Source organism: Tachysurus vachellii, chromosome 13 (genome assembly GCF_030014155.1).
Source record: "Tachysurus vachellii isolate PV-2020 chromosome 13, HZAU_Pvac_v1, whole genome shotgun sequence".
Lineage (NCBI taxonomy): Eukaryota > Metazoa > Chordata > Actinopteri > Siluriformes > Bagridae > Tachysurus > Tachysurus vachellii.
In genome coordinates, this window is record NC_083472.1 from 17,295,584 (window position 1) to 17,575,747 (window position 280,164).

General features: G+C 37.4%; 13 protein-coding genes across 14 annotated transcripts; 6 read left to right on the forward strand and 7 right to left on the reverse strand.

Annotated features, from left to right (window-relative positions):
* Positions 1–13,033: 13,033 nt before the first annotated feature.
* si:ch211-153b23.7 (uncharacterized) lies at positions 13,034–21,993 on the forward strand. The gene is made up of 7 exons (XM_060885829.1): positions 13,034–13,391; positions 15,653–15,803; positions 16,391–16,534; positions 17,562–17,696; positions 17,815–18,015; positions 18,864–18,989; positions 21,489–21,993. Exons 1-7 carry the CDS (start codon positions 13,291–13,293, stop codon positions 21,714–21,716), a joined length of 1,086 nt encoding a protein of 361 aa, XP_060741812.1. The 5' UTR covers positions 13,034–13,290; the 3' UTR covers positions 21,717–21,993.
* A 1,683-nt stretch (positions 21,994–23,676) lies between these two features.
* On the forward strand, positions 23,677–26,503 carry zgc:174917 (uncharacterized protein LOC565650 homolog). The gene is made up of 7 exons (XM_060885078.1): positions 23,677–23,788; positions 24,377–24,616; positions 25,119–25,380; positions 25,475–25,566; positions 25,801–25,940; positions 26,107–26,211; positions 26,305–26,503. The coding sequence occupies exons 2-7, from the start codon at positions 24,487–24,489 to the stop codon at positions 26,395–26,397; spliced, it is 822 nt and encodes a 273-aa protein (XP_060741061.1). The 5' UTR covers positions 23,677–23,788; positions 24,377–24,486; the 3' UTR covers positions 26,398–26,503.
* Positions 26,504–33,110: 6,607 nt separating this feature from the next.
* si:ch211-153b23.5 (uncharacterized protein LOC321177 homolog) lies at positions 33,111–34,791 on the reverse strand. 2 transcript variants are annotated; one of them, XM_060884973.1, is made up of 5 exons: positions 34,650–34,791; positions 34,131–34,243; positions 33,831–34,002; positions 33,498–33,699; positions 33,111–33,419 (listed from the first exon to the last, which is right to left on the reverse strand). In XM_060884973.1, exons 2-5 carry the CDS (start codon positions 34,236–34,238, stop codon positions 33,227–33,229), a joined length of 675 nt encoding a protein of 224 aa, XP_060740956.1. In that variant the 5' UTR covers positions 34,239–34,243; positions 34,650–34,791; the 3' UTR covers positions 33,111–33,226. The 2 variants fall into 2 exon arrangements, with proteins under 2 accessions (XP_060740956.1, XP_060740957.1); XM_060884974.1 differs by lacking the exon at positions 34,650–34,791 and adding an exon at positions 34,484–34,501.
* Positions 34,792–35,399: 608 nt separating this feature from the next.
* Positions 35,400–40,987, forward strand: si:ch211-153b23.4 (uncharacterized protein LOC335392 homolog). The gene is made up of 9 exons (XM_060885574.1): positions 35,400–35,472; positions 36,226–36,339; positions 36,986–38,668; positions 38,758–38,857; positions 39,384–39,532; positions 39,646–39,758; positions 39,914–40,003; positions 40,101–40,223; positions 40,309–40,987. The coding sequence occupies exons 1-9, from the start codon at positions 35,400–35,402 to the stop codon at positions 40,486–40,488; spliced, it is 2,625 nt and encodes an 874-aa protein (XP_060741557.1). The 3' UTR covers positions 40,489–40,987.
* A 19,577-nt stretch (positions 40,988–60,564) lies between these two features.
* Positions 60,565–65,433, reverse strand: si:ch211-153b23.3 (uncharacterized). Its single transcript, XM_060885291.1, has 11 exons — positions 65,281–65,433; positions 64,387–64,556; positions 62,608–64,071; positions 62,372–62,464; positions 62,182–62,286; positions 61,976–62,085; positions 61,695–61,889; positions 61,449–61,611; positions 61,186–61,351; positions 60,860–60,954; positions 60,565–60,776 (listed from the first exon to the last, which is right to left on the reverse strand). Exons 2-11 carry the CDS (start codon positions 64,541–64,543, stop codon positions 60,691–60,693), a joined length of 2,634 nt encoding a protein of 877 aa, XP_060741274.1. The 5' UTR covers positions 64,544–64,556; positions 65,281–65,433; the 3' UTR covers positions 60,565–60,690.
* Positions 65,434–65,485: 52 nt separating this feature from the next.
* Positions 65,486–69,209, forward strand: irg1l (immunoresponsive gene 1, like). Its single transcript, XM_060885292.1, has 6 exons — positions 65,486–65,689; positions 66,085–66,148; positions 66,280–66,467; positions 66,694–66,786; positions 67,129–67,334; positions 68,176–69,209. The coding sequence occupies exons 1-6, from the start codon at positions 65,672–65,674 to the stop codon at positions 69,101–69,103; spliced, it is 1,497 nt and encodes a 498-aa protein (XP_060741275.1). The 5' UTR covers positions 65,486–65,671; the 3' UTR covers positions 69,104–69,209.
* Positions 69,210–83,582: 14,373 nt separating this feature from the next.
* On the reverse strand, positions 83,583–86,033 carry glod5 (glyoxalase domain containing 5). Its single transcript, XM_060885008.1, has 4 exons — positions 85,879–86,033; positions 85,336–85,491; positions 84,770–84,925; positions 83,583–84,657 (listed from the first exon to the last, which is right to left on the reverse strand). The coding sequence occupies exons 1-4, from the start codon at positions 85,921–85,923 to the stop codon at positions 84,535–84,537; spliced, it is 480 nt and encodes a 159-aa protein (XP_060740991.1). The 5' UTR covers positions 85,924–86,033; the 3' UTR covers positions 83,583–84,534.
* Positions 86,034–91,801: 5,768 nt separating this feature from the next.
* Positions 91,802–99,158, reverse strand: rlim (ring finger protein, LIM domain interacting). The gene is made up of 4 exons (XM_060884918.1): positions 98,977–99,158; positions 97,344–97,548; positions 94,651–94,767; positions 91,802–94,539 (listed from the first exon to the last, which is right to left on the reverse strand). The coding sequence occupies exons 2-4, from the start codon at positions 97,510–97,512 to the stop codon at positions 92,924–92,926; spliced, it is 1,902 nt and encodes a 633-aa protein (XP_060740901.1). The 5' UTR covers positions 97,513–97,548; positions 98,977–99,158; the 3' UTR covers positions 91,802–92,923.
* Positions 99,159–104,084: 4,926 nt separating this feature from the next.
* Positions 104,085–157,002, reverse strand: nexmifb (neurite extension and migration factor b). Its single transcript, XM_060885958.1, has 3 exons — positions 156,632–157,002; positions 112,843–112,967; positions 104,085–109,919 (listed from the first exon to the last, which is right to left on the reverse strand). Exons 2-3 carry the CDS (start codon positions 112,916–112,918, stop codon positions 105,958–105,960), a joined length of 4,038 nt encoding a protein of 1,345 aa, XP_060741941.1. The 5' UTR covers positions 112,919–112,967; positions 156,632–157,002; the 3' UTR covers positions 104,085–105,957.
* An 8,764-nt stretch (positions 157,003–165,766) lies between these two features.
* On the reverse strand, positions 165,767–194,889 carry abcb7 (ATP-binding cassette, sub-family B (MDR/TAP), member 7). Its single transcript, XM_060884657.1, has 16 exons — positions 194,705–194,889; positions 185,447–185,518; positions 185,060–185,134; positions 183,044–183,163; positions 181,458–181,590; positions 179,802–180,070; positions 178,863–178,951; positions 177,921–178,008; positions 176,286–176,460; positions 175,714–175,871; positions 174,717–174,880; positions 174,489–174,618; positions 172,927–173,098; positions 171,761–171,864; positions 170,926–171,033; positions 165,767–166,938 (listed from the first exon to the last, which is right to left on the reverse strand). The coding sequence occupies exons 1-16, from the start codon at positions 194,858–194,860 to the stop codon at positions 166,717–166,719; spliced, it is 2,235 nt and encodes a 744-aa protein (XP_060740640.1). The 5' UTR covers positions 194,861–194,889; the 3' UTR covers positions 165,767–166,716.
* A 450-nt stretch (positions 194,890–195,339) lies between these two features.
* LOC132855588 (uracil phosphoribosyltransferase homolog) lies at positions 195,340–213,419 on the forward strand. The gene is made up of 7 exons (XM_060884658.1): positions 195,340–195,939; positions 196,022–196,064; positions 201,659–201,728; positions 204,098–204,160; positions 204,255–204,416; positions 212,567–212,665; positions 212,766–213,419. Exons 1-7 carry the CDS (start codon positions 195,731–195,733, stop codon positions 212,870–212,872), a joined length of 753 nt encoding a protein of 250 aa, XP_060740641.1. The 5' UTR covers positions 195,340–195,730; the 3' UTR covers positions 212,873–213,419.
* Positions 213,420–215,327: 1,908 nt separating this feature from the next.
* Positions 215,328–222,971, reverse strand: zdhhc15b (zinc finger DHHC-type palmitoyltransferase 15b). Its single transcript, XM_060885434.1, has 12 exons — positions 222,790–222,971; positions 222,390–222,416; positions 222,079–222,173; positions 221,871–221,991; positions 221,513–221,582; positions 221,314–221,346; positions 219,975–220,095; positions 219,477–219,609; positions 218,443–218,569; positions 218,222–218,331; positions 216,585–216,643; positions 215,328–216,494 (listed from the first exon to the last, which is right to left on the reverse strand). The coding sequence occupies exons 1-11, from the start codon at positions 222,905–222,907 to the stop codon at positions 216,597–216,599; spliced, it is 1,002 nt and encodes a 333-aa protein (XP_060741417.1). The 5' UTR covers positions 222,908–222,971; the 3' UTR covers positions 215,328–216,494; positions 216,585–216,596.
* A 48,144-nt stretch (positions 222,972–271,115) lies between these two features.
* On the forward strand, positions 271,116–277,823 carry fgf16 (fibroblast growth factor 16). The gene is made up of 3 exons (XM_060885873.1): positions 271,116–271,674; positions 273,998–274,101; positions 276,103–277,823. Exons 1-3 carry the CDS (start codon positions 271,404–271,406, stop codon positions 276,346–276,348), a joined length of 621 nt encoding a protein of 206 aa, XP_060741856.1. The 5' UTR covers positions 271,116–271,403; the 3' UTR covers positions 276,349–277,823.
* Positions 277,824–280,164: the final 2,341 nt, after the last annotated feature.

The following is a 280,164-nucleotide window of genomic DNA, read 5'->3' on the forward strand; positions in this document are numbered from 1 at the left end:
GTCTATTTGGAAATATATACATATATATATATATATATATATATATATATATATATATATATATATATATATATATATATATATATATATATATGATATAACACACAAACATGGAGATTGAAAAACAAAAATTCATGTGGTATGATGGCATTTAGGAGACTGTAAGCATGTACTAAGTAATGGCAAAACCTGCAACTATTCTGCATGCCTCATTCAAATTCTAGGACATTTTGGTCTTCCCTCATGCATACACACACACACACACACACACACACACACAAATTATATATATATATATATATATATATATATATATATATATATATATATATATATATATATATATATATAAACAAGCTATGTTTAGTAAATAATAATTACAAAAGCCCCACGCCTGCTCTGCGATTTCAAAAGTTCTATGAAAAAGGGTGTTTTCTTAAAATGAAAGTGTAAGAATAAAGAAAGAGCCGAGTGATGACAGAACCTTCTTACAGTTGGATTTCCCCACCCTGAAAGAGCTGGACCGCTTTTCCATATAAATCTTGCAAATGAAATCTGTGGAGCGTCTTGTCTGAGAGGCTTGATAAATAATCTGTCTATAGCCTGGAGCAGCTGCTGTAATTGCAATTCACATTTGCTTCTATTCCTCTGCTCTATGAAATGGTCCAGGCTTGAAATCAAACGTTTCCTCCTCCATCTTTTTAATTTTTTCTTTCAGCATTCATTACATTTTTTATGAAACGAATAAATAATATACCAAAAACGAGCCCTGTGGGCACCAGTAGAAAGCGTTCAAACACTTTATACTGAAGCAAATGTCACATACAATGACATTCAAAGTTCTATTATAGTTATGCGGGAAAAGTTTGTGAACCCCTTGGAATTATCTGGTTTTCTGCATGAATAGCTCTGATGAATAAACTTATATTAAACTAATATTAATCTTATTAAAAAATGGCACAACACTTTGCAAAGTAATAACTGGCGTCAGAACAAATCAAAGTTATGGAAGGGAAAAAATAAATGAACCCTTATATTTGCTAAATAGTGGGACTAATAGTGGGACTTATATTGAGAATGATCAATTTAGCAGTTATTTATTTGTTGATTTCCTTTGAATTTGTGTAGAAAAAAATTAGGTACACCAAAAAATCTCTACATTTACCAAAATGCAGACCTCTGCTCTATATATATATATACACACATTCTTCATTTCCTATATTTTCCCTCCATTCTTCTGAACAATTCTTGACTGTGCAATGAAATAGCTCTTCAAAATCTTTCTAAAACAATTTGAGATACTGTTTTCTAAATTCTCTTTGATTGTAGCTAATAATGTGTGGAATTAAACACACTATATTAGATAAAGATTTAATTAAAAACAGTACATAATAAGAAAGACTTGCAACCTCTTAACAATACTTTTATTTTGCCACAATTCTTACCTTGTGAACAAAATTAACAGTGGTGGCTCAGTTATTTATATAATAATAAGAGTTATTTTCCTTATTGACAAACCATGCACCTTAATTGAATTAAAATACTAATTACCTCTTTTAAGAGAGCAACAACTCAAAAATGATTTTTTTTAAAAAATTATAGATATTGGTAAGTTGATGTTCCATTGTTTTAATTTTCTTTCTAGATGTTGCACAGTTTGTTGAACTTAGCCAATAGACTAAGTCAAGTCTGATAACTAAGTTTAATTTTGCTTGAGGCTATGATATTATTAATGTCCTTCTGCCACACCAGATTCTCTAGTCATGAGCCGGTGCTGAAAATGAAATATTGACACAAATCAAACCCAGTCTCTTTCCTTTTCATGTTTTCTTTACCCTTTTCCATTGTATCCAAAGAAAATTAATTTAAAAAAAAATTTAATTAATGTGTATTGATATTCAATTAGTCCTGTTTGAAAGCTCACTGTAAATTTGCTTTCTTAATAAATGATGGAGATAAATACAGTGGAGATCTGAATAAAGAAACAATTTATAAACACTTGATTTTTTTCTGAAATATTGTTCATCTTCATTGCTCACAATTTGAAGGAATATTATGTGGGTTATACCACTGTTCTCTACCAGGTTTTACCTAATAACCAAAGTATTCCAACAAAAACTAATTTTTTGTAAAAAAAAAAAAAAAAAAAAAAAAAGTGATCAAAATCAGAGAACAGAACTTTTGTAGCACAAAAGAAGATAACAACTACATTTTTGAGGGTTACAGCTGTCAAAGATTTGTAGGAAGTGTGGCGGTTTGCTTTGAATGACTTCAACACATCTGAAGCACATTCATTTTCTTACACTGCTCTGGCCTTCTGAAGCAGAAATCATATCCCATTCCATGACCTCCTCCACCTCCACCTCTCTGCTATTCCCATAAATAGTTAATTCCTTGACATAAGAAATGTCTCTGATTAATGTACTATATCCTCTATATCCAGTATTCTCTGTGCCTTTTCAAGGACATGACAGTAACATCACCATTAATTAATTAAAAGTACCATATTTATGTAGTTAATTTTAGATTGAAATTAAATTTTAGTGTATTTAAAGCCAAAACATAAATTTCAGAATTTCACAATTAAACTGTCAAACAGTAGCACTGGACTTAATCAAATATCCTGTATGGAATTAGCCTTAAGTCCAAGTATATAGTTGCATGAAACAAAGACATGAATCTGTTTTCAGCATATCCCACCTTGCATACAAATCACCCCTAGTGACTCTTAAGTCTGTAGTTATGTCTGAGGTCTGAATACCAATGTGGGAAATTTCAATATAAAATCCTCACTACACACTCGCATAAGTCACCTCTGCAAATGACCCATAAATTCTAGTAAACTGCAGGAAAATTGTATCCAAATTGCTAAGAAAAAAGACAAAAAAATGACTCATTTCAAGAACCACGCATCATTGTGGATTATTGATGCCTTGTGCACGCATCATTGTGCATTGTGTCAGCAATTGTGGAAAAAGAAAACTGCATCAAAAAAAATTATGTTTCTATATATTAATAATGCTTTCAAAAATATCATTTATTCAATAATTTTCACTAATAAATTAATACTTAGTCCACAGCCATTTTACAAACACTCTTTTATTTATATATATTTTTTTAATCTGTTATTCATCTTGATTTATGGAGATGTTAATAATCAAATTAATGTTCAAATTAAAGTGAGCACTTTAAAATATATTTCCAGAATGAATAGAGAAATACTGTTGCATTACAACTAGCATAATTAGGATGTTGCACACACAATACCGGTAGTCTGGGACCTTGCAGATTTACAGAGAAGGAATGATTACTGTCTACTAAATGATTACTGTCTAATTGCTGCAGTCCAGTTATAGTTTCACTGACTGTATTTTATGGATATCTACCAGTATGTGCAATTAGGTGTGTACATATTAGTTTTTAATTTGACCATTTTAGTTGTATTGTATGCTTAACACAATCTATGCATATATGAGTGAAGAATGTTTGGTTTAAATTGTTAAAAAAAAATACAATGATTGTCTGTATCTGCTGCATGTAATTTTGCTATTAGCAATAATGCCATTACAGTTAAATCCAGGACATGATTTGTCTGATATGGAAAATTTCCCTCCATCCTATGCAAGTCAGAGGGATTAAACAAGGACTTTATGAACACTCAGATTATAACTCTGTTCCTCAATGAGTCATTTCACTATCTCACAGTCCACCTGGTTTTACACCCTCATTTAACAATCTGATTGGTCTTCCTAATTCCAGCTATGAAGGACTCGGTTGCTCATGTCTCTCCTCTAAATTAATGATGAAGGTTGTTTTCATCCTTTGACTGTCTCCAGCTGCTGAGTATTTACGTATGTTAAGCACTTATGGTAGGACCTGCATAATTGCCTCTACCTTTGGTCTCTCAATTTTTTTTCTGTCCATTTTTATGTGTTATGTTGAGACCAAATGTTGAGACCAAATGTGACACCAAATGTTCTCAGAAGGATATGAATTTCTGACAGTTTTGACCATGTGGTTAAATGAAGTTGAGCTTATGCTCATGTTTAAATTTAGATGTAGGCACAGCATTAATTAGCTGCATTAAATGGTTGTATAAATGTGTGTGTGTGTGTGTGTGTGTGTGTGGGTGTGTGTATGCATGCATGTTCTTGAATATCACGTACTTAATGACATAGATCAGCATTTCTGGGTGTAATAACATACATACAGTACATATGAAAATATGCAGGACTAGGTAGCTAAGCCTATGCAAAGGTTTGACAAATTAAATTTTGAATTCCTCACTTACTGTCATTGTGAATGCCAAGGCCTAATCCCAAGAGCATTGGGACTGATCATAATCTGTGGTGAAGAACTGATCCAGATTTAAAAATGGATTTCCATGCATTCAATTACACAAGGACAAATTAGTTTCTAGCAAGATAGTGCAATATCTGAGAAATATTTCTGCTGTCAAAAGAAAATAATGTGGCTTGTCCAGGGTTCTCATATAAAAAAATTAAATAAATAACCACAGCAACGCGGTTATGTCTCATTTTTATTTTCTCCACTAGTAATGAGCTGGATGGTGTTCATAAGTCATAAACTGTCACAATCCTGGCTCTATATGCCTCCCTTACCTAGATGGGTTTTTGGGCACATGTCAAGCTCTTAATTAAAAAGCCATTTTAGTTCTTACATTGTGTGTGTTTAAAAAGGCCTTCAGTGGGTGCGTTTTGCACAATTCATTCATCATCTAGAGCAGGCACGGTGATTTATGCACCAGCTTCTAGCACACTTCCTCCAAATGCATGCAAATGAACAAGCAAGACCTTCCACCCCAGCATGCTGAAAATATCACCTGGTACCCACCGAGGTTAAATGATCTTGATGTCACAGTTTTACTTCAGGCCTAAAATCACATGATAGCCAAATCTTTTTTTTTTTTGCTTTAGTCACTTGTAAAACTGAACAAGCAGCAAGCTTAGGCTCAGTATGTAGCATAGATTTCAGCAAATAAATAATTCTGACCTTTACATAAACCCCCAGGTGGTTCTGATTCAAGGTGATAGAGAAGACATTTGCAGCTACTTGAAGCAATGGGCTTTGAATGATTCACTAGTTTTATGCACTAAGGGCTTTGTAGCTGTGGATTAAAGGTTAGGATTGGCATGCATTCACCTATTTAGCCTTGCTTGACCTGGTTTTTGAATTTGTTTTGCTGCCAAAGTTGGCCCACATAAAATGGTGGTTAAAACATTAAATTCAGCTAGTGGAGAAATAAGTATATATATATATATATATATATATATATATATATATATATATATATATATATATATATATTGAACTTTATAGGCCTAGTGTTTCTAGCTACAATGGATAGCTAGATTTCATGACCTGAAGTCTACACAATGTAGTAAAAAAACTTATACAGTATTATAAAATTCCACCATTTAAAACCCAGCACTTTTTTAGTGCATGGGTGATTAATATTAAAAAGATCAATAAGAATTTCAACACATTTTTCTTAACTAATAAAAGACTGGAAAATCTATTTACTAAAATTAAGTTACTAATGATGAACTTGTAGTATTAATCATGTCTTAAGTGAAATAAGGTGTTGATTATTTTTAACTATTGTGTTTAAAAATTATTCTAAATCTCTATCTGTAAAGAATTATTAGTTATGACAAAAGAATGCCTACAAAAAACATATTAAAACACAGAAAATGAAATTTACATTTTCATTGCAATTGCGGATGTACTTGTTGCACTTGGTATGTGTAGAAGGTGTTTTAGTGACCTTTGTTGGTATGCATTTCTCTTTCTGCCACCAGCTGCACACACACAAACACATCAAGTCAACAAATCAGTTTTTTTTCAATTCAATTCAATTTATTTGTATAGTGCTTTTAACAATTTCCCATTGCCTCAAAACAGAAAAAAGTAAGATCTACAGAAGTATGGAAACAGAACAGACAGAAAAAGAAATAAATATATAATAATAAAAAAAAAATGTTTCACATGTGAAACTTTTAGACCCAAACCCGCTCGGGTCTCGGGTCGGACCTCAGGTTTTCGGATCTAAGTGGACTCGTGAAGACCTCTACTTCATACACAATCCCATGAGATGCTGGCTGACCATGCAGATCAATCCCTGGCAAAGTGACCACTGGGCGACGAGACTCCAGCCAGCGGTAGAACATTGGGATTGACGAAGTAGCTCTGTAAGAAGAGACGATCAGGCTAGGAACTCGGAACACCAGGAGCTTGGGAGTAGCATATATAGCTCTACAGAGAGAGAGAAAATTTGTTAAAAATCAGGTTATGGACAATGTAAATTATGTGCATAGTGCAGACAGGGACTCCGGCAAGACTAGCTATGACAGCATAACTAAAAGGCTAGAGCCAGAAGGCGTGACAGACATGAGGGCTTCCTGGGATGTAAAGCGTCCCACCACTAGACAGTCTGCAAACCTGAGCGACTTGCGAGGGTGGTATGCTGACAGTATCCAGACATCCCAGTTCACCAAACACTCAAAATTCCTATGAACCTTCCAAATGTTCTCTTTACCTAAGAAAATCTATTCATAAAAAGCTAGACTAAACAAATGTGTTTTAAGCCTGCACTTAAATACTGAGACTGTGTCTGAGTCCCGAACACTAATTGGAAGTCTGTTCCATAACTGTGGGGCTCTGTGAGAAAAAAGCTCTGCCCCCTGCTGTAGCCATTTGTACTTGAGGTATTACCAAATAGCCTGCACCTTTTGACGGATCATAAAAAAACAAAAGATCTCTCAGGTACTGTGGCACAGGACCATTAAGTGCATTATAGGTTAATAACAGTATTTTAGAATCAATGCAAAACTTGACTGGAAGCCGATGCAATGAGGATAAGGTTGGGGTGATATGTTCATATCTTCTAGTTCTAGTTAGGACTCTAGCTGCTGCGTTCTGGACTAACTGGAGCTTGATTATGCTCCTACTGGAACATCCAGACAGTAAAGCATTACAATATTCATGAACTAGTGTTTCTGCATCATGTAATGACACCATATTTCTTATCTTAGCAATATTTCTGAGATGAAAGAAAGCTACCCTTGTGGTATTATTATGTGAGCTTCAACTGAGAGACCGGTATCAAAAATCACACCAAGAATCAAGGTCTTTTACTGCTGCACATGATACTGTAATAGAAAGACCATCCAGTGTTACTCTGTAATCAGACAGCTTACTTCTGGAACACCGAACATTACCTTAGTTTGTTTAGAGTGGTCACCATTTAGATCTACAAACTGATATCGATCTGTCAAATAAGACTCGATCCAGGAGAGGGCTGTCCCTTTAACATCAAAAATCAAATATACTTCAGGAACTGGAAGTGGTGGTTTGCAGGGATGTCAGTATATACTAAGGACACTGGGACTTGTTGCCTTTCCTGGATATAAGGGGTCACAAATACCTTTCCTTGTGTCTTTGAAATGAATGTTTTATATTTACAACAACCGGTCTGTTTTCAGGTACTATCTTCAATCATTTTTGTATTGTTTGGTTAACTGACCAGAGGATAATATTAGAGTGTAGAGAGATGTTGGATGTGTGTTTAAAAAATTTTATTGTTCTTATACAGTACATGTTTTGCCCCAGGTGTTCCAGCAATTCCCGGGCAGGACGCTAACGCAGCCACTGAAGAGTTAACTCTCAGTGCCGGTCCCGAGCCCAGATAAAAATGGGAGGGTTGCATCAGGTAGGGCATCTGCCGTAAAACCTGTGCCATTTTTATCTGGGCTCGGGACCGGCACTGAGAGTTAACTCTTGAATTGAATTGGCTGCGTTAGCGTCCTGCCCGGGAATTGCTGGAACACCTGGGCAGGACGCTAACGCAGCCACTGAAGAGTTAACTCTCAGTGCCGGTCCCGAGCCCAGATAAAAATGGCACAGGTTTTACGGCAGGGTTGCATCAGGTAGGGCATCTGCCGTAAAACCTGTGCCAAATCTAATATGCGGACCATCGGCTGTGGCGGCCCCGAACAGGGAGGGAGAACGGGGAGAATTGTTCTTGAACACGTCCCTTACAAACAAAATGCAAAGGCCACAGAGTTTCAGATAGAAAAATTGTTTGTTCAATTTTTTTCTTTTATTAAAAATCAAATACAGATTCCCACAAGGGTGAAAATGCTATTGCAATGATAGGTTAACTCCTTAACATTGAAAGTCGTCATTCTCATAACTAAATACATTTTCAGTTAGATGAAATAAACTGGAAAGTGCTCATATAATCTGCTCAACCTGAATATGCGTGGAGAAACTGGACACACCTACAGATTTGTCTCTAGGCTTACCAAATGCAAAAAATCTAATATTTTATCTGTGCCATCTGTGATAATAGTCCCTTCTATATATAGTCAATTTAATAATGGTTGTACATGTGTGTAGTGCTAAAAACATTTACTGGAACTCTGTTATAGCAGGGTCAGTGTTTAGTAATGTAAAAACAGACAACAGAGAAAGATCATCAGATTGGTATAGCTTTGTGTGGGAAGAGAGGGCACATTTGACGAGGACTGGAAGTACAGAAGAACACTCTAATGCCCGTGTGAGTACTGTGGTCTATATGATTCACTAAGCGTGGGCAGAGTCTGCAAAGACGTGTTTACTACCATTAATCAAACTGTTCAATGTGGTTTAATCATCAGATCTAGCTATAGTACAGTGTCGTTCTAAACAGTAAGCCAATAGTAACTTAGTTAATTAAAGTCATATCAATTAACCTTCAAAACTTGTGGTGTTGATTCATGAAACTGACTCAAAACAAGCTCACAGATTGTTTGTGGCAGGATTTAAGCCCTCTGTCATATTCAAACACAAAGAACCTGCATGTATCCGAGCTTGCAAGAATGCCTCTGCTATCTGTACTTTGATAGCAACACAGACATGATTCTATATGTGTCTTTACCCAAATCCTGCATTTGTGACTCAGGCTGTAATAAGTTAAAATGCAGCACTCATCGGACCAAGGCTTACCAGTGAACATGACTTCCTTTTCATCCATCTAGACTTTTCTCACTCTCGCTATTTGGTGTTTGGGGCAGCGAGAAATCAATCAACAGAGTAATGTGTAATTTGTACCTGGCTTTGACAGGCTTGGGTCAATAGAGTCATTGCACCTCCACCCTCTCTCAACTTTAGTTGGTTGATGCTAGACACAGCAAAACCCTGACTTGTGATCTGATAAATGGATGGTGGAATCATGGCTACTGACTCAAAATGAGTCAAGACGGTCTTTATCTAGCTCAATGCCACTGAACTGACTATGACTAATTTACTGTGGGTTACTAGAAAAAAAAAAACCTCCCTGTAATATCAGACACTATAAAAATGCAAGGTCACATGAAGACTTATCTGGTTGTAATACAGAACAAAATATCACTGTAGAGAGTATAATAAGTACAAAAATGTACAGTACACAAGCTGGAAATGAAAATTTGGCAGACTTAAACAAAACAGTGGGTAGAATAATGTATAGAATGGTGCAGTAATATTGTAGCTGTCTGTGTTTGTGTAGGCTTGTGTGGGTTCTCCAGCCCAGTGTTACTAAGATTGGCTCTGATCTACTGTGATCGTGACCAGGATGAAGCAGTTACACAAAATGAATGTATTAATGTAAGGAAACTTTACTAAAATATTGTTGGAGGCCATTTTCATTTTAAAGCAGCTATGCAGCTTTGCTCGAAAATATTCCTACTCTCTCTGTAGGTTTGCTGATTACCTGCATGTCATACACTATGTAGATTGCTAATTAATTAATCAGTAAAAAATATCCTGTAAATTATCAATAATTACTATTAGATAGCATTTCACTTGCTGCCTAGCCAAAGACATTAGCTTGCTTAATCAAACCTGCCAATAGCAAAGAAAACATTCTTTAAAATCAACATTCTCTCTAAAAACCTCAAGAGAAAGAGTCTCAAATATTTCCTCAACTGACTTTTTCAAATTAGGTAGAGTTCATGCCTTCTAGGGAGGAAAAGAAGACACATCATATTTTATATGAGTTTTTGTTTACTTCAGCATATTGACATATTTTATTGAGGTAAGGCCAGGGAACTCATCCTCAGGTTCAACATTGCAGTCCATTGGTGTTTTTTCGCTCAATAGTATACACAGTAAATATAAAAGCTGAAACCATTTCATTCAATTTAAAAAAAAAAAGCTGTGCTCACTCACTATATATATATATATTATATATATATATATATAATATATAATATATATATAGTATATTACAGTATATATACTGTAACTATATATGTATATATATAAATAAATAAACTCTTGAATTTTGAATATTTAAACTTAGATTTTTTTGCTCTAGATGCATTAAGGGAAATGGATGATAGGTAAAACTATTGATGGCTTAATAAAGCCAGTCTGAAAGTTTGAAAGAGAGAAAAAGTAAATAGTGACAGACAGAAATATGGAGTGAGAGAGAGAGAGAGAGAGAGAGAGAGAGAGAGAGAGAGAGAGAGAGAGAGAGAGCGCTACTGGTAGATTGAAAAGATATATATGGAGAGAGTGTGTGACACTGATAGAGAGAGGGAGATGCATTGAGACTCTGTTACAGCTACACTGACAGAGTGAGAGGGCAGAAAGGGGAGCTGCAGGTCTTGTGCAGGTCTTGGTCTTGAATCATGAGCATTCTGAGCCAGGCTTCTAACATTCCATCACTGTAACTCTAGGGAATGTTTTGTGATTTTTTTATCGTTCACTATGGGAAATCATATGATTCATTCAAAAAAGAAATACAGCTGATATATGACTCATAACAGCCAGAAAGGTCAGACCATGGTCAATGGGAATTTAGTTAGTTATAATAAGATAAATAATAATAATAATAAAAATAATAATAATAATAAACTTATACATCAAAACAAAATACTTTGTAAAGCCAACATAATAATCCATAACCTGTACATTCATAACTGAGTCTGTAGTGATTCTGGAACAAATTCATCAATAAAACAAGCTAAAAAAACTGTAGGGGGCATATGTAGGGGGGCATATCACTCTGGCAAGACCATCAGTGATTGGCTGCATGAATCTACAGCAATTGGCTTGTTTGGTTTATCACTTCATATCATTGTTTCTCTTATGAATACATGTGGTGCATTTGGACCCATTTGATTGATGTACAGTACAGTGAAGGGCTGGAATTCTAGAAAAGAAGAGATTATGCCTAAAAATAAGAGCCCAAGTATCCCATCACAATAACATTTAAGTGTAAATACCACCTAATTAACAGTATAAAAGGTACGATTAATCAATTATTTACATTTGCTTTGTTTATTTAATAGAAATTAACCTTGTTATGAACCCTTCAACAATATCATGGTTATAGAGTCATGAGTATAACAAATATGTTAGCCAAAGTAATTAAAAATATGTGTCAGTATCATAGTTAAATCAGTAATTAATATGGCTGCTATAAAGCACCCTAACATAACCATGGTGGTATTACATGTAACATTTATCTTAGTTACATAAAATATCACAGTAAAATTGATGTAGTTTGATAGCCACAACTAACATATCATATTTAACACATAGTATATCCTTCTGTAATCAAAGAAAACTACAGTGCATTTTAATGGTTGTGGGTATGGCTATATAAATGTTAAGCACTTTTACTGTAGTTTAAATACATAAAATACATACTTTAATCTTCATTTAAGAAATGAGATATAATCCTATATATTAAGAACAGCATTTTAGTAACAGTTATTAAGCAAAAAATGTTTTCATTTAGGTTTTCAGGTATGATGTAGCTCAAATGAACTTACAATATGTACTTCAAATGATTAGAGGATTAGAGCATATTACCTTGCCCCTATTAACCATATGCTCAGTGGACTATTAAGTGTAATGATATTGGCAGACATTACCCAATTTTAAACCACACCACTGTTGAATTCTCTACATTAATTAGTAGGAAGGTTTTGATTAACTTTCTATAAAATTAACAGGTCTGACAGTAGTGCTGATTGCACTACATAATTAATGCCCTCATTGTAGTATTTTATTGTTTCTATAGTAACTTGTACAAACACGTCTATAGTGGTCACTCCACATAAAAAAAAATAAAACTCAATTCTGTCTCTAGCACTTCATAACATTTAAAGGTAAAGAAGTAACTTTCCCTGATGGAAAAGTTTATGGCTCAATGAGGACTATAAAGATTCTCTCTTTACTAAATTGTAAACAACACTAAAACACTTCAGGAAATTGTATTATTATAATGTAATCAACTCTGGGGTTTAATTTCATTCCTTACATAGCAGTTTATCCAGAAAAAACTAACCCTAACCCTAGTAAAATGCAAAAGAACTACAGATGGCATGTTGCTCAAAAATCAGTGAAATGTAGGACATTATTGCAAAAATGTCTTATTTACTAATACACTTAAACATGTATTGACACAAATTGGGTAATCTGAGAATTTTTAGATTTCCTAAGTCTGAAAAATTCTGCCATCCATTTAATTATTGTACCTCAACTAGTGTAAATAAGATTCATGAATGATTAAACACTATTGATATCAAGGGGGTTAATGAATCTGGTATCTGGTTATCTGTCCTGTTAGAGTTACAAGCTTCTTCACAGCTAGTTCAAACTGGTCACAAAATAAGAAATATAAAAGATCCAAACACCAATTTATATAATTCATTATTCTCTTTACCCCTGATTTTTTTTACTTTTATTATGTGATAGCTTCTGTGCCTCATGGGTCAAAGATTCTATTTAAAAGCTTTACATACATTTTCCATGTATTTAAGGGTTAAATAGTGACACATACTAAACACTGCAGTAAGAGTGAGAAGTCTGTGGTTTTATAATAAGGTTAGGGTTTGCAGACAGAAAGTCCTCTGAAAGCACATGTTAGCGAGGAAATTCCCCTGGTGCCTGGCGTCACACTTCCTTTTTCTAGTCTTTCTTTAATAACCATATCAACAAAACATATATCATTTCAGGTTGTTAAATCATCATCGCATAATAGTGACAGAAGAAGGGAAATAAAATCATAGCAAGAATTTTTTTTTTCTCATCGAACTTTATCATCAAGCTTCAGAACAAAGCTAAACAGTAGTTTAGTTGTTATACTTCCTTTTTTAATGTTTTGCATTTAAGTGTAGGGTATTTATAGTTAGACTTCCTGCTGAAGTGCTGTTCAGTTCTTCACTTCTGTTCGGTTGTTTGTGTTGACAAAAGTTTTAATTATCAGAATTAATCAGAATAAAACATTCTGCCATGGATGGAAGCTCATTATCATCATTGTCAGAGGAGGAGTCTTCAAAACAGCTTTCTCTCCCTAAAGAGAACAGCAAAGAAAAAGCATCACTCTGCTCAGGGTAGGTTAAGATACTACTTTGTAATATGATTTATAGTATTCCATAAGCATATTTTTTGTTAAAAGTATCCATTTCCAGCCTTAAATGGTTAAAATAGTTATGTAAAATGATTTGTATATATATATATATATATATATATATATATATATATATATATATATATATATATATATATAAACTAGACACTGCTGTCTTTACTACCATGTATAACTTGTTCCCCAAACATGTTGTTTGCAATAGGCAAGGCAAGAGTAGTAAATAAAAACATTTCCACGTAAATCTTTTAAATATAATTACAGCCAAATACAGTAGATTTAGCAGTTTGTCACTTAAAGTATAAGTGAAAGTATTTATTCTTCATTATCTTATTTTTATCTCTTTTTTTTTCATATCACTTTTGCAATGAATTCTAATCACTTTATCAATCCTATTTAGCTTTGGCACAGGGGAAAAAATATATGAGATGGAAGAAAAAATTGACAGGAGAAGGAAGGGTTGGTCCTTCAAAGAATAAAATGTATTTTTGTCATTTCCTCTGAGTAGAAGTTAAAATGAGCTTCAGTCCTCAGTAATCAAGGACTGTGGGCTCCAGCACCCACTTAAATCTGAAATCCCCTCTGCTGCTAACTGTTAAATTAGTACGTTGTGGGAGTTACAGTAGGTGTCTGTACAGCAAAATGTTATGCATTACTGTAACTCGTATGCCTCCACATTAGGGCCGAGTAATGAAATCATTCACTATGAACTTTAACTTACATTGTCTGGTATGAATATTATGTACTGCATTGGAATTTGCTGAAAAGTGCACTATTGTAATACTATCACTAGTAGTAGAATGTCAGAAATTCATGACAAACTTATTACAGTGAACATTTTATAGGTCAGAATTTATGGCACATATATAATGTGTTTTGTTCTGGTGGCCCTGGAGTTGCTGATCTCTTCTGGGAGAAGCACAACCTTCTGTAACAGTGTGATATGTGCTGTGCTCAGAGTGATGTACCCAGAGGAGGACAAGTTTTGTGGATGTTCCCTGTAGGCCATAGTACTGGACATGTCTTTTTATGTTCAGACTTTAACTTTCTGCAAATCAGATTACTCACAATACACAGTTCCATCTTTGTGTAAGAAAGAAATACTGATGGTTACTTTACATGAGATTAGAATAGAATATAATTTCTATTCTATTTCTATAAAAATAGAAATGGACATAAATATGTAACTTAATCAATTTACAAAAGTTATCAGTATGTCATTAATGTACAAAGGATGTGTACTCAATGGATATCCCTTTATGACACATTCTAGTTTCCACTTGGGTTTATCTTAATGGTCACTTAAGTAATATAAATATTTTTTCACCATTAATAACTTATTATATGGCCTTTTAATATCACACCAGAACAGAACAGAGGATGGATATTTGACACTGTAAATTTACTTTACCTGCTTCATTTGTAATCATTATTTAAAATGTCAAAATTTTACTACTCAGTATCTTCCTTTCGTTACAATGTAAACAGCATACATATGGCATTGCAGTAACCTAGGCAGCTAATATTTATTACAGTACAACATTTGTAACATATATTGCAATGCAATTGAGAAAATTACATACAATACTGAAAATAATAATTTAATATTTTTAATGTATTTTTAATGAAAGCAAAGACAAAATGCAATTCAGCTGTTTATTGTACATGTAAATACACTAAAATGCATTGCAGAGTATACAAGAATGCATTTAGGAAAGAAACTATTAAAAATTACACTGAGAAAATGCACATAACGGCATAATCTGAAGCGTCTTTGCTAAAAATTGTGCATTTTTGAAAGAAAGACACATTGTATTTTTCATTCACTAATACGTTGTGTTTAACACTGGTGAACATCCATGGAAAAAGTCCTTCCTGTTATCACTTACATTATGGCGGTCTCCCTGATCTGACAAATTTCCTTAAACGTTACAAGACTTTAAATGTTTAAGTTAGAAAATTTAATGTACTGCTGATTATTACAAAGAATCTACATTGAAGATTCCTTCAAAAATTTTACATAAATATCCTTGCAAAAAACTCAATATATCACCAATTAAACTTGTATATATGGAGTGTCTGCTGTCCATGTGGCTGTGAATGTTGTTACTATAGAAACAATAATGTGTTAGATAAAGTACATTTTCTGAGTATTCAGTATCAAGAATTTAACATTGCTGTGGTATAAGAGTTGATGATGCTTAGGTTTGATTTACTTGTTTGTAGACAAGTGGAGGATTTGCCCCAAACAGAGAGACTCATCTCTGGAGAGGAGCAGTTAACATTAATCACAGAAAGCATGTCCATTACATCTGCAGACCAGGAGAAACTTCAGCTGCTTAACAAGAACACAGATCTTCGTAGACTCAACAAAGAGGTAGACCTAATCGACACCAAAACATATACACACATTGCATTACATTTTTGTTTACTGTACCATTACTGACAAGCTTCCATTTGTGCAGTTCTCTTAATTCACTTATGTTAAATAAATGAACATGATTAATTTCAATTGCATTACAAAAATAGTTGCTCGCAGAGACTTCACTCAGAGTAAACAGTAAGTTCCAAAGAAAAGTGAACTTTAAGCTTCATTCTAAAAATGGATAGTAGTTCAGAAATGACAGATTTCTAATTTTAAAAGCATTTTCTGATTTATTGGAGTATCAAAAGAAAACATCTGAAATGCTCCCCGCCTGCATATATACAGCTGTGAGTGTGTGTGTGTGTGTGTATATATATATGCTGCAGGAGGGTTTCACTGTGCTAAAATTATTCTTTTTTTTATACTGTGTTGTCTGCCTCCAATCCTTCTTCCATTTTATAGCATCACAAAAGAATAAAATAGGCCTGAGGATATACAGAGAACAGTTTAGCAGGAGGTCTGAATGAGAATGTTATGCTCACCCTCCTGGATTACACTGATTCTCTATGGTGTGTGTGTACTGTATGTGTGTGTCACAGCTTATGAAGCTAAATGAGGACTGGGACCACATATACCGCAGCACGAGTGCAGGCCTACAGCAGCGGGTGGCAGATCTCGAGCAGGAAATTTCGGCCCTCAAGCAACTCAATAGCAGACTCCTGATCAAAGTGGAACATGAGCAGGTACACACTTATTGTACAATGTCCATTGTATCCTGATTAAGAGCCCAATAAAGATATAGGATTACCTTTGCTTTATTAGTGTGTCCAAAGACACTTAGGTTGTCTTAACACTCAACCATTCATTGGAGTTATGAATTACAGATTTTGCTGAGAATATAAATAGTAGCATAAAATTACTTACTAATCTTTTTTTATTTTTTTAACTTTCGCACTCTGAATAACACCAGTCTGTTTATGGTAGACTAAAACCTCAAACACTCAATTTAAACACATAAACATTTTTATAATGTATTTTTCTTTTTTCCAGTTTCTTAATTGGCAGCTATTCTGTATATGAGATTTCACCTAATGCAGTTCTAATCCTAAATGATATTACATATTCATTGCAGTACTAAAGTATTAGATCAGACTATGATCACTGTCTCAATCAGTGCTGAAGACATTAACCTGCAATAAGATCCTCTAGTCTAAGGCAACTAGTGTCACTGCTTTCTACAAATGCTACTGTACAAACATAAAAAAACATATATTTACTAAATATATTTAGTTATAATATAATAAACCCTGTGGGCCGCATTCCCTGAAACAACCCAACTACGTTGCCCCCACTCACTATTACCACCACCACCACAACCAGCAATTGGGTTAGTAAACCTAACTCTAAAACTGAATCAAAGAGGGCAATTTGAATTTCTTTATATTTTGTATAGACTAGTTTGGGAATAATTTTTTATTAAATTTCATATTACATTATGAAGCTAAATTAAAAACACTCAAACACTGTAAAGGGTTTGAAACAAATGCTTGTAGATATTTGCCTGCAAGTCTGAACCCCTGTAGTAAACAAAACACGATTTAGGTGCTGCAGCTTCTGACTTGTTTATATAATGAAATGGAAATCACCAGATGCCCCTGCTTTGGCATGTCAGCAAATTCCATATCCATTTGCAGCATGTATATACTGAGGTTGTTAGACAACATACTGTTGAAAGTGTTCACTATGATTAAAATCTGTGTATGTGTGCAGAACAAAAGTGAATACTATGAACACACGCTGATGCAAGAGCTAAAGAAAAATCAGCATCTTCAAGAGTACATCCGCCTCCTGGAGAGCCGTCTTCACCAAACTGATACCTTGAATGTCTGGACTTTAGGGACCCAGGTGACCTCTTCTTTGGTTGTGTAATCCACATGCTTTCACATGTTCTGGCTATACATAGCATGACTCATCATTTTCTCATCTTTGTGAATTTTATATCTTTCATTTTCTTCCTTCCTAGAACACGTCAGCTGTTACCAGTCCACCAGACATGCATGTCCTGCAGCGAAGTCCCAAATCCTCCATTTCCACTGCTCCACCTTTACAGCCCCACAACAGGACTAGGTCCAGCCGAGCACATTCAGAGAGCCACGAAAAGCAGAATGATGTGAGTAAGGAAGTTCAGGACCTTAAAGAGCAGCTGGAAACCTTGAGGTGCCAGGTGAGCGAATATATTTCACAAGATTGCAATATGGAGATAAATTTGTGGACAGATGGGGTTATGTTTAGGATAAGTGTCTGAAAGATCAAATGGAAGCCTGCTCCCAAATTACATGCTTCCAATTTAAACTGCACAGCATCCTGCAAGACTCAGTTAGAATCTGTGAGGATTGATAGCACCACCCAGTGGATTTGATCAGTAGACGTTTAATTAATTTGATCATTAATGTTTTGCTTTTAGGGTTCCCTTGTTAATAGAAAAAAGGGAGTCTTTATATTAAAATTCACATAACCATTTTTAATCTTTTTTTTTTCTTTCTAAAATTACAATGTATGCCCTCTACTCTCCAGCTGCTATAAACACTTTGTTACAGTGACTGGCTGATTAGTCTTTATTTAAAAAAAAATAAAATAAAATAAAGTAAAAAGAACTTTGCATGTCATATTACAATAAAAAAAATAATAATAAGTGAAAGTATTATTGATTTAATACCGCTCGGAAAGCGTTAGTGAATAGGAGATAAATATATAATATCAAGTTAAGATGTGAAGTATTAACATTTCAAAAACCAAAGTAATAATATAAGGTAATTATATCTGTTGTGTAAACCACCAGTGTGATTTGTAAGGGGCAGCTACTAGCTATTATTCACCAGGACTTTTGCATTATCACCAAATTAAAAACATTACAATTTATCTACTTTGTTTAACTTTATTTAACTCAGTTGTTGTATCTTGTAGAATATATGTATTGCTTTTGTATATCCGCACATAGAGAGCAACATTCCTGATTTAGCTGAATACACTTTGTTGTAGAACTCATTATTTGTTTGTTTGTTTTTGAAATAGACTAAAATCTATGAAGCAGACTATAAAATAGAGCACAAGGACCATGAACGCATGCTCCAAGAAAACAAGAGACTCCGGCGTCGTGAAGGAGAAATGAGGCAGCAGATGGCGCTGTTGCAAGAACAGGTGAGTTGGAGCACAACAAAATGGGAACTGTGACTGTAGGGAGATTCAGGTGTATACAGTATTGGCTTGTAATGCATTATGTACTTTTTTTTTACTAGTCAAACATTTAAAAAATCCTTAACCAAATATTCAAAGCAAAATCGGAATCTTAACCTGGCTATTTTATGTTATCTAAAAATGTAGGTAATAAAATACATTTCCAGCTTTGTTTTAGGCTATTTAAGAATCATCAATGTTTAAAATAATAATACTGAATGTCATATTACAGTATTTTAAGGATAAACATGTATTTTAAAATGCACTCATTTGGATGAATTTGTGACAGACATTTAGTTTAAATCCTGGATTCTGTAACTGAATCAGTGACTAAATGATGGCTAGATAAATATATAGTTCATAAAAACTCAGATTGTTTATATCAGAGAAAAACTGAAGGCAGCTCCTCGGTAAATAAATTTGGTAAATAGCATTAGTTTGCTACTTTATTGATGTAGATTTTTAGCAAGCTAGCTAACAATTCTTATTTTCTAAAGATTAACTCTAGAAACTTGGAAAGGTGTCCAATCTGATAGTGTCTGGTAATAAAACCAAATAAATAAATAAAAAGATTATTTCAAAATATACAGCCTGCTCATGTTACACTAAACATTCATTCATTCATTCATTCATCTTCTACCGCTTATCCGAACTACTCGGGTCACGGGGAGCCTGTGCCTATCTCAGGCGTCACTGGGCACCAAGGCAGGATACACCCTGGACGGAGCGCCAACCCATCGCAGGGCACACACACTCTCTCATTCACTCACACAATCACACACTACGGACAATTTTTCCAGAGATGCCAATCAACCTACCATGCATGTCTTTGGACTGGGGGAGGAAACCGGAGTACCCGGAGGAAACCCCCGAGGCACGGGGAGAACATGCAAACTCCACACACACAAGGTGGAGGCGGGAATCGAACCCCGACCCTGGAGGTGTGAGGCGAACGTGCTAACCACTAAGCCACCGTGCCCCCCCACACTAAACATTCAAAATGTAAATACAAAAAAAAAATTAAATTGTTGTTGCAGTAACAGGTTTCTGACAGTAGGGGGTGGCGCAGCACTATGTTACAACCAAATCGACACATTTCGTTTTTCAGGCCATTTTATCAGCTAAACCGAACATATAGACTCTCTATAGGTTTATAATTACTGACTGTAACCCACTTGTTCCATCAAATGGACAAACATAGCAGCAAAGGGCAATTGTAATTAATAAACAAGTAATAAACCTATCAACATATACAATATATTAAATACTGAGTTACAGGATTAATTACTGATGTATACTGCAGTTCTGCGTTATGCGTATACAACTTTAACATACTGTTTGCCTAGAAGCTCCACAATCTAAAATGATTAAATAAAGATGAAAGTAGTTTTAAAACATATTGGAAATTTGCTCAAAGTGAAAATAAAAGGGAGGGCAACTTTATATTTTAAGCACAGGTCTCTTTTTCCCCCAGAAGATATTTTATTCGTATTGCCTGTCAAATCTAAAGCTTTAGTCTACTGAACCTGGATGTGTTAGATCAACTTTTAGTCTAAGACAAAAAAGCTATTCAATTTCATGAGGTTTAGGCAATTGTTCATTGTACCCTGAGCATGAAAATAACAACAACAAAAAAACAATAACAATAAGTACACTCATAAAAACTATGATTCCACAACCAGGATGTTTTGGTGTATATAGGGAGTATACAAGAGTATATAGATCATTCAGTGTTTGGGGTACAACTGGACCATTGTAGCTCCTAAAAATTAAACTCGTTTTTTTTTCTTCGCTGAATGAACCATACATTTTATCTTTACAAATGATAATTCAGTAATGTAATATTTTGTTTCAAAAGATGATGCAAAACGTGGTCACTATGGCATTAAGGACACTATAATGATTTTCTAATGATTTTGTAAAAGTAATTTATTTACATTTTGTGTAACGTGGCTGTATTTTGAAGTCATCTCATTTGAAACTCAATATCATTGAAAATAAAGAAAAAAGAATGAGTGGATTTTTTTTTCTTCCCATGATCATTAAGATATTTTGGCAAGAAAATATTAATAAATACGTATGTTAATATGTTTTAGTAGTTGAGTGAATTTCTTGGGAATTAAAATGTACATTAGAAAGTCTATGTTGAGGTATTTTCATTTTAAGGTAAAGTGTAGTTATGGTAGTTATAGTTATGGCTGGCACAGGCAATGATGTTTCTTTGCATGTGCTATAGAGAGGTTTTGTTTAAAGTTATTTATCTAAATCATGCATGTAGTTTCTTATAATTTCTTATATTTAAAATAGTTTTACCTTTATTTATGCACATATTTGTAAATAGAATATCCAAATGAGACAAAACATGGCACCCCAATCATTGAATCACTTTTGTCCTACATTGTTTTTGTCCAAATGTATCATATATAATGATCTAAACAGGATCCTTGTTATGCTTCTGTCCAGTTGAAGGTATATGAGGATGACTTCCAGAAAGAGCGTTCGGATAAGCAGCTCCTGCAGCGGCTTCTGATGAAGAAAGCTCCAGCGGCGCAGGAGCCAGCACTAATCCACCGCTGTAATAATGACCAGGAGAGACCAAAAGGAGAGAGGAGAAAAATAAGAGAGGAACACAGAGGAACATTCATGTGTCCAAAACACTGTGAAAACCGTGGACATTTAGAGTACCCCTAGGATACACACCCAAATTCAGCTGATTATATCTAAGGCTAAAAGCTAAATTGCTACTATTTTTATAACTGTGGTTATGTATTTATGAATTTGTAGCTTGTTTCTTATGCCTAAACTCACACACATTTGTTCTCAGGTTCAGCAAAGAGTATTGTGATTTGTATCTAAAGGCAAAGTACACATTTATAATAACATTCTAAAGACAAATTTGATTTATAAATGTATTTTTCTCAGGTTTTATATTTCCATTTGTATGACTATTCATAAGCTTAATTTTATTACTTTTCATTGTTATAAGAGGTATGCTAACAAATAAATGCATTGTTTATAACAATATGTGTTGAGTTCAATTGTATTCTTTTTTACTAAGAACACTGGCTCACCTTCATTTAGAAAAGATGCATGTAATTGACTCTAAATTTCAGCATACACACACATACATTACACAACACCACAAAAAAAAAAACAATGTTTTAATGGACTCAATAATAGAAATAACAACTTAAGTGCTTAATAAATTATTTGGGAATCAGTAAAATAGAATAATTGTAAAAAAAAAAAAAAAAAAGGAATGAAAATGTAGGTAAAATATGACTGTCATGATTAAATGTTTTCACCTTCAAGTATCTTTCAAAGACTGTTCCTTTAAATATCATGTTAAACTATTAAAAACTCTTTAAAAAAACATACATCATCTACAGTATTACTAAAAGAAAAGTATTTTTTTGTAATTTGTAATTTAGTTGAATTATGCCTAATCTAAAGTATACACACACTTATAGGTATGACTTCAACACCAGTTTCTTTCAGGAAGAAATGACGTAAAGTTTAAATGAAAATTTTATTGCACAAGGAAGCAATTTTCTGTAGTGTTAGTCATAAACAAAGTCTGAAAACAGATACGTTTATTTCACGTTGTTCTTCTTTTCAGTAACAATGCGGTGGCTGAACATTAGCTATTGTTTAAATAAGTGACCCTGCTTCCTCTTGTGTTAATATGAATGACACTCCATGTCAGCAGGTTTAAACATTAGCAAATCATTCACAGATAATCTCTGTTTCATTCATGATACCATGTCAGGTCAATAAGTGATTATGAAATGTGTTTGCTTCAGTAAATAAAACTATTAATTTACAATCTGAATATTTATGTATTATGTAGTAATGCTGCTTGAATTTGTCCCTTGGCAAAAATATAGATACTAGTAAATAATTTCTGTGTGTGCGTGTGTGTGTGTGTGTGTGTGTATGTGTGTTTGTGTGTGTATAGATATTAACATGTTAGGTCCCTGTAGTTGTACTAAAAAGAAGAACAACATGGAATAAATGTATTTGTTTTCAGACTTTGCTTTTGACTATATATGTGTGTGTGGACTTCAGATTAGACATAATTCAACTAAATTACAAATTACAAAAAATACTACTTTTCTTTTAGTAATAGATGATGCATATTTTTTTGTAAAAGTAATTTATTTACATTTTGGTTAACGGGGCTGTATTTTAAAGTCATCTACGTAATTTAAAACTCATAATCATTTTTTTTCGATAAAGAAGAGTGAAGAAGACGATTTTTCTTCTTCCCATTACATCTAATATATGTCAGGTTTACATTATTATCAAGTAAGTTGAAAATCTTACTAAAGTCTGAATGTTAGTCTGTAAATGATTATTTTATTTTTTTGTATTTACATACAAAAAACTCTATACCACAGTATAAGTGGATAACATTTACACAGTCTGTAGATGGCACCACAGAACACCTGTCTTTTCTACCTCTCTGGGTTTTCTGAAAGATGCTATGTGAATTCCTGGTTCACTGTGAAACCTGAACAGACAAACTCAAAGACTGAACAAACACCTCAAAGACAATTTGCAAAATGAGTTCATATATGAAATACAACCCATTTCAAAAGAGAGTTAAAAATAGACAGCATTTTTTTGGCATGGAGTCAAAACTATTGTGATGCCTTAAATCTGGAGATTCCTAACTTACAGTATATATAAGAGTGAGGATTTCTGCAGTTGACAGCAAGTTTCAGCTGAGAGAGCAGCTAATCTCTTACCATACTGATCAGGTAGTAAGAGCTTTCCTTTCTGAACCTTATATTTGTGGTAATGGGACTGTACGTATGTGTTGTACTTTTTTATCCTATTTCTCTTCTGTTTATTCACTTTATTTTACTTTATTATTTGTTTTCCTTTGTTATGATCAAAATTCATCTTTGTCACCCAAATTTGTTTTTTATACTTTTTATAGAAAATATGAGAATGTTCAGAGACAGTCATTTAACATTATGTATTAATTCACTAGCATAACATTGTATCCCATTACAAACTGGTATAGCAGTACTTTGTGGAACTATTTTTTCTCTCAAATAACATAGTGCTATGGATTGTCTGAGTAGCTAAGTATTTAGTGGTTCTCCACCCAATTCTGCAATATTAAGGTCTTTTTCCCATTAGAGTGCTCTGAAAGCACAGGTCTTGGCTACCGGTAACTTCTGTACTGCTCCATAAACAGCTAAGAATAAATTTGCTCTGAGTGTTGGTTGTGGGGAGAGGGGTTGGATAGAGGGGGTTCAGTGAAGGAAATGGCTTACAGTCTCTGTTTATACATACACACTCCTTATGCTTTCTAGCACTCTCTTTATCTCTCTCCAAAGGAATACACTGAGTAAAAGCAGATTTGCTTTGAGGAACAGAAAGAAAGCAAGACGTCTACTGAGACAAGTGTCAACCCCTGAACAACACAACTTCTCTAACATCATCAGTCATGGGATTTGATAGAGCAGAAGTTAAGTTTCTGTATGAGAATCAGGGTTATGTGACCAGCATTCCTATCCTCAGTCCTGAGCAGCTGCAACAAGCCAGAGATGCCTTCACTGAGCTAGAGGGAAAGTTTGGTAAGTGTCCATAATGAATGAAGGAATTATGAAGAAGAAGAATGACTTTAGCTAATAGCCTATCCTGTTGTCTGCTTTTTTAATTGCTACTTGTTATCTAATAGCAGATTTTATTCATTCAAACTAAGCAGCATCTTTAAACAGGAACTAATTTGTGGGAAAAACCTTTGTGGAGTTTTTGCTCAAATGCCAATGAGATCATTGACTATTTTGGTCTCTACATCAGGAGTGCCCAATTATAACAGAAAGGACCAGTGTGGTTGCATGTATTAATTCGAATACACCTTGAGTCACACCTCGTAGTAATTCAAAAACCAAGATAGACTATTTAAAATGGTGGAATCAGGTGTGGTTCCTGATTGATTGGAATGAAGACATGCAGCCACACTGCCCTTTGCAGATTAGATTAGACATCCCTGCTTTACATTGTTTCTATTGTTACTATACTATACTATAGCTACAATCTATAGCTATAAAATATATGCTGAACCTATTATTCCAGGTGAGGATTACACTTCCTACAGCCTGCACAATGTGCATATGACGTACAGCTGGGTAATGGATCTAGTTAAACACCCTAGAGTTCTTGAGGTAATAACTGCAGTCCTGGGTCCTGATGTTCTCCTGCTGGACTCACGCTTCATCTGCAAATACCCAGTCTCAAAACAAAGCAAAACCCAAGGGAGCAATGAGATCATTTCACACAGCTCTGAACAAGAAAGTGAATCCATTCTTCCATACGTGGCCTGGCATCAGGACATGAAGTAGGTGATTTTACATGCTAGAGAAGAATTAGATGCTGTAAAATAAAGGTTGCAGTCATATATTTATTTGCATGTCTTATATACATGGTCATAGGTATTGGGGACTTGATGGAGGACCAGTTGTCTCAGTCTGGCTTGCTTTGGATGACTCTCAGGTAGAAAACGGTGCCCTACAGGTTATTCCAGGTACAGTATATTAGTGCCCTCTGAAAATAATACACAAATCTGGTTCTTGGTCTACCACTGCAGCAACCCTGATCTCTAGCTAAGCCAATCCAGTTTTTTTTTTATAATGTATCTGTATGCCTTAAAAATAAAATCTACTTTCAGTCTGGAAAAACACAATACTGGTGGACAAGATGTCAAATAAATACCACTATAGAGAAGGTCTGAATTCTAGGTTTGTTCATTTTCTAACAGGAAGTCACTGCTCTGGCCTTTTGCCTCATCGCCAAGCAAAGCTCTCAGGCAACATGCTGAGTGTCAATCAAGAAATCCCAGAGGAGCTGGTTGAGAAAAAGAAGGCCTTGTTCTGCCCCCTTCTTGCGGGGCAAATGTCTGTAAGTTTAAACTTGCATGGATTCTGCTTTATTCCTTTTATATTATGATTGAGAAAATACAGAGCAATACACATTGAAGGATAATGGAAAAACTGAAGGATAATACTTTATCCTTAATCAATTCAGAATATGTATCAAGATGTTTCTTGTATATTGCCATGTGTAGATTCACGATGGACTCCTGGTTCATGGCAGTGATCCCAACACATCAGGAAAGAGGCGTTGTGGCTTTGTTATCCGCTATGTTCCTACTGCAGCTTATCCAGTTCAGGTGAGTATTCCAGCTATATATTCTCAATTAACATTGATAAGAGATTCTTTAATCAAATTTATTAATGAAACCTACTTTTCCTACTCTTGACAGGATCCTGAACGCCCAAGGCGCTTCCATGCCACAGTCGTGGTTAGTGGTCATGACAAGTACAACCATTTCTCAAGCCAAAAACCTGAACTGTGATTTAACTGTGAATGAAATGTCTTGACTGGGTGTAACATGCAACTGTCTGTACTGTATATCTGACACCTGAAATAATTTAAAACTCTCTCCATAATCATTATTTTATAATGGGTTGTAATTCATGTACTGTTTCGTTTAATATATAAAGTAGTCTACTGCACTTTCTTCCTTTGTATTACTTGAAATTCATAATATACATTTTGGTTTATGTGAAAGAAAAAGAAATAAATGTTGTACCAAATGCTTTCATGTCAAATAATTGTCTAGTTATTTATTCATTCGTCTAGTTATTTCGTTCATTTTAATTACTGCTAAAATGTTGAAGTTCAGTAAAACTATTGTTTTCACTTCCATATACATATTCATGGAATTCACACTGACAACTCGCATGTTTAAAATTGGCGCATGTTTAAATTTGGCCCTTCCAGACGAAACCCTCTTTGTTTATCTGGCTTAAGACCGGCACAGAAATCACTGGCTTGCAACCCCTGTGGCAAGATTACACATACAGTAGTGTGAAAAAGTGTTTTCCCCTTCCTGATTTTTTTTTTTTGCACGTTTGTCACACTTTATTGTTTCAGAACAACAAACAAATTTAAATATTAGTCAGATAACACAAGTAAACACAACATGCAGTTTTTAAATGAAGGTTTTTATTATTAACAGAAAACAAAATCTAAACCCACATGGCTCTGTGTGAAAATGTGTTTGTCCCCCTGTTAAATCACTTAACTGTGGTTTATCACATTAGAGTTCAATTTCTCTAGCCACACCCAGGCCTGATTACTGCCACACCTGTTTGCAATCAAGAAATGACTTAAATAAGACCTGACTGACAAAGTGAAGTAGACCAAAAGATCCCCGAAAGCTACACATCATGCTGAGATCCAAAGAAATTCAGGAACAAATGAGAAAGAAAGTAATTGAGATCTATCAGTCTGGAAAAGGTTATAAAGCCATTTCTAACCACAGTGAGAGCCGTTATCCACAAATGGCTAAATCATGGAACAGTGGTGAACCCCAAGAGTGCAGTGACAACTTATCCAAGATAAAACAAAAGACCCCACAACAACATCCAAAAAACTGCAGGCCTCACTTGCCTCAGGTAAGGTCAGTGTTCATGACTCCACCGTAAGAAAGAGTCTGGGCAAAAATTGCCTGCACGGCAGAGTTCCAAGACGAAAACCGCTGCTGTGCAAAAAGAACATAAAGGCTCGTCTTGAAAGAAAACACCTTGATGATCCCCATGACTTTTGGAAAAATACTCTGTGGACCAACAAGACAAAAATTTTACTTTTTGGAAGGTGCATGTCCATTTCATCTGGTGTAAAAGTAATACTGCATTTTAGAAAAAGAATAATATAGTGGTAGTGTGATGGTCTGCGGCTGTTTGCTGCTTCAGGCCTGGAAGACTTGCTGTGATAAATGGAACCATGAATTCTGCTATCTACCAAAAAATCCTGAAGGTCAATGTGCGACCATCTATTCGTGACCTCAAGCTGAAGCGAACTTGGGTTCTGCAGCAGGACAATGATCCAGAACACACCAGCAAGTCTGCATCTGGATGGCTGAGGAAAAACAAACAAAAAGAAGACTTTGGAGTGGCCTAGTCAAAGCCCTAACCTGTATCCTATTGAGATGCTGTGGCATGACCTTTAAAAAGGTGGTTCATGCTCGAAAATCCTCCAATGTGGCTCAATTACAACAATTCTACAAAGATGAGACACAGTGCTGTAATAGACATTGCAAGTTTTCGCAAACGTTTGATTGCAGTTCTTGCTGCTAAGGGTGGCCCAAATAAGTTATTAGGTTTAGGGGGCAGGCACTTTTTCACACAGGGCCATGTAGGTTTGGATTTTGTTTTCCCTTTATTAATAAAAACCTTCATTTAAAAACTGCATGTGGTGTTTACTTATCTGTGATTAATATTAAAATTGGTTTGATCTGAAACATTAAAGTGTAACAAACATGCAAAAAAAGAAAATCAGGAGTGGAACCAACACTTTTTCACACCACTGTACATGTACATCAGAATCAGAAAGGTCTTTATTGCCAAGTATGTTTTCACATGAGGAATTTGTTCTAGTGCAGGAGCTCCACAGTGTAAACAGAATGGCATTGATAAGACATGAACACATATATAATAAAGACTGTTGTACGTATGTACAGTGGATAATAAAGGCAATTGTATGTACAGTGGAAAGATGTGCAAATTGAAATATAACTGAAAATTATAACTGAAGTATAAGTATGTGTAAATAATGTAAGAATAGAGTTTGTTCTGTGTCTGTTAAGTGTTCATCAGATGGATTGCCTGAGGGAAGAAACTGTTCCTTTGTCTGGTCGTTTTTGTTCTCAGGGCTCTGTAGCGTCGACCAGATGGCAACAGTTCGAAGAGTGAGTGTGCTGGATGTGAGGGGTCCTGAGTGATTTTCTTTGCCCTTTTGCTCACTCTGGAGAAGTAATCATCATTAATGCATTTACTGAATGACTGTTAAAAGAAGGATTTCTAAGTACAAGACATTTATCCTTTTTAATTTACATTGCATGGAGATGCAGATGGATTTTAACCTTAAATCACAGTGCACATCAAATGAACTGCCATACTGTCAGTGATCATCTCAAGCCAGAATTTGAAAACCTCAATTGCACATTTCAGTCTTGGACATCTGTACATACATACATAAATATTGTCTATACTGTTTACTGTTTACTTCAATTGCACATTTCACAATTGCACATGTGTACATACAAATTGTATATATTGTATACCTCAATTGCACATTTCTCACACTTGCAAATTTGTCCATACAAATTGCCTATATTTGTATATGTATATTTCAACTGCACATTTCACACCTGTAAATGTGTACATACAGTTTCATCTACGGTATACTGTACTGTATATGTCGTTCTGTTACACTGTGGAGCTTCTGTCACTAAAACAAATTCCTCGCATGTGAAAACATGCCTGGCAATAAAGCTGATTCTGATTCTGAATAGGATCATGGTTAAATTGATGCACCTCAAAACTTTCATTCTTACCTCAGCATGTACCAGCCACTTGTACAATATCTCAGCCATTTCGCTCATACTATACAATATTTCAGTCATTTGTTGTTTTTGCACAATTCTATATATTATCCCAAGGACCTGCTGCTAAGAAACTGTGTTCATTCTAATGTTACTGCACGAAATATTGTTTGAACATTCAGTATTCACACACAGTATATACACTGGTCGGTCGGCGCTGTTTCTGTTGCTGTTTACTGTTTATTGTCTTTTGTGTATTGCATTTTTTTGTACTTTTTGTATTGTCTTGTAACTTTGTGTCTGCACTGTCTTTTGTCCTGCACTGTCTTGTCTGTCTTGTTTGTCTTGTCCTGCACTGTTTGCACCAGGTTACATAGTTGCACTTTATGTGGCTAAGACTACTTACAAGTCTTTAGCCCTGTCTTTGTTTTATGTAGCACCATGATCCTGGAGAAACGTTGTCTCATTTCACTGTGTACAGTACTGCAACAGCTATATATGGTTGAAATGACAATAAAAGCTTCTTGACTTGACTTGACATTTACACACACACTCACTCACACTCGCACGCGCACACACACACTTTATTGCCAAGTATGTTTTCACATACGAGGAACACACACACACACACATTGTATATTTATATAGGTACAATGGGCATCTGTCTGTCTGTCTCTCTCTCGCTCTGTCTGTCTGTCTGTTCATGGTAAACATTTGAACACACAGCGCCTGAGCTGTCACTTTATTTTATCTTTGTGGTGAGCGCTCTTCAGTGTGTCCTCTACTCTCATCAGTCTTCCTGTAAATCCACAGCGTCACAGAGCTCTGTTTCTGCTTTCAGGGGAACTTGTGAGGCTTGGTCATTTTCTACCGCTTATCCGAACTACCTCGGGTCACGGGGAGCCTGTGCCTATCTCAGGCGTCATTGGGCACCAAGGCAGGATACACCCACACTTTCATTCACTCACGCAATCACACACTACGGACAATTTTCCAGAGATGCCAATCAACCTACCATACATGTCTTTGGACCGGGGGAGGAAACCCCCGAGGCACTGGGAGAACATGCAAACTCCACACACACAAGGCGGAGGCGGGAATCGAACCCCCAACCCTGGAGGTGTGAGGCGAACGTGCTAACCACTAAGCCACCGTGCCGTGTAATTATGGTGATGGATTCTTCAAGTAAAGGTTTATTGAATGTAGTGTTAATTTCGTCAGACGAGACGAGACGAAATTTGTTCGTCAACAACCTTTTTTTTCATGACTAAGACGAGACGATGACAAGACTGCATCACTGTCCAAAAACGCTGACTAAGACTAAATTAACATGCATTATTGTTGACGAAAAAAGACGAGACGAAAATGTTTTGTATAAAATAAAAACTAAGATAAAATCTATCTTCATTTTCGTCTACAATTGTCTCTGCTCTTTCATCAGCTGTTACGTCTTTAAAATATTCACAACGAGTTTGCGGCTTCGTTACAGGTCCGCGAAGCGGATCCCGCTTATTATATAGCTACCTACAAAATAAATCAATAATTTGATACAAAATGATGATTTAAAAAGGAGTTTACTGATTTAAAAACAATTGTATTGTTTCCGCATAAGAAAATAGTGCGCTCCGTCTCTACGTTTAGAATCCTGTGTGTTCGAGTGTATGCACTGTTTAAACGAGTGTTCTCAACTTCTCACTGATACTTTTGTGATTCGCGGAGTTTTGACAAGTTTTATAGCCTTGATATTGTTTCTTATTCAAAAGTGGTGACAGAAAAAACTCAGCACCCCCAACCTGAAACCTCTTCCCACGCCCCTGTCACAATCACATCATAATCAAAATGAATAATTAGGCTTAAAAGCAAATGTATATGTAAGGGAATCAAGTTTAACAATTACATGTAATATTGCTCCAAATATCATCAATAATGGTGTGTGCAATACCATGTATAACTTGCATTAAGTCGGTAATTTATTTATATATTATATATACAGCTACAGTTTTGATCTTAGGCTTTTCATTAAGTTATTTTTTCCACTATAACACTTGTGTTCCTGATATTATTGCATTTAATGAGGCCTCGTTGTATTTATTCTTACAATAGAGTCCAGATGTGGTCAAGCTACAATTTTTTGACTAAAACTAGACTAAAATGACAAGACTTTTAGTCGACTAAAACTAAGACTAACAAAAAAGATATGTGAATGACTAAATATGACTAAAACTAACAAGGACATTTGGCACAAGACTAAGACTAAGACTAAATTAAAAATAGGTGACGAAATTAACACTAATTGAATGTCAGTGCTTTGCAATCAGTAGATTTTACAAAGTCTTTATGACAGAGGAATTTATACTTTTTCTTAGTTGCATGAGTTGTTTATTTTGTCTAATAACTGTAGCTTTTAAGAGACAATAGTTGCTTGTGATAGAATAACTGCTTATAGCTAACTAATCAAGATATCTAATTAAGATTCTAAATTGTGCTTTATTTTTTCTTTACTACAGTACTTATGGCTTGACTAATTTTGTTGTCCTACGTGTTTTTTTTTTTCTTTCTTTCTTTTTCTTTCTTTATTTAACCAGGTGAGTCAATTGAGAAGCAATTCTCATTTACAATGACGACCCGACAAAGAGGCAAAACAAATACAATACACAAACACAGCTATAAACAATGACATGTAAAAACAAACAAAAAACCAAAAACAAGTACAGTGATCGTTAGTGACTGAATTGAATATTTAAAGGAAGAAAGCGATATAAATGAACTAAGCTTAAGAGACTGCTGCAGTTGATTCCAATCATATGCAACAGAAAACTGAAAAGAGCATCAACCAAATGACGTACGGACTTTAGGAATGCAAAAATCAATAAGTCGGCTAGAGCGCAGATTACGACTTGTATTATTAACATTAAGAAAGGACTGTAAATACAAGGGAGTTTTACCAGTAAGAGTTTTATAAATGAACAGAAATCAATGAGTTTGTCTGCAAGAATTAAGAGAAGACCAATTCAATAAAGAGTACAGGAGGTTATGGTGAGTGTTAAATGACGCTCCTGTCACAAAGCGGATTGCAGCATGATAAATAACATGCAGTTTATGAAGTTTTTGAAGCGGACCTATAAACTACGTCACCATAATCCAATATTGCAAGCACTGTCATTTTGACCAAAAGTTGTTTAGAAGAATGGGTAAAAAGATTTGTTACAATAAAGAAAACCAATGTGAGATTTAACCTTTCTGACCAGTACATTTATGTGAGTTTCAAATGACAACTTGCTATCAAGCCAGATACCAAGGTATTTATAGAATTCCACATAATCTAGTTCAGTCCCATTCAAAGAAAATTTTATGCAGATGGTCAACATGTGGTAGATGTCTATCGAAAACCATGCATTTCATTTTAGTTGTGCTTAAAACCAGATGAAGATTAGAAAAGGCATGTTGGATACGAGTAAAACTAGCCTGCAGTAAAGACAATGCGATTGTCAAGGAAGAATGGAATCTATAAATGATAGTGTCATCTGCGTATAAATGTACTTGAGAATCACCTGCAGCAAGAGGAATATCATTAATATAAATATTAAAAAGTGTAGGTCCCAACATTCTTACATTGACTTAAAGAATCAATCTAGCCTCAAATACAAAATGATCTGCAATAAGAAGAAAAAGGACAATGATTATCTCACAGACTTTATTGATATTTTTATCACAAAACATTTTACCTTCAGTTTTTCCAAACTGAAAGAATTACATTCAGTAATTGCTTGAAATCCAGTGCATAAAAATTACCAAATCAGGCAAGTTTAAGAACCTCCGTTACCATAACGCCTAGTCCATCAAAAACCTCATGTAATGGGGCATTGCACATAAAGGCAGATGTAGTTACTAGTTTATGCTTCTTATCGACATGTACTTCTCCAACATTTTTATTAACATGCTTAGAGCCCAGCTCCACCAACGTCTTAGCTGTTCCAGCATATGGCCATCTGCAAAAGTAAAGAGAGATCATCAGTACTGCAAGTTTCTGTCTTCTAAACTGGAAGGTAAATGTAAATCGTGCTTACTTTTCACACTCTGAATCATGGCCAACAGTAAGTTCACAGCCAGGAATAACCTTTGCTGCAAGTACTGGAGAAATACAGCACATGCCAAGAGGCTTTCCTGCCTGGTTGAAGTTCTTGATAACCTTCTCGACCAGGGGCTTCACTGAGAAATCTTTGCCCTTGGTGGCCCAGTCACTGAGATTCTTAGCTGCTCCAAAGCCTCCTAAACAAAACCGTCAAAGGCAATTTCATAAACAAAATTTTCCCTTGAAGTCTTTATACATAGGGTTTCCAGTAATACTGCTAAATTGTTTAATGTTTGACATTATACTCTCTCTAGGCTAATGAACTGACCAGGAATTATGACAGCATCATAATTAGCAACATCTAGCTTGGCCAGGTCAGTGATGTCTCCTCGAGCAATGCGGGCACTTTCCTCCATCACGTTGCGCTTTTCTGCCACTGGCTTTCCTTCACAGTGGTTCACAACATGCATCATCTCAGCATTAGGAGCGAACATCTGAACCTAAACATACAGGTAAATGACACCTAGTAACTAGTAACCCAGATAAGATCAAGTAACTAACCAAGAATTGGTAGGCATCCTATACATTTGGAAATCACTTTTTTGTTTTGGTGTGGAGCCTGCTTTACCTTGGCACCAGCCCGGCTAAGATGTACAAGTACGGCAGAAGCCTCGTGGATCTCAGTTCCATCATAGACTCCACAACCAGCAAGGATCACTGCTACACGCTTTGCCATTGCACCTGAGAAACACATAGAAGGTGGAAAATAGGGCTACAAATGAATGAGTGATAAAGGTGAACAGGTGTCAATGACAGCACTGCACTGTATTAAATATTTAATGTAGCCCTGGAAGCCTTTGGGGAGATTCCCAGGTAAACTTTAATCACCTCGGTCTCCAGGTAGGTAATGTACACAAAAAAAGGCACAGTAGAGAGAAGAACAAACAAGCTGTACATGATCACAAAGATACAGACCATTACCTGTGTGATTTCTGGAGCCTTATACCAGACATTCAAGAAAAAAGAAATGAAAAAAAAAAAAAGACATAACTAGATTAACCTGATACCTGCTTTCATAATCTCTAAAAATCTATATTATTTGTATTGTTACATTTGTACTGTTTTTTGTACTTGAAACAGGACTCACCTTGGGAAACGGAGATGAAATTCTAGCTGCGTTCAAGCCTCAGATATCTCAGTAACTACGATGACTAGACGAGAACAACAGTCTTATATATACTGAGGTTTGGCCACGCCCACTCCACGATTTACACCAGTGATGCGACGCCCCTTTGGAGCTCTGTGTGGGTGAAGCAGGAAGAAAGAAAGGCGAGTTTACACAGTGAAGTAATGCTGAGTCAAATCCTTCAGTACTCTCTTTGTTAGTGTAAAGTTGTGTTTACTGATGCAGACCCCATACGAGCGTTAATAAACGTCTTTGTTCATGTTTTTTTGTCGTCAATGTAACTGTAACATTCTATTGGTGTTATAATGTTGTTGTTTTTCTTAAATAAATAAACATTCAAAGAAAAGGGAATGTGTGTGTGTGTGTGTGTGTGTGTGTGTGTGTATGTGTATATATATATATATATATATACACACACACACATATATATATATATATATATATATTTATGTGTGTGTGTGTGTGTGTGTGTGTGTGTGTGTGTGTGTGTGTGATTCATTCGTTCTTTTATTCATTTATTTGTTTTTACTTCGTTTTTATTAATAAAGAATCTATCCTCCTAACATTTCTGGATCAACGCTCCTGGATTTATTAGCATTTTTATCATCACTAATAACTCGGGGGATTCCAGGGATCATGACGTGATCTGACGTCACCGCTCAGAGCGTTTATAAGTTGCGGAGCGCGCAGTGATGAGCAGCACCTGTAATGATGGCAGAATCTCCGTCCGACTCCGACTCCGAGTCCCTACATTACTCCATCGGTATTTTGGGTATATCTGCTGGTATGTTGCACATTTTGTAACCTAACTAATTTAGAAGAAGTGTTTTTGTGGTTAAATATGAAAACATTTGGTTTTATGATGATTTTAGGAGCGTTTTCGTTTATACAGTTTATTTCCCCAAATGAAAAATAACTCCTTAATAAGAATTTACTTCGAAGGAAACTTGGGTGCTGTAAAGTTTGTTTGACTGTAAATGTTGTAAGTTATTAAAATGCCTGCGGTTTTCTTTAGATATATGATGCTTTATCGTTTCAATAAAATAATTTAATATTGCCAGTAGAGGGCACAATTCCTAAAAACAAATACATAGTTATGTTTTTTATATATATATATATATATATATATATATATATATATATATATATATATATATATATATATATATAACGAGGCGTTTCTAATCAAAATAGGTATTGTCTTGTCTTCCCCCTTTTCTTTTCTCTCAGCCCCCTCTTTCTCTCACCACTCTCCCACCACCAGCCCTCTCTCTCACCACCCCCTCTCTCTCTCACCTCTCTCTCTCACCCCCTCTCTCTCACTCTCACCCTCTCTCTCTCTCTCTCTCTCTCTCACCCTCTCTCTCTCTCTCTCACCCCCTCACCCCTCTCTCTCTCACCCCCTCACCCCTCTCTCTCTCACCACACCTCTTTCTCAAAAGTTTTCCTTAATTGCTGATTTGTAATTGTTGAGTGAGTACAGTAATACATGAAAATTAAAACTAGACATCCAATGTATTTTTGTTTTTTAATCAAGGCTCTTTGCTGCTTCTGGTAAACTACTATGCCAGCACTCCTGATAAGGCCCTCATTCCTGCTACAGCACTGGGGATTGAGCTGATCATTATCGCTGCTCTGGTGGCATACGCAGGTATGAAGCTAAGAACTTTAAAGTAAAGTTTTGGGGGGGTTTTTTTCAATAAAATTGAGAACTTTGTTGAAAAACTTTTTCAACAGTTTAATAAATAATGTAATTTGTAAATCTGTAATATTGTGTATAATTTTTTTGCATCTTAAATACTGATGTTTTTATTTAATGTTCTATCAAAATAAAAAAAAATCCCTTCATTTTGATTGCTTAAGGGGGATGATTGCTGGTAAAGTTTGATATTAACCTCTATTAAAACAAGTCCTAATAATATGAAACTGAATTCTTGTTGACTGCAGATATTATTACAATATTATTTTGCATTGTAATTTTTATTTATACAAATGAGGTTTTGCCTAACCAAATATGCATATTTATCTAAACCAAAAGTCTAGTATTTTAATATATTTATCAAAGTAAAATATTTCTCTTCACTGCACTGAAGGTTTATTTCATTTATTTTTAATGAATAGTATAATATGCTTTCTATTTTAAAAAAAATGCAGTATAGAATTTAACATAGCCAATAATAAACATTTTGGAAAATGCTTCTGTAAAAGTACAGCTATGATTTTGGTCACCAAGATATACTTTTATACCTTATCTGCCTTTCTGAGTTCTAAACCTTACTTTTCCTGTCTTGTTTTAGGATTGTGTTCGAGCTTGTCCCATAGTGAGCTGTATACTACACTTTGTCTGACTGTGTCAGCTCTTTGGTGTGGCTCAGGGCTTATATATATACTTTCAGGGGAAGGTATAATCAGTGGAGGAAATGCACTAAAAAATTCCATGGTACCAGGGCTTGCTGCTTTTACTTTGGCATTACTTATCATAAGTTTAACAGCAGTTCTGCAAAAGAAGGTTTTCCTCTGCTTTATTTCCCTCACCATATGTTTGGCATGTGCACATGAAATCGCTGGACTGGTGAATGTAAACTTTGGCTTGTCAGCCACAGCTGCCTGTTACCTCTTGGTCTGTTTTGTCTGTGCCTACTTTGGCAGTGGGCGTCTGTTTTTCTACATCTCACATGGTAAGATTAACCTACCAGGGACTGGTCTGCTGAATAAAAACAGTCAGCAGTCAACACTGGGTCAAGAACATAACAACGTAATTGCTGTGGGTTTGGTAATGAACTTGTTGTCAGCCAGTGTGATAGCTTGTCCACTGCTCGGTGTAGTCCCTATTCTTTTCTCTGGCCATGTCCCATGGCTTTGGACAGCTGGTGTCTTCCAGCTAGGTGTGTCTCTCCTCTCCTACAGAGCCATGGACACCTTTGCAGCAACCTTCTATGGTTTCACAGCTATACTGAAGTTTTCTGAAGGGTATAGTGTGATAGTGAAGGACTTAACAGACCAAGTACCCTATTCCCCAGTACCTTTCCCCACTGTATTTGCAGTGCTCTTTTTTGTCCTGGCTGTGTTTAGCTGTATTAGAAGTTTAGTTGATGGCCTGTACCTACTCTTCTTCGTAACTTATTCTATAGCAATCGCTGCACAGCCCAGAGGCTTTTTCCAAGGGGGCACACAAGGTGTGCAAGCAGCTATATTTGTGGCATCTGCCCTCATGCTTCTGGTAACTCTTTATAACGAGGTTTCTCAAAAGAAGATAATCACAGGTCAAAGTGTCTTCAAGAATCTTCTGGCTCGCAGCAATATATTTAAACTACGAGCTCAGGACAAAGACATGCATGCTCCCTATTTGGGTTACTCCAAATATGCAGATGCTGAGGTGTTGGGTCATGGTTGTAGTGTGCTGGCTGCTTTTGCTATCACTGCTAGTGTGGTTAATCAAGACCCCTTGGCAGTTCTGATTTTGCCCTGGGCTGTGGTTTCAGGTGGAATCCTGCAGTTGCTTTGTGGCTCAATTGCTTTTGCTCGAGGTAAGACCCTAGAAAGTACTGCCTTCGTATTCTATGGCATGATGTGGACAATATGGGGCCTAACACGCTTTGGTGGTCTCTATGGTAATGTCCGGGGTTTCCACTTAGCAGTAGGAATAATTAGCTTCATGGTTTTTAACGTACTTGTGGCTGTCGGAGCCCTGTTTTTGAACATAGCATGGTTTGTCTATGCAGTTACCTTTGAGCTCATTCTCATTAGTTTCCTGTTAGATGTATTAGGAATTCTGCCCTATGGCTATGACATTGGTGTGACCATTATCTTTGGTCTGGTTAGCTTCTACTTTTTCTTGGCCAATATACTGAACTGCACCTTTGAGAGTCTGCAACTTCCCTTGGGTGTTCCTTTGATCAAGTTGAAAGGATTTGGTGGAGGCAGGGATAGCTGTCCACACCTTTCATCTAGGAAGGTCTCAATGGTGAAGCAGATTGCAGGTGAGATGCTTATTTTTTTATTAAATCAGGGCACATTATACATGGAGTTTTTTGTAAAGACATTTTATATATTATTTTTAATTATTTAGACATCATGAAGAACGGAGGAATATGCGGAGTGCCCACCGACACCGTCTATGTGCTTGTGGCAGCTTGTAATCGACCGGATGCAGTTGAGAAAGCTTATAAGTAAGTTCCTAATTTATTATTGCAATTCTTATACCAGGGTATTATTGAATTCTTTAATCTGATTGGTTAGAAGGCATTGATTCACCTTTAATTCAGATTATGTTTAAGTTTGTTCTCATATAACACCACTTAATAGTTATAGAAATTTGTTGTTCTGGAATGTCCACAACCTTAAATATACATTCATAAATAACTTATGATAAATTTAATCATAATAAGAGGAATAAAACACACCGGTACTTGCTGTTATCTGAAAATATTCAATTTCTAGATGGTAACAATAATGGCACTTCATTCCAGACCACACCACATCACACCACACAGTTTGTAATTATTTTCATATATGTCACCCAGTAGTGTCTTATTCCATATTAACATTATACAAATAATAATAATAATAATATTATTATTTTTATTATTAAGAATTATATTCATCTGTAATAATAATTGAATAAATAAGGGAAAAGGGAGCTTTATTCAACTTTTTAGATTTTTTCTAACCTTTTAATCTGATTTGTAAACGTAGGGTGAAGAAACATGCACAAGAGCGTCCAATGTCATTATGGCTCTCTTCTATGAAACAGTTGGAACCAGTCAAAAAACAGATCAATCCCCTTCTCTGGGACTTCATGGAGGTGGCTTGGCCATCATCAATCAGCCTGGTCATTCCTAGAGGTTGGTTACCTTTGATCCATCTTTACTATAGAATTGTCAACACACTCTAATGCAAAATACCTTTTGTACATAATAAAACATGATACAACATGTAATGTTTCCCTGTTCTTTAGCCCCATGGATGGAATTCTTTGGTTTAAATGAGTCATCAAATTATATTGGCACACCACAGAGCATAGCCATCAGAAACCCAGACTGCACTGTTGTTAACCACCTAATTAGCATGGTATGTCAATTTATTTTCTAATCAATTTTTTTATCTCAATTTTCTAATTATCTTCATCTTTAACTTCTCTTAAACCTCTATTGGTTTAAGTTAATTACCTGATCTAGTTTACATGGTGTCTTAAATATAATAATCTTCTCCCATTTCTGCTGTAGGTGGGCCCTATAGCGGTTACATCAGCAAATCCAACAGGTGAAGCAGACACAACCCACCATAACCAGGTGTATGCTAAGTTAGGCGACAAGGTACATAGTAGTCTTGCAGAGACAAATGAGTCTTCATGAATTTAATGGAGTGGAATGTCTAGAGTATACAAACAAGGAATGCTATTTTTTTGATTAGGTTGATGGTGTGTTATGTGATGGGCCTTCACCAGAGAATATTGCCTCCACTGTCGTGGACTGCACCAAGATTGAGAGTGGCCAAATTGGCTTTTTTAGGGTTGGCCTCATTCCTAAGTCTAAGGTAACACTTATGCATTCCTGAACAAACATTTTAATACATACTTATTTCAGTTAAAGGCAAATTAACATTCTGTGATCTTTTCAAGGTCCTGCAGCTATTCGAAGAAATTCAAAAAAGACATCAGCATGGCTACATGAATGATGGCTTTGAGACAGACGACGCTGGTTCTGAAACAGATTTGGGTTCAAGTCAGCCGAATCCTGCAGACTCTTTGAGTTCAGCAGATCTCAGTCAACACGGCAATATGGATGACGAAGATGAATAAAATTGAACCCTGGGTGTTGACATATTTAAACATGTAAATTATAAACCTGTAAATATCACATTTCATACAATTATAGAAACAGGTAGCAGAATGTAAAATGACACAGTATTAACAGTATAGGTTTATTTATATACTGTTTAATACTATTATTAATTAATGGTCTGATACAGCATTAACAAAATATACTTTTTGTGTGTGTATATGTATGTATGTATGTATGTGTGTATATATAAAATTGTATTACAGTGCTGTATCTTCTATGGTTGTATAGCAGATTATGTTAGAAATGCAATAGTTTATGCAACAGCTTTTTTGTTTGTTTATGCAAAATATCTGTCTGCATAGTCTTTGCACATAAGAGCATTGCATTAGTCACAAAACACAAATCCAGCACAGTCCTGTGTGCCTTTCTAAGACTTCAGTATGAGTTATCTGGGATTTTTTTTGTATTTATTTATCTATAATGCACATTGCACTAATAAAATATTTATGTATGCTACTGCTAAAATGCAAATATATTGTAGGCAAAGACAAACATACTGTCTTTATATCATTATGTGAGGCATTACTACAATTATATTACAATAGTAATATTACATTAGTATCTCATTATTATGGTAATACTTAGTAATGTTTTAGTACATTATTTGTATTATGTTTCTATCTGGGTGAAATTATAACAATATACTATACAGTATAGATTCTGAAATTCATATTTACAGGTAAATTAATCAGTATTTTAAATAGAAAAGATTACTTACCTTACATTATGCAAGTGTAATAGTTTAATTCTGTAAGCTCAATTCTTGCTTGGTTTCATAGTTCTGACTGTTATTTATGAAGCACTCTCTTAAACTCATGAACCTATTATGACCACATTATGATTATAAATGCTTTTTTTTGTTTGTTTTTAAAGTATTTTCTATTTTTAATGAAAGTTTTTTAGGTTTGTCAAATATGAAGCATGCCTAAAATATTTTTTACACTTTAACAATGGAAATGAATAAAGTAAATGATTCCAAATTTGGTTGTGAGTTGGTACTGTGGGTTGTATTCAAGATGCCCAGGTTTGAGCCTGGTGTCTACTATCCACCTGGTATGACAATGCTCATTTACTTGACTCATCTACATGTGGGTTTTCTTGAAGTTCTCTGGCTTCATCCCACTTCCAAATTTAAACAACTCCCTGAGATGATATGAGAAAGAAACATCGAGAGGAACCAGGCTGAGAATGGAACTCATCCTGATTTGGGTTACACTGGACAGTAAATAATGTAAATGAATATTTATGAGAAACCAATGGGTCAGGGCAAACCCTCGCCTTTCACCATGGACTCAACACTAATCCCTTCCTGCCAAAATCTTCAAATGATTGCTGATAAAGACCAGACCATACATCTGACTGATGCAACAATAGTTTAAAGAAGGCATGACAGTCTCCTGGTGGCTTCATCCACAACAATCCCATGAGTCACTGGATGTACATGCAAATCAATCCCTTTTGCAAATTAAGTTACAAATAAAAATGCAAAAGTAATCACTGCTTTTAATTTTAAAACCCGAAACTAGTTTTCTTTACCAGCTGAGAATCCCTTAACTAAAAATAGCCCAAAAGACATTACATTTGCCTTTACAATACAGTATGCACAGCATGTACTATACATTTCTATTAGAGTCAAGTCAAGAAGCTTTTATTTTCATTTTAAGAACATATATCTGATGCAGTACATTGTGAAATGAAGCATCATCCCACCAGGACCCTGGTGCTAGGTTAAGACACAGAGCTACATACAACAACTCGGAACTAAAAATGTCAGGCTACAAAGGTCAGTCTAAAAATAATCTTTCTTTTCAATGAAATAATTCATAATAATAAGGAAATAGTCTATTTTTATACTTATGGCTGTGTCTGTTTGTAGGTAAGGTCTGTTTCTGCCTAAGAAGTTATGTGATGTTTCCCTCCCTCATGAAACTTAATCAGAAGAATGTAAACATAATAGAGATCAGAACAATTTCTTTAAAGGATATTTAGAAACCTACACAATAGCTTCCTGGTTCCTTGTGTATTCTGAACATGCTGATGTCATTCAGGAAAAAAGTCCAGATTTTTGTTTATCCATTATATCACCTTTACCCTGTCACTATACCCTGTAGCTTGTACCCTGTAGCATTACATGTCTTGTACCTTGTACCAGACATGTAATGTTATAAAGTTATTATATTTGAATTCTATATCAACCCTAGTCTTAGCATTACAGGTTTCTTTTCCCACATTTCATGATGTTTTGTTTGAGTCATTTAGTCTGTTCACATTGTAGGGGAATCTGGGGACGGAAGCAAAACACCAGGCAAAAAGAATCACTGGTATCAAGTTGGTATCAATATTTCTATTGGAAAGACTTTTTGAGAGAAAAACTTAATCGTTACTTACCTTTATGTTTTTTTTTTATTATTTTATTTTATATATTTTCATATTATCAGTACTATCATCAACTGAACAGCTAGACTGTTGGCACTGAGAAATAAATATTGTACTGTCTAATTGTATGCTATTTTCATGGCCAATATATGCCGACATGACCATCACACTCATATGTTGGCCTTCTCCAAACTGTTTTGTACAAAAGATACACAATATTCTATCAATCTACACAATCTTTGTAGGATGTAGCATTAAGAACTAATGGAACAAAAGGTGGCAAAACATGTTCCAGCATAACTAATCAAATGTGTTTTCAACCTGGACTTAAACACTGAGACTGTGTCTGAGTAAGGAACTGATTGTGATCAGTCAAATAAGACCTGAACCAGGAGAAGACAGTCCCTTTAAACATCAACAACATGTTCTGGCATATCAAGTAAACTAGCATGGTCAATGGTATCAAAAGCTACACTAACATCAAGCAACACCAGCAAAGAGAAACAAAGGGAAAGAGAAAAAACCTTGATCAGAGGCCAGTAACAGGTCATTAACAACTTTAACCAGTGCTGTCGCTGTGCTATGATGAGGCCTAAAACCTACCTACCTATTGTAGCACAGCTACAATATTTTATAGAATATTGGAGATAAAGGGGGATTTGATATTGGCCTATAGTTGGACAGCTGGCTTTGGTCGAGGTCAGGTTTTTTAATGAAAGGTTTGATAACCGCTAGCTTAAAAGATTTAGGCACATAGCCAATGCTAAGGGAAGAATTTCCCTTATATCCTTTAGGATATATTATGTTATCTTCAGTTAGGCTAGAGAAATACACCGATATAGCAGCATTAAGACAATTATTGTAGCTATGAAGGCTTTCCTTCCATGCTAATTGAAATACTGAATATAGATTGATGCCATTTACGTTCTAATTTCCTAGCTGATTGTTTTAAAGTTCATGTGTTGTCATTGTACCAGGGTGTTTTGTCATTGAACTATTGTACTTTTTTTTTTTTCTTTTTAATTACTTTCCATTTAAGTGGAAACCCACTCCATTATGAGTGGGATCTATTATCTTTCTGATGCTGTGAATGATCTTACAGTACATGGACTCATCCAGTTTTCCTTGGCACTGAAACCTATTGGCTGCTCTAAATCTAAATCAACATCTAGATTTCGGAAAAGTAAATTTGTGGTGATATTAGTCGATTAAAATCCATGGTGTGCTAGTATGAGTGTACACAATGATCCGTCGCATAATTTACATAAAATTCCAAATCATTTTCAGACATCTAAAATTTTAAAAAGGTTAAATTTAGTGGAAGTTTAAGTACATTAACATCTGATAAACACAGCCATATTTGCTCATTCCAAGACCATGGGCATTAATGAGGAGATGATATTCTTTTTTTTGCTTGCAACTTTGTGGCAAAAGTATAGGTAAGGCCCATATACCGCTGTGACACAGGTCAGGTGTCCACAGTCTTACAGGTATTTTGTAAGTAAGAATAATTGTGTAACCTTTTTTTGAGAAAGATTAAGTCATCAGGACTTTCCTGTAATCTCTTGGAAATTTCTTTGTCAAAAATAGCAATAGTATGCAAAAATGCGGTAAAACAGACAATACATGTTTCTGTGAAATCACACAAACAAGGCTTCCAAGACCCTCAGTCTTTGTTACACGAGGAACTTCCATGTTTTTAAGCTCTTTACATAGTGATGATGTACTTGCTGCACTTCCTGTCGATGATCTTACATAGATAATTTAAAGATTTGCACTAATCAAAAGCTGTTTATTCACAAATTTGACCCTGGTTTACTTAATAATTTCATCTGCGTACTACAGTACCTACTTTAAGAACTGCTGATGTGATCAGTTTGTATTTTAGAATGATTTGTAATCTCAATAACTAGTGCACATCAGAATTTCCTCTTTTTTCTTTTTGCTCAATTTTCTTCTCAGGACTCTTGGCACTGAAACCTATGGGCTGGTCATTAAGAATATAAATCAACATCTAGATTTCTGAAAAGTAAATCTGTTAAAAGCACTATGTAAAAAAGTATGTAATAAAAACACCTCATATATTTAACAGTTTCTAGCTAAATATCAGCTAAATTTACATGAATAACTGATGATTAAAAAATTATTCTCTATGAAAAAAACGTTACGTCTCACTGATATTGGATCCAAGTAAATAAGAGTCACATTCTTAATCTAGATTCTTTCCTTCTGTACAATCACCGCTCACAGCTTTTATCAATAAAGAAGAAATACGTACAAAAATAGAGACATGAGTCGATTAAAATCCATGGTGTGCTAGTATGAGTGTACACAATGAACCTTCGCATAATTTAGATAAAATTCCAAAACATTTTCAGACATCTAAAAATTTCTGGCCATATGTTCACTATGTTTACTAAAGCAGCTATCAAATATAATTGTATACAATATTTAAGAAGGACTATTCGCAAACATTTTCCCCAGGAATCAATTCACCTTGAAAGCCAAATACTACTGAATGTATTCCTTCATTAAACCTTACATTCATTTAGGCAACTCAATTAAAAAGTGTGAATCAGAAACAACTTAGAATAAATGTTAACACAAAAATCTATATATCTTTAAATAAAATGATGTAATTAAAGGATTATTTATTGTAAATGGATTTTTTTTACCGTTATTTTAGTAAATGAATAAATACTGTATATCATTTACAGGATGGTCATAACTGTGAGTTGAATTAGCAAATGCTTATAAGGAAGATGAAAAAGAAATTCATTAAACATTCTGTTCTGAATTAGTTGTAAAATATTTTACACTTTTAAATCAGCAATTAGTTATGATGACTTCCTTGTTTTAGTAGTTATTTCCAAACATTAAGAGTGTTAGCATGGTTTGTGCTTCTTGATTAGTCTTTTATAAATGTTTTATTAGCTTACTCTGATCAAAGGCCAGTAACAGATCATTTAAAATTTTAACCAGTGTTGTCTCTGTGCTATTATGAGGCCTAAATCCTGACTGATACATTTCATGAATATTATTAATATGTAGGTATGAGAATAACTGCTGTGCTACAAAATTTTCTAGGATCTTGGAGATAAAGGGGAGGTTTGATTTTGGAGTATAGGCTTGGCTTGGGTCGAGGTGAGGAGTTTTAATCAAAGGTTTGATAACCGCTAGCTTAAAATATTTTGGCACATAGCCAATGCTAAGGGAAGAATTTATTGTTTTTAGAATGGGTTGGGTAGCTACATTTAATATCCGCTTAAAGAAATTTGTGGGTAAGGGATCCAGTATGCATGTTGATAATTTTGAAGAGGAAATCAATGAAATTAAGTCTGTTGAATGGGAGTAAAACAATCTAAGTACTAATCAAAAACAGAAAGATTAACTATGGCATTATCTATCAAATTGTTTAGTATTAAATTAATGGTCTGTTCTTCTGCCTGATGTTATCAATTTTTAAATTGAAATAATTAAGTGATTACTGCTACAAATAGATGGTGTGTGCTTTTCGACAGTGCTTTTTTTCTTAATTAATTTTGCTGCAGTATTAATAAAAATTTAGGATTATTTTTGTCATCTTCAATTAGGCTGGCGAAATACACCAATTTAGCAGCAATAAGAGATTTCTTGTAGATATGAAGGATTTCCTTCCATGCTAATCAAAATATTTATAATTTAGTTTGATGCCATTTATGTTCAAATTTCCTAGCTGATTGTTTTAAATGCCTAAAAGATTTTTTACACTTTAACAATGGAAATGAATAAAGTAAATGATTCCAAATTTGGTTGTGAGTTGGTACTGTGGGTTGTGTTCAAGAGGCCCAAGTTTGAGCCTGGTGTCTACTGTCCACCTGGTATGACAATGCTCATTTATTTGACTCATCTACATGTGGGTTTTCTTGAAGTTCTCTGGCTTCATCCCACTTCCAAATTTAAACAACTCCCTGAGATGATATGAGAAAGAAACATCGAGAGGAACCAGGCTGAGAATGGAACTCATCCTCATTTGGGTTACACTGGACAGTAAATAATATAAATGTATATAATGTCATTTTTACAACAGTGCAACCGAGAGCTTCTGAGAAACCAATGGGTCAGGGCAAACCCTCGCCTTTCACCATGGACTCAACACTAATCCCTTCCTGCCAAAATCTTCAAATGATTGCTGATAAAGACCAGACCATACATCTGACTGATGCAACAATAGTTTAAGAAGGCATGACAGTCTCCTGGTGGCTTCATCCACAACAATCCCATGAGTCACTGGATGAACATGCAAATCAATCCCTTTTGCAAATTAAGTTACAAATAAAAAAGCAAAAGTAATCACTGCTTTTAATTTTAAAACCCGAAACTAGTTTTCTTTACCAGCTGAGAATCCCTTAACTAAAAATAGCCCAAAAGACATTACATTTGCCTTTACAATACAGTATGCACAGCATGTACTATATATTTCTATTAGAGTCAAGTCAAGAAGCTTTTATTTTCATTTTAAGAACATATATCTGATGCAGTACATTGTGAAATGAAGCATCATCCCACCAGGACCCTGGTGCTAGGTTAAGACACAGAGCTACATACAACAACTCAGAACTAAAAATGTCAGGCTAAAAAGGTCAGTCTAAAAATAATCTTTCTTTTCAATGAAATAATTCATAACTAGATTTGTAAAGTTCGTCGCGACAAACTTTGATGTTGGCTTTGACGATGCAAGTATTCACAAAGGCCGGTGCTTTTTGGAGGCGAGTGGACATAAGGGTCAGTGTTATTATTGGAAGCAAGTAAACAGAAAGCTTGTTCATGTTGTGCAAATTCTTTATTTTCACGTGACATCACGTGACATCATCAGAATACCCGTGAGGAAGTTCCCCTCATTGTTCTGAGTGTTTTGATATGTCACATGTCCATGTTGTAAAATGTTTTTTGATTTTGCATATATTGGGGGCGGGGCTGCGGCACAACCAAAAGGCCAGTCGGTACACCAATTTAAAACTTTGTTCAGAGTATCACCCTAAAGGAGCTGGCCGAGTTTGGTGTAGATAGTTCAAAAGCTTGCCAAGTTATAAACCTCCAAAGTTTATAATGGGAGTCTATGGGAAAAAAGGCCAATTTGAGACCCAGTACTGGAAGTACCGGTACTCGGATCGCTTAGAAAAGTAATAGCAACAATCTTCAGACCAGGGTCTACAACATATCCGAATTTTGTGCATGTGACTCAAAAGCTCTAGGAGGAGTTACTCTTGATAAATTTTTGTCTAAGCTTAAATAGGAAAACGGAATGTTGCTAGATTTGTAAAGTTCGTCGCGACAAACTTTGATGTTGGCTTTGACGAGGTAAGTATTCGCAAAGGCCAGTGCTTTTTGGAGGCGAGTGCACATAAGGGTCATTGTTACTTTTGGAGGCAAGTGGACAGAAAGATAGGGTGCCAAAACATTTGGAGGCAAGTGGAGACGAGCATGTGATGTCATCCAAATACTCCTGAGGAAGTTCCCCTCTTTGGGCTGAGTGTTTTGATATGTCACATGTTTATGTTGTGCTAATTTTTAATTTTCACGTGACATCACGTGACATCATCAGAATGCACTTGAGGAAGTTCCCCTCATTGTTCTGAGTGTTTTGATATGTCACATGTCCATGTTGTAAAAAGTTTTTTGATTTTGCATATATTGGGGGCGGGGCTGCGGCACAACCGGAAAGCCAGTCGGTACACCAATTTAAAAGTTTGTTCAGAGTGACACCCTAAAGGAGCTGGCCGAGTTTAGTGTAGATAGTTTGAAAGCTTGCCGAGTTATAAACCTCCAAATTTTATAATGGGAGTCTATGGGGAAAAAAGGCCACTTTGAGACCCGGTACCGGAAGTACCGGTACCCAGATCGCTTAGAAAAGTAATAGCAACAAACTTGAGACCAGGGTCTACAACATATCCGAATTTGGTGCATGTGGCTCGAAAGCCCCAGGCCGCATTAAATTGTATAAATTTTTGTCTAAGCTGAAATAGGAAAACAGAATGTTGGCTTCTACAAAGCCAACATAATAAGGAAATAGTCTATTTTTATAGACTGGTATCAATATTGGTATCAATATTTCTATTGGAAAGACTTTTTGGAGAAAAACTTAATCGTTACTTACCTTTATGTTTTTTTTTTATTATTTTATTTTATATATTGTCATATTATCAGTACTATCATCAACTGAACAGCTAGACTGTTGGCACTGAGAAATAAATATTGTACTAAATATGCTGTTTTCATGGCCAATATATGCCAAGACATGACCATCACACTCATATGTTGGCCTTCTCCAAACTGTTTTGTACAAAAGATACACAATATTCTATCAATCTACACAATCTTTGTAGGATGTAGCATTAAGAACTAATGGAACAAAAGGTGGCAAAACATGTTCCAGCATAACTAATCGAATGTGTTTTCAGCCTGGACTTAAACACTGAGACTGTGTCTGAGTAAGGAACTGATTGTGATCAGTCAAATAAGACCTGAACCAGGAGAAGACAGTACCTTTAAACATCAACAACATGTTCTGGCATATCAAGTAAACTAGCATGGTCAATGGTATCAAAAGCTACACTAACATCAAGCAACACCAGCAAAGAGAAACAAAGGGAAAGAGAAAAAACCTTGATCAGAGGCCAGTAACAGGTCATTAACAACTTTAACCAGTGCTGTCGCTGTGCTATGATGAGGCCTAAAACCTACCTACCTATTGTAGCACAGCTACAATATTTTATAGAATATTGGAGATAAAGGGGGATTTGATATTGGCCTATAGTTGGACAGCTGGCTTTGGTCGAGGTCAGGTTTTTTAATGAAAGGTTTGATAACCGCTAGCTTAAAAGATTTAGGCACATACTGTAGCCAATACTAAGGGAAGAATTTCCCTTACATCCTTTAGGATATATTATGTTATCTTCAGATAGGCTAGAGAAATACACTGATATAGCAGCATTAAGACAATTTTTGTAGCTATGAAGGCTTTCCTTCCATGCTAATTGAAATACTGAATATAGATTGATGCCATTTACGTTCTAATTTCCTAGCTGATTGTTTTAAAGTTCATGTGTTGTCATTGTACCAGGGTGTTTTGTCATTGAACTATTGTACTATTTTTTTTTTCGAATTACTTTCCATTTAAGTGGAAGCCCACTCCATTATGAGTGGGATCTATTATCTTTCTGATGCTGTGAATGATCTTACATGGACTCATCCAGTTTTCCTTGGCACTGAAACCTATTGGCTGCTCTAAATCTAAATCAACATCTAGATTTCGGAAATGTAAATTTGTAGTGATATTAGTCGATTAAAATCCATGGTGTGGTAGTATGAGTGTACTGTACACAATGAACCGTCGCATAATTTACATAAAATTCCAAAACATTTTCAGACATCTAAAATTTAAAAAGGTTAAATTTAGTGGAAGTTTAAGTACATTAACATCTGATAAACACAGCCATATTTGCTCATTCCAAGACTATGGGCATTAATGAGGAGATGATATTCTTTTTTTTGCTTGCAACTTTGTGGCAACAGTATAGGTAAGGCCCATATACCGCTGTGACACAGGTCAGGTGTCCACAGTCTTACAGGTATTTTGTAAGTAAGAATAATTGTGTAACCTTCTTTTTTTTTAGAAAGATTAAGTCATCAGGACTTTCCTGTAATCTCTTGGAAATTTCTTTGTCAAAAATAGCAATAGTACGCAAAAATGCGGTAAAACAAACATGTTTCTGTGAAACCACACAAACAAGTCTTCCAAGACCCTCAGTCTTTGTTACACGAGGAACTTCCATGTTCCTCTCTTTTTGCATAGTGATGATGTACTTGCTGCACTTCCTGATGCTGTGGATGATCTTACATAGATAATCTAAAAATTTGCAGTAATCAAAAGCTGTTTATTCACAAATTTGACCCTGTTTTAGTTAATAATTTCATCTGCATACTATAGTAAATACTTTAAGAACTGCTGATTTGATCATCGTGTCTTCTTTATTCTGGAATAAACTCAATATCTAGTGCACACCAGAATGTTCTTCTCAGGGCTCATCCAGTTTTCCATGGCACTGAAACCTATGGGTCATTAAGAATCTAAATCAACATCTAGATTTCTGAAAAGTAAATTTGTTAAAAGCACTATATAAAAAAGTATGTAATAAACACATCACATATATAACAGATTCTAGCTAAATATCAGCTAAATTTACATGAATAACTGATGATTAAAAAATTATTCTCTATGAAAAAATATTACGTCTCACTGATGTTGGATCCAAGTAGATAAGAGTCACATTCTTAATCTAGATTCTTTCCTTCTGTACAATCACCGCTCACAGCTTTTATCAATAAAGAAGAAATACTTACAAAAATAGAGGCATCAGTCGATTAAAATCCATGGTGTGCTAGTATGAGTGTACACAATGAACCTTCGAATATTGACATAAAATTCCAAAACATTTTCAGACATCTAAAAATTTCAGGCCATATGTTTGATATGTTTACTAAAGCAGCTATCAAATATAATTGTAATTTTCCCCAGGAATCATTTCACATTGAAAGCCAAATACTACTGATTGTATTTCTTCATTAAGCCTTACATTCATTCAGGCTACTCAGTTAAAAAGTGTGAATGAGAAACAACTTAGAATAAATTTTAACACAAAATCTAAATATCTTTAAATAAAATGATGTAATTAAAGGATTATTTATTGTAAATGGAATTTTTTTTTACAATTATTTTAGTAAAAAGATCTATTTATAAATTACAGAACAGTCATAATTGTGAGTTGAATTAGCAAGTGCTTACAAGGAAGATTAAAAAGAAATTCATCATTAAACATTCTGTTCTGGAATAGTTTTGAAATATTTCACATTTACATCAGCAATTATTTATGATGACTCCCTTGTTTTATGTTGTTTCCAGAAATATTAAAGTCCCAAAAGTTAAGAGTGTTAGCAGGTTTGTTCGTCTAAACTAGTCTTTAATAGATGTTTTATTAGCTGACTCTGATCAGAGGCCAGTAACAGGTCATTTACAGTTTTACCCAGTGGTGTCTCTGTGCTATTATGAAGTCTAATTCCTGACTGATACATTTCATGAATATTATTCCTATGTTGGTATGAGAATAACTGCTGTGCTACAAAATTTTCTAGGATCTTGGAGATAAATGGAAGGTTTGATTTTGGAGTATAGTTGGACAGCTGGCTTGGGTCGAGGTCAGGTGTTTAATCAAAGGTTTGATAACCGCTAGGTTAAAAGAATTTGGCACATAGCCAATGCTAAGGGAAGAATTTATTGTTTTTAGAATTTTCTGCCTGATGTTATCAATTTTTCCATTGAAATAAATAATGAAGTCATTACTTCTAAAAATAGATGGTGTGTGCTTTTCGACAGTGTTTTATTCCTAAATAATTTTCTACAGTATTAATGTTATCTTCAATTAGGCTGGAGAAATACATTGTTTTAGAGTTTTTATGTAGCTATGAAGGCTTTCCTTCCATGCTAATTGAAATACTGAATATAGATTGATGCCATTTACGTTCTAATTTCCTAGCTGATTGTTTTAAAGTTCATGTGTTGTCATTGTACCAGGGTGTTTTGTCATTGAACTATTGTACTATTTTTTTTTTCGAATTACTTTCCATTTAAGTGGAAGCCCACTCCATTATGAGTGGGATCTATTATCTTTCTGATGCTGTGAATGATCTTACATGGACTCATCCAGTTTTCCTTGGCACTGAAACCTATTGGCTGCTCTAAATCTAAATCAACATCTAGATTTCGGAAATGTAAATTTGTAGTGATATTAGTCGATTAAAATCCATGGTGTGGTAGTATGAGTGTACTGTACACAATGAACCGTCGCATAATTTACATAAAATTCCAAAACATTTTCAGACATCTAAAATTTAAAAAGGTTAAATTTAGTGGAAGTTTAAGTACATTAACATCTGATAAACACAGCCATATTTGCTCATTCCAAGACTATGGGCATTAATGAGGAGATGATATTCTTTTTTTTGCTTGCAACTTTGTGGCAACAGTATAGGTAAGGCCCATATACCGCTGTGACACAGGTCAGGTGTCCACAGTCTTACAGGTATTTTGTAAGTAAGAATAATTGTGTAACCTTCTTTTTTTTTAGAAAGATTAAGTCATCAGGACTTTCCTGTAATCTCTTGGAAATTTCTTTGTCAAAAATAGCAATAGTATGCAAAAATGCGGTAAAACAAACATGTTTCTGTGAAACCACACAAACAAGTCTTCCAAGACCCTCAGTCTTTGTTACACGAGGAACTTCCATGTTCCTCTCTTTTTGCATAGTGATGATGTACTTGCTGCACTTCCTGATGCTGTGGATGATCTTACATAGATAATCTAAAAATTTGCAGTAATCAAAAGCTGTTTATTCACAAATTTGACCCTGTTTTAGTTAATAATTTCATCTGCATACTATAGTAAATACTTTAAGAACTGCTGATTTGATCATTGTGTCTTCAATTGCCTGCTTCTGTATTCTGGAATAAACTCAATATCTAGTGCACACCAGAATGTTCTTCTCAGGGCTCATCCAGTTTTCCATGGCACTGAAACCTATGGGTCATTAAGAATCTAAATCAACATCTAGATTTCTGAAAAGTAAATTTGTTAAAAGCACTATATAAAAAAGTATGTAATAAACACATCACATATATAACAGATTCTAGCTAAATATCAGCTAAATTTACATGAATAACTGATGATTAAAAAATTATTCTCTATGAAAAAATATTACGTCTCACTGATGTTGGATCCAAGTAGATAAGAGTCACATTCTTAATCTAGATTCTTTCCTTCTGTACAATCACCGCTCACAGCTTTTATCAATAAAGAAGAAATACTTACAAAAATAGAGGCATCAGTCGATTAAAATCCATGGTGTGCTAGTATGAGTGTACACAATGAACCTTCGAATATTGACATAAAATTCCAAAACATTTTCAGACATCTAAAAATTTCAGGCCATATGTTTGATATGTTTACTAAAGCAGCTATCAAATATAATTGTAATTTTCCCCAGGAATCATTTCACATTGAAAGCCAAATACTACTGATTGTATTTCTTCATTAAGCCTTACATTCATTCAGGCTACTCAGTTAAAAAGTGTGAATGAGAAACAACTTAGAATAAATTTTAACACAAAATCTAAATATCTTTAAATAAAATGATGTAATTAAAGGATTATTTATTGTAAATGGAATTTTTTTTTACAATTATTTTAGTAAAAAGATCTATTTATAAATTACAGAACAGTCATAATTGTGAGTTGAATTAGCAAGTGCTTACAAGGAAGATTAAAAAGAAATTCATCATTAAACATTCTGTTCTGGAATAGTTTTGAAATATTTCACATTTACATCAGCAATTATTTATGATGACTCCCTTGTTTTATGTTGTTTCCAGAAATATTAAAGTCCCAAAAGTTAAGAGTGTTAGCAGGTTTGTTCGTCTAAACTAGTCTTTAATAGATGTTTTATTAGCTGACTCTGATCAGAGGCCAGTAACAGGTCATTTACAGTTTTACCCAGTGGTGTCTCTGTGCTATTATGAAGTCTAATTCCTGACTGATACATTTCATGAATATTATTCCTATGTTGGTATGAGAATAACTGCTGTGCTACAAAATTTTCTAGGATCTTGGAGATAAATGGAAGGTTTGATTTTGGAGTATAGTTGGACAGCTGGCTTGGGTCGAGGTCAGGTGTTTAATCAAAGGTTTGATAACCGCTAGGTTAAAAGAATTTGGCACATAGCCAATGCTAAGGGAAGAATTTATTGTTTTTAGAATTTTCTGCATGATGTTATCAATTTTTCCATTGAAATAAATAATGAAGTCATTACTTCTAAAAATAGATGGTGTGTGCTTTTCGACAGTGTTTTCTACAGTCTCAGTGTTTTCTACAGTATTAATGTTATCTTCAATTAGGCTGGAGAAATACATTGTTTTAGAGTTTTTATGTAGCTATGAAGGCTTTCCGTCCATGCTAATTGAAATACTGCTTATTTAGATTGATGCCATTTACATTCTAATTTCCTAGCTGATTGTTTGAAAGTTTGTGTGTTGTCTTTGTACCAGGGTGCTAGTTTTTCTCTTTAATTTATTTCCTTTTAAGTGGAGCTGCAATACTGTATCTAGGGTGTAGCAAAACACTGCCTCAGTCACCTGATCAAGTTTTGTGGGGTCAGATGGTGATCCAATTATGGATAATAATTCTGGGAGACTATTGGTAAATCTCTCTGCAGTAGCACATGTTAATGTACGTTTAACTTGGTGAAGTAGCAAATTGCAAATATCGTGTCCAAAGCGCATTTTGCACAAAATGAGATAATGGTCTGGGGTAGCTTCTGATTGAGGCACTGTTACTATATTTTGTATACTGAAGCTGAGGGTTAGAAGGTGATTAAGGGTGTGACCTCCATTATGAGTGGGTTCTATTATATTCTGGTTAACCCCTACCGAATCTAAGATAGAAACAACTGCTGTTTTCAGAGAATCTTCTAACTTATCAAAATGAATATTAGTCTCCAGCAACTACTGTTGTGTCTAAAGAAACAACCAGGTTTGAAATGAAATCTGCAAATTCACAGAGATTTCAGAATATGGTCCAGGAGGTCTGTAAATAGCAATTAGAGGAACTAACTCAGTAGACATATTTTTAGTGGCCAGATATGTTAAGTTAGTAAAAAGATCTTTGAATGAGTTCAACATATGTCTAGATTCTTGCTTGATGCCTACAGTAGATTATCATCGTGAATAACTTCCATGTTTTTAAGCTCTTTGAATAGTGATGCTGTACTTGCTGCATTTTCTGATGCTGTGGATGATCTTACATGTACTCATCCAGTTTTCTTGACACTGATACCTATGGGCTGGTCATTAAGAATCTAAATCAACATCTAGATTTCAGAAAAGAAAATTTGTTAAAAGCACTATGTAAAAAAAAACTTAATAAAAACAACACAATTAACACAAACTTAACTGCATTATGTATATCAAGTAAATGTATATGAATAACTGATATTTAATTAATGGTTAAAAAATTATTCTCTAGTAAAACGCTGTCTCACTGATGTTGGAACCAAATAGATATGTCACATTCTTTATCTAGATTTTCCTTTTATACATTCACAGCTCACAGCTATTATTAATAAAGAAGAAATATGTACAAAAATAGAGAGAACGGTTGATTAAAATCCATGGTTTGGTAGTATGAGTGTACACAATGAACCGTCGCATAATTTACATAAAATTCCAAAACATTTTCAGACATCTTAAATTTAAAAAGGCTAAATTTAGTGGACGTTTAAGTAATTAACATCTGATCAACACAGCCATATTTGCTCATTCCAAGACCATGGGCATTAATGAGGAGATGATCCCATCTTTGCTTTGATATTAAAATGAATGAAATCAGGGAGTTGAGGCCAGGGCTGGGAATACTTCATTTTCTTTTTTTTTGTTACAACTTTGTGGCAACAGTTTAGGTAAAGCCCATATATGGCTGTGATGGTCAGGTGTCCACAGTCTTACAGGTATTTTGTAAGAATAATTACGGAACCTTTTTTGAGTATTTCATTTTCATAAATTTCATTGTCAACATAGCAATAGTATGCAAAAAAGAGGTAAAACAAATAATACATGTTTCTGTGAAACCACACAAACAAGTCTTACAAGACCCTCAGTCTTTGTTACATGAGGAACTTCCATGTTTTTAAGCTCTTTGCATAGTGATGATGTACTTGCTACACTTTCTGATGCTGTGGATGATTTTACATGGACAATCTAAAGAATTGCACTAATCAAAAGCTGTTTATTCACTAATTTGACCCGGTTTTAGTTAATAGTTTCATCTGAGTACTACAGTACCTAATTTAAGAACTGCTAATGTGATCATAGTGTCTTCAATTGTCTACTTTTGTATTCTAGAATGATTTCTAATCTAAATAACTAGTGTACACCAGAATTTCCTCTTTTGCTTTTTGCTCAATGTTCTTCTCAGGGCTCATCCAGTTTTCCTTGGCACTGAAACCTATGGGCTGGTCATTAATAATCTATATCAACATATGGATTTCTGAAAAGTAAATTTGTTAAAAGCATTATGTAAATAAAACTATGTAATAAAAACATCACATATATAACAGATTCTAGCTAAAGATGAGGTAAATTTACATGAATAGCTGATATTTAATTAATGATTAAAAAATACTCTCTATGAAAAAAAGCTACCTCTCACTGATGTTGGAATTAAGTAGATAAGAGTCACATTCTTAATCTAGATTATTCTTCTGTACACAGCTTTTATTAATAAAGAAGAAATATGTACAAAAATAGAGACATCAGTTAATTAAATTCCATGATGTGCTAGTATGAGTGTATACAATGAACCTTTACATGATTTACATAAAATTCCAAAACATTTTCAGACATCTAAAATATCCTGGCCATATGTTAGATATGTTTACTAAAGCAGCTATCAAATATACATTCATACAATATTTACGCTGGACTATTCGCGTCTTTCAGCTTATAAGTTATAGAACTGCACTGAAAAGTGAAAACTGTCCTAATGATATTCTGAATTAAATTATATAATTTGTGTTTTGTTTATAATATGTTTGGAAAAATATTAATTCAATTCAAGTTAAACTTTATTTGTATAATTTAACAAAGAACATTGTGGCAAAGCAGCATAACAGGAATATAAAAACTCAGAATAAAAACAATGAAGTTTAAACATCACATTTATATTTATCCCTAATAAGTAAGCTATTTTCATATTTAAGATATTAAGTGAACAAATAGTGTTAGTTATTCTAAGTTTCTTTTGTTTTCGCATGTTGTTTTCCCTTTTTACTACAATACAGATTGTAATGCTGCACTTTGGCTTCGCTCACAAATGAACCTCACCCAAAAATTTCCACAGAAAACAGGACTTGAAACACTAGAACAGTAATTGTGAGTTGAATTACTGTAGCAAGTGTTTACAAGGAAGATGAAAAATAAATTCATCATTAAACATTCTGTTCTGGATTAGTTTTGAAATATTTGTCACTTTTACATCAGCAATTGGTTATGATGACTGGCTTGTTTTATTATTTGTTTCCAGTAACATTAACGTCGTTAATGTTAAGAGTGTTAGCACAGTTTGTGCTTCTTGACTGGTCTTTTTTAGATGTTTTATTAGCTTACTCATGTAATTTATTGGTTACTTTTAACTACTACTTGCATCTTTTTATTTAGTTTTTGGCTACTTTACTCAATCAACAGCCTTAGCAATATGTGGTGCTTGTGGCACAAAAAGCAAACTGATGAGAAAAAGATAATAGATTTTGAGATATATCAAATGAATATGAAGTATTTACATGTGCTTTGTCTGCTTTTGAGCCTTACTAACAAATGAATTGAAACAACAGTTTTGTACCAGTGACAGATCAGTGTTGCTTCGGTGAAATAAAATAGAGTCATATATCTCTGTTATTTCCTAATTGCACCACACGTGTTCAATGACTACCTGCCCTAAGGAAACAAAAGTCAGAAAGGTTCATTGTATACAGATATACTGTAATCACACACCTACAAAATCAATCCAAATGTCTGACACATACCTGAATAGCTTTAGCAGGGTACAATGATTGTAGATGCTACCATTTGCCATTATATTTCCTCATTTCCCCATGTCATTACCAAGACCAATATTAATAGACATGATGAGTATATATTAATAAGCAATTTTAGGAAAGTATGTTGTTGTAGATGTTTTAACCATATCCCTAACAAGGTTTCCATAGTTACTGTAATAGAATACTGTGATCTCACAGTTTGTATATACTGTAAACAAGGAGGAACTTTTTGAAGGTGAATGTAAGTGTAGTTAATTCCTTTTCCACAGGGATTGGACATTGTTGTGGGTGATAAGGAAGTTTTTAAAGTTAATTTGTAGTTTTAAACAATGAGTCACGGACCTACTGGTGCTTTTCAAATAGCCATTTCAGTTTAAAGGAAAAGGTAATGCACCTCTGAATTGCATACTTGATGCCTAAACCCAGTGCAGTTAAATGGAAGGAAGAAAATTTATTTTTCTGCTTGTCCAGTTTCAGCCAGTCACTAGAATTCTCAGACTGTGTGCTGATGTCTCTCACAGCAGTCAAAACTTCCTTGTTCACATTTGGGTCTCAGTGTCTGTGTGTGCTTTAGTGTCACAGATTCTGTTCCTGTACAGGTTCTGTTCACTAGATAATACTGGAAAGGCAGCAATGTGAAAACCAGTGTTCCATAGTTTACCTTTATAGCTATTGCCTTTGAAATAAATCCAAAAGACCTGTCCACATGTATAGTCAATTTTCCCTTTCAGGAAACATAAATAGTCTTTTCTTTCAGGAAACAAAGTGCTTTTGGGCATATTTTTTGAAATTCTACACAATACCAGTTGCTTCTAAGAGAATATAGTACAGTTACTGGGTGTGTCTATGCATTGAATTTCAATGTGGATGTGGAAATTCCAGGTTGTTATGCAATATAATATATAGTTTGCATGCACTTAGGGGTGACAAAAGTTTCTGGTCAAATAAAAGCCCATACTGTACATTATTGTTTCAATTAGATTCATTACCTTAATTACAATGACCTAGCTGTATGTGTGGGTGTGGGTGGGTAGTAGTTTGCCTCAAATTCAAATTATTCCATTAAGACAGTTATGGATAATTCTGCACTCCAATATTTTCACTGTCAATTACCTGAGCAGATACTGATCCAGATATGTTTCTGCATGACAATGCAATTGTGCGCAAATTAAACTACAAGAAAACATGGTTTGTCTGAATGGAAGGACTTGCAAGGAGCCCTGACATCAACACCTCTTAACGTGTTTGGGATGAACTGGAACCCAGACCTTTTTCCCTGACATCAGTTATCGATCTCACTAATGAAGCTCTTGAAGCTGAATGAGTAAATCTCTAAAGCCACAATCCACAGTCTAGTGGAGAGCCTAATCAGAATGTCCTCCCAGAACAATGGAGGTTATTCTAACAACAAATTGTGTGTGGGGTTTGGAATAGGAGTTCAGCAAGCACATATGAGTATGATGGTCAGGAGTCCACATACATTTGGCCATATAGTATATGCTAGTGTCAATGTATATGGCACAGGGTATGCAAATGTTGTTGTTAATTAATAATTCTTTTTAATTCTTTTTACTTTTTTCCAGTTCTCTTGAAGCAGGAGGTTATAATGATGTTTAATTATTAGATGATTTAACTCACTGCTACTTCTACTACAAATAATAATAAGAAGAAGAAGAAGAAGAAGAAGAAGAAGAAGAAGAAGAAGAAGAAGAAGAAGAAGAATGAATGAATGAATGAATGAATGAATGAATGAATAATGCTTTATTTTAATTTTTCACACATCAGGTCACAAGTTACAAAAACAAAAATGTTATTGAAATGCACATAACTTTATTGACTTTATTTTATGTGTTTATAAATGGTATCAATGGTCCTTCATTTATATTCAATTTCACATTTACAAAACTCAGAAACAACAAAAAGAAAATATAGACACATACGTACATTACAAACAGAAACCTTAGACATTTATAAAAAAAAAAAAAGTGGGGGATTTTTAACAGTTCACATGGTTATATTTACATAATACTTTCTCTTTTAGTGTTAGTCTACAGTATAGTTTAAATAATGTTGTTGTATATTTTGATATTGTAGCTTCATTTCTTAGAGCATGCTGTTCTTCACCCTCTCAAAAATCTGCTGCACCTTTGCTGCAGGGACGCAACCTTCACGCAAAATATTTATGGTACCTGAAATACACATCATATTAGTAAGCAGATTAAAAGTATAAAAAAAACCTATGGTAAATTATAGTAAAAAAGTTCCAGGTTACCTTCATCAATTTTAAGGCAGCTGACCACAGTTGACCCTACAAGCTCATTGGAATGGCCATCACACAATACTCCTTGGATCTTGTGTCCAAGGCGGCTGTGAGACAATTAAAAGTGCTTCTGTATGTCTTGATATCATTATCATTAGTTACTGTCAAAACTATTTGCTTGCACAACGGTTTTGATTTTACAGGAAACAGTACAAGTTAGCAAGGAAACGTCTGAGTTTTCATCCAATGTATTTAAAGAGTTCATGTGAATATGACTTTTTTGTGTATTGCAATTTTATGTAGAAAATAATAATAATAAACTATAAAAAGCAGCTTACTTGATAACCATGTCATGATGTGTGCTGTCAGGTTCACCACTTGGGTTTGCAGATGTGATAGCCAATGGTCCGGTGATGTCACACAGGTGGGCAGTGACCGTGTGATCAGGAACACGGATCATTATGCTGTCCTTGGTTCCTACACGATCATATGCAGCCCCCAAACCTTAAGGAACAATAATTTCCGCCAAATTACCCATGAGTTATTACAAAGAAAGATTACCCAGAAAATGTAATAGCATATGCCAATGTTAAAGTCTTACCAAGTTTGAGAAGCCAATCTCCTTTTGGTACAATACAGCTGATGCCTCCTGGATAGACATTTCTCATAAACTCCCAGAGCAAAGGACTAAATGGTGGTTTGGTTGCAACAAGCTGCTCCAGATTAGAGATGCAGATACAAATAGGCTTCTCTGCAGGGCGTTCCTGTAATGTGTAGATTAAGGCATAATTCATTTTTTCTCATGTTCAGCAGATCAAATATAAATTAAGAGGCTCTCAGTACTTACTTTGATATTGTAGATGTTTTCTATCGCTCTTGGATTTTTGCAAGAAGCAGCCAGAGCATAGACAGTATCTGTTGGAATACCACATACACCACTGTTTTCCAGCAATCTGGCAACCTGAAGGAGCCCACTGGTGCCACGAGAGGATGGAGTGGGACATGGAGCTGTAGCAGCAGCTTTTTTCTTATTAATATCATTCTAAAAAGAAAGAACAAGATGGAATAATCAAACCACTTTACACATAATAACTTTTATGTTCCAAACTGATGGAAGTTAATAAATACCTTTATGAGTGCAGGTCCAACTGGTATTATGGTCTTGGAGAATATATAGTTAACAAGTGATGCCAGAGTCCCATATAAGCAAATTATGGCAAATATTGAAAGCATGGCAACTGAAATAGATATAGATTATGGTAATTGGATGTTTAGTTATAGTTGAAAGTTTGTTGATATAAATGATGAGTTGTTTGCTTTGAAACAAAGGTTACCTTCCAACTGGTATGGTAGTCTATTAAGAGTGGAGAGAAGAAGGCACACCACTACGACCTCCATGATAATGGTTAATGCCAGCAAAACAAGATTTCCATAAGCAGCTACAAATGGCAAATATTATTAATTCAAAAGTTGCATACTAGGAATGCAAAAATTATTATAATTAAAATCAGTGCTAATACTTACCAACTAGTATAAGGAAAGCATTAATCACCAAGAATGCAATTGCTCCTGCTGCAATTCCATTTGCTGATGCTGTTGTGAACTGCAGCCGATGTCCTGTAAGGAGACAGTCCAATATTATGCTATTAATATTAGAATGACTTCTCAAATGTATTTAATATTATAGATAAATCTTATCAAATGTTAATAGTGACTGAGTTTAAAAAGTTCAAGATTTACAAAAATACACAGTAACATACCTGCAAATCTGAACCAGGTCCAGATGGCCCAAATAGCCAAGTAGAAGGATGGGATAACCGATCCAAATCTCTGCCCTCCTTGAACCTGTAATCGACTTACATAACCCTGGATGATGGTCCCTGGAATGAAGACCCAGGGTACTGTCAGGTCCAGAAAACTCTGTTGGGGCTGGCTGCTATGAATTGCTGAGAGAGCTGCCACCCCATTGGTGAGGTAAAAGAGAGCATCAGGCAGTTGGGTACCCTTTCCTTGGTGCTGCTCATTTTTAACCTTCCTTAGACAACTAAGGCCACTCTGCAGTCTATCAGTTGAGACAGGCTGGAATCCAACAGGAATTAGTGACTTCTCAGCAATGGTGTTAATGAGACGGGCAAAGGTACCATATAATGAGACAGCCGTGAAAATGGAGCAAGCCACCCCATAAAAGATGTAGTACCTATCAAGAGGAATCTGGGAGATTGTTGAGATTGTCAGCAAAACAAAGATGCCATTGTGCACCAACTCCAGTACGTCCATGTTCAGACTGGCGACGCAAAGGACTAGACCGGCTGCTAGAAAAAACCAGTTTCCAACCATAGCTTGCCTCGCTGTTGCTGCTTCACTCCTTCCAGTCAACACAGATATCACATACTCTTCCCAGGTCTTCACAAGCCAAAAGGTGCAGTGCAGACTAAATTTGGTGGCATGATAGCAATCTTGGCGCAAATAAGCATAGTAACTGGAAAGGAGTTGGGAAGCAGAGTTGATGGATATCCAGATTGCAGATACTGTAATTGATGGGAAGTACCCAAAGGCATAGAAGGCAAATATAAATGGTGATACAGTATCACAGAAGAAGCCTAAGGCCATGGGTTCAGCATATTTGGTGTTCTTCTTTTTCTCCTGACCAATATTCTTGGAGTTGCTGGCACTGGTTGTCCCCAGAAGCAACACGTTAAAGAGAGGGTTACCAAAACCCTTGAGGGCATAGCGTTGGGCCACTCCTTTTATGAGCAGTGCTGCTGAGCCATATATGGCAAAGATCAAAATTAGAAGCTCTAGCACTCCTGATACCACAAGACCCCATCCAGCCACTAGTCCAACGGCTTCAAAAACCAATGTAAAGGATATAGACCCAAATACAAAGGGCATAATGTAGTTAACTGTTGCTGAGCAGAATGCCAACAGTAAGGAGAGCAAGATGTAGGGTACTAGGCCTGCTATGGCTGACTCCTTGATGTATGTTGTAATGACGGTCTCGTTAACAGTTGAAGCATTTAAGTAAATGTTCCCCAGTGTACTATTTATCATGGTGCTGTTTATATTTTGCTGATTTGCTCCAAGAAATATTCTTGTTGCACCATAACTTCCCCAAAGTGCTGCATAGCCAATGAAAGATGTGCCACTAAGATGATCATATTTACGGAAGGACAACAAACCAGCAATCAATTGGCACACTCCACCAATCAGAATCAGATGAACACCTAAACAAAGGGATATTTGATATTTTAGGTGTATATTTTTTTGTAATGATATCTACTATTTATATTTCACATAACACAACAGATAAATATGAAAGGCACCATAATTATTAAAATTAATGTGTACCTTATTTACTTGGAATTATATAATGCAATAGATAATAATAGAGATAATTAGAGTAATTATTTACATTTCAAATCATTAAATTAGTACGCTAGGATTGACAGTGCTTAAGTCATAAATGGCTTGGGTTAAACCAGAATTGCTCTATGGGTTAGGTGTGGATATACAAATAAATTCCAGGAAAACAACGAGACCTGCGAGGATGTTCTCCACTCCGAATGCTGGAATTCCAGTTCTGGCCCCATGGAAGTTCTGCAGAAGTACTAAGAATGCACTTATGCCATTGGACAAAAAGCCGAGCACACCAGGCTCACTGTAGAAGCTGGCAGGAAACCCGCTTGCTGATGCCATTAGATCTGTTAACCTTAGATGATAAGGATATGGTCAGATTTCAAGTATTTCAGTAAGAAATGGTTAAATCACATATCATATATTTATATACAACATGTTGTGATAGAATTTCTGAAAGAAATGGATTCCTAAAATATCATGTACACATATAGTAATTAATAATGTAACGTCATTGGGTAAGTGAAATATCATTAATAAATTATTTGACCAGGATAGGTTTCTTTTCCTCTGAAATTCATGTATCAGGAAAGTGTACAGTACCATTCCTTTTCTGTCACTGACTCTCTGCATTACTGCTCTGCCCAAAGCATGTAAATCAGACAGTCAGTCATAGGCTATTCACCGGTCTATTTCATTTCTCACCCCACCTCTGCTCTGAGTTTACACAGGCGCTCTGTTTAGCAACCAGTTGAGTGAAACCAGGGGCAGCTCTGGGGCAGAGCAGAGATTGTCATACTGATACTGACTCTGTAGCTCCACATATAGGCAAAGGATAACATTGCTTCTTTTTGTAAAACTCTAATTTGTTCACTGTAGGCTGACAGTTAAATGTATGATGAAGAGGTCAGTTTCCAAAAATTCACCCAAAGCTGGCTCAATACCAGTGCATGATGAAGTGGGCCCAATGTGGCACCTTGGTAAGACTAATTTAATTCTCTTAGACTTTAAAGAAAATATTGATGACTATAATAAGACACATTATAAAATCATACATGACAGATCAAAGCTTCACGTACCTGCTGAAGGCCTGTAGTATCGGAACTATTGGATGGCAGTGGGAAGATGCTTTTTGTTTATAAGTAACATGCTTTGGTGGAGTAGGAGGAGCTTGAAGGCACCTAAACCAATCGTTTGTCTTATATTCATGGATGACGTCATTGGCCGAACGTGAAGACAATAAGCTTCCGGCTCAGATCAAAATAAATCCCACCCATGATGCTAAAAAAAGGTTTTGGAAGTTCCAGGCTTGCCTCAGTTGAGACCATCATGGTATATAAAGAGAATATGAAGACTCACCTGAGTAGCAAGAGAATCATCTACAAAACACTTTCTGCACAGAGACAGAAGAGCACATAAGGGTCCTTCAACTTGACGTCCACAGAAATCTTCAACACTCAGAGACACAATATGCTTTCCACAATGCAGGTAATTTGACCTTTTTTACTTTTAAACTGTGATCTTTCAATATATATTTGTGCAACCTGTTTATTTTATGCTTTATTATATTAATCTGCAATGTTACTTATGATGCTCTGAGCCCTAAATGTTGATATATTGCCAGTTTCTTCATCTCTTGCGAAACAAATTTACATGTATACATGTTCTCTCTGAGATTACATAGAAATTTATACTTGTAATATGTAATCTAAAAAGTTTGAATCTAATCAGCTAGAACATAAATAGCTGGATTATACAGAAAGAAAAATGACTTTTGGGGCATCAGCTGTACTTCAAATTTGGTGGAAAAAAGAACAAGGCACATCCCTTGTCTTAATGTTGTACACCTAGATTTTACATGACTGATTTCTTACATTATCTAGAAACTGACCAGACAAGTGTCAACCCTGTCTGCAGTCAGAAGACTCCATAAACCTGCAATAAATGGTGAGCCAGTTCTACTTATTGCATTTTTTTTTATATTTGTCACACAGGGCTAAGATTTAAATTAGCTGGTTGTACCAAGATATAATCTATTGATCAATGTGAGCATTCCATTCTTCAACCTGTGTTTTCAGTCAAGGAGCAGCCCAAACCTGAGGAGACTATAACCAGTAGCTTTGGCAAATTCATCCAGAGTGTGCAGCCAAAGCATCTGTCGCCAGTCGTACTCCAGAGAAGCAAACGAATGGTGCTGGACAGCATTGGTGTAGGGCTGCTGGGCAGCACCACTGAAGTGTTTGATCTGGTACTTCAGCATTGCCAGGTAATTTATACTTTACTTTACTCCTACCACCCTATTTGACTTTAATATGTATGTGCTTCGTCTAGACTCTAAAGTTATTTGCAACCTTCCAAGATCAAACCCTCATTTGCACAGAAGCAGTGCTGTAGTCAATGCTTACACAAAGTCTGTCCTGAATTTCGGCCCAGTGCAGTATGTGTAGCAGCAAGCATTCAAATGACCCTCCTTTTTCCTTTTTCTCCAAAAGCACATGTACGCTCCCGATGACATCAGTTTTGTCTACGGGCGCAGTGGGACCAAGCTTTCCCCAACTCTGGCTGCCTTAGTTAATGGAGTAGCAGTAAGTATTCCTATTCATACTGTGTTGTTTATATAGATTTTTACATCTTTCAAACAAGGACTATTTAACAAAGGAATAGTTTACTTTTCTTAGAAATAATCACTGATCTCTATGGTGTCACTGTCACTGAAATCACTGTGGTTTCTGTCACTTTCATTTTCACTACTTGCCTCAATTGGACAGAATGTGAAAAAGTACTGTATAAAAGAAACTCTGTATAAGAAGTTCTGTATTTGCCTTTTCCAAACCAGACAGTCAAAAATAAGTCAAAACATGTACCCACTAAGCACCATATAATTAAAGCAATGCACCAGCCATCGTTGATTAGCTGATCTTCCTCAGGTTCATTCCATGGACTTTGACGATACCTGGCACCCTGCAACTCATCCCTCTGGTGCAGTGCTTCCCGCTCTTCTTGCCATTTGTGACATGCTGTCCCAAAACAGCAAACCGAGTGGTCTAGACTTACTGATGGCCTTCAACATTGGCATTGAGGTCCAAGGTCGCTTGATGAGATTCTCCAATGAGGCTCAGAACATTCCCAAGAGGTGAGAATTGTCTCTAAAGCACACACGGTTCTCCATACAACACCATAAAACAAGGGTGAGCAACCATCATAACAGGATACCTCAGTGTTCTAAAATAGTCTCAAAATGAGTAATAATAATAATACTAAATGCTGAAATATTCTTAGGGTAGTCTCAACAGAACAGTCACTGTGGTAAACAACATATGTATTCTCCAAGCATTTACGGAGATGGGAGAGGCTGTGCTAACAGAATTTACACTGAAAGGAAGTTATGATGAAATCATTTACACAGGTGTTCATACAAACCACTTCTGTTTGTACTGCCCTATTAGTGATGTTTTTACTCCCAGATTGGGATGAAATGACTAATAATTTGTTATTTCCCTTAAATGTTCTTTAAACAGAAACACCTGTGCCATTTCAATGATGTTTGTTGATGTATGTGGTTATTAAGTAATAGGACTGTTATTATATGAATTGATATCAAAATTCATTAAAAAAGTACTGTCTTTGTTTTTATCCTTATCCTTTTGCATTCTTATGGGTTTTTTAACCCACATAATCTCATTAGAAATTTGTATTAATTCAAATGAATGTAATTCATCATCAAAATATCATTCATATCAATAAAAAGGGTTAAGTTATTTAAATATAACCTTAACCTATCTAACTGTTTATACAATTTGAGTTGTATAAATTTATATGACTATGCTAAATTGAGAAGACAATATATGTATAATAATATAAATAATATCTGTAAATATCCCACCTGAGGCTAAATATTTTCCATTTGTTCCTCACTTTTCAGGATTTGGATAGGAATTTCATATTCTGATCTTCTTTTTTATTTCTTTCTGAAGGTTCCACCCCCCTAGTGTTGTAGGGACACTGGGCAGTGCTGCTGCCTGTGCCCGGCTACTTTGCCTCAACCATAATCAGAGCAGCCATGCCTTGGCCATCGCTGCCTCTTTAGCAGGGGCCCCAATGGCCAATGCTGCCACTCAGTCCAAGCCACTGCACATTGGCAATGCCTCTCGTCTGGGCCTTGAAGCTGCCTTGTTGGCCTCTCGTGGGCTGGAAGCAAGTCCCCTGGTCTTAGATGCAGTACCTGGGGTAGCTGGCTTCAGTGCTTTTTATGAAGACTACATCCCAAATCCAATGATGTCCCCTGAAGAGGGGGGCCACACATTTCTTCTTGAGAAACAAGACATTGCCTTCAAGAGGTTTCCAGCCCATTTAGGAATGCACTGGGTCTCTGATGCTGCTGCCCATGTCCACAAGGCTTTGCTGGATCTTTCTGGAGGAGTCATCTCCACTAGCTCAGTGCAGGAAATCCTGCTACGTGTTCCACACTCTAAGTATATTAATCGGCCTTTCCCAGAGTCAGAGCACCAGGCGCGTCACTCCTTCCAGTTCAATGCTTGCACCACTCTGCTCGATGGCCAGGTAACAGTGCAATCCTTTCAGCCTGAAGCACTATTCAGACCAGAGCTTCATGCCCTGCTCTCTCGTGTACAAGTAGAGCACCCCCAGGACAATCCAGCCAACTTTGACTGCATGTATGGTGAGGTGCAGGTCACTTTGGTAAGTGGCATTGTTTTACGCGGCCATTGTGACACCTTCTATGGCCACTGGAGGAAACCACTGAGTGATGAGAGTCTACACAAAAAGTTCCGCAGCAATGCAAGCACAGTGCTGGCACCTGAGAGGGTAGATGGGCTCATAGAAGCTGTGGATCAATTGGAGTTCCTGTCTGACTGCAAACCACTGCTAGCTCAGCTGCAATAAACAGCTTCTTTATGTTAGCCTGAAGCAATGACTGTACTGTCTAGTGAAAGACACATAAATAGAAAGAAAATATATGACAATTGTTTGTCAAAATAAGTTTTTTTTTGCAGACCATGTTTGTTTTCTCTTTTAATTTGTTGTGTATGAAACATACTATACTAATGAAAATGTAGCTGACTGCAGCTGTTAAACTGAAACTGAAAAACAGTGAGTCATAAATTACTGTAATTTACTGAGAAGTGAAATCAAATGTAGATAACTATATTTGCAATACTGTCTAACTATATAACATATTACAAACAGCTTTGTTTGTGAGTTTTCTATTTATCCTTTGTATTACTTTGTTATTATGATATTATTTTATTTGTTTGTAATATGGCAACAGACAAATGAATAAAAAAAAAATATTTAAATCCACTTGTTACTTCGATATATATGATGGAAATGATATATAGTAAGATCATTTTATTATTAATAAAATTAAAAACATATACATAAACAACTACTACAAAACAACTACTATTTCTCACCCAATAAAATCCCCAAATAAAAATTTGTAATGTACTGAAAAGTGAAAAAACCTAAATAACTTTTTATATTTAAAAAATGTAATTCCTTGTATCTTTATTGTGCACATGTACTGTACACCTGTACAACAATGCAATGAAAATTTGAGTTCTCTCTTCTCCAACAAAGATAGAAATGAAAATTTCTGACAATGTGCAAATAATAGATTAAATATCTACATTTTACTTGAGCCTACTCATATAGTGTAGTCTACAAGCATTTCTAGTTTCCCTTAGAGTAAAAAGTTAGAGCAGTTCCCAAACACGAAAAAAGAGGAAATGTTCAAACAGTGACCAGTGTTCATGCAGTGACCACAGACGAGAAAAGAAAATGTTTCCATAGACACCGCAGTTTGTTGAAAACAGATTGCTAAGTAATTTCCAGTTAAACTTGTACATAAACATGAACATCCTCATGTTTTATACTAGGTGGCATTAAACTGCCATGAAATGAATACACTTCGACACAGCCTTTTGAGCAAAGTGTCATATTCATTATCTAGTCACTTTCTGCAGAGCAGCCAAAGAATGGATCAAAATGTTAGAAAATTAGCATTTTTAGCAAAGCATGGAAATGCAGGCATTTAAAATTCACTTAATCTGAATTCTAAAAAGTAACAACAATATCAAATACATTTTAAAGAAGCTGTACTCCATGCAATTGGAACACAATTTTGATTTGAGAGACTGATGGATCAGATGAAGGAGTGTGTTTGGGATTTCTCTGTACTATACACATTCAAAAGCAGGTTACACCAGCTAAGTTAGTCTACTGATAAATGCAATAAAGTTCAATTATCAACACACCTAAAAATAAGACTACAAAGATGACACATTACTACCAACTTCAGCTAAATGCAAGATTCATACAAAATATGCCATAAAAAAAATAATACCCATTTGATTTTATTTCTAAAAACATGATAAAACAACAAATCGTTTTTTACACTTTTTGATCAGAAACTGAAGACACAAGTATTATAAGGGGTTTAAAAAACCTAAGCATAAACATAACAGGAATAAAAAACTGGATCAGACTTTCTGATGATTCTGTCTATTTGTGTGTGAAATATTGAGGTAGTGATAAAAGAAAAATGATGTAGTGTTGAATACAGGGAGCCAGTTTAACAATAGCCATTGAATAACCCAATAGCCATGGAATAACCCAAGCCTCCATGTGGCAAATACGCCTGGTGTCAAGTTACGTTTCAGTCTTTTCTTTGAGTTTTTATGTTTTAATGGTTTAATATGACACATATAAAGTAAAGCATTTCTGGCTATATACGGGGCTATGGAAATACATGTTTTTTTCTGAAACATTCACAAGAAGAAGTTAGATTATTCAGATTAAAACCTTGCCTCACAAGATTTAACTTTTAATTATACAAAAAAATGTTTGAGACATTAGTCATGCAATGAGCTCTATAGTCCTTTTTTCCTGCTTCCAAATAATACTTTTTAGCAATATAGTGGAAAGAATATACTACCCATGTTTGCTCATACAAAGCACAATACTGTCATTGTCTTACACAAAAAAACCCATATCTTTATGTCTTTTTCTAAGCAGAATGTTTCCCCATACCTCTGCCCTGAATGCGTTACTTTCTTTCAATGGACATGATTGTTAAACACAAACAGAGTGAAGTATTGTCATACCAAATATTGTTCTTGAGTGTCATACAGTGTCATTCTTAATGATTCAACCAATATATTTATACAACTGTTATACAGCTTATTTATGTGCCATTTTAACATGAGAATAAAAGACTTGTTATTTTATAAGCATGTTTAAAATAGGGTTTATCTAAGGTTAATAAAATTAAATTGATTTTTAAAAAGGATATCATTAGATTTTCTTATAGAATATATTTATTTAAAATGTATGAACAACACATGGTCTAAAACCTGTTAAGGAAACAACCATATAGAGTTGTAATAACAACTCTGTAATTCTGTAATTGTGAATGTATTTCTAAAAAAATGTTTAAAGTATGACACGTTGTTTATTATTTGTTTAATGGTTTACTGAGGATCTATTGAACTTTTACAATAAAAGGAAGTTCTTGGGTGAAAAACCTTTGTATCACCTCACATCATTTGCTTCTATAAACACATCAGTTCCTTGTTCCTTATAAAGAAGATTAGTTAATGAAGTCATTAAATACTTTTGTTATGGTTGTTATATAACATGATTCTGTAAAATATTACCCAGATGTAATGAACCTGAAATCCAAACACCTTTACGGTTTCCGGATTGTTTCTGATAAATTTGTACTTAACTGAGAATGTTTAGCAATTCTGCTTCTAGAAAACATTTCTTTGATGCAATACTAAGAAATGTTCCAAAAATAATTCCAAATAAGTGAAATAAAACACATTTAAAATGTCATCATTTAACACGTCTAGCATTACAAATGTAGTATTTGGAACAGTAGTTCCAACCCTTACTAATCCTAAGGCCCTTGCGATCACAATGGAAGGTATTGTGCCTAGTTGAAAAAGGGAAAAATACTATACTATACTTCTTCATTTCATCATTTCAAACAACAATATAAGAATGGCTCTGTTAAAGGAGCCAACTGTATAAGTTAAATAAGAAAGTGACTTTGTTTACACTTCAATCCAATTGTTTTTATTCTGTAATCATATTGACTCACATACAGTACAGTATACACAGTGGCTGTAATAGAATGCGGCATGGTATTTGCATGCAGCAGCCGCTCGGGATCCAAAATGCTGATATTCTTATTTTTAGCCTGACATTTTTAGTTCTGAGTTGTTGTATGTAGCTCTAGGTCTTAACGTAGCACCAGGGTCCTGGTGGAATGATGCTTCATTTCACAATGTTTAAAATGAAAATATAAGCTTGACAACTTGACTTGACTCTAATAGATATATTGTACATGCTGTGCATACTGTATTGTAAAGGCAAATGTAAGTTGCTGAGCAATATATGGAGATATCATTTGGGATATTTTTAGTTAAGGGATTCTCAGCCGGTGAAGAAAACTAGTTTCGGGTTTTGAAATTAAAAGCAGTGATTACTTTTGCTTTTTTATCCGTAACTTATTTTGCAAATTATATTGGACTTTTCCTCAGTTCAATACAATGTGATATTCTGTGTAGATTTGTCAAATAAAATGGAAAATGTAAATAGTAATAAAACAGTCATATAAAATTAAATAAAACAGTAAAATGATCATGGGTACTGCTGTTAAGCTCCAGCTGTGACTGAATATGAATAAGGAACTAGACTTTGATGCGGAACTGCAGGATGAGCGCCCGTGATCCTTCCTCAGAAGAATGTTTCAATATGTTGATCTACAGTAGTTAAAGACTTACAAAGTGAAGCATCTACTTTACCTGCCTAAAATACCACCAATTATGAAAAGGTATGTTTAGGTTATGAGATAAAGTTCTGTTAATGAAGATAATTATTTAACATCAACTGGCTGTATTACAATTGGAAATACCTCTCTCACTCTCTCACTCATTTTCTACCGCTTATCCGAACTACCTCGGGTCACGGGGAGGCGTCATCGGGCATCAAGGCAGGATACACCCTGGATGGAGTGCCAACCTATCGCAGGGCACACACATACTCTCATTCATTCATGCAATCGCACACTACTGTTAGTTTTAATTTTTGATTACTTTTAAAATAAGAAATTTCTTTACTGTCATTTGAAGGAACTGTTGGCTGGTTATTGTTGTGTAACCATGTATGATTATTGGTTAATATGCTATAAATTGTTTTGTTGTTTAAAGCCAAATGTTCAGTTACACAATGATTGTTTTTCAGTTTATTCTATTTAATAAAATACAAAAATGCTGACAGGGCAAAACAGGTAATTATGCATAATCCTATAGAATTAAATCAAATATTATTGAAAGAGATATTTCAAATGGAAGTGTCGGTACCAAATACTGTACCAAAAAATCATTCTAAAACAGAGATTTCAGTTTTGCCACTTATCATTTAAATGTATACATGTGTCATTTAAATGTATAAATATAGGGTTAGAATTAAATCAACAAGATGAGTAAATACATTTTAAATGGCTGTAATAATAATAATAATAATAATAATAATAACAATAATAATCATCATCATCATCATCATCATCATTTATTATTAAACAACAATAATAGGGGGACAATAGGTGGTTTGCCTCACACCTCCAGGGTTGGGGTTTGATTATTGCCTCTGCCATGTGTGTGGAGTTTGCATGTTCACCCTGTGCCTCGGGGGGCTCCTTCAAGGTACTCCTGTTTCATCTCCAGTCCAAAAACTTGTTCTGCTAACTGATCTTTAATTGTCTGTAGTGTGTGAGTGTGTGAGCAACTGTGTTCTGCGATAGACTGACATCCTGTCCATCCTGTCGGTGTACTCTGCATTGTGCCCCAAGTCTCCTCAGATAGGCTTAAGGTTCACTGTGACTCAGCAGTATAAGAGATTTAGAGAACAAATGGATGGATAATTAAAAAAGAAATAATTAAAATGAAATAAATAATTAAAATGAAATACTACTACTACTACTACTACTAATAATAATAATAATAATAATAATAATAATAATAATAATAATTAAAGCTGCAAGCAGCATTTCCCGGGTTCAAGCGTTTAAGGCCTTTAGGGAGTTTAAGGCCTTAAAGGATTTTCACATACACAAAGTATGTGAGTTACAGAGGGTGGCACCCGCTCCTAACCTAGTGTCTCTAATACAGAAAATCTTACCAACGTGTTGCACAATATATGTCATGTGAAGTACTCACCTGTCCAGTTTTCCCTAAAATAAACAAAGTCATATCCATAAAGCAAAGAAACACAAGCATCCAGATGCAGAACGAGTGACTCGCAAGTCACATACACAAAGTGACCCTCAAGTCACATACACAAAGTGACCGGCAAGTCACATACACAAAGTGACCCTCAAGTCACATACACAAAGTGACCAGCAAGTCACATACACAAAATAACTAAGAAATTGGGATACATAAACAGTCTGACATACTAAAACCGAATGATCAACAATAGAGCCCTCTAACAAATTAGCACACATCTTTCTCCTTCTGTTTCTGTCTCTGATTCTGATTCTAATTCTGATTCTGATTCTGGTTGATTGGTGGATCGACAGGTGATGTCACACAGGATAATGAAGATTGACAGGAGATGTCCAATGGTAGGGATCTGAAAGGTTTTGGGGCCCCTTAAGGACCCTGAATCAAAATTTTGACTTTTTTCGATAATTATTGACATTGAGACTCTAGGGAATATTACTGCACTGGATCGGTCTCGATCAGGCGAAAAACCTAGGACTAGTTCGCAAAAGTAGGTTACGGACAAAATGCACTATAGCGAAAAAATGTTATGGCGGAAATGAAATCGGAGATATACGCTTTTAAAGTCATGAGCCAAGGATTCCAATGATATAAAGCACTTGAGATTTGGACATAGGGGTTTTAGGGGTTTAGGGGTTATGGGCACAAATGCGTTGAGGGGCGCTGAAGCGCCCCAAATTGGCCGATTCTGCTGAGTTTTTGGCCCTGAGTAACTGTGACCAGCACTACCATCTGACCAAGTTTGAGCTCTCTAGGCCTTACGGTTTGGGCTGCACGATCATTTGTAGGGCGGAATAATAATAATAATAATAATAATAATAATAAAAATCTGAGCAAATACAATAGTGTTCCAGCGCTTCGCGCTTGAACCCTAATAATAATAAGAAGAAGAATAATAATAATTAAAGCTGCAAGCAGCATTTCCCGGGTTCAAGTGTTTAAGGCCTTTAGGGAGTTTAAGGCCTTAAAGGATTTTCACATACACAAAGTGACCCGCAAGTTACAGAGGGTGGCACCCGCTCCTAACCTAGTGTCTCTATACAGAAAAGCTTACCAACGTGTTGCACAATATATGTCATGCGAAGTACTCACCTGTCCAGTTTTCCCTAAAATAAACAGTCATATCGGTGAGTCTACAATCCTCGTGCGAAGCAAAACGTCTCTGTTTTGCCTTTTATTCAGTTATCACATTCACTGAGTGTGCGAGTGAGTATGTGAGTGTGCGAGTGTGAGTGAGTGTGTGTAAATGTGTGTGTAAATGTGTGTGTAAGTGTGTGTGTTCCTCGTATGTGAAAACATACTTGGCAATAAAGACCTTTCTGAATCTGATTCTGATTCTGATTCTGAGACTTTGCCTTACGAGTCAGCACAAAATTGGGTTTTTGGACTGTTGGTGGCGCTAGAGGGCTTTTTTAAAAAGGGCTGTTTTTAGTGATTTTTCTGTTATAGCGCCACCCAGTGGCCAATCGCCACGGTTTTTGAACTGTGACCTCAGCTTGACCTCTTTCACATGTGTCCCAGGTTTGGTGTTGATAGCTCATTTAGTTCTTGAGTTATTGACATTTTAGTAAAACTGGCTCCTCACAGTCCAAACGTTTTGGGGCCCCTTAAGGACCCTGAATCAAAATTTCGACTTTTTTTCGATAATTATTGACATTGAGACTCCAGAGAATATTACTGCACTGGATTGGTCTCAATCAGGCGAAAAACCTAGGACTAGTTCGCAAAAGTAGGTTTCGGACAAAATGCGCTATAGCGAAAAAATTTTCAGGGAGGAAATGAAATCGGAGATATACGTTTTTTAAGTCATGAGCCAAGGATTTCAATGATATAAAGCACTTGAGATTTGGACATACGGTACGGTTTAGGAGTTATGGGCACAAACGCGTTGAGGGGCGCTGAAGCGCCCCAGATTGGCCGATTTCGCTGAGTCCTTGGCCCTGAGTAACTGGGACCAGTACTACAATCTGACCAAGTTTGAGCTCTCTCGGCCTTACGGTTTGGGCTGCACGATCGTTTCTAGGGCGGAATAATAATAATAATAATAATAATTAAAGCTGAAAGCAGCATTTCCCGGGGTTCAAGCGTTTAAGGCCTTTAGGGAGTTTAAGACCTTAAAGGATTTTCAAAACTTTAAAGCCTTTCAAGACTTTAGGGCCTTTCAAGACTTTAGGGCCTTTCAAGACTTTAGGGCCTTTCAGGCTTTTAAAGACAAGTGGAAACAGATTTGATGTTTTCTAGACTTTACGCATCTAGATCAATTATGAAAAAGACCATTTATAGCTAATGCAATCCATTGGAAGTATATGGTTTATATATCTTTTCAACAATTATAGTGCACATCACATTATTCACTTATATTATACAGGTCACTTGTATTACACTGCTCATTTACATTACACAGCTAACTTGCATCACACAGCTCACTTTCATTACACAGGTTACTTATATAACACTGCTCAGTTTCATCACAGTGCACACTTTCATGGTATAGCTCACTGGCATCGCACAGCTCACTGGCATCACACAGCTTACTTGCATCACACAGCTCACTTGCCTCACACAGCTCACTTGCCTCACACAGCACACTTGCATCACACTGCTCACTTGCATCACACTGCTCACTTGCATCACACTACTCATTTATGTCACATTACTCAATTAACACACATTACTCACTCCATTATTTGTAACCTATATGCAGTTACATCAGTAATGGAAAAGCCCATTTACAGCCAACGCAGTCCATTGAAAATACATGGTGTGCAGCTTTTTGCCAATTACAGCGCCACCTATCGTCCGATCAAGATAGAACTTGGCATGATTGTTAAAGGTCATATGTCACATGTGCTCAATGAGGGTCGTATAAATTAGACTTTTCGTTCATGAGTTATAGACTTTGAATTATTTTTTGCCACGCCAATTCCATAAATAATCCTTTAATGGCAAGCCAAAGGATAAAGTTCGACTTTTTTTATTATTGACAATAAGAATCCAGAGAATATTACTGCACTGGATTGGTCTAGATCAGGCGAAAAACCTAGGACTAGTTCGCAAAAGTATGTTTTTCACTTGATCAAGAATAATTAATGAACAATTTGATTGACAGCATTGGTCCAAGAGGCAAAGTTGTTCATCATGTGGAGACTTATCAAATGATATCAATATTGTGTGTATTTATTAAGCACTACGTGATTACAGTGGTGTAAAACTCTTTAGTGCCAACTAGTGGCCGATTTCTTTCAAATTTCTTACAGACCTCTAGGACCACGTGTCAAACATGCCCACCGAGTTTCATTCCGATAGGTCTCCATTAACCTTGTCTAATTGGTGCTCAAACTTCATTGGCCGATGGCGGCCATGTTTTTTGAGACACACCAATGTCCTTACATACACTCAAGGCACCTTGGACAAAGACACTGCACACCACGTTTGAAGTCAATCGGACAAACGCTCGCATAGTTAGAGGTGTTTTTAGTGATTTTTCTGTCATAGCGCCACCAAGTGGCCAATCGCCACGGTTTTTGACCTGTGACCTCAGTTTGACCTCTTTCATATGCGTCCCAAGTTTGGTGTTGATAGCTCATTTAGTTCTTGAGTTATTACCATTTTAGTAAAACTGGTTCCTCCCAGTCTGAACATTTTGGGGCCCCCAACTGGCCGATTTCACTGAGTCCTTGGGCCTGAGTAACTGTGACCAGTACTACCATCTGACCAAGTTTGAGCTCTCTAGGCCTTACGGTTTGGGCTGCACAATCGTTTGTAGGGCGGAATAATAATAATAATAATAATAATAATAATAATAAAAATCCTACCGAATACAATAGGTTTCCAGCGCTTCGCGCTTGAACCCTAATAATAGCCTTTGTGCATGGGGCATTGTTATGCTGGAACATGTTTTGCCTCCTTTAGTTCCCTTAATGTTACATCCTACAAATAATCTAGAATATTGTGTATCTTTTGTACAAAACAGTTTGGAGAAGGCCAACATATGAGTGTGATGGTCATGTCTTGGCATATATTGGCCATGAAAATAGCATACTTATTACAATATTTATTTCTCAATGCCAACAGTCTAGCAGTTCAGTTGATAATAGTAGTGATAATATGACAATATATAAAATAATCTAATTAAAACCTATTAATAAAGGTAAGTAACAATCAAGAAAATCTCATTTTATTAACGTTTTTCTCCCAAAATATTGACAGTATTTCCAATAGAAATATTGATGCCAACTCCTTTTGGAAAAATTATTCTTTTTGCTTGGTGTCCTGCTTCAGTGCTCAGATTCCCCTACAATGTGAACATTAAAAATCTTAAACAAAACATTGTGAAATGTGTGAAAAGAAACCTGTAATGCTAAGACTGGGGTTGATATAGAATGGAAATATAATAACTTTATAACATTATGTGTCTGGTACAAGGAAAACAAGCTACAAGGTATAGTGAGAGGGTAAAGGTGATATAATGGATAAACATCAGGCATGACATCATGCATGTGTAGAATACACAAAGAACCAGGAAGCTATTGTGTAAGCAGTTATTGTAACAGTTTCGAGACGTACTGTAATAGCATGAAAATGTGAGGCATGAGACCACATCATGGAACTCAGCATCCTGGAAAAACCGCTGTTTGAGCACATACCACAGAGCCAGAGCACAAACCCTGCAGCCTCTTCCACACAGAAACACACACGCACACAGAAACACACATGACTGTAATAGATATGGTTACTGACACCATTTGGAGTTTACACTGAACACCTTGACGATGATGAACGAAAACAATATTCAAATTTAACACACACCAATTAAAGCTCTAAACAGTTTTGATTGATTTAATAAGCATAATTAAAAGCAATTATTTACTTCTAAAATAGATCATAAAGTGAAATAATAATAATAATAATAATAATAATAATAAAAATCTGAGCAAATACAATAGTGTTCCAGCGCTTCGCGCTTGAACCCTAATAATAATAAGAAGAAGAATAATAATAATTAAAGCTGCAAGCAGCATTTCCCGGGTTCAAGTGTTTAAGGCCTTTAGGGAGTTTAAGGCCTTAAAGGATTTTCACATACACAAAGTGACCCGCAAGTTACAGAGGGTGGCACCCGCTCCTAACCTAGTGTCTCTATACAGAAAAGCTTACCAACGTGTTGCACAATATATGTCATGCGAAGTACTCACCTGTCCAGTTTTCCCTAAAATAAACAAAGTCATATCGGTGAGTCTACAATCCTCGTGCGAAGCAAAACGTCTCTGTTTTGCCTTTTATTCAGTTATCACATTCACTGAGTGTGCGAGTGAGTATGTGAGTGTGCGAGTGTGAGTGAGTGTGTGTAAATGTGTGTGTAAATGTGTGTGTAAGTGTGTGTGTGTTCCTCGTATGTGAAAACATACTTGGCAATAAAGACCTTTCTGAATCTGATTCTGATTCTGATTCTGAGACTTTGCCTTACGAGTCAGCACAAAATTGGGTTTTTGGACTGTTGGTGGCGCTAGAGGGCTTTTTTAAAAAGGGCTGTTTTTAGTGATTTTTCTGTTATAGCGCCACCCAGTGGCCAATCGCCACGGTTTTTGAACTGTGACCTCAGCTTGACCTCTTTCACATGTGTCCCAGGTTTGGTGTTGATAGCTCATTTAGTTCTTGAGTTATTGACATTTTAGTAAAACTGGCTCCTCACAGTCCAAACGTTTTGGGGCCCCTTAAGGACCCTGAATCAAAATTTCGACTTTTTTTCGATAATTATTGACATTGAGACTCCAGAGAATATTACTGCACTGGATTGGTCTCAATCAGGCGAAAAACCTAGGACTAGTTCGCAAAAGTAGGTTTCGGACAAAATGCGCTATAGCGAAAAAATTTTCAGGGAGGAAATGAAATCGGAGATATACGTTTTTTAAGTCATGAGCCAAGGATTTCAATGATATAAAGCACTTGAGATTTGGACATACAGTACGGTTTAGGAGTTATGGGCACAAACGCGTTGAGGGGCGCTGAAGCGCCCCAGATTGGCCGATTTCGCTGAGTCCTTGGCCCTGAGTAACTGGGACCAGTACTACAATCTGACCAAGTTTGAGCTCTCTCGGCCTTACGGTTTGGGCTGCACGATCGTTTCTAGGGCGGAATAATAATAATAATAATAATAATTAAAGAACTTCAGATAACTTCTTAGACAGAAACAGCCCTTATATTTAAAATAGACTATTCTCTTATTATTATGAATTATTTCATTGAAAAGAAATATTATGAATATGTTCATATATGTTAGAATTATGTTTCAGTGGAAACATTAAAATGACAAAAGTGTAACTTGCTTTGGTCTCTGATATTTATTTCAGGTTTTTAAAAGCCAGTCAGTTGTAGTAAATCAGCTGTAAAACCTGCAGATATGACTCTTCATTGTCACACTCTTCATTGAGAAAATGTTCTCTGTGCTGTTCTCTCTTATCCTCACACAGCTCACTTGCCTCACACAGCACACTTGCATCACACTGCTCACTTGCGTCACACTGCTCACTTGCATCACACTACTCATTTATGTCACATTACTCAATTAACACACATTACTCACTCCATTATTTGTAACCTATATGCAGTTACATCAGTAATGGAAAAGCCCATTTACAGCCAACGCAGTCCATTGAAAATACATGGTGTGCAGCTTTTTGCCAATTACAGCGCCACCTATCGTCCGATCAAGATAGAACTTGGCATGATTGTTAAAGGTCATATGTCACATGTGCTCAATGAGGGTCGTATAAATTAGACTTTTCGTTCATGAGTTATAGACTTTGAATTATTTTTTGCCACGCCCATTCCATAAATAATCCTTTAATGGCAAGCCAAAGGATAAAGTTCGACTTTTTTTATTATTGACAATAAGAATCCAGAGAATATTACTGCACTGGATTGGTCTAGATCAGGCGAAAAACCTAGGACTAGTTCGCAAAAGTATGTTTTTCACTTGATCAAGAATAATTAATGAACAATTTGATTGACAGCATTGGTCCAAGAGGCAAAGTTGTTCATCATGTGGAGACTTATCAAATGATATCAATATTGTGTGTATTTATTAAGCACTACGTGATTACAGTGGTGTAAAACTCTTTAGTGCCAACTAGTGGCCGATTTCTTTCAAATTTCTTACAGACCTCTAGGACCACGTGTCAAACATGCCCACCGAGTTTCATTCCGATAGGTCTCCATTAACCTTGTCTAATTGGTGCTCAAACTTCATTGGCCGATGGCGGCCATGTTTTTTGAGACACACCAATGTCCTTACATACACTCAAGGCACCTTGGACAAAGACACTGCACACCACGTTTGAAGTCAATCGGACAAACGCTCGCATAGTTAGAGGTGTTTTTAGTGATTTTTCTGTCATAGCGCCACCAAGTGGCCAATCGCCACGGTTTTTGACCTGTGACCTCAGTTTGACCTCTTTCATTAATAATAGCCTTTGTGCATGGGGCATTGTTATGCTGGAACATGTTTTGCCTCCTTTAGTTCCCTTAATGTTACATCCTACAAATAATCTAGAATATTGTGTATCTTTTGTACAAAACAGTTTGGAGAAGGCCAACATATGAGTGTGATGGTCATGTTTTGGCATATATTGGCCATGAAAATAGCATACTTATTACAATATTTATTTCTCAATGCCAACAGTCTAGCAGTTCAGTTGATAATAGTAGTGATAATATGACAATATATAAAATAATCTAATTAAAACCTATTAATAAAGGTAAGTAACAATCAAGAAAATCTCATTTTATTAAGGTTTTTCTCCCAAAATGACTGTGACTGTGTTTCCAATAGAAATATTGATGCCAACTCCTTTTGGAAAAATTATTCTTTTTGCTTGGTGTCCTGCTTCAGTGCTCAGATTCCCCTACAATGTGAACATTAAAAATCTTAAACAAAACATTGTGAAATGTGTGAAAAGAAACCTGTAATGCTAAGACTGGGGTTGATATAGAATGGAAATATAATAACTTTATAACATTATGTGTCTGGTACAAGGAAAACAAGCTACAAGGTATAGTGAGAGGGTAAAGGTGATATAATGGATAAACATCAGGCATCGTGCAGAATACACAAAGAACCAGGAAGCTATTGTGTAAGCAGTTATTGTAACAGTTTCGAGATGTACTGTAATAGCATGAAAATGTGAGGCATGAGACCACACCATGGAACTCAGCATCCTGGAAAAAACGCTGTTTGAGCACATACCACAGAGCCAGAGCACAAACCCTGGAGCCTCTTCCACGCAGAAACACACACGCACACAGAAACACACATGACTGTAATAGATATGGTTACTGACACCATTTGGAGTTTACACTGAACACCTTGACGATGATGAACGAAAACAATATTCAAATTTAACACACACCTAAACAGTTTTGATTGATTTAATAAGCATAATTAAAAGCAATTATTTACTTCTAAAATAAGATCATGAAGTGAAGCATCTACTTTGCCTCCCTAAAACACCACCAATTATGAAAAGGTATGTTTAAGTAATGAGATAAAGTTCTGTTAATGAAGATAATTAATTAACATCAACTGGCTGTATTACAGTTGGAAATACCAATTGTCATTTAGTCAGATCATAGGTATAAAGGAGCATTTTTTTCTGATTAATGTAGTATGGCATCAGTCAGTCACACATGTTATTTACTTTCACAATTATTTACTTCTAAAATAAGATCAAGTAAATCAATATTGTCACCTCTTATTAGTGACTTTTAAATTTTATCCAATTTCATCAGATTAAAAACCCATGTCTCATTTCCTACTGATAACTTTAATTAAAATAAATGTATGTCTGTATATGTAATGTTTTGTTTGCAGTAGATAAAGAATGTAAAGTTGATTGAACCAGAGTCTGCTTCTACATTTTCCATGTGATTTACTCAGTCTGCTTTATTGCTAGCTATTTAGCTAGCAATAAGTTATTTAGCTAGCTACTGTAAATAAATAAATAAAATAAAATAAAATAAATAAATAAATAAATACAAATGATAAAAAAAAAACTTGACAAGAAAGACAAGAGCCATTTAAATGCACATAAAGCCGTATATGACTTTTGCCATTAGAAATACGTAAAGGTGTATTAAATAATATAAAAATAATTAGGCTTTTAAGAAACAAAAAGCTCCCCCATGAGGTTGAAATAGATTTCCTTTCTTTGTGTGACTCCCATATCCTCTCGACCTTTTGCTTATAATGGTAGTCAGAAGGGCTGCTGTTTAATTCTGATAAATAAACATTTAACAAAGTCATCTGTGTGATGTGAGTTAAATGAAATCCATTAAACTAACAATAGAGGGTACTAAATTCTTCCATCCATTCTGTACACTGCTTATACTAAATAACTGAAGTCTATCCCTGTTAGAGATGCCAATCATCCAACAACGCATGTCTTTGGGCTGGGGGAGGAAACCAGAGTACCAAGAGGAAACCACCGATGTACAGGGAACCACCAAGCCACAGTGCCCCCAAGAGGAAGCCTTAAATAGTCCAAAATATTCCTTTTCCAGTTTTATCAAACACTGGATGAATGAACTGGAAAATTATTTCCTACAACCAGTTTCATACTGAATCTAAAATAGTGACTCTCAGTACTGAAGCTAAAGAAAAACACTTTATACACTGACTTTATGTGTTTTACATGAAAAAGGTTGATTCACAGCTCAAAATAGTGACACAAGGTTAAATAGGTAAATAAAAGTTTTTGGATCAGTTGTAGTTGAAGACCTCAGATTGCTGTCAATATTTTAAACAGTTGCTGTACAATTACGTAGTCAAATGTAATGATATTTCCAGAACATAAATTTTCAAAAACATATATATATGTCTATATCTTCTATATTTACAGTAAAATATTCTAAGTTTTACAGTTTTGTATTTTCACAATTCTATTGTTTATTTTGGTCCAGGTGTTACAATCACTCGAGTAACAGACAAATGGCAGATTCCTCCACAATTTGCCTGCTGTTTTACAAGTCTTAGTTGCTATAGTTGGAAACTTCTATCAGGTTGTGGTCAGGGTCTCGGAAATACAAAGACTTGATGGGGCCGACCCCCCCTGTCCTCTCCACTGGTCCTTCCTCGATCTTTACACCACATTCCTGTTAGTGGTTATGGGGAATTTTTATTTTAGTAAATCATTTATAAAAAACAGAAATCAATACTGCATAATATTTTTATCTGAAAGACAGGATTGTTGTGAATTAGATGCACCTTCAAATGGGAAGTGACTTTTTCTAGTGGGGTCTTCGTGATGAGACAAAGATCTGCTGAGCCTGGCACAGGATTATTGGCTTTTGGCTCAAACTCTTTCCCAGCCTCATGTAGGTTGAATTTCTGCTTTCCAAAGCTCAATGCTTTACGGTTTCCCTAAGGCGTAGCGTAGAGTAAAAATGTATGTGGGATAAAACTGACGAACACGTAACAACATTTTTGCACTTCACAGTATAGGGAATAACATAAGGCAACAAAAAATTCTATATATTATTGTATTAGTGCTCTAATCATTTATATGATGTTGGTATTTAATAAATGGTATTATAAGTGCACAAGCCTTTAACTAATACAATGCAGGGAAAATGCATGAATAATCAGTTATTAGCAAGTAAACATTTCCTTTTAAGTGTCTAAGCTTTCTTTTGAAAACTCATCCACTGCTTAATTTAAGTGGAAGGTGGTTATTTGTACAATGCTGCCACCGTGTGGTGATTCTTATCACCACCAGAAGAGAGGCCACTGATGCATGCGTTGTCATGGTGATACACGTGTTTTAGGTCTACCTTAAATGTAACTACACCCATTCCCAAGACTGAGGAATAGAAATCCGTGCTTCTTTTCACATCCCGAACCGTCAGCACGAGATGATCAAGATGGCTGATCTGAACCGGACAGGAGCTTTTCAGACGAGCTCGGACTGCTCCACCCAACACAGCCGACTTTAGAAGACATTAGAGAAAATAAATACGTGATACTAACAGTCACAATAAACTTTATGCAATTTTAGTCAGAAGAAAGCAATCACGTGTGTTACTTTTCTGTTCTAAATTTCGCGTAGCGTCTTATAGACGTATTTACGGTACAAGGAAACTCGCCTACAGTGTAAATAGGTGTACTAGTGTAAATATCAGGATTAATAAAGTACAAATATTTACTAATGTAATTCTGACACAATCGATATAAACATGTAAGTTGTAACACATCCAATAATGTAAAGTCTTCAGATTTTACTTTATGCTCTGTTAAGGTACCGAAGTGTTAAATTAAGTTTCTAATAAATTAATGAAGTCAGGAAGCTTCCAGAAGTCTCTATAGAATTAAGTTACCGTGTAGATTCTCTGACGGAGAAAGCCGGAGATTCTTAAAGCCATGACAACAGTGACTGAGATGTTTGAGCTTCAACAGGCTGGATGACCTCGTGAAGTACGGCTTACCGTAATAACGGTATAAGAACCTCACTACATAAATGACTAATATATCCATCCTTCCGTTTTCTGAACTGTTTGTCCAACGCAGGGACGCTGACAGCCGGGAATAATCACACACCACGGACAATTTAAAGATGTAATGTATATCATATGAAATTAGTTTTTTATCCATTCTTACCCTCTTCTTCTTCTTTCGGCTTTTCCCTTCAGGGGTCGCCACAGCGAATCATCTCTCTCCACCTATCCCTATCTTCTCCATCCTCAACACTTGCACCCACTAGCTTCAAATCCTCATTAATTACATCCATATACCTCCTCTTTGGCCTTCCTCTTTGCCTCCTGCCTGGCAGCTCCGTGTCCAACATTCTCCTACCAATATACTCACTCTCCCTCCTCTGAACATGTCCAAACCATGTTAATCTGGCCTCCCTAACTTTGTCCCCCAAACGTCCAACATGAGCTGTCCCTCTGATGTACTCGTTCCTAATCCTGTCCAATCTTGTCACTCCCAAAGAGAACCTCAACATCTTCAGTTCGGCTACCTCTAGCTCTGACTCCTGTCTCTTCTTCAGTGACACTGTCTCTAAACCATACAGCATGGCCGGTCTCACCACTGTCCTGTACACCTTCCCCTTGATTCTTGCTGATATTTTCCTATCACCCAGAACTCCTGACACCTTTCTCCACCCACTCCAACCTGCCTGCACTTTACTTCTTTCCCACTCTCTCCATTACTCTGGACTGTTGACCCCAAGTACTTAAACTCCTGTACTTTCTTCACCTCTTCACCCTGTAACCTTACTGTTCCACTTCCCTCCCTTTCATTCACATACATGTACTCAGTCTTACTACGACTGACTTTCATTCCTCTTCTCTCCAGCGCAAACCTCCACCTCTCCAGGTTTTCCTCCACCTGCTCCCTGCTCTCACTACAGGACACAATGTCATCTGCAAACATCATCGTCCAAGGAGACTCCTGTCTCACCTCCTCTGACAACTGGTCCATCACTATAGCAAACAGGAAGGGGCTCAGAGCCGATCCCCGATGCAGTCCCACTGCCACTGTGAACTCCTCTGTCTGACCTACAGCACACCTCACCACTGTCCTGCTCCTCTCATGCATGTCCTGCACCACTCTAACATACTTCTCTGCTACTCCTGACTTCCTCATACAGTACCACAGCTCTTCTCTTGGCACCCTGTCATACGCTTTCTCTAAGTCTACAAACACACAGTGCAACTCCCTCGGACCATCCCAATGCTTCTCCATCAACATTCTCAGAGCAAAAATTGCATCTGTTGTGCTCTTTCTGGGCATGAAGCCATACTGCTGCTCACAAATTTCCACCACCTTCCTTAACCTAGCTTCCACTACTCTTTCCCACAGCTTCATTGTATGGCTCATCAACTTTATCCCCCTATAGTTGCTGCAACTCTGCACGTCACCCTTATTCTTAAATATCGGCACTAACACACTCCTCCATTCCTCAGGCATCCTCTCACTTTCTAAAACCCTGTTGAACAAACTAGTTAAAAATTCCACTGCTGCCTCTCCTAGACACTTCCAGACCTCTACCGGGATGTCGTCAGGACCAACTGCCCTTCCACTTTTCATCCTCTTCAAAGCCTTCCTGACTTCATCCTTTCTAATCTTATCTACTTCCTGTTCCACAGAGTTCACCCCTTCTACTCTCTTTTCCCTCTCATTTTCCTCATTCATCAGCTCCTCAAAGTATTCCTTCCATCTCCTCTGTACACTCTCCTCACTTGTGAGCACCCTTCCATCTCGATCCCTCTGTCTAGCTAACCTGTACAAGTCCTCTCCTTCTCTAGTGTCTAACCTAGTGTACAACTCGTCATATGCCTTCTGCTTGGCCTTAGACACCTCCCTCTTCACTCTGCGCTGTAACTCCTTGTAGTCCTGTCCATATCCCACTTCTTCTTGGCTAATCTCTTCCTCTGGATACTATCCTGAACTTCCTCATTCCACCACCAAGTCTCCTTATCGTCTTTCCTCCTTCCAGATGACACACCCAGCACCTTTCTCCCTGTCTCCCTGATCACTTCTGCTGTAGTTTCCCAGTCATCTGGCAGCACTACCTGACCACCCAGAGCCTGCCTCAACTTCTGTCTAAATTCCTCACAACATTCCTCCTTTTTCAGCTTCCACCACTTAGTTTTCTTCTCTATCTTTGACCTCTTCCTCTTACAGATCAGAGTCATCCTACACACCACCATCCTATGCTGTCTGGCTACACTCTCTCCCACTACCACTTTACAGTCACTAATCTCTGTCAGATTGCCTCTTCTACAAAGGATGTAGTCTACCTGTGTTCTCCTACCTCCACTCTTGTTAGTCACTTTATGTTCCTCCCTCTTCTGAAAATAAGTGTTAACCACAGCCATGTCCATCCTCTTAGCAAAGTCCACTACCATCTGTCCTTCAAGATTCCTTTCCTTAACTCCAAACTTGCCCATCACCTCCTCATCACCTGTGTTCCCCTCACCAACATGTCCATTAAAACCCGCTCCTATCACCACTCTCTCACCCTTGGGAATACTCTCCATCACCTCATCGAATTCACACCAGAATCTCTCTTTCTCCTCTAACTCACAACCTACCTGCGGGGCATAACCACTAACAACATTCAACATCACCCCTTCAATCTCTAACTTCAGACTCATCACCCTGTCTGACACTCTCTTCACCTCCAGAACATTCCTCACAAACTCCTCCAGGACCACACCTACCCAATTTCTCTTACTATCCACACCATAATAAAACAGCTTGAATCCTGCTCCTATACTACGAGCCTTGCTACCCTTCCACTTGGTCTCCTGTACACACAGTATACCCACCTTCCTTCTCTCCATCATATCAGCCAGCTCTCTACCTTTCCCTGTCATAGTACCAACATTCAGAGTTCCTATTCTCAGTCCTACACTCTTACCTTTCCTCTTCTCTCTCTGTCTGTGCACTCTCCTCCCTCCTCTACTTCTTCGACCAACAGTAGCCCAATTTCCACCGGCGCCCTGTAGGTCAACGGCGCAGATGGCGGTCGTTGTTAACCCAGGCCTCGACCGATCTGGTATGAAATTCGTAGTGACAATTTGCATGGTTAGATTTGGCAATGTTTTACGCCGGATGCCCTTCCTGACGCAACCCTCTCTATTTATCCGGGCTTGGGACTGGCACAGAAGTCACTGGACTGTGACCCCCATGGCTAGATTTTTATCCATTCTTACCCTACAAACTTTAAAACAAATTTGTGAGAAAAAAAAAACTTAATTTATCTAATTCTATCTATCTATCTATCTATCTATCTGATTATTAATCAATCAATCTATCTATTAATTTATATATAAATCTATCTATCTATCTATTAATTTATATATCAATCTATCTATCTAACTAAAGTATGCATTTTGTACAAAAATCTATAACCTATATCTTTCTATAACTGCAGAGTTAACAGTAGCACCAGCTGCAAGGCAAATCACATATCAATTAATATTCATGCATCCACTCTATTATGTGATACCATCTTTAGTGACAATGTATATCTGACCTTTTGTGGCACATAAACAGATTTCTATGAGCAAATATAAACTCTATGATATGATCATTTATCATTTTTGTAAGAAGTCTCAATGGTAAGAGCTTTTAAACAATCAAAGAAAAGGCTGTTTCTTTAATAGAGAAAAAGGCTGGTTAAGGAATGACAGTTTATAGCCGTTTTAACAGGTGATACCAAGAACTAACTTGTTTCCCAGCTGATCCACATCACAGTGCCTTGTTCATTAATCTTTGAGTAAAACAAACACAAAACATCCATAAAAGGCAAAGTGCAGCGGTGACTCTCATTGGAAGGAGTGGAAATTATTTTGCCTCATGTCTAAGCCAATAAGACTATGCATTATAAAACTGCTTAACAACCCCCTAAAATCGAATGAAAGAAAAGATAAAATAGATGTGAATTAAGAATGAATGTTAAAAAATATCTAAATAAAAATATATTAAAATAAAAATGCTGAAACCAGGTAGGCACCAAACACATCACACAGTCAAACTCATTACTGTTTTATTATTACTCAAAGTCTTAGTGACTGTCAGCTAAGAAATTAGTACCGCCCTCTTCAGTGATGTGTTGGAAAAGCAGGGAGCATCATAGAAAGCTGTGGCACATTGCAGTTTGAGAGATACCAGACTTATTGGCCATTTAGTTCTGGCCCCACTAAAAAAAATAGACTGGAAATCAGCCTATTGCAAAAAACAAGTAAAATGTGTGTATTTATTATTGGAAATTGTAGTACATGTACCACACTGTCGGTTAACTCAAGCAATTAACTCATCTGTGTAGTATGAAAACAGTATATTTTCAGCTTAGTTTACACCCAGTATTGAATGGGATGCAAATATTTGCAGCGGGATATTTAGCATGCGTACTGAACTGCCTTTTTTTTAATCCTGTCTATACATTTATAGTATGGTTAATACTGGGTTGTAATTAACCAAAGACTATTTATTATATTATAACGAACACATAATGAATGAGTAAATGGCCATAAATGTTTTCTATGGCTTTAAAAAAAGACTTATCAATAGACTTACTGTTTTGAGTCATGCACGATTGCATCTAAAGAAAATGATCTTTAAAATGGAAAGGACTGTGTTGGCTTCTAATACAACATTTAAAGCTCCAGGTGGTGAAGTTTTTGTTTAACCAAATAATACACAAAAATAAATAAATGCACATGATGTCCATTGTAATAGCCACAGGGTCTGAAATGGTTTACTGAAAAAGTTAAACATTAAGTGTCTGATCTTTAGTCAGAATGCAGGTTTAAAAATACAATCCACATCTTATTCTCTCTAAGCCAATGAAAAAAAGGAGAGCTTTTTTTTTTAACCAAAGCTCTCACTCATACATAACTACCCAAATTTACTCATAATAAAATAGGATAGTGCAGTTTTTTTTTGTTTCACATTATAGATAAATAATTAGACCTTTGTTTTTTTTCACAGTAGATATTTTATACACACACAAAAAGTGACTATAGGAACCCATATTTACTAGTTGTAAGCGTGTCTAAAATGCAGAAAAAACTTGTGGAGAGAACAGGTGTACAAAACTTTCAACCAAAAGAAATAAGAAATGAATACAACAGCCAATGTTAAGCCCAGACCCCCACAAAACAACTTTAGGAACATCTATTATTGGTTAAAGCCTATAAAACTTATTTGCTTGCTTAATTTAAGATAGAAATGCACACCTACGCACATTGTTTCTTGAAGTTCAGAAGCTCATACCATGACTCATTCAGGTTAATAATAGAGCAAACTGAACATAAGGTAAAAGAACATGAGAAAATACTAACAATGTGCAGAACTAGAAATAATTTCATAAAAAGTCCTAGGGATCCCACAATGAAATTTATTAAATGTCACCACCAGTCTCAGGAAAGTGCCCAAACTTCGAAGCACTCTGGGTTCAATTAGCAAAATGCACTGATATATGGTGATTTTCATTTTTAATGTGGTCAACATAACCGGAGACCTAAAATTAGTGGGTTAGCCATATTTTTACAAACAAAATATTTTTTACTGAAAGCCTACACATACTAACAAAAAAAAAAATAAAAATAAAAAAATAAACATGCCACCCTGTTGAGTAAAATGCAACTTGCATTTTTAAAACATTCTGAACTATATCTGGGCTGCAATAAAGAACAACTGATGCTGCATGCCAAGAGTGCAAAAAAAATAAAAATGAAATCCTGCTGTGACCAGTCAGAGGATACAGGACTAAGACAACTTCGATTGTTTTCGTCTGTCTTTACTTATTCTTCACTCGTACTCTTCAACCAGAAACTTTATTTACCAAATACATTAAAAACCTATTATTGTATAAGATAAAGAAATAATCTTCAGTGTTTCAGTTCGGCACAACAGAGTAGTGCTATTGCAATACACAGAAGACGTAGAGAAATGTTTCCAGGAGATATCTCTTCGATTTGAACTTGAATCTTGACATTTATACAGATCAGATTCTTCGTTTTGTAAATATTGCACTAGCATCTGTGATAAGTTGGCAAGTTTTTTAGTCTGAAATATAAAGTGTGATGATTTGATCTTGGGCATCCATTGAAAAGCCTTGAGAGTAAATACAGTATGACGGCAATATAGGGCTTGAAAGTCACATTTGAACAATTTGTCACACAACAATACTCATGAACACTCCTTCTTAAACAAACCCAAAAAGAAAAACAAAAAAACAAAAAAAAACAAAAAAAAAAAAAAAGATATTCCAGACACACTAAATTAAAGCTAAAATAAATTTTCAAGACCTTCCAATGGCAAAATATTAGACCGGCTTAATTAATGTTTAAGGAAACAGTTCTTAGCTGAAGTAAAAGGTTCTTGTTGGCCAAACTGAAAACTCACTTATAGATCATTTAATAGCATTAAACCTTTTTACAGTTATGTATACTGAAGGAAAAATTTTACATATTAACTTTTGCTGAGAACTTAAAAATGGTGTCCAAATCGCAATTATAATGGGAGTAAAACAATTCTTTAGAGAATCCAAAAGCAATACATCGTACATAAATATATTTTTCGACTATCAGAATGCCTGCTTTCCATCTAATTAAACTGCACCCAGTCTAGTATATGAGCACAAATTATTAGTTCTTAATTATTAATCACAAGGTTGCAGTGTAATCAAACATATTTTGGATAAATAACATTTTCTATTTCATTGGAACCTTCAGTAGGTAAAAGTCTGGATTTAAGCAGAAGTGAAGTGTCTCTGTAAATGTACTCTACACATCTTGTCATTCTGATACTCTAACATAGTTTGAGTGTCTGTAAGACGTGATTCATTACAAGGTACCAAATGTTATAATAAGGCGAAAGAATAGCATGAAGTGTGATAAAAGTCTAGACAATGCTCTCTCTGTTAGCAGACACAAGAACTGCCCTGCGACAGATGGGGCAAGTTGAATTCTCTGAAAGCCAACGGTCAATACAATGCACATGGTACTCATGTGAGCAGGGAAGTTTACGAAGCTTGTTGCCTTCAGCATACTCTGTAATGCAGACACTACATGTCTTGAGTGCATCACTCTCACCGAAATTGCGCATGGCGAGGTTATCGATTTGCTCTTTGGTGAGGCCCCTGGGCTGATCATCATCATCATCATTGAGCAAGAAGAAATGTGCAAGTCGCAGAAAGGGCAAAGAGCCAGAATCCTCTAGACTGATAGGAGGTCGTTGCCTCGCCCTGCTCTCTCTGAGAGATGCACCACTGTCCTCCCTTTCTTCAGTCTGTGCTTCTGAGCCACTCGGATTTGAGCCTCCTACCCCAGGTGATGGCTCAGTTGAAGGACTTCCAGCATCTGGATTTCCCAGAGCATCGGCCAGATCTGCCGCGGGATTGGAGCCACGGCTTGAGTCTGTGGAGTCCGAGTCAGAGTCCATGAAGTAGCTGAGTTCACCAAAGCCAGTCATGATCTGCCGGATCATGGATTGTAGGGCCATGGAGGTGGCCTCACCAAGTCCGGCATCAGAGATCCTCCTGATGGGAATGCGAATAGTGCTGACATACGTCCTCACACCTGCTCGCTCTGAACGTGAAAAGGTCCTGCGGAAGCCACCACGCTCAGTTTCATACAAGAAAGTGTTATTGGAGGTCTGTGATCGAGAGCGGGTGCGGTTGGCAATGCTGTCTCTCTCACGATACTCGCCCGGTCGCACCCTACGAACCTGCAAGTCCAGCATTATTGTTGGAGGACGCCGAGCTGAAGCACCTGCTTCTCCTGAAGATGCTTCAGTTTCCTGGGGAGGCTGAGGTGCTGGTTGGGGCTCTGTAGTCGCAACGGTTTCTTCGCTTTCTAACTGTATATTCTGCCGAGAAAAAGCATGTAGTCGGGTCCTGTAGCTGCTGCCTACCTGAACCTCTGGGACTGGATCAGGACTTCGAGAGGGTAGTCCATGGCGTGCTTGTGGAAGCCCATCTAACTGGTCTAGACTGAGAGCTAAATGACTCCTAGCTGTTCGCGCCCTAGTTCTGCGCTGTTCCGGGCTTGGACTACGAGCTCTAATCTGGCCTCTACTTGGCCTCTCTACTGGAGGGGGACTTGGAGAAAGTGGAACCTGATTTTGTGGGCTTGTTGGCCGGGTTGCAGCTGGGCTACTAGGTGCAGGAAGCTCTGGTTCAACTACAACAGCCATCTCCTCCACCACTGGCTCTTCAACCACCTCTGCTGCCTCCATGGGTGTCTCAGGTTCAGGTACAGGGGCATTAGCATTGCTTTGCTCTGCTTCTGGCCGATCAGCTTCAGTCTGTGTTTGCTGCTCAGCTATGTTGCGATTTATATTTATTTCCAAGCTGAAGCGGAAGTCTCCACTACTTGGATTGGTTCGGCTCACCGCCCGCCATGACTGGTTGCCCCGGTGCCCACTTCTTGTGGTGTTGCCCGTTTGACGCACAGTGTTGAGCCAGTCAAGAAGGGTGTCACCATTAGATGCTTCTTCTGTACCCTCTGCCTCTGAAACTGGTGAAAAACATTTTAGAGTCATGTTTTGATCTGAGTGTCCAAGCATTTTAAAAGACCAATTGCTAACTAATAATTTCTGTGAATTAGAGGGTAATCAATCAACCGTACCTCTGGGCTCCCCCCTGCTGACTTCAGGACTATTGTTGCTGCTGCTACTGTGTGGCTGTTCGGGGCCATCCCTAGCTTGATGAAGGCGGTTCAACAACTCCTCCTCAGTAATTTCACCTGGAAAAAAAATAATAAACATATGTTTCATGTTAAAATGATGATCCATCTTTGTAATGCTTGTATGGCTATATGGCTGTGGAAAGACATAAGATTCCAAGGTCGGTCAGCATCCCTTTATTCAGCGACTTCTTATCAGGCATAATATTTTTTTTAAGAAAATCACCAGAAATATCCATTATTTATTTAGAAATTACTGACATACAATGACATCACTAAACTAAACACCCAATACTCTTCATAAAAAGAAAGTCTGTGATCACAACTAGCCTATTTTTAATGTGGAGCATAGTGTGTAACAAAGGCAACTATACAGTGAAAGAATACACGAGCAAATAATTAAATTGGCCTTGACAGACTGTTGTACACATTCAGTTTACAGAAGTAAAAGAGAATGGCAGAAGATAAGCTGTTAAGCTGCAAGACAAATATAAAAGCAAATGTCCAATTGTCATGAGAAGAAAATTATATTGTGAGCAATTATTCAATTTTACTTTAATTGACTTACTAAATTTTAATATTAGTATTACTTTTAAGTCAATATTACTATGTATTGAAGACTACCTGCCCAGTTACTTTAATTAATGAGCAGGACAAGTGATTTATGGTCACATGTTATGCTATGCTCAAAATTATGAGTGACACAGTGTTTGTGATGGCAGACTCAACTGTCTCTCATGTTGCTTTCCCAAGACTAATACTTTTAACCAGACATTAATACTGTTGGTTTCATTATTGGCTCACATTGTGCCAAACAAACTAGTAAGCTACTCTGGTCAGACAAAATGTATTTAAATGCTTAAAAAAATGAAGCACACTTTTAATCAGCGGCGACTGTGAAACTGGTCAGGCATGACGAACAGATGGATGAGCCAAATACAGAGCAATCCTAGAAGAGCTGCATCTAGTCTAGGTCTGATTTTGTGTTAAGTTATCTGTATACATTTTTAAAGTGCCATTTTTAAATTTGCCAAGAAGCATGCTGAAAAAGACATGCAGTAACAAGACATGGGTGTGTGTGTGTGTGTGTGTGTGTGTGTGTGTGTGTGTGTGTGTGTATATATATATATATATATATATATATATATATATATATATATATATATATATATATATATATATATATATATATATATATATATATATATATATATATGAGGAGCGCAAATCTCTTAACTCCATTGGACACTTCAACTGTCCACCTCTTCTTCACGCCACGGGAGAGCTTTGCGGCATATTTCTCCTCAAAAAGAGTCGCAACGAATCAACACGTCTTCTGAGGTAAATGTCTTGGTAAAAAAAAAAATCTTGACCCCCGCTAGTTCTGGTGCTCGTCTGAGGACACTAATTTAGCGCAAGACAATTCACTGCAACGCGGACTAAACCCTGTGCATTGCAGATAAGATACGTTTTTATAATTTCCTGAAAAATAATGGTTTTGGAGATACGAGGATTCCCCCCGACAGCGACGATATATAAATATATTGGAAAACTTTGGAGACTGTGGTCAGCGCGCAGGGTCAGCCATGAGACAGCACAGCCGGTGCAGTGAGGGTTAAGGGTCCAATAGTGCATCTTGGCAATCACCAACCCAGGGCCTTAAACACTTGAGCCATCACTAGTTGCTGATGAGGCTCAAAGGTTTTCTAAAGATTTCCTATCTGCTGCAAATATATAAGTTTGTAAAGAAATCACATCTAAACGTAACCTCTAGATAAAAAACTACTGGCCTTTAATTTTCAGATATTATGTCAGACAAAACCCACAGGAAATTCACAAGGGAAGAAGGCATTCCCAAGGTATACATGATTGGATGATCTTTTGATGATCCTTTTACAAGATCAAAAAGCATGTAGTATCAATACACGAGTATAAAAAGTCCTACATGTCTTATTGATTGGCCAAACCCTTGGAAGTTATAGGTGTCAAGACAAATCGAATATGCAGAATTTCACCATGAGTGTTTGTTTTCTCCAACATAAGATGATGATGTATGTTCGATTTAAAACTGCTGCTCAAAAAACACTTGTGAACCAGGAACAGGACATTACAGAAAACCACCGGACTTACCAGGACAAGAATTGTCCAATCAATGCCATCTCCTGGCAGGGGTCTCGGCTAAAGGATGCTCCAAAATAACATTCCTTTCCACTGTCCTGGGACAGAAATGAATTGGACGTCTTCAGAGTGCCGTGAAATTGTGTGGTATACTCTTTTATAAGTGCAATAGCATACATAAACCTAATAAACATTAAAAAAATCAAGAAACTCACAAGTAATCATTCTGCACACTAAAGTTTACAATTATCCAGGATGAGTGCCACACATCGGCAGCCTTAATGTGTGCTACCGGGTTCTACACTGTGGGGAGAGAATCCAACGTGCCCACATTATTAGTCATTCTCTCACTAGCAAAGATTTTAAGGTGACCCACTATGGGAGGAAATGGGGAAAATGGAAAAAACGCATACCTTTAAAGGGAGCAAACTGCAATGGAGTAACACTCACTTGTTTTAAATCCTTTAAGGATAAAAGGTTACAAACAGAAATAAAATGCAGTGAGAAACAGCAGTTACCTGGTGTGCCGAAAAGATTGTTGTCTCTCATCAGCCTGTAGTCCTCCTCACTCAGATTGTTCACAAACTGGTAGAAGGCTTCCTCTCTATTAAGACGGTCCTGTTGTTGCCTGCGTTGTGAATCGGCCTGTTCACTACTGCCCTGCTCTGCATTGTCTGAGCCCTCCATTGCAGTCAAACCCAGAAAGAATATGTCAGCACCACCTGGAAGGATGGAGAGACAGATCTGCAAATATTTCACCACATGTACAGTAAATAAAAATAGAGATTTCCCACATGAAATAGTTAATTCTGGGTCATTGTAAACTTATGGTGAACAGAAACCTGGGGTATCTTTGCTCATAATTTCAACAACGTTTAAATTTCTCACTGTATATTCCTAGCCCTGGATTAACATTCTTAGTTAAGAGAAATACAACATGTGAAATTTAAACGTTGTACACAATTGGCACCACAACGTGAGGTTAACAACACAAAAGACTAATGCTAAAACTACTTCATATCAGTGTTTCATTAACCCTTTCATTAATGTGACAACTCTGGGATAAAAGCAAGGTTTATAACAATCATAACCAGGGATTAGGTGCCGTGTGAAAGGCTATTACCTCCCCTGTCTTTCAGAGATTAAAAAAAAGATCATATAAGTTTAGGCACATTATACAAGTTTAATTTTTGGAATCCACATCAGATTGTTTTGTTAAGAGTGCAACCCCATCAGATCCCTTTATAACGTGTTATATTTATATTATATATATACACACACACAATGATCTGGCCTTAAAAATGGACACTGTCAAAGGAAATAAAAACAAAATGGCATCGTGAACGGAAGCCAACAACAATCAAGACAACTAGATTAACATAACCAGGCAACACAAGCTGAACTGAACCGTCAAGCCAGACAGATGATCCAATTAAAGTAGCAGTCAAGCTAAATAGCTAATTAGCGAACAGCTTTTTACGAAAAGAACCAAAATTAGACAACCAACAAGAGCTTTATACTATTCAACATAAGCATATCCATTATAATGCTGATAGTTTTATATATATATTTATATATCTACGGCGCGACCATGTAAACGTGATTATCGAAAAACACTGCCATTGTTATTAGTGTTAGCTAAGAAGTCAAGTCAAATGATAATCGCTCGGCTAGTAAATTAGCTACCTTAGGTAAAAACGTAGAAAATGAAAAGTGAAGTTACACAAAAACATAACGATGGCACTAACGTCAGTTAGGTTCAAACTAGTGTAATATAAATAGTGTTAAAACATAAAGGGGTCGTTACCATTGTTTGCCCAAATCCCGTTTTCATTGAAATTAGCTACATGCTAGTTAGAGACTCAGAGGCCTCATCACTTTCGACAGTTTTATAGCTAGCAAACGCTAGGGATCAATTCCTAATGAGAACATACTGCACTTTTTACAGATTTAAAGAAATTTTTTAGACCCTATTTATGTAAAACCTAAATAAAAGAGAATATGATCAGATTCGAAATTCTGGTCTCAAACTGCGTATTTAACTGACTCAGCTAGCACAGTTAGCATAGTTAGCATAGCATAACTAACAGTTAGCACAACATGAGCTATAGCTTCTCTGTCGGTACAAATACAACGACCGACTGATTACCTTTTTTTTTTCAGATCCGTCGATAATGGTACTAATCTTCAGAACACTGTATAGTGGTGTGTATTTCAAAAATGGTGATCTTTTCCGGCATTAGGAGATTCTATTTTCTCTAACATCAGACCATCCGTTATCTTTACACTCGTTTCCGTTTCCGGTGATTGGGAATGATGGGAAATCTTACGAAAGACAAGAATCGTTTACGTCCCCTTTGTGAAACGTCGCTAGCAAAACACATGAGTGACTACAGTTATACTTTTACAATATTTGTTGCTTGTAGTTAAAAAAAATAAAATAAAATACATTCTCCCAGTTGTGGGCGTTGGTGCGTTCACCTGACATACTCAGTGAATGCTAAACAATATAAGTAGGTGTATAGGTTTACTTAAAAAATGTGTGTGTGTGTGTGTGTGTGTGTGTGTGTGTGCGCGCATGCATGCATCTCTCTTTGAAATGTGTAGCACGTAACAATGGTCAGTTTAATTAGACAACTGGCTGTAAAATGTTAACCTGTCTCTAAACATATTACAATTTCTCTCCTAAGTACAAAATTGTATTGTATGATTATTTATTATTATTAGTAGTAGTAGTAGTAGTAGTAGTAGTAGTAGTAGTATTCTGGCTACTTGTGCACGATCTGTTTCACTAAACCACATTCTGAATAACTTTAATGGAGTGAAAATTCCCTTTTTATTATTGTATGGACACACACTGGATATGCAGTCACTGGTGTGAGTGATGTAAATGCACGTGTTGCTGACATATCAAAATGCAACAGACGTTTCAGAACACTCAGATCAATGAGGGGAACTGCGTCACGGGTGTTCGATGACGTCGCGTGCGAAAAAAAAGTAGCACAAAATGGACATGTGCCACAAAATGTTTTTTTTTTTGTTGGTCTTATGCTGTATGGTTTAGAGACAGTGTCACTGAAGAAGAGACAGGAGTCAGAGCTAGAGGTAGCCGAGCTGAAGATGTTGAGGTTCTCTTTGGGAGTGACAAGATTGGACAGGATTAGGAACGAGTACATCAGAGGGACAGCTCATGTTGGTTTAAATTTATACAATACACAAGTTTCACTATTTGAGTTGAATTACTTACATAAATTAACTTTTCCACGACATTCTAATTTATTGCGATGCACCTGTATCGTATACAGTCATTGGTTACACCCATAAAAGAAATGCTTTTCTAAAATAAGCATTCTTATTGATATTTAATTCCTCCCATTTTCTTTCGTCTTACTAATATATGGCAAACTATTTATATATATCAGCTAGACATCAGCATGTATGTAAGATTACCCATAATTTAATAATGTATTTAAGATTACTCAACATTTTCTGCATCTGTTTTAAATGTGAGAATACACTAGTTCCCCAATAATATATTAAGCATCAAACAAAATTAACTGCTACTAGAAGGAATGAATTTTTTTCAATCTTTTTTCATTGTCATGCAAATTATATTAACGCTTATCTATCTGATTCTACACCAGCACCACCTGGAGAGTCCAGACAGTGAGCTATAGATCTGCTCTTGTTGATAGTTTCACTTCTCTCCTTAAAATCAGTATGTGACAAAATATTGTTATTGTTCAGGCCCTAGATAAATCTAAAGAGGAATGATTTTGGTTGGACATTCTCTCATTTTTGTGTCATTCTAACATGCTTTTAGAGTTAGTGTATAAGATGTAGTTTTGAACTTGCATATTTTCTGCACCCCCAACAAATGTCAGAATAAAAAGCAACCAAGTGGGCATGGGTAACCCTGAAGCTGTTCATCCATAGATGCATACATCCATAGCCTATACGCTGAGCTTTACAGATCCGTTAAGGCCAAAACTGAACCATGTTGCTGGTAGCATCATGGGGAACTTTTCATCCGCACTGACTGGCAAACTAGTCAGAGTTGAAGATAAGATGGATGGAGACAAACAGAGCACAATCCTTGAAAAAAAAAAACTGTTCAAGGCTGCAAGAGACTTGAGCCTGGGGAGGAGGTTCACCTTTTGCAATTACATTGGAGTGGTTCCAAACTACAATGTCTTACAATGGCCTCAATCTGATAGAAAATTTGTAGTATGAATCACCAGTGATCTCCAACCAATCTGACAGAGCTTGAGCCAAATATGAGGGCTCAAATGTGCAGCAAACTATTGTTTTGCTTTTTTGTTTTACTAACCTGTAATATATTGCACCTTTAAATGTTAGAAATATTATTTACGTCAAATGGCAAAATCCCAGTAAAGTCTTTTTGACTTCCAAGCTTTGACACAACAAAATGTTGAAAAGATCACATGGGTGAATATTTATGCAAGGCACTGGGTATATTTGGGGCTGCTTATTTTATGTAGCTGATACAAACGTCTGGGTCATGAGAGGATGTCCAGTCAAAAAGTTTTAAGCATGTAAGTCTGCATTGTGCTAGATTCATAATCTGATTTACTGTATGCAGAATTGCAGAAGCAGAAAAAAACCCCAGTATATAATGACTCATAGAAATAACAGAAACACATTCATATTTAATTATCTAGGTCTATGTGTTTTGCTAATCAAGAAATGGAGTAAAATAAAGTCATTGGATGGCTGGTAGAAATAGAAGTAATTTATAATAAGAATAGGCACAAGCCTACACAATGATTTTAAATACAAAAGCTGTTTTCAACTTTTCAGTTTAGACAGATGTTGACCTGAGAAGTTACAAATTTGTGTTAAATGAGCAGAGTGGAAGTGTTCTGGAGAACAAGAATGGCCTATTTAATTCTAAATGCTGCAGACAAGGAAAATGAAAAAAAAAGGCATACAGTGCACCCACGTAACAAATGTTCATTAGGCCTGTGATTAAGAACAGCATGAGAACTGCCATGGTTCAAATCTTCAAGTCAAGCAACTAAAAAGAGTTGGGCAGCTAAAAAAAATAGTGACATGACAAATGTTGACAATTTCCAAAAGCAGCATTCAAAATCTCATTTTAATTTGTATATTTACTCCATAAACATTATTACAAAAACTCAGCAAGTTACCAATATTACATTGTCACCATACAGGCGGGTTCACAAATATTTAAAACTTTTGCAACAGTTACAACATAAACCAAAAAATACTAGAATAATTTACATGAAAAAATCTAAAAAACAGCAAATAGTTCACAAATTAGATTTTTGTCTTCATTTTTCTTCAATTATGTATTTGTGTTTTTCCACAATAACACAATACTCCCACAACAAGGTCAATTTCGTCGTACAAAACTCCCAACAAAAATGTCGATAATGTTTTTTTTTTAGGTTACTTGATATTTTGGTTTTTAAAACCAGAAACCTTTTTATTATCCATCCTTTCCACTGCCTGCATAGGCACAAAAAAGGTTACTCACACATACTAATACTTCACAGCACTTTCTAAGAAAAATATACACTTACAAAATATGTTACAAATTGGCACGGAGAAAAATATACAGTATTTTTTATGTCAAGAGTTTGTTAAGAATCCCTCTAGAATCAACTCTAGACAATATTTATAAAGCTCAATAATCTTTTCAGTCAAAAAAGTAATCCAATTAACGTCAAATAATTATGGTGTGGATACATCAAACATAACCATATATTATACATTCATAAAGAGAGGATTAGAATTTTCTCTTGTTTATAACTGTATATATTTAGATATAGTCATATCAGGGAGGAACATTTGCTTTCTTAGCACCAGTAAGAAGAGGCAGCTCAACAGTGGTACACTGTACAAATCTCAAAGAAATACATTCAATTGAAAATAGGCAGAAATGAAAGAAGGCAGGCAAGAGGGCATGACAGCCCATGTGCAGTTTTTTCCATCACCAGCATGTCCTGGTCCTTAATTATGGCATGCTAGACAGAATGTAGAGAGGCAAAAGGACACAGGGCAAAACTGAGCAAAAAATGTTATGTTGAAATGTTGCAGTAATGAATGAGCATACTTTTTAGGCATTAAGGCATTTTCCATATCCCTTGTCCCTCCAAATATTTTCTAGAATATTACTTTTATAAATCAAATGTGGTAAATACAGTGTCATGCACATATACTCACCACCCATTTTAATATAAACAACTGTATCCATGCAATTATCCAATCATGTGGCAGCAGTGGAAGTTGTAAAATCATGATACTGGTCAAGAGTTGCAGTTAATATTCACATCAAATATATGATTGACTTTAACCTTGGCTTTTTGGGGCCAGACAGACTAAACATTTGAAAAACTAAAGAATTTGCAAATATGTCAACATTAACTAAAGCTGTTAACCTGCTTATGCATTGCACTCCATTATGCTCCAACCTGATTGGGTGATTGGATAATTGCATGAATAAGCATGTGTACAGGTTTCCCTAATTGGCCTGGTGGGTGTAAAAGGATAATTCAAGGTCAAGGTTTAATTTTTGTACTCTCCCCAACATGATATTAGTGAATATATTTGTATATATGTAGCAACAGGTCCTGGTTCTTGGCTTAGTTGGCCAATACACAAGATATTTGAACATTAATCATTTATGAGTGAAACATTCATAGTTCAAATTCCAGACCAAGCCCTATTGGCCTATTTATACCAACACCTAGTGCACAAATATTTCCATTCAGATGTTCAAAATGCAAGCAGGAACTAGTTCTGCATATGGGTATATGAAAATAATTTATGGATGATAATGAGCACGTAATTGCAAGATACCATCATTATTTCTGTACCACTGTTAGACATGTGATATGCAAAGTAAGGAAAATTGAATTCACATACAGTACATTTCAAATTTGTGGACCTTAAATGCCTTACATACTTCAGATGCAACTGGTCTTTGTTTGCTGTGGAATAATGTTAATGTTGTTTTGCTAATGTTGCTAATAAGCAGTAGAAGTTTGTGATAACCAATTATTTTCAACCAATAAAGGCAAAATAAAGTTCTCAGACACCTTGACTGATACTGTCGGCTAATATATATATATATATATATATATATATATATATATATATATATATATATATATATATATATATATATATGTGTGTGTGTGTATGTGTATGTGTGTGTGGGTGTGTGTGTGTGTTTGTTAACTGACTACAAAACTGTTTGCTGTGTAAAACATTCATAATGTGTAAATCCCCAAAACTTTTAAAAAATAACAAGACAGAGGGTGTCATGCATGCACATTCACACCCTGTAGCAATTTGGTGTCACCAATCTGCCTACCTGCACGTTTTTTGAAGGGATAGAAAGAAAACGATATACCTAAACAAAACTCCATATAGACAATGACGCGGGCTCAGAAGAAAACCCAGGACCTTGGGGCTGAAAGACAGCAGTGCCACCCATTGTGCTACCATTTAGCTTAATAATTTTCAAGAAATTTCTTAAAAGTGTATCTCTCTGTCTAACTGAGCAGATTATTGTCTTGATACACAGTAATCACACAATAATGATTATTGTATTGATACTTGAAATAATTTCTTACATACATTCTTATTTATGTAGGAAATTATTTCAAGTATTAGTACAATATGGACAAATTTGGACCTTCATAAATTAGTGGTCATAAGCTTCCATTATGTGTTTCTTTTTGTCCATGTAGTTCCTGAAGTAGAATATGAATACCAAACATTTTAATCATACTGTTGCATTTGAGATTTTTGTACATTTTCATCTTTACTTAACCTTCACACTTATGTGAATTATGTGAATTTCTCCAAAAGTATTCCTTTTAATTTCAGCACTCATTTAAAATAACCTGAAACAGGCATTCCCATGAATTTGAGTAAAAAGAATCACATAGTCATTACCGTGCTCACCCTTAAATGTCAGTATGGTGTCCTTCATTACTCAGAAGGGACAGTGTCCATATCTTCTGATGTGCTTTTCATCATTCCTTGTTTGTCTTTATTTTCAAAGACACATAATGCTGAGGTAAATTGATTTTGGCAAGTCAGTGGAAAGAAGACAGTTCGGTCTTGTTGTTTTGGTTATGTGAGTGGCTATGTACCACTGTCAGCTGCAGGTGCTCTTCACAATCTAGGAAAAATCTGGAATGTTAACTCTCACAGTCTTGAAAGGGTACGACCAAAATTCTTATGAGTAGTAAATTCAACAGCCAGTATTTATATTAAATAAATTTGCACAGAGTTTACATTTGGCACATTGATCTTTAGAATTTGTGTTGTCATTAAATAGTGCATTTCTGTACAGGGACACCGAAAAAGTGAGTTTCCATGGCTTAAAAATGTCCCTCTAAGATAAGTTCCAGTAATACTCCTGTAAAAGCATAGTAAAAGCATAAAAATGAAAATTATAATTCCATGCCATCAGTACAAAAAAATAGGACAAAATGTAAATCTGATATGTCTTTGATACAAAATGGTCCCAATATGTGCTATTGATGTTTTAGGGCCTACAAAGGATGTTGCTTATCCAAGAGAGCAGGATGAGCATTTTGAATTGAAAAAGTCAGGCAGTATGGGGGAGAACGCAAGACGAGGTTATCCTGATTTGCATACAAAACCTAATTGGGGAGCTTACTCTACTGTACACAACAGCATTTTTATCCAAATAGCTACGTTTCAAACAAAGAAGTATAATAACACGTTTAGGGTAGCAAATTTAACTTTTCAAAATGGCTCCCAAGAAGACACATTGCATTTATGAAGGGTTTTTTTTTTGTATCTTCAGACAAAAAGAACCAAAACAACTACAAGGAAAAATTGCAAAAGCATGAAGAAAATGCAGCCATGGTAGGTTAAAATCTCAGTCAAGCCTTGCACAATCACTCAATAGGTAGTTTGTAAGTACATGTAGTTTCTCATGCAAGATATCTATATCTTCTTCAGAGGGCCAAAATAAGGAGGTTGGGTCAAGGATAATTTCCATGCATCTCTGGCTTTGAGTCTGTGCGTGTATGCCAGGGATTAAGGGCTGAGCAGGAAGTGGGGGAAAGTGAGGAACGTGCATCAGCAGCTAGTTACAAAATATTACCTCAGTTTTTCAAATGAGGTCATCAATGCTATGTCCTTATTTGGGTCAGCTCGCTTGCCTTTTAGGTTTTCGATGCGAGGGAATTTTGCGCTGGTTTTGTGGCGGTACATTTTTTTGTGTGCAGGTCCATTTATGCCTGGTACCCCAAGGTTAGACTTATCAAAGATGTTACAGCCCAGAGCCAATTGGGGGAAAAGGGGATGAGAGGCATTGAACTTGGCTTGATTTTTGCCACATTTTCCCCCTCCTTTCTTGCCTTTTGTACCTTCAGCAGACACAGTACCTTTTTTCTTGGGCTCAGATGAGGTACCTGCCAGGATTTTGAGAGTCTTTAACTTTAGACTATTTGCCTCTGAGGGTAAGCAGATGTCTGTTGCAGGGCCCCATATTGGCTCAATAGAGGTCATCATGAAACGCTGCACTTCGGCCATCCCTGATACTATGTTAGAAAGGATGTTGGATGGCTCTTCAAACTCTCGCTGGTCATCTGTGTAACTGTTGGTCTCTGACAAACCAATTCCTGTCCAGTCCTCAGAGCTGCTTTCTGTCAGCTGGTGTGTCATACACTTTGAGTCCCCGAGCTGTCCTTTAGCTTTTTCATCCAATAAGGCTTTAAGCTTTTTGGAGGCTCTTGAATTCTGTCGTGGGGTCTTGACCTTCTCGCTCTTTGCAGCTTTTGGTTTGGATGCTTTGCTTTTTTTAGCACTTTGTCCTGAAGTTTGCTTGTTGCTGCTTTTCCTCTTTGAGCCTTTTTTCCCGCTGATCAGGTCAGCACCTTGCTCATCAAAGTCATTTACTGACTTTTTTTCCAAGCTTATATGGTTGTCATTATTAGAACTGTTGACCTGATACTGGTGGCTATCTACTGCAAATCCACCCATGTGCTCTTGGTGTTCTATCATACTGCAATTCCATTTTACCTCTTGAGCACCCTCCAATGTCAGCTCAGACCCATTCTGTAGAACCTTAGGATTCCCCAATATCTTCAACTCCCGCCATGTGACCTGCGGGGACAAGTTGGGTGTCTCAGGAGGTGAGAGCTCTGACAGTGATGCATGTCTGAATTTATCTGGAGTGAAATTGGAGATATCCAGCAAGTCTGTTGACTCCCTCAGTGGTGTGATTGCATCAATGCTCTGCTGAATCACCAGTTTGGGACTGCAGTGGGCCAGAAAGTTCTCGTTCACATCATTCTCGCCATCTTTCTCACAAGATTTGAGACTTATAGAGCTGTAATTGCTGGAAGTAGCTGACAATGAGCCAACTGAGTCAAAACTTATGAGCCTTCCATTGTCACTGTGCAGTGTCCCTCTTTGAAACTGTAGCTGGCCTTCCACACTGGGAACTTGACATACTTGGAAATCTGATTCAGGTGGTAGTGTTTGCTCAGGCATGTAATTTTTTTCATACAGCATTCTGTTGGTATCCATCCCCAACTGACTGTACCCTGGAACTGCCAGGTTCTCTGAGATTGGCATCGTAGTAGGGAAGTTGTTGGGAGCCTCTGTCAAAACCGCTGCCTCAGGGATATCCGTAGTGAAATGCTGATTTGGATCAAGCTGGGTGTGCCACATTTGGGTGAGACTGGGGCAGTTCTGAGGAGACTGTTGGAGTTCTGATTCAGAAGGTGGGGAGAGTACACAGCTTTGGGCAAGCTGAAGAGAAGCAAACTGCTGCTCTTCCAATGAGATACCCAGAGATTGTTGCCTGGTATTGTTGTTCTGCTGAGAGAAAAAAGAGCCACCAGAGCCACCCAAGGAGTCAGAGGCTTCCAACAATGTCTGCAGATAGCCTCCAGGAATAACAGACATTCCTGTAGCCACATCATCAGATGACGTAGCTTTGTTATATGAGCAGGTGTTAGACATGAAAACTACTTTTTCAGTGGTCTCAGCTGTATGGCTCTGAGGACTGTGTGCAGATGAGTTGATCTCTGTTTGGTTCCCACCTCCTAGAGTGTCCTTATTTTCTGTCACAGCACATGTTTCAGTGTTGTTTGTCTTGCTTTTATTGTTCTCTTCAATTTTTTTCAGTTTCTCACTTCTGAGTCTTGCTTCACTTTTGAATTTCCGGATTCTGACCATTTTATTCCCTATTCTCCTCTCCTCCCTCTCTTGTGATCTGCTCTTTGGGGTAACAGTGGGTATGATGTTGTTTTGGTCCAATGTATTTGAACAAGTGGGGTTTGATATTGTTAATGGCCTTGCTGTGGAAGCTGTCTCTTCTTTAGACCCAGATTCCTGCCTCACATCAGAGTGCTTGTGGGGTGATTGCAGCACAGCTCGAATTCTCTGAAACCTAAGTCTGTTTGCTAGTTTGTGTTTCCTTTTAGGAGGTCTAGAACTAAATGGCTGTTCTTCATGCTCCCTCTGTTTCTTCTGCCAAAAATCCTTCAGAGGAGCCAGTTTTTCATATTTATTAATTGCGTTCTCATTTAAACTTATAGTCGTGACTGTTGGATCAGTTTTGCCGAGCTTTACACACATGCATTTTTCCCCTTTGAACCTGTTGACAATTATGTATTTAATTATCACAGGTGGCTCTTTGCGAGAAGATTTTCTTCTCTTTTTAGGGCACCAGTCATCATCCTCTTCCTGTCTTGGACCAGAAGGCGTCTGTTCACGCTTTTCATTGTTTTTTTCACTTTCAATGGAATCAACATCATAAAGGTAGTCATCACTGTACCTGACTTTTCTTTTTGCTCTTAATCCGTAGTTTAGTGGATTGGAAGAGCAAACATTCTTTTGTGAATATATATTTCTCTCTTTGCTCTCAAGAAAAGTGTCAATGGAGGACCCAGTGCTAGAGCTGTCATCGCTATAGTCTTCTGAGTCTTCAGTTGAGTTGCTAGAATCAATAAAGTAGTTCATTTTTGGACTGTAATCAGATGCCCTCTCTAAGGAGCTTTCACTGTCATTTTCTTTATGTTCATTCTCTAGTGCAAGGTCTTCAGGTTTAGGTAAGAAGTCGTCTGCACTCTTCTTTACCACACTATCAGCACTTTTTGTAGAGTTTACCAGAACACTGGGAAAGAAGTTAAACTGTGTTTCCTCCTGCAGGACATTTGTCTTTTCCCTCATGTTGTCCTGGAAAGACTCATAGCGGATTTTCAATGAGCACATGTCACTGCTCAAGGCAGAATCATCATCGTCGTCAAACATATAGTTATCCACATCCTCCTCTGAGAAAAGATTTACTGAGAGCTCGTTTCTTGAACATAGGTCCAGTAATTCCATTTTGCTCTCACTGATAAAAGACTCAATGTAACCCCAGTCCTGATTTGAAGTGGGGAGCAGACCATCCTCTCCATTGCATTTGTCCAGCAGAAGTCCTTCATACATATTTCTGGATGTCTGGTCTGGGTCATTTTCTGTTTTATCTAAATTCTTTTTCTCACCCAACTGGGATTTGGGCATGGGAAAGCTCAAAAGCTGGTCATCCAGAAGCTGCTCTGAGCAACTGCCTGTTTCACTGAGGCCCATACACTGCATGTTGGCGATGGAGCAAGCATCATACTCGCGGTTCATGTCCGTCATTTTCAGGTTGATAATGGGCTCATTATCCAGTACATCCTTGGTCTCAATGATACAGCCCAGGCAAGGGCGGCTTTGCTGGATTAGGCAGTCCTCTGTCATCCCAGATATGCCCATTGGCTCCATAATGGTAAGGGGTGGTTTATTACTTTCCTCTGACAGGGACCAGGGATTTACATCCTTGGTAACGCAAGCTGTGAGGGATATGGCACAGCTGCTGGATTCATCAGTGGACTGGTCAGGAGCCTCAGTTTGAGTCTGTGGCGAGGGCGGGCTTGTGAGGCAGTACTCTCTTAAGGCCAGTGCTACTCTGTGGCCATCTGAACCACCTCTCTGGGCACTCAATACAGCAACTGAGGAGGATAGGGGAAAGGTGTTATCTGCAGCAGCATACAGCTTTAGATTACCTCTCAGCTCACATGATCCTACACAAGGAAAGAAAAAAACAGAATATCAGCACCACATTATAAAGATATGACAAAGAAACAACAACATTATTTGATCAGTTTTATTTCTCAAAGAAAACATAATCAAAAAAGTCCATCACTGAATCAATATAAGGACATATTTCCATGTACACAATATGGCCAAAAGTATACAGTATGGCCAATATGGACACCTGACAAACATGCCTATATATGGGCCTGCCTCAACTGTTGTCATTTGGAAACACACAATTGTCTAGAGAGTATTTGTTTGCTATAGCACTAAGATTTATCTTAAGTTAAACTAAAGGGCCAAAACATGTTCTAGCATGACAATGAACACAAAGACACCTTTAGAATGAATGTTGGGATAAACAACTTTTGGTCCATCTGAAAACAGATGGTTGCATGAGAGCAAGCAAAACACTCATCCAACAATCAATGACCACACATAGACAAATATGCTTATCAGGGGATCCGTATAAAAACATGCTTAATTCCTTTAAACACACTTTGTATTGGTTTTTTGTGTTGATACTATACAGTTGTGAAGAAGTAACAATTTATAATCCCACTATCCAGTATCAGGTTCCTGTCATGTTTTCTTCCTTATGTTGACTCATGTTGATTTTCCTTGACATTTTCACTTTTGCCCTGTTCATTTTGGAATGCAAATGTAATTTATGTATGTTTATGTAACTGCCTTTTGTGTATTCTTTTGTAGTGTTTTGTATCGTTTTGTCTTGCACTGTTTGCACCAGGTTGCTCGGATGAGCTTGCTAGGACTAACCCTACTTAAATCCTTAGCTCTGTGTTGTTCTATGTGTCTCTGTCTTTGTTTTATGTAGCACCATGGTCCTGGAGAAACATTGTCTCATTTCACTGTGTACTGCGCCAGCTATATATGATTGAAATGACAATAAAAGCTTCTTGACTTTTGACTTGAATTGACTTGTACATCTCTGAGCACTGCTCATAGATAATGGCCTTATTTTCAACAGGATCTACAGCCAAATCCTGAGCTTAGAAAGCTGGCAGATATAAAACATCCACCCTTTTTTTCATGAACAATGTGTTAAAACCATAAAAATATTTTTTCCTCTTTCAAGACCACGAACTGTACTCCATTTTATTCTTTTACACAATGGAATGTATTCCATGTTCATGACAATTCATCTAATGTAACAGTTTTAGTTGTTATGTATTGGACTCGACTTTGCATGTTCGTCCAGAATCCTCAGCTGTTCCAACAGCCGACTGCTCCTCTTTCTGCCAAGCTGTGGAGCAGAGTATCACAGGGAGTTGACAGAAGCTCACTAATTGGTTCTGACACTGGAGGGTGAGAGGGAACTAGCATCACATATTTTTGCTTGCTCTCAAATAGCTGAAACATTTAAGAGTTTACATGTAAAAAAAAAAAAAAAAAACTAAATAGGTTTTTGAAACAGTTGTTATTTTTTTTCTATGAATATCAGTGCATGTTCTACAACTGTGTAATTTTTTTACAGTCTCTAGTCAGACATAAAGCAGCATATGGTGTTACCCTGAATTTTGGCAATAGGTTACAATGTCCTGAGCTTTACATTGCCAACACAGTTTATGCTAGACACACAGTAAGGTGAACAATTTAAACCTTATTTCACTGTTAGGATTTAATTAAATACCCTATCTAATGCCACACATGCACAGAAATAAATATTGCTGGTTTATTAAAATGGTCTGGATCCAGGCTGGTGGTGGCATCCCCAGACATTTGCAATTTGTAGTCAGGCTCCAATCACCAGGCCAGGTTTGGTTTCTGCCAGATAGCTCTGTGAATAAATGACCACATGCCTGCCTGTTTTCAATTGGCAGGATGAAGGTCCTTGCTTATATGCTTGTATTTAGTGAAGCAAGTTTCTCTTTCAATGATTTGAGTTTGGACAAAAATTAAGCATGTCGACACGAAACAACAGGCACTGAAAGCCTTATAACTCGGGTATTCACAAACCTTACCCCATCTTCTTATGTTGAAATATTTACAAATGTGAATACATTCTGAGATGTCAGCAGGATGTCTACAGCTGGTACAAATTAAAATCATGTTGGCAATTTCCCAATAACTTTGCACAACAGACGTGAAGTGAAATCTGCAGTGAACTAACACTGTTTTCTGTTTTGATATTTCCAGTATCTCCCTCGTTCTCTCATCCTGCACTACACAACACCAAAGCACTTAAATTCCAGGCGTGTAGAGGACGTGTGAGTAAGCAACTAGCAGCATTTGTTAAAGCAGCTGCCAGTCTGGTCCTTAATGGCATCTGGCATTTGTGAATGGTGGCGAAAGATCAATTTATCCACACCAGATTTTAGTAAATGAGTGCCGACTTATTGGCGTATGATTCATCGCCGATCCTCTGAAAAAAGTCTTGGATCCAGAGTTCAGTGATGCCGTTTTTCACTTGGTCAGTGTGAGGACTTGCAGTTCCAGTACTTATCTTTGCGACTATGACTGTGGGGTTGGCTCAGCTCTTAGCTCCAAATCCCTCATCTGGAATCAAGTAAGGGGCTGCACATGATAAACTAAAGCCTGACAGGCTTATAGTCCTGGCATAGAGACGCTACCTGCACTGGAGCATATCACTGTATGCCAGGTGTACAAGAGAGCCAGTGAGCTAAGACTAGAGACTAATGTCACAATAAGATAAATCTAGGCAGGAGAAAGTGGAATGTCATGGGAGCTGCACTGCCTCAAAGCATATTTATTTTTTGTTCTTCATTTAACAAAAGAACAATAGCCACAATCATCCTGAAAAGACATAAGACTTTGCCTTTGGGCTCATAGATGGCACAGAGCTAAACGCTAATTGGGTCAGAAGAAAAATTACGTATTAAGTGCCACATATCAGATGTTTCTAATCAGAGTATTTTTTTTTTGTCTTACCAGTTTGGTCCAATGCATTAGTCTGCACTGAATTCAAAGCTGGCACGAGGAGACCGGTCTCCTTTAGGACATCCATCAATGAGATAGGGCGTCACTCCGCTTGTGCATCATCTCCACTGTCCCACCTATATAGAGAAGCAAACAGAACTTGACATATCATTTTCTTAGTGAACATGTCCTTTGGCTACTCTGGCAACTATTTAAATAAGCTATTGTTAGAGAGTAAAAAGAGTTTATTATTTAATTAATTTGTTTAACTCAGTTTTTTACTGTAACATGCCTGAGTCACTCGCAGAATTAACTTAAGTTTTGTAAATATGTATCTACCATCACCAAGGTAACACACTAAAACATGTTCCAATCAATTTCAACTGGATATCATAGCTGTTAACCCTAGGAGCGTTGGCATTTAAATATAGATTTCAATTTATTATAAATAAAGCAGCTGGGAACCTTCACCTCCTAATGTGTCAAATTATCATGAACTGGAGGACTGAAGTCTAGCTACTACATATAAAAAGTCAGGTCAGCTGTAGCAATAGGATGTTTATAAAAAATGGAGATGAAGAGATTGTGCTTATAGAAAAAATGTACGTGAGCAGAGGTTTATGAGCAGAGAAGTCAGCCACAGGGCTGAAATAATACAGTTTGCACTGTGCATTGTGTGTGCTGTCAGTGAAGGCTGCCTAAAGCGGTGGATAGCAAGAGAGGCCCTCTGCAGTTGTGCAGTCATGCACACAATGTATTAAATGTCAGTTGAGGGATGTTGATTGCATGAAATAGCATCCCTCTGGCTTTTTGCATTCAGCTGAAGAATAAACCAACATCCAACAATGTGCCCATGGCACCCAAGCACAGGAAATCCTTCCATAATTGGCTTTGTGTTGAGCTGGCCTGTCACTCAACTTTTTTAATGCCGTGTTTCTTTAACCTTTACTTAACTAGGATAGCCAATTAAGAAAAACTCATTTGAATGAATTAGTTATAAAACCAGTGCCTTGCCCTTCCTGTAGCAACCTTTAAAATGTCCAATTTGCTACTAATTTATTAGACATGAATTTCAGAGCAGTTATAAATGCCAAACCTTTTTTACAATGCTTTGCAATGATCTTCAGAGTCTACAGTTATACAGTTTGATAATAAACCTTAACGTTAATTAACATTAATAACATTAAATAGATGCTTTTCTATGCGTCAAGATTTGAATACAGGAAAAGTCAATTGTGGGACGTCATTTCAGTCTCCAGGTAGAACAATAGATGAGACACAGTGTGGGCACAAGTGGGCAATTCCTTTGCACATAGAGTCGCAGTGGGTCAGTGAGTAATTACCATGTTGTGTGTGGTAAGCCTCGTCTTTGGGCAGAAATTCAATTATGCTGTTTTTTACATTTGTATTGCTTCTAGGGAGGAAGTATACACTAAGGATAATCACTAAAAGAGACAGCACAGAAACAAAGCTGAGTTCTTGACTTCACAACAAGAGCGAGTACTGTGCTGCTGATGACAACAGGAATCACAGAGATGGGGCTTTTTGGGGTTTTTTTGGCACATCAAGATATATTTTTGTGCCAAGTATAAAAAATGAGTGCAGGACCACCATACAGATTTTTTTGTTTTGGTTATTTTTTTGCTTTTTTTTGACTGTTCTGAGACATTATATTTGCATTAATACGAAGATCTGAGACCATATGTGACAGTAGGCTAGTGTGTGCTAATAAGCAGACAGAACATATGAATTTCAAAAATATACATACAAACCCAAAGCAGGCCACAAAAATACTTTCTCTGAGATTGCTATTGAAAATGTCAGAAGAAGTATTACAATATAAATAATGCGATAAAACATCTTATGGTGTTTAGCTTAGAGCATGAGGATGGCTGCAGGAGGACTGAGGACTGCACAGAGCAGTATCAGCGAACATGGTCTTCACAATTGAGTGCAAGGTGCCATGAATTGCATGCACAACAAGTATTTTTGAGCATGGAGCGCTGAAATGAGAGTGCAGGGAAACTGTCAGGTGTGAGAGCACTTCAGTTAAGTGAGCACTGAGACATGCATGCTTCCTTTACTCAGGAGTCAAGGTGCATATTACAGTACAGCACTCATTTTTAATGACAATGTTCTCTGACACTGCGCTATGTGCTCAGGCTGCTTTCCCCCACACATCAAGATACATATTAAACGCCATATTGTCTGAAATATACACTAAATACATTTACATACTTAGCTGATGCAGTGCACACTGTCCACAAATTCTTATTTTTAATACTCAACATCCTCAGACTGACATGTAATGACTAAATGACAAATACTGTTTGTAGACGTTTGACCAGCATCATCCAGAAATGTTCAATGGCATATAAAATAACCCTGATATTTAACAGAACAAGAAGCATGAACAGGGTGAATTAAAGGGATGATGGCTGATCGTGTGATATTGCAGGAAAGCGTGCCTTAAACGCAAAGCTAACAGGCCTGGACAGCAGTGTGATTCATTCAAGTGGGCCCTGAACTCATTATCCACAAAGCCTGCCATTTAGACAACCAGGCGCATGAAACCCGCTCAGCCCTTCACTTCCACATCCGTAATTACCATCCCGGCTTCTTGTTCATTCATAGCTTCCCTCGTGTGACGAATAGTGTTTGAGTGTCCCTGTCATGATTCATACACACATCTACAATAGCACCAGCAGAGATGCAGAATGAGAAAAAGGACAGGAGGAAAAGATTATCAAGAAAGGCTATAGGAAACATACCTCACTGACAGGTTACACTACACATTAAATCTGCATAAAAGATGTAGGAAAAATCTCTACATGCACATGCTTATCATTCCGATTCTTCAAGCCATCATTCTCTGATACAGTGATTATAAGCAGAAAAGCTCTGTATGTGCTTTAGTGAGCAGAAAATCTTTTATACCTGACTTAACACTGCAGTGAGGTTTAATTGCCATAATTAAACAAGTGAACGCTTGTTGTGGGAACTTGTGATAAATCTTACTTCCTCAGTTCTAAAGAATGCAATATATTCAAATATTGGTTGGATTTAATCTTCACAGAAAACCTAGAAATATATGACAAAAACCGTGGGGTCACTTAAAAAAGAGAGACAAATTTCCTCACAAAGACAGTAAAACAAACATGTTTACATGTATATAAAGATGTACTTCCAGAAATTCCAGAGATATTTTTAAGCATTTTTGTTCTTTCCAGTCTTGCCATGCAGTTACTGGTTTATACATTTGTCTACTTGTTCCTGACTTCAATTTTTCCCTTGATTAAATTCCTTTTTTTCTTTAAAAAAAAAAATAAACCCTATAAACATTCCTCAGGTTTACCTAATTAGAGAAGGCCATGGCATGGATGCATCAAATTGTTAATCTTTATAAGCATTACAGTGTCACCTTGATTAGAGTGACCTTCCCTACATTCACTGCTCATACTTCCAACAGCCCCGCTGGCCTCTTTAATTCAAAAGCTGCTATGGGAAGCTTTTCAAAATGGGTTCTGGGAACTGGGCAGGAACCCTAACTCAGGAGACAAACTATAAGTCTTCTAAGGTCAAATTTAGTGAGATGAACATTTTCAACTTTTTCTTCCTTGCCACATCTGGATCTATTCATTGGTCCAAAGCTAAAGAGCAAGCTGGTAAAATGTCATGTCAGTCTACTTCCCTGTCTGCTTCTGTGTCTCAGCTCTGGTCATTTTGGCCAGCTATAATGTCTGATTCATTCACCTACTATTTCAAAGAGCTCCCAAAGAGTCTAACTGGCTGCTGTCCTAAAACTCATGGTCTACTGGCTGCTGGGCCGTCTCCAGGGTCTGATCCTCTCCAGACAAAGAAATCTAGGAAACACACACTGAAGCTCCAAGACTATGTATCAGGGCAAATAAAGCTTGTCTTTTTATTAGAATTTCTATTTCCACTGGTGTCCTGAAACTGCTGTTGTCTCTATTAGTGGCTGGCTGTCCACTTGTCCCCATATAGATATTTTTCAATTCAATTTATTTTTTAACAATTCATATAGTCTCAAAGCAGCGTTACAGAAGTATAGAAACAGAATAATACAAAAATACGCGGCTTTGTTCAGCCTCTTCTGGCTCATTACAGATCACTACTTATGTAGCCAGAAACTCTACAACATGTAATGTCAGAATTTTTTTCAAACAATGCAGAATACCACTACAAATTACTTCTTACATTAGTAACTAATTTTAACTAAACTGAGTATTATGTAGAAGGAACAAAAGCGTGGAGTAATTAGAGGCCTTTTATTTTGTAACATTAGGTAAGTACCTTTAAATAAATAAATAAATAAATCAATAAATCAATCAATCTTTAAAACTGATGAAATGCAGTGTGCCTAATGAGCACTTGTATATTTTTAGGTTTGAAGGAATTAAGGGTCATCAAACTACAGCAAGATGCCACCAAGAAAAATGCAAGCCAAACATGTCATGAGCTCAGCAAATATTATCATTACCTCTTATAGCTGAAATATTAATGAATTTCCATTTCATATTTAATTCATTTTAAACTTATTTAAACAAAAGAAAACTTAAAAAATAACAGCTTAACCCCTTAAGGCAAAGTCTAGACAAAGATATAAAATGATTGATCTTAAATTACACTATCTGGTCATATGAATGTGAACATTTTGCCATCAGACCCATATTTGCTTGTGGAACATCACATGCCAATTTGAATTCATTTGCTGTTATAATAACATGGGAAGTTCTGGGAAGGCTTTCCACTAATTCTGAAGCATGGCTGATTTGTCCATTCAGCCACAACAGCATTACTGAGATCAGGTACTGATCATAGATGCGCAGGCCTTTGGTGTATTCAGAGTCCCAGCTGATCACAATGGTCTTCATTGGGGTTGATGTCAGGGCTCTGTGCATAACACTGAAGCTTCTCTATACTAAATTTATGTTGTCATGGACCTTACTTTGTGAACGGTCATGCTGGAACAGATTTGGGCCTCTTAGTTTGAGTGAAGAAAAACTGTAAGACTGCAGCATACAAAGACATTGTTTATAACTCTGTGTTGCCTTTTTTACCAATAGTATGGGGAAGACCACCATAGGTGTGTGATGGTCAGGTGTTCACATACTTTTTGTCACAAAGTCTATGTTATGAAGGGATGTCAAACATAAAACCCACTGGCTGGGATCATGAAGCTTCTAAATTCAAATTTTTGGACCACACTTTGAAAAAAAGAAAATAAAATTCTGTTGCTCCACTAGAGGGCAAAATAGAGCAATATACATAAATTCATTAGCATACAAAAAATGTACTCTGTAATGAGGACTCATTTTAAAATAACTCATTAATGAACGATATCAGTAACGTATTATTATCACAATTCAAGTGTGGTGAATACTTATGCAAGCCAACGTGTATACAGTCCCCACAAAAAATACCTGAATAGCAAGGCATTTGGGTTTGTGTTAATATAATGAATATGAGATAGTAGATCAGAATTTCTGGTTTCTTATCATTTCATTTCGATTTGTTAAACAACCTAGAGCACTTGTTCACCTTTTGTGTGAACCCTACAATTTTTCCAGTGATCAAAAATATTGGAACATTTAACCATCATTGTTGTTGTTGTCCAGGCATGCCCGGTTAGACTGATTAAAACTTAAACCAAGACTGAACATTCAGGGCTATAGCTATATAGTTCAGTCTTGGTTTAAGTTATGGGTTTCACCTATGAATCTGCATTTGTTGTTGAAAAACCAGCACAAAGACCAGAGAGCTGGCTTTGGGAGAAGCTGAGAAAAGAGGAAAAATCAACCACAACCATTACACAAGAATGTTTTAAGAATGAATTCAGACATCTTTCTGCCTGGCAATTTAGCGAAAATTTCTAATTTCTAACTTTAACTTGCATCAAGGCCATAACCAAAAACACTGCTAATTTGGTCAAATCAATCAAATTGAGCAGCGTTTCTCCTCCTGAAGAGGAGACTGGAGGGAGAAACTCCCCCAAACAAACAACAAATAAAAGTACAAACCTGGAAAAGCATCACTGAAGAATAATGCAACAGTTTGGTGATGTCAGTGTGTTGCTGATTTGACAAATGAATTTCAAGTAAGGGATATGCAACCAAAATTATACTCAACTCAAAAGACTTGAGATGTGTTGTAAAAAGTGTTTATAACTTACATATTTTTAGCAATGATTAGTTTTAATAAATGTGTGGAATAATTCAAACATGATTTAATTCTTAAATAAGAGGGATGAGTTTTGCTGTTATCAATACTATTTACCATTTTTCATAATACATTGTTGTTTGAAATAAATGTATACCATGTTTGAATTTGCAGTATTTTTTTGATTGTATATAACAATAACAACAATCATCATCATCATCATCATCATCATCATCAAAAAAACATTTTTTAGGTTCTTTTAAACCAAGTGATGGAACAATTTTAGTTTCTATTACAGAACCATTCCTTTTGAGTGTCCATGTGGCAATTATATTTTCTGAGGTTTCTCAAAAAAAGAAATAAAGCTGGCTTTTCTAAAGCTTGTTTAAGAGCAGAAGCAGGTAGAAAACTGAACCTCAGCCTTACCTGCAGGTGGTTATGTAAACTCTATTTATAGTTGGGTGTTTATTCATTTTAGAACTCCAACCGCTCAAATTTAATTAAAGCCTTAAGTATAATTATATATTCCATCCTTATCAAATAAACAAATCCTTAGTTCATATAAACAAAACTTTAAAAAGAATGTATTAAAGCTGAAATATCATCTGCTGTGTTTAACAATTGATAACACACAACTTTAAAAAATAAATGCATTATTAAATAACTTGGGCATGTCATTCATCTTTCCAGGACTCTGCATCCAAGTCAGAGGATGTGACTGTTACTCAGTTGAAGAGTTAATGAGCTGAAAATCCACTAATAATAATTCACCAACTGTGTGTCTTATTCACGTTTACAAAGTACACGTTGACACTAAAACCCATTACTTATGGTTTAATAAGTTTTGTCCGTATGCGGTTATGATTATCATTGTTGACTGCCATCTTTTCTGGTAACTATTTGTATTACTCTGCTTACTACTTGCTAAAATTATTGAGGATCCTGATATTGATTTTGATTAATTGGCAGAATTAATCGGATGAATAAGGAAATTGTTTAATAAACAACCTATGGGCTACATTATCAGTTTTGGGGCTAATGTCCTATTAAGCAGACAACATTTTTCTATAATAAAGTGTGTTTATCCTTCAAGATTTCAAATATGCATTTATAAACAAATTAAATGAATGAATAAAAAAAATGCAAAATCGATAAATTATCAAGCTTATTATTATTATGTTCATATCTACTCTATAATAGGCCAGAGACCTGTAACACAAGTACAGTGTGACAAGACACGCATTCATTTGATTCATGTCTGGGACATGAGTACAGCTATCATAGAAAGTAATTACACGTGTCTTCACTGCTAGTAGTTTTAATGAAGAATCCTATATTATAATTTTACCAACTCAAGTACTTTTCAAAAAGCAAACAAACATTGTTTTGGTCATAACAAACACATAAAAACTCAATGAAATCCTGTGTGAACTGTCCAATGTGCCTACTGTGTGGTAGTAAAGTGTAATGAGTATTTGAGTAAGTGTTGATCTACTACCATTTTCACACACAAGAGGATTTTGTGCCAGGATAATTGTGTTGAAGATTGGAAAACTATTTCCAGGTCTTACTATTTCCAAGTTTGCTGTCCAGCCTCTGTGAGCCTTCGCCTGACATATTTTGTTCCTCAGTCACTCACTTTAATCATCAAGATATCTGGCAGAGCTTTGTATGGACTATGAATCACAGCTTCAGGGTTTGAAAATTTGTAAACTAGCTCTTAAATTTAACTTAAATCCACTATGCCACATATTTATTACAAACTATTGGCAAGCTCATGCTATGACAAATGAAGATAGTTTAATTAAAAAGAATAGGTTCAGCGTTTGCGTTGCCGTTTTATTTGTCCTCACACTTTTGAAAAAGAAATCATTCTGGCAGCCGAACTAGACACTGCAGCAGCCCAGCAAGCTAATCGACGTGAGTTCAATTTGATTTGTTGGTGTTAAAGAAATAAATATTCTCTCATAGCATCTGTCTGGTAAATTAAAAATAATGTACATTGTCTACAGGGTGCACAGGCTTTTGGGAAATGCTAATTGCGGACAGAAGGCGAAGGCGCCCACTGACGCAATCTCACCCGACTGGGTGCCTTTTCTTGGAAACACTGTTGCTGTTAGTGACAGTAATGTGTCATTCTACAACTATTTACACTTCTTAAAGATCACGTCCATAACGATGCTGTTATAAGACTAATGCAAAGCCTTAACAATAATGCACAAATGTTCCCCTTGTTTTCCTTGAACCTCCTTCCTGTTTTCCTGTCAGTAATGCAAAGGAAAGGATTTTTCACTGGAGAAAAATATGCAAGAAGTACAAATAGTAAACTCATTGACATTTGCTGTGTTAGTTCTAACTGCACCAGCACAAATACTAACACCGGAAGCGTGTTCATATTTTCTTGATTTGTCTCCCGTAATAATGAATTGAAGGAGAAAGAACTCTGCAGTCAGTGGGTACATTCATATTTAATGTGGGTTAGATATAAAGAGGCAGTGACACCTAATAGAAGTGGTTTGGAGTTGGGAAAAATGAGTTGTGTCATGCAGAAGATAGTACTTGAAACATAATAGGCTGTTATATGCAGGCCATTTAAGCCACAAAGTTGGGTTGTGGCAATAATCATCTTTAATCCTCTATACTCAACATGTCAATCCCATTTTTACAATCAGTAAGGGTTGTCAAGCCACATCGAGCGCCTTCAGGGTTTTTTGTAGTGCTAACAAACTGAGGACTGCAATTTTAAACTATGCAATCACATCATGCATCCTTTGTGAAGGCAACATTAAATTTTACTTTTCTTCAAATATCACACTCTTTCTGATCTAGTCAAATTCTCAGTAGAGTGTCACTTCAGCCATCAGTCAGAGGGGCACGTTAATCCTCTAAAGTCAGGCAGTTGACATCTAATATTCTGTGTGCTGCAGCTCCGGAAAGTTTCTAGGGATGATGTTCACACAAAAACCAACTCAACAATGGATGATATGTGAGTTGTAATATTTTAAAAACAGAGAACTGAATCCATCCATACTCCAGCCTTAGCCTGTGAAATCGTGTTGTGCTGAATATTCGTCTGTATGTTCAAGCCAAGAGGATGGGAAAGGGTTGAGTTTCACCATCTGTTCTTATCTGCCTCTCATTATCCCCACTGTTGACATTCACTTGTTAATTGATGGGTAGCTTGGAGAGGCTCTCCTTGTACTGTGACTGGGATCTCAGGAAAATCCTTGTGTATACGACTTACAACAGTAAATAGTCCTATTGTTTGCTTTTCCAAAAGGTCAAGGAAGAGAAGTCGAATAGCCGTACCCTTTCAGAAGTACATACAGTCAGGTCCATAAATATGTAGACAGGGTTAGGCATTTTTTATAATTTATCCTCTATACACCACCATAATGGACTTCACAGATAGGAAAGAAGTGTAAATCAAGGGGTTTAATTCAAGAAGTTTAAAAAAACAAAAAAAATTGTTATCCTTATTTATTTTACATTATTTACATACTCTCTCCATTTTCTCAGGCTCTAAATTAATTGTACAATTGACTGATAAGCAGTTTCATGGCCAAGTGTGGCCTGGTTCCTCCTTATGTTTCAGTAAGAATCTAAAAGGTCTAGAGTTGTACTGAATCTGAATTTGGTAGATGTTCATGAAAACTCGAAAGACAACTTTCCTTGGTGGAGGAAAACACCTTCACAGCATCTAGTCATGTCAAGAATAGTCTCAAGAAGGTAGGTATCCTTGTCAAAGGACACCTTAATGAACGTAAATACAAGAAATGCAATATTCTCAATATGCAAACTACTGATAACACTCAAGAACAGAAAGGTCAGATTTGCTAGAAAACGTCTAAAAATGCCAAGTTGGCAAGTTCTGGAACAAGATTTTTTAGACCGATGAAACCAGAAAAAAAGAGCATGGGGAAGGAATGGACGGTCTCATGATTCAAAGCAAACCACATCATCTGTCAAACATGGTGGAGGCAGTGTTATGGCACGGTCATGTATGGCTGTGAGTGCTGAAAGAACTAGCAGGATGAAGTGTACAGAGATATAGTTTCTGCTCAATTTCAGTCAAATGCTGCAAAACCGATAGCACACTGATTCACGGTACAGATGGATAATGACCCAAAACATACTGTGAAAGCAACCCAAGAGCTCCTTAAAGCAAAGAAATAGAATATTCTTAAATGGCCGAGTCAGTCACCTGACCTCAACCTAACTGAGCTTGCTTTCACTTACAGCAGACTAAACTGAAGGCAGAAATAGTCACAAACCAGCAGCAACTAAATGCGACTGCAGTAAGGACCTGGCAAAGCAAAAAGAAGGAAACTTCGGTTATAGATTACAAATGATTTGCTTCAGAGAATTAAAATGAATCTGTATATATGCAAATATATTAGTTTGTCCAATTATGAGGCTGTGATTACTAAATTGTTAATGTAATATATTTTGGTAAACACCTTGAATTATAGCTGAAACTCTACACTTCAATCACATCTTAATTGCTTCATTTAAAATCCACCGTGGTGGTAAACAGAGGCAAAACACCCAAATTGTGGATACTTATCTGACTATATGTGACCTTATCACAACGGTGCGTCCTGTATTCTCAGGTTTGAACAGTTTAGTTGTTTCTGCCTTGTTCCTAATGTTTGAATACTCCTGGATAAGTGAATATAGAACAGTACATAAATGCATTGTCAGAGAGGAAAACAATACAGGCTATGTACATGCCGAGAGCCTAATACTCCCTACTAATTCTTTCCCTGACGCGTTTCTCTGTTTCCAACAAAGCCTTCACCTTTGACAGATGACAATACTGATAAAACGATGTTGTGAGGGTGGGTTTTGACAAGCCATGCAACGCAAGAAGAAAGGAGGCAGAGAAGCAGTGGCAGGTGCTAACAATAGCTTTCAAAATCGAGCCGTTTTTTCTTTATGCAGAGGCAACAGCGTGACAAATAACCACCCTCCAAGCACGTGAGCTGGTCAAAACAGAACAGCCATCCCTACAGAGAAGATCACACTACCTTATTTGCTTCTAAATTTACTGAATCTCGAGGAGCGTTGCCATAACATTTCTATCTTTTATTATAGGATTGCAGTACAAGCTCATGCTCAGCTCACTCTACGGCGAGAAGATTTTCTCTGGAGTTAAGTGGGTAAAGGGCTTGTCATGATGGCACCAGGTGATTCTGGGCCACTGGCCATCTTCCTTCCTGTCTCGCCAGGTGACCAGATCCAGGGAGGTGTTAAAAGTTGATTAGGTGTCTAAAGGTCACCTACCCACGATCATGTCAGCATCCTAGAGTCCCACAGTCTCACAGTTTAATGAGCCAAAGCTAGCTGCATTCAGCTAATGTTTCTGCTGCTCACTGGTCACAAAGGTCTGGACAGGTGCGCTGTAGCAGTGGATGCACTGATTGATGAAATAATACAGCCGAAAAAATAACAGTAATTGAGGGAAAAAAACATTTGTTTGTCTTGATCAAATATTGGAAAATGCATGGCCATCCAGGATGGCAATAATCACATCTGTGTGCAGCATGTGCATTAAATGATATCTAATAGGAGGCAAAAAAGGTCATCTATCTGAGATGTAATTATCCCTCTTGCAGACTTGGTTCTCTGCACGCCATTTCTGTTTGCTTTCCTGAATCCAAATCAGGAGCTTGGGGGGTGGGGAGTAGGCTGCGGTAATGCTGCAGTGATCACTGCTAATACAAGGCACATCATGTCCTGGAGGTGTTGCAGGCAACTCAGGCATTCCATCAATGTCTTTTTCTACTCACACGCTATTGGGCCGACACATTATTGCTGAACTCAATCAATATTTTTTATTACCGCCACTTTGTTCTGCCTGTGCACAACGTGCAAACTAATCAACATTTATAGTATTAAAAAAGTTCCCTTGTTTTTGATACAGCCATACAGGTGCAGGTCATTGTGAGCATATAACAGGATGTGTTATGATTGACAAGAACATGTGTCACTTTAAGAGCCATGCTCAATTAAGATGTTTCAATCTAGACCGCTGAGGAAACAAAAGGTGCCGCAGAAAAATCTCGACATAGTCATTTATATTTTTTTCCGATTCATATCATGTGTCAAAGTGCTATCAAGTGTTTTCTATTGTTTTTATCTACATCGTTTATAGTCTTATTTATTTGACCTGACTTAATCATCATCTTGTACACAGATGACTGTGGGTGTGGCTTAAGCCTGTATGGACCTTTGGAGTTGGTGCTTTGTAGACATTTAAGTATTGTTGTGACTGCATGTCACTTTTTTGGCATCATTGAGGTTGAGTCAGCAATTTAAGGGCTCACCTTTGATAAGATCCTCCCCTGTTTGGTGCAGCGACTAGCACTAGAACTTGGTGATAGACTATGAAATTGTAAGGTTGATCATTCTGATCCATACAGCATACATGACCAAACCACTGCAGCTTGGAAAATTTAAAGAGTTCCTATTCTTCTCGAGTTCGTTTACAGCAGTGTGAAAGACATTCAGTAATACTGACAGAACCATTGACTTGAAGACTCGCATTTTAATGAATGCAGCCATACATCAAGAGATGTACCAGATCCAGTTGGATTCCACTTCATAAGTATTTTGGAGATTCAAAAGGAGATGGCAACTATATGTCTTGTGGACAACAACCTCCTAATCAATACACAGTTGTCGGACTTTACATGACTGTAGAAGTTGTGATTCCGTTTTGAGTCTGGTTCCTCTCAAGGTTTCTTCCTCTTCCTCACAGTCGCCTCAGTCACCTCAGGCTTAATCATTGGAGATAAATACAAACATATTTAAATATGTCTAATGTTAATCTTGAACTTTTGTATAATGTTAATCTTAAATCTCTTTAGTACTATATTTATTATGTTCTGTAAAGCTGCTTTGAGACAATGTCCAGTGTTAAAAGCACTATACAAATAAAATCGAATTGAATTGAATCCTGTAGCTACTTAATGCTTTACATATAATGTCATCATATAATGTCATGGTTGCCCTCAAGGTTTCTTTCTCATGTCATCTCAATGAGTTCTTCCTAGTTACCAATGTAAGTGGATTTCTGTTAAGCTGCATGTCTATTGTTAAATCTGCTCTATGGACAAAAAAAAGCAGACCATCAATAGCTGGAGTGGTAGTGGTGTGTGGTGGTGGTGTGTGGTGGTGGTGGTATGGGAAAGGGGAGCGGAGTGGAATGGGGTGTCTAGACAACATCAGTAAACTGCTGTACAGATCTGACAAATATGTTCTACATTTATCTGATCATGTAAATGACATGAATAATCTAAGTACAGCCAGATCTTATTCAGGTGATGGCATGTTATTAGGAATATATAGCTAAAGCATCAGGCAGGTGTGAAAATAACCCTAACCGTGACAGCAGTGTTTACAGCAGTCACACTTAATTTACTGCAGCGCCTGAATATTTACGCAGAGATAAAAAATAAAGCACACTCTTGCACTGACGAGGGCAGCGTATGGGTGAGATCTCAGTTTTGACTTGACTGCTACTAAAATCAATGTAAATCCAACTCTCTAGTTTTCCTGAAGGATTTTAACTGTTAGGTCGGTTCTTGTGCTGCATGTCAGCTGCAACAGTGACAAAATCTGCTCAGAAACATCTCGTTTATCTCTGATTGATGTGCTCAAAATGCTTTTCTGGCCTATTGACAAGTACCAATCAGCAACCAGTGCAGGAGTTTAGTCTAGTCCATCATTTATTCTCAGGAGACAGAGAGGCTGTTCATTCGTTTATTGCAGGACCTTTGACCAAAAACCAGCCTTGTCTGAATAAGTGTGTTTGCATTGCACATCTGCTCCTCTGCTATTGAAGGGTGACTCTGACTGCATTAAGCCACAAATTCTGTCCTCACTGGACAAATATGTGTGACATTTAACATGCACTTCTAATTCTATTCAAGTATATCTCTATCTATCTATCTATCTATCTATCTATCTATCTATCTATCTATCTATCTATCTATCTATCTATCTATCTATCTATCTATCTATCTATCTATCTATCTATCCTTCCATCCATCCACCTATAATTGAATTTAATTGCATTTAATCTGCTTTGAGTAGTTGTTTGTGTCTCAGTTCGCTAAATACATTCCTTCATTTAACATTTTAAAGTCCTGTATTCTCAAGGAGTGCAAAAACAGTTGCACAAAATAGTATGCTGTTATAAAAGTCTCTTAATGAAAGCCGCAAATGAAATACAATTTAGAAAAAAAAATAGTTTTGAAGCTTCGTTCACATGCGGCATAAAGTTAAACATTAGACTACCAGGGTGCACATATTAGTGCTTAATCTACATTTTGCAATCTGTGCCACATTTGAATCACATCTCTGTATTGATTAACATGCACATTAGAGTTGCTAATTAATGAAATAGCCATTATAATAAATCCTTCTGAAAAGCCCCACCTGGGCTTTATTCGTTGCATGTCTATAGCTGCTGGAGCCAGCCAATTACTCTGAAATTTATTGGACCCTGCTGCCTCTGAAGTGTGATTGGAATAACAACGAATCTCCAAATGGCACATTTTAGCTCCTTCACCACCGCATGGCAAAGTGTACAGAACACAGGCACGAGAAAAATTTTGGTGCAAGAAGGCTCCCTGGCAACGCCGTTGCTCATGCCAAAAACAGAGACAGAGAGAGAGAGAGAGAGAGAGAGAGAGAGAAAGAGAGAGAGAGAGAGAGAGAGAGAGAGAGAGAGAGAGAGAGAGAGAAAATGGTGGGAAAAACAGAAAGAGAAAACTGAGAGAGCATAGAAAAAGAGAGACGCAACAGTATTACAGAAAGAGGGAAGGAGCAAGGAGATAAAAAAATGGTCAGGTGAGAAAAAACAGAAAGGATATAGGAGTGGATGATCAAGTGAAAAAACAAAAAGAGGCAAGAAAAAAGTAAAGAGTAAAAGTAAAAGTAAAGAGAAAAATACAGAAGATTGGGTAAAAAAAAAGCAATAGGAAGAAAATAAATGTGAAGAAACAAGCAAGAAAAATGGGACAGTAGGGATACCTAATAAGGGACAGAAGAAAAGGGGATAACTAAGTAGAAGAAGGGATAAGTGACAGCACTGAGAAGAAAAGAAGTAAGGAGAATAGATAAAAAACAGAGGATAGAGAGGTAAGGTAAAGTAAAGAGCATGGGGTGGAGATGAATGAGGAAAAGAACGAAAAGCGGAATTAGCGAAAACCATGGAAAAAATTAAAATGAAATAAAGAAGTAAAAAAAGAGAGAGACAATGAGAATGGAGAAGCATAGATAGATTGGGGGAGGAGAAAGGAATAGAGAAAGGTGAAAGAAAAAAGGAGCAATGTAGCAAGAATTAAGTAGAATTAATAAAGATAAATAACAAAAGCAGATGGAAATAGGGAAGAAGTGCATCAAGAGAAGGGAAACCAGAAAGTTGGAAGAAGAGAAGGAGAGAAGGAGAGAAGGGAGAGGAAAAACTCTCACTCGTGTCTGCACTCGAGGGAAATAACCTCTTAATCCAGCGTGAACTATTATACTGACAGACAAGCAGCTTCCTCCAACAAGAATATGAAAGTCTTGCTGGTGATTCAGATACCGGCCAAAACAGAGTGATGCAATAATCCAGGAGGAGCAATTTACCCAGCATCTTCCTAAAACACACACACACACACACACACACACACACACACACACACACACACTACCTCCAACACAGCTGATAGATTTCTACAGTTAAAGTCAGCAGCCTGACCAAAAGCACTGCTACATAAATGATTTTAAAGGCAAGTGCTGGAGGAACCTGTCTGTTACCTCTCTCTCTCTCTCTCTCTCTCTCTCTCGCTCTCTGTACGTTTGACTGCTGACACAGCCTTCTCCACCCTTCTCTACACTTCATTTCTTAACTACTGTGCCTGGCTCTTTTCATTATCTTCTGAACCAATGCTGCTTCAAGAGACAGGGGTGTGTGTGTGTGTGTGTGTGTGTGTGTGTGTGTGTGTGTGTGTGTGTGTGTGTGTGTGTGTGCGTGTGTTTGTGTGTTGGAGGAAGGAGAGAATCACATGCATGTAGGTGGCTTTATTTCAGCTGAAACTACTCATTCATATTCATTTGTATGTCTTCTGTGAGAAACCAGAAGTGTCATGTTTTGTATTGTTTTTTTATTTTTAAATAAAAAATCAGCCATAACAATAAGCCAAATCAAGAATCAGATCAAATTAAAGTACAACAAAATCCTGCTTATCAGGCACAAACCTTATTAGGTTCCATCGTGCATTTTTTAATGTATAAAGCAAGAGGATTATACATTGTGCTGTGTGCTTTGGGCCAGAGTTAATTAACTGAACGATGCACTGAGGCAATAAGGAGATATAAAAAAATGGCCGTGCAACAGAACCCAATGGCAACGCTGGCTTTTTAGCTGTGTCCAAGGGTGGCCGTTTTCCTCTCCATAATTCCTGTTAAATCGTGCCATAGCACTAAGAGCACAGAAAGCGCAGGCTGAGCTAGCCCTTGCACAGTTTGATATTATATTAGCATTACAAAGGTTTTTTCTACCATCTGTGACACAGCCAGGGGAAAGGGGGAAAATCACTTTGCTTTTCAATGCCAGAAAATTGTTTCCATAGGAATTCGCTGTGAGGGCTGATAAGGCCAAGAGTCAAAAGAGCCGTGTGTTGCTATTGTTATACCTTCTCAGTGTTTACTGTAGGGTAGATGGATGCTAGTCATGTAACAATTGTCCTACCTTCAAATTCTACAGATGCACGGCAAAGAGGACATACTGCTTCATATTGTGGAACATGTAAAACAGAAACTCACACTTAACACTCAGTAAGCCTTTCTCAGATATATATTCAGTCAGGGAATCAACACTATTTGGCGTGCAGACACTAGTCGGAAGAATAGACTTGGCAATGCCACACGAATCTCTCTCTACTATCGGCTGTTGTCACTAGCCCCTGGGCACGTGCCAGTCGCCTACTTGGCAGAGCGAGCATCCTCACACAGAAGCTGGCAGGTCTGAGAAAAAATTCTGATGAAGTGTGATAATGCGACTGTTCCAGGACGCAGCTCTGACCATTGTGGAGAGAAAAACAAGGAGATAAAGAGACAAATTTGCAACATTCATGGAATACCACGATCAAAGCTTTCGAGGTTTGCGCTTATGCAGAAATGCCCAAAAAAACAGGTCAAAAATTCAGTAAAAATCTGTGTCCTCTTTAAGCAGGAATATTAATTTGTCTCTCTTTGTATTATCACCTTTCACTAGGACTTTTTGTACTAATAATGAGAGAGAGATTATTAATTAAATGAATTTATGAAGAAATTATGAATCATGGTTTACTGTTAGAAATTGGTCCAGGGTCCAAATGTGTTAGGCCGCTAGAACTTCACTAGTTTTATCTTGGTCAAGATTGTGAAAGAGCCCGAACTTTTCCCGGGAGCATGGCCGCAAGAAGGGAAAACAAATTAAAGGACTTTTTCAATAGACAGTAATGAGGGCTGAGGATCGAAGCATGGAAAGCTCAAGCCTGCTGCACCACCATGCTGGCCCATAACATTTTACTGAATCACTTACACAACTTTCAATAACTGTATTATCCTCGTCAGGGTAGCAGTGGGTCTGGAGCTTATCCAAACAACAATTGGCACAATGTGGGAATACATCTGTTACCTTTTTAGCATCAGAAATGTGATTACAGAGAAAAGCAGTAAGTAGAAAATTTGTAAAGCAGTAAAGCAGAGTCAAATGTTTTAGGTCTAGGAAAAAAAAATCTAATAAAGCATTGATATTTAAAAAACAGATTTTGGTAAAGTAATTGTACTTGTTCCTTTGCGCTGTTAGTAGGGGGCTCAGACATACAGACATTATTTTATATAGATAAAAGGTGCTGTGGATGTCATAGTCATTATATATTATATATAGGAACAGAGGTGCACATTGCATCAGGCAGACTCAGCTAGCTGGCTTTGTTCCATTTAATGAATTCCTGGTGAGGAACTTCCTATTAGCGCCAGCTATCATCCCCTTAACCCTTTCTGAGCTACAGTAATAGGAAGTTCCCCCTAGAAAAATTGACAAGAACGCCAAGAATCCCCTGATAATTACTGTTCTACCACATTTTCTGTTCAGCAGCATTAGAAGAACATAAACAATACACAATGCATTCAAGAACCTGTTGGCTAAGTGACAAAGCCGCATTCCCACTGTTGAGTTGGACTCCAGTAACGCGATCATCAATTAGTGCTAGCTATCTTTAGTTCTACACGAGAGCACACGCAGTATGCAGAGAGAAGGAGGAAGAGTGAGAAAGGGGGAGATCCTTGTCAATCAATGTGAGTGACAAACAATAAAAACAGTGCTAGAGGTAAATCTTTAAAAGAATTCTTTTCAGAATAGAGAAAAATGAAAGTGATTACAGAACCTTCGTCCATTAGACATAAGAGTCCACTTAAGACCACCATTTATAATAGTCCTTTTTTTTTGCATTCTTTTGCTTCCAGTACCAAGTCTTTTTCATTACACCTGAACAATGGCATAAAACCTGATGCTTATATGAATCCATCTGTAGTGAACAGTTTCCAGTGTAGTAAATGTGTGGCCTTCTGGCATATTCTATTACATAGCATTCTGGAAACTATAGCCTTCATGTGAACTGAAATATGCTTCTCTTTGGCATGGTATTTGAACTAGAAATAAAACAGCATTTTTAAATGAAAAGAGAGAAACATGTATTCAAATATTGCGTAGGAGCATCACAGGTATTGAAATGCTTTTATTTTCTTACAATTTATGAACTGGTCAGCGATATATATGTAAATTATTTTGTCACATACAGCCACAGTAACATCCACAGGGTTGTCTAGACCACCAAATATATATTAAATGCAGTATTTTTAGAATAATGTTGCACATATTTGAAAAGCCTTGAAAGTACACTTGACCGTAATGTGCTCTTTTTTCCACCATAGTGGTTACAAATGTTTCAGAAAATTAACACAGCAAAAGCTCCTTTAAAAACCACAACGAGCTACCGAGCCAAACTGCGGTCTGTGGTTCTCGTTAAATGGCCGCAACAAATTTATTACACAGCTCATTATTATTTTATTGATAAAACCCTACCAATGTACATTTGAATAAAAAGCAGCATCTTGTTAGCAAGATTCAGATTTGACTTTTCATTCAGTCTAAATCTGCAAGGCATATAAGTGCCAGAGTACTTGCAGTGTTAATGTTAGTCCTGGTTTAAAGAGAGCCATGGTTTAGATTCTTGTGTTATCATTGAAGCCTGAAGCTGCCGCTATATACTCTGACCTCCTGGTGTGTAGAAGCCCATTCTGCCACCTTTGACTGCCGACCTCACACGCAAATGTTGACTTTTGTGTCAGAAACTTGCCTTAGGTGGCAGAACTGCTATAATTATTCATGCTTACCAGCAGGCCTGTACTGAATCATGCTGTATTTCGCATTTCAACAGCAGACATCAAATGTGACACTGTCAAACTAAGTAATGAATGAATGAATACGCTCAGTGATTTGGATAGTGCTGCTTTAGAGCTGTTTTAACTGTGATGAAATTATGGCTTGGTTGTGCTATTGAAAATCTCTGTGAAGTGATCGTTTGGAAAATCTTTTTTTCAGCTTAAATGCATACTCTCACTTAAAATCAAATTTATTAGGAAGCACTATACACCTGCTCGGGCAATCATACTTTATCTTTAGTTTATGCCAAACATTAGAATGGGAGTGTGATCTCAGTGACTAGCACTTTTGGTGCTAGATGGGCTGGTTTGAGTATTTTAGAAACTGCTAATATCCTGGAATTTTCAGGGATTTGCCGAGTTTACTCCAGGAAGTGACAGTTCTGCAGGCAGACATTAAACACTGTTTACAACCGTGTTAACCAGAAAAGCAAATGAGACCTTATCAAATCTTGATGCAGAAAAGCTTCAAGAACAGAAGACCATATCAGCTGCCATTCCAGACTGTCAAAAACAGCAAGGCTACATTCAGCACAGGCTCATCGAAACTGGACAGCTAAAGAAAACATCATCTGTTTGTCTGGTAAATTTTGACCTGAACCATAGGATTTGATGAACAGTTAATGCCGCTGGATGTGGTGTATCTGAATGGGAAATGTTCTCCCCATGTTCATGTGGGTTCCCTATTGGTTTTCTGATTTTCTTCCATACTCCCAAAATATATGGCTGACTATGTAGACTATGCTAAATTGTCTATACTGTAGGTGTGTGTGTGTAGTGAAATCGAAGTTCAATAGCTAGATCAGACAGGTGACAAAAAGTAAGGTGTTGGCCCACAACGAGCCACCAGTACAGTTTGTTCAAGAATTCTCTAGAACTGTACCACAAGCATGAACACTATTATACCCACAGCTGCTGTTTTGATGATAATGATGGAGAGCGCTGTGTATCAAGTGAGACCAAGATATCTCATCATTGTACAATGAGGGTTGTGTTCTAGTGACTGTGAACACCATACCATATGATTTATGTCACTTCCATATACAATGAGTCTTTTCTATAAGGAAAAATAACAAACCCTGAAGCAAACCATGAAGCAAAGTTCCTCAAACAACACAACAGTAACACCATTTTTTTTCTTGTGTAGTTTATCATGCAGGTTCAGTGGCTAAAGGTTCTGTATACTATACTGTAATAATCTTGATATCAGACCGACAGCCATTTAAAGCATCTATCTCATTTTGTGAGTTACTATAATCCAGTCCAACTGAATCATCCAAGAATCATGTAAACATTCTGTTTTTCAATGCATTATTTGTTTAATGTAAAAAAAATAAATAATAAATGACATGATCTTAAAGTGCAAACTACTGTCTTTATTATCTTAATCAACATAACTACAGCAGACAGACTCAGTAATTACAGCAGTTAATTAGAAATGAGAAATTCCACATTCTCAACCTCTGGAACAACAGTATTTTATGATTAAACAAACATAACAGTAACTGCCTTAAAAAAATTATCTCAGTAAGAAATAAAGTTGGGAAAATAAAAACAGGGAAAAAAATCACTTTGGAAAAATACCAAGAGACAAATTGACAGAGTGACACTATGTACTTGGCATTGCCGATAACATGGAGCGCGTTTTGCAATAGTGGTGCACAGCTAGAAAATAACTGAATTGTGTGCAATCTGGTTAGCAGGTGATGCACTCCTGCTGACCCAAAGCTGTGATGCCACTTTTTGCAATAGTTGTAAAGCGCTTTAGCTCATCTCAGAGAGTGTTAACCCTCATTTCACAATAAATGCTATGAATTAAAGCCAGTGTTAAAGCGTGGGCCACAAAATGAAAATGCTCATTTAAATTCCATTAATGCCAATTTCCATTAAAACGCGTTAATGGAAATACATCTGTTAGTGTAACAGAAGGCAAAAAGTATTTAGTAATAAGCAGCTACTCCATTTCTTTTTACCTACCAAAGAGGACAGTCCTGCCTTCTAGTCTTCCAATGCCTCATACAGTATATTCACCATAATATAGGAGGTTTGAAGCAAAAATATGCATTTCAAATATTGTTTCATTCTGTGTTCAGTAAAACGGAGAATTTTTCAGCTGCTACATGTTCTGTCTCGTACATCATCATACCAAGAGTTGAAAATTCATAAATTCTACACATAAACTATAAAAGCTGGCACTTCTGTAGTAGTAAAGATTTGTTTTCTCTTTATTTTTCTCTTTTCTGGAACTCAAGCTCTGGCAATACAAATGTACACTGTTTGTATTAAAGTACCTTGAACTGTTCTGAATTTAAAGAAGCTGGGGCCCAGTAGCCTCACAGCTATTAATCAATTACAACTAAAAACCTCAGCTTCCTTAAAGCATATATGTTTAAATAAAATCATTTAGTTGTTACTATATATTCTACTTAGCTGTATTTCTGTCAAACAAATTAATAAAAGTGATGAGAGCTGCACTTATAGCCCGCTGAGATCCACAACCCAGAGACCATGGACAGAAATATGAACTTGCAGTGCTTCTGTGTGTTATGGGCATGTATTTATATATCACAGAGTGCACCTTAGTTATCACATTGGTTAACAAGCTGCATAGGACTAATGGATAGAACACTGAAGTCATTAGCAGCAGTATTTTTATTAGTTCAGGTCACTTGAACGTCACTGGAACAATGGATGGTTTCTGTGTAGGTCTGAAATAGTATGGTTTTAAATGTACTTCTGACCTGGAAAAAGTATATATATAGACTTATTATGGAACACACAGGCCATTAACAGGGCTCAAGCCTGCACACACACTATAGACAATTTAGAGATGCAAATTAGCCTACAGCTCTTTTCTTTTGGACTGGAATTCAGAGGCAGGGATCAAACCTCCAATCCCGGAACTGTGAAGAAAACAGGCTAACCACTAAACCACCATATCCCCTATTGATAGTATAGATAATAATATTCTAAAATCAAATAAGACCAAGACAAAGCTTGAAAAACGTGTTTACTGGCACAGCTTAACAGATCATTGTAGTATAGGTCTGGAAATTCATGAGGAAATGGCAAGAATAAGCTAATAAATAATGTACACAGCTACACACAATCACACACATGCAGTCGCATATGCAAAAGGTCCAAATTTTCATTGCGTTATGTAAAAAACAAACAAACACATGCTCACATGAAAAAAAAAACAGAATTCAAAAATCCCCCAAGAATTATTCCCAATTGTATACATCTGTATTACATCTTTCAAGACATGTACCACCACAGCCAGGAGGAATGTTTAATTCCAGTAAAAAGTGATACTTGTTTACATCAAATTAAAGATGTTTTTCCTCCTGCTGACGGTTAACTGTGTATCTTTTAATCCTTTATCCTAGTAGCGGTATTGAACGTAGAATTCATGGACATTACAGGAACTTATTCTCTTCTACAAAATGGCCAGTCCAAAAGTGGTTAAGTATAAGCGTGAGAACATGCCATTACGGTGTTCACACTGCATTTGCTTTGTGTTTCTGTTTGTGTTTGTGTGGGTTCAGGAGATCCACATGCATGTAGGTGGCTTTATTTCAACTGAAACTACTAATTTCTATTCATGTGTATGTCTAGTGTGAGAAATTAGCACTTGGTAGTGTTGTGGTTGTTTTTTATTTGTTTTTGTTTTTTGTTTTTTTAATAAAATCCACCATGAAGTTCGATGAGCCAAATCAAGAATCAAATCAAATTAAAGTACATAAAGTAAAGTTATACCACCTTCTTTTAGTCTGCAACATGGTTTGGATATTACAGAAGTAAAATAGAGTAAGAGACAATGGCAGAAGGTGAAATATCACAGCATTCTTTAGAGATTAGCAGATGAAGTTTCAGCTTCATGCTCGCTTTGAATCTGTTTGTGTATATGTATATATACACAATATATTATATATATATATATATATATATATATATATATATATATATATATATATATATATATATATATACCATGTGTGTGTGTGTTATATATACCCCTTGTAAAACTTTGTAAAACTTTGGATAGCCTTGAATTTTTGTAGGTTTTCTCCTTTGCAATAGCTTTGTTTTTGTACATTGTCAGTTTTGAGCTAGCCTTGTACAGAGCACATTTAAACTGTATGCTAGCACTGATATTTTGTAGCGTTCAGCTCCATGCTGGCCTTGTATGTGTTATTTCCTCTATTTCTTTCCCAGCTGGTGAAATACTAGCAATCATTATAAGAATCTTTATATGAAAAGGATTTTTCATATATAAAACACAGCTCAGAGTGGCTCAATAAAATCAAAAGGGCAATAAAAGAGATAAGAATAAGAATCATGTTGAGATATAATATGTGCAGCAATAATAATAAACTAAAAATCATTAAGAAACAATATGAGAATATGCAGAATCAGAGTAAATAAAACAGAGTAAATAAGTAAATAACACAATTGAAAAATATCTTTAGCTGCTTTTTAAAATAATATACTGTAGTTTCCTTTTTTCTCTCACATTATTACATTTTTAAGATAAAAAATATGGTTTCACTTAACTTTGAGTGCATTGAAAAAGCATGTGCTACTGGATCGTCCATTTTTCTGGACATACAGGGGACGGACAAGACATAAGGAATGATATGGTAATCCATTACTACATCATACCTCAACTATCTGTAGTTTCTAGCTATTAGACATTGTCAGTCTAAGACCAGATTAAGACCTTTGTAAGAGCTTTGATGAAGGGAACAGTGCAATGAACACAATCACTCAGAAGCTTTAACTTCTTTTCAAGTATACTATAGTATTGTATATAAGGTCGATACTCTGTAATCCTAAAATGCTGTAAATATTGAAACTGTGTAAATGCATATAATATGGACTTCTTTAAAACACGAGGAAATAAGACATTTATAATCCAATAACAGCATAAAGCATCGTCTGATCATGCTTCCACCACGGCGCTAAACAAGGAACATGAAAGAAAACCGGAAGCAAAGTGTTTCACTAGACAAAATCGTAATAAATTTGGAAAATAAATGTTCATTTGAAATCTCTGTTGCCTAAAAGAACGATGTTTCTATCGCAGCAGCTTGTTATGTCTCGTCTAAACAACTTCCAAAGGTTTTCCCATCAACGTTGTGTCAACGTCTGTCATTTCATTCAGTGCATCATTGTATAGAACAGAATCCAGTAATGAAGATTTATAAAATTTCTACTATCATTTTTTTATAATTAGCTAGCTAACAAATGATAGATAAACAGAATAGCTAGCTAACCCAGACAAAGAGTGACATTTAGCCAGCATGCATGTCTATGCAAATTTAACTTTAGAGCTAGAATTCAGTCATTCAGTCATTCAGTCATTCAGAATTCAGAATTCATTCAGTCATCTTTAGTAGCTGCTTTAACCAGGTAAGGTCATAATGGATAGAGAGGTTATCATGAGAACACTGGGAGTGAGGTGGGAATACAGCCTGAATGGCACACCACTCCATCACAGAGCACATACACATTCACAAGGGAAATTCAGCTTAGCCATATGTTTGGGAGATGAAAGGAATACGGTAAAACCAATGCAAACATGACGAGAACATATACAGAATCTCAGAACGAGACACTAATCCATGCTCGGGATTAAATCAGGGGCCTCAGGGCTGTGAGGCAATAACGCTGCCCACTGCATCACCATGTCACTGCGGCTGGTAAATGAATGTGAGATATTTTTTAACTATATATCACAACACAAACAGAAACATTCAATTTAACCTGTGTCCTTATCAGTGGGTCTAACAGCATTCCAAACATACTATTGTAGCATAAATGTATTAAATACTGTACACCAATGGAGCAGAGCTTTCCACAAATCAGTATTCCCAAAAAGATACTAGATAGAATGCTACTATTTTCTAGTAACAAGCAGGAAATAAACCTGAAAAAATTAATGAAATAAAGTCTGAGTCTGTGCTGTTAACCCGACATCACTAGTTATAGACATGCTATTCTTGCAAACCTAAATGAGGTCCGGCGGTGGATATAGCACTATGGGGCACTGCAGGACTCATACACTTAACTGGCATCAAGGTCTCCAGACACCATGTCAAAAAGCTCTGAAAGCCATTTTGCTAACTGCTCTCACATTGACCTTGTTAGGCTTCTTTAAATCATGACATATCACCATGGCTTACTGTCTCATCATGATCTTCTCCACTGAGGCTGCTGGCACTTTGATTGACAGTCACTAACGACTGGATGTATGTCACTGTGTATTTCCTCATGCTGGCCAATGCTTTTAAAGAAATAAGCAGGATACAGAGAGTGAACATACCAAACACACCCGTCAGAGCTGTTCCTTATTCAGGCATTTCAGTAAAAGCTTTACTGAAAAACACTCATATCCAGAATACTAGCTTCCATATGGTGAACACCATTAATGCCATCTGCAGTGGATTGTTTTAGATTTCAGTCCTTGCACCTTGTTTTAAAAGAGACACAAAACTGCCTTGAGGTTTGCAAATTACAGGAAGGAAAAAAACACATCATGTTCAACCTAAATACAAAGAGCTGCATTAAAATTTCATGGCAAAAAAAAAAAAAAGCTTTCACTTCAGTGTGTGCAAATTATAAATATTGAGTCATAGAAAGGGGTTAGGATTTCTAAACACAGCAAGTCTGTGTTTATATAAAAAAAAAACCTTAACACACCTTAACATCTGGTCATTGTTTCAATCATTGTGGCTTAATGGTCTAGCTTGAATGGCATACCTAGGTTTGGGATGCTATCGCATCGAAAAAGGAAAAGCCTTACTAATTGTGATTCAGCCTTTCCACTCTCCACTTGGTCTATGCTCAAGCAGCTGCCTCCATTTATGCAGGGAACATTTCAAATGACAGGAGGGAGGGAAAGAGGGAGGGTATTGAACTTGGCTCAGTGCAGGAAGGGGGAGGGAGACGAAAGGTTGCACAATGATTGCACAGTAATTCTTAAGAGTCTGGACACTAAACACAAAAAAATAAGCTTATTGAATATGCCTAGCCTGGTTTGCACCTCTACACTAACACACAAATTCTTTCAGCCAGTGGGAGTAGAGTTCACAGCAACCAGTTAAATGACGTATGAGGACCTATTCCACTACAAACATCTCCGCTGCTACTGAACCGGCAGTGATGAGGGAAGGAGGGAAAAAAGTGCCAATAATCCGTGTGTGGGCCCGTGTGAAAGACTGCGCTGTGGTCTGTGTGTGTGCGTGTGAGTGTGAGTGTGTGAGTGTGTATGCGTGCTTGTGTGTGTGTGTGTGTGTTTGTCAGCGACTGAAGAATCTCTTGGCACAACTCCTGCTGTGTACGCTGCAGAGAGGGATCAATGGGATGCTGTTCCTCATCTTTCCTTCGCGTCTCCTCTCGTTGCGCCGATCCACAGCTCTCACGTCTCTGGCAGCTCTGGCACATGAAATCTGATGCTAGTAAACAGTCTATTTATCAAATGAAGCTAGCTGTCCAACTTTATCAGCTGTAAGAGGCAGTAGACTTCAGCTACTAAAAAGAGCATTGTAAAAATGACTCCATGAACCACGTTATTGTGGATTGTGAAATACTGTATTCTGTTGTCTCAGACGAGGTTTCATAACTCCAAAGTGTACACTTTTTTCCTGACATGCACTATATGACAAGTTCAGCGATAGTTGCTAGTTAATGGTACAGATGGACTACTCCGACATTCTCAGTTCATTAGTTTCCTCAGCATACAGCAGAAGGGTAGAGAGAGGGAAACACCAACCCCCATCTCAAACCAGCAGCATTCATAATTACCCATCCACATCAACTCCAAGCACTGACCTGCAGAGGAACCAACAGCTGCTTCACCCAAGAACAACTCTATCTAACACCCCGAAACTGTTGTTGTTGAAACTGTGTTGTAATGTGTCCACCATATCTTTATGATATTCTGGTGTAAAGATCTGAATATATCTAATCTAGTATTTAAAAAATAGCACTGTGCATAGGCATGTACTTCAGACCCTGTTATGTTTTTTTGTGTATGTATATATGGATGTATGGATGCATGGATGTATGGATGGATGGATGGATGGTGCAAATTTTATAATTTATGCCAAAAGCTATCCTATTCTCAAAAGAAAACAAAATAAGTTTCTTTATTTTATATTCCAGAACCTTTGCCAAAAAAAAACCCTTTCAGCTGGATTCACCCCAAGGACATCTCTCAAAGGTAGCATTATTTCAGATGTTTTTTTTTCTAACCTTAAGACACTGTAGCTAGACTACTGGCTCCAACATTGTCTTTGATGTGCTTTTGCCTTTCACTGATATGATTATTTTTGATGCATGAATCGAATAGCAGATCTGTACAGACCGGCCAGTTCAATTCTTTAATAACTGGGTTCATTTTAATTGATTATGCTTTTCTTCCATCCAGCATGCACTTTATAAATATCTATCACCGTGTCTGTAATGCATCCTTTCTGACTGGTTCTTAATACATTTGAAAGAATGCTCTCTTTGAAATAAATTGGCAGCTCTCATTATCAGCATAGACAAGCAGACCGTCAGTGCTTTCATGTCATTTGCTATTTTTTTGGTATGTTTATCTACTGCTGTCGGACTGGCAGCCCATCACATGGAACGCTGCCATTCACTGTATGGCTTTGGAAGAAAATAAAACGTTATACCAGGCAGCAAGGTGGAGCATTTTCCATATTTTGACACCACTCAGTCACTATCAACTGTTCCACAGTGGTACAACACAATACAAATAATCTAAACGCTGCACGTATCAAATTTCTGCAGTACATATTTCACCATGTGCACATGAACATGATTATTGACTCTCCACTGATTGCTGCTTTTGATTATACCAAACAAACCGGTAATGAGACTCTATTAGTAGGAATGATTTAATCCTAGTACCTTTCAGAAACCTACAACTGATGAATCTTTCATTGCTGGCTCACAATAAGATATTAATCGTACTTTATAAGTGTAGAAGTGTTGATACGTTAGCAAACACAACCTTGTCGAAACATGTTGTGGATGATTACTTTAAATTTGTTATATTTTAACAGTGGTTGGGTTTGTAGTGAGGACAGACTGCTTTAAGCTAAGCAACATATCTGCAGGGCCATACTTCAAGAGAACAAATGAGGCCAAAGCCCCTGCTCTTTTCCCTTTCGTAATCAACCATATTGATCGGTCTGTGTGGGAGCTTTCTTGAGGGCTTTCTGCATCCGTGGATCAGCGTATATACTTTGGGGGTGTTTGGCAGGTTTATTTGCGCTGCCTCAAGACAATAGCGCCTCTGAGTGAGGTGATTAAAAGTGCCTTCTTATTAAGCTCCCCCCACTTTAATCAATGGCTCTTTGTGATCACGAACAGAGCTGAGAGACAACCTCTGAACGTTCCGCTAGCAAAGCGGGACGGATGTTGGGGTAAGCAGGTGCCAATTCCTACTTTCACAGTGGCTCGTAAAAAGAACTTGCCATTTTAGGGTCTGCAATGCCCAATTAAACAAATCTAATGCAGAGGAAAACGGAGGTCATTTCATTAAGTGGATAAGGTTAATGAGTTATTTGTATGGTTGATGTCTTCTGGCGGTTTCAAAGGTTAGGTGCCTCCATCCTGCTGCCCTTTGGAGATATGGTTAAAATGAACGAATTTACACGCTCTTCCAAGCAACCATAATGAGGGTCGAGACACACTGTGTGTACGGATGTAAGACCGTTAAACGAGCAGGCCAACACCGAGACCCTCTCCCACCAACCCTTTCTTCTATTTTACTAAAGAAACATACTAAAGTAAGTCGTGCTGCACTCAACACAAGGTTACATAGTCTTTCCCGCTTAAAAGGGAAGGACGTATATAGCGGCTGGTGACTTCCAGTTCAGAAGTCACATTAAATGGACACCATATATGGCTTTCTTCATATGCAGTTTTTAAATGGCTTGTCTTCTTGCTGTATACACAGTTTTATAGTATTCATACAGCAAATGCAAGGTTCATGAAACTAGCCCTATCAATTCATTCTGATTCAAATGTCTAGAACAAGAATGCAAGGCAGCTACAATCTATGTACGTCAGGACTGTCATATAAATGGGCAGCGGGTGCTTCTTAAGAGCAAGTATTGGACAAACACAAACAAATGAGGCAGCTCGCAGTGACTCAGTGCTCTAATGAACCAGCGTATTGACTTACTGAATTCGCTCTCTATATACAATGGCTGTGTGGATCCCAGCAGCCCGTCTGAATACCAATAACTGTGTGCTTTTGGATGGACGGACGGTGGGTGAGGTGGGTTAACAGCAGTCATCCCACAGCAGAGGGAGCGCACCGAGAAACAAGAGGCCCCTGAGCTCCACATGTGCATGCTGCTTTGTGAAAACATGCGAGCAGGAAAGTGTGTGCACTCCATTTGCTGATGAAATACTGTATATGTCATTCTCATGCCTATATTTTTTTAACACATTTCATCCTTTTTCCAAGTGTATGAACTATTCTACTAAAAAAAAAAAAAAAAAAATTCTACTATGCAATGTCACACCGAAGAGGATGTGTTCCGTTCCTCATGTTGTCTAAGGGGGCTTTTCCTATTCACTGACACTTCTGGCTTGCTCATTAGGGATCTAGATTCCCATCCATATTTCTGTAATACAGCTCTGTGACAATGACAATTACTTGCTAAAAGTGCTGTATAAATACACTATATAGCTTAAAAACTTTGGACACCTGATCATCACAGCCATGTGTTTTTCCTAAATTGTTGCCACAAAGCTTTAAGCACATAAGTGTCTGGAATATGTTTGTATGCTGTAGCATTAAGATTTCCCGTTCACTGGAACCAAGAAGCCCAAACCTGTTCCAGCATGACAATGCCTCTGTGAACAAACTGATATGTGTAAAGGCATGATGTGCCAAGGTTGGAGTGAAAGAACTCGAGTGTCCTGCACTCAGCCCTGACCACAACCCCACTGAACACCTTCGGGTTAAAATAGAACACCAACTGAACCCCAGTCCTCCTCACTCTGACCTCACTAATGCTCTTATGACTGAATGAATGAATTCCCACAGCCATGTTCCAAAATCTAGTAGAAAGACTTCTCATAAGAATGAAGGTTATTACATTAGCAAAGGGTGAATTAAACAGGAATGAGATGTTCAACAAGGCACAAAAGTGGGGGGTCCACAAATTTTTTTACCATATAGTGTACAAGTGATTTTAAGAAATCTGCCTTGTGCCCCACAGGATATATGAAAAGGTTCTGTGATGTAAAAAATAAAATGTAGAATTAAATATCATGATAGATGATAACAAATTCTTAGGATATTGTTATTATACCGTTATCCTAATGAGAGATCCACTATGAATCACTAACACAGTTTGCTTCATGTATAGGCACTATAAAAGGTCCAGCAATGTGACTGAATATCTTGGATTGTAAACCCAGAGGAAGTCCATGACCAAATGGACCCCACCGAGAGCCAACAGGGACCCAGTTGGAACAATGCAACAGCCTTACAGTTCTTAATGAGCATCCTCACATTCTGCATGATACCACTAATTTGAGAAATTTCCAGCACAAAGACATAATTAGACAAACTAATTAGACGCAGACTTTGTTGCACAGAGAGCCTCCGCAGTTCAAGCTATCCGCCTACCTGCTGTGTGCTAAAATAAGACGGAGCCATCAAGAACATGTACGCTAATTCCCTTCGACAAGAGCACCTTGGCATATGTGGAGAGACTACATTGTGTCAACGCACCTAGGGGACCAACCTCCTCCCTACCTCATACAAAAAAAGCTTCGATCTATGTACATAATACACAAGGCATAAAGTGAAATGTGTTGTCATATGGCCATATGTCGACCTAAAGAAGATGTGGAAATAGCCATTTCAAAGGAAGGAATTAAATTGGAATCGATAGCTAACTACAAGTCAAGCATGGACATTTAGGTCTCTGGAGGATTCATTATTCATTGCTAACACCCTGGAAAGGACAAAAAAATATAAAAGCCTCAGAACAAAAAGGGTTGCTGCTGGAGAGCCACAACCCAGAGTCCAGGGAGAATGGGGTGACACACAGGTGAAGGAAAAGTAATTGATTTAAAAAGTGACGGGGGAAGCCAGAGTCTCTGGAGGGATCTGGATCTCATCAGCATGGAAGTAGCAGGGGACCATGGCTGGACGAATGTTATAATAAAGCTTCAGTCTGTATTAGGTAGTCTGTAAAACGTGTGAAACCACTTCAAGGTCTGAATAAACGACTAACATGACTGAATGGCAACCACGTCGGTTCCACATGATTGAACTGAATAACGTTAACAGAGGTCATTTTCATACATATAACAAGCTCACACCTGAGAATCAAACCCACAATGCTCATGTATGTCAGCAGGCACATTACCACTGCACTATTTGTCCACACAGAATGTAATCATCAAAAATTTAATACCATAACTATAGTTTCCATCAGCGACAAACTCCTCATGAGAATTTATCACGTTCATCCTACATCTAGAACAAAGAAGCGTGTTTAAAATCATTTAGTATAAATCACGTTTTGTTTTGGTGAGAAACAAAATATTATTTCTTAATTGACACTTGACTATAATTACTTGACAACTCAATCCCACATCCAGGAAGCATCAAAATGGAAGTCGAATGAGCCATTTAGGAAATAATTTGTGTCAAAGATAGATTTATTTTGCTCTATGTAGCTTGCATTGACACAGTCAAATGCCACACCTACTAGCAGTGAGAAATGTTAATTATTTCCTTCAGTAGCACGTGAATCATGTAGTACAAATATGAATCATTTCTGATTGATCAAAAAACACCTTTTTGAAGCTGCAAACAATGAGGATAATGGGATTTCCTTTATTTTTGATATTATTCATCTGTTACTGCTTCCAAAAAAACAATCTGCCCACCCAAAAGAGGTGGCCCCGTCACTAATCGAGTGTGTGCGCTTGCCAGGTGCTAGGAGAAAACTCTGAATCCTGCCAAGCAAGGTTATCAGTCCATTGCAATAAACGGACTACATTCATTAACAGACCCTGGAGCTGAGGGGATCTTCCAAATCCCCAGAGCTCAATGTGTCTTCCCTCTCTTTCATGTGCTAAAGATTAAAGCTAAAGGCCATCTCCCTGTACTCACACACCCATTTTTACATCCTCTCCTGTCTCACATCTCTCTCTTTCTTGCTTAACTGCTACACAGGCACCAGGCTTTTTTACTTATTTTGCTGATGAACCGCTGAATTATGGGTCTTTCACTTCCTGCTAAAAGGGATATTAAAAAGGTGAGCGCTCTGTGCATCAGCCTTAATGCTTTCTATAAGCAGCTCACAAACAAGGAAAAGAAGGAGAGGGTGTTCTCTATTGGATCATTTCTCCACTGGATCGTTTCTTTAGGGGGTGGGAAGGGGCTGTTTTTCTACTCAGCCTTGTCCCATATGTGTTACTCCTGAATAAATGCCTGGAGGTGTTGAAACATGTCATACTGAGACTTGTCATCCGAAGGCAAGGACATACATCAAGACATGAGCGGAATATAAAATAATAATGTACACATCCCGTATGTATTTTCCTTTCTAGCAGTCATTTTGACATGGCATTTGTCTTTGCACAATTAATTAGTTTTGTGATGGTGCAGCCTAAAAAAAAACTACAGAAAAAAACAACAAACAGAATACAAGGTAACATACAGTAAGTAACCAACTAATAAATACGGTATTTGGAATTTCATATCCCACAGATTGATCAAGGACTTGCCTTGTGTGAAAAAGCAAATTAATTCTGACAGGAAAATTAATCGTCCGTGCCAAAGGATAACCTGATAAAACATTTTAATGGAATAATGAACGAGGTGGGCTGAGATCGATGTTTTAAGAAACTTTATGCTTCCGTTCTCCTCAGTAAAGGTAAGAAGAAATAGGAAAGAAATAAAATAATTATAATCAGACCGTACAGGCCTTGACAGTAAAACCCTGACAGGTCCCGATGTGGCGACGCATACTGATTTCATCCATGCTTTGCCAGGCCGCTCGAGGTTTCTGGAGAAGACAGTGTGTCGGCAAACAGGTGAAAGCTTTCTGAGCTTAATCTCGTTAATCACGCGCTCCCTGTCCCCATTTAAACACTCCAGCGAGAGAGTTTAGGGTGATAAAAAGGCTCGCCTTTCAAGAATCATGACTCATCCTTGTTCGCCGGAGAAATAAATTCATTTAGCGAGATTCCTCCCCCATGTTTGCATCCACGACATACATTACCATCTGCGCATCTGTGGCATGTATCAGAAAAATATTCCAACTAAAAAAAAATTAAAAAAAAACAAAACGACTAAATCTAACGGACCAAAATTAGCATAATGCATAATGTTAGCTCTCCTGTGCCAGTTTTAATGAGATATTTGCATGGTTGTGATATTTATGTTCTGATATTTAATTACAAGCAAAGTTTGGATATGTCCACATAGAGTGATTTTATGCGAATCCGACAAACCTTCCTCAAAAAGATCAGAACATCTCAAGATCATTGAAAAGCTTGACTTGCAAAGTGATGTGCAGAAGAAAAAATCTGAGCTAAACACCATGAATAAATCATACGTAAAACTACTACAATGTGCCTGACTGCTATAATGCAGAGTGCCCCCAATCTCTCTTTGGCCATACTGGAAAAACTTCAGAGCTGAAAACGCATGGAGGCAATAGAGCCTAAATACACCTAAAACACAACAGAATGAGATCTCTGTGTAATGTTCATTGAGAGCAGATTAGGATTTATCAACTTTATGTGCATACTCAAATGGAAGTTTACTGAAGCTGGGAAGAACTTGCAGGTTGCGTTTGACTTCGATAACCATAGCACAATAAATGCGTCACTTAAGGTTGATTTCAATTACATTTCTTTCAAGTGTACTAATAAATACATCTTCATAAAAATGTCTTCTTTCAAATCTTTCCACATTTGAAATGTTGTGACTAGTTAGAGCAGGAATCCATGTGAGACTTTTACCAAACACAATCAGGGCCAAGGCTGTAGCTCTGGTTAGCTAACTATGGCTGCAAAAATGCACAGCGGCCTTGACTACATGAAACAAAATACAGTACAGTGCATATTATGCTCCACAACAACTGTTATATAACCATTACTGGTCCAACACATGGCACAGAGGGTAGAATTGCAACTTCACAGCCTTTGAGTTCAATCCTGAGGGTTGCTGTTTCACATGTTCTCCACATGTCCAGATAGTTTTTCTCTGGTTTCCTCCAAGCACCTAAAACATGTCACACGGTGGACTGGCTATGCTGAGTTTGTGTATGGATCCATGCCCGTGTCTCATCCAGGGTGTATTCCCGCCTCACACCCAGGAATCGACTCTTGATCCACCAGAAATAAGTGCACACTGATCACCATGCACTCCGTCCAGGGTGTATCCTGCCTTGATGCCCAATGACGCCTGAGATAGGCACAGGCTCCCCGTTACCCGAGGTAGTTCGGATAAGCGGTAGAAGATGAATGAATGAATGAAATGATCACCATGCACTTACACCATATCGTTTCAGACAGAAAAGAAGACAATGACGGAGCAATACTAGCTGAATTGAGGAACCAATGCCAAAAACCTGCTTCTGAAATTCTCATATTTTTATCCATTAATAGTTATATCTAACTGAGGTGGAAAATCTACTGTATGGACCAAGTTAATTCTGAATTATCACTCTCATTATAAAAGCTGTAGAGAGTAGGTCTCTCTCTCTCTCTCTCTCTCTCTCTCTCTCTCTCTCTTTCTTCAGCTAAAAAGAAGGAAAAAATGCAGCTTGTTATATAACCGAGAACCATAAGTGAAAATCCTCTGTCCAGAAGCGTTCAAGGAAAGCTTAAAGGAGCAGCTTTAGATCAAAGTGCTGACACTGAAGTCTTGTCATATACATTAACCTAAATATTTCCTACAGTAAGTTTCAGTAGAACACCACTTACACATTTTAAATCCACCCATCCACCCGTTCTCTACACTGTTTATCCTACTGGGTCTCAGAGATCATGAAAACTATCCCAGGAGACTCTGGGCACATGGCAGGATGCCAGACTATTGCATTTACACACTAGAAGACAATTAAAAATTGTATAAAAAGTAAGTCTTTGGACTGGGACACATGACAGAGGCAGGAATCAAGCCATGGAAGTATGAGGGATATGTGCTAAAAACAAAGCCATTGTGCTTAAACATCTTTCACTGTTTAATAAAACGACACTTCATTCTAACAAATATATTTATTACTATTCTTCGATAAGGTGGAGAATTCTATCACTATAAAAACAATACTGCATTAATATAAACCTGTCATCTGTCTCGAAGAGAGAACTATAAAAAAGCTGCTGTTACAGAAAATCAATCAAAACTGTCCGACCAATCAGATTCAACAATTCAACAGCATAGAGCGATAACTGGTTATATGCAAGTGAACAGCTGTGTATAATTCCAAGCACAGGGTTTTTAATAAGTTTTAAATCCTATTAGAGTCTACCATTGATTTTGTGTTCAACACCTATTTCTGTGTTAATTTTGATGTTTGCGGTCGTTATCTTGCTGCAAGATCCATCAACAGACTGCCAAGTTCCTTCAGGCAAAGGTGATCAGGTTTGGATCTAAATTATCCTGGTACCTCTCTGAAAATCAAGGGGCAGATTGGCCATCTGGAGCACCAGGAGTTCTCCCAGTGGGCTGCTGGGCAAACTGGGCCGGCCTGGTGCTACACAAATATATATATATATATATATATATATATATATGTGTATATATATATATATATATATATATATATATATATATATATATATATATATATATATATATATATATATATTTGTGTGTGTGTATATTCATATATATGTATATTCATATATATGTACATTCATATATAATATGTCAGTAATGATAATATTGTCTCCTTTCTCTTCTGTGCAAGTGAGTCACCAGCATGGCCCATCTTGGTGGGGAACAGATAGATATTGCTGTTTGTCACCCTCAAAACCCTTCTAATCTACTCCCCCAACCCCCAACCCCTCCAAATATTAATCTGGTCTGCTCCATTGCCTATCTTGAAACACACCTTCTTTCACATCTACCTCACACAAACAGTGAGACTGATTTCCATGGATTGAAAGTGGAAGAAAAGACAAGGTAGAGCTGAAAATTTTAAGATGTTAGATGGTGTGAAATGTAAACTCTGCAGACATGATCATAGGTGAGTTTAATGTCAATGATGACAGAATGTGATTCAGATGTGGGTTCATGTTAGTGCTAAAAATAAAGTTTCAGTCCTGATCCAGCCGTACAGCTGAGTGGTGCAGTTCTCCTACACTGCTCCCAGATGATGCCCCTGACTAGCTCACATGCTGTCTGGAATGGTTTATATTATAGATCTTCTTTATTACACTGTTCTTCTGTTACTGTTTGCCACTTTTAAAAGGTGACTTGATATCTTTTCAGTGTTACTTCATATCAGCGGCCGTATGTTACGATGTGGTGTGTTTTGGAATGTAAACCACTACACACCCTAAAGCATTAATGAGCCAGAATCATATACGTGTGATTCTTCATATACACTTCATAAATTGTTCAATACATGCCACATTTACAGCTTTTCCACCTTTTTATCAATGTCCTAATTCTGCTTAACAATTCAGACTTCATAATCAACTTCTCTGTCTTTTTAATTGAAAGCTGTTTGATTTTCTTCATAGTGACACATGCAAGGAGTCCAGAAGGATATTACAGGAATGTCTACAATCTCATACTCGATTAAAGACAACTATATGGCTGTCAGAGCCTGAGAGCATACTTTTTAGCCTCAACAAAAAAAAACACCTTTATCAACAAGCTTAAGCATTATGATAAAAATATCAGTGTATATAGTAACATCATTATTCAGGTTTTTTTTGTTTTTTTTGGTTGTCGACACACAGCACTGTTTTTAACTTACTGGCCATTGACATCAAATTCTATAATAATCATTCAAATAAATTGTCACGCTTATGCCGAATTGCTATCTGGATTCTGTCAACTTCTTTGTCACGCTTCTCTTGATGTCGGGTTTTGTTTGCTGCTTTGCCTTCCATAGGCTTGCTCGTAGCTTGTGTGTTTTGCTATTTTGGATTGTACTCACTGTTTGTTGTTATTTTTTACACCGTACACAATAGAAGTCTGCACATCAATCGCCTCTGAGAATCCCTGACATAAATACTTCATATATTAGTAACAAAAAAAAACAGATTTAAAAAATCAGATTTCTTTCAAAATATGGCTCCTTTTTTAGCAACACCACTGCACAATAAAACCTAATGCTTCACGTTTATTTGTTTAAATAATTATTAAATACAAAAGTGAACAACTCTAACAGTCAGGTGTTTATTTAACATTACTCACAGGAAATAATTAGCATAATAAATTCAAGGTATTAGAGTAGAGTAAGTAGAGTCATTGGCTTTTATCTATAATGTCACTGAGTGCCTAATCGCTGTTATTTATTCATGGAATAAATGAACAAATAAAACTGTATTTGATATTACTTTATTTTAACACAGGACTGACTCATACGATAAACTCATAAACAAGTGATAAACTTCACCGTAAATCCAATCTCGGCATCTGCAACTTCCACCCAAACGATAAGTTTAATTATTTGCTCGACACTAAAATAATTTCGAGTTTAAACACGAACAATATGTGAGTGCCTTGCAGGAGCTGAACTGATTCATTAGCATGGCTAATTATATTTTGTGCATTTATTAGCACAGTAATAACGCATAAATTAATTAGGAATGTTAAAACTTGGAGAGAAAAAAATCTATCCTTTTCACAACATGTGTATGTAAAGGTTTTCGAGTGTGTGAGGCCGAGCTTAAAATCGGCATGTAAAAAATGATTGCTTAAATATTTAAGTGTAGTGCTTTCGACACTGTTGGCATTGAGGTGGTATTTTGCAAGCATAAAGAAACGAAATGATTCTTCAGTTCAGCTTTTGAAGAGCAGGAAGAACCTAGAGTAGTGCAAAAGGTACAAAAAAATGAACTGTAGTATTATGTTGAGTGTTGAGTGTTACATAATTATTAATAAGTGATGTATGTATTTCTGAATATGTCTCAAATATGTCCCAGGTTTATTCTGTGAGTTAAGAGCTGAAAGGAAAAACAAACTGGACACAACAAAGGCGATATTAATGAGACCAGTTTCTTTTTTATTCTTTTCATGATTCCATGAAATATACGCCAGCAGAAGTGTCATCACAGCATCTAAACAAATGAAATGCCCTCCTACTTCCTGCCTGCAGATTTCTGTTGAGTTGTAGCTATTCTGCGAGGACAAAACCACCTTTTTTCCATAAAAGAATGAGAAGTGCAGGAAACATCCTAACAACGTCCCTTTGCCCCTTCTCTGCTCCCCTCTGTTGCAAAAAGCGGCCTCTTTGGCCCCCGTGCCAAAGCCTGAAACAAGAGCTTTGCAGCATGAAGGGCCTGAGCGCACAAAGGAGCTCCTGTCATTCTCGAGTCCTGGGCAGGTCCCAGTTTTCTCTCTCACATGGGACCTGCCCATTGCTGATCCAAAGGGGATGAACCCCCCTATCTGAGTTGCACTCCCAATCCTTACAATGCCCTTTAAGGGGGACGTGCACTTACCACCTAGTCAAAGCCTGCTAACAAAGGCTAATTTTCTCCTTTTTGTAAGTTGTCAAAGAGGTGAACGGAAAAATAATTACAAACCATTTTCAAATCTACAGAACACAAGACGTGGCATCTAAACCAAGAAAAAAACACAACGTAACACGCTGACGAGAAATATGTCCGTAAGTTTTCACATGCTTATCACTCTCTTTGCCTTTCAGAGACATAATCCATGCCTCTGCACCTGCAATCATCCACAGCTGAGTCATTTCACCGCTAGCAATGGAGCGTCACATGATGGGGCCATAATTTCATCAAGGAGCTCTTGACCACAACTACTAAAGTAGAGTAATTTACATGCGGTGTAAAATCTGTGCACTACTCACACAGAGATGAAAATGCTGGCTTGACACTCAAAAAAGAAAAAGGCTCGAAAGTCACTCTGCCTAAATAGTGCTGCTTATCCAGTTGTAGACTAAACTTACTGCAGTCCTATTTATTTTATTGGAAAATAAAAGAATCGAGCTTTTCATGAAGAGACACCGGGTGGTATGTGAGGTGTTTAATAAGAGAGCTGTTGAATGTGAGGGATGTGAGGGGAAACTGCGGTATTTGCACGGTAGTCTGTGCCATGTGCACTCTGCTTGTCTGCTTGTCTGTAACGGCGTAAAGCTACGTCTCGACTGAAAGGAGCACTTACACTGCGGCAGCTGCTAGAACACTGAACAATGACCGACATGCAAGCTCAGTATCATCATTGTAATAATGCTTTTTACATTAAGCCTTGGTCAATCACAAACATGCTGTCTGTGTTTAAAAAAAAAAAAGAATTAAAAAAATCTACCATTCTGCTGCAGCTTGAATTAAAGTGTTCTAAAACCCAGCAAGAAGAAAAATGCTGAATATAAGAAAATAAGGAAGCAAGCACGAGTAAGTCTGGAAGGCAGAGTGCACGCGGATATGAAATGCAATCAAGACGTTGAGCAAAACTCCCCTGGATCTCACCTCTGTGTAATTACAGAACGCTTCAGAAGCCCTTGTAGGGGGGAGGGAGTGTTTAGGAGAGGGCACAAAGCTTATGTATTAGCATGGGGGGTTGAGGGTGCAATAGGGCTCTCATTTGTAATAGTGCATGAGACAGAAACCCTGTCAGGAAAGCCGTCGTCAGCATTTTTACCAACATCCGTGACCCACTTAAAAACGTTTTAGTGCTTGCCTACTCCTGACACAGCATGGGAGAGGCTGTATATCCAACACAGACACAATGGAATCAAAGAACAATGATGCTGTGTGTGAACCTATAGCCTGCGATGACATATGTCATATATCAGTGCTCATCAACTAGAAAACTGCAGTCTGGATATAGATCCAACAGTGGACTTTAATAAAATACTGAATCATGTATGAAAGAAAAAGTCATAGTTTTCTAAACATAAACCAGTACGGCTTCTGTAACAGATGCTCTGTTGTGCTTTGTCTAATCACGTATGTATTTATGTACATTACTGAGCTGAACATCTAGTCATCTAGTCTTGCTACAAGTCTGGAGACATGAGCTTACGAAGGGGAGAGTTTCTCTGAGTTGGCAACCATTTGTTCTCATCTGTGTGTCATCTGTTCAGGGTCTGTGGCACTAGTCAAAAATAGTAAAGTGAAATGTCACAACAAACCAAAAAATAATCACTTTAAATTGTTGTATTTCTAAAATTATAATAATCCTTAATGGTTAAGTGTTAAAAATGTACAATTGTCACATTTCAGTCATGCTTTTCAAGACCACGGTGTACAAGGAATTTGATATAACTGAACTATCACAGAAGTCGACTATCCCTGAACTATATGCTGGTTTTCACACTGGGCACGTTTACTAGGGTCCAATGTTGTGTCATTGTTCCCAGAAGCCCTTGCAGCTTTGGTCGGCTTTCTGACTCACTCGAACCCCAGTGAATTTGCATTCGTCTTATGTCATCACCAACGTGTACATGAAGATCACAACAAGACTCATAATATTTATTTTTTGATTGATTTATTATTTTGGTGCTGTTATGCATGGCAGAGCACCTCATCTCTTCTGTGCCAACAACGTTCCCCTGCCACTCACGGTTCACAAGTATTGTGGAAAATGATGTCATCATCGACTTAAACACGTGCAGGTTACTTTACTTACTGAAGAAGCGCGCAATACAAGCACCCAAGCAAAACACAACAGAACTCAGAGCACCTCCTACAGATAGTCTCAGGTTCAGTACTGCAGTGAGCTTTCCGGTCTGTATAACAGCTGTCACATTTGCAATTTTTCATGCAAAGCCTTCTCTGTTTCAGCTTAAATTACCAGCATAAAAGCCTTCTATGATACAAATCTGTATTTTCATTTATAAAAATATTTCAAGAAGAGCGTGTTTGCATAGTCAATACAAACAAGTGTGAGAAAGTATGGAAAATGCTCACCTGAATCTTGTTGGATATTTTTAGTTTGTAAGAATAGAAGATTAATCAATAAAAAATCATGTTTAAAAAAAGAAAAAAAAAGAGAAATGTTTGCAAATGCTCTAACAGAAAAGTGTTGTAAGACAATGCCACAGCAGTCTCTGAGAGTATTCAGCTGCCCTGTGACGTCGCATGTGCATCAGTTTGGCGGCTGGCATCATGCAACCATCACACTCTCTAGAAGCTAGTTGAATTAAAAGAACTAGCTAAAGGTTGGAAAATGATTAAAAGCTGGAAGAAACTAAAGCAAACAATTAAAAAAAAGAAAAACGTCTTGTGAAATTACTTGAGACAGAAGACGTGAATGTTAAGTTTTAATCCACAGCTTGAAACTGTTCCTAATTAAATTAACAACTTGATCCTATTTTTGAATGTTGCTATGATACAAATATACTGCTCCTGTGTAAATAGACTATGCTAAAGTGAATCGACAGCTTTTTGTTCTGAATGGGAATAAGCGAGTCATCACGTATGGGATAAAAAATGATGTTTTTGCTTTTATCTGAGTAATAAGAATTTTTTTTTCTTATTGCAACATATTTTTTTTTTTTCTTATTGCAACGTATAGCAGACTATAATGCAATGTCTTAGGCCAAGGTCTTTTGAACAACTTTCATTAACAGATAACGTACATCCTCAGCCGTGAGGACCCACATACAGCAAAATAAGGATGTGAGCTGTTCTGTTACAGAATGGGGAAAGAAAAACAAAACACAATGATAAAAGTATAATCGAAATAAGACATCCAGTATGAAGGAGCACATGAGGCACAGCATGTCTTCAAGAAGGCCCTAATTGGTACAGCAGGTCTATATTCAATAGTCTAATAAAAGACGCACAATCATTGCTAAAAGCCTACCCGCCATGCAGGGCTCGTCCAATGTATAGTATGTTTAATCAATATTAGCAGGAAATTTCACAAAGAATCAATGCTGAAGACTGAATTGAAGCCCCAAAAATGTTATCTTTATTATCGATCCAAGGCAACAAATAGATTTGATTATAACAAAAGTCTAGCTTTTGCTAAGGCATATCAACCAAAAATTGATGTAATGGTGAATCAGTGAGATGCTCTTGCTGGGTGCAGCGCCAGCCTTATTCTGTATTTACATAAGCGTGTTTCTCTCTTTTACACATTGTGCAGCACAGCCTAGTTCCTGGTTCAACCACCATTTGATTTTGCCATCTGGTCAACCTCTAAATGAATTCATATTCATAGCCACTGTCCAGACGAACATTGTTATGATGACCACAGTGAAAACAAACAAGTGCACATGACTAAATCCTGAGGAAAAAAAAGAAAGACTGTCCCATTGATGGACTTGTGAGTCAGCCTGTGAGAAAAACAGACAGAGAGTGATATAATACCAACTTCAGTATCACTTGATGCTGCATCCAATCCAAGGCCTTTTGCATAGTTTTAACACACACCGGAAAGTGTACAACACCATTTAGGACAAAGTAGTAGGTTTGGGATTTGTGATGTTGATCACTATTGCTGCCTAATCAGACATGTCCAAATGTAGTGGCCAGAAATCTGAATCACAGACAAAGCAAAAGACTTTTTTAAAAAAAGAGTCACATCTCTAATTCTAATAAGATTCTATTCCATATTTCTTCATCGTTTTAATTTATAAGATCTATGCTAAGAGAATCTGGATTGCAATGGAATATAAATGTTTCTGTGCTGCTCCAGTATAAAATCTCTTAAGGGCACAGATTGTCCTGGCAAAGCCTTGTCAAGTCATCCTACACACACGTACACACACATGCACACACTGCCTTTATTGCCCATTCATTCTGGGGTTTATTCAACTCTCATGCATGCAGTATATGATTTTCGCTCCTGGTCCACACGCAGCCCTTCTGTATGCCTGTGTTTATGGATGCGCGAGATCAAATGCACGCGTGTTTATGTCCGGGAGCGGAAGTGGAATGTAAGCGCGTGAAGTTGACAAGGTTTTTGTCCTCTTACCTCTGACTGAGATGTCGCTTCGCTTGGCAAAAATCAAAGCTCGGGCCGGTCGGATAAACGTTTTCCCCCTTCAGCACAACCACTTCTCCATGTTTTCTTCTCTTTTTTTCCGGGCCTCGGCTCGTAGCAGGTGGACGCGCCTCTCAGTGATGGAGACAGAACCTCGTTTCCCCCAAATCTCACTGCTCCATTTTAGAACAGAAGTCCGCGGTGGCGCGCGCGAGCCGAATCTTAAATCCCTCGATATTACAAGCCTCCCTCGTGCGTTCTCCTCGCCTTCTCTTCGTCTTCTACCGGGTGCTCGAGGCTGCTTCCATTGTCGTATCAAGTCGTCTCTCTCTCTCTCTCTCTCTCTCTCTCTCTCTCTGCAGCTGGACCTCTCCTCTCCTCCTCTTCCCTTCCTCTCCTCTCTCTCCCCCCACCTGCTCTGCTCGCACGCGCACTCGTTAACTCACCGTTCCTTCTTTGCCCCCTTACCGGTGTGGCTTACAAATAAAATAAATACAATTAGGTCACAACAGCTGACCAACATCAATTACCACAATAACAAGTGTAATAATAATAATAATAATAATAATAATAATAATAATAATAGAATACTACTACTATTACTACTACTACTTCTACTACTACTAATAATAATAATAATAGAATACTAATAATAATAATAATAATAATAATAATAATAATAATAATAGAATACTAATAATAATAATAATTCAGGGCGTTAGTGGTTAGTACTTATGCCATGTGCATGTGCTTCCTTGTTTCAAGGGTTTCCTCTGGGCGCTCCAGTTTCCTCCTCCAGTTCAAATATATGCATTGCAGGTTGAATAACATCTCTACATTATCTGTAGTGTGTGAATTGGTGTGTGAATGTGAGTGTGCCCTGCGATAGTTTGGCTTTCCATCCAGGGTGTCATCGGTACACTGTGTCCATGTTTCCAAGTGAAGACATCCCATGGAAAGGCATGGCATGACACGAGATAAGAAGAAGGACATGCTTCATAGATGAGCAGTCAGAGGAGAGTGATTTGAGCTGACAGGAAGGCTAAGGGTAACTCAAATAACCACTCTTTACAGTCGTGGTGAGCAGGAAAGCATAGCAGTAGCCAACACTGGGATCCAGTTCAGTGGGCCTTTCCATTATAAATTGATGAGGAATCCAGGTCTTTATCTTCAACATCTGCCTTAAACTCTAGTAAGACACAAGCTACCTAAAAAAAAGAATCCTCAATAAAACCTCCATTTTCCAACAATCAATTTCTATCAAACTGGCCATAACACAGTAAGTGGCACATTTCTGTACTTTCCTTACTAATTTTTGTAAGGGAGCTAGTTTTAATAAGGTTATCAATTCCCAGGACTGCATGAAACAAGCCGCACTGCCTTGTTCACAAGATTTTAGATTTCCATGTTCAACACCTTCGCCTAGCTATGTGAAATATATCTAAAAAAAGGATGTGCAATTTTTAATAGGACTGCTGCTTTGTTTGCTAATGGTCTTTCTTTGTACAATAATAGTTACTGACCATTTTCCTTCTCTTAAAATCACTCAAATGTATTCATATAACAGTCTAATTATGTTTATAAATGATATTTTAAAGTACTACTGTAGATTGTTTTAATATGAGCTCTGACACTGGGACACTGAGGGACTAGCGTTTATAAAGTTTTAATTATAACCCAGATACTAGTCTGGTCCTTGTCTAGGTATGTACTGCTTTTTTATCTGTGTTCCTCTTTGTTCTTGGGTGTATTGTGGAAATACTGAAACATTTTTTTAATAATATTTCCTAAAAGAAAATGTTATGCACCTATTTATAGTCAATATTTAGGAAACAATGTTTCTAGCAAATAAAAATATTTCCACTTTTTTTGGATCTAAGCACAATTTTTTGACAAGAAGTTCAACCATAAATGAAATTATTCATTCATTCATCTTCATTAACTGCCTTATACTGGTCAGGGTTACTGTAGAACTGGAGCCAGCAAACACAAACACATGTAGGGGAAACTTATTGTCTCCAATCAGCATGTTTTGGGAGGAAAACATGAAACTATGTAAAACATGTAAAACTCCACACAGAAAGTTCATTCTGAATCGAACCAGGGGACCTGGAGACATGACTCAGCAACACTACTCCCTAAAAAGACCAACAAATGCATGCCATTTAAGTAAATTATCTTATTACTTGATCTAAATCTAACCACTGGGGGCACGGTGGCTTAGTGGTTAGCACGTTCGCCTCACACCTCCAGGGTCGGGGTTCGATTCCCGCCTCCACCTTGTCTGTGTGGAGTTTGCATGTCCTCCCTGTGCCTCGGGGGTTTCCTCTGGGTACTCCGGTTTCCTCCCCCGGTCCAAAGACATGCATGGTAGGTTGATTGGCATCTCTGGAAAATTGTCCCTAGTGTGTGATTGCGTGAGTGAATGAGTGTGTGTGTGCCCTGCGATGGGTTGGCACTCCGTCCAGGGTGTATCCTGCCTTGATGCCCGATGACGCCTGAGATAGGCACAGGCTCCCCGTGACCCGAGGTAGTTCGGATAAGCGGTAGAAAATGGATGGATGGATGGAAATCTAACCACTTACTTACTTGGAATAACATATTTAATTGTCCTATTGAACTAGTCCATTTTTGTTGTTTTTATGCTTACTGAAATTTTGCTTCAACTAAATTTCTAAACAATAATCTTTTTTTTGTTGTTGTTTTCATTTGTTTTTTTGCAGTTGGTTGGTCACAGTGGCTTAGCACATATGCCTCATGCCCCAGTCCTGGGATTTGAACTCAAAGCCCTTCAAGTCGACAGCATATAACTTTAACTGGTAAAAAGAAATGTTTTCCTATATGTTCCTCTTTATTTTTCAAGCTCAGTCTCAGTCCTTCAAGGCTCTACTGTTGGTCCCCTCTTATTTATGTGTAATCTGCTAAATTCTTGTGTATATGTGAAAGGAGCTGTTTATTGCCTTCACTGTGCCTTCACTATTGCCTTCACTTTATTTATTTTAAGTCTCAATCTAATTACATGTGAGATTTGAAGCACTCAGATGTGAATTGCAAACTTCCAATTTTTTCTGTGACCCCTGTGACATTTCCAAAGTAAGATCATGTAAATGATCTTTTATTTGATAAGATGAATGTGGCCCATGCTAACTGTAAATCTGGTTTCAAATTTGATTCATTCATATTCATTAAAAAGTTGTTATAGATCAGGGATGATACCATAAAATACCAATAATAAATGATAGATTTAGTGACCATATAACCATCATACCATATGATCCAGAACTATTGGCACCCATTCTGAAAATGATCACACATGAATAACACAGGAAATGTATAAAGCCTATTGTGGACTTTAGTGATGTAAGGATGTTAGACTTGCACTACTGTTGTGTTGCATTTACTATTGACTTCACCTTACATAGATTAGTGATGAAAAGAGCTTTAGCTACATATGAATATTCATATCTGTTTTGACCAGAAGCTCTGAGACTTTACACATGCATTACCCGCATGGATTTACCCTCCTACACAGAGCAGTGGGAATAACTGCATCTTCTTACAGGTTACAATGAATATTCATTTTGCAAATGCAAACACACACACACACACACACACACACACACACACACACACACACACACACACACACACACACACACACACACACACACACACACACACACACACACAAACAAAACAAGCATGCGTATTTGCAGTGTCTTTGATGTTTCACTGTATTACGCATTAACAACAGCTGTTGAGCTTCTCTGACCCCAGGCACATTAATGAACTGTTTTAAAGCTCATTTACATAATCATTCTAAAGTGTATTGATGCTACCAAATGGTGTACTACCTATTTATCAATCTTTTGCGTAATCTTTGCCTTAATTTAATCTTTATGGCAATGATATATCTTTTGGGGTTACATATCACTCCAGTTAGACCTACAAATGAAAGCTTTTAATCTTATTTTTAAGTAAGAGTTTCTTGGTTTCTATGGAGACAATTGATTAAGTGACATCCAGCAGTTAGAGGTATAACACAATGCTTTAACTGTATCCGTATCTCTTTAGTGCTCAAAATAGCTGGATCTTTATCTGCATGAATTTTATGCTTACCTCACTACCATGGCCCTGGAAACATAGAAAAAAAACCTCAGAGCTGTTGGGAATAATTCATTTGACTTCATTCACAAATAAAAACAAACAGCAACTCGGGGCACTTCTACTGCCCTGTGCAAGCTTTCTATCTTTTGTGACTGAACAAGTTCAAGAAAATATTATTCAAAATATCGTCAATGTTATTTACCTAATAATATTTGATCTAAAGGAGCTCAATAACAGCTTGGTCTTTTGTGAATTTTGGGACATGAAATTTTGAGACATGTAGAGAAATATGGTTATAATTTGAGACTCAGTATTTAGGTTGGAATACTTCAGCACGCCAAAGATTCTACCATTCAGAAATGAACATTGTCATTGTATGGTGACGTCCTTCTCTTTCACGCTTATAATGAGAATGATATGACATTATAAAACTATACAACTATGGCAATAAAAAGCTCCCATGACCTTGTTTTATGTGGAATTAGAGTCTTAATGCAAACCTTTAGTTGCAGTGAGATGCTCTGTAAACCTTTCCTGTAAAGATTTCCTTAAAAAAATAAAATAAATAAATAATAATAATAAACGGAATACTGCACCTACTATTTGTATCTATATTTCTGTTTTTAGACTCATCTTTTCTTCATTCCAGATAATGCATTCTCTAATAGAAGGATCAGAGGTCAGCGGTGTATCAGTTATGAGAAGGCAGACGTGCCATTTTTATCATTTGAAGAGAGAATTGCTCTGACTGGGTATCGTGTGTATATTCAGCTTGTCAAAAGCCAACATGAGTCACACTGAGCCTGGTTCAGGCTGTATGCAGTGACAGAGGAGGATATGAGGATAAACACTGAATACAGCATGGAATACAGCTGCACATACTGTTTCTTGGTAAAGGTTAGTTTATGCTTCCAGATAAGCCCTGAGCAGAATAAGGGGTGTGTGTGTGTGTGTGTGTGTGTGTGTGTGTGTGTGTGTGTGTGTGTGTACGTATGTATGTATGTATGTATGTCAATAAAACAATAAAACTGTTATACGTTTTAAAAGGATATTTAACCATGATTTATTTTAATCCTACAAACCTCATCTATCCAGTTTAAAGAATTTTTAACTAGACTTTATTTCAACTTAAGAATGAAACCCAATCACATATCTACTAAATATGGCCAGTCTTGCTTTTCAGATAACCACTTCAAAGGTTGTGTTTGCATCAATGATAGATCTCCCACTGCCCTGGTTCGTCCTACGTGCCTCCAAAACCCCCACCACCACACACAAACACACTCACACTTGGCCTTATTAGTGCCTTTTGTGTGATTTCCTGCCTAGGTTGAAACATTATCCCGGCTAACAGTGAAAAGAAAAGTCCTCATTATGTTCTGAACCTTTGAATCTATGCAGGCGCAGATCATGTCGGGCTGTGTCAACATCTGTGGCTGGTACAGTTCATTTAGCCTTCTGTCCAAAAAGCAGCTAAAGTTGCAAATTTTGTCTTGCACAAATGACACTCTCCAAGATACCATGGAAATCAAAAGAGGTGATTTCCAAGCTCATTCAAAGAGAAAAGATCATTCAAATTTACCAAAAAACTATAATATTTAAAGCACCTGTGATGGTTATTATGAAGGAGGCACAAGCTCCATGTGCTTAGCATGATTACCATGTACCTCTGGAGCTGGAGGTCTCGAATCCTACCTCCGCTCTGTCTGTATGTAGAGTTTGCCTGTTCTGTCTGTTCTCGCTATCCAAAGATGTGTGTTGTAGGATGAATGGCATCTCTAAATTGACTGGTGTGTGTGAGAGAGAGATTGTGCCCTGCTGTGGGTTAGCACCCAGTCCAGGGTGCCTCATGTCCTGAGATCCTGGAATAGAGTCCAGGTTTCCCGTCACCCTGTAAAGGATAAGCGGTACAAAAAATGAATAGATTATTTTTAGTATTATCATCATTATAGGAGGAATCTGAAGTTTAAAATAAAAACAAAAAAAAAAATATCACATAATTCTCTGGATTAAAATATCCTCTTGAATTAATCAGACTGACACAGTTACTACGTCTACAGTAAGCTGACTCATTTCAATTATTGAGATGAATGGCATACAGTCTGTAAATTCTTTTGCAAAGATTTTAAATGTTAGGTTACTCTGGAATGAAACATAAGTTTGGACTTGCTTTCTAATAATGGTAATAACATACCAAGCTTCATTATTGTGAAAGTAATGTACAGTATGAGCTGCTTGACCAGAAAATAATAGTTTTATGTTAATGACCATAGCTGAGTGCTCCATGGCCTTGTATCAATACACAATATTCAAACATTTATATAAGTATAATATATATATATATATATATATATATATATATATATATATATATATATATATATATATATATAATATATTTTATATATTATATAAGTGCCGTGTATGAATATTCACCCCTCATTAACATTTCCTCCTTGTTCCTCGTTATGAATTGTCAATGTGACCTCTAAACTGTGTCATGAAAACAAAGTTCTATCCCAAACTCTGAACATCCCACAGGATGCCATTAAATCCATTCATTTAAAAATAGAAAGAATATGGCACAACCTCAACCTGTCATGAGCAGTCTCTCCATCAAATGTCAGTGATTGGTTAAGGAGAGCCAGAGGAGCAGAGGAGCAACTATGAAGCTCGAGTTGGAGCTCACAGTATTCAGAAGACAACCATAATCCACACAAAGCTGCAGTAAAAAATCTGTCAACATAAGTTTATTCATATCAATTTGTTTGAGCTACATTTGAGTTTACTTATTTGTTACACTTACATAAATTCATCAAAATTGACCATAGTGCATGAATGCGCCCTGTGATAGCTTACCTTGTGCCCCGAGTCCCCTGGGACAGGCTCCAGGCTTCTTGTGACCAAGTGTAGGATAAAAAATAGGAGTTCAGTAATCTGTGACTTACTTATATCTACTAAGAAACAAAAGTTCCAAAATGCTCCTGTTTAGAAAATGATGTTGAAATTAAATCCCAGCTTGCTCACTCTTAGTAACCGCTTTGTTCTCATCAGCTGTGTGGTAGATCCAGACTCTATCCTGGGAACACCGATTGGGATTCAGAATGACATACTGGTTGACATATCAGTCCAATCTGTCAGGATCCAGATGTGCAAAGCTGATTGTAAAGTATCCCAGACGTCTTGCAGCTGTAATGCAGCCAAAGGTGGTACTATAAAAATACGGATTCTGTAGGGTGAATATTTAAACAACCAGGAAATGTCAGCCTTATTGTTTAATAATTTCATTGTCACAATAAAAAAATATTTTGAACTTATATGTTACTGCATGAATCCAATGGTAAAAAGTCAAATTAAGCCATTTCAATCCCAGATGTCAGTGTAAAATGTGGAGAGAGTCAAAGGCAGGAATACTCATGCATTATAATATTTTAAAATGATTTAAAGTAGCCCAATAAACAGATAATTTCAGAAGTATTTCAAACGCATGTATAGGATCCTTGTAATTCAGCATATGGCTGTACCATACGTGTGTGAGACATATAGCACGTAACACACCAAATGTGAACATCTAAGAGCATATAGTAGCAGAAAGACGAGAGCTGGTTTGCCCTTCAGAAAAAAAATATTCCAAAGAGCTTGGTTTAAAACAAAGCAGCTTTGTGCTATTTGCTGCTTGAATGACAGGAGAGGGAGTAAAGCTGCCCAAGCAGTAGGAGCATGAGTGAGAGTGACTAGGCTCAATGAAACTTGAATCAGTCTCATGCACTTGGAATTTGTGAAAATACAAATATTGGTATGATACTTTTATTGATAAATAGTTCATTAACAGATCCTAGATAATTAAACCTGTTACATCCTTTCCCATGTACTGTGGTCAGAAGGCATTAGGTGTGCAAACAAAGCCTCTTAATAAAAGTGGATTTCTATTTGGTGTTCAGTGGGCGTTTTTCAAGGTGAACAGTGAGCTACCATCATGAAATGTACCGTGTTCAGCTCTGGCCTCTTCACTGTTCTTTGTGCACTATATGGCCAAAAGTAGAACCTTGTCCAACACACCCATGTGCTTTTTGAACATCTCGTTCCAGATTATTGTCCTTTGCTGTTATAACGTACACTCTGCAGAACCACACTCCTGGAGAAAGGTTGTCTCATTTCACTGTGTACTGCATTAGCTATATATAATTGAAATGACAATAAAAGCTTCTTTACCTCTTCTTGGTTTCTGGATGTTGGAGGATGACTGTGAGGATTTGCTCATTTAGCCACAAGAACATTAGTGAATTCAGGTACTGATGGTTCATCCCAAATGTGTTCAGTGGGGTTGAGGTCAGGGCTATATGCAGGCCACTCAAGTTCCTCCACACCGATCTTGTCAAACCATGTCTTCGTGGAAGTCACTTTGAGCATAGGGGCATTGTCATTCTGGAACGTTTGAGCCTCTTACTTCCAGTGAAGGACAATCTTAACATTACAGCGTACAAAGACTTTCTATACTTTGTGGGAAAAGAATTGAGCCAGATGTGATGATCAACTGTCCACATACTTTTGTCCATACACTGTAACTTGGTAAGATCTGGTCTTTGCAGTTTAGCAACTTAGTTTTTTAGTTTTATCCCAAAAAAGGTTCAATGGCATTGGGTGCTCAATGGCACAATAATGCAGTGTTTCATATTTCTTTAGTTGCAACTAATTAAAATTGAATGGCAAGATAAGCATTAGTCCAGCTATCTCATTTCATGCCAAAACATCTGTGAAGGGGTTTTGTTTCCAAATGAAGCTTCTAGTCCTACCATTTTATCCTTCGTAGAATCCAATCGTGTTAACCGCAGTATCTCTGCCCCATAAACATATGCATTTCTGAACACGTGCGAAATTAGATTAAGGCATGAACATCTGGTCTAATATTATCTTGCTACATGCAAACCAACAGCTTCCAAATTAGACCTTCAACATTTAGACATCAATCAAACACAGTTATCATAGCAAAACAATTAGTGCAAAAACATTCATCTGAACTTTAGGTAATTATTTTGGTTTTTATTTCCAACACATCGGTTGCCATTGCTCCTGGTATTTACGAACAGAAACGCAATTCTGTTATAATGGGACAATGTTTTTAAACTTCTTAAATTAACACATACATTTTTATAAACGTAACTGTGTATTTTAACACTTCTGAGTATCATTCAATGAGGAAAAATCACTATCCACTACTATGCCCCCACCCAGAAAGCTGATTTAGAGTTAAATTACATATTTATTGCTTTTTGACAATATTTCCATTCAATCTATCCATAAACTGGGCTGATGGGGAAAAAGACACGGTCCTAAATAAGTAGTCATTATGGTGAATATTGCTCACAACGAGCAAATGAAGGATGGGGTCAAATTCTGCATGAAAATCATTATGGCCTCCTAAATAGCCTATCAAATTTCAAGAAATTAACTTTCAAGTTGATATTTGTGAAAATACATTAATGTTACTGGCGTAAATAAAGGCTGGATCAAAAACCTGGTATAACAAGAACCTGAATGCTATATTCAAAATGACAAATATAAAGTGTTCCTGTTACTTCCAGTTAATATTTCACTTACAAAATAACCACAGGGTCACGTGTGCAGCTGTACAAATGTGATTCTCTTCTTGTACAAACCCACTGCACGTTAGGTTAATATGTACACATCCATGAACAAGCTTTTTCCGCATGTAAAACAGAAAATGTTTTAAAAGTTCAAACACTTATATAATGTGCTAGGTGAAAGTCGTGTGTTGTGCACATGAAAAAAACTACAGAATACCATGGCAAGCCAGGAGACCCTCTGAAGCTACAGAGCCGAACAACACTGCTGAGTTCTGTGTAAACTCAGGCACGTGATCAGAGAAAGTCTGTCATAGGTATGACTGTATGTGCACACATATTCTCACTAAGTCTGACTCCACAAAAAACAATCTGTGTGTGTCTCTCTCAGCAGGAGCAGTTGCCGCAGCCCTTGACGCTGTTGAGGATCTCCTCCTGCAGCTTCCTGCGCTCCTCCTCCTTCTGTGAGATTCTCTCAGCTGAAGCAGGCTGCATCTTGTCTCCGTCGTTGTTTAGCACTTTGCTGTTCTGCGTGTGCCACAGCTCGGCATATAGGCTGCCTGGCGTGCTCAGGAGTGTGTGGTGATCGCCGTGCTCTGCCACCTTACCCTGCAGCATCATGGGAAATGAGAGATAACAGAGGTGAGACAAGGAGGGTGAGAGGAGAGAGAGAGAGAGAGAGAGAGAGAGAGAGAGAGAGAGAGAGAGCACGGCGGAAATAAGTGGAGGGACAGAATAGATGAGGTGAGAAACAAGGAGAGTTGACGGAAGGCATGATAGATAGCAGAGGGTGAGAGAAGAGAGGGCACAGGAGGAGGCAAGAGAGAAATAGGGGGGGGTGAGGGATTAAGACAAAGACAGACGGAGGTATTAGAAGAGGGGAGGTGAGAAAAGAGGAAATTGAAGAGGGGGCATGAGCTCATACAAGACAGAGAGAAGAATCAGATAAATAGAGAGAGAACGAGTAGAAGAGATTGGAAGGCAGTGATGAGTGGGGGTGGGTTAAGAGGGTGCATGAAAAAGAAGCAGAGAGAGAGAGAGAGGGGAGAGTGAGAGAGAAACTCACAATTAAACTTCCACAGAGCAGTCGAGGTTAATGACAATTTACAGTATCTATTTTTTGTCACGACTGTCGTGACAGTAGCCTCCTCTTCGGTGATCTAGAGCTCTCTGTTCCTCATACTGTTCTGTGCAATAAGTAAACAAAAGCTGTGCAAGCTCGCGCTCTCTCTCTCTCTGACACACTCGCACAAAATCTGGCAGTTCAGACAGGCTTTGCCTTGGGAGCGCTTGAAGAGCCCGTATGAGTGTATTACAGTGTTGCTCGGCCGAGTATTATCGACTGTCTTAAATGGATGTGATTCTGAAGCAAATGAGAGCACTGAGATGAGGGCCAATGGCAGATGAGCCAAAGAAAGAGGGCGGATGAGAGAAAGAAGACACAGACCGCGAAAACATGTAACGGCCCTGAGCAGGCTCACACAGGCTGTGTGTGGGCGCGCTTGCGGCACCAGGTCCTAAAAGATTGCCAGATACAATAACAAAAAAAGAAAAAAAAAAAATCAAAAAACATATTAAACAAAAAATTTAATTAGTTACAACGACAGCTGAATACGACTGAAACTACTTTATCACTAATGTGCGGGCTGTATTTTAGACACAAGCACATTTGAGATCCATCCTTTCAAGAAACGATTTACAGCAAAACCAACTCCTGCAGCACGCAGTGTCAAGATGATCTATGACCTCCAGAAGGCATGAGGCACAACCTCTGACCTTTGTCTCCATGCTTCCCCCATTCCCAGGGCTGAAAGGTCTCTACCCATGAGAGATGCATGGAGGTGTTAAAGCTAGAGCCAAGCATGAAGCACTACCACTCATTATTTTAATGAGCTCCAGCACCCCCCATCCTCCCTCTCCTCCTCTCCTGAGCACCACTGATGCTCCCGAACATCTCGTCCGTGTGTGTGCGCAGTCATTATGCCCTAAATCACACAACTCGAAAACATTTCTATTTACAATATTCCACTTTCATTTGCAGAAAACTACCTTACCTTTGAACACGATGTATTAAAATCAAGATTTGTCGACTTCTTGCTGAGCAACACGTTCAGTACTCCATTCAGCTTCACTGTATATGTGACAAATGTTTTTCCTGCAATTGCTGAAATTGCTGAGATGGAATAGTAGTGACACAGATAATGTTCATGGTCTCAATGAGCTCTCAATTCACAACCCAGCCACAAAAATTACTCTTTTCTGCTGGCATCACTTTCTTATTTTTTACCTCTAAAAAACATCAGGTTAATGGCATCTATACTTACAGCTTGCTATTTAACCATGCTGGCTAGTAACCATGACAACGAACATAAATAATAGTTTAGGCTAGGCCTACTGTTACATCTGCACTACTGGAGTGTTATAATGGTAACAATAGCTTGTGATGTGTGTGTGTGTGTGTGTGTGTGTGTGTGTGGGGGGGGGGGGGTAGCAGATCATTTATAGAAAATAACACTATTTTACATCATCCATCCATCCATTTTCTGAACCGCTTATCCTACACAGGGTCACTGAGAGCCTGGAGCCTATCCCAGAGGACTTTCTGGATAGGGTGCCAACCCATCACATGGCACAATCTCACACACACGCTCACATTCACACACCTCAGACAATTTAGAGATGCCTAACTATTAACTATATTGTCTAACTGAGATCCTCAAAGGCTGGACACAGTTCAGATGTGAACCCAGAAGAGTGGCCTAGCACTTAAAAGAAAAAATACTGTAGGAAAGCCAATGCATGAAAACATAAATACCATAGAAGAGTCAATGCATGAAAAAATAAATGAGCAATCTTTCTTTTAGACTGACATGGTTTCTGTAGCAGATCCTCTGTGGTGGTTTATACAATTCAATGCTTTTATGTAAGCTATATAAGTGAAGGCAGCTCATCAGACTAGAGAGAACTAGAGATGTCAGAGAGGGACGTTACCCTTTCTTGTAAATGTTGATGAAAACAGAATAGTTGGAGATGAATGAACAGAAAAGTACCCATTCAAAATAGTCTGGACAACAGCAGTAAGTAAAACAAGTCGACATTTGAGCACTTTAATACAGGCTCCTAAATCATTACTACAATGATTTACTCGTCTTCAGAGTCTATGGTTTCGACTACTAATTTGGGGAAATTATATTATTTATATATATATATATATATATATATATATATATATATATATATATATATGGGAAAGTCTGTTCACATCCTTCACAACAGTCATGTGCACATCCTTGGAACTAGTCAATTGTGATGTGCTTTAGTTTATGGCTGTAAATACGACAAATCAGTCATTAATGGATACGCATTAAAAGGTAAATGTGATCTAGTTCAAGCTATTTGCTTGTAGCTACTGTAGTACAGAATTGTTAATTTTTTTTTTTTATTCTGAATAACATGAAAGATTCTTCAAATTTATTTGATATAAACTGTAAAGGGTTTTCCTGAGCCAAACATGTCCTGATAAAAGGCATTGTCTCTTGATATAGAAGAAAAAAAAAATCAAGGGAGTCAAGGGGGTGTTTGATTGTTAGTTGATTGACTTTTTAAAAACTCTATGTAACTGAACCCTTAAAAATTGTAGTTGAGTACCTCTGCTCTTATTGATTAGCGGCACTTTCCTGACAAAAACAAATAAACAAATAAACAAACAAAATAAAAAAAACACGCATGAACTCATTACAGCTGAACTGACTCCATTATTTTATGACAATAATAATAATAATAATAATGACACAGCCAATTAGCCATTTTAGCTTTCTTCCACTAACAGAGGACAAAACCAGTGATCAAGTTTTGTATGTGATGTGTTTTCCACAGTTCCATCGCTAAACTCTTGGGCAGAGAAAATGGCCTTATTTCCACATGACTGCACTATTAAATCAGTACTGCTTATGAAACGATAAAAAGCCTGTCGGTTTTTCGAGGTCATCTTTGGAGGACAGAGCACATGTGCTTCCCAGGTCTCCTCTCTTTCGCACACAGGCCCAGCTTCTGATTACCAGCATCATGCTCAAGGCCACTTCACCCCAGAGCACTGCTTTCTTATGGTGAGTAGAAAAATGTGCACAACAGAAACACTCACCATCATAATCATTTCTCAGGATGGTATTGATCATGGAGATGTTAACTCTCAAATCCAATCCAACAACGCTTCGCGTTGGATTTAACATTTATCTTCAATAATTTTAAGAAATAACAAGATTCGAGTCATTCTCAGCCGCTATTAATACTATTTAAATCAACATTAGAAGTATTCCAAAACAATATTGGGGGAAAGAAATGATCTGCATTTAAGGGTTTTTCATCCAGAAAGTTTTCCTCCAGCCACCAGAGAACAGTCTCTAAACCCCTCAGCATGGTCCTCAACCCTGAAATGCTCATCTCTATGATTCACTTTGGATGGATGTAGTTAATTCAGCTAAATGAATGAACAGACAGTATGTGTGTGTGTGTGTGTGTGTGTGTGTGTGTGTGTGTATGAAACAACTCCTATTTGCAAGGCAAACTAAACTTAATTACTCCTACACATGATCGTACCTGATTCAGCACGATAATCTTGTCTGCATCCACAATGGTGGACAGCCGGTGGGCAATGAAGACAGATGTCCTGTTGGTTATCATTTCTTTCACGGAGCTCAGAATGCTCTAGAAATCAACAAGGTAAAATTCAATCAATTTCAGAACATTCAAATGAACCCCAAACCCCCCAGCCACCTGCCCCCACAGTGCTGTTTCTACGAGATCCTTCCTGTTCATCTGCAATATCTAGCAACAATATGATTGACAGAATTTATATGAGGACTTCCTTGTGACATGACACATGAAGGAGAGAAAAAAATTGCTAAATAAAAAGTGAAAGCCTTCAAAAGCAAACATTGCCTGTGTCTGTAATAACTTATAAAGCCTCATCCTTATGAAGAAAAAAAGCCCAGTGAGCTTCCTTCTTGAATGTAAATATGAAAAATGTGCAACGACACTGAAAGAAAATTATCTACATTCGATTGAAGTTCATTGTCGATTGTACTTTTAATAGATAAATAGCCATACACCAGCACACCAGTGAAATAAGAGCTATTTTGCTGAAATACTGTACTACACTGGCTATATTGGATAAATCTTTGCCATCCAATTATTTTGAAAGAAAACACGCTATCGTTATATATACGTATTAGAATGCATATTTTGCGTCAATTTGCTTTTGGAAGTAATAATACTTAAACAAAAAGCATAACAAATTAATTTAACATGATCAAAGAAATCACCAGTTCAAGCAAAAAATGTGTACACGGTTATGACTGTGACTCTATGCATATTTCCAGTCAGAATTGTGTACGATGTTACCCAGCTAAAATTGCTCCGTAAAAAGAGCTACCTCTTCAGTAATGGAATCGAGGGAGGAAGTTGCCTCGTCATACAGCAGGATAGGAGGGTTCTTCAGGATCGCCCTGGCGATGGCCACACGCTGTTTTTCTCCACCTATCAGCAGCCAGAAAGATGTGAGCTCATTAATGAAGGAATTATGCAATACATCATTATACATATTTATGTTGATATGCATGCACTTCATAGCCAAGGGCCCAATTGACGCTATTCACATTTAAGTGTGCTAATTATTATAGACAACTGTAATTACTGCTGACATGCTTTTATTTCTGACCTTGAATAATTGTGCATGTGAGTGCTTTGGTCACTGCACGTTACATTCGTCACCACAGTGTTTCTCATTAATATTCTATTAGATTTTTTTTAGATTGGGAAATTGTATCAGTAAAAGTATTTTGCTTTCTAATAAGAGCAGCTGTCTCAATTAGCACAAAAGCTGAAAGCTCTATTAGTACGAGACTTTGGACAATGAATAACCAAATGACAAAAATCTAAAATTTCTCAAATGATTTAAAAGATCATCACTATGTGCTGCACGCTGTATTTATCCAATCATGATTGTTGACACCACAAATATTCTAATAAGAACATTATCCCAGACATCTGATGATGACTAGCTAGGATTAACCCCAGGTACAATATGAGCAGTGTGAAACAAAATAACCCAGGATTCTATTTCCACAGAGTTCACAATGACCCATTAACCATTTTTACAAAGGTGCGAGTTAGTGAATGCAACATATTCTAACATTTGTCTATTAAGCTGAATCATATGGACTTAATAAATGTAATAATGCACTAGTTAACTAGCTCACTGTTCTTTAATACAAACTGATTTAAATGAATAAAGTTGAGTATCTGAATACTCAAACGGAGTATTCACAAGACACCACAAAACACCGCCTGCCATTTATTCAGAAAATTATTGTGGCTAGCACCTTTATTTTCTCTCAGCAGGTTTAAGGTTCTATGACAGCTTTGCACTGCATTTTCACTGCATCAGTGCGCCGCACAAAAGCACGTTAGTGAACCTGAACGTCCATAATGTTCATAACGTACATTATGTACACTGCCTCACCCTCTCTAGATTCTCATCGGCACTTGATATGAATTGCTCCTTTCAGAATTTGCACTTTACTGTGGCGTATGTTGTACCTGACAGTTTCAAGCCTCGCTCTCCAACCTGTGTCTCATATCCATGAGGCATTTTGAGGATGGCGTCGTGGATGCCGGCAAGCTTGGCTACTTGATATATGTCCTCTGGTGAAGCGTTGAGGTTACCGTACTGCAGATTGTAGAAGATGGTGTTGTGGAAGAGGACGGCGTCCTAAAGAGCACAGAGACAAATCGGATGTTTGCATCAATTGTTTGTTAAGGCTAAACATAGACCGTATATTAATGTCTCCAAAAATCTATTACCAGGTTGTCTGCATTGGGACTACTATGTCTGAATTCAGTATTGAGAGTTCAAATAAAAGACATGAAGAATAAAGCTACTATCAATCAGAAGTGTTTTTTTTTTTTTGTTTAGCAGAAATCCAGTTGAATATCCAGTTTACAATCCATGTGCTTCCCGTTTCAGTAATAAGAACACTAGTATTACATTTCATGAATAATTTTAGATGTCTTGAAGCCTCTGCAGAGGACACTGGTACCACTGAGGTACTAAATTAGCTTAATGCTATCATAACAACATGAGTGTGCGCCATCAGGCAATGGAATATAAACAGTGTAGGGTTACACTATTATTAGTCTGTGTTTCCATATAAATGTCAAGGGAATTCATCAGTTCTGCCTTAGCAAATGTGAGGATCATCAATGAGTATAATCAAATTGTAGTCTTCATGTTCAACACTTAGTGGCACACAATTTGTTGTGCTACACAAGCATTAATACATTTGTACTCACAATTTTCCACCTACGTTTTCAATCCTATGTGCTTTATCAAACTGGCTCTGTATCTGCGCACCCACTTATTGAATGCCATGCAGCTGTTATTTCGCATTTTACAAATAAGCTCCCCAGACAAAAAACAACTGTCACAGATGTCATCATTTTTCCCCCCAATACGTGGTCACGCCTCATTGCTTTAATAACAGAGTCAAGTCTGCCAGGATACCGCCAGTGTCTCGAGATCCTCCTGTCAACTTTATACCATTCTTCAGCTAACTGGCGGGGCACACACCTGAGAGTCTGACCAACAACAATCAATCAGGTTTTAAGCTACATGTATTGGGACTGCACTGATTTTGCATTTGTATCAGGACTAATGCTAAAAATTTATGTAATACCTTTATCAGTTAATACAGAGGAACAATAGTATTGCAGGATTACTGTTAACTGTGAATTCTTTTATACATACATATATACATACATACATACATATACACATATACACATATACATACATTCATATATATATATATATATATATATATATATATATATATATATATATATATATATATATATATATATATATATATATATGTGTGTGTGTGTATATATATATATATATATATATATATATATATATATATATATATATATATATATATATATATATACACACACACATATACACATATATATATATATATACATATACACATATATATACACATATACACATACATATATATATACATATACACATACATATATATACACACATATACACATACATTATATATATATATATATAAATAAAAACTCACCTGAGGCACCACACCCAGAGCTTTCCTTAAGCTCTCCAGGCTGACATCTCGAATGTTCTGGCCTGCAATATAGATGTTACCTCGCTGGGGTTCATAGAAGCGAAACAGCAACCGTACGATTGTGCTCTTCCTATTTAAAAAAAAATGTTTAGCAGTAGCTACTAGAGAAACATCATAAAACTGGACTTCCTATAAGCTGGTGATAAAGAACAGGAGTGTTGCTTTTACCCAGATCCGCTCCCACCAACAATGGCCACTTTTTTCCCAATAGGTACTTCGAAGGAAACCCCGTTGAGGACCTTTTGTCCCTCCAGATACTCGAAGTAGACATCCTCAAACCGGATCGAGGCCTCCTGTGGGGTAACAAGCAGTGGTGGTGCCAGATCTTTCTCCTGCAACACAGAAAGCACACAATGGTTGGGTTTATTTATTAGTGAAATAATAAAAATATATTAATAATATTTGTGCAGCAGGAGGGGAAAAAGACAATTTTACATTTGTCATTTTAAACATTTACTCAAAACGTTCAATTGAGAATTTAATGTGTAAATATTGAGAATCAAATGTGTAAATAGTTCAACAATAATAAAACATTGAGAATTTACATAATTATCCAAAGCATTAAGAGAAAAAAAAATGCATTTAAAAGCAAAACTTGCGCACATCTGAGGTATGTTAAAAATACCCCCCCCCCCCCAATCACATTCAACCAAATAAGTCAAATTTTTAGGTGAGCTTAGCCATTTTACGTGGTTACGACACATTAATGATCACTGCCAACAACTAGCCAGATTTTATTATTATATTCAAAATAATTATAGGCTGCATACAGAATTAGTCCAATGAAGAATGAGCATCATCAACCTCAAATGGAGTTTAACCAGCACCCCCCATCCCCCAAAGAACAAATACTGCATATGAATACTGTATTAAATGTTATGCAAACGTATAATATTCAGATACACAGACAGAGCCAGGGTTAAAAATATATGCCTACTGCAAAATGCACTGACATTATGGAAAAGCCAGAACAATAACGTCCTGATGAAGCTGGGATTGCGCTTATTAACAAGAGGAACAATTCCACATCATTGACAGTGAATTGGCTCAATCAAGCAGGCCATATTAATAAATCAAACTAAATGAGCGATAAAACAACTGCAGTGGGGCGTGTAGCAGTGTCTGAGTAATAATGTACGGCATAAAGACTTGGAAATCGGTCTACCTTAATCTTGGTGTCCACACTGAGCAGAGTGAAGAGTGTGTTCATGTCAATAAGAGCCTGTCTGGTCTCTCTGTACACTGTGCCCAGAAAGTTGAGGGGCAGGGAGAGCTGGAAGAGGAGTCCGTTTACCATCACCAAATCTCCTACGGTCATGGTTCCTGTCAAAATCAGTGACAACAATGAAGGAAATTCAGAGGCAGATTAAATTCACGCGTGTGTGTGATCACAGGCATTTGGAAAGAACGTGAGAAAGTTTAATACAAAGGTGACGAAACTCTCCTGCCTGCATAATCACCTTGGACATGAGCCAGGCTTGAATGATATATTTTTATGTTGTAATGTGAGAAGAGAAAATCATAGATCTTTTCTGAAGCATGTGTGATATTAATGGGTTGTTAGCGTACATTTCTAAGCAACAAATACGTAGGACACTTGGGTTCACACTGGAGCTTTACTATATAATCCAGTTGTAATTTTACCACTCCTGAGATTTTACTGAAATAAAAAATACATTTCAATTTACTCATTAATATGAAAAAGCTTAAGGTTCACTACGCAGTAAGGATCTTCACCTGCCAGTATGCACTTGCTAGCCAGCACCATGACGGCTGTGATCCCCACACTGAAGATTGCGCTCTGTCCAAAATTTAGCATGGCCAGGGTCGTGGTTGTCTTCAGTGAAGAGGACTCGTAGATTTTCAGAAAACTGTCATATCTCCTTGCTTCATACTTCTCATTGTTGAAGTACTAAAAAAAAAAAAAAAGTGAGAGAGAAACAATTGAGAAACAAGCAGAAAGGGACGTTCATGATAGCTGGAGGCCTGCATGTGTATTGAAGTTCACAGTTATTTGAGGACATGCAAGGACAAATGGCATAAACAAAGCCTTTCTCCATAGTCAGGTATACAAACTGCATCTGTAAAACTGCACAGTAAACAAACTGCACAGTAACTGTGTAAACTTATGTAACTGAAAATAAGTGAGAGACTTAAATTTCAAAGGATAACACAGACTGGTGCTCTTCTAGCTAAAACATATGTTGAGGTGCAGCGGAGATGCAGGTGGATTTGTAAAGAAAAGTTAAAGAAATGAACAAAATTCAGCACACGTTTAAGGGCCACACAGAGAAGCTGTTGCAATGAAAAATCTGAAAGCTGAATAAAGAGATTATGGTGGAAAATGAAAAACTTGTGGTGCTGTTAAAAAAAAAAAAAACATAACTGCATCACAGCAACATTCATTAGTTTCAAAACGTGACAAACGGAGGTGAGGTGATAAATGCAGCTTATTAAATGAATCGGTTTTATCAACAGAACAGCCGATGACATTACATTACAAAAAGCTTCCATGCAAATGAGAGAAGCAAACTACAGGTCCACGCTGACAGTGTTTTGAGACCCTTTTTGCTACACGCAGAGAACCACTTGGCTTCATTAGCACATTATCAGTGTGTGTGGCAGCCTCCACCGGCAACATGATCAAAAAAATTATATCTCCTGGACCGTAATGACAATCAGAATATTCCATCAGATCACGGAAAACTTAACAAGAACTTCCTGTGCCAATTAGCTCCGGGAGAGAAAGGTATCAAGAAGCAAGCAGAGGAGTTTCATAGCAATTTCTTTGCTGTCAGGAAATGTGCTCAACAGGATAGAGGAGACAAGTGTGCAGTAAAGAAGTGTTTGTGTGTGTGTGTGTGTGTGTGTGTGTGTTTTGATGTTCTGCAGAAGCTTTTGCGAATGTAGAACAGATTAGGAGTGGGTGGGGATCTAATTATGTATGCACGCTGGCTTACAGTGATACTAAATCCAGCTGCATTGACATCAGTGACTAGAAATAAAGCCTTATACAGAATACATCTGTGCGTAACAACAAGGGCAGAAAAAAGCAGGCGGAATAGAAGAGAAGAAAAAAAACAAGAATGTGGAGAGCCGAAGGCATTAATCAAAACCATCAGTGGAGAAATGTTCAAGACTAATGCAGTAAACAGAAGGGAAAAGGATTTCTAAAGAGAGTTAATATTCTTCTATCGCACAAATTTGCTTTATTTCGTACTCTGCTTTGAAATACCAAAGCAGATTATCTTTATTTTTGTGTTTAAGCATCACAGAATAAACGAGCTAATTAAACATGGCAATCACAAGGGAAATGTTCGTGCCAGTAAAATGTGCCAGTGGCTCGTGACTGGGACGACGAGGGTGACTCACCTTTACAGTCTCGTAATTGAGGAGAGAGTCGATGGCTGCGTTTCCCGCATCGTTATCCGCCTTGTTCATTGCTATTCTGAACTGGGTCCTGTTCAAAAATACACATCATGTCGAGGAGAGTTTAACATTTACCAATATGTAACATTTGTAGTAATGCTGTTGTACCTGGTCTAAATTCTACTGCAATGTTGCCACTGAAAATCCTCAAAAAGGACAGAGGAGAGTATGTAGAAATAAAAGGTATACAATGGATAATAGAATAAAGTCTATGGGATGTGCGGTTACAGGAAAAGAATCAGTGTGGATTATTCTTCTCAAACAGTCCTCAAGTGGTGTATTGTTTTTAACACCACAGCAATTTCACAGCAATTAGAATTCTTATTAGTTAAACATTTGTTGTTCTCAATTACATTGTAATGGCTGAAACATTTATTCCGTCACTAACCTCTTTTTAATTTATTTCTCTCAAAGTTCATATATGAGAGATATATATATATATATATATATATATATATATATATATATATATATATATATATATATATATATATATATATATATATATGAACTTTGAGAGAAATAAATATATATAAAAAATGCAGCTTGTTTCCAAAAATATAGACCTCTTTAGGAGTGTTAACTCCTTCCAATAAACGTTAAATAAACATTTCTTTGCAAAACATTATCAACAATGAATTTCTTCCACTGGTTACTATTAAATTTGGTTTACATGAAGCATCTGCTATAAGAGTCCCTGTTAATACTATAGAAACAATTAGGACTTAGAATCACCTCCATTTTAAACCTGTGATTTGTCTTGTAGTTGAACAGAAAATTGTTAGAAAAAATTAACCAGCACCCTCTGACCAACTGTGCCATGTATAAACCGCAAAACAATACTCACACCCGTGTTACACATGTAATTAAAGTGTTATACTGTACCTCCACTGTGTAACTGCGACGGTGAACAGCGTGTACGCCGATAAGGTCCCCAGAGTGACGAGTGCAAACTGACCGCCGCATTTATAATACTGCCACAGAGACAAACAGCAGTGTTTAAATGAGGCAGACCCACATTTTATGAGATCACGAGGGAATGACGACCAAAGCCTTGGCTAAACAGCAGCCGTGGTCGTTTCGCTTAGCACTTAACACGCTTCCACTTAGTGAATATGCCCATTAAATCGAGCGTTGCAAATGGACAAAGTAAAGGTGCGGTCGAAGTTAATGTCTCAATCGTCGGAGCATCGTTAAAGGACTTGAAGGTGATGAAGCTGAGGAGGTTATTCACACACTGCTAGTGGATATGCAGTGTGTGTGATCTACAAAATCACTGCATTAGAACTGAAAAGCCAAAGTAGTAGACTTTGCTTCAGTCAGTTTCTAATAAGCATGACTGCTTGGTGATTCAAACAGTTTTTGTTTTTTTTCCCCCAGATATTTGCAGGTTTCTATGGTGTGTTCTATGGTGTGAAGCTGTCGAGAAATCAACACTGAGATAATTAACACCATAATGAGAACCTAATGAGAATATATTTAACTTTAAATCATTTCTACTTTAATTTGTGACTCAAATAAAATGGAACTGCAGCTTTGGTTTGGAAGCCAAACAGCAGCTAAAGGTTATTTATCTGGGAGTTAATGCCTCTTGTCTAAAATCAGATAAGTGATTGATATCTTAATACGCTTTATCAGATGTCTGGTATCTTAATGCTCTTTCTATGCTTTCTGAACAGGTTATATAACATTTTATATCTGCTATCTAAACATTACAGATGAAACTGAATGCATAATATGACCATATACATTACGTACATTAAGACATAATTATTCAAAATATGTGAGAACTGATGTTGTATCTCAGACTTGTTGTGCACTGACCAGAATGGCACTGACTAGTGCCATCTCGAACACAGTGGGTCCGAGATTGAAGACCAGGGCGCTAAGCACGAAGCTGATGCCACGCGTGCCTCGGTCGATAGCCTTCGACAGTGCGCCTGTCTGCCGGCTCAGGTGGAATGACAGGTCCAGGCTGTGCAGGTGCAGGAAGACATTTTTGGCGATGCGCCGGATGGAGCTCTGTGCCACCTTGCTGAACACAGCATTGCGGAGCTCGTTGAAGAGCGCCGAACCTGCCCGGGACACACCGTCTGAGGCAAACAAACAGTTCCACAGCAAGTCGTTACAACAGATAACCAAACACATAGCAGAACTCTGTGGCTGAATGTATTATTTTAACTGTTAGTGACAGACGTGATTAAAGGCCAAATATATACCCTACACTACAATATAAAGTTGATAAAAACTGTCAGGTGACTCGATTCCATTACAGCATTTTAAATAGTATGAATTGTTAAACTATAGTTAAGTCACCGTAATCAAGCCTCATTGTAGTAAGAAAAATCTACACAGTTGAGTTGAGTTTGTTTGAGACAATGTCAATTGTAAAAAGCGCTATACAAATAAACTTGAATTGAAACTTGAATTGAAAGTTTCTGCTATAATTTCTACAAAGCATATTCTCCTGGAGGAGGGGGGAAAAAAATCTGCTCTGCACCCTCCAACTGTAATTTCTGCCCTGATCCCCGGGGTAAGATTTTACGTTACTGAACTCTCTCATGAGGCTTCAACAAGACAAGAGATTACGGTCTGTTTAGCCCTCGAATATGAATAGAAATTCTGCACTAGCAGAATAAATGCTTTCTCCCTCAGCATTCAAACTTGTAAATGCTACACAGTTTTGGTTATGGCAAAATTCTGTTCAGGTGAAAAAAAAATAAAATTAAAAAGCGTGTGTGTATGTGTGTGTTTGCAGAGGCGCAGACAGACAGCTCCAATTAATGGTCTGTGTGCACAGAACCTAATGGCTCTCATTAAATTTGCAGCCACAGGGAGAAGTGACAATACATTTAGACGGCATGCTACAATAACTCTAGCAAAGTGAGTGGTTGCTATTACTTGTTAAGTTCATTTTATTTTCGGCAAGTGAGCAAACACATAAGCAAGTATGTTAAACTACACATAAGTGTCACCCTTTGTGCATTCGTATGCACGTTAGCTGTATTTTAGACCAAGCCGTCTCGTACCGTCTGTTTCAATAGCAGTGCCATTGAGTGTAAGCTGCACTTTGTTGATCTTCTTACTGATCTGGTGATTATTTAAAGGCCCTTGGATTTGCTGATTAGGTTATTCATTACAGCACTGCTATGCCCTGTGCTATTCATGCGATTTTAAAAGCATGCCATCTGAAATATGAGCTGAGAGACAGAGGCAGCGTCTTAGATAGATAGAGGCCTCATCGACGTCAATAAGGGTTCCAGCCCAAGGATCTCCCCGTCAGAAGAAATAAAACTGACACCAAATAAAACAACGAATTATATTAGCATCTGTGCAGGCAGATGTGACAGGTCCTAAAAGCAATATGGATGCTGATCTTTCTAGGTAAAGGTCATTTGGCTTATAAGGATGCTGTTCTGCCTGAGATGAAGTCAAACACCTGCCAAGTAAGGAGGAGGTAGGGGGAAGGGTGCTACTTACAGCCAATGAGAATAGCCGTTGCCATGGTGGCCACCGTGTTTGGTGCGTCGCTGAGGTTCAACATGTGTCCCGACATCTGGTTCAGGCTGTCTACCGCATATTTAAACATGAAGGGCACCATCACATTGGTGAGCTGGAGGATGGGAGGAAAATGGGGAGAGAATGGGAAGGGGGAAACAGCATAAGTGAGAGATGGAGTGAGCTTAGGAAGCATGCTGATGAGAGATAGAGTGGCACTGCATTAGGGGCAGAGTGTTTTGTGCACACTCCTCTAGACAGATCTGGAAATGAGTTGGTTGATGCATCCGCTAATGGAATTGAAATGGTTATTAAAGCTAATTAAAAGCTTGGGGACAGCTGCTCGGCTGTCGAGCGCTGCCTCGCATTAGACAGGGCCGGAGTGTGTATGCACTGTGCCATTTCCCCTTAATTTGCTCCCCCACTCTTGTTTTAACCCTTATGCTCAATGAGACCATGAAATGAAGGATTGAATTTTAGGTGAATGGCAGCATTCCAGCTTTTGATTCCACATTATTTCCCATTCTTGTCTTCTTGAACTGCATAATGTTTAAGCATAAACAAAGAACGAAGCAAATGGTCTTTAATTACAATCATGCATGTAAGGCTGCTATGAATAGAACTAGTGCTTCGAAATAACAGTTTTTCAACATGCAAGAAAAAGCACAATTACCAATTACTGAAGTGCAGGGGGGTAAAAAACCCAAAGAAACACCCAGCTAATAACTTTATTTTTGAATCTTACTTCCATATGTCTACAGTGCTGCCCTTTTCAGTAAAGAACATGTCTGAGGGTGACTTGACTGAAACCCATTTTAATTACTAACGCGAGTGGGAGAATAACACTGGATTGGTTGAATGCGGCTAAAAATCCTCTGAGTCATGACAAAAAGGCTGTTTCAAGATTTCTCAGAGAGATATATATTTTAATGAAGGACCGCTGATGGACAAGCTTTCCTCATACGAATCGGCCCAGCGTGATTAGGTAGCACGAACCCAGACAGGCTGATAAAACGGTGCGGGTTATCAGTTTCTGACACGCTTGTCAATCTTTATCTGTGTTTCCAGATACGCCCTCTCCTGAACTCCAGCGGGAACACACTGGGAAATATTAATGCTGGAGACACGACACATAATCCCTCAAAGACATATAACACTAGTAGACTCCATTTGACTGTGACTGGGCTCATTGACGGAGAACAGTAGAGTACGTGTGCAGCTCGTTTGTGCTCACGCTGATTGAGAAAAGGTGGAAATAAACTTGCGAGTCGTGCTCCTGTCGGTCTTCTTTTAGGTGCAAATTGGTGACGAATCATAACAAGAAAAACAATTAAGCTGCTAAAATGTAAGGCTCCTCTTTGTTGACTGTTTCCCTCTGGGGGGGGAAAGTTTCAAAAAGGCACTGGTCTATTAGTCTTTTAAATGATTCAAACAGCAACACATCAGAAAGGCTTGAGATAATTGAAGCCAGACAAGACATCACAGACATCAAATAATGAATGTCATTTCTATTGCACTGGTGGAAAACACAAATGAACAGACATCATGCTTCAATGACGTTAACCTACCTTAGCTCCAGCAAGCAAGCCAAGTGAGATTGCCACTCGAGCTCGCAAATCCGGTCGATTTTTAGGCCAAACGTATGCAAACATGGATGAAAGGATCTTGGTTGAGTCGACTTCCTTTAGCTAGAAAAAAAAAAAAAAAAAAAACATGCATCATTTGATCAAATCTCTACCATTTTTTATAACCATGGATGATGCAAGTTATCAAAAAAAAACCCACCATCAACGCAATGGCTGCAAGGTCCTTTAGATTTAGATTTCTAATAAAATAATGCAACTGCCCTTTTAGAACAAGAGCATTGAAGTCTGGCTCTGCGTGACTCAGAGCTGTGCACAGTTTAGCATTTTCCTTTCTCTCGACACACAATTCACATCATGATGGACTTGATAATTAACTGATGCGATGAATCTGATGACACATTAAAGCTGTGTGTGCTAAGGTCCTCTGGCAATATAATTAGATTAACTTGTTTTTAAAATTATGTTAAACCCAGCACATTTAACTCCTACATTAAGCAGAATTTGAATTCTTTAATCAGGTTTGCGACTCGATTTTAACTTAATAAGAGGTCTATATAGTTAATGTACAGCTGCTCACACATGACACTGATGCTCCAGTATGCAGCTAAAGACAGCTTCTTTAATCAAACATGCAACTATGCTCGAGTGCTACATTTCATCCTGTTTGTTACAAGCTGCGTTAGAGTGAGAGTGAGTGAGGATCACTTTCAACTCTTTTAAGCTCTCAGTGCATGGACTGGAGTTTGAATTTTTTATACCTCTCTTGTATTAAACAAACAACAGTCTCCTAAATCAGGACTTTGCACAAGTTACTTGAGAGCAAGAACAGCTTTCTGCAAGTTGCCATCCTCGAATAAGAGATGGCGAAGTTTAGAAATTTAGCAGGTAAAACCTTCTCTGAGGCCGCAAACAGACGCACATCGTTGCATTGCCAAGGGATACAGTGTCATATGGCCGAGGCAGAAAGCAGCAGTAGCCGCTGCAGGTGGTGCCTGGCATCCCACGCCACTCGGCTCCCTAGAGCCGCCCTGCGCCTGCGCGTGCCAGCCAACCTGTTTACTCCATCAACCCACCTGCTGCCATTACTGTTGCACAAAAAAAATAAAATAAAAAAAAAAAAGAGCAAACTCCCTCTAATCCTGTCAATATGGTAACATAAGAAATGAGGCACTGACAGAATGGCAAGAGGACAAAATAAATCAAATTAAAAATAGACAACACCTGTGCTTGGCCGCATCCAGTGAGGCAATGTGATGAGGAAAAGAAAAAAAAACAAGGCATGAGCTTCACTTCACTATGAACAATGAAAAGAAAGCTGGTTTGATTTCAGGACAGTGTATATACTAAAGCAATCTTTTATTCTGTATCGGTACTGATTGAAGATTCCGTCCTTTTCGGCTAGTCAGATAAGAACACCGATAATACCTGCTCATTACTGTAATTAACAAACCAATCATTTGGCAGCTGCACGATACATAAAATCTATGTGCATTCAGATCAAGAACTTCAGTTAAGGTTCTCATGAAATATCAGAATGGGAGAAAACGTGATCTGAGATGGTTGTCGGCTCCAGAGAAGGTGATTTAGTCTTTCAGAAAGTGCTGATCTCCTGATGATTTACACACCACACCAATCTGTAAAGTTTACAATGAGTGAGGGACAGTTCTGTGAGTGGAAATGCCTTGGTGAGGAGAGAGGTTGGAGAGAAACTGACAGCTAGGTTGCAGTCTTTACGACTGTACTTTACACTGTTCTTTGCAACAACAACACAGTTTTCAGAGCAACACAACATGCAGAATCGTGAGGCAGACGGGTTGCAGAAGAACAGCAGAAGTCCACGCTGAGATCTGCTTCGAGTAGCTGAGAACGGGAATCTGAGGCAGCACAGGCTCAATAAAACTGTACAGTTAAAAGTTCCTTACTACACTGATGTGTGGTGCAGCTTGGAGATGCTTTTTTTTATTGGTGGTGATAAGGAGTAGTTAAAGTAAAGCTTACCACATTTTTGGGATCTGCACTCAGGCCTCCTCCTGCATGACCATGCCAGCATGTTCGCTCTGGTATCCTTAAATGCTGGAAGACAAAAGATAAATATTAATCCTGATATCTTCAACAGGGATGGATGATATTTCATTAGGGCATTTATACAAGATTTTAGGACTAAAAAATACAAATAAATTACCTTGAACGCTTTATAAACCCATATCAATTACATGATTATATCAGAGCAGATGATACAATATAAAGGAAAAGGAAAACGATTAAAAAAAAAAAAAAACAATTATCAGGGAATGCATTTAATCTCAAAATGTGATAAAATCCCACTCAAATGTGGATGATTTTATTTATAGAAACACTTGATACAAGAAAGGTCATTAAATGTACTTTTAAAGCTTCCAGCATTTGTCGATTGGTATCTCCTCGACTGGATGTCCATGCTGATGACAGATTGAGACTCTGTAACAGTTAAAGAAAATAAAGAGCCATTGATTAATGGAAGATCTAAACCAAGTACAAAAGAAAAGCAGATAAAGAAGAAGAGGAATATCTTTTGATGACTGCTAGGACTGCTTGACGTCTATCGGCTAACACTGAGTTTCCTCCCTCGAGATGCTTCACCCGGTCTGTATAACAGCTGCCTTCAGCTTCAGCTGGGTTCAGGTTGAGGGCTGTATCTTTCTGTTATGCTTTCTTCATTTGCATTCTCTTTATCACATTTGGCTCATTTACATAACATTTAGGTGGAGGCATACACCTATGAGACAGTGCTGAGTCACCTAATAGGTCATGATGACCATGTAAATGAGTCGAAGCCAAAGATCTTCGTGCACCGGCGTCTGTTTTCTAATCCTGACCACTTGATGAAATAAAAAAATGACAGAACCTAATGCATCCTTAAGAATCCTTTGAGATATAACCCACCCCCTCCCCTCACTGAGATGTTATCAGCAATGTACTTAAAGTGCAGTTCCTTACTACTTAACCTGATACGACCCCAAAATGCAACAGCAAAGACACGAGTCTACTAAATGAACCTTAGGCTGATAAATAATATGCAAGCTGTGAGTGTTTGCTCCTCTTCTCAGAGTTTAATGATGGATTGCTGGTGGACAATCTGCCTAGCTCACACATGACCCCAAAAAATAAGAAAATAACAGCTTATTGTTATATTAAAGTGCAAAGAATTTGTTTCTTAAATGGCTCTAGGGTAGTTTTACCAAAACACCAGCTGACCCATGTTCTTACACTTGAATAAACGTTAAAAAAATTAAAATATAAATAAATAAAAACAGTGACCCATAATGTACCGAGTCAGAAATATAACAGTTTCTTCAGTGGCCTGGAACAATTCTAGTATACACAAACATGATTTGATACTGAAAAGTCTCACACGTCTGGTGGGTGGAAAAGACACTAGTTTTGGTTTAGTGATATTTTATTCACATCCAACAGCCCACCCGTGACCCAGAATGCCAAATAAATACTGTTTCATTGGGCTGTACAAGATACCTCGCTTCTATCGGTGTATCATCCACCATTAACTCGAGCAATGTGCTGTGTAAAAGGTCACACTTATGCACACAAGTACCACACAGGAGAAAGACACTAATAACCATAAGGCTGAAGTTGATACACTTGCCAGACACTTTAATAGGAACAGCAATACCCCTGCACTTTCCTACAATTATCCAAATCAGCCAGTCATGTTGCAGCAGCTCAATGCACAAAACCAGCATCAGAATGGAGGAAAATGTAATGTGATGAAGAGAATCACTCCTTACAGCTGTGCTGAAGAATCTGCAGCACAGAAACACGCAACATGCCACTGGGCTCAAACAGCAGACGGCCGTTTTGGGTTCGGCTTCCGTCAGTGAAAAACAGGACTCGGTGTCTACAGTGGGCACAGACCCACTAATACTGGACAGACAAAGTGCTTACGTGTGGTTATCTGTCTGGAGAACTGCATGAATGAGCAGGTGTCCTATTGCAATGACCAGTGAGTGTATGTAATAAATATATTAAATATAGGCTATTACCAAAAGTTATTATACCAAAACTGACCAACTTTTACTAACTGAGCCTAGACTCTAAACATTTGTTCAGAAAATAAGGGAGATTTCATGGCAACACTGCGTCATTTAATGCAGACAAACAACAAACAGATGTTTTAAATTGCTATTTGTTAACAAATGTATAACACAAAAGGCTGCACTTTGTAACACTCAAATGTAAAGCTGTATCTTTTTTTTTTTTTTTTTTTATTTCTTGCTGATAAAATCTAAAGCCCTGTTTGGATTGGAGATGTTTATCAGGAGGATGCATTTTTTTACACTCCTCACTGTTATACACTCATATCTTGAGAGCAATGAAATGAGCACAGGAGGTGGATGAATTTTGTGGTCATACAATTGCGCATCGTTCGCAATGTGGAAATCTGAACAATTTAATAGTACGAAATAGACAATAACTAGAAAGTATCCGAGAGCTTTATACAAAGTATACATCAATTTTGTCATCCAACACATGGGCACATTCGTTAAAAACCTCTAAACAAAAAAACACTAACTTACTACAACATGCTTTAACAGAATTCAAGCATCAGAAACAACGGTAAAAGTTACGTGAAAGCCAGAAAGATCGGAAAATACTGCATTAACATAACAGATCTGTTTTACAAGATCAGACTGCATGCAGTTCCACACATCTGTATTATATTCTCCGCACCTGCGCAATCTGAAAGGACAAACTTGTGTCTATGCGACCATTATTTATAGCACACAGACTCTCGCCTAGTAACAAGAATCACTGACGAAAGGTTAATTAGATAGCACACTAGTTAAAGAACACTTACACACATGACAACACTATTCTATATGTTCTAGGCTACACAAGCCCCTTGCTTTGGGTGACCATTTCTCTTAACCCTAATAACGTTATGTACAATTATAAGGGCTTGAGAAGAACGTTAATGCTCGCTTCTGTACGTGAAGCGAATTCTACCTCACTCAAAAGTCACTTGAATATAAATGAGAAATGGCTCGATAAAGGGCTCAAACAAAACTCTCTGGAATTTGAACTCTCAGCTTTCCGTTATCTGATTGTTTAAATACGCAACTGATTTTAGATGAGTTTCCGAATCAGAAACCATTCGAGAGGGTATATATAAAATACTCAGTGGTTCACTGAGTGCTAAGACAAAGGCCTGATCTCATTTTAGATATTTTTTTTATATTTTAACAAAGCACTGATGTACTCTACATAGCCAAAGGTTTATGGCCATATTTATTCCCGTGCTGCTGTTATAATAAGTTCCAATTTTCAGGGAAGGCTTTTGACTTGATTTTGGCGTGTGTGAGACTGTGGGGATTTGCTCGATTAGGCACAAGAGCATTAGTGAGATCAGACAATGATGTCAGGTGCTGAGGTCTGGGGTGGAATTGGTGTTCATTCAAAAGGTGTTCCTTTCAGGGCTCCGTGCAAGACACTTGAGTTCCTCCACAGCAAACGTTTTTGTTTTTATGGACTATGACCAGGGACAAGGTCATGCTGGAACACGTTTGGGTCCCTTATCAAAGGATAAAATCAAACAGGAGCACGTATGATTACACAAAACCCGTGACTCAGCTATCCGCACTATAGGAGCAAATTCAAAACGTACACAGAACACATGGTATTTAAGTAGAGTTAGACTTTTACAGTTGAAATGGTTCACTCTGGGTGACTAAATTCTGGGTTAATTTGTTTTTACTGCTCATACTTTACCCCAAGGTTAACAATGAATCCTGGCCATTTATAATCTGAGTTTCACACTGCACATTGCTAAGCCTGTTTATACATTATAACCTTCTTATTTGCATATTAATGCTGTCAACCACCGTGACTGCATAAATACAGTGAATGACCGGATTAAATAACTAGCTAGTCTCACATCACATCAGTGAGAAAAAATGTTGACATGTAAATCCACCTTGGCTGTTTTAAGCCTCCTGAGACACACAAAGCCAAGAAAACAAACACGGAAAAAAAGAACAGAAGAGCAAATTATAAGGATTTTTTTTAATTCCAATTAAGCTTAGAGAGACTTGTGTTTAATAGTACAGTAGAGTCATTGTTTACTGCTTTGTCCTTATCTCGGAAACTATGGGCTGTCCCAGTCTTCACTGACACCCACAACTTTCACGTTTTTGAGTGTCTGTTGCTAAGCATTTAGCTGTAACATTTGAACACTGCACATGTTTGGCACCACATTGTTAACAAGCATAACCAGTTCTACATTGCAGTTTTGTTTTTACCTTCCTCTACCCGGGGGTTAAGATCAGTGAGTCAAAAAGCCAAAATGTCTTTCTAATCTAATCACAGTTACCTCAGGACAGAAGAAAAAGGGACATTATATGGAAATAAACGTACACCTACTAGATGTTTAGCTAGTTAATAAACAAGCACTTGCTCTGTCTTTAGAGTGTATTTTCTATTATGAGAATGGGATTACTTTCCTGCACACCTAGCATGACAGAACCTAGTAACTATCTTCATTGTGTTATTTGACAGGATGAAAGATAAGCATAGACTGAAGAATAGTCTGTCTGTTACAGAAATTGTATTTTGATTATCTTGTAGAGTGTGAGCAGGATTGTAAACGACAAGGGAATAGTGTAGCGCAAAAGCGGCTTTAGATCCAGTTAAATTGTAACGCTATAGCACAAAAAATACCTCCTATGAGTGTGAGCTTTTAACTTTGTGGCAACTGTTAAAGGTGTAAGATATAATGGTGTGATGACCAGGTGTGCGCAAACTTTTTTATACTTTGCGACACGATGTTTGGAATCTTCAGTGCTTTAAAAGAAAACTGCATCCTGGACTCTGAAGCTAAACCTTGATCCTTCTGTCCTGCAGTAGTTCACCTACTGAACTTCCCCTAACAGAGCTAACAGAGCATTGAAATGACCCTGATTCCAACTCAATCAAGAGGAAACGTCTAAGATCAAATCATTGAATGTCTGTTAAAACAGTATGAGAAAGCCACTTGAGTTCCTTGAGTGCTGTAAAAGTGACAGTGTTATGTTTCTGCACAAGCCTGAGTGCAGATGCAGAGCCAGTCATTACTCACTGAATGCTAGCAAGGGCTGGAGCTACTGTAGCTAATCTAGTTGGCGTAGGGAGGGAATGCCTGTGCAGCCTTATCTTAGCTTGGCATAAGTCGCAAAATATGGCAAACATTTGTTTTGACAGTTGCCCTCACGTGACAACGCGACAATGGGCCACAGCTAGCTGCACATACTCCATGAGAAGGCATTTTGTGCTAAAGTGTGGGGTCTAGTGTAAAACTGAGGCACTTTCTTTTCAGCAATATTCAACAAGTCACCTCTTGGATCTTGGATCCTTGGATCTTCACCTGCCGAGTTTGTTCTTTAAATCTTTTAAAATCTTGCAAAACAAATAATCTAACCAAAGCACTGCACCAAGGAATAGGGCATTATTACATATTAAATAAATCATTACGTATACTGCTATAGCATATTAATAAGTGTAAATGCTTACAATGCCAAAAATATATGCCAAAATAGTGCAGATCTAGTGTTTTTCTTACAAATGAACCTAATAACATCCATCTCTGAATCTGTTCATTCAAAGATTATTTCACTTCCACAAATGCCCGTTGTACTTCATTAATTTGCTCAATAATCAACTGAAACTCAATCGCTATGATGAATTATGATGATTTTTGTTATGAGAAAATGTTGTGGTCACTTGTAAATCACAATCACAACAAATCACTATTCATTGCAGTTTCCCAATAGCCAATAACTTACAATTACAGTTTTCCAACAGCCAATCACTGACCATTGCAGTTGCCCCAGCAGCCAATCCCTGACCAACCTCAGGACAGACTAAAAACCATCTCTCTCACAGTATATCAGCCTGCATATATTTTTCGCGGTGGCCAATGCTGGAGTGTTGATCTGTAACAACTTTGCATCATATCCTGACACATCCAGGGTCTGCGCTACAGAAGTGGCCTTTGTAAGGAGAACATGAAAGCAACACCACAATTTATGCATGCGAACGTCTCACAGCGTAGGTGTAACGTACTGAATCACAGTACTATGTGATAAATTATCATTAGATTCTGCAGGACGTATTTATCTAAAGAGTAAAATACTTTTACTTAATTTTTTTTATTCTGAAACTGCAGTGGGTGGAACAATCGGTGATCAGGTTAGAAACTGCATGCCCGACGCACACACTCAGTTAATAAAATGCTATTAAAATTTAATTTATTAAAGTGAACTTTATACACATGATGGCCAGTTACTTTTACTTACTTATAAAGATTCATTTAGCAGTTCAGTTTACTCCCTATGAGACACATAGCACACTAGGTAGTAGACTTGGGGATACAGTGATGTAGTTGGATATCTGTGACTGGCACATGACCCAATGACAGTGTTTAAAGGGAGTTAATTACCCAGAGTTTGTGAAGCGACAAGGTTTTGTGTTGGTTAAAAAAAAAACAGCTACATGTTTGCATCAGTGAGTTTAAAGATTGTTTCTCGTTCCCAAATGTTCCTTTATTTACCCAACTCCGAATCAAACTGAATTGACCTGCACTACTAAGATTTCACTAAGATATCACTATATATGGTGAACTTTTAGACCCATTTAACCATTTTATTTATTTTAAAAAAAAAAAAAGGTCCTTGAGAGATTTGAAAGTACAGGTTTGATCAACCACTGTGTAAAGTCTGAGTTACATGTGCAACACTTTGCTCCCAACAAACAATCACGGACCACCACATCTGTCAACATCCAGTCAATGTCCACCACTGTCCCCCGAAAACCAATCACTGAACACCACTGTCTCTTAACAACTAATCACTGACCACCACTGTCCCCCGAAAACCAATCACTGAACACCACTGTCTCTTAACAACTAATCACTGACCACCACTGTGCCCTGACAACCAATCATTGACCACCACTGTCTCTTAACAACCAATCACCGACCACCACTGTCCCCTGACAACCAATCACTGAACACGACTGTCTCTTAACAAGCAATCACTGAACACGACTGTCTTCCACTAATGCACTTTTCTTCTTTGTTCTGAACTCTCTTAAAGTAATAAAAGCGAGTTATTCCATATATGTCTATTTCCCGAACGCTCTACTACCACAGCTTCATTTTGTTTGCACTCTTGACAGAAAATACGGCACTGTTTAAATACTGAGAAAATTAGTTTGTGTGGCAGTCCTAGAAATAGAACTAATGGAAATGGTCTATTATTTTCTGTTCTAATAAAACTTTATTAAGTATTGTATTCTACTTTGCTCTTTGTGTCTTTAGAAATGTCTTTTTTGATATCGAAATGAACGCTACATTAATGAATATTACAAGAAACCATCCAGTAACTTTTTTTAAGCTTAGCATTAGTTACTTCGCCTGAAGAAAAATGGAAAACCTGGCAAGCAGTTTATTTTGTCAAAATGGCTAAATCTTGAAGGACACTAAATCAGATGTGACATCCATGAGAGTGTTTTTAAATATCTATTTATACATTTAAATAGATAAATATTTAGATACTTATTCAAATGGGCATGTCCAATCCACATTTCAGTCAGTGCAGACTGACTGGTTACAAAAAAGAAACATGTTAGCTCTCAATAATAGAGTAATAATAGCGACTACTGTTTATAGTGAATTATTCTGCACTTTTCAGATTCACTGCTCCACCTTCTTTCTCACCATATGGTGAACAGTACAAACAAAATCAGCGGGTCAGCAGATCCTCGTTCACTTCACTTTGTTCAGAAATGACAATTACCAGATTGTTCAGAATCAGTAACTCTATCACCGATTCAGTCTCAGATGGTATGGAGCAGATTCATTTAATACCTCCGACCAGTGGCATGCTCCTTCACAGCTTGCACTCTGTTTTTAAACTGTTTTTATTCTTCAGTGCAAAGATCTAAAACATCTATAAAGTGCCACGTATTGTTTTCATATCATGGCTCCACCTTCTTCTCCTCTTACTTAACGTTTACATCATTTCACAAACCAGCTGAATTTGATTCAATTTATTGGATTAAAATTTAAGATACTATATATCTATCCCTATCCCTAACGAGCAAGCTGGAGGCGAATGAGGCAAGAAAAAACTCCCTGAGATGATATGAGGAAGAAACCTTGAGAGGAACCAGGCTCAGAAGGGAACCCATCCTCATTTGGGTGACACTCTACAGTAAATAGTGTAAATAATGTAAATGTAAATAATGTCCTTTCTACAACAGTTTATAATAGTGCAACCGAGAGCTTCTGAGGAACTAAAGGGTCATCGTTAACTCTGAGTTCAGTGCAGACCTGATTGCTGATAGAAACCAGACCGTACAGCTGACGGACACAACATTGGCTCAAAAGAAAAGTTCCTTCAGTTGGGACTGAATCACATGTCTGGTGCGTACAAAATTAGTACCGCTCTCGTTCAGACTCAACACCAAGTCAAGAAGGTGTTAGGCTACCGATCGGAAGGTTGTGAGTTCAAATCTCAGGTCCACCAAGCTGCCACTGTTGGGCCCCTGAGCAAGGCCCTTAATAACCCTTAAATGCTCAGTTGTATAAAAATTAGATAATGTAAGTCTGCTCTAGATAAGAGTGTCTGCTAAATGCTGGAAATGGAAATGTCTTGCTCGGTAAGAGGCGAACAATATATCAAAGCAAAGAAAAGCTCTACCGCTGTCAGGAACAAGAATAATTTGCTTACAAACAAAACACCACCATTTCATATCACACTTGTATAAGAAGTAGGAAGACACAGAGCTGTTTGTGATACAGTCCTTAAGACAAGTCACTAAGACATTTTCACCATTATGGAATATCACGAAAATCACATTAATGAGGATAATTGAGAATAAAAATACTGTCATGTCTCGGGTTACCTAAATGAAACTTTGTATAAATGACACACACACACACACTGACACACACACACACACACTGACACACACACACACACACACAGACACACACTGACACACACACAGACACACACTGACACACACACACACACACACACACTGACACACACACACACACACACTGACACACACTGACACACACTGACACACACACACACTGACACACACACACACTGACACACACACACACTGACACACACACACACTGACACACACACACACTGACACACACACACACTGACACACACACACACTGACACACACACACTGACACACACACACTGACACACACACACTGACACACACACACACTGACACACACACACACTGACACACACACACACTGACACACACACACACACACACTGACACACACACACACACTGACACACACACACACACACACACACCTACTACTTTTTTTAACTAAACAACAAAATAAGTAGTATTTTTATAGCATATGTGTATTTATATTTATTTAGATGAATCTCAAAAATACTAACATTAATTAACGGCTTCTGTGCTGCACTTTAATTCTGAAGTCCATTAAAGATACAGCCAAAGCTAAGTGATGATGTTAGAACAGCTAGCACGTTGGGCTAGTTAGCTGTTAGCTTGTTAGCTGCGGTAAGTTACTGTAAAGCACAATATTCTTTATATACACAGTACCTCATATGTGCTCCTGTGTTTCCTTCTGAATTCACCAGCCCCGCTTTTTCTGCTGTAGCTCCATGCAGGATAAGAGCTAGACCTCTGAAGGAGAAGAGCTAAGTTTCGTCTCTGAATGTGGAACCCGCACCGAACCGGGACCAAGAGCGGCGCCATGTTGGTCTCACTGTGCGCACGTGATCACGCTGAGGTCACTTAAAGTCTGAAATTACGGTAAATCGGTTGCGTCTGTTGGGTGCGCTATTGAGACACGTTAGGTCTTCCGCTATTAAATTATAAATTAAGTTTAATATTGGATTATAAAATAGTATATTCGTGTTTCTTGTTGCCACGTCTGTTTTCGGTTAACTCACAGTACTAAAAACATCGTATTGAAACCTCTGTATATAATCTGTGTGCGTGTATATACAGGGTTTTATGGTAATCACCTAGGAGATTGAGAAGGGGAGGTGAGGGGGTCTATTTCTAATGTCTATTTCAGATATTAGAAAGATTTAAATGAAAAAAATTAAAAGATTTAAAAAATTATAACCTATTTTTTTGTTTTTGCACACTTTTTTTATAAATCGATTTTTAATGTAAATATAATACTGCGCGCCAATGAACGGTGTGTTCAAGTAACTCAACTTTCTCACACGTCTGCGCATTCCGTAAGTCAATACACGTGGTTATCGAAAGTATAGCTTTCAATTCAGAGTAACATTTACGTTACAGATTTTTAATTATAGGGCTCATTTGACCTACGTGTAAATGTACGTGACGAGACACTTACGTCTACGAATTACAATTTTATAAATCTTCTGCGCAAATATACGCAACTTTGACTGCTCGAAGCAATCACGAAAGCATGTGACGTGTCGCTGTGACCAAAACACAAGACAGGTTGCGCTGTCACGTGCAGCCCTTTCACGAGAAAAAAACGTTGATTATTAGTTTATCTTTTTTCGGTGTACGATTTGTAGGCTCCTGTGAACAATTACACGTTTCATAGACACTTTCTAATCAGACGCAGTGACGTGTAATAGCATGCCTTGCCATAATCAACAGGTTGCACGTGGCAGTAACTGTGATCAACACTCAATGAAGCAGGTGCGTTTTGCCAATGGCGATGGTTCGGACAGAGAGTCTTTGGAGGAAGAGAACAAAGCCGCAATAAACGGCGACCTCCCGATCCAGCTGAAGATTTTACCCCTCACTGACCAAATCCGTGAACTACAGACCATAATCAGGGACAAGTGAGCTTTAACCCAGTCCTGACTCATGCATGTCCAAACTTACCTCTTGTATTACACTAACATTTGAATGTGTTCCCCATAGAACCACAAGTAGAGGCGACTTTGTGTTCAGTGCTGACAGACTGGTAAGACTCCGAGTCAATCATGTACACAATCTGAATAATACAGTGATTTATCCCAATGTAGGGCTTCCTTAAGTAGCTTTGTGCTGGAGTGATGACCTGCTTTTATTGTGTATCTTCTCCACACAAACAAATTGTAGTGTGGTAGCTTAGTGGTTAAGGTGTTGAGCTACCAATCAGTAGGTCATGAGTTCGAATCCCAGGTCCACAAAGCTGCCACTGTTGGGCTCCTGAGCAAGGCCCTTAATAACCCTCAATTGCTCAGTTGTATAAAAATGAGATCATATAAGTCGCTCCGGATTAAGGCGTCAGCTAAATGCTGGAAATGTAAAATGTAAATCTTTATATTTATATATAAATCTTTATATCTATATATTTATATTTATATGTAAATCTTAATATATATATATATATATATATATATATATATATATATTATGTATACACGCACACACACACACTACATAGGGCACGGTGGCTTAGTGGTTAGCACGTTCGCCTCACACCTCCAGGGTTGGGGGTTCAATTCCCACCTCCGCCTTGTGTGTGTGGAGTTTGCATGTTCTCCCCGTGCCTCGGGGGTTTCTTACATGGATGGTAGGTTGATTGGCATCTCTGGAAAATTGTCCATAGTGTGTGATTGCGTTAGTGAATGAGAGAGTGTGTGCCCTGCGATGGGTTGGCACTCCGTCCAGGGTGTATCCTGCCTTGATGCCCGATGACGCCTGAGAGAGGCACAGGCTCCCTGTGACCCGAGGTAGTTCAGATAAGCGGTAGAAAATGAGTGAATATACTACATATGCTGATACGTACAGAAGTGCTGTCAAGCTAAAATACCTACAAAAATAACCAAATGAAATGTTTGTACAAAGTTAAACAACTATAATGAGCAACACTTCAACTAGAAAGTGAACACACCAGGACACACTGACAAACTTTGCTTTATACAAATACATCAGTAGTCTCAGGTACACCTTGTGCAGTTTTTTAAGGAAATTGGTTTTATGATGCATCTTGGAGATTTTGCTGCACTTCTTTTAGAGGCTCTGACAGTCACACTTACTTCTTTTATGTTCATTTGGTATGTTTATATTCAGTCATCTTTCTGAATCTGACTGCATATACTTCTTTGAATGATTGATAGAGATTGAGATTAATTGCATATTATTTGGTTGCTTTTAAATATATAACGACAACAACTTTTTCTGTTTCCACTGACCGATAATGCAGAAGTCCTAAAATAAACAATGCGAAATTTAATTAACATAAAAAAGGTATTTCTACCTTCTAAGACTTTTAGACAGTATTGTATTACTGCCATTATTATGATACTTTTCAAGCAGACTTGTTTAACTTAATTGATAGTTATTTTTGTAATATTAACTGCACTTATCAGATATATATCTTACCAGATATAAGCCGCATATAGTCTTACTCACAATTACAATTGCAGTAAATAATGACACTGTATATTGTATATACACAACATGTGTATATATATATATATATATACTGAACAAAATTATAAAGCAACACTTGTTTTTGCCCCATTTTTCATGAGCTGAACTCAAAGATCTAAGACTTTTTCTATGTTCACAAAAGGTCTATTTCTCGCAAATATTGTTCACAAATCTATCTAAATCTGTTAGTGAGCACTTCTCCTTTGCCGTGATAATCCATCCGCCTCACAGGTGTGGCATATCAAGATGCTGATTAGACAGTATGATTATTCCACAGTGCCTTAGGCTGGCCACAATAAAAATCCACTATAAAATGTGCAGTTTTTATGACACAGCACAATGCCACAGATGTTCCAGGTTTTGAGGGAGCGTGCTCCCAGAAGACCAGTCAGTATCTGGTGTGACCACTATTTGCCTCAAGTAGTGCAACACATCTCCTTTGCATAGAGTTGATCAGGTTGTTGATTGTGGACTGAGGAAGGTTGGACCACTCCTCTTCAATGTCTGTGTGAAGTTGTTGGATATTGGCAGGAACTGTGACACACGCTGTCGTATACGCCAATCCAGAGCATCCCAAATAATGCTCAATGGGTGACATATCCGGTGAGTATGCTGGCCATGCAAGAACTGGGATGACTGGGATTATCATGGTCGTGGATGAATGGCACAACAGTGGGCCTCAGGAGCTTGTCATGGTATAGCTGTGCATTCAAAATGCCATCAATACCATAACCGCACCGCCACCATGGGCCACAACGTTGACATCAGCAAACCACTCACCCACATGATGCCATACACACTGTCTGCCATCTGCCCTGTACAGTGAAAACTGAGATTCATCCGTAAAGAGAACACCTCTCCAAAGTGCCAGACGCCATTGAATGTGAGCATTAGCCATTTACATTTACAGCATTTGGCAGATGCCCTTATCCAGAGCAACTTACATTATCTCATTTTTATACAGCTGAGCAATTTGAGGGTTAAGGGCCTTGCTCAGGGGCCCAACAGTGGCAGCTTGGTGGACCTGGGATCGAACTCACGACCTTCCAATTGGTAGCCCAACACCTTAACCACTAGGCTACCACATTTCCCCACTCAAGTCGGTTACGACGACAAACTGCAGTCAGGTCGAGACCCCGATGAGGACAACTAGCATGCAGATGTGCTTCCCTGAGACGTTTTCTGCAGATTGTGCAGAAATTCTTTGGTTATGCAAACTGATGAAGATGCTGGATGTGGAGGTCTTGGGCTGGTGTGGTTACACGTGGTCTGCGGTCATGAGGCTGGTTGTATGTACTTCCCAATTCTCTGAAACGCCTTTGGAGACTGCTTATGGTAGAGAAATGAACATTCAATTCATGGGCAACAGCTCTGGTGGACATTCCTGCAGTCAGCACGCTCCCTCAAAACCTGCAACATCTGTGGCATAAAAACTGCACATTATATAGTGGCTTTTTATTGTGGCCAGCCTAAGGCACACCTTTGCAATAATCATGCTGTCTTATCAGTATCTTGATATGCCACACCTGTGAGGCAGGTGGATTATCTCAGCGAGAATCAGAAGTGCTCACTAACACAGATTTAGACAGATTTGTGAACAATACTTAAGAGAAATAGGCATTTTGTTTCTGTATATGTATGTTTCTAAATAACAGTTGTGTGGTCTTTAACAACTTCTATAAACAAACAAATAACATCAGGTGACAACAATACAGCATAATTCAATATGTAGTATTTTTCCCTCAAAAACTTTACAGACGTAGGTGAGGAAAAATATAAGTAAACCCTTCCTACTTCCATAATCATTTAGAGTGTAATTAGCAGCCAGGTATTACTAATGAAATGTACAAAATGGTTATTTATCAAGAAGAGAAGACTACCATTATAAAAGCTGAACATTTGGTGGTTTGGTGGTTTTGCTGGAGCGCTCAGGTGTGTGTCTACATTATGCCAAAAAGAAAAGACATCAGCCATGATCTCAAAGAAGCAATTATTTCTTCTTTCTCATTATTCTGGGAAGGTTTACAAGGCCATCTCCAGACATCTACAGTGACTATTTACAAACAGAGAGCATTCAAGATTGGCACCAGGAGTGCTAGCAAATTCAGTCCAATGTATATAATGAAAAAACCCAGAGCTACAACTTATGACATTGTAAACCCACTACATGTTTATGTTCATGACAGCACAATCAGAAAAAAAACAACTGAACAACTACAGCTTTCATGGAAGTGTGGCTAAAAAAAGCCAATTGTCAAAAGTTCTGGAACAATATCCCTTGATACATCCCGGTGGAGATGTTTGCTTAAAAAAAAAAACAAGCACAACTTATCACCTTGTACCAACTGTCAAGCCGTAGTGGTGATGGGGTGAAGATTTGGATGATTAGCCAGAGGACCTGGGAAATCGTAGACAGTCAGACAACGATGAACTCCACTTTCTGACACTTTCATAAGTTGGGCCAAAGTTTTATGCAGTGGTGTCCCAAGCACACCAACAAATCACCATCTGAATGGCTGTAGAAAAAAATCATCAAGGTGTCACGATGGCCAAGTCAAGTCCAGGCCTGAGCCATTCCATCCTCAACCACAGCGAGATTCGGGGGTATAAACAAACGCTCTCAAACATCAATAAACTAAAGCAATGTTGTAAAGAAGAGTCGGCCAAATGTTTAGAGAAAATATTTACTTTAGGTTATAGCTGCTAAATTTGGTTCTACATGTTGCATTATAGGGTGTACTTATCTTTCCCTTCTGATATTTAAATGTTGGCTTGTGTTTTTTGTTTTTGTTGTCACCAGTTATTTGTTTGTTTCTAGAAATTGAAGATGCCTACATGATAGTTATTTAAACCCTAATAACTAAAACCTATTATAAACATAATATATAAAATAAAATATACTGACCTTTTAAAGTGCTGACAACGGAGACTCCTACTGGAGAGTTTTTTACCAAGGCGTCACTCCATCAGCTCAACATTGTTCTGTGTTAAATGACCACTTTTTCTCCACCTATTCGTTTATTATTAGCCGTAGGATGTGAATGAGCTGTTACTATAGAAACAATAATGCATTAGAACGAGTGCCTTAATATAAATCTGTTGTTGTTTTTTCTTATTATTATTTGGCTTCCAGCCAAAAATTATTTCTAGAGCTTCTAATATAGAAGTTTTTATCAACACCTTCTGACCAATCTGTTTCAATTCAACAGCGCTGTGGTAGAAAAATTCAATAACACCCATCTGTCAAGATCACATTAGCAAAACCATGTATGATCATCTCATTAAAGCTAAGTACATAAATATATAATATCTGTTACCAGGACACAAGTTATATATTTAGTTCAGGCATATTTCTTAAACAGTATTCACACAAATAATGAATGCTCTTCACATGCACACTTTGACAGAGCAGTGTTATAAAATAAAATAAGACAGGAAGAAAAATAAAACTGAAACAGTGCACTTGAAGCATTAATTACATCGTCTCGCTGAGCATTTTATTAGGAACCCCTGCCCACTAATTATTCATGTAGTTATCTTATTGGCCGATCCTAATGCAGCAGCACAACGGATACAGTCATGTGGATGCTGATTAAAAGCGCCTGGTCAGGTAATGTTCAACAGAACAGGAGAAAAAACGGAATCTCTGTGATTTAACCATGCAGTTGATGCCAGATGAGATTGTTTGAGTATTGTAGAAACTTATAATTTCGGATTTTCACACACATCAGTCTCTAAGAATGGCGCAGAAAAAAAAACATCCATTAAGTGACAGTTCTAGAAAGATCTTAGAAAGATCAGAGGAAAATGGCCAGATTTCAACTGGAAAATAACCTGGGGTCCTAATTTCCAGCTGTTCTGTTGAGTCTGTGCCCAGTGTAACTAAGTTCTGATGTTTGATGTGAACATAACCCGACGTTTCTGACTCGTATCTGCGTGATTTTATGCATTGCAATGCTGCCACACTATTGGCCGATTAAATAATTGCATGAAGGAATAGCGTTCAGTAAGTGTACTTTAGATTAGATTTAGATCTGTATTATATCAGATTTTTGTTTGTGCAAGGGATTTCAAGGGAACTATAATATATAATATATATACTGCCGTTTCGTGAAGACACCCTTGATCTGTTCATAGATTAGACTTGCTGTCGAAGAAGGACTCAATCAGCTGCCTTATACTGAGTGCACAGTGACTACACCCACAGGTAAGTAGCCTCACTTTGTTTATAACTGAGCCGCTTTTCTACAGTTTGATTACAGAACCTTCCTTTATGTATATAGAGCTACCTGGATACCTTCAGTCTTGATAATGAATCTTTTTGGAGTTTTATTATGTAAATTAATGTGTTTACAGTGGCCTATTATTGCCAATCAAATAAATAAGTGGGGGGAAAAACAGCAAAAAATTCAGAAACGTATCAGTGTGAAGTCAAAACGGAAAGTTGTTGTTGCTTAGTCGGGCACCATATGACTTTCACATGGAAAATCAGTCACATGGTTTCAGTCATGTATTTGGTCAGCAAAAACCAAACAATAAAATGAAGTCACTTCCTTATATAACACTTCCTGTGTAATGTCAACAGCGTATCTGAATTAACATGATATAAATGTTCTTGATATAAATAAGCACAAATAAAAAGATCAGTTTTCACTCAAACTCCACCATCCCGAGTTTGAGTCCCGGCCTCAACAGATGCACTAATCGCCTCTAGTTTCATTTATCTATCAAGTTTTACCTTCTGTCCATGAGTTTATGTTATGCTTTTTGGGTCCAAACCCCTCACAGGTCATAACAAAATTAGACTCTTATTTCCAACTGTTAATATTCTCCAGCTCTCAGATTACTACAGTGTTTCTGACTGACACACACTGTAGCCAATGTAGCGATTTTGGCTCGCGAAGCAAGGTAAATATTTATAAGTAATTATAACGTGTTATAGTGACTCCTAAATATTTTAACCTAAGTTGAAATTGATGGTAATGGAATTAATGTTACACTTATTTGGTCTGTTCGTCCGGCCATGTAACAGGCCGTGTAACCTTTATTAATTCTATGGAGGCGGTATCTTCCCGGCCGAGAAAGACGCACTTCCCTTTTACTTTATACCGTAATATAAATTAAATTAACTTAATAGAGCATGTAGTTCAGACCAGATTCTGCAGGTACCTTACGTTTGTGAGTGATACTCAGAGACAATCACTTGTGGAACAAAAATATGGCGTTTAATGAATGAGACAAACACAACATAAAGCTAACTACACAAACGAACAAAAGAAGTAGAGAAAACAAAGATGAAAATAAAAAAAAAACACAAAAGAAATTAAAATTAAATAAAATACACCATTGTTTGAAAAATGAGTAACCGATAATTTTGTGGTCATTTGGATACTAAACATGAAGGGGAATGACGGTATAAAGGCAGCGGTACATTACATACACAGATCAGTAATCAAAGTGTAACTGATGTTAATACGATATTATGTTCTGATAAAGGAAAAGAAACAAAAATGAAACACAAAACAAAATGCATTTTCATTAGGGAAGTGAAAAACAGATAATTTTGTATACATTCTGACATCAGACCTTAAAAGGACATACAGCATTAGAACAGGTATACATTAACATGCCAGGATCGGTAACTAAAGTATAACTGATGTTAATACAGTGTTGTGTTCTGATACCTAAATAAAATACACCCTTGTCAGGAAAGTAAGGAGCAAATAATTTCAAGTCAGGCAAGCCTTAGCAGAAGAAACACATTACAACAGGTTACAAGAACAAGAATCTTAGAGTATCATTATAATTGGGGAGGAGATACATACGAGTATGGGTTAATGCCGTGGGATGTGGGGCATTTTATTTACTCCTTTTATTAGTAAAAGGAATGTCCCATTGTGGTGTGTGTGTGTGTGTTCTGGTTGAGGGTCCCTATGAATTCAACCAGAGAAGCGGCATGGGGTTATCTGGTTTGAGGTAGGATCCAGACATTCTGGAGCCAGTTGTGTGTGTGTGTGTGACACTGTGGAATGCAGTCCCTCAATAAAATTGTAAACTGGATTGTTCATCGGTTGATTGAAGATGTAGATGCCGAAGTTTAAGAGGGGTGCCTGGGACATGGAATCTAAATGACGGGTACCAGACGCTACACCAATCAGCAACAGGGATTCGATGCTCAGTTCAGAACTAGTTTGAGCGTTGAGTTAAGCAAGTTTTTTTTTTTTATGTTTGTTTTATTTGTTTATGCTTTTTGATTTTCTGTTTAAATTTCTGTTTTTCCTTTTTCGTTTGTATTTGTTTTATTATTTTTGCTTGTCGTTTTTTTGTGTTTTCTGTTTTGTTGTTGTAATTTATTGTAGTTGTTGCTGTTATTTTTTATTTGCTGTTGTGTTTTTTTTATTGCTTTTTTTCCCCCTTTTTTGTGTTCTTGAATTTTCTCTTTTGTGTTGGATTTGTTGTCATATTCTCTGATTTGCCCTCATATATTTGGTTTGTTCAGGTATTTTTACAGTCCACTGTAAATATCCGTTGCTTTGTCAGTTTTCATGAATAATTCATTTCCATTCTAACTTCCAGGCCAGAAGTATGAAGGTGTCAAATTTAAACGAGGCAACTGTGGCGTCAGTATAATGAGAAGTGGTCTGTCACATTTGTACAGTACCTTTATATATAAACACAAACCTGTTTTTGGAATTCTATTGTGACTCTGTATGTATCTGCCACCTTAAAACAGGTGAAGCGATGGAGCAAGGCCTAAGGGACTGCTGTCGATCTATACGCATCGGCAAGATTCTCATACAGACTGATGAGGAGACACTGAAAGCTAAAGTATACTATTCAAAGTTCCCACCGGATATTTACAGAAGAAAAATCCTGCTCATGTACCCTATACTGAGTAAGTACTGACTGAACCTGAAACTGTATACTAAAATAAATCCAAATATCGTTGCAGTCGGGCGGAATCCTCGTATCTCTAAAACCATTATTTTTCAGGAAATTAAAAAAACGCCCTTTTTTTTGAGTTATTAAACATTGTATCCTTAAAGTTGTTATTATACCTTATATTGCTATCATATACTGTTGTGTAGCAACATCATTTTCCCAAAGTCACGTTTTATCGGAGATACAAGCTTTTTGACTTGGGAGCAGGGAGATACGAGATTATGCTGTCATTGATAAGAACGGTACGGACACAGATGTCGCTGCTGCCAGCAGTGTTCAATAAAGTCTGCGGTCACGTTGAGCCTTTTGACAAGAGACAAGGCTTCAATAGTTAACCAAAGCTAATGACTGTAGTTACATACATCTTCCTAAACTCTATTTTAAAGGTTTAAGTGATGCAATACAAAACACGATAAGCTGATTAGGCTGTCTAATAGGTGGAAATTAGTCTAATCTGCTCGCAAACTTACCTTCGTGGCTCACGGGTTTCTTTCTGCACAGAAGCATTACGACTATCGATTTTTAACGAAACAGGCCTACTCAAATGTATCTAACCTAACTATTTTCACTTGTTAGTGTCCAAAAAACAATGTTTTACATGCACAGTGCCAAGAGAGGCATTGTCTATAAGTAGGCTGACTTAAAGTCAGTAAAATAATAATAATAAAAACAATAATTTAATAGTGGTATCCAAAACATTCAATTTAATTCAAATATTATATTATAAAAAACATTTTAAAACATCAATGAAAATGTATAATAAGCAGTAATAAATAGATATTTAAAATACATCAATACCACAGATAAACATAGATAAAATCATAGTTAAAGGAATAGTTCACCCAAAAAATACAATTAATAAAGGTCAAATTATCGTTTCACTACGTTATACGGCATGTTTACCTATAATAAAGAGGCAAAAAGCCAGCCAGCTTGCTTAAAGTGATGAGCATGACGGCAAAGGCAGCTACTTGTTGAACATAACGGTTTGCCTTGACATTGTAAGATACAATCCTATCTTATCTGCAATGCACAGGGTTTAGTCCGCGTTGCAGTGGATTGTCTTGCGCTAAATTCATGTCCTCAGACGAGCACCAGAACTAGCGGAGGTCAAGATTTTTTTTCTTTGAGCCCCACGAATATCACTTATATATCACTTTAAGACGTGTTGATTCGTTGCGATTCTTAATCTTGAGGAGAAATATGCCGCGCAGCTCTCCCGCGGAGTGAAGAAGAGGTGGAGTTACGAGGTTTCTCAGACAAGTGTCCAATGGAGTTAAGAGATTTGCGCTCAAGCTATTTTCAAGGCTTTAGATTGGTTAATAACTTAATAACTTAAAATAACAGACCCACGTGGGGACTGACCAATAGCATCGATATATGAAAAAATATGAAATTGACAAAATTTGGACATATGAGGTTTCCGCCGACAGCGACGATATATTACTATTGTGTGCAACAGTTTGAATCCCTCGTGGGTTTTCAAATGCTAATTTTATGTCACATACATTAACATACTGTCGTGAAATTAGCATACAGTTGCAGGTAAGTGTGATCTTTAATAATAAACTCAGGTAGACAAACAAAAATCGGCAAGCAGAATCAAAAACGTTCGACAAGCTCCAAGTACAAGCCAGGCAAAATCAGCATAATAACAATCGGCACTGTCACACCATAATACTAGCATGAACTAATCAAATACGTGTCAATGAATCAACTGGAAGAAAGTCCTTATAAACAGTGTGTGAGTGCATGAATAGCTTGAAGATGGTGTGTGTGTGTGTGTGTGTGTAGTTCGGGGTGGCTAAGTTTGTTGGCCACAGTGTATGCTGGGTATTTGGTGTGTGGAGATGGCAGTGATGTGACACATACACAGTAAATCTAGTGAAATGATATTGATTAAAAAATATCCAAACTATTTTAAGCATTCAAAAATAAAAAATCCATTCAGAAGTTTTTTATTTAATCGAGTCCTTATTGATTATTGAGTTATTTTCACTGGTTTTATTTGTAACTTTATTTGAAATAAAATTTTCAGATGATTTCTTTTTATTTATTGTAATTGTCTTAAATAACGTGTTTTAATTTCAGTTAGATGATTTCTACATTACACAAATGTGCAGTTTGACTACATGCTGATAGACACCAGTATGACTTATTGTCTGTTGACTCTGTTCAAACAGATCAGCTTCTAAAGCTTTGACGTTCCTGCTAACGCTTCCGGCAACTCCGGCATATTTGCAAACTAATAAATGACTTTCCGTAGCACTGCTGAAATCTATACTGAAACTCAGTGCAGCTGCAGGCTGTAACTTTAAGTCCAGCGTTTTCTCTTTGACTTCTGTATTAACTTCTGTCTTATTGAATCCTGTGATAGATAGATAGATAGACAGACAGACAGGCAGACAGACAGGCAGACAGGCAGGCAGACTTCATTAATCCCATGCAGGAAGTTCTTGTATTACAGCAGCATGGGACGTAACTAAAGACAACACACTCAAAATATAACATAGTATAATATACAGTACTATTAATGTAGTATATTAATGTAGTACGAAACAGTTGTGGATTTAACCATATTGACATCAATATTTACATCATAGTACACATGAAAACTGGCAGTAGATAATGGATATGAATAAGCTGGAGAATCTAGAATAAAATTATATTAATGTTTGTAGCAGTGCATTGTGAAAGTGTTATCACCTGTCACTGTCCACCTGTGATGCCAGCTTGCACAAAGATACTATCATTTTATTTATATTTCGTTATATTTATTGTCTTGTAATTTGAAGTTCTCTCGTTTTATCTTAACTTCTCTCATCTTATTTTAACTTATTTTATCTCATCTTATCTTATATCTCATCTATCTTATCTTATCTCATCTTATTTTATTTCATCTTATCTTATTATATCTCATCTTATCTATCTTCTCTCATCTTATCTTATTATATCTCATCTTATCTATCTTATCTTATCTCATCTTATCTTAACTTATTTGATCTCATCTTAAGTTATTTTATCTTATCTCATCTTATCTCATCTTATCGTAACCTCTCAGAGGTATAATGAAAATACAGCACAGGTAAAAACAATATTAGCACCAGAATCACTAAACACTTTAGATATTTCAATAAGACATAAACAGTTTGTTTTTGGCTTGATAAGCCGACTCAGCAACCGAGAGAAGTAATTTTTACCTAAAAATGTATATATTATTTAAAATATTTCCTTATTTTTTTTTAATTGTTATAGTTGAAACCTTAAATATGAAGTGTGTAGTTGCTTTAATTTAAAGACATTCATTTTGTCTTATTGGTGTGCAAACATTTGTGTGTAATGTATATGACTATATAATGAAAAATCCTGTGTAATGTGTAAATTTACACAGGAAAATAACTTAGATCTACAGTTAAATGTGCAAATAGACATTACCTTTATATTATTAATGAGCATTGTGTACATTTAGGAAGATTATTAATTTATATAACGCTTCATTGTGTAAATCTAATTGGAAGAATGGGGATAAAATGAGACTTTGATGTTCTGCAGCTTATTTGGCCAAATCTAAAAGAAAATTCTACAGTGCACATTACTGAAGGTTAAGCGCTTTTCACCTAGCATTGTTTCATTTGTATATAGTATATATTTCTGAACCACTGATTAAACATATCCTACATTGTTATTCTTTTCCCAAGTGCTCTTGACAACTTCCACTCTCAGTTCAGAGGCATGCGTCACTTATTGTACACAGTTCTGCACTCGAGCGAGTAGAGTGTAGAGCAAAACATGGAAGCAATGATTTCTCTAATGTTAATTTCCATCAGACTTCATCCACATGCGTCGTATGAGTTTGCCGATGGACTGTTTTTGTAATTCAGTAGCAAACTAAAGGAAGAAAGTTTGGGCAAGTATTTTAATGCTAAGCTTTCAGATCCCTTTCCTTCAGCGATCTGCAGTCTACAGTCATGTTGAAATGATCCCCCAGGCAACCATAGCTCATCTACACTTTAACTGAGCTAACAGTAGCAGAGATTCCTTCTGGGAAATAGTTAGGGCAAGACAGCAAAGGCATAGCTTTAGAGTCAAGAGCTAGTCCTTATCTACTGGAGAGCCAATCTTCTCCTGTTGTCTAGCATGTTCTCTCTGAAGCTTCTGTTATACATAATATGCTATGAACCTATTGCCTTATTCACAACTATACCCATCATTATTATACTCTATGTAGCTGTGAAAATTAGTTTTCCTTAACATTTCCTAAACAGCAATTTCAAACAGAAGTTCCCAAAAAATAAAAAAGATGTCTCCACCACCTTTACAATACATTTATAAACTAATTAATTTATGGAAGAACAGCATTAATAGCCAATTCTAAATAACATTTAACATTAAACTTTATTTGTATACTGTTTTTTTACAATGAATTTTCCAAAGCCTATTTACAGAAATGTAGATAGAAATTTATAATAGAAATTTATAATAGAAATGAGAAATTTATGCCTAACAAGCAAGCAAGAGCAAAGAGTAACAGAGCAAAGGGAAAACTCCCTTTGCGATATGAGGAAGAAACCTTGAGAGAAAACCAGACTCAAAGGACGCTGGAGAGTGCGATTGACTATATGGTCAATTGTGTAATTGTGTAACCAGGAAAGTTATTGTTTTAACCTGAGTTATAATTTAACAGTGGGTTTTTACCTTAATTACCAACAGCATTAATAACTTTAGTGTACATCTTTAGTGTCTCCTAAATGTGTCCGTTTATGGTCATCTCTTCACTCCACTCATCTCAACTCAGTAAGTGTATTCTGCTAAATAATTTAGCCATTAGGCCATTTAGACTTTTGTACAAAATGTTAAAGCACTCTATTCAGTCACGAATATACATAGCAGGTGCAGTGTGGCTTTTTTGACCATTGTTATTTGATCACAAACCAAATTAATTAGGCTTTTAGAGATTTAGACACAGTGAATGATTTTCCCTTTGTGTTTGTTTAACTGGCTGCTTAGTTAGCATTATCTTTGCAGTTAAGGTTAGAAAGCAGTGTAAAAAAAAAGGTTTGTATTAGTAAGTTAAATTTTTGTTTTCTAAAAGTTTGCCAGAATAAAGCTATAGTGACATCCAGTGGGTTTCCCCAATGGCTGGCACGGATATTTTGTCCTTCATGTGCATACGGAAACCCGCAATTTTCACAGCACCTTCTACAATGCAGTTAAAATCCTAAAGCCACTTTGTTAGAGCTGACCTTTGCGTCTCGTTCCACGTTTCCAGCTTGTTCAGCCACCCAGGATAATTATGGGTCTGGCAAGGAAATTATACAGTCACTGCCAGTTAGGCACAAAGTGCTGAATAGCACGGGGATGGGCCCTTGAAATAGCAGCATAATGGGTGGTTTATGTCGGACGTTAATACACTTAACCATTGTGCGCCATTCAAAGTCAAATGCCACAATGAATAATGTCTTCATCAGTGCTCGTCACTCATTTCCCATGATGTTAGGAACGTATATTTACCATGTACTCATTGTCCTGCTGTTGGTGGCATCAGATTAATCTGGTTCAATGTTGAAGAGAGAAATACAAAATGTTTAGACAGCAGTGTGTTATTCATTTTCTTTCACATTTGTACATTTAGCAGGTACTTTTAACAAAAGCCACACAAAGAAAAAGATTCAAAGTCATAAACCTGAGAAATTTATGATTAATGTGTTAATATGCAGTGATCCAGGAACACGTTAAACAGTTAAACAAACATTTTATACTTTCAGTTATTAACAGGATCTCTGTTGAATTTTCACGTTCTTAGAATCCACTCAAAATCTTCTTTTTGGAAATCTTCTAGAGCCTCTACTCTAAGAAATATTTGCTCAGTTGGCTGAAGCTTTTATCCAAAACGACTTACAACTGAGACAGAATACACGCTCTTGTTCAAGACCCTAACAGTGGTGATTTGCCAGTGCTGGGTATTGAATTCAGGGCTTTACAGTAGTCGCAATGCCTTAGTCACTGAGCCACTACTTATTTCTGAATGTTGGTTTATTTTTATGGAAAAGAATTTAATTTATACAGTCGTATGCAAAAGTTTATCAAAAACCATTATGCATAAATGGTTATCATTTATAAATATTTGGGTGTTTAAATCAGCAATTTTGTTTTGATCTATGAAATAACTGAAGGACACAGTAATATTTCAGTAGTGAAATGAGCTTTATTGGATTAACAGAAAACGCGCAATATGCATCAAAATGAAATTAGACAGGTGCATAAATTTGGGCAAAATGAAATTGCTGATCCAAACACCCAAATATTTATAAATGAAAATCATGGAAATTGTCAGGGGTTCCTAAACGTTTGCATACGACTGTATAAATTTAATTTTTTTCCATAAAAATAAACCAACATTCAGAAATATGTAAGTACCCCATTCCTACTTCTACAGTCAATGTAATTAGTAGTTACACTGTAATTAGTACTCGAATGTTACTAATGAAATGCAGAAGATTAGTTAATCATCAAGTAAGTGTGACTACCCCTGTAAAAGCAAAACCTTTGGCAGTATGGTGTGTTAGGTGTGTGTCTACATCAGGTCGAGAAGAAAAGATATGTCATGACCACAGAGAAGCAGTTGTTGTTGGTCATCAACCTGAGAAGGGTTATAAGGCCATCTCCCATTCACCTTCTACAGTGAGAAGTATTGTTTACAAATGAAGAGCCTTCTGCCTTCCCAGGAGTGTGCATCCATCAAATTCAGTTGAAGGCAACATTGTTTAATTTACCCAAGAGCTACATCATGTGACCTACAGGCCTCTGTAAGCAATATGGGCTCTCCAAAAAGTTTTTTTAAAATCTGTACAAACCACAGATGTTCTGGAACAATGTCCATTGCACTGACGAGACCAAGGTGACCAAGAGGTTTGTTTGTTAAAACAATAGTAGCCATGTTTGTAGCCATGTTTGTTAAAAAACACCTCAAACCAACTGCCAAGCAGGATGGTGGAGGGGTGATGATTTGGGCTTGTTTTGCAGCCAGAAGACCTGGGAAAATTGCAGTCATTCCGACACCAATAAACTCTACTCTGTACCACAATATTATACCACAAATGTTAAGCGGGGCCAAAATTGGTTCATGCAATAGGAAAATGGTGTACACAACACACCAGCTTCTGAATGCCTAATGAAGAAAATTAAAATTGTTGGAAATTGGAACGTCCAGACGTTAAACCCACTGAGGTGCTCATATGGGGATCATAAGAGAGCTTTGCATAAGCAAATGTTCTCAAACAGTAATAATGTTGTTAAGAGGAATGGTAGAAAATGTATTCAAAACAATAGAAGAGACTGATAAGCTCCTACGTTTACTTCAGTTTATTGGTGCTACATGTTACTGAAATGAAAAGGGTAAAAAAAAAAAAAACACAATAAAATGAGTAGATAAAAAAAATCCAAAGCAAACAGGTCAAAAAATATATCATTTTCTTTATACTTCATATAAAATTTCTCACATATATTCAATGGTATTTAAATAATACGTAAGACTTGTTTACCAGATCCTACCAGAAATTTTATATGAAGTATAAAGAAAATTATATATTTTTTGACCTGTTTGCTTTGGATTTATCTACTCATCAATAGATAAATATAAGGTTAATATTACGGCAATAATAAACATAAAATGCATATTTGTTTTACTAAAGCATACTTGGTCAACAACTATTTTTTTTTTTTATTGCAGGGGAAAGTAGTTATCCATAAAAAGAGTTAACGTGTTAAAACAAGCTACTATTAAACAGTTTCAATGTTGTTAATCTTTTATTAAGAGATCATGTTAGATCTGTTCCATCAGGACTGTCCAGTCCTATTTATAAAGTAAGCAGGGTTAGATAAAACCACAGATCTAAACTCCAAACAAGACTAAATATAACACAAATAAAAATGTGTTACATTTTTCACTTGCACCATCCCTAAATAAAAGGTTAAAAGAAGAAATGACCAAAAGTATATCATGACTCACTTATCTTGAATTATCAAATAGAACCTTATCATTTCAGTTGTGATATGTGTGGAAACATGACCTAACAAATCTGCGGTGATATTTTCGCCCTGCAGGTAGCGGGAACGCTGTCATCGAAGCGGTACGAGTGCTGATCGATCACGGTGTCCAGCCTTTGCACATCATCCTCCTGAGCCTTTTTTCTACTCCTCACGGTAAAATGGCATCAGTGTAGCATCAAATATCACAACGCTTTTAAACCATCTACAGTATATCTAAGGGATTTTTGACTGTGCTTCATTTTGTGATTTTTAGGGGTTAAATCAATAGTTGAAGAGTTTCCAGAACTCACCATCCTCACCACTGAAGTCCATTCTGTAGCTCCAACTCACTTTGGACAGAAATACTTTGGTACAGACTGATTTTTCATTTGGAGCCCACAAACTGCTTAAGTTCTGTCTGTTTCTCTCAGACTGGAAACGGTTTGCATTATAATTGTTCGAAGTGCCTTAGTATAGTATGTTAGAAGTGCAGAGGAGGATTATTTAATGCAGTGCTTCTGTAAGTAGGGTTGGTGAAGCATAGCTAGAGGACTGTTTTTTTTTTTGTCCTATTCACCATTATAGAATTTTGACTGTTCATTTTTATTTGAAGGGTTTATTCTAAAGCTTTAATGGGCAGGATGCACTGGATTAATGAAATTCCAGTGATTGCTGCATAGCTACAGTAGTGTACATCATAAATACAAATAGGTGGCAGAAGAAAGGAAAGTGTTGTAGTAAATTGTTGTTCCACAATGAGTCTTCAGTGAGTCTTGAGCATCCATACTACAAATGACTTGTTTATGGCTATCAATGTGACACGTAAGCTGCTGCTCTGGTGCTTAACCTAACCATTTCACTTTCATAGTTCCACAAACTAATGAGACATGTTTCTGAATGAGAAATAAATGCTTATGTCATTGCCCAATCAGTATTGTTTTCATCTTCATCTTTGTCTTTTATCCATCATCAGTTTGTCAAGCAGCCCAAAGAGGACAGCAGAGTGAAATACAAAATATATCTGAAAATGTGTGAAAATTCTTAGATGATTAATTTCCATATATGTATGTGATTGGATAAGCAGCAGAAGCGGGGATCTGATACAGAAGTTGGGCTGATTCATGTTTAAACAACAAAAGTTGTTTAACTGCAGCCACTCTCACTCACTCATTCATTTTCTACCGCTTATCCGAACTACCTCGGGTCACGGGGAGCCTGTGCCTATCTCAGGCGTCATCGGGAATCAAGGCAGGATACACCCTGGACGGAATGCCAACCCATCGCAGGGCACACACACACACTAACTGCAGTCAGTTATTTTTACATTTATAGTATTATCTACAAGTACTAGGTTTGTTCAGATGAAATACTTTGCTGGGTCTGCATCAAAAGGGAACCTCATCCTCATTTGGGTGACGGTAGAGAGTGTGATTATAAATATACAGTGCGACAATCATGTATTGATGAATAGGTGGTTGTTCTCAGAGACCACATGTATTTGGCATCTCCTCATAGAATGTCCGAATACTTCATGAAGCAGAATCCAACATCTCTAGATCTCTAGATGCCTCAGGATCCTCACAATTGACATTGTCTCAAAGCAGCTTTACATATGTATGGAAGTTACTATATAGCTCAGTATATTTTCCCTAATGATCAAGCAAGAAAAAAACTCCTTGAGATGATATGAGGAATAAATGTACAGAGGAACCAATCCTCATTTGTGTGGTAATGGACAGTAAATAATGTAAATGTAAATAATGGCATTTCAGTTTATAGTTGAGTGGAATTAAGCAACCAAGAGCTCAGAGAAGAGCTGGTGACCTCCGACGACATGAGCGACAGCAAGCATTTGCACACTAGATGTGGGGGTATCCGGCAATGCGACAAACTTTATGTAAATACGGTGTGACCTGGTGCAGTAACTACCATTACAAGACAATAGAGTGTATGTGATCTGTGCTAAAGAACACACAGCTTCTATTTCATCTTGTATAATATGATGCATATATACACTGATGGACTATATATGTGCTATATAGTGCTTGTATTGTTTACAGGTGGGGATGTGATAGCCTAGTGGTTAAGGTCATGAGTTCGAATCCCAAGACCACCAAGCTGCCACTGCTGGGCCCCTGAGCAAGGCCCTTAACCCTCAATTGCTCAGTTGTAAAAATTGAAAAAAAAATGTAAGTCACTCTGGATAAAGGTGTCTGCTAAATGCCGTAAATGTAAATATATGAAAACAAATGTTTAATTTTAGCAAGAAGTAAACCAATTTGTCCACAGATAAACGTTATTACTATTCAACCTCCAGCTGGCAACATGCAGCAATAAAATTACTGCACGTTTAAAGGTAGCGTAAAGTTGATCAGTCAGAAAAACTTTGCATTGATTTGCAGTAAGAATAATAGGATACGTGGACCTTAACCATGCAGCAGAATAATACAGTAGTGGTTCTCAAAGCGGGGTATGTTGTTAGTGTTGAAAAGCAAAACCTAGAGTTTATTATATTCATCAGTATTTATTTACTTTTTTTAGTTACTAAACTATTTGACCGGTTGTTATAATTGGATGTTGGAATATGGGTTTAATCCAAACAGCATTATCTCACGGCCTAATGATCTCTTATGATGGAAAGGCCAGTAATTAAAAATCCTCTAATAAATATCCAAGATATTATTGTACACATTTAAATGAAGTTGGTTTGTTTTTTTTTTACCTAGTATTACATTCAGAAGCAGTGTTATAGGGTGTATGAACCTTTGCCTCCTGCATACAAAAGCAGGTGATTTTTCCTTTAAACTCTCCCCCATCTTAAGGAATGCCACAGAAGTTTGGTCCAAATGGTGCATTTATTCATTGTCACAGAATAAAAATGATCTGAAAATAATTAGATGTGGTTCATTTTCTGCAGTGATTATACCAGAAGTGTTCATTAGGATAAATAAAGATTTCAAAAAGAGGAAGGACACATGGAATATCACATCAACACAATGACTCATAAGAAAGGATCATATGACAAACACAGCCACGACGGGGATTACGACGCGTGAACGTCTCGTACATTTCCATAATACAGAGAAAAGGCTTAAGTACAAAAATAAGGACAGGACATTGATATGGAATACAGTCAGTGATAATTAGTTAAAAGTGGCACTCGAGACTTGACAAGAGACGCAGGTGAGCTGCAGAAACCGCAAACTAACTGCTTGTGCATTTCTACTCTCAGCAGATTTAGCTTATGACCTTGATAAGTCTGGGAAGCCCAATCAGGTATCATTTCAGCTAAACGTGGACTCGGAACAGAAAACACTGAGTCAGCCGCAAAAATAGTGTTCGTCGTTTGTTACACACCATGTTTAGTATTTTATAAATAGGCTGCAGCAAGCTGCCTTTAAAGAAATACACATAATGAAAACACCCATGTTATATCCATCATAAAAAGGACAAATATTTAAATAAAAAGTACTATTCACTGCACCACAGTGATTTTACAGGAGAGTCTTTACAGTCTTTGATGAATCTTTAAGGCTTGGAGAGACATCAGGCTTGCAGGACAGTAGGTAGAACTTGGAGCAAGTGACCACAGGAAAAGATGTCAGCTTTTGTTGCCACTGTGACACCAGATTCCACTGATAATAGAGCAAACGGGGTGCAATGAATCTGTGAGCCGAAATCTAATACAATATGAGATGCACGGTCATTACAAATCATTATCTTGTACACAGTAGACAAAGCAAATCCAAGCCCCAGGGAACAGTCTGTGATCATCCTTGATGATTCTTGTAGAGGATGAAGGTGCTTGTGATGATGATGATCATCCAGAACATACAAAGTGAAATAGAAAAAAAAAAGAGGACAAAGCAGCTTCGTCCAACAAATTTTACTCTATGAGCATAAGCTTTTCTGGAATTCTCCAGTATTTGGAATGCTGTCTCTTCATCTAAGATTTGGTGTTTAGTCGCTTTTACAGTGCAAGCCTGCAGCAGCTGAAAGTACTCTGGTATAGAGAAAACAAAACATGAGTCAGACCAAATATAATCCCTCATCCAGTACTGAATAAACAAAACAAACAAAAGTCTATACTTACCATGAAATATAGCTATTCAATATCCAGTCTGACTGAAGGCTCATTCTCCATTTCACCATCTGCACAGAAAGAGATTGGTAAAGAAAACTTAAACCTGCGTTCCAAATCACACACTTGTTCCCTATTCTTTTGCATTTTGTAGTGTAAATAGTATGGGTAGAGTGTACACACAGAAAAGTCCAACAAGGACAAGTGCACTTCAAGTATCCAGACCATGCACTGGAGAAAAAAAAGAGTCTGGACACTCAATAGCACTTCTGTTTACGTAGCAGAAGATGGGCTGAGCTACCAGAGGTTACAAATTTTCAAGATAACCGCCGACACTCCAGTGGACACGACATCTTATAAATGTATTTTAAATTAACTCTGGTTGTATGATTGATTATTTTTTTTTTTTTACAATTATTTAAAAAAAATCACTGTATTCAGATTCTGTAGTCACATTACATTGGTTTGGATTCATTTGCTATCGACTGGGACACACCTTATATTTAAATGTTAATAAAAAACCATTAGTGATCCATTAGAGATGATACTACTCTTCTCAAACTTATCCATCTAGAGTACACAGTGCATAGTGTGTAGTACGCAAGTTGGGTCACAGCTATAGTCTATACTATTTTTGCCAAACATAGCTAGATAATCCTGAACTAAATTTTACGCTACTTTACGCTAATTCCTCTCCACTGCTTCTCTTTTTCTACCCATCCTGAGGCATCCACAGATTGTACCAGCTCCACTTTTGCTCTGTGTCAAAAAGATTTCAGACGTTCACTGAGATAAGACCAACCCTGAGAGAATCCTGAGGCATCTAGAGATGTACCAGCCTCAGTTAGATTCTGCTTCATGAAGTATTTGGACATTCAATGAGGAAATGCCAACTACATGTGGTCTTTGAGGACAACCTCCTCTTAATCAATACACAATTCCCAGACTGTATATTTATAAATCACCCTCTGGTGTCACCTAAATGAGGATGAGTTTCTCTTTTGAGTTTGGTTCCTTTCAGGGTTTCTTCCTCTTTAATCTAAGGGAGTTTTTCCTTGTTACAGTTGTCTCGGTCACCTCAGGGTTATTCATTGGGGATAAATACAAACACATTTAAATGTCCACTGTTGAAAACTCTATACAAATACATTTTAACTGAATTAAATCCTAGTTTTTTGGTAACTTTCACACTGTTGATGAAACCCTCAGGGAAAGGGGATGAAAGCCTGTGTTTTTATTTACATAGTGTATGTGTGTGTGTGTGTGTGTGTTATTTGCTATGAGATAGAGTAGAAATTATCAATTACAATAGAAATCACAATTAAGTAAGTAGTGTATTGAATGTCTATGTGGTTTTACAAATCTAAGAAAACCTTTTTTTGTGATTTCATCATCTGAAACGAAACTAGAATTAAAAACACACCTTGCTATGATTTATTTATCTCCGTCAACCTTTAGCACATTTTCTGTTTGTTGAAGTGAACAGTTATCTTATCCAAGCGTAAACCCCTGTGTGTTTATCTCTTACACGTGATCCCTTTTAGAGGAGACACAAATATGCCTTTGCAACTGATAAAACAAATCACACTGTCTCTTCAATTAGCTGGAATGGTTCAGAGGTTCTTCTTTCAGTTCAATCATGTCCATACCTGTGCTGCCCTCATCTGAGCCATCTTCCTGCCATCTCCTCTCATTGGACAGTAAGGGGTTTCGACATTCGCTCAGAGTCCGCAGAGGGAAACGGTGGCCGTCACCTTGGCTAAAGACCACAAGAAACACTGGTTAAATATCCACACGTTGCGTTGTAAAAGATAAAAAAAAATACCCTTCCACCTGTAATATACAACAAAAGGTACTGCAGTTTACTAACCTGGTGAAAACTGGGAAAAACCATAGTTTTATATCTTCTCCAAAGACCTGCAGAAGGTTCTTGCGGAAACCGACGTTAAAACCGTTCCTGTCAGGACCATTTTGAAAGATGGGTGCAGAGAAAGCCTCTGGAAAAAAAACAAAGAAAAAATGTTTTAGTTTATGTGCTGTATTATCTATCAATCTACATTAAATGGCCACGAGTTTGTTGACACATGACTACTGAACATCCAGTTCCAGTTTAGTCTCCAGTTTGCTGGGGTAATAAATTCCACTGTCCTGTGAAGGCTTTCCACTGGATTTTGAAGCATGTCTGTGGAGATCCTGAGATAGACCCAAGGATGTCTGGTGGTACAGTCCAAACAATATCTTCATGGATACTGCTTTGTGCCATTTAGTCTGAAATATCTGTCTATGTCTATCTATCTAAGCTAAGGTCATACGTTTACATGTCTTTCAGAATGATCCTAGAAATTAATTTTGCATTTAAGCTTCATACAGTGAACCCTTTCCAACAGCAGCTGTATGAGTCTGAGATGTAGTTTTTCACTGTGAGGAAAAACTCAGGGACTCATACACAACTGTTACAAAAGATGCAAACCAGGGGTGTAAACTTTTGTTCAGGACGATCGGTGTATAGTGTTATGATTTTGTCTTCTGGGAAACATGTACATATCTCATGTAGCTTCTAAAGAGCAGTACTGAATGGAAAAAAGAAAAACTTCCTTAAATAAAATAGTTTAGCGCAAAGTATTAAGAATAAAGTATGTGTGTAAACTTTTTAACTGATCTGTGTGTGTAAATTCAGTTATGATTTTATTTTGGACGATATGTAAAGTACATGTTATGTAAAATAGCTTTTTCGGGGCAGTGCTATAAAAATAAATTATTCACATTTTGTATCTATTTAATCTTTTCTATGTAAATGTCAAATGACAATACAGTTAAACACTAAATATACACTATAAACATATATATGCATATATATTTTGCCATACAAATCTTACAGCATTACTTTGACCAGAGCAATCATACCCAGTGTGGACCTGTTCTTCGCCACCAGCCAGCAGTGGTAGCCGAAAAGGAACATGAGGCTCACGAAGAACATGACAGCCACAAACAAAAGGAAAAGGACATGGAACTTAGCATGACCGTTTGGAAGCTCGCCCTGAAAAACACAAAGGAAATGTAGCATCATTTAACTGAAAAAGGCAAATATCTTGCTTCAAGTATTTATTCACAGAGGATCTTAATATGCATGGACTAAACAAGGAGAATGCATCCAAAGTGACAAACATTGCGTCATATCAGTAATCACTGTTTTAGTAATCAGAATGAGCTCATTAATACAACCCTGTGATTTGAATTACAACAGGCCGTACAGTCAGAGCTGTTGTTTTGGAAAATTAGGCAACAGTTTGTCACTAATCAGATTTGGGAACTCAAAAAGCACAGAGTTTCATATTTAAATTGGCTACCGAGTGAAAGTGTCAAGACAAAGGGTTGTTTGTTTTACTATATGAGGACACTCACCACCCAGAACTTGAGGAAATACTGAAACACAGTTGAGGCGATGAAGACACAGTAGAGCATGGAGTAAGACAGAAAGAGGAGGAAGAACTTGTAGTTTGAGTAACCGACACAGTTGTTCACCCTGGGGCAGAGAAAAGTAAATAAAAATCAAACACAGACCTTATGAATTTATGCTTAAAACATATGAATTGGGGGCATGGAAGCCTTATTTATCGCCACATATACATTACAGCACAGTGGAATTCTTTTGTTTGCATATCCCAACTGAGGAGGTTGGGGTCAGAGCACTGTGATACAGCACCCCTGGAGCAGCCAGGGTTAAGGGCCATGCTCAAGAGCCCAAAAGTGGCAGCTTGGCATTGCTGGGGCTTGAACCAATATCCTTCAATCAACAACACAGAGCCTTAACCACTTGAGCCACCACTGCCCATTGACTGTATTTAAATTCTATTAAAAATGTAGAATAATATGGTGTGCAGGTTAGAAAAATAATAAGCGGTGGGGTTGTAATCTGCAGGCTGAAACAAAGCAGAATTATTGTATTATTGCTAGAATTATTGTATTATTCAGATTATTGCTAAAGTTAACAATTTTTGATTTATTAAAGCAATTTATATGATAATTTGTTCATTCCAGTACACATCACATTATGATGTGTCTCAGAGCAAGTTCATTCCTTTTAGCACGTATACTATAGCAGATAGAAACACCGGATACCACAGCAGCCTCCCATTTTGTAATAAGACGGAAAAAAAAATTGGGAGTTTGTCATGTTACCAAGATGTTGTTTCAATGCAACAAATCTAGAAACATCTTTAAATCCATCTAGGTGGATCTTTTGCCAATTGAGTCATTGAGTTGTATGCAGTAATGCAAGATTAGTGCATTACTTAAAGGTGGATGAGTCTTAAGCAGTGCTGTGTAAATTCATTAGAGGTTCATTTACAAATACACATATAATGATTACAAAAGCTCTCTGTTGAGATAAATGTTATACAAAAAAATATTCAATTCAGAATTCAGCAACTGCCCCTAGAGTTACCCTGTACACAAGTTTCAAGTCTTTTTTTTCTTGTTTCTTTCCTGTATATGACCAGACATACTGTCTTGGGAAAAAGGAATGTACTGTCCTTCAAAAATCAGGTGACAACAAAAAATAACAACTCAACAGATTTCAGTTCAACAGAATATGCAGGTACTTTTTACACAATTGTTATTTAGGCTCTATGAACTAAAACAGAACTGAAGTAGTGTGTTTTTTCTTTTCCCATGACTGTATTTCACAAATAATTGATTAGATTGAAAAACACAAAATGCATTCCTCTATTCTTTAACTTACCATGGACAGTGATGATCCATTTTCAGGACACACCTATAACAAGAAAGTTACTTTGCTGTTAATGCAATGTGAATAAAATTCATTTATCTGCTCTTATAAATCCAAGCTTGAGTCTAACAAACACCTGTTTACTCGAGCACAGTGATACTCTTTTCCAGTCATTAACATCAAATGGAACAAGACATTATGGAAAACTTACGCTTCACAGACTGAGCAGTGGTGACAGCGGTCTGGCTTTATTAGCTGACAGTAATCACAGAACCTGACAGCTAAACACATAGAAATGAAGGGAAATTTGTCAGCGTCTGAATTGAGACTCATGTTCAGCAAACACACTATAGACGGTATATACTGCTGTTCCTAAAACAAATAGACCATTATGTGCAGATATAATGTGTAGACTATTCAAGAGAGTTTAACAGCAGAAGGAAAGGAAAACTTATGAAAGATCTTTTATCTTATCTAGTATTTGATAATGGTATAAATGTAGAAATGTATTGTCTTTACTACTACAAATACTTTAAAAAAAAAAGTAAAGACAATTTAAGGACGTCTACCTCCTGCCTGAGTTCGTGTGAAGATGGGGAGCTTGTTAGCTATGTCAATCAAGATCTGTTTCTGAACATCAGGCCTCTCCTCCATCTCATACCTCTCTTTGTCCCTGTAGGAGAGGTGGAACTGTCGCAAAAGAAAAGTACATCCATGCTGAACACTGGTAGCACAGTCTGGTAAACAAAGTGAATCAAACAAACCAAACATGCCAACCTTTTTGGATGGCGTGGCCGCCGGAGTGAAGATAGCCTTCCAGTAGGTCCAGCAGAACATCACAAAGCATATGTGGAAGACCAAAATGTAAATAGCTGCAGAAGAACCCAGATAACAATTCGTCGATATGATGTAAGCAGCAATGTACATGATTTTACTCATTTTTGACTAAAATATTATACTCAAGGAGACTGCAAAAAAGCATACAGTGGTCAATTCTTAACTCAACCACTTCTCCAAGTCAAAGATGAGACATGCAGTAAAGAATAAATCCTTAAAGCTGAATGATTTCAACATTTACAGTGACTTACCCTTCTCTAGTGTATTATGGAGAGTAACTGCAACACAAATAAAGTCCCAAAATGAATGAGTCTTTCTGAATAATAAACTAAGACGGTCTGTAATGTCTAAATAAAACAGTTTGATATTTTATTAGCATTTTGTTTGTTTATAACAGTCCAGGTACATATACTGGAAGCTAAAGTGACTTCTAATAAGTACATAATGAATAGAATGTCAATGATATTTAAATCGCATTATGTTTCAACATTTTCTTTATTATAAAACAGTGAAGAAAAAAAAACAGACTGTAAAATTAGACCGGGATGTAAAAATCCTCCCCTTAGTGTGATGTAAACACAGGACGATATGAAGCTAGCTAATGCTAGCTCGCTAAATCAGAGGGAAAACATTAGCAACAAGAAGACTTACAGATACAAAGTTCAAACACGTATGCATAATAAGACCACAGGACCACGGCTGAAATAATGACAACAGGGATCCAGGAGAATATTCTCTGACAACATCTCAGTCCTCTTGACAGAGCCATAGTCGGACTAACACCACGATCATGTTCTCTGCTATCTACTGCTAATCCTCGCCTTGGAAACCGGAAGCAGTTCTGCGATCCATTGATTAAGACTGAAGAGAGCATGTGTAGTTTACAGTCAGTTACTATCACATGTAAATAAATACAGACACATAAATACATAGATAGAGCAATCAGTCAATTGGAAAATAAATACATTGTATGTACAGTTCTATAGAGAATAGAATAGAACAGAACAGAATAGAATAGAATAGAATAGAATGAGATGCAGGGATGTACTAGGATGGAGGTGGTAATAAATAAAGGGAAGATTATTTGCACATAGTTATTGAGTGATGAGGGAACATTTAACTGTTCATGGGGTTAATTGGCTGGAGAAATACACTGTTCTTGTGCTGGTTGTGCTGTGGCTCTGCATCGCCTGCCAGATGGGAAAAGTTCAAAAAGTGGATGATTTGGATGTGAGAGATCCAGAGTGATTTTCTGAGCCATTTCCTCACTCTGGATCTCTACAGTTCATGAAGGGTGGGCAGGGGAACAGCAATAATCAGTTTGTAGTCATAACACCAATAATCATTTCTGCAGTTTCTCTGTAGTCATATATATACTATTATACATATATACTGCACACACACACACACACAGACACATACATTCAATTGAATTCAATTCACTTTTATTTACAGTCAACATTGTCTCAAATCAGCTTTACAGAACATAAACATAGAACAAAAGGTTATTATAAAGAGTAATATAAAGATTAATATAATACAAAATTCAAGATTAATGTTAGATATATTTAAATGATATATAGATATATATATATTAACCATATATAATATGTATGTAGTATCCACGGTCGTTTAAAATGTATCATAAACCAAGATATCTATAATTACAAAGTATATTAAATAATTGTTTTAATTTTGTAATTTTACTGCTATGCTACAGTGGTTTTGAATACAACTGAATAATTCACTATAATAATCATTTTAATAATAAACACTATAATACAATATAATAGAAACACTATAATAATAATTTTGAGTACAACTGAATAATTTACTTATATTATTAGTTATATAGCCTAATAAAATATCGTGTATGAACTCAGTGTATTGTATCACTTTATCACCTGCTTTACACATTTCCACCAATAGGTGTCACTACACGTCTACCGTTAAGATAAAACGAGTCAATCATTCTTGCACAAGCCATCACTGAAAAATCATGAACAACTGTTCATAACAACAATGGCCTTAAACATCCCAGAAATGTTGGGACATCCCAGAAAAAAATATATTTTTTCTAGCTTTGTTCTGTTGGCACATGGCATCATTTTTTTCAACTAGATTTTATTTATCAGTCAAATGTCAAAAAAAGTTTGGTCTTATCGAGTTAAGACAATACATAGTGCAGCTCTAGGATACTACAGTAATAATAAGCACCAAGTCTGTGCTAATTAATTAACTAAGCTAAACAAATTAGTGCAATTTTTATTTCACTGAAATTTATTTCTTAATTTATTTATTTATTCTATTTTTATAGACATATGTTGTAAAACAGTATGTATACAGAAATATGAATGAAACCATTTGGTAAAACATAGACATGTGGTATAACTTGTAGTTAAAACATTTATTCAAACTACAGAAGGGATTTCTGTCCAGAGCATATTCCATGAGTTCGTGAAAGTTGCAATGCAATGAAAAAGTGTAAGTCCTGCCTTACTGGAGTTATAAAGATGATAAAGAACTGCACTATTAAGTTCAACAAAGAAGTAGCCAACACGTCTGTTAGCAGATATATGTCAAAAGCTTCCCACCAATAAAGACCCACTACAGCCATTGAAACCCTGAGCCAGTCTATTGTGGAGGTTTTCAGAAGAGTCAACATGACCAACTCACCAGCCTATACTACTATGGGCTTTGTCAAAGGTTTTGCCACAAGGCCTTATTTGTCTAAACTTTCTCTGCTGCTGACTCCCTCCGTGCATTTGTAAGGATTACTGTCTATTTCTTTTGGTATTGGCACCGGTTCTAAAAAAAATGTTTCCATAAACTCCAGATTGTTAAAAAATAAATTCTCACCAATTCTCTATCTCAGCATTGTATTACACAGATTTTACTGACTGCATATAAAATAAGGTATTCACAAAAATCCTTTCACTTTCAAAGTACATAAAATTATGTCCTTATTTTTGGTGGCCTTCTCTGCTACCAAACTACCCACACCCTCATATCTTACACTGAGTGATAATTTAAGGGAAAATACAATATTTCTGTTAAGGTGTTGCCACCTCAAGCCAGCAGAACAGCTTCAATGCACCTTGCCACACATCTTACAAGTCTCTCTACTGGGGAGATGAATAAGGTTCTTCAAAAAATACTCCCTCAGTTGGTGTAATAGTGTTTTGATTGTTGTGGAAGACAGCCTCAAGATCTGGCCCAAAATGTCTCATAGGTCTATGATTTACATCATCTTTTTCCTCAACAAATCTAATCCCCTGTAGATGAATCACTGAAAGAGACCAAATTTTAGGATAGACATGTTTTATCATAGGTAATGGTGTTTTTGCAGTGACTTTTGCTTCCTATTGTGCCCTGTTTTTTTATTTGGTATTGAATGTTAATTGCTGTCTTTAATCTATATCATGCTCTAGGTGGCGCAGTGATGTTGTATATATATATATTCTGTAGCTTCATTTGAAAAGAGGTCCACAATGACCAGGGGTGGACTTTTAATGCACAAGTGATAGAGGGATCCTGTTAGCAGCTGGGTTTAGGGAAGACCAGAATCTTGCCCCTTTCATCCCCAAAAGTATTCCCAAAAAAACTGATGGACCACAGACCACAGAACCCTTATGCTGGCCACCCAGCTAGCCATCTTCACCACAGATTGGGATTTCCACACTTCTATGAACGTGGTATTTGACTGTCAGCCAGCAGTATCTGGAGCCCCCAGGATAGAGCGTCTGTGAGAGCTCTGAAAAATTATTACTGCCATACACAAGGAAAAGGATGAATCATGGCAAAAGCGGGCCTATACAAATCAGTGCTATGATACTCCTTATAAATCTGGGGAGGGGCAAGGTTAAGAAGACATTTCTCAAAACAGGGATATAATGATTCAGATACTAGTATCAAGTATCACGCTGATACGGTTCTTATTTTCTTGGCAAAATACCAACCAAATCCCGATTTCCAATGCTATGTGATATAATGTGGCCTATTGTATGTCTTCACTTTAATGAACAGACTATATAAAATGACAGTGTATGTATGACAGATCTGAATGTAGTGAATTAGTTCACAGGTTACACATTTCTGTATCAGTATTATTATTGTATCGACAAGTACCAGATATGTATACTTGCAATTGCAAGGACCCATGCAGAAGTTTAACTGGTGTCCCTGGTGGTCCAGAAACAAGAAACTCTGTGGCCTGGGTTTGATTCCTAGGCAGGGAGCCAACCTAGGCACTGAGCCTTTAACCCAGACACATGCCTGATTAAAAATGGTTCGGTTGTGTTAGGACAACATGCAGCTCTATGTGTATGAGGACTATGAATAAGTGAATATTAACATAATGGCATTGTTAAAGAAAGTAACTTGTAGATATATTCTAATATACTGTCATTATGTCAAGCTTTTATGATAATTAAATAATCTTTTTCTAGCTAATTACCATCATTCCAGCTATATATAAGCTACTTCCTTTAACAATGTTAACTGACTGTTTGGTATTTCATGTTTTTCAGGTGGAGGTAAGAAGGCCTGTCTATCAGCTTGTCAGCTTTAGTGCTGCAACAAAAAAAACCCAGATGTTTCTATCATAATGGTAACTAAGTCCTGATCAAAACATTTATCCATTTAAAAACAAACAGCCCATAAAGGCAAGTCTGGGCAAAATGTTCAAGTGAGAGTGATCAGACCATGCCCTGATGGAAGAAACCCAAATCCAGCATGGGCCCCCTTGAGGAGAAGCCATGCATTCATCAGTCATACAACATTATTGTGTGACCTCTGCAGTGCAGTAGGCCAATTTTATTACAATCTTCATTCTTCCTTCATGTTGCATTAGCATTATTCTGTTATTAATGTACCTCTTATGGAACACATGGTGAAGGATGAAACCTCCATCTGTTTCTGTGATTCTGTAAAGCGACATATTGCCTATGATACCCAACATATGAGGCTGCACATGAGTCTGGGTGATGTATATGAATGAATCAGTAAGCGTTTGTGTGTATGAGAGAGGGAAGAACAGCATGAGTGAACGTGTGTCTATTTTTAATTACTTTCCCAGATTCCAAGCTGTCTGCTTGAGTGGCTCTCTTGTCGTGGTGCCTTGGCAAGAGTTTATGTCCATGAATAGTGTTTTTTGAATCATACTGAATAGAGTGTAATAGCATTCCCATTTCATTCCCTGCATGCTCAAATGTCTGGATGGAGAATTTCTCATCCATGCCACTTTTTGAAGTGAAGATGGAATACATATTGGAAACTTGTATTCACCAAGGCCCTCAATCACCAATCTGTGCAAGTGATTAAGAAACGTCTTGTCTATTTGCTTTATATAATTAGTCTTGTCAAGTTCTCTCTTCGATAGGTCATTTGACATGAATATACTAATTACTGACTGGCTGATTAAAACAAAATCATTCAATCTAAGGAGAACAAAACAGCCTGAAGTAACTTTCAGGCAGCATCTGCATTATAGCTGACAAATCTTGTTTTTGGATTAATGGATTATAGAAACCAGTGCAGAATGATTCCTATGATTATTTATATTGGTCCCTTTGGGGACTGAACATACAGTAGGTTTTTTTTTTTAAAGTGGGTTACAAACAGAACACAATAGGAAAAAAGACTAACTGTGTTATTGCACCAATTTAGAAATAGAATTTACCTAAACATAGATATATAGAAATACCATGCACACACATACACACATTGTAATCTGCTTTGTAGGAGGATAAACCTTTATTTGTCAAATATACAGTAAAGCAGAGTGAATTATTATTTTTTTTTTTATCCCAGCACAATAGGAAGCTAGGGTAAAAGTGCAGGGCCATCCTTAATACAGCACCCCTGGAGGAGAGAGGACTAACGGCCCTGCTCAAAAATACAACTGTGCCAGTTTTGAAGTGCTGGAGCTTGAACCCCAGACCTTCTAATCAGTAATCCATAGCCCTAACTAAATCACCACTGCCATATTTGTGTAATGATCAGCACAAAAACACATCTACACCTAGCTAAAAGATGCAGAATGTGAGGTACAGAAAATAGGTTGAGTGAGCGTTCAAAAAGAAGGGATCTTTTCCTTTGTACCCCATCTTCATCCTTAACAGCAGAATAAACAACTGCCGGGTGGGGAGAAATTAAAGACGCCACATCCACCATGTGTGAAAATAAATCCACTCCATGGGTGGAGTGAGTGTGTCTTCAACAATACTGAATTTTTTTAACGCCCATGCCACAACATAAGGCAAAGACCATGATAATAAAGGCAGTAAATTAGTGCAGTGTAAGTCAGAGGTAACGTTTACACCCTGATATTTGTAGAATTACTAAAAATGCTTCCAAATACAGCAAACACTCTTATTGTCTACAGTTGATAAATGTGTAAAACCTAAATAAAGGATCTCCATATCTGGTGCTGGAATTTCATGGTGTTTGGTGAACCTTTTTATTAACTAATTCAGTGACTGGTGCTTGTTTCAACAGGGAAATCATCAGACTGTACTGGACTTGGTACCATTACCAGCCTTCTCTGAATTAGAATGGGTTTTATAGTAGCATTATATTAGTTATTAGTGGTGCAATCCAGCAATCACAGATGTCTAAAAATATTTTCAATAATCCCAGAATAGAAGGTTTTAATTTGTTAAACACGTTTAGATTAATTTTGGTTATGTTTATTGAAACACTACAAATAATAAAGAACATCACTTGCACTTTTCTGGAATCTTGTTACAGATGGACAATTTTAAAACTCTTTAGCTAAAGCTGTGTCATTGGAATCTAAAACAACAACTGGAAAAATATAACCTAAAATGTGCTCTCATGTGCCAGGAAACAGGCAGAACAAAAGAGCAATCCATTCCTTTACATCGGTTTCATCGCTTGGTGATCAGGTTTCCACAAATCCGGTCTGTACCACTGATACATGTCACTCTGTTGAATGACAAGAAAGTAAGACAACAATGGCAGCTATAGCTTAACCAAGCTCGTGTGAAGATTGTGCAGTCGTGTCTTGGAAGACAGCTGGAAAGCCCATCATGCTGGCGGTTTACAGACTGTTTGCACTTCATTGTCTGCTGATCTCTGGTCTCACCAGTATGCTTTACCTGTGTTTGGCTTCTTTTTTCTTTCCTTATCACCTTTTATCTACATCGTTGATGTTTCCAAGGTGACCAGTAAGTGTTGTGTAGATGTTGATAAGGAAGTCATAGTTAGTCTTTGTGCATGGATTCTATTATCAGGATTCTTTTAGAAGGCTCAGAAAACTTTTCATAGCTTATAAAAAATCAAGAGACCAGATTTTTTAACTCCTTGAACTGCGATTAGATTTAGCATGTTTTTTGTCACTTTTGTCGTTTTCCTTCTACTTTGCCTAGTAGAGGGTGCGACTGCAGCAGAGCAGAAGGCCAGCAGTTCTGACACCTGCAGCCATCTGAGGGGATTTTGAACACCATCTGTGACCCACCTGGTCCTTGAATCAACAACCCTCCATGTCTCAGGCTGGAGTCCCAAACCGCGAAACCACATCTGGGCCTCATCTGATCATCTGAATCACTGACACTTGTCCACACCCTTATTCCCAAGGTACAGCACATTCCAACATATTGGTGTACAAAGCAAGTCTATAGACACGGACACCCAGAATGCATGGATTATGGATTATGGATTATGATACAGTTCTTGTCTTTTACCATAAATTGTTACATGGATGCAGACAAAGTAGCAAAGTAGATTTATATTACAGATATGGCAAGGCATCTACACTCGTGGTTCTTGGAGCCTGTACTTTGACAAAGTTCCTGTAGGGAATTGTGAGGTAAAGTGTAACGAAACTCATTAGCACTTGATTATCCAACTAAGGTGACGCAATGATAAGGCCTTGTGGAAGAAGGATTGCATTTGGGTCACCAGGGGCAGTTGCTTCCCAAGCCAGACCTATGACTGGTGCATTTTTGTTAAAGTGCATCAGGTCTGCTCTCTGCTTGATGATCAGTGTTTGGCATATAAAGGTGGATTTATTGTGTGTTTTGGGTGAAACCTTGTTAAGAAAGACAATGCTATAGAAAAGCTATAGGAGAATCACCATATATAGATGGTATTTTTTAATCTGACAAATGAGCATTTGAAGACTTTCTGAATGTTCTACCAGGCTGCTGGATGAAGTACACAGCACTCAGTGAAGAACTCAACAGAAACTGTCTCAAGCCTTTCTTGTGAATTGCTTTGTTGTGTATGAACCTACGGTCACACAGAGAGGGTCTCGATTATAAACCACAATATTGTTCTCCAGTCTGTTGGAGGAACGGTTTTGAGGAGAGACACTGAGTCAACCCAGGAGAAAGACTGAGCTCATGCTAATGTAGCGTTCAGAGAGTCTGGGCAAGAAAGTTCCAATGTGTCAAATGCTAGTACAACTTAGGCCAATTTATGGCTGCTCCCTTTTTGAACCCAGCACAAGTAAATGCCCCAAAAAGAAACATTAATAAATAAAAGCCCTCTATCTATCTATCTATCTATCTATCTATCTATCTATCTATCTATCTATCTATCTATCTATCTATCTATCTATCTATCTATCTATCTATCTATCTATCTATCTATCTATCTATCTATCTATCTATCTATCTATCTATCTATCTATCTATCTACCGCCCTTAGGGCTCCTTAGGGCTTTTATTAGAACCTATATATAGGAGGCAATCATATGTTGAACTTTTCTAGCAAGCCAAAGTGTCTATTTATTTCACAGCTGCTTACATGTATCTTATCACAAAACAGTAGAGAAAAACAGAATTTTAATGTTAGGTCTGTAGCAGCCAGTTTGCATCATTGTTCAGTGATGTTGCATTTAAATGTGGTTACAACTGGGAGAGGGATAAGTTTGTACTGGCATGGTGCAAGTCAGGCATGGCAAAGACCAACTGGCCAGGAGTGGGCATAGGAGGATGATTTGGAGCTCTGCAAACGTTCTGCAATTCAGTTTTCACCAGCCAGCAAGCTGTCGAGGGAAAAGCCAGCCAAAGGTGGCCACACTAAAGAGTTGTAAACTACATGAAAAAATGGTCACCTCTGCATTTAAGCCATTTTCCTAGACTTTTAATGTATTTCTGTGTGCTGAGTTAGCAAAATAAATAGGCCACACTGTGGTGTTTAGCTTTCTGTGGAATTTGACACAGGAATGCCGGATGGTAGTCAAAGCATTCAGTGGCTGACCTCACACACCCTCTAAGAGGATGTAATGATCACAACACTTAATACATAAAAACAAGGAAAACAAGCTCTTTAAAGTGTGCCATTAAAACGATTAACGCCATATAACATTTTTTATATGTTATATATATATATATTTTTTTACACTATCTCAGGAATGTCAGGTAAAAACTTAAGTTAATAAATAATAAATAAACCTTTGTCCATAAACCTGTCCTGTGTACATTTTATGTTTGGAGGTTTTGGTCACTTTCTTTGGTTGTTGCTGCATGGTCTCACACTGGGTCTCCCAAAAACATATATTAGCAGGTGAATTTGTGACTCTATATCTGGGTGTGAAGAAGTGTGTGACTGTGTGTGTGATAGTGTTTACCTACCTGTGACCTGTGTCACTCTGGATCTACTGTGACCATGATAAAGCTGTTGTTCAGAATGAGTCCCTCTACTTTGGCTTCATATTCTACTTTAACCCTAGGAAACGTCCCAGCTAGCCCACCCTATGACTTCCTTGATCTTTTGACGATAAACACTTTGTAAGTAATAATAACATACCTAACCACAACAGTATTTGTTTTACTTTTTTTTTTTTTTACCACAAAATGGTCAAGAAATGTCTTGACTGCAGGTTGCTAGAGGGTCAGATTACGGCAACAGTTTTTGATGGCTTATTAAAATATACCTGCATCGTCTCAAAGGTCATAGATCCTCTCAAATGCCAGACCCCTTTCGTTTGCTCTAATTATAGATTAGAATAGTGTGCAGTGTTTACATACTGTGATTTCGACATGATGTAGTATGCCATCCAGTTACTACACAACTGTTTCAGACATACTAATCTTTCAGTGTGAGATTTAGGATTGAACACAGTATGACACAACATCTGTTCTCGGAGTGTTTGTATCTCATTAGCTGATTAATGACAACAGCACAAAAGGCTAATTACAGAATCACATTGCAGGCTAAATGCAGCCTAGCTGGATGTAAGCCTTACCACTGGCCAGAGTATATCCCTTCTTTAGAATAGATTCCAGCTCCTTGCCATTTCTCATTCACTTAACATTCACAGCATGAAATTTATAAGCCAAGATAACCCAATTTTCTCCCAGTTTGCTCTGGTCCTGATTCTCATCACCAGTTAGCTCTTCCCTAGCATAGGACAGGGGCTGAAAACTAGCACAAGCCATCTTAACCAGTGGCTTGCACCAGTTCCAGCTCAACCCTGCACCAGTTCCAGCTCAGCAACTACCTCGCTGATTTAATTGGTATTCAAACTCCCGATCTCAACCATGATAGGTTGACTACAATTTTTGTAATTGTGAAGAATAACACCTTTTTGTAACACATGCACAAACACTATGCACAATTGGGCCACAAGATAGGGATTAATTGTAGAGCAGTGTCAATACTGTACAACAAACAGAAATGACATTTCACATTATGTTTGACACATTAGTTTATTTATCTTATGTCATCTTATGACATACAAGGAATGTTATGAAAATATAGATTATTTAGATAGTGATGTGGCTTTCACTATGACAACAGATGAGGGATTAGTTCTGGGATTAGTTCAGTTCTCTGATAAAGGGCAGGCAGAATATTGTTTATACCTGCAGGTAAAGGTGATGATTGCATTCAGACAATGACATCTTTACTCAAGCATGTTAGGTTAATGGATCCTTTTAACCTAAAATTAAACTTGTGTATTGAGTTGGGGATTAGAGAGAATTAATGTGTCAGTGGTTTGTTCTAATCTGTGCTTTAAATACAAATAAATGTGAAAACATGAGCTTCAGCAGTGACAAGAACGTTGTTTAACTGTATTTTCCATACAGTCATAGCCAAGAAAAACAGTGTAAGGGCAACTCCACTTCAAAGGTGGCGAGGCATGGTAGAATCCTGTGCAAACACAGGCAGCCAAAGCAGACGGCACAAACTCTGTTCTCTGCACAGCTGCTCATGCTGCATTTGCATAAGAACTTTCCAGTTGAGGTAGTTTCTTTAAAATTTCTCAGCCTCTCCCATTTTACAAGGTCCTTTAAAGTTTCCAGACAGAATTATTAAAGAGAAAAAAACAAAGTGGCTAGGGTCTCATAAGGGCCTGATAAAAGTGCCAGTGATCAGGACGGCGGTTCTTGCTATTGTCTCACTGAATGCCCCGCCAGCCATCTCCGTGCCTGGCACAGTATTCAGAGATGAATTCAGATGGGCACGAGTTCACCAGGCCGCCATGTCACTTTGGGCAAGGCACACTCATTCTCTTATAAAATCCCATGTTGCTTGTTAAAAGCTTTTTATGTTCAGGTTCCTGCTGCTTCGCTCTAGATCTGTGATGTTAAACTTTTTTCCTCCTCTCTGCTATTGTAATGGCTAACTTCACCCCTTTGCTTTAACAGAGTAAATGTTGGCTTGCTGAGAGAATGGAGCTGAAATGCTTCTGTGTGAAAGAGATTTGCTTTTGTAATAATGATCTATAATGATGCAATATAATTAAGAGTCTCAGGGTCGACAAATGTGGCCCAAATAAAATTCAAAGGTGCTATAATTCATTCAAAGCACTAGAATAACAGTTTAGTGACACCCTGATCCACGACAGCCCAAAAGAGTAAGTCTACTGAAAAATACTTCAGGCCTGCTCAAATAATACCAAAAGGAAGGATGACTACGCCTGTTTGGGATCTGATAAAACTCCATATCATCTGCTTTCCAAAGTCAATGTTGTGTCATGTTTGTAAGTGGAGCAGGAAAGACTGGCATTCAAGGAGCACACCCACAAGCAGTTAAATCTCACTTTCTCACATCCTTCCTAGTAAGGGTGACCTGAGTTCTCTTGATATACACCATTTTTATACCAACTATTCTCAGTTCTGCTTAGTGAATCATGTTATTGGCAGACAGATTGTGTGGTAAGTAGAAGCGAAGAGCTGTTCTTCTGCTGAACTTGTACATGGAAAGCTTAGGCCTTCATGCACTTGTCCTTTTGGCTCCTAATATAAGGCAGAACTAATTATCATGAGAGATCTGTGGGTGATTAATGATATTGATTCAATTTTCCAATCCATGTTTTTCGGCCTGTTCTCAAACGTTTTCATCAGCATTGTCATGGCCAATTTGAATGATTGTTCACTGCTGGCATCAAAGGCTGCCTCCGAGAATGGGAATGGATCTTGCATTTGAACTTGCATATTTGGAAGGATGGAAAAATAAGTTTGATGCCTTATTACTTCCTTTCATATGTAATCAGAGGGGATGCAAGGAAAATGTTAGCTGTTCAAACAATGTCTTAACATTGTCAGTGTCTTAATTTGTTTAAATGAGTGAATGGATAAAACCTTGTCGTTAACAATCACAACAAGGAAGAGAAAGAAGATGTCAGTATGTAAAAAGTGTGCATAGATACCACGCCGGTAAAAAAGGTCAGAGCATGATCCCTGTAATACAGATAACACAAATCCAGACGGAAATTGAAAATTTATCTGACAAATCATTGTGTACATAGTGTCAAAATTATAACAGCATCCTACTTAAAATATCTGATATGCAAAGTACTGAGGTCAGTAGGAATACATATCCGATGATGATTAATTTCGTTTCTGCAAAAATACAGTTGAAATTGTACTGTGTATCTGAAGCCTTTTAGTAGACAGGATTGTATTAAATGGAATGTGAAAGTTCTCGTTTTTATTTAAATTTGTGGTAAAAAAAAAAAAAAGTAAAAAATAGATTGGTTCTGTTTATTTCACCTGTAATTACTAAATCAGTTATGAAACCTCTCTTAAACTATATCAGGTCTGTAGAAAAGGTCAGTGTAGGTGCAGGGTTTCATTCCAGCCAGGCAGAAGCCACACATCATAGTGTTTAAAAAGCCAAGATCAACTGATTAAACAGGTGGAATCCAGTGTGGCTTCTGCTTCATTTGAATGAAAACCTGCACCCATGCCCACTTTTACGCATAGGATTGGACATGAATGTCTGATGGCAAAATCTAGCATTTGGCTTGGCTAGGCCATGAAAGGCATTTTAGAGTTATTTGGGGTTAACGTTTTATTGGAATGAGATAAACATCTTCTATGATAAATCTCAATACATTGTTCCATTGATGATTGCTTTAATTTCATGTAATGCCCCAGTACCATTTGCAGCCCCTAAGGTCATGATGCTCTCACCTCCATGCTTCACTCTGGGGGTCTTGGGATCTCACACACACAACATTTATTTCTTCAAACATGATCAGCTGATTTATTGCCAAAGATTTCTCATTTTGTTTCATCTGACCAGATGCACTGTGCTTCTGTTTTAGCAGAGAAGTTTTGTGTGAGGTTGATTGTGAACATGTGCACCGGGATCAGAGATGATTGTGGTGCAGTTGATTGCTTATTGTTCTCAACACATTTAACTTAAAGCATAGGTTAATAGGTTTCATTTACAGCTCTGTCAACTTATTTGGTAGAAATGCTGGGTTTGACTACAGCATGTCATGTTCAAATTCTGATCCTCTGTGGAGATGCTGCATGCCAACGAGTAAGGAACGTGTTTAGCTTACTGTTTTAGCTGGCTGGCTTTTAGTGATGGCTTGCCAGTAACGGCAAGATGGCCTTGTCTTAAGCAGTTCTAAAGCATTCAACATCTGCATTTTTCCAAAGGTTCATGGGGCAAGTTGCAGAAGCTGTTTGAATTGAGACTAACCTAATTCCAAAACCCACTTGGGATAATTTTTTTTATCTTGTCTTGTATAGTATATAGTATATTGTTACTTATGTCTGTACTTTTGAGAGTCACAAACAGCTGGAACCAAATTCATTGTGTGTGTCAATACACTTGGCCAATAAACCTGATTCTGATTCTGATTTGGGGAATATGAAACTTTTCAGCTCATCTGCATTAACAGCCCAAGTTTTTACACCACCTTGTTTGTAATGACACATAGCTTGAAGTGATGTCTACAAGATCTCTGGGTTCATTGCATATTTTTCCTTAAGGGCATATAAAGTTTTCCACTATATCAGTCATACAACATACACTCCTCATTGCATCATATGCTTTACAAACCAGCATATCAGCTCTTCTGAAACGAACAATCTTTCCTAAGTGCTCATCAATGAGATTGGTACATAGAATGAGCTAGGCCATCCACGTTGGGTGGAAGATCCAACTTTTTGGCAAGCCTACTGCTTCAGTGCTCCTGATTTAATTCTGCTGCTTGGTTCTGTTCCTAATTTTACTTTTCATAAGTCTTCAGTGCGGTTCAAGGATGAACTACTAGGTTCAAGTAGCAAACAATTCAGGCGTTGATAATGTCTGTTGTCCAACTTCAGGACAAATAACGTACCACCCTATCTGAAATATCTAAAAACAAAAAGTGTTGCGTGAAGTTTTGACAATTCTGGCAAGCTGTAACTTTATTTATTTATATGTCCACTGCAACCACACTGCTCCATATGAGCTATTAAGTCATGTGTCTTCTTCAGTAACATATTCAATTTAGGCAAAATAAGTAATAAGTCAAATATCAAATCATCTATCTTCATCTATGGTGCATCTCAATGCACTGTCTCTGACGGAACATTCCTTAACAATAACAGCATCGGAAATCAAAGGAAAGCACTTCCGGAATTAAAATGAATCCACTTCCTTAACTCCTCACAAAGATTATAATGGACAAGACAAGTGTGAAAAAGCAGGGGCCTTTTATAGGGTGCACATCTGATCGTCACAAGGAGACAAAGTGGTGAATTAGCTAATCACAATAAAATTAGCAATATTTCTGAAATATTAGTGATGGAACCTATCTTACAGTGGAATGGAATATAAATTAAATTACTCACTACAAAATGTTGATTATTAAGGGTCACTGTCCCTACAGTGCAGTATTAGCAAATCCATCTGCCAGGAGATTTTTATTTTATTTTAATCTGCTTCCTGTATGTACAGGATATGAACACAACATTTCCAGCAGTATTCTACTATAATGTCCCAGTGGAAAAGAAGTCGTAGCCATTGCATTAAAGCAATTATTTCCTTACACAGCTAAAGCCATGGTGGTAAAGTTTCTGGATGATGGGAGTGAAGGTTCTGTAACAGAAGTGCTGGGTAGATTGCTGAAAAGTCTGCATTAAAATTACACTTGCTGCATGCCAATTTCTTGAGATGGCTTCCAAGAACTTGTACCCATTTTTGTCTCCCATGTATATCCAAACATGCTAAAATGGCTTTATCGATTCTGTAATGACATTTGCGTTCATTTCATCTCCACAGGGTGCTCCACCCTAACTAGAACCAGATGAGTTGTAGCATGTCATACTTGGAGGAAAACCAATCACACATGACAAAACTGGGTGGGTATTTCTATATTTCTGATAAAAATGGGAGAAAAAAGCAAGAAAGCATTTCTAAAGGGACGTTCAAGGTTTTTTTTTCTTCAGCATGAGGCCTGAAGCACAGCTGTTTTTTGGATTGAAAAGTCTCTCAGCTGGTAATGGAGTGCTAGGCAGTATGGAAGCCTGACTCCTGTGAGATCTATTTAATACTTTTGGGGGTTATCATTGAGTACGGTGGAGGACCACATACACACCCACACACACCCGTATGTATATGGAGAAACCCAGAACTGAAAATGAGTCCAGGGAGCCTATTTTTATCATAATGGGAACTTCTTGTTTTTAACAATAAGAACATTCAAGAAAAAAATTAAGTAAAAATACAGACCATTATAAAACCTTTGACTTTATTTTAGTGTCAAGGGGACAGTCATACTTGTGTTTTTCATGTTCATACCTTCCTTACAAAGTATTTTTACAAATTATAAACAAAAGTAACTATATTCCAATTCAGGACATAAAAGAAAGACAAGGAAGGAAGGAAGGAATCGGGAAACAGAGAATAAAATAAATAAATTAAATTGCACATTAGAAGAGAAACAGAATTGCAAAAAGAAAAAAGTGTTAGCAACAATAAAGATATTTATACATTTTAGCTATGACTACATAGCTGGGAAAAGAGCTTGTGATTGTGATTGCCTCATCCATGCATTAGAGTCATGTACACTACTAAAACAGGTCATAAAAATTAGGGCACTGCTGTAATGTTTAATGCTTTCCTTAAGTGTTTGCTGTTCAGCAGCAAGTCGTAATATTTTCTTTGATGGCACCAGACCTTCAGTTCAGAGGCCAGCTGTGCATAGAGAGTGTGTGATTTACCTTTATGCATATTCTCTTGTTATTCCTTGTTGTTGTTATTGTTGTGGGGCTTTGTGTTTATCATGTTTGCGGCCGCCCTCTGTGGTTGAGGGTTCCATTCACATGGAGTTTGAATGTTCTTTTTGTTCCTGAGGTACTTTCAGTCCTAAGACATGCATTTTAGACTAATTAGCATCTCTAAATTGTACATAGAGAGTGTGTATGACTGTGCACTGCAATGTCCAGGGTGTCCCCTGCCTTGTTCCCCACGTCCTCTGGAATAGACTCCAGGTTCCCTGTGACCCTGTATAGAATATGAAAAATGAAAATTATGATTATGGTTGTTATAATTACTATTGAGAAACACTTTCTTGAAACCATGTGGCAGCAATTGCTTTGACACCAGAACATGTAAAATGTTGTGTCAGAGCAGCAAAGCACTTTGGGAAGCTGCCTCTGGCTGACCTACAAGTTCAGAAGACTTTTAACTATGATTTCTCTCATCATGCTCTCTCTCTCTCTCTCTCTCTCTCTCTCTCTCTCTCTCTCTCTCTCTCTCTCTCTCTCTCTCTCATTCTCTCTCTCTCTGTTGCTCTACATGTCCCACATAATCTTGGCCATATTCTATATAAAACTGAGGCAAATGAAAGGCAGAGTCTTTGCTTGAAATTTACAGCAAGCCCCAAAAGCCCCAAATTATATTACAACTTTCTATAAATCCGTATTTTAAACAAGGAGTCAGAGAGAGAGAGAGAGAGAGAGAGAGAGAGAGAGAGAGAGAGAGAGAGAGAGAGAGAGAGAGAGGGAGGGCATAAATGAGTCCATTCTTAAGTCCACTTGCCTTAACTTTATGTTTCCCACTAAGGCTACAGACCACAGAAAGTGCTGTGACTCCTCTTGTCAACAGTCAAGATTCCAGCTTACAATGAATCTAAGCTGCAAACACACACCTGTTTTCCATGGTTGCCAGAAATATTATGAAGATTTTTTTTTGCCTTGAAATTTCTGTAAGGTAATAAACAGCATTATTTCCACTGACAGTTTAAGGGAGAATAAAGTGATATAGAGTTGTTATAGCTGTGGTTTTGTCCAGCCACTAGTTAATCCCTTCTGAAAGCCCGCTTGCAATAAAGTGCAACCATGCTTTTAACACTGGCCCACTAACCACCAACATTTCTCCATCTGAAGAATTATTGCTGTGGTTTTTATTACAAATGTACACAACAGGAATTTGTTGGCTGTAGTATTTAATGTACATGACTATATGTTATGATTAACTACATATATCACGCCCATCTCTGTTTTAAAGCTCAATACAGACTGAAGGGGAAAAAATCAAGTTGTTTTCTTACTCTATGGAAATTTTTAGCACAGAGTAATAGAAAGTATAAAAAACATGCACACAAAAAGTGTGATTGCATGTAAAACTAGAAAAATGTGACTGCATCGATCCTGAGTCTGTCCCGGAAAAAAATTGCACAGTGAATGGGATGCCTTTTCTTTTCAGAACAAGCTGCACAAACATTCATATCTATGAGCAATTTAGCCTAGACAATCTCCACTATTGTCATGCTTTTGGGAAGAATCTGTTGAAATCCCACGTGGACCTGGAGGAAACATGCAAAGAAGCACCACACAGACAACAACCTGAGCTCGAACTGAACCATCGAACTAGAACCTAGACCTGTGTGACAGCAACTCTACTCACTGCACCATCATCCTACCAAGTTGTAATTTAATTATATTGTTCCATTCGCCATGAAAAGATGCTTCATCTTTATTTTTTGTCAGTGTTACATGTGATATTAAAGCTAACATTTGAAACAATCTTAGTGAAGTGAACAGCTCGAGAGGAAGCAGTCCTACTCTGTGAAATACTCTTATATATAGGGCTTTTGTTAGGTTCCTAGTTTATACAATCAATTATCTCTAATTTTGATCAAGAAATATATTAAGGCTTTTCACACAGCAATTAACTCTTGGTTTGTTTTTGTCTTTCTTTTCTTTTGTCTTTTTTCTGTGGTTTCTTTATGTTTCTTTGTGTAAATGTCAGAGTATGAAAAGTCAGCATTAATTGCTAACCCTGGGTAAAGTGTGAGCAGTGTGAAATGTGAAACAAGATAACCCAGGATTCCCTTTACCCAGAGTTTAGAATCAGCCAGTGTGAAAGAAAAACTCTACACCTCTAGTGTTCTACATCAAACTTTTAGGGGATCTCCCAGAGGGACAGCTGAAGAACCATTAAAATTTCTAAATTATAGAACTGTATCTGTATATTAAATATACAGTTGGCCTGAGTCCCTGCTTCCTTTGGCCCAAGCCAATATTCATGCAGTTAAAAGCAATGGAATCATTTTATATAGTATATCTGTTTCAGAGGAGGGCTTGGCATCCCAAGAATTATAATTTACAGCTCCACTGGATCAATTGCTTACTATCAGTTCTTGAAACACACCATATATTGTATTTTCCTGTTCACTCCCCTTCATTAACAGCATTACAACCATCCAGATCGCATTAAAATTTCACCAGGTTAAATAAAAAACGAGATTTCACCAAAATAAATGGAGCATTCCATGTTTTCTAATGCACATTTTCTGTCCACTAATTTTGATTTGTTGAATTCTACAGCCACAATTCAATAGGAACACTTCCTAATGTTTACTGGTCTATCAGTATCAGAGGTGGTCTAATGTAGAGAATTAGATCAGAAGCAAGATAAGTAAAAGAATGCATTGCATCAATTAAGCCTGGCTCCATTGGGCCCCCCGCATGGCCACAAAGACATCAATTATCATTAGAGCTTGTTTGGGTGAATAGTGACCTTCAGTCCACTCCTACGCCGTTCCTCAACCAGCCTGTCAGTCCTGGCACAGGTTCGACATGTGCGATCACTGTGTTTGTGCTCCAAATTGTAGTCCAGCGTCAGATATAAAGAGCCCGCGAGACCCATTCGCTTTAGCAGGCAACGTCCGCTCCGCCAGTGCGTCACATGCTCCATGCCGACACTTTCTTTTCTTTCCTTCAGTTTTTTTTCTTAAATATTTTTTTCCCTTACAAGTGCTTTGACCTTTGGAGATTTTTCACGATTGTTCCTTTCCCCTTCTTCTTCTATTCTTTTTTCCATCCACTTTTTTCCCTCCCCCTTCAGTTAGTATTATGCGTTTCTTATTTTGTTTTGCTGTTTCTCTTTGGCGATTTCTATGGTGACAGTACGCTTCCCAGGAACAATGAAAGCCTGGGGGATTAAGAAGCGCGAACAGTCATGACTGTTTCATAAATAGGTAGGAGACAGAGGAGCACTGAATGGGATCAGCAGATGTGATGGGAATGGCAGAATTTAGATCATTTGGAGAAACAAAGGCAAAAAAGCCATTATGATGGAAGGACAAAAGATCAAGACAATTTTGTCTTGTCTACACTAAGCATTAGATCATCTTATGTGGCATTGCTTCACTCTGTTGCTCTTTATAATTTACACAAAACTTAAAAGAATTGCTGTTATGCAGTAAGAACCAATTATAGTCAACATAATCAAAGCATTCCAACCATTACCGACATCTGTGAATTCGGATCTCTCCTTTCCCAAACCTATTCTGTCTCTGAGTCCAAGAGTTCATTCCACCTAATTTCAGCTCTAACTCTTAATTCAGGACAATGGGAGACAAATATCCTGCTTTCAATTTTTTGGCAGTGGCACTTGTAGCATTAGCGGACCACTGGAAGCCAATCAAGACGGTTCTTCTTTTTACTATAGCGGAGGGTGGGTTATCATTGGCATGATTGTCCTCATCAGAACACATTCTCACATCAAAACCATGCTTCATGACTAGTTAAACATACGCATGTACACACATATACATACATCATATTCCCAAGCCTGCTTGAGCAGCACAACAAGCAGAGTTATTGCAGCAAGCATGAGCGTGTTACAATGTGTTCTCTCTCTCTCTCTCTCTCTCTCTCTCTCTCTCTCTCTCTCTCTCTCTCTCTCTCTCTCTCTCTCTCTCTCTCTCTCTCTCTCTCTCTCTCTCTCTCTCTCTCTCTCTCTCTCTCTCTCTCTCTCTCTCTCTCTCTCTCTCTGGAAAAGCCAAAGCTCTCACCAAGAGCTCTGGTCTCAGGGTGCATTCTTGTTAACACACAGTGCAGGTGTGTGAGATGAGACAAAGGCATCTGTCCAAGAAAGAATGAAAATGGAGTTAAGCTGTTCCACTTATTACACAGTCCTTGGAGATCACAGCCAATGTGTATGGTCTTAAGTTGTAGTAGATTGAGAGTCCTGGGTCAAAGTTATTTCTCATTTACTACAAAAAAGGAAACCCTTTATAAGATGGAAGGCTAGTCTCATATTGGAACATTTCCATAGCAAAGAGTTGAGTTAACAATCCTCCATTGCCTGGTGCTGTCAACAGAGCAGGATCTCAACACCCACCTGATGGTTTGGACTGTGTAAGGATTACTGGTTTTAAGTTTAGAGCCATCTCTCTCGAAGCACATCCACTTCATGACACTGACATCACAAGCGTCTCATGGTAACTGAGAGAAATATTTTGCCTCCTTCACAGCCATCACCTGTCAGTTTACACAAAGGGGGTTAACAGAACACTTCTGCATGGGCAGGACACAAAGAAAGCTAAGGAGACAGCAAACATTTGGGTAAGCAAAGATGTAAGAACATAACACGCTGTATCCTAGAGGAAGTGGTAAATCTCAGGTTGTATGTTATGTCTTCCATCGTTTTCATTTTTTTCTCATTTGTGCTGGCTGAATGAGTTTTGTGTGTCAGGATTTATGTCTATTTTACATTGTTTCTTAGCTAGTAAATTCTCTCTAATCCTAAAGCATGATTTGTGCACTTGGGCTGAGTCTACACTATAGCGTTAAGGCCACTCACCCATTCTATTTTGGAGGCCACACATCCCAAAATTTTAAACCAAAATGTCAAAAATAGGTTAGAATTATACTACTATAAAAAAACATGGACCTAAGTATACCATATGGACAGCAATGCATCTAAGCATTGTGTGAATACAACATATTCATCTCTCATGTATTATAGAAAAAAATACTTCTAGCATGTAATCTTATCATTCTCTTTGCTTTTGGTCTACATTCTGTTGATTAATGGTTTGATTTTTTATTAGAGTTTTTTTCTATTGAGAGAAAGAAATGGCAGAACACTATAATCCTGCCAAATAATATTAAGATGTTTGAACATGTTTCTCCTGTTTTCATGGCTAATGTTTGAAGTTTTACTGAAGAATAATCAGTTTTTTTCTCTATGACTGTACAACGTGATTCAACTCTTGCTCCATCACATACTGAGGGGTATTTTATGCATTGAATAAAGGAAAGCTTCAGTGGTTAATCATCTTGCTAGTTTACTCATTTCTGGTTTTGAAATGTTAAGATATTAGTGACCATTAAACGGTACTGATAATTTGTAGATGTACATTTTTACAGTATACAAATTTATGTAGCTCATATAACTAAAATCTGCATAAAATGTATTTATATAACAAGTACACCGCTTAATTAACTGAGTATAATGTGTGGTAATATGTAAATCTTACTTAAATTGTATACTTTTAAAAATTGACTCAATTTTTTGTGTGTGGAATATGTTACCACAGTTTTCTGGAGAAAATCCCACTAGATTTTTTTTTCAGTGTTGCTCAGGGTTTAGTGCTAATTTTGATTTGACCTTTGAAACTGGATGTATTCACAGGGCTGTTTGTATCAGAAGGATCCAATCTTAAGGCCTGTGGCTGCAGGTTTTCATTCCAACCAAGCAGAAGCCACACCTGAGTATATTAAATGTCAAAATCAACCTATTAGACAGTTGGAATCAGGTGAGGCTCTGTACCCTCTTTGCCCTATGTGTATACAATTGGACATCTCCAGTTTGAATCCTACTGACCAATGTTGTCCTTCTCCTGCAGTTATTTTTTTCTACATGCCTGCTATATTTTTAAAATGAACTCAGTTGTTCATATATTACCCAAAATTGAAACAAATTCATTCAAACCACTGTGATCCTGGCCAAAACAAATCTGCTGAAAGATGAATGAATGTGATATGTGTGCCACGTGAGCACTCTGCCACATTCAATACTGTATGTTCCCATGTTAATCAACATAGCCACAGATGTGAGGGGAAAAAAACACTGTAGTTGAACTTTCTGAACTTCATTCATTCATGTCCACTAAGCACTTTTTTTTGTTCTCAGGATCATGTAGGTCCTGGGCACAAGGTGGAAATACAAATGGAATAAAATATCAGAGCATCAAAATGCACACAATCACACACTCACTCACAGCTCTTGCTGTTAAATAAAACATGACCAACATATCCTAAAATGTCCATTATAGGCAAAACTGAAGTAGGGATAAAAAGGGACCCTAAGAGCACATGTTCCACCCAGATTTTTATTGAAGTTTTTTGCTACGCTGTGTTCAAAGCCATTTCTTAGTGCCCTGATATAATCGTATATAGTCATAGCACACATTTTATGTGAATCAGCCAAATCAAATATGCCTTATAATTATATTTTTTGGCTCTTCTAGACAACTGCTGTCCACCCCTGCTATATCTGTCTGATCTTTTCCCATCCATCTGCATTGTTTGCTTGGCCACGTCACAACAGTCAGATCTGATCTGGAAGATTCCAGAAGGAACAGCAGTTGTGAATGGATTGCTGATGGATAGATTGCTTGCATCTGTCTACCCAAACTCAGTTTTCCATGTCTCCTTCACCGATCACCAGTCACGCAGCTTGTGGGTAGCATGACGATACTGAATTTTCTGAAAGGACTGGGCATTCTTCATTTACCCAACAAGAGACAACGAGGCAGAGTGCCACAGCTCCAATATCTCAGAGCATCCACTAGTCACAGGAGTATGAGGATAAGCCGTGGACTACTGCCAGCCTGGAAAAGTAGCCATGGGACTAGCCAGTAGAACATAGCCAGTGTTTATTGTGTTTGTTTTGGAACAAGTAGCAGTTCGATGTAGAGCTGAGATAAGTGTTGCTAAGTTTTTGCACATCTGCTAGATTTTATCACTAGAAAATGAAATCATAACAATAACACCATTATGATAAGCTTTTTAAAAAATGTCCACCAAAACATATTTTCTTTGTTTAAACTAATGTGCTCTTTCTCTCTCTGTTTGTCTTTTTAGGTTACCACTCATATTAAAGTAAAACGTCCTTCTCCTCCAACCACATTTCTTTGGTCTCATGGGTCCTGTACAGTCCTCTAATTAGAAGCCTAATTTAATGTTTATAGGAAATAATAATTGACCTTTATTCAACAATTTTATAGACGAGATTTTTCATGTTCAGATTGCAGTAACTGACAGATAAAAACAAGCACACACATTTGTGGTGTTTAACAGACTTGTGAAAGTTAAAACCCTCATTCCTAAAAAAAAAAAAAAAAAAAAAAAGAGGGATTGTAATGACTTTCTTGTGGCTGTGCTACTAATACTCACGTGACATTGCAGAAAATTCATGTTTAATTTGTTCTGTCTGCTCTGTTTTCTTTGAATGATTTAGGGCCTTTGGATATGGGCTGAAATTTCAAACACAAGTTCCTTTTTTATTTGACAAGTTCAAAGTTAACTTTCAAGTCAAATATACTTTATATAAATACCGGCAAGTTCCCATGGCAACCTAACAGTAACACTGCATATTTTCCCAATTATCAGTCTATGTATTTTATTATATTGGGTCTCAAAGAAAAATATTTCTAACAACCCTGACTGTTACATCATAAAATCCTTTTACTGTATATCAACAGTTTAAAAAATTAGTGTTCTCTCATCTTCAACTTCTTTCCATTTTCAGTGAGCTGTATGTTCGATGTGGATATCTTTGCCATCAAAATCCACTAAAATCAATCCCTGATGGAATTATTGAATTGTACATTGGAAAACTATCATTACCTAAACGCATTGCCAGGAAAACTCCAGCTTATCATTCATCATGATGTGATTTTACAGTTGTGTTAAACCGGTAACATATTCGATTTCAAGTTTTTTACATCACTCTTTTAACAATGGACATTGCAAAGCAGCTTTACAGAAATCTGGACATAGATTTAGAATTAGATCTTTAATGTGCAAGCCAGAGATGACAGTAGCAAGGGAAAAACTGCCTGAGACAACCTGATGAAAAAACCTGAGAGGAACCAAGAGTCAAAAAGGAACCCATCCTCTTCTGGGTGACAATCTGCAGATTAAACATATGCTATGATGTGTAGCAGATTGTTCCATGTGAACCAGAGAAGAAACCATTTACAAGATTTTATCCCAATTAAACACTTACAGATGGTTTGCATAAAGTATGTTTAATAAGAAAATAGGAATAATGTTTGTTTATTCTAGCGCTCACATTACATGGCGATCTTTATACATAGCATCGAAAGGATGATATGGGACGTTACAGCTGAAGTCAATACAATGTGTTGAATAAAAGATTAGAGTAGTCCATATTTAGTCACTTCATGGTTGAATTATCATAAAGATCACCAGCAGTGGTTACGCTAGGGTATAATAACCTGTAAAGTATGGCTGAAAGATTTGGGAATTTTCTCCCCTCTGGTAAAAATTCTATTTCAACCTACTCATGACAGAAAATTTCGGAATGTGCTGTGCCTGTCTCTACAACACGGATTAACCTGACAGCTGCGAGTAGCAAGTCAATACACATTCAAAGCTGAGCCCTAAATAGCATACTACACATTAATAGCTAGCAACTAAACACAAGCTCTGGTTGAAAGCACAAGCCTTATTCTGGTCAGGGTTGGGTGGATTAGAGACTCCCAGTAACACTAAGCTTGAGGTGGAAATACACTGTGAATGGAAAAGCAGTCCACCTCCGGCCACCATTTACACCTACGTTACATTCATACTGTCAAAAGTATTTCTATGATTTCAATGGTGTTGATATTTAACCATCTGCAGCATCTTACCATCTGTTCATTATTAATGTATTAGTTTGAGTTAGTGTGAGGTATTGTAGAGATACTTATTGCTTATATTACTCTACCTCTGTCTGTAAGATATATTGTGATATATATAAGTTTTGAATGATTGTGCGTTAAGAAAGTGTTGCAGTTTTAGACATGATCAGATGTAAATTCAATAGAAAAATGTTTCAGTTTCAAGTCATTTGCTGTGTTAAAATGATTGCTTTGTCTCGGGAAGACTATACAAGGGAGAAAGCTGTCCAAAGAAAACAAGACAGCGGAGAATAAAATGAGAAGTGTGACACACCTCAATATTTATAATGTGTACAGAGAAATATAATGTCACCACATGAATTTTTATGGAGCATTGCTGGAGGATTTCTTTTTACCAGCATTACTTTTTTCAGATTTGTTCACAGGCTTTGGATCTGTCATAGGGTAGCAACGTGTCCCAACAAATTTCACAATTTACCAACATATGAGCTTCTGACAGACTGTCAAACAGTCTCTTGTTGGTGAGAAGCTTGTTTTAGTAATTACCCCATCAACAAAGCACTATACGTTATGAATGGAGTGAACTGTTCATTTCTATTTTATGATTTGCTTTTGACATTTCAGGAGGTTACAAGTAAACATCTCTCTTTGTTCCCTCATTGAAAGACACAATCCTAGTTTGGTATTAGTTTTCTAATACCAATTTGAATGTGTAGAAATTAGTATTGTGCCTGTGGGATCGGCGGCTTAGTGGTTAGCACATTTGCCTCACACCACCATTGTTTGGGGCTCAGTTCCCTGCCTCTACCCTGTGTGCATGCAGAGCTTGCATGATCTCCCCATGCTTTGGGAGTTTCCTCTGAGTACTCTGGCTTTCTCCCTTAGTCTCAAAAGATGTGTTGTAGGCTGATCTCTAAAAATATCCATAGTGTGCGAGTTTTTGCCCTGTGATGGATTAGTACTCTAACCAAAGTGTCCTCAACCTTCTGCTCCGAGCCCCCTGGATGGGCTCCAGGTTCTTTGTGACCCAGTGTAGCATAAATAGTAGAGAAAACAGATAGATAGTAAAATGCCAATGGGCCAATTGTTTGAGCTTTGTAATTAAGTGCAGCTTTCATTGAAATGTAACTATTTTCAGGGCTCCTAAGTGTCACAACAGAAAACCTTTTCCCCTATTGTTTTAGTGAGTTTGAACCCCAACACACAACTATCTGTGGCTGGAAGCCACATGAGCAAAATAGATAGTGTCTAGAATTATTCTCTATTTTGGAAAATTTTCTTCTAGACTTTTGAGCATGGCTGTAGATATTTTCTAATGTTTGGGCCTTTGAGTTAGTGAAATGTTACAGCATACATTTGCGTGCTTCCAACTTTGTAGCACCAGATTGGAGAAGACCCACATATGTGGGATATGCTTGGACGGATCTTCAAAAACCTTTGGCCACATTATGTTTTTTCACTTGTTAGGTTGGCATTTCATTTTTGCAGTGTACCCAGCTCATACCTTTTTCTCCTCCCTTCCCTCTGGCAAATGCCTCTGTAACATCACAGCTCATGCTGCATAGCTAAAGAACAGCTTCCTCCCTCAGCCAAAAAGCATTCTTAACAACAGGCGTTAACTGATGCTGGCATTTCCTACCTCACCAGACCAACCTTTACATGCAACTGCAAATGCTTATCTCACATATAGTGTCTTTTAACTATAATACAGTTTGCACATTTTGCAATACTTACTACCTAAGAATCTTTTTCAATGTTTATACTGTTTACAAGCATCCTTATACCACTCTATCATTAAATGCACCACAAGGTTGTTTTTTTTTTTTTTTTACTTTTAAATAGTTCTACTCCTTTGGCACTATCTTTTAATTTGCAACCTGAGTTGTGCGCTACCTTTTCTCCAACCTATGTACATGTTTAGCTACCTGAGCGATCTGTAATCTCATGTATGCAGAAGATAACAGATTGTAGGCTGCTGAGTGGGAATTAGCAGTTGACCAAACTATGGATAAAAAATAAAATAACACAATTTCCCTTTAAATAATCGAATTTCATTGAATATAATATATATGGTTAACCTTATGCATGGACTTGAAAAGTATGGCTCAAATTAAGTTCAGTCAGTGCTATGGGATATGTTGTCCTCAGAGTTGAAGGTGTTTGTTTTTCAAAATAATCCACATAGGTTCACTTAAAGTCTCTTTTATGTGTCCATACTAAATTTCAAGATAATCCTATAGCCACCATCTAAACAATATAAAAAAAGTTGAAAAGTCCCAATCCCTTCCTATGATCTATACATTCATTCTAAGTTCAGCAGGTGTTTTGGAAAGAGAGGCACTCGATAAATCCAATAAAGGATATGTTCACGGGCAAACGAAATGTCATCAGCATTACCATCTACCAAATGCTGAAAGGATCTCTTAGACATCTGTTTCCAGTGACTAGGGCAGACAAATGTCAAAAATCAGCAGGAAAAATAGTCCCACGCTCTGCTGGATCGAATTAGCAAGCTATAGATAACCTTCAATTCGGGCTCGGGATAAAAACAAACATTAAGTTCACACCCTCGGCTAATAGTGTTGTATTAATGAAAGTGGATACCCCTATCTGTCCTGGACATCATCAGCTACAGGCCACTTTTAGCCTATCTGCACATTTTGGCACAAGGAACCACAAACACTGAGGAAACACAGAGGGAAAGCTCACGCAAGTCCCAAACCGTCTCGCAGACTGTGCCTTGAACTGATGCTTTGCCATGCGAACAATTCAACAGTTGCAAAGGACAGCTTACAACAGCTGCTTGGCCTCCATGGACTTCTCCACTACATAAAACAGAAGAATAGTCATTTATCTTTTACTGTCTCACAACATGATAAGTGTGCTTGTTTGTGGATTTACATTGTCTGTATTTCTTTCTTAAGGTACAATGAAAATGATATTATAAAAATAACCATTTTCAGAATCCCTTCACACAACTTGTTTTTAAGGTTGCTCATATACACAAAATGAAAAGATAACATAGTAGTCATGCACCTACAGTAGGAACATCATAAATTTTCTCATCCTAGGTTTGTAAGACCACATGACTGTTAAAGAGAACTGAGCAGCAGAGATTACTGCAACCTTCAAGGTAGTAAGAGATTTTGCTTAATATCTGAATCTCTCTGATTGACAGTTCCATATAAACACATTCCTTTTAGTCTGAACCATCATTTTCCACAGGAGGACTGGAGGTCATGTTCAAAGCATAGACTTGTCTGGATCTTCTGGAGGAATCACCAGATTGTGAAACTTTATATCTTTGACCTCATGTCAGTCAGTATGTTTTTTATTTGGCTTATGCATATGAAAATCTCCTACAAGATGGCCTGCTGCTAGAAATTTGATCGATTTGGTGACTACACATCTTCATGGTTTCTGTTGAATGTTGCACTATTGAAAACAGACAACTGAAGTGGTTTCATTTACAATAGGATTTTTTAAGTCAAATAACATTGATTCAACTAAATGCTAGACACATTCTCATATTCTCACATTCTAGCGTAACACCCTTTTAAGACAATACCATTGGCAATGAGCTACTGTGTTTAATTCCTTCAGGCAACAGGTTCGGTCCAGTCAGATAATGAATTTATTTTAGACAAAAATGAGAAATAAAGTCAAAATGATTCATTCCTCAGATTAGAAAAATGGACAAGTCTGACTGTGAAATGGTCCAAATTCCAAAACCCAGTCCAAATTCCAAAGCCTGAGAAAAGAGGAAGTAAAGGAACAACTGAAATCAGGTCCAAAAAACAGCCCAGGCTGAGGGAGTAGAGAAACGAGCTTAAGGCACGGAAAGGTAACTAATGTTGGCCATTAACCTCACACTGTTGTTTTTGTTCAGCCTATTTTCATGAAAGTGACATCATGCTGCTGAAGTATTCCAGATTCTTTTAAGTGAGCCCTTCAAAGTAACTGCTGACCCTGGGATAACCTCACCTATGCAGATGCTGGCTCTGTGGCGTGGGCATACCTGACAATTTTGAACAGCTCTCCTTCTCTGCAGAGAACAGGAAGACAATGGGATGATAATGAGGATAAACATTCCTTTTAGAGAACAAAGCATAGTTAATGATATTTTTCTTTTATAGCATTTGTATGTTTCATGAAACAAGGGTCATCAAGTGAGCAGATGGCTTAGAACTGGTTTCTTCTTACTTGTTTGATGCCATTGACATTCTTTGAGTCCGAGCCCGAGTCTGTATTAACTGATCAGTCTGTGACCTGTAATGGTTCATCCTGATCTATCTATAGCTCAATATTACATATTTTAGGCTGGAGCAATGCATTTTATCACAAGGTCTTATTAGTGGTTGTAATGCTGTAACCAGTGCATGATGGTAATAGTTTAATATAAAAAAAAAAGGTAAATAGACAAGTTGTAACCCCTTTGTTCAAAACAAAAACCACTAATAATGCTGTTCTGTCATCTGTCCTCAAGCACTCACTCCTTCACTCACTCTCAGTAACTAAAAGTTGCAGTGTATCCAAGTCAAGTCAAGATTCAAAATGCTTTTATTGTCATTTCAACCATATACAGCTGATGCAGTGATCCACATAGTGATCCGATAGACCGATGGCTATTCCAAGAAAAGTGCCATAAGGCCGGAATACACCCTGGATGGGATGCAAATCTATCTCAGGGCAGGGCACACACACACATACACCAAGGGGCAAGTTATGCAAGCATGCATAAAATCTTGACATAAATTCTTGACATTATCAAAAGTTCAGGATCTCTGTGTTTACCAGTGTGCCACCATGCCATCCCTTTATCTATCCCTTTGAGTGTTTTGTACTAACAAATGTTTAGTGTATCTAATTTTAGTTTCTCCTTATTTTGTGAATGACACAAGAAAGACACTTGCACCTTCTCAGTCACTGCTGACGACTTATTATGGCTGTGTCATTTAGATATGGGCAAAATATCAGCACATCCAAGTGGGTGTTATACTTTGTTTAGTCACTTGACCTGACTGTCACTGATAAGCTGCATGAATCTACAGTCTGACATTTACCAAGAAATCAGCTGCAGCCTCGCTTCATCATATCATTCTCTGTCTTTTTCTTCAGACCATTAATAATCCTTTTGCTCTTAGTCCCAAATAAAAAGTTCGAAATAATCCACAATAAACACTGGGTAAGAGCTAATAAGCTGATGCGAATGCCAAAAACAAAACCCACAGCCGCCCCACCTGTGAACTTTTAGTGGAATGATGAAGATGAGTCACTTAAAATGCACCATTCATTTTTCCTGCCAGTTCATTTATACATAGCTGTTAGCAACATACATTACAGTGTTAACATATTTTTCTCTGCTGTGAACAGTAGCTCCACATTCCACTTGCTAGCAGTGAGGGCATCAGCCATGACGAAGAACGCATTGGATCTGGGTAACATTTTAATTCTTTTCTCTGCTATTCTCAGAAGAGTTCAGTAATAAATCTAGAACTCTTTTGATAGAAGGGCATTATTAATCATTTTTACGTCCGTGTGCAGCACGCGAGCTGACAAGAACATGCTACTTGTCCAAACAGTCCCTGTGCCATTGTAAACATTCCTCTTTTTCATTTATCATGGTTGGCTGCTTTCACCACACAAGAGCTGATGAATTTACTGTGTCTCTCTGAAACAGCTGTGAAGCCACAGCTATGAACACGGGGAGCAGATGATTTAGCAGGACATTGACAAAGATGGAGAATGCATGAAACAGAAGAGAACCTGGAGCATACCTCCTTTCATATTGCTCATTTGTGCCACTACTTTACATATGACACAGTGGGCTGGGCCACATGCACCAACATAAATGATTTTCTGAGTAGACATATCCTAGACAGTCATCATTGTGACAAACCTCAAACTGTTGCCCTTCAGTCTCTGGCAGACAATCCAGAGTAGATTAAACAGGTAATCAGAAGGTCACATGCTGTGTAGAAAGAGTCTCATTTCACACAGATTTTGAAAACATGTCTGCTTTTAGAAAACGAATGGAAATGGAATATGCAGACTAACTGGAAGCTCAGTCTCATTAAGCCCCAACTTGAACTCGTGTCCCACTCAGAGAAATTCAAATACTGACTATTTCACTTTCTGTCAGAGTTCTTTGAAATTAGTTTCTCGGTAAGACATATGCAAAGTCAATACTGAACAAATATTAGTGTCCTAACTGGCCAGTGTTGTGAATTTTCCAAACAGTGCAGCAGCCCAGATGTTTGCCACATTACTGGTAACAGGTGGAAAATGATGAAAACCCCAAAAAGGGAATGAGAAAGGCTGAAAAATCAACCCACTTCAAATGAGGCTGTTGGATATACATGAAATACTATTGCTATGAGGATACAATACTAAAAAACTGATGTGTTTAATTGTCCTACACATGTCAAATGACATTAACACATTAGTCTACGATACTATACACCAACCAAAGTCTAACAAACAGCCATTGTGATAATTAAAGAATCTATTCCGTATTATTACGTTTGTGGAACATTTATTTTGTTATTTTGTACAATTGATTCTCATAGGCACAAGTTTAGTTCAGTTGACATTATGGTATGAGACAAAAGCGGAGTGAAGAGGGCATGTCGCTGTTTGGAAGATCTGTGAACACCTCATATTAGGCTGCAAAACATAAAAACACAAGTGTAATGATTGATAAAATGTCAAAAAAATGTGTTACAAAAACTTGGAACCAAATCATGGCTGAAACCAAATAATGACAAATAAAAAAAGAGTTTTGTGAGGGGACAGCTGCAAAAATGATGCAAACACGTCATCCTTCAAATTTTGATCGACGAAAAAATAAAACCAACATTTTCCAGGTTCCATATTGGAAACTACTTGTGTTTGTACCTCAATTCGAACCTAACGCTTTTGTGCATCTGCTCTGTTTCTTCTTCAAATGGTTTCTTCTTAACAAAGCCAATTGTTTCTAAACCAACCATCCTTCATGCACAGAGGCAACTGCCATTCCTATAGTACTGCTGTAACTATTCACACCTACCTCTGTTCTACTGGAAAGGTTTAGAAGTCAATATCTTCTTTCTTTACTTGACTTCACTTTCTCTTAATTGTGCAGTTTGTTGAGTATTATGTAACCAAATGCTGCACCCTAATGGTAGGACAGACTGATATGTCAAGGAAAATTAAAAGAATGTTTACAAACTTTTGTCTTTCCATAGTATTTTTTACCCAATTTGGTCAATTCCCACCCACCAGCCTTCACTCCCCTCTCATACAACAGCTACCGACCAGGTAGGGTAAAGGCTTACAAGGGTGTCCTCCAACACACTTGAAGACAGCCAACTGCATCTTATTGAAGTGTTGCTCATGCTGTGTCACAGAGTACTGTAACACACGGAGTTAAACGTTATCTACCCTGTGAGCTCACAGACATCAATGATTGGCTAGTGTCACTGATGGCAAAGTGTGTATTTGTGTGTATGTGAGTGTGTGTGTGTGTGTGTGAGAGAGAGAGAGAGAGAGAGAGAGAGAGAGATAGAGAGAGAGAGAGAGAGAGATACCATCACACCCACCCAGAAAGCACAGCCAATTTTACACCCTTGGCTGCCAGTCACAGATGGCAGTGGATCGTTACTTTTTTTTTAACCAAGTGATATGTTTGGGATACTTTCCAAGATTAAGTAAATGTAATCCTCATTTTGAGGAGACAGTGTTTTTGTTGGATCAAAAACTAGATTTCACCTTACATACCGCATTCTGTCTGAGTAAGGTAACCATGTGCTTCAGTGTCTGGAGCTGGTCTTTGTTCCATCATGAATAGCTTCTTTTTTCATCACTACCCCTGACGTGGACTATATTCTACCTGCTTCCTCATCTCTTTTCCATTAATGTGGAGGTTTCCATCATATCAATGCTCTCTGATCTTCTTTTCCATTGGGTCATTCTATTTGAGGTTCACTTCCATAGAGAGTGGAAAATACATCAGCGCTGCTGGGAATTAACGGTTGCTTCCCGAATGGAAGTACAGATCATACGCCTACATTTATAAAGGCTACTCAAAGTCATAGTTTCACCCTGACTCATGCTGTTAGCTCATCAGTACAATTTGTCATTCCAATGTCCATTCCTAGAACTCATTAAGGTCATTGTCTGTCAGGAGTACCCAGTCAACTCAATGACACAATCATTAGCAGTGAAATGTTAAAAATGCCTTAATGTACGTTCAAACAGCTTAACGTGATTCTTCAATTAGCTTGACTCAGTCTGTGTACATCTGATATGATGTAACAGAAGCTATAAAATGCTACATATATTAAATAAAAATGTTATGTATCATTTAAATAAATTAAGACATGGTAATAGTTAACAGTATGTTTATATACAATATGCATATAAAGTACTACCATTTAAACAATGCTGAATACATCTGAATTATATAATAACACCTTGGTATGTCACCACGTCATTAAAGTATATTTGCATTTTATGAGCTGTTGCTCTCACTGTTCTTTTCCCTACTGCCATATCCAATCTGTCATATTCTTGATTCTGAATGGTCAGCAGCTTGGACAGTATTGAGAGCTGAAATTCAAATCATATGCTTATATTAGTGCGCTCACTATAATATGTTATCCTATCTATAGTAACACCTTTATACAACTGTATAATCATTGACTATTTTAATTAGAAGTGACACTTATTTAGCATTTCTTGAAGAAGTCAATAGCACCAGTGCTTCACACCACTTATCAGAGGTAAAGCTTTAATGAAATCTAACTTGTTTCTTGGAGGTTCCACAATTTTTACAAACATACAAAATGATTTGGTTAGAGATGGCAAACTGTTGGTGTATAAGTGGAATAGACCATTTCAGGACATCATTAAATGAAATACCACCAAGTACCACCACTTTATGTTGGGCTGCTTTCACACCACACTGTTGTTATTTAAACATCTATGACTGCATACACTTCTTTGTTTCATACCTTAATGAATTTTTTTAACTGCCTGGAAAGCTCCACCACTCATCTGCTATGGCTACCACGAGCAACACGTCTTTTCCACTGAACTTTCAAAAGCTAGATAACAGACCATGTTGTCACAGCCCTGAAAATTCTATTGAAAACATTTTCAAGTGCTAACATCTTCATAACATCATCTAACTTCTAACAATGTTTACAAGCTGGTGGACAACAGAAATCATGATCTAACATGCTTCACAACTCCCCTTCATTATCTACAGCATTTATTTTTCTTTTAGGCAAGTACTCTTCTAAGGAAATGAAATATATGTGTTTGGACTGGGTCTTGCACAAGAGATAAAACACACAAACTGCAACCCAACAAATTATTGATAGGCTTTAAATGGCACACTAGAGCACTATGACGTAACAAAAATAAAAGAAAAGGGCCTTGTTTATACCTGATTTCACTGTCATGAGACCACCCCAAGTTATTGAAGTTGTTTCTTTGCACAAACAGGTGTAACATTAGTAGAGGATAAAATTCCAATACATCAAAAGTCATTAGAGGAAATGATTTTTGTAATGAAAGAAAAATGACGGAGAACAGAACCGACACACACATATACCGAGATTTCAAAATCAAAAGCAAACAGAGGCTTGGGTACAACTCCAAAATCTTCTGACAGAAAAGGCAGCTACGAAGCCCAAGCTATTAGTTCACCTGGAAAACATCATATCAAGGAGATTTGTTTGTACTCAAACCAGAGTTACTTAATATTACATTTTCTTGTGAACAGGCCACTCAATTCAGCACTGCTTCCTCAAAACCAAACAACAGGTGTCTTTGTCAGACTTGAGGGACGAGTGAGAGGCTCTGGGGGGGTTTAGGTTTCACTCTTTGAAAGTGATATGTAGTGGCCTGTGTTTCTCAGGCCTCCCCCTTCCTCCAAATCTGGCTGCTGAAGGATGGACCACCCAACTCTCAGTACTTTGAGGAAACCATCTTCCCCAAAAACTCTATCTCTCCACTCTGAGGAAGTCATTCATTTCAAATCTACATCCATCTCTTCTGAGCAAGGGATGAAAACCAAAACACACATGAAAACGAAAATACAATTAAGTTCATAAGGTACATGCAACATCCTATGTGGTTTGCATTAATTCGTTTAAATTCACTTCATGTGACCTAAATTCATTTGATTTTCTTTTCAAAAGATTTCTTTTCGCTTTTGTTTTTCTATGTATGCAGTATGAATAAAATTGATTTATTGTCCTAATTATTTTAAATACAGTTTAGTCTCTTTTTATTGTTTTACCATTCAAAGAATTTAGAGATTAAATATTCATCAATCCAAATCTGAAAAAAAAAAATGCCCACTACTGTTCATTTCACCCTGATCAAAGTCTACCAGGAAGAGTATATGTCGGCTATTATATAGGCTATTCTCTGGAACATTATTTTGTTTTTGTAAAGGATATAATTTTTTAAAAATGTTATATGTTAATGTTATATTTCAACCTCCGTACTCATCCTCCATTTAACTGGCAAGTCTTTACAACCTTAAAAAGCACATAGTGATCCATATTATCAGTACATCAGGTATGACAATCTGTAATCTACCCTACTGGCTATTAATTGTTGATTGTCATGTAGGTCATTCATTCATTTTAGCTGCAACATGTTTTTTTCATTCTCATCACTTTATTTATGTTGAACACAGAAAAATCCCCTCCCCATTTTCATATTGTAGCTTGTAAAATGAAGCATGTTTTACATGGACAATGACCAATATTAAGCTGATGAGTGTTTATAAAATGAAATTAAGTCAGTGAAGAGAACTCATGCTTGAGCGTGAGCAGGAAGGACCTGAACTGAAGAAATGCTTCAAGTCTGTTGTCTTAGTCTGAGGCCACATCCAGCCAAGATGCTCTCAGTCAGTTTGCCTGTAAAGTGAACCTTTGGCTGTGACAAATGGCTGTGGCATTTTCAACTCTGGCACCAGAGGCTCCTAAGGGAACCTTTTATGGTACAAACAGTGAACCTTGCATAAGGCAGAAACCCTTTAAAGCCCCACTAAAGACACAGAGAGACGCAAAGCTTCCATTTCAGTTCCACTTTTTCCACATCTAATTAGACTGCTGTGTAGCACCCAACTACGTTTATAAAAAACTAAACTCAGTTTGGATTAACGTTCCTGCATAGGCCAGGACTTCTGAATGTTCAAAAATCTTACATGCTCTAAGTATGTACATACTGTACAAGCGAATCAGTGTCACCCAAGCTGTGACTGAGAATATTTTAAACAGAAAGAGCTAGCGAGTGTTGCAATCTGCGATCTTCAGTTTTCTTAGGATTTTTCCTTTTTTTTTCACTGCATCAGCCAACGTGTACAGATGATCTAACATTGCTCTGTTACCTATACATTACTCTGTGCCGAATGACGCCCATGACACTCATGATGGATGAACTTTTTTGCTGAACACTGCAAGCAAAGCATCCAATATGTAGGTGCTCACTGTGATCAAGCACAATTATTTGGATAGAAAGCATGGGAAAGCCTTCATACCACATGACAAAATACAGCCAAATCCTGGACAAGAAATTCAGGGGGCCACTTTGGTGCTGAGCAAAGAGACCTTTGCTTTGCCAGAAAAAAAAATCTGTTTACTCCATATATTGGCATGACTCTATGGGAGATACAGTATCAGCTCTTTTAGATTTGGACACAGAGTCCTCCATTTATCAGGCATAAAAATCTCATCCTGTTTAGGGAACCTGTCGTAACACAGCACAGCCCGAGGAATCAGTCTGCTCTGCCTGGTAAAACGAGCGCCTTTCCAAAATGCTAACCATATGTTCCACGCTCACTGAGATCAGAAATCCTGCTAAACTCTTTTGTAGTTCTTCAGAGTAATTTCGTGTAAGAATCCTTTTATAATTATGGCACAAGACCACGTAGCTAATTTGAAACGTTTGCCGTCGGACATTACGTTGTTTGACAGTGTTGTTAATGTTGTGTTTAAGGGGTGAAGTCTTTTTGATATGTGCTTATAGTAGTGTTACTAAGCACTGTTCGCTGTCTGAAAACTAGACATTATACATTCAAGGACTCTGAATATGAGGTGTGCACAATTCAAACCACAAAATCAAAGCAAAAAAAAAACTAGACATCAAGGAATTTCATTAATAGTACCATCCCAGCTGTACAGAATAGATGGCGTGTAAATCAACTGAGACATAAATCATTTGGCATATAAAACAACAGCTTTGGTCATGGAAAGTCATGTCCATGATTAATTTCTCTCTGAGAATTTTCTCATCAAAACGCTTACTTCACCCCTTCACTTTGTTCATTACAGCAAAAACATCTGGTTGACAGGTTTTTCTGTCTTTTTCACCAAAAAGAGAGAGAGACTTATAAGCAGCAAGAGTAAAAAAACTGGATTCGACTGCACAGATTCAAGATCTACAATTATATCACAACTTTAAGGCCTGGTTAGTTAGAGTCTATCATTAATCTATCACTACACATCTCTCACGAGAAATTCACCAAAAATTTGTTTTTGTTTGTTTGTTTTTCAGCTTTCTCATCACAACCATTTACAGTGAAATATATCCTCTTTTCTCCAGTATCTCTTTAAATCACATTTCTTGATTATTTCTGAGCAGTAAACAAGGAACATATCAAAGGAAATGGAGGTGTCTAGGTTTTCAAACAAGGAGTAGTAAAGCAGGGACAGGAGGATATTAGAGATATCCCGCTGCTTACGTTTGTATAGGAATAAGTTACGTTTGCAAAATATTTGATGTGTTTTGGTACATAATGATTGATCACACGATTGCAGTAGTTCTTCAGGGTTTCGTCTGTAATACATACAGACATGTATTGTAGGACAATTTTGTTTCTAAATTGTCTGAAGTGTAGGAGCGTGTGTGATTGTGCCCTTCAATGGGTCACCACCCTGTTCACTGTCCAGTATGTCCTCCGCCTTGTGTCCTGTGTCGTCTGGGATAGACTTCAGGTTCCGTGTTACCCTGTGTAGAATAATCAGTAAAGAGGATGGATGGATGGATGGATGGATGGATGGATGGATGGATGGATGGATGGATGGTCCGACTGACTTGATTACAATATAATATTGGCTTCATATTTCTTTAATTCCTAAAACAGATGAAGAAAAAGAGATGTGGCTAATGTGTTCTAAGCAAAAACAAATACAACAACACGAAGCTCAAGAGGAGGAAAGATGCAAGACTGACATACATTATGAAGCCAGCAGGACAAATAAAGACCATGTTTATTAACACCCTTCATTGCAGTGTTCCTTCATCCTTCATCCCTTGATCAACTGCCTGGTCTGGTTCATATAAATCAGTTACTAGTATGTTTCTACTTTAGGAAGTAGAATAAACTAAATTTTGTGGGCAGATGCAAACAAAAATCTTAGCTACTCATGTAGGATAAAAAAAAAAACAGCGTACAGGTCTTACACATCACTAGCTGAATTTGAGGAGCTAAAAGAGACAGAATTTACATATTTACATATAGTGCTGCCGTTTTGAACCTCTGAGGTTTTTTCAGTGTTTTGCATCGCTTCTGGATTCATGGTGATTTAAAAATGCTTGCTTAGGCCACACTCATTTTGGGTTTAATTCCAAATGCAGCTACAGAAATGGATATTTAAAGCAGTAGTTACTTGCCAATAGATAAAGTGGCATTGCATTTTAGCTCTACTAGATACAGTATGATTTGTTATTTCTGCATGAATTACTTTTTTTTTTTTAAATTTGAGGTCAGATTTCAAGTGACAAGGTTAATTTCATACAGTCAATTTGCATTATCCATGTCCATATCTGGCTGCTTTGTGACAGTGATTTGCAAATGCAATTGAAAATGAAGCATCAGTGAAATAGGACACAACCTACTGTACCAAAAGATCTAAGATCATTATGTACATGCACCTGAGTCAAAAACAATCCGGTTTGCAAATTTTGAAGTCACACTTTAGACAGAACAGGTCTGTTTCATTCATTTTGTAAATGTCTGTAAGCAAGTCAATGAGTGTAGACTTGTGTAAAAATCTTGAAGGTTTAACTTGCTCAGTCATTTTTATTGCAAGACACTTTAGTCTGTGGTCCATGTGGTTTTCCTTTCTGGTATCCAGAGAGTGGTTTTAATATATTTTAACGTGGTGTCACTGCCCAAATCTATACTGAAAATGTATGCTGTTTTATAGTGTATAAGACCATGATGGATCTTACAAAAATCCCACCAAGCTTATCAAATATTATATTGATTTCCAAATGTAAAAGTGTAAAAGTGACACATCTGCTCTGTGGCAGTCCATCATAACTTTACAGTCTTTAAAAGATTCATGATATTTTGGAAATTTGGCAATTCATTTTAAGTCTGTTAACAAGGAAAAAAGTTGTTTATGGTACCTTTCTACATCTGTTTAGCAGAATGATTACTCTGTGAAGAACAACATGTTCAACTCGCTGCTTTGTTTTGTTCTTTATTCTTTCCTTCTTTTTGGTATGCCAAAGGACCACAGGGCACCTGCCACAAGTGTTTTTGTATCTAAAATAAGAAACTGCACTCAAGCTGCCAATGTTTCTCCACCTTGACAGGTTGTTAAGAGTAATCCTAAAAAGCAATAATATGTCATCGCTCCTCCTCAACAGCTTTTGATTGTGAACAATGTGGCACAAAATGTGGAAAGACTAGAAATGATCTAACACCTTCTGAAGCAATAGAACTATAAGACTAGAAAGAATATGATCCAGGACATAGAATAAAAATCTATTTTGTTGGGGATGAAAACAAATAAATATAGATATTTAAAATAGCATGTTTACTTTAAGACTTTCAAGCTTAACACTGGGCATAAGGCAGGAATACATCCTAGATAGCACATACACACACACTTAGAAACATCTAAAGCAATTGAGCTGCATGTATTCAACCTACCGCCATGTTTTGTAATGTTGGAACAAAACCCATATGAACACAGGAACATATGAAACTCCACACAGAAAGTAACCTGAGCTCAGGGGCTGCATTTTTGTTGTTATGCAATCATTTCTGTGTTTATTCAAATGTTAATGTCAGGGTCATTATCCTGGTAGAGGTAACCAGGTTTTGAAGTTAAACATCAAGCATCAGTTTTCACAAGAGCCAAAAAGGCATCAGTAAACCACCATCATATATATATATATATATATATATATATATATATATATATATATATATATATATATGTGTATATATATATAACTTTTTTAAAAAGATTTACCACAACAAAACAGTGGTACAGGTATCTCATGGCAGCATATACAATCATCCATAATACAATCATCCATCAGCTGGTAGGTCAAGAGTTCAGTGAAGGGTGGTAGCACTAGAATGTACAGAAATCATAAAGAATTGACAATCGGAATACATTCTCAAGAAAATTCCCAAAAGGGGAAATGGCAGAATCCACCAATATTAGATTTACACTTCAAACACAGTTAAAGGAAACATTAGGTACAATCTTGTGGAGATGAACTGATGTTAAATAAGTCCTATAAATGAAATTAAAATTTTGCTCATGGTTGGATATCGAGGCACCTCTAAAGAAGACGCCGTAGCAGACCGATAGGCACTCTTGAACACTAAAATTAGTTTTGAAATCTTTCTCCCATATCACTTTCAGAGAGTGAAAAGGGAGGAGCAAACATTAGATAACATCATCATATATATTTGGTGATTTTCCTTGTATGCAGTCAATTTTTTCTCACACATGCTGATGGTGTACAGACTACTGGAGGCTTATGCAGGTTTGCAAGCTCTAAAGCTTGCTTTTGTGAAACTGTACTTTTTTATACACTATACTCTGTTCTGTGAAGGATGGCAGTATCATGCTAGGTTTTTAACTAATACGGTCTTTTTATTGCATTTACTTTCCATCCATCTGTTTTCTGTACATCTTATCCTACACAGGATCAAAGGGAGCCTGGAGTCTATCCCAATGGACTTGGGCCACAAGGCGGGGGACACCCGGGATAGGATGCCAACCCATAACACACACACATTCACACAATGAACAATTTAAAGATGGCAATCATCCTACAACACATGTCTTTGGTCTGGGGAGGAAACCAGAGTACCCAGAGGAAACCCCAGAAAGGACAGGAAGAACTTGGGAGAGAAGGAGATCAACCCCAACCCCAGAGGTGTGTCAGAAATGTGCTAATCATGAAGCCACCATGTTTATTAACTGTTAAATTGAAATTTATAAATGTTTATCCTGTGACTTTATATCTCTCTACTGAAAAAAGCTGAAAAGCAGGTGTCTCCTATGTGTTGAAAGTTTTTTGCTTTCTTCATGGTTATTGAGGACAAAGGAATATTTGGTCAACAGAGACAACTGAGCTTCTGGATACTGAGATTGCTTCAGTAATGTCAATATTTTTGCTGTGTGTAATACTTAGAAGAATTATTTAGTAAGCTGTTAAACAAAAAGTATTATTTGTCGACATTTGTATTCATTAATTCATTAATTTTACATGATGATTTTTATAGCATCAAGGGCATGATGATACAGTGGGTAGTGTTGTTTCTAACAGCTCCAGAGATTCCTGTTCATACCTGAGCTACTATCTGTGTCCACACTTGTTATTTGTTCATGTGTGTTTGTTCTTCCACACTTTCCTCTCACAATCATGCTGAAATGTTGCTGGTTACTCTAAATTGCCCCAAGGAATAAATGGGTCCCACCAGGGGTCTGGGCTCTGGCTCTGGATCTATAAACCCTGAACGGGAGAAAACATTTAGAATGAAGAATAATGAGCATTTTTTAAATACACTGATCTGAACCTGTGTGGAAAATCTATGGGAGTAAAAGTATCCATTAAGTTTAAAATTGCAGTAAATTAAAAATTACATTTCAAAGAATAATGTAATCAAAAAAGAAGATAGATAGATAGATAGATAGATAGATAGATAGATAGATAGATAGATAGATAGATAGATAGATAGATAGATAGATAGATAGAACGAACAATAACAAAATGCCAAAATGCCATATCATCATCAGTGTATTTTCTTCTTTAGTACTTGGGCTAGATCAATAGTCTAGATCATTCCAGTTGTGTGATCACAAATCATTTTAGTCAGTGTGATAGTGTTATTTATTTTGATTATTTTAAAATATTATTTCAAAATAATATTTTTAAATAAATTTTAAAAGTAAAGCAACAACTTAAACTGTAAAAAAAAAAAAATGCGGCTATGTAGTTTAAGTGGTGGACTTGGAGCCTGTCCTGTAGGACGCAGAGGGAACATGCAGAACTTCATACAAACAGCAGCCAGAGTTCAGGATTACACTGGGGACCCTGGAGCTGTGAGAATGCAGTCCTCAACATGTCTATTCCTACTGCTGCGATATTACACCATTTTTTGTTGTCTTTTTTTTTTTTTTTAAGTAATAATGTACATTTTTCATTTTTGTCAAGTTTAATTTTGACTGATATTAGACTTTACAAATCAGCAACAGGAGAAAGAAAAGCTTTAGTCAGACTGTAATGTGGAAGATGATTAAAATGCAGAGAGTCAAGTCATCTGATCAAAGCTGCAAAGGTGTGAACGGGCTGTGTGACCACTGTGTTCCCTGGAATACCTTGAAAAAGTTTGTCAACTTCCCTCCATCATTAACTCATGTATATCTATTTATTTCACTTTGACAAATCGTGGTTTTAAAGCAACCTGAGAGCTTGGATTTCTTTCTTTTAAACAGAGAGCCACTCTGCCCCCTCTAGTGGTCAGAAAATGAGGGTTATGCAAACAGAGTCTTGACTGAAGTTTTGAGTGAGGAAAGATTTCTGTCATTCCAAACAAACATATTTAACTTGATGTATAAACATATCTTTTTGCTTAGAATCTGACTTACCAATTCCATTAAATGGAGTAGAAGCTGCTATAAGTCTCATTAACAAGGAAAAATTCCTTCATATTAACAGGAGCATCCGCAGAAGTGTGTATAGCATACGATCAGTGTAAATTACCGTTCCAAGCAGGAATGTTGTTGACACATTAAGGCCTAGGTGACTGCAGTAACTGCTCATTATGTCAGAAGTATGTGGATCAAAAAAAGGTGGTCAATATGTCCTTTGTAGATAAAGCCTACAATGTTTTTTTCTAGCTTAAAGAAAAGAACAGAGACAGAGTGCGAGAGAGAGAGAGAGAGAGAGAGAGAGAGAGAGAGAGAGAGAGAGAGAGAAGGAAGGAAGGAAGGAAGGAAGGAAAGAAAGAAAGAAAGAAAGAAAGAAAGAAAGAAAGAAAGAAAGAAAGAAAGAAAGAGGGGGTGACCAGCTGGATTGCCATGTAAATAGTTGTGAAGATAGGTAGAGCCTGGCTTAGTGCCAAGGGCCCTACAAAGGGCTTCTAACATCTGTTTGAGGCTAAATATCTGGTCTGTGTTGGAGAAAGAATAACACTCTCACTCAGAGTCTTTCTCATGATCACGCAAAGACACTTTACATAACCAGTGTCCAGATTCAAAACGACACAATTACATATGTTACCTTGCTGGCCTAATTATTTACATGATTGGGTTTCTTGAAAGTCACCCAGAAGAAACCTTTGAAGAAGAGCCAACTGATTGTTTGTCACTGTTTAAGAATCGATATTGTAATTGGTTCAAGTTGTTTGTTCTGTGATAATGAAATGGAACACAGTCAGGGTTAACGGTAAAGACCATAAAGTCAGATTTACACTTCCATTCATTTAGATTTAATTAACCACAGTAGGAAATGAAGCAAAGCACGAACTGAAAGTTAAAAACAACAACAACAACAACAACAACAACAACAACAAGCAAATCAAATTCTCAAGTGACCCAAGAAATGTAGCTACAGCATTACTGGGGAAGAGCTTTGGGGGTCGCATGACACAATCCATCCTCTCTCCCTCTCTCTGTGAAACTAGCATATGAAACTAATTTGTATTACAAATGTTGGTTTTAGACAATGTTCCTTACCAACTGGTGGCTCGGCGAGAGATGGAACACTTTATTTTGTAAGAGGTTAAGGCAAAGCAAACATATTAATTAACGCTATCTTTTGCAAGACAGCCAAGTCAAGCAGGCCCTTGAAACGCTACACCGTTACCTAAATTCGCATGCATCTGTCTGTGTCTTCACTCAGCCGTGGGTGTGCGTTGCCGCCTGGCTTTGACTGAAGCAGGGAGGACCACCTGCGTGAAAGGGGAGACCCAGCATGTTATGTCTCCGCAACGAAGTAAAATAACACAGAATCCAGCTCTGCAAATAACTCTGTAACGCTGCGGATCATTTTTCTGGCCACAGCCACGATACAAAGGTAAAATAAGAACAGATGATATCATGTGCCAGGATGGGAGGGGAGAGCATTGGATTTCGAATGCAGCATAGCTAATGCTAAGTTCTTTATAAGAGAGGCCCTGAAAGATGGCATCCGACCCCAAAGCCACCCTCAGTGCAGACTAGTGGCAAGTCATGGCATTGCATGGTTCATGCTAGAGATGTGGACACAAAATTATGGTTTGCATAGTGGTAATGGTGCTGCACTTCAAAACAAATAATGCTGAAAAGTTTGCATGAAATCCAAGTTTCTCTTAAGTAATAAATGCAATCTATTTCTACTCAGAAATGAACAGCTGACTGAAAAAAAAGTGACCAAGCTCTAGCATTACTATTGTCATTTCTATTATTTATCCATGAGAATTGTTCTAATCCTAATTATTTTCCCTGAGAACTCATAAATCCACCACATCAACTAGTGTATTTTATATACATGCATATATAAAGTATCTTACAGACGTGAGTACACCCCTTACATTTTTGTAAATATTTCATTATATCTTTTCATGTGACAACACTGAAGAAATGACACTTTGCTACAATATAAAGTAGTGAGTGTACAGCTTGTATAACAGTGTAAATTTGCTGTCCCTTTAAAATAACTCAACACACAGCCATTAATGTCTAAAACACTGGCCACCAAAGTGAGAAATGTCCAAATTGGGCCCAAAGTGTCAATATTTTGTGTGGCCACCATTATTTTCCAGCACTGCATTAACCCTCTTGGGCATCAGTTCACCAGAGCTTCACTGGTTGCCACTGGAGTCCTCTTCCAGTCCTGCGTGACGAATCACACTGACCCCCCACCCCTTCAACCTCTGCAGCAATGATGGCAGCATTCAAACATCTATTTCCCAAACACAACCTCTGGATATGATGCTGACCACATGCATACAACTTCTTTGGTCGACCATAGCGAGGCCTGTTCTGAGTGGAACCTGTCCTGTTAAACCTTTGTATGGTCTTGGCCATGAGGTGCCATGTTGAACTTTCAGTGACCAATATGAGAGAGTGATAGCTATAACACCAAATTTAACACAACTGCACCCCATTCACACCTGAGACCTTGTAACACTAACGAATCACATGACACCAGGGAGAAAAAATGGCTAATTGGGCCCAATTTGGACATTTTCACTTGGGTGTCTTCACTTTGGTGGCCAGCGATTTAGACATTAATGGCTGTGTGTTGAGTTATTTTGAGGGGACAGCAAATTTACACTGTTATACAAGCTGTACACTCACTACTTTATATTATAGCAAAGTGTCATTTCTTTAGTGTTTTCACATGAAAAGATATAATAAAATATTTACAAAAATGTGAGGGGTGTACTCACGTCTGTGAGATACTGTATGTAAGCCTGTATAATCGTGTAGATACTGGTCACGATATGACATAGTTGGTTGGCATAGCATGGTTGTTGCTCAGTGGGTGGAAATCACTTTCTAATGAGAGAAGTCAGAGAAGATTTGCCAAGTCTGGTCTGAGCTGACAGGAAGTTCATTCATTCATCTTCTACCGCTTATCCGAACTACCTCGGGTCCTCATTGGGCATCAAGGCAGGATACACCCTGGACGGAGTGCCAACCCATCGCAGGGCACACACACACACACAATCATTCACTCACACAATCACACACTAGGGACAATTTTCCAGAGATGCCAATCAAGACCATGCATGTCTTTGGACCAGGGGAGGAAACCGGAGTACCCGGAGGAAACCCCCGAGGCACGGGGAGAACATGCAAACTCAACACACACATGGTGGAGGCGGGAATCGAACCCCGACCCTGGAAGTGTGAGGTGAACGTGCTAACCACTAAGCCACCGTGCCCCTGACAGGAAGTTAACTCAATCACTCTTTATAAAGCGGAAAACACAAAAGCATCTCAGATGGTTTTCACAAAACCTTGAGGTGGATGAAAGTTGAGGTGGATGAACTGCAATAGCAGAAGAGTACATCAGTTTCTGCTCCTGTTGGTTTAGAACATGAATCTGAGGCTACAGCTTCACCCAAACTGGCAATATCAACAGAATCCTGAATTGATCATCTCTTCAGTGTCACAATTTATTCATTTAATAATAGCTCATTTCCATATGCTAATGTACCATGTCACAATGTCATCTCACACTGTTTCACACAACTTTTTTTGTTATAAAGAGTGGTTATTTAAGTTACCATAGCCTTCCAGTTAGCTCAACTCAGTTTGGCCATTCTCCTTTGACCTCGCTCATCTTCATGTTGTTTCTATCCACAGAACTGCTGCACATGGTGATTTTGTTTTTCACACCATTCTGTATGGAAAAAAAACAAGAAGTTGATCAGCAGTTTCTGAAATACTCTCACTCTGCACTGGCAGCACCAAACAACAATGCCATGGTGAGAGTCATAGACTGAGATTACATTTTTCTTCATTCTGATATTTGATGTCATCATTAACTGGAGCTCTTGATCTTTATGATTTTGTGATTTACACTGCTGCCACATGATTGGCTGATGCAAGGAGGAGCAGGTGTACAAGTGTTCCTAATAAAGTGTAATAATATTTAAATACTAATGATTAAATTTAGTTACTAGACATGGGTGGGATGTGTGAAGGGAAAGGGGAATTGAACAGGCTAAACACTCTGTCTAAACAATTTGTTTCAGGTTTGAATGGATGTCCTGATCTGTCCTGGCGTCCTCTTGTTCAAGATTAAAGAGTGATTCCACCAGCTATTTTATTTATTTCATTGGTTAGTTAATTAATTGTTCATGCAACATATTTGATTTGTCTGAGTTAAAAATTGTAAAAACTGTGCCTAATCCATAATTTACACTAATGAAGTACAAGAGCCTGAATATGCTCCATATTAATGAAATTGTCATGCATAAGGGATGAAAAAACACTCTTGCTACAATAGGTACAAAGTATAAAGAAAATTTGAATACATGTAATCTGTGAAACCAGATTTGAAACGCAAATTGTTGAGAGTTTAGTATCGTAATTGACCATTGCTGTTTTTCTCTTGGCATGCCTTTAAAGGGCTTGAGTGATCTTTGCTTGTTATCTTGCTTTGTGAAATAGTTGTATGGTTACCAAAATGACCAGGTGTGTAACATAAGCAGAATGTTCTTACTTAGCATTGATGGGCTAATAAAAACCACTTCTGCTCTGTCTTAAGGATGTGCTTCATGCCATTCGGATAAATTAACCCAGCGGCTGAGGATTTCCTAAAACAATAAACCTGCACCAGTAACTTCTAAATCATGCTCCTGGTTAAAGCCTTTTATTTTTGGACTCCACAGTCCAACATGGATATGTTTCTGCTGCCAATGGCTACTTAAATCTGTCTTTGTTTATATTACATCTGCAAAAAGACATGTAAGAACGCACGGCCTTCAGCAGCGTGCTCTCATCCTACACAAGTCAGTGCCTGTTAAACATGGCGTATATCAAATTCACGGCATCAAATCAAATCCTAAATCATGTGCAATGTTCAAAATATTCATATTATTTCCTCTTTGCTAAACATTCACACTTTCCATTCAGAGGTGTTTAAAAATAAAACTATTTCTTGCTCCTGAATGTCTTTCATCCTTCTGAGAAAGACTGCAGATGCATAATCACATGCTGAATCAGCAACAACACTGCAAATAATGCAGTAAACACTGTACATACACTGTAGCGTGTCTGTGTGATCAGTATACTCTTGGTGGTTAAATACAGTTCTACAGTATATTTCAGATGCTTGCGTTATGCACGTTATGAAATTCCGTCTGCTCCTTGGTCCAGACATCCCCAAGACCGGTCAACTTTAATAAAACACGTCAACCCCCCAAACCACCCCCCCCCCCAATCCCCCCACCCAGCCACCCACCTACCCCTAAGCACCCACCCACCATTTCATTTAAGCCGACAGTATGTGGAGATTGAGGGAAAGACAGTGTGCAGAAGTGCACAGGGAGAAGATCAGGAAGCACCTGCTCCCAAAGAGGAGGAGGAGAAAAACTCTCATTAAAAAAGTCAGGGGAAAATAGTACAAATTCCGGCTTTTAAAGTGACTCATAACCCTTCTTTATCAAACCAACTTGTTTTTTTTTTCTTTTTCCTCTCCATGCTTCTGTGCGTAAAGAACATGGCATTGAACTATGTGCGTGTTCGCTTTGGACGCTTCTCCACAGACTCTTGTTCCAGGGGCGGTTACGCTTGAGCGCATTCACACTTCTGCAAGAACTCGCTTTGCCTTTTGTTGTTGCTGAAGTCAATAAGTCCAGCTCGCGCTCCCCGGCCCTGACGGTGGCAAAAAAAAAATCTTGTAGTCACGCGCGTTTATCTGCGGCACGCAAATTGACGCGCGCAAAAGAAGGGATGCCGGTCAGGCGTGGCTTGGGGTTTTTTGAATATCCAGTTTGATAATGCACGGGGAGTATGTGTATAAAAAGGCTGATTGGAGACGATAAGCGAGTTTTGAGTAGCGAGGGAGCGTGGATGAAGCTGAGCTCGTGAGTGGGCATGTACTGTCTTACTTACTGAATCGGGTCACACTTAAACAGGGCACCATGACAGAGGTCGGCGGATTCCTCGGCTCAGTCGATCTGGATTTACCGACTTTCACAGCGCTCGGGAACACGCCTCTGTCCGACTCGCCGGCCGGGTTGAACGAGCGCCTTGGACTGATCGAGGGCAGACTGCGGCGCGGCTCTCTCACGGACTTCGATCATCTCAAAGGGATCCTGCGCAGGAGGCAGCTGTACTGCAGGACCGGCTTCCAGCTGGAGATCTTCCCCAACGGCACAGTGCACGGCACCAGACAGGACCACAGCAGATTCGGTGAGAAACCCCACAGTCACGCGCACACTTTCCCCAGCAGAGCTTCAGTGTGCTGCACCTGTCAGTGTCACTTCTTTACTTTAGCTGTAGTTTCTTGCGTTGGGACATTTGCTTTACTTTGTAACTGTTTTATGTTTGCGGTCGTTTACAACACATTGTCTAAAATATGTGAAAATATGTGAAATAAAATGTCCTTCGTCCTTCTTCTGCGGTGCATCAATACATTTTATATAGATTTATATAGCATGGTATAAAAAGTGTGTAAACTGTTAAATGTATAGATGTGTAATGTATAGATGTAAGATGTATTGAAGGACAGCAGATGAAATATGTTTGAATGATTTATTACCGTATATAACGCGATGGAGACCAGTTAGGATCCTTAAGACATTTTATATATGTATATATATATATATATATATATATATATATATATATATATATATATATATATATATATATATATATATAATGTCTTAATATATATATATTAATGTTAATGTCTTAATGTCTTAATATATATAGATATATATTTATTTATGTGTGCGCGTGTGTGTACATACACACACACACACAAGAAAAGTATACAGAATGTCTGTATATAAATACATAATGAAGCTCATGTCACATTTTTTGTAATAGCACAACATGAAGATAATCTCCCTTCTAATGATTTAATGCTGAATTACGCAACACCACCTTATTGACCATAAGTTTTAAAGGGCATATTAGTCTTGGAGTAATAAATTAAAAATGACACTTAATGCATATACTAAAGGCACAAAAAAATAATCCTTTGAGGAGATATTCTCATTGTTCATATTCATATGTAAAAGAATCAACTTTCTATCCTTATGTATTTAATATATAAATGTATGTATGATCTGATCGATTATTAAAGCTTGATTATGTCAGTTTTGTTACAGTGCTGATATCTAAGGTGTAAGAGTGCACTGTTGATCGCTACCCTGGAAGCCAGGACCTTCACATCTTTATGTCACAGCTCTAATTCCCTGTGCTGAGTTGCAGGTGTCACTCAGTGGATAACATGCGAACAGAGCAATGATGTTTCTCTGCACCAACCTGTACAATGGGATGTCGGTTGACTTGAGTGCACGCACACACATCGCTAATTATACCACTCATATAAATCATTCAAGGAGTGGTTAGCATTAGAGTGGTAAACAAATGAGGTCAGGGCACAGAGATGTGAGTTTGACAGCCATTGTGCAGGTGCAGCCTTTGCTCAGGAGGCTGGAATAACTCTAAATTAAAGCATGACCACTGTGGAATCCAAAGAAGTTTAATGCTTGTTTTTCTCAGCCAAAACAAGCAGTTTTATTGGATAGGGTGTTCGGCGTGCATGTTTCTAGCATCCCATGATCTGCAAATTCATGGCAGACATGGTACAAGCGAGCCGTGGCTTTGATTAAATTCAAATATGAAACAGGAGTGTTCTTAATTAGCATCCAGAGGTTCTAAGTCATCTTTAAACTTGAGTGCCATTTTAGTAACTGATCCATCTGCATAGCCACAGAGGCTTTCATTTCTTTTATCTAACATCACGTAAAATCCCTTTTCGAAACCATTTCAAGAATGAATAGAAGTATGCATCTGAAATATGTATTGACTTGTGTTGGACTGATTAGTAAATCATTTTCCAGGCAAAAAAAAAAAAGAAAAAAAAAGAAAAAGAACTGGGAGAAGTTTTTGATTTGGCACAAATAAACAAAAAGATGTTTGGCTGTGGAAACACAGCTCCGAGTTCCCATCATGAGTTCATGTTACTAGAACAGTCTGTGTTGTGTTGTATATAGTGACATCCCATCCAGGGTATATTCCTGCTTCCAGTGTTTACCAGAGTAGAATCTAGATCTACTGAAAGATGACTGTGAAAGGAATGGACCTTCTCCTATATTATTTATTCATCTGTCTTGCCATCCTTAATGCCTTGTTTACTTAATGATCTGATCTCGAACTCCTATGAAAACCTAAGGCGCACATCAAAAAAAATGTATTACCCATCCCATATATATTTTCAAGGCCTGATCTTGATGACACCTGGGTAGTGTTACTGTAATCGCTCCTACCACTGGCTCTTTACAGCCATTAACAGGTTCATTATTTCCGTATTGCAAGGCCAGCATTAAAAAAAAAAAAAAACAAAGGGTGCCATTTTTCAACTGCAAGAACAGTTCTCTTCATCATGTCCATTCTGTTCATATGGCGTAGATCATAAATTCGTCTTTGCGAGTAATGCTTAGATGTGCTGATGCAGACCGTGGTGTCTGGTAATTGTCTCACCAGAGTTTCTCTATGGCAGGTATCCTGGAGTTCATTAGCCTGGCTGTGGGGCTGGTCAGCATTAGAGGGGTGGATGCCGGACAATATCTGGGAATGAATGAAAAAGGAGAACTCTATGGGTCGGTAAGTCAAACCCACACACAAAGCCCAGAACCATTCTAGCAGACACCTGCGTAAGCCACACACCTGCACCCATGAGCTTTGTGTTTTAATGTTTGCACTGTGGGATGCCAGCCAACAGTGTAACTGCAGTTTGAAGAGGATAGCAATCAATTCACTGGCCCATAATCTAAAGTCTGTTTCCCATACGATGCAGACATGTGAAAAACACCAATCCAGACAAAACAGGTTACGTTTCCACCACTGCGTATCACGCCATGATATCACTGACATCAGACAGAGTTGGAACAGCACAAGGGGCCCCTGAGAGCAAAAACAGTCGGCCTGTTTCAGTTACCTTGTTTTTGTCTTCTGAAGTTGAGAAAGGCATGAGAAAGACCTTGGAGAAAGCACCATGAATCCTAAATTAGAAGGATAGCCTCTTCATTTTACTTCATAGTGACTAAAATATTTACATATTTCTTGGATATACACAAAGCACTAAGTACACACACACATATTAGCGATATATGGTCTGTGAGTGCTCTCAGTTTCTTGTATATTCCTGCACAGTCACACAGGGAAAGTGCTTTACTTTGGTACTCAAATGGTAACAGAGACCAGGATGGGATATGAACCCGAGTCATGTCGTGTGTGCTGGTGGTGCGCAAGAAACACCATTTATAGGAAACTCTTCTGTCTTCCCACCATTCGAGACTTCTGCATGGCTGTGGGAGAAACATGCTATCAGATTTCCATGATAATAAACCGGGGCTCTCAACAAGTGTCTGTGGTTCCTGAGAGCCAGATCTTGAGCTTATTACAGACAGGGAGGGAAAAAATGACTTCACATGTAACGTGATAACGTCTTATTAAAATCATTGCAGTCACAGGTTAATTCACAAATTGCACTACCAATGGCTCAGACATGAGCATCATTCCTCAGGAAGACTGGAAGTTTACGACGATTGGCGATTGTGAGCGAACCTAAAGCTTCTTTGTTGTATGCACTTTTTCATTTTGAAAATAAATCCTTTAAATGCTAAAGTAACCTGCATTGAACAAGAGCTCACTCAGCCTATTCTAATTTGCTCTTAATTTAGTTGAACAACTGCATGATTTTTGGGTTGTCTTTAGGGAGTTGACCAGCATTAGTCGTTAGTCTAGTTTTATTTAACTTTAAATATTTCACCAAGACTACTAAAGACTAGTATCTAGATAGTTTAATTACTTATATATTACATATTTCTACATTTCCTTATGGCCCATCTTTGTCAAACTCACTTAAGAATTCAAACCAATTCTTTAGCATGTCTACAATGTCCAACCACCTTAGAAGGTCCAAGTGAGCCGCCTTAACACTGATACTTGAGCTACAGCCATTGCATGACTGCTTTTTTGGCAGGAAACCTGATGTAGCCCCAGTTTGCTCTATTGTTCTCAGCAACGTAGTCAGCCAGCAGAGGTTCACCTGCTGAACCCAAAGCGATCACTCATTTAGTCCTGTCAGTGGTCTGGTAGTAGCAGGCCACACAGAAGTTCTCTCTGGCTGAGTGTGTGTGTAAGCTGGGCTGGTTGTGTCATGAAGGAAACAGACCGAAAGGTTAACAGGACCGAGGAGTGATTTTGGGTGTAAGCTAAAAAAGCCAAGCACGATGACTTTCTACAACAAGCACCTGTTGCCCAACGTCAAACAGTTGGCACTCATTTGCAAATGGTGACAAAAGGGGAAATCAGGTACAGTATGAAAAAGCTGCTTTTCTTTGCCTTCAAGAAAAACCCCCTTAGAGGAGCTGTCATCACAATTCAGCCTGAGAACATTTATTTCTCTTCAGGTCAAGGAGTCTACAGTATTGTGAACTTAAGGATAGTGAAAGATTTGTCCATTTTTCAGCCATCAAGTGTAAAGGTTCATTTATTTTGAAATGCCTTTTATTATAAACTGCATTATTTTCTCAAGCAAGAATTGGTGCAAGCTAGTTTGCCAAATCCAGAAATGACTTTAATCCTCTCTTCTCTTTTCAGAAAAAGCTGACAGCAGAGTGTGTCTTCCGTGAGCAGTTTGAAGAAAACTGGTACAACACTTATGCCTCGACGCTGTACAAACATGCAGACACCGGGAGGTACTACTATGTGGCCTTGAACAAGGACGGTTCGCCTCGAGAAGGCGGCAGGACTAAAAAGCACCAGAAGTTGACTCACTTCCTGCCCAGGCCGGTGGAGATTGAAAAGATCGCCCAGGCATACAGGGATTTGTTCCAGCACAGGTGACCAAAAGTCCAGCCAGCGCCGGAGTAGCCGGGAGGGGTGAAAGGGAATCTGAGAGAAATTTAAGGTTTATGGAGACCCTCCTTTTCCCCTCACGACTGTTTAGATTTGCCTTCTGGTCCAAAGCAAGGAGTCCCTCTCCAGCGGTGACTGAGATAAACAGTACGTGTGTGTTCCTGGATGAATCTGTTTCCTCTCCTTAATGGGTTTTAAACCACAGTGCAGAGAGGACATTCCTCCATCCGCCACCAGTGCCAAGTGGTTTCTAAAGGAGAGGTGTTGACTTCAGGGGCCTCATGGTGTCATGCAACCACCTCATTCTTAGAGAACTTGGTACTCGCACAGAAATTGCTAAACGAACCACTCACGATGGAAAGACCCACTTGTGAACTTTGCTCTAGTTTTGGTCTTGGCCATTTCAGCGTCATACTTTTTTTTAAATGTCTCACATCCGCAAGCCAGGTTAAATCTTGGATGCTTATGACTTCTAGTAACATTAGCACCACTAAACTCAAACGTAGGCACTAATCCCTCTGTAAAAACTCACGCTCGCGTTCATAATACAGTAGGCATGCACAGCAAGCCTTGCTAAGGAATCATGGTGCTGATCCTATGGTGAAAGGAAATGGGATTATGGGAATACTTATATAGGGGCTATTTACATGGTGGACAAGGACAATTTCTTCCAAAGAATATACAGTAGCATCTCAATAAGAGAAACAGATTTTTTTATTATTATTTTTTTTAATACAAATGTATATTTAAGAACACTTGGCAAGACACAAGTGAGAGGTACTGCTAAGTAATAAAACTGGCAAACCTATGGAAACAATCACTAATAAAAAGACAAACCATAAAGGACTTCAGGGTTTTTTTAAGATAAAGGCCTAAAAGACCACCAAAGTGGAACGAACACCTGTCAGGACAGAGTGGAGAAGAACATCTCCAGTGTGAGACACTGAGATAAAGCACTTAGAGAATCCACTCTGCAATTTCACTCCTTTCCTTTTGAAGGTTCTGGAAAAGTCTGCTTGTTGACAGCTATAAAAGAAAAGAAAATGAATGCACTCTCTAGGGGGAAAAAAGAATGATATTTCTATTGAAACCAGGGAAAAGCTACAGCATATGTAGAATGGTTGTGCAGTGTGTTGGTCAACTGACAAGGTGTGATGTGTAATGTAAGGCTGTCAGGAACATTCTTAAAATGTAAGTGACGAGTGTAAATATGGATGAACCTATTTATAAGATGTACAATATATTTATTTTCTACATATAATGTATAATTCTAAATCTTTATATAAATATATTTATTTATTTCAAAGTCTCTATTTTGTAATGAACTTGAAATGCTAAGAATTGTAGATTCTACTGAAAGTATACGAAAGGGCTATCAGACAATAAAATTGTCCTGCTATTGATTGTTCATTGCGAGTGACTATTTTTGCCTGAGGATTAAATACGTTTCTCTTGTAATTAAAACGTTCCCTGGAGATGTATCGAGTTGATTTGTTCATTGCATTGAAAGATGCTTACGGTAAAATCCGAAGCTCGGGACAGAAATGTCTGAACGAGCAACGGTTATTAATCAAAAACGAAGCATGTCAGAGCTGCACAGTTACAGAAAATAGCTTCAGAGTAGATCACAGCACTACACCAGGGATGAAAGTCCATCTGACAAATGCCTACTGCTCCAGAGAATGTGAATTCCAGAGCAGAGCTGCAGCCCTGCGTAATCAATCTCTATGGAGATGTGGATGATGGCTGATGATGTAAAGAGACTGTTCTTGGCTCAAGAAACCTATGAGAAAGTTCTCCCAAAACAGCCTGCAGAGGCATAAATCAAACGTGTTCAGCAAGCAAAACAATAAAAGGTGGGTCGCTGGTTGACAAACCTGTTGAAAAATAGGGCCTGAAGACTTTCTGGTTCACAAAAACAATGATTTGTAATGAAACCCTCCCTCCAAACAGATCCAGCGTGTCGTTTGCTTGCACATGGCGATTAACAGAGCTGACTCTCACACGACACCGCAAGACAAATTGAAATCCTAGAACAAGATATGTACAATCTGTGAAAATATGATCAATTACATGTCATCTGCTTCAAATTGGCACAAGCCTGCTGGGATACTTTTAGCATTAATGCATATTCACGCTCCATGAGATCAGCAGTGGAGTTGAAGTACGCAGATGAGGGGAACAGCTGCCCAGTGGCCAGGAGGAATGTGTTGCAAATGTAGCCTAGTGGTAATCTCCTTCTAAGAAAGATGGGATCAACATTTCAACATCTGCAATAGTTGTAATGTTTCACTCTTTTTGTGAGCTGCGAATACACGCTTCCCTTGGGGGGAGGGGGGGTGGGTGTTCAGGAGGGCCAAATGGAAAACTGAAAGACCCCGAGTGGAAGAAATCCTGGCAGAGAAACAATAGGAATTTACAGAAGAGGTGTTGCAGATGAAGGAGGGATGCTCCGTATGCTCAGAATGGAAATGTGCTCAAGTCAAAATTCTTTTTTTTGCACGCGAGTCAAGGCTCAAGCATTTATCCCTGCGCCTTTACAACCTAAATCAGGTTTGAGATGTTTTTCTGCATCTATATATTATTTCGAGGGAAAGTGCTCTGACTATTTTTTATTAAACTATTTACAACACCTCTAACAAAACATTTACACAGATTTATTAAAAATGAAAAACAAAATTATGAGTTAATAACGTGTAAGCGATAGGCCTAATCTGATTCTTTTTAGCAGTATTTAGATGGAACAAATCTCTGGGATGGAGGAGTTTTTAATCATCAGGACAAGATGTGTGTTTTTTTTTTTTTTTTTTTTAAAACTTCGAGAGAACTTCAAGATAGAAAACTGAAGCTAGTGATGTGGTGTTTGCAGAACCGAAATAAAAGCAGGAAGTAACTCGTGAACTTTTCACATAATTACTTTTTCACAAGTTACTATAAAAGGGATAAGATGTGATGCGTTATTCTTTAAGACAAATTATAAGTTCTGACAAATTTCCTCAGAAGAAGAGGAATAAAACTATGCAGGACAAGCTGTGATAGAAAAATAATCAGCTTCAGAGTAGCTCTGCTTCAGGTCAGGCTGAATCACACTAGACCACTGTTGATTCCTTTCTGTAACCACATGCCCTAAAACGTTATTGCTCGCTTATCATTTCTCAGGATTTGAGATCATCATTCAAAACAGACCAAGTCATCGTTATTAACCCGTTTGCTAGTGTCAAAACCTATGCACATGTTGATTGAACAGGCCTATTCCATATTGATGGATTTCCTGAGCCTCCACTTGATCCCACACTGGACGACTTTCCTTATGATGGCAGGGTTAAAATTAACCATTAAAAAAAAAAGCACTAAATGGTATTTTCATTATATTATACGACGACACATTAGTGGGTGGCCTGTGTATGTGTGTGTGACACACACACTGTATGGCAAAACGTATGTGGACACCTGACCATCACACTCATATGCTTGCTGACATCCCAGTTGGTTTATTCTCCCTTTGCCATTAATAGCACCTCCACACTTCTGGGTAGCCTTTCAACTTGATTTTGAAATTTGGCTTTAGGGATTTACCTTTTTATTAGTGAGGCAGTTGAGTGGAGTTGAGTTCAGGGCTCAGTGTAGCACATACAGGTTTTTCTGCTCCAGACAAACCATGTGTTCATGGTGCTTGCTTTGTGCACAGGGTCATTGTCACACTGAATCAGGTTGGCTCCTCATAGTTCCAGTGAAGGAAAGCAGTACAGCTACAACATGCTGTAAAGTCCTAGACAAGGGCTTACTTCCAGTTTTGTGGCAAAA

What these genes read in the sequence shown, in the direction of transcription:
- si:ch211-153b23.7 (XM_060885829.1), top strand. Translation starts at nt 13,291, where the DNA reads ATGGATGGAAGCTCATTATCATCATTGTCAGAGGAGGAGTCTTCAAAA. An exon ending in TCTGGACTTTAGGGACCCAG is followed by an intron (nt 17,697 to 17,814) that starts GTGACCTCTTCT and finishes CTTCCTTCCTAG; the next exon opens with AACACGTCAGCTGTTACCAG. An exon ending in TGGCGCTGTTGCAAGAACAG is followed by an intron (nt 18,990 to 21,488) that starts GTGAGTTGGAGC and finishes GCTTCTGTCCAG; the next exon opens with TTGAAGGTATATGAGGATGA.
- zgc:174917 (XM_060885078.1), top strand. Translation starts at nt 24,487, where the DNA reads ATGGGATTTGATAGAGCAGAAGTTAAGTTTCTGTATGAGAATCAGGGT. An exon ending in TGAGCTAGAGGGAAAGTTTG is followed by an intron (nt 24,617 to 25,118) that starts GTAAGTGTCCAT and finishes CTATTATTCCAG; the next exon opens with GTGAGGATTACACTTCCTAC. An exon ending in CTGCAGCTTATCCAGTTCAG is followed by an intron (nt 26,212 to 26,304) that starts GTGAGTATTCCA and finishes TACTCTTGACAG; the next exon opens with GATCCTGAACGCCCAAGGCG.
- si:ch211-153b23.5 (XM_060884973.1), bottom strand. Translation starts at nt 34,238, where the DNA reads ATGGCAAAGCGTGTAGCAGTGATCCTTGCTGGTTGTGGAGTCTATGAT. An exon ending in TTAGCCGGGCTGGTGCCAAG is followed by an intron (nt 34,003 to 34,130) that starts GTAAAGCAGGCT and finishes CTGTATGTTTAG; the next exon opens with GTTCAGATGTTCGCTCCTAA. An exon ending in CATGATTCAGAGTGTGAAAA is followed by an intron (nt 33,420 to 33,497) that starts GTAAGCACGATT and finishes TTACTTTTGCAG; the next exon opens with ATGGCCATATGCTGGAACAG.
- si:ch211-153b23.4 (XM_060885574.1), top strand. Translation starts at nt 35,400, where the DNA reads ATGGCAGAATCTCCGTCCGACTCCGACTCCGAGTCCCTACATTACTCC. An exon ending in CAGCCTGGTCATTCCTAGAG is followed by an intron (nt 39,533 to 39,645) that starts GTTGGTTACCTT and finishes CCTGTTCTTTAG; the next exon opens with CCCCATGGATGGAATTCTTT. An exon ending in TTAACCACCTAATTAGCATG is followed by an intron (nt 39,759 to 39,913) that starts GTATGTCAATTT and finishes TTTCTGCTGTAG; the next exon opens with GTGGGCCCTATAGCGGTTAC.
- si:ch211-153b23.3 (XM_060885291.1), bottom strand. Translation starts at nt 64,543, where the DNA reads ATGGCATCAGCAAGCGGGTTTCCTGCCAGCTTCTACAGTGAGCCTGGT. An exon ending in AGATTGGCTTCTCAAACTTG is followed by an intron (nt 61,352 to 61,448) that starts GTAAGACTTTAA and finishes TTGTTCCTTAAG; the next exon opens with GTTTGGGGGCTGCATATGAT. An exon ending in CTGCCTTAAAATTGATGAAG is followed by an intron (nt 60,777 to 60,859) that starts GTAACCTGGAAC and finishes TGTGTATTTCAG; the next exon opens with GTACCATAAATATTTTGCGT.
- irg1l (XM_060885292.1), top strand. An exon ending in TGGTACTTCAGCATTGCCAG is followed by an intron (nt 66,468 to 66,693) that starts GTAATTTATACT and finishes TTTCTCCAAAAG; the next exon opens with CACATGTACGCTCCCGATGA. An exon ending in CCTTAGTTAATGGAGTAGCA is followed by an intron (nt 66,787 to 67,128) that starts GTAAGTATTCCT and finishes GATCTTCCTCAG; the next exon opens with GTTCATTCCATGGACTTTGA.
- glod5 (XM_060885008.1), bottom strand. Translation starts at nt 85,923, where the DNA reads ATGGCTTTAAGAATCTCCGGCTTTCTCCGTCAGAGAATCTACACG. An exon ending in TGGGTGTAGTTACATTTAAG is followed by an intron (nt 84,926 to 85,335) that starts GTAGACCTAAAA and finishes GCTACGCCTTAG; the next exon opens with GGAAACCGTAAAGCATTGAG. An exon ending in AAGTCACTTCCCATTTGAAG is followed by an intron (nt 84,658 to 84,769) that starts GTGCATCTAATT and finishes AACCACTAACAG; the next exon opens with GAATGTGGTGTAAAGATCGA.
- rlim (XM_060884918.1), bottom strand. Translation starts at nt 97,512, where the DNA reads ATGGAGGGCTCAGACAATGCAGAGCAGGGCAGTAGTGAACAGGCCGAT. An exon ending in CAATCTTTTCGGCACACCAG is followed by an intron (nt 94,768 to 97,343) that starts GTAACTGCTGTT and finishes TTTTTTTTCCAG; the next exon opens with GTGAAATTACTGAGGAGGAG. An exon ending in CAGCAGGGGGGAGCCCAGAG is followed by an intron (nt 94,540 to 94,650) that starts GTACGGTTGATT and finishes GTTTTTCACCAG; the next exon opens with TTTCAGAGGCAGAGGGTACA.
- nexmifb (XM_060885958.1), bottom strand. Translation starts at nt 112,918, where the DNA reads ATGGATGTCCTAAAGGAGACCGGTCTCCTCGTGCCAGCTTTGAATTCA. An exon ending in TAATGCATTGGACCAAACTG is followed by an intron (nt 109,920 to 112,842) that starts GTAAGACAAAAA and finishes TTCCTTGTGTAG; the next exon opens with GATCATGTGAGCTGAGAGGT.
- abcb7 (XM_060884657.1), bottom strand. Translation starts at nt 194,860, where the DNA reads ATGGCGCCGCTCTTGGTCCCGGTTCGGTGCGGGTTCCACATTCAGAGA. An exon ending in AACGGCTATTCTCATTGGCT is followed by an intron (nt 180,071 to 181,457) that starts GTAAGTAGCACC and finishes TGTTTGCCTCAG; the next exon opens with ACGGTGTGTCCCGGGCAGGT. An exon ending in CACTAGTCAGTGCCATTCTG is followed by an intron (nt 178,952 to 179,801) that starts GTCAGTGCACAA and finishes TCTCTGTGGCAG; the next exon opens with TATTATAAATGCGGCGGTCA.
- LOC132855588 (XM_060884658.1), top strand. Translation starts at nt 195,731, where the DNA reads ATGCCTTGCCATAATCAACAGGTTGCACGTGGCAGTAACTGTGATCAA. An exon ending in CGTCAGTATAATGAGAAGTG is followed by an intron (nt 204,161 to 204,254) that starts GTCTGTCACATT and finishes ACCTTAAAACAG; the next exon opens with GTGAAGCGATGGAGCAAGGC. An exon ending in CCTTTTTTCTACTCCTCACG is followed by an intron (nt 212,666 to 212,765) that starts GTAAAATGGCAT and finishes TGTGATTTTTAG; the next exon opens with GGGTTAAATCAATAGTTGAA.
- zdhhc15b (XM_060885434.1), bottom strand. Translation starts at nt 222,907, where the DNA reads ATGGCTCTGTCAAGAGGACTGAGATGTTGTCAGAGAATATTCTCCTGG. An exon ending in CCATAATACACTAGAGAAGG is followed by an intron (nt 222,174 to 222,389) that starts GTAAGTCACTGT and finishes GTTCTTCTGCAG; the next exon opens with CTATTTACATTTTGGTCTTC. An exon ending in CGGCCACGCCATCCAAAAAG is followed by an intron (nt 221,992 to 222,078) that starts GTTGGCATGTTT and finishes CTTTTGCGACAG; the next exon opens with TTCCACCTCTCCTACAGGGA.
- fgf16 (XM_060885873.1), top strand. Translation starts at nt 271,404, where the DNA reads ATGACAGAGGTCGGCGGATTCCTCGGCTCAGTCGATCTGGATTTACCG. An exon ending in ACAGGACCACAGCAGATTCG is followed by an intron (nt 271,675 to 273,997) that starts GTGAGAAACCCC and finishes TCTCTATGGCAG; the next exon opens with GTATCCTGGAGTTCATTAGC. An exon ending in AAGGAGAACTCTATGGGTCG is followed by an intron (nt 274,102 to 276,102) that starts GTAAGTCAAACC and finishes TTCTCTTTTCAG; the next exon opens with AAAAAGCTGACAGCAGAGTG.